We start from the raw sequence: 241,409 nt of genomic DNA, 5'->3' as shown, positions 1-241,409 counted from the left end.
AAAATATATTTTTGAGAACGTATGAAATAAAAATAAGTATGCACTTTTTTACAATGGAATATTCCTAGTAAAAAAAGATCAGATTCAAGAAACGTTTATTTCTACAACTGGAATTTATTTTGACTGTGTGAAAGAAATCATAAAATGTCAATACACTCCATTAAAAGCTTTGCGAGCTCCTGGTTATTTTACACTGTAAAATTAAATTAAAGAAAACTTTTTTCTTTGGATAACAAAGTCCTTTTTGTAGCAGCAAATAATTTCACTAAAAGTTTTGAGCTAGTAATAAATCTCGAATGAAAAGAGAAAAATCAATCACGTATTTAACTCTTTCAATACAGTGGAGGCGAAACCATTAGGAGGAGGAGGAGGGAAATAAAGGATATTTCTCTCTAAAGGTCAAAATAATAAAAAAATCAACATTATCAATTTTTTAAGCATGTTAAATTCATTTGTTTAATTCTGAAACTCACAACTTACTATATTAATTATAAAATAATTAAGTTGTAGTAAAAGAAGACGTAAGAAACTGTATCTTTTGTTGATAGCTAGAATCAGCTTGCATTTGTTTGCAGTTTAAACTACACCTAACAAAACTTCGTACCAAATATATGTATTAGAGAATAGTGGTCTTTGAGTTCATTGGATTAAAATTTAAACCTTTTAAATTGCCTTACATTTTGTGGAAATACTCCAGCTCATTTATTGAAATATGTTATCAAAAGATGGCAGTAAAAGCATTTTTAAACTGAAAATGCATTCTTAGCGTGACTATCTTTCAAAAAAAAAAAGCCAAAATTGTATAATTCAAATACTAGAGGCGTATTATAAATCTATAATCGCTAAATAAATTTCACACATTTCTTTTCTAACAATCGTTTAAGCTTTGATCATTTATATTCAAATTATATTCGAAAATAACAATCTGAAACATAAAATACAATAGGTAAGTCCATCTATAGAAGAACAGTGATACCATTATAGTGTTGAGAGTTAAGTAGAAGGCTGCACAACAGGCTATGTGTGCTATTCTTACCACAAATATCAAAACTCGATATTTAGCGTTATAAGTCAACTGACTTACTTTTGTGCCACTGGAGGGCGTCTCCACAGAACTTCAATTACAAAAATGTAGAAATCTAGGAAAACAAATGTATATAAAACACTGCTCGATAGGCATGCGTGTGATTTTATGCTATTCACTAAAACAATAGAATTTCTTTTTGTTTTTATATTATTATTAAGAAATGAGATAATTTCCTCCATAACACTTATAACACAGATTTCCGTCGTGTTTCATTTCACAATTAAAAGTATTATTTTGTTAATACATTGTTAAGTAAAACAACAGCAAATGTGCATTTTACAGTTACAGTTACAGTTATATAAATGGGCTAGACTCTGAAGTAACTTAAACAGAAACATTAATATTTATATTTCACTTAATTAATGATAAACAGTCCGGAGTATTTCTAGTACTTAAACCATATCATGAAACTAAAACCCTAAACCAACGTCAGCTAATAGTGCTGTACACAGAAACCAAGATTAATTACTTGTATAGCATAGAGCATATTTTGCTACTAAGCTAAGCACTTTGCAACTGTGTCCACTGACACTTTACGTTTGATAAATTTACCTAAAAGTGATAAACTATGAAAAAAAATGGACCAGGTTAGTTGGCAATAACTCAAAATACTGAAAGAAGATATTATTGTATTATTTTTAAATATGAGAGATAACATGTACCACATCCCTCCTAATGAAATTTTACTTTGCCTGTTAGCTAATGTTGGTGTTTGTGGTTAAGCATAAGGCAGCACAATGGGCTTTCTGTGCTTTGTCTACCACGAATATCGAAACCCGGTTTCTGGTGTCGTGGTCCCGCAGCCGTGCCACTGTGTCACAGGAGGGACCTCGCTAATGTATTTTATGATAAATATATGTGTGAAATTAAGGTAGTATACACTGAAGTGTAAACATGTATAACAACAAAGGTTCAACAAATTACTAGCGAAAAGTTTTGTTCATCTTGACTTTTCGCCTTACAGCTCTTTAAAAAAAATGCTGGTAACTGGCAACAATTTTGTTATATATAAGTAATATGTATTCATCAGTAAATTTAGTATTGTGAATAAACAAACACACGTACTTGAATATATTAAAATATTTAATAACACCTTTAAATGCTGAATTATAAATTTCCATAATAGCATGAGAAACCACGGAAGAGTAGCAAAGTAATATAAAACGAAATATTTTTATTCGGTTATTTAAACAAAACACATTTATTTGTTAAAATTAAGATACCCATCTTCATTCTGCCGGCTTAAAGTAAAAATAAAAATGGGAGTGACCTCTAGCGGGGTCAAGTGATACACTGCCGACGAATTGGCAGCGGTTAGATTTCTGAGTGTGTACGTAATATTTTATAATGAAGTGTAGGCCTAGGTTTATGGGCTATGTACGTAAGTAATAAAATCTGCAAGATTCTGATAGGATTTATTACCTAAGTGCTGTAAGGCAAGTACGGTGTAATGTTGGCATGGTTTAAACTAAATCTGGCTGTCTAAAATGTGCTTCGACAATTACCAGAGGCCTAACATTTTAAGTTAAAATAGGTAAAAGTAAATTGTCATTGTTTGCTCTACAGTTTTTTAGCTGGCGTGAATAACGCGAGATGGTTGTGCATATTATTGTTTGTGTTACACTTAAACGTTTGTAGTTTAACTTGATATTTTAGTTTTGATACTGATAAATTTCAGCTGAGACTAAAATTTTGTCATTACTGTGGACCCCAAATGCATCCGCACATTCAGGGGACTTAAATTGGTAAATGCCAGTTAATTTTATGAACATAGGAGGAACGGGTTAATGAAATAATGTTACAGGTTTTAATATTGTAAATATAGCTTTCAGGTCTTCCACCTTAGCAAATGTAGTAAGCATGTATTACTTTGCAAGTTGTAACTTTTACACACTCGTTTGGAAAAACTATTGAAAAAGTAATGGAAAGTTGAACTCCACCATATGAATTATGATTCATAAGTTTATTTGAAAAATATACATAAATATTTATCCAATACAAAAGGAAAATACATAATAAGCTATTAATATATTTTCTGTATATAATAGCATTGTGGCAGTAATTTTTAAAAGTCATCCTAGTAACTCTTTAAAGTACATAAATTTGACAAATATTCTGTGCTGAACAACTTTATGACATTTTTTATTATAACTGGTTTAAATACTAGTGTAAGAAAAGCTGTATGAAAGGATATGTTTCCTGTGTATTGTTATTGGAAGTTTGGGCTGTTTATTTATAACACGTTTGTGTGTTATTCTTTATGTATTTACACCTGTCTTACACACCAGATACACAGTTGTCCTTATAATTGTTTGTGTGGGATAATGCTGTCTACAATTTTCATAACCTTAAGAATAATTTTGGTATTTTTATTATCATGAAATAAACCTCTGTTGGAATATAAAGCATCAATCTGCTTTGGAAGGTGTTTATTGAGTAACTTGGTTTAGACTTTAGGTTAATTACAGTCCTCCTTCTAAATTTTCTGTTAAAAATGATTAATTAATTGAAAAACACATTACTCACAAGGAGTAAGAAGCAGATTAGTGATAAATGATCTTTGTGAAAACCTTAAATAAATAGAAGACAGGAAAAATTCAGTAGTTAGAATAAGACCAATAAAAGTGCAGTTACTCAAAATGAATAAAGATCTTCAGGTGTTTGTAGGAATTGTGTAACTATATATATGTATATATATATATTGTGTCATAATTGTGAATATAAATTACAAATAGTGAGTGATGCATGTGTCATGTATTTGCTAAGTCTGATAAAGATTAATTGTAATTTGACTTAATGTTTCGTGTTTTTTGTTGCATCTATTTCATACTTTATATCTGTAAAATCTTAGAAAATAGATTAGTGAATGTAATGTTTTAAAATTATAGATAAAAGTATAAAAAGTGATGTTTGTATATTGATTTGATGAATTAGAGATTAATCATGTAATTAACATTTAGAATTTTGATTAAATGTCAAGAAACATTTTGTCATGAAGTTGTTCACTGAAACTTGAATTTTTTTCCAACTATCAATATAAAGTAGCAATTTGAGAAAATTGAAAATTATGTGTGGTTATGCACAGAAGCAATCTTTAGGGGGTTGAGAACCAATACTCGTAAGATTCAGTTTTGTAGTGTCGGTGTACCAACTGATGTGGTAGTCTTTCCCGAAACAGTTTGAAAGATACATACTAGGCACTAATTTAGTTCTCTGGTGTCAATGTATATACTGAGATAATAGTCACCCCACAAGCAGTCAGGACTTAGATACATGTATACTTACTACTTCATTCAGCCATCTTGTGCAAGTTTGATCAACAGTTGAGGAAACCAAGGCTTTGAGGATATAAACTTCAAATTCCTGGCATTCACTTCTCTAGTATAAACACTATATTAAGATAATAGTCATCCCACAAGAAGCTTAGGCTTTTGGGATTTATATTTCGTATTTCATTCAGTTCTGCAGTCCAAAATAAATCAGTTGAAGCAATAGTTTCCTTGTAAGTAGCCTGTTCCTTACATGCATACTTCAGAAAACCAGAACTGTATCACTCTAATCAGCTCAGGTGTTAAAAAATCTATTTTTACCAATAGCCATTTTACTATTTTTTAATTCATTGTCATTCCCCAAAAATAAGACGTGTGTTTTGAACTTATTCTAATATTGAAAATAACAACACTTGAAAGTCACCCAAGGTGGAACTGAGCTGCCAAAAAACTGAATTTTGTAGATCTCGTTAAACCTTTTAAGTGGTGTCTAAACATGCCTTAATTTGCAACAATAGTAAGTCTCATAATATTCTTGCAACTTTATGTAACTCTAAGATTTTGTAAGGGTAGTTGTTGAAATGGGTATCGTTTTGTCCCCATCTATATTCTATACTTTCAAAAATACTGTAGTGTGGCAACTGTAGAAGTTATGACTTCTTCAATTTTTCTTACACTAGGAAGCCATTAGCTTCAGAAAATACAGAAACAATGAGAGAGAGTGTGTATAATTACAAATACTCTATTGTTTGTTTTATATGTCCCTCACCAACGTATTTGGTGGTTCAGAAACCTGAAGTTGTTTTAGTCAACATTTCTACTGGAAAACAACAACCTTAAATCTGTTTCTAGAAACGTTTTATTACTTGGCGTATTTTTGATAGCATGCACGTGGTACTTTTTGGCAGTAAGTAGATTTTTCGTTGTAAAAACGTTGTCGTTAAACGGTAGTGCAGGAATCTATTGATGTTAGAGAATATGTGTATATATATAAACCACTTAGTGACATACTAATATATATGCAGGAAATTAGTAAATCGCATTTACGAAAAGGTGTGGCATGTGGTTTCATTGAATATTTTTAGTTAAATGTAACACTGTAGTCACGGAACTGTTATTATCATTACATTGAGCTGCAACTGAAAAGTTGGTTTGAAATAATGACTTATTCTAAAATCGGATTTTAAGTTGCTGGAAATGAAAGAATCGAAGATAAGGTAACAAATAAGCCGCATAAGTTGGTCATCAAACTACTTATTTTTGTATTAATTTCGTGTGTTTTTTTATGATGTATGTCGTATTTTGGCCCTCATTACATCAAATTAGACTGAAGGTGCAACTACAATTGTATATATTCCGACAAAGATTGTCCTAAAACGTCCTGGTTTAGTTACTCTGGTTTAAACAAGCGTCATTTGTAATTTTGCTGTTTACTCATAAGTAGTGTAACAGAATATTCTGAAGTTACTACTTTGCGGAAGTTCATGATATATATAAAGGTCGCAGTGTATTAATAATTTTACATCGGTAAGATGTCTTTCAGAAAACAGTTATTATTTTCACCATGATATAGGTGATGGTTTTAGGGTATTTCCTGAGTTTTGAATACATATTTTTGCTGTCGCATGTCCACGTGAATTTTTTTTTTCTTTTTGTAGAAGCCTTCGTATTTTTAAACTTTAAATAAGGATTTCATTTCGAGTCAGTGAGACAGAAATATGTGAACCTCTGTGTCGTGAATTACAACGACACACACTTCTATTGATTTCTGCAGAACGTGTATGTTACCCTGGAATATTGAATGGAAGGGTTGCGTGCGTCTTAAATTAGTACATGCGAGGTTTTTATTTATTATAAAAAGAAATAAGTCGAATGTTATTATAAGATGTACGAACGAATATAATGATAGTTTAATGGAATAAAGTTACTGTAGTGAATCGTGAAATATCTAAATAATGAAGCCATTTTAATAGCATTTAGACTTGAACGACGTTACAATTTACCATGAGAAACTTTTGACATTTTAAAAAAACTTCTTACAAATTCTTTACATACATACAAACACGGATTTCATAGAATTGTTTTTGTCGTATCATACCCTTGTAATTACAATACTTCTGTACACATACCCTTGTAATTACCGTACATTTGTTGACTTGTATAATGAAGACATCTTGTAAACTGAGTTGTTTCTTCTTTTACCTTGTTTGTGGCATAAATTATTTTACGTCGACTTGAATTAAAAAATAATGTAGAATTCATTGAAGCTAAGTTGTTATGGTTATTGGAAAGAAGGTTTATTATAGAACATGTTACTAGATTATAATTAATTTCTAGAAAACGTTAATAAAAACGTTTATTTAGATATGATTGTAAGAAGACAATTTAATCATTATTTTCCATCATGTGACGGGTATTCTGCTTGTCTGTTGTAAATCCGTGTTTGATATTTTCCATCGAGAACGCTTATATTGATATATGCGTGTTTTACTTTAGCACCTAATGACTTGCGTTGACCTCTTTCATTGGTTTGCATAATACCTGTCGGAAGTATTTTGTTTTTGGAATTTCGCACAAAGCTACACGAGGGTTATCTGCGCTAGCCGCTCCTAATTTAGCAGTGGAAGACTAGAGGGAAGGCAGCTAGTCATCACCACCCACTCTTGGGCTACTCTTTTACCGTCACATTATAACGTCCTCACGGCTGAAAGGACGAGCATGTATCGTGTGACGAGGATTCGAACCCCGGGACCCACCTGGCCATGCCGGGCCCTGTCGGAAGTATACGACAGATAAATGTCTCAAAATAATCGTTTGACTAACTTTGACGTCAGTTTGGAGTTTATAACTGAAGTTTTTCGGTTAAGGTGAGAGGTCAGATATAGGTCAAGGGTTATCATTGGATGATTGATTTTGAACAGTTATAATTCTCGGAAAGTAATAACTGTGCGGGATAAGAAACTTAAACTCTTTGCTAAACATGTCGATTAAAAGATTGTAAGTCAGTTAGTGTATTTGAGTTGTGTGAAGATCCATGCTGTTGGGTAATGGATTCAGTTGTTAGTATATTTGAGTTGTGTGAAGATCCATGCTGTTGGGTAAGGGATGTTTTTTCTTTAGTGTGAAGATGGATTGTTACTTTAGGTAGTACCGGTTTACTTATTTACTGCCAACTTTCAACCATAGTATTGGGCTGTTCTTAGGTAGAATTACTTCCTAAGGTATCACTTCTTTCCTAGTTCTTTACTGTTATAAGAACTAGAAATGGTGGTTTTATTTCTACCTCAGTCTCCTAGCGTTACGAGAGCTAGGATTGTTGGTTTCTTCCACAGACTTCTCCCCTCGGTGTTGATTCCTATACGTGATGAGGGGACCTCCCAGGGAAGGTTCTGTTATTTCAGTTTACCTTCTCTGGGATCTAAACATCCACCCACATGTTTGCCGTGCGTGGTAACCCGCGAAGGGGAGGAGAGGATCCTGGTGGTTGAGGGGTCAGACCCTAACACACTACTTTGGCCTTGAGTTCCTGTAAATGGGGCGGCCTTGGATTGGCCCCCCTAGGGTCAATCGGCTGGTCTATTTGGACTAGGTTCAAGCGAGTACCAGTGTTGGATGTTCTCAACAGGTGTTGTGGACATTGTATCTGATGCTGGTGTTTGGGTATAGTAGCGTTGCTGCAGTGTCCTTGTTTGACGTTGTAGTGCGTCTCCTCGTATGGATCCATGATGGGTAGAGACAGTGATTACTGAAACATATGACAGGTGGGGTCAGTTGGCACCGAAATTTCCTTTTTTTATTATGAATCTTCCAAATAAAAACTTAAATAAAATAGTGAAAAAACAGTCCATAGGTAAACGTCCACGTATTCAAGATTCTGAGTAGCAAACTTCAACATCTGTACTACCTGTTGTACCTCGTTTTTTTATCCTACATTCTCTTTCAGAGTAACCTTTAGGGCAAATGTCCCCTTTTTTATCCAGAAGGGACTGGAGAGACTTGCTGGCTCTCCAGAGTCAGTAAAGAAGCTTTGGTCTGGTGACATATTGGCGGAAACATCCACATCTCAACACAGTGAACTCTTCTTGCATTCCAAGGCAATTGGGGATGTAACTATTGTTGAGAGGGATTTGAAGAACATCCCCGAGTCAGAGATTCTCGCTGGTTTCTTCACTCAAGGAGTTTCTGCAGTGAGGCGTATCTCCACTCGCAAAGATGGAATTATGATGCTGACCAATATTCTCATTCTGACATTTACATCACCACGTCCATCTGCCACCATCAAGGCAGGTTATCTTAATTGCAGGGTATGGCCGTACATCCCAAACCCTCTCCTATGTTTCCAGTGTCAGCAGTTCGGTTACTCAAAGATATCATGTCGTAGTTCCTTGACGTGTGCCTTGTCAAGGACCACAATACCTATGAGTGTAAAACGAACTCTCATTGCATCAATTGCAATGGCTCTCACCCGTCCTACTTTTGTACTTGTCCTAAATGGTTGGAAGAAAAAGAGGTGCAGCGTTTGAAAACGATTCATAACATTACTTATCCTGAGGCTTGAAAGTTGCTGTCCACCACTTCATCTCGGACGTATGCTGCTGCACTTCCTTCCACTACTACAGTGGGAGTGCAAACAGATATCTCTGTGCCTCCAAAAGAATCGTTCTCCAAACAAATGAAAAGTCTTTTAACCTCCACTATGGATCAATGGTCTATGGTTCTGCCGAGACCTCGGCCTTAAAGATGCTGGACCTCATTTATCATCAAGAACTTCAGCTCTGCACTGGGGATTTCTGCACTTCCCCAGTTCAGAGCTTATACATAGTCTCATGAACCTTCTTTGCACCTCTGTCGTTTGCAGCTGTCTTTATTATATGCTTCAAAACTTCGTTCCTTATCAAAGCACCCCACCTGGGGTTGTGGTTTCTTTCCTCGGTGGGCCATACTTTTTCAGAACATACAGTCTGCCATTGCTCCTTTTGGTCTTCGTATCCAGGCAGAGTTGGATGAATTGGGTCTGTCCTTGGACAACATTGCTGTATCCACTGGTCAGTCCATCCCACTATGGCTTCTTACAGTCCCCAGATGTGACCTATCTTTAAGTTATCTGAGAAAAGTAGACACTCCCTATTGGATATACTGTCTGTTATTTGCTGAATATCTTTCGAACCATTCTTCCATTCCTATTTATATAGATGGTTCAAAATCAGATGACTGTGTGAGCTCTGCCATGGTTTGTTGTGGTTCAGTGGTTGCGTGCAGAATTCCTTCCACAGTTTCTGTGTTCACTGTTGAACTGTACGCCATTTCTCTTGCCCTGGATCACATAGAAGCTAAGCAGTACTCAAACTGCACCATTTATACTGACTCGCTTAGTTCTCTACTGGCCCTGGAATCGCTTCACGGTAGTTCACAACCTGTTCTCGCCGATATTCCAAACCGACTGGCCTATCTCTCTTTAACATCTACTTCTCTCTAGTTTTTCTGGATACTGGGCCATGTTGGTATTCATGGGAACGAGCTCGCCGACACTGCAGCTAAATCTATCTGTTCTGGCACTGTCACCACTGTGCCTGTTCCATACATGGACTATGGTCCTGTATTCAAGGCTCAGCTCCGTGCCAGTTGGCAGTCGACTTGGAGTGAACAACGTGAAAACAAGCTTTTCCAAATAAAACCCTCTATTGGACTTTGGCCGTCTTGCTACCGTAAGGATCGGAAAGAGGAAGTTGTTCTAACTAGACTACACATTGGTCACAGTTTTTTTAACTTATCATTTTCTTTTATATGGAAATGATGCACCAGTGTGTAGTTTGTGTAACACTCAAATCACTGTGAGTCACATTTTACTTTCTTGTCGTCGTTACGACTCTCAACGACGGCACCATTTTAAACATGTTCTGTCCCAAGGTTTGTCAATTTCGTCAGACAGCGTTATTGGTGATGGTGACACTGTCCACCTTAGAAATGTTTTTAGTTTTTTAAAGGCCATTAATCTTTTGAATGCCATTTAAGTTTTTAGTTTACACATTAGACCTTTTTTAATGGGATTCCCTTTTAAGAATCAAAGTTCATCTAGTTTTATTTGAAATTAGAAAATGGCCATAACGTTAAATAACTCGAAACCAGGACTGGAAAGGCCAACTTCAGGTGACTAACGCTGCTGTTTGAGCTGCCCGTTAGTCATCCTGGCGAGTTATTATTAAAATTTTGCTGCAAGTCTTTTAAAACTTTTATAACTTTACTTTCTGAAAATGGCCATAATGTAAAATAACTCGGAACCAGGACTGACGGTGGTTTTTGTACTTGTGACGATTTATGATAATTACAATTATGCTACAGAAAGTCCTTTACAACTTGAATTACTGTAGTTTTTCTCTTAACGTTGTAGACTAGATGTAAACATTGGTTTTATGCTGTTTATATAATTTTTTAAAACTTTGTTTTGTTTTACCTTAATTTCCTTTTATGAATTTTACTAAATTTACTTTAACTTTTTACCGGATGTTTGGCGCAGATAGTCTAGCTGCTTTGTGCCATAAAACACCAAATCAACCAACCACAGACTCCTACCATTACGAGAGCTAGGATTGGTAGTTTCATCATTTTTTTCCACATTCTTCTCCCATTACGAGAGCTGCGATTGGTAGTTTTATCATTTCTTACATAGCCTCCTACCGTTACGAGAGTTATGATTGGTAGTTTCATCGTTTCTTCCACAATCTCCGACTGTTACGAGAGCTAGGATTGGTGGTTTCATCATTTCTTCCACAGTCACCTAGCGTGATGAAAGCTACGATTGGTGGGTTTATTTTCGACACAATTGTTGCAAATTGAGTCTGTTATTGTTGTCAAATAATTCTGTTCGCCATTACTCCGTAATGAGGAATTCTTCCTAAATAATATTAAATGTACATATTAAAAATAACAATGGGAAGTATTTCAAAGTTTTATCCTAAAAGACAGAAGATGTTGCCCTCCATTAGCTTTCTCAAGTTCGTATTCAACAGTCATGTTTAATTAATTTGATGTATTTAAAGCACAGTGAAGTAGTTATGATATATATATATATATATATATATATATCAAAACAATGCAAATAAATGTAGAAATATCGTATGAACCACAGTGTAGTAGAATGTTAACAGACAAAAAGGATAAATTGAATTCGACTGTGATTTAATTGTTATATAAATATATTACTATATGTTAATTCTTGCCAGTGTTATTATGTGGGGTTGATGTAACTGTCATCCCTACGTTTAGTTTATTTTATGAAACAAATTTTATTTACGTGTTTGCTAGACATAGAAAGGTTGCATTTATAACTAAGTTCTAAATACAATGAGGTTTGTTGTTTATCTATTATTGGCAGTAATTGCTGTTCCAACTCTCTGGGCAAGCTTTTTAAAGGAATACTAAATTTATGTAAAAAACCCAAAAACACACTAACCTCATGATGATAAAGATATCGTTAACACTAGAATTATGATTTTAAAAAATTATTTCTAGTATATAATATTTATAAAAGCAGATCCAACATTTGAAACTGTCACTTTAGTGAAACTAGCTGACAATACTGTTTTGGTTTTTGAGTTATGTAATAAGAAAAAAAGAGAAGCAGAAAAACGAACAGGAAATTCAGATGTTTTACAGTAATGTTTACAGAAATTACCCGAACTTGTGACTCAGTAGTTGCATAGATATTGTTATAAAAGGAAACACTGTGTAGTATTGTAAAGTTTTGATGACCTATTGAGGAGATATTTAAAGTACCACTTCCACAAAGAATCCGAGCCATCCTAACAAAGGCAGTGCTGCCACCTGTCTGACACAACAAAACTGATCATTTGAGTCACCTTAAACTAGAAATGTAATGTTTATTTTGTAACTCGGGGGCCATGGATGCGTTATAAAAGTGACAGCCAAGTAAATCCGCTGTTAGATTAAAGTTGAAACTGGGTGCTGTACCATTGCCTTCTGCTTAGTTTATCAAATTACCTAATGCAAGCAGTTACGGCTCACCTAGAATTACAATGTTTTACAGATACACTTTTATAACCAACCGTATGTGTAATTTTATCAATAATGTTCAATGAATAAGGGAAAGTTTCTTTCACTCTAGTTACTTATTTTTTTTTAGCATCACATACTCTTTCTCATGGAAAATACTGTATAATAGAACACACTAAGTAAAGGCAGGCAGAGATCTTTTCCACTGGCAGGTTAAATAACATCATAAGGTTATATAATCCTTTATTTTTCTGTTGAAAGGACCAAAAATATCGTTCGCAGCACACATCTTCTGAGAAAGATATTGTGAAGGTGTGTGTATAATGCTATGGTGTTTCAGCCTGGTAAAAGGTTGGACTGGTACTATACAATCACCAGTGAAATCATTCGTCACCATCAGATCCTAGATGTCTCTACGTGGAATAGATCTAGCCACATTGGGATCTGTGTAAATCTCCGTAGATAGAAAATGTAGATATTAGGTAGAAGACAAAGCAAAATGAAAAGCCTGTCACTACTTATTTCAAGACCACAGTGAACAATTGTCTGTTATCAATCATAGTCACAGATGGTCCCTACATCAAGAATTGGATGGTCATTCTGTATATGAGAGATAATCAACATTTTGCATGAACTGGTGGAACATCACGCTTTCCACACACAGCACAAATATGGAACTGGAGGCAACCAATAGCTTCTTTGAATGCCCTCTAGCGGCACAGCATTATATCTGCGATCTCGTAACGCAAGAAACCGGATTTCAATACCCTTGGTGGGCAGACCACAGATAGCCCATTGTGCAGCGTTGTAAAGGGTGGCCCGTAATCCATATACTTATCCATCCATATATCTTACGTATCCAGTATATCTGTGTGGTATCATCAGTATTCTTGCGCTCATGTACCCACGTACTTGTCACAATACGCTCTTCAAGTGTACATGGGCTTACATCGGCCATATTTTTCTGAAAAAAAGAAACATTTATATTACATGCGTAATTGAATATAACATAATAACATATGGATGGGTAGGGACTTACGGACCGTCCTATACTTAAACTACAAACAAACAAACTTCTCTAGGATTGTTGAAAGCAACAAATAGACCTATGCTAACATAATATTTGTGAGTTACAGGAATTACTATGTAAAATTCAGAGTGGATGGTCCCAAGATGGATGACAGAAAGACCCTAAGATCATTAACTGGATATATGTGCCAGGGTACGCAGGGGTAAAGCTAAGTGAAAGAGCTAACAAGTTCTTTTAATCAAATACAGGACAACTCTATTGACAAGTTATCGATTTTTCTGATACGAAAGTGTCAACTAAGGAAGGTCTCTGTCGACCTTTAGAGAGAATGTGTATTCTGGAAAACAAAGTACCATATTGTGTAGATAGGAAAAGCGAACGATGGGAAATGAACAGGACATTAGTGATGTCGAGAAAACCCACTTGTAGAGAAATATATATGTAAAAACGGCTCGTTTGGGTTGAGAAAATATTTTTACGTAGAGGAGTGAACAACGTTTCGACCTTCTTCGGTCATCGTCAGGTTCACAAAGAAAGAGAGAGGAAGCTGACCACATGTTTGAAAGGGGTTGTGTAATGAGTGTCGGAATGTAGAGGGCGGGCTTACATGTTGAATATACAATTTTATATTATTTATTTTATTTTTTATTATTATTATATATTATATTATATTTTAATATAGATATAAAGGTGTTCCTTTGTATTGGTTTATTTTGGGCTTAAGTTGTTGTATAAGTAAGGCTTCTTTAATTATGTTGGTTTATTTAGTATTTGAGTGTTTTCTATGGTTATGTTGTGTTTATTTGACTTACAGTGTTCGTAAACGTGTGAAGGTGACTTTTTATGTTCTTTAAATCTGGTTTCCATTTTTCTACTTTTTTCTCCAATATAGAAGTCGTGGCAGTTATCACATTGTATTTTATAAATAATGTTGGTGTGGTGTTTGTCAGTGTAGTTTTTACATAGTATGGACCTCAGTTTCGTGCCTGGTTTTTGATTAAATTTGGTATTAACTGGAATGTCATATTTTGTTACTAGTTTTTGCCAAATGTTGGTTATTTTTCTGCTGATGCCGGGAATATATGGTCTTCAGCAGTATATGGTTTCGTGATTTTTTTAATTCGTGAGATATATTTACTTTTGTTGGTTGATTTTGCTTTTTGTTTAGGTGTGTGTTTCTACGGCTTGTGGAGGAAACTTATTGATGTTGATGAAGTATTGTTTTATTTTGTCTAATTCGTCGTTAATTTTATGTGGTAAGCATAGTTTTATGGCTGTGTTTATTTGGTTTCTTAGTATGTTGAGTGTTTGTTTTGCTTCATGTGCTGAGTCCCAAGGAATGTATAGTCCAGTATGGGTGATTTTTCGGTGGATTTCTGTTTTAAATTGTGTATCGGTTCTTGTAATTTTGAGGTTAAGAAATGATATTTGATTGCTTTCTTCCTGTTCTTGTGTGAAGTTAATGTTGGGATGTATAGAGTTAATGTGATTGAAAAAATTAAGTGTGTGTTCCGCAACCGTGTCGTCTACACATCTGTACCAGTATAGTGGTGGATGTAATGCTGTGTTAATTGCTTGTGTTTCAACTTGTGTCATAAAAATATTGGCTGGAACTGGTGATACTGGGTTGCCCATGCTTAGGCCATTTGTTTGTATATAGTTGTGGTTGTTGAACATGAAGTTTGTCTTCATCGTGGTGAATTCTATGAGGGTTGCTAATTGGTTGCTGGGAATGTCTATAGATGGGTTCGGGTCTCGGATGTAGAGTTTTAAGGCTATCTTGCAGGCTTTAGCGGTTGGAACTTCTAAAACTGGCCATTAAGGCTTCGTGATTAAGTTGATTAAGATTAGACTTGAAATTAAGAGTCTTTGATGAATGAGCTGGCTGATGTTACATATTTGGAGAATGCCCATGCTATGTATTTACCAAGATTGTAATTAAACGATTCATATGTGGACAGTATTGGTCGTAATGGACAATCTGGTTTATGAGGTTTGGGGATGCCGTATATTTGTGGTGTGCGTGAGTCGGTTTTACGTAGGTAGGAATAAAGTGTTTGTGAAATTGTTTGTTTTTTTTTTCTCATTTTTAGTAGTAATTTGTTCAGTTGCGTCTCGTGTCTTTGTTAGATTTGTGTGTATTGGTTTAAATTTGTTCGTGTCTGATAGGATGTTCTTCATTTTTTTGAATGTATTCATTCGTATTCATTATGACTACAGCGTTACCTTTATCTGCTTTTAGAATTTTTATGTTTTTGTCTTGTTTTAGGTTTTAAATGGAATTAATGTCTCTTTTTGTAAGATTATTTTTTAACTTTCTGTTTTGTGAAATTATGTTGATGGTTTTGTGAGAAAATTCTTTGAAAAAATCATTTAAGATGTTGTTTTTAGGTGTTTCTGGGAAATATAAATTTTTATTTTTTTTCTGGGAAGTTTGGCTGTTGGATGTCAATAAAATTGTCTAAGTTGTCTTCTATCTGTTGGTTGTTTTCGGTTGTTTCCTTGTTTTTGTTTTCTGTAGAAAGTATCACAAGTCTCCTGGCTAGATCTTCTAAACATGTTTTGATTTCTATAGTTGGAATGTACCTAGGTGCTATTGCGAAGTTGAGTCCTTTGTTAAGTAGATGTATCTCGTCTGTGTTTAATTGTCGGTCGGATCTGTTAATTATGAGGTTAGTCAACGGTTTGTCGTTTTGGTGTCTTTTCTGTTGTTTGCATCTTAGTTTTTCAAGTTTTTTTGTTGTGACAGATCTTTTTGTCTCTGTCGTTCTTAGTATTGATTTGGTTTATGTTTCGTTGTATAAGTCCGTAAATCTCTGGTTTGATGCAGCATACCAATTGATGGTCAAGGTTCATTTTTTGTTTTTGTAAGTCATGTAGTTCTTTATATTTTGTGTTCAACATGGCTTTAAGTAGTTTTTTCTGTAAATTTTGGATAATTTTTGTGTATGTATTAAAATTTGTTGATAGTTTTACCTTTACAAAATTAGAGGTTAGTTGTTCTTTTCTACATTGTTGAATGAAATGCATGTCAACTTAATCATAAAGCCTTAATGGCTTTACTACGTAAAACTACACTGACAAACACCACACCAACATTATTTATAAAATACAATGTGATAACTGCCACGACTTCTATATTGGAGAAACAAGTAGAAAAATGGAAACCAGATTCAAAGAACATAAAAAGTCACCTTCACACGTTTTCGAACACTGCCAGTCAAATCAACACAACATAACCATAGAAAACACTCAAATATTAAATAAAGAAACAAACATAAACAAACGCAAAATTAAAGAAGCCTTACTTATACAACAACTTAAGCCCAAAATAAACCAATACAAAGGAACACCTTTATATCTATATTAAAATATGATATAATAAATAATAATAATAAAAATAAAATAAAATAAGTGATATAAAATTGTATATTCAACATCTAAGCCCGCCCTCTACATTCCGACACTCATTACACAACCCCTTTCAAACATGTGGTCAGCTTCCGGTCAGTTACCTCTCTCTTTCTTTGTGAACCTGACGACGACCGAAGAAGGTCGAAACGTTGTTCACTCCTCTACGTAAAGGGCCTGGCATGGCCTAGCGCGTTAAGGCGTGCGCTTCGTAATCTGAGGGTCGCGGGTTCGCGCCCGAGTCGTGCCAAACATGCTCGCCCTCCCAGCCGTGGGGCGTTATAATGTGACGGTCAATCCCATTATTCGTTGGTAAAGAGTAGCCAAAGAGTTGGCGGTGGGTGGTGATGACTAGCTGCCTTCCTTCTAGTTTTACACTGCTAAATTAGGGACGGCTAGCACAGATAGCCCTCGAGTAGCTTTGTGCGAAATTCCAAAACAACAACCTCTACGTAAAAAATTTTCTCAACCCAAACGAGCCGTTTTACATATATATGAACAGGACATTGTACAGCCAGACGACACCTGTCAGATGATCTTAAAATAACTGAAATACAATTTAGTATAATTGCAATTTGTTACTTAATATAGTTCATATCATAACAATCGTTGTTCATGAAAATTAGGATTACAAATTGCGCCTACACCACTGATATGCCTGTTGTACCTCAACCAGCCTAACGAGTTTTGGTATTGGGCGAGATATCTCATCGGTACTGAATATGGCAGATGTAGTGTGGTTGATATATTATATAATTTTTTTTCCACTTTAAGCCATATGTTCCTAGAATTGGTAAGTACCTCCTGCTAGGTAACTGACCCCAACATGAATGGATCCACGAAACCTCTGGAGTTGTGACCTTGTTCTGAATTCAACAGTTATGATAAAATGACAGAAGTTCGAAATCAGAGACAGCCAGCAGAGTGCTCGTATTTTACTTCTCACAAACGAACACCTCACAGTAAATAAGTTTTGTTTTGTTTGCCTTTTTTTTTTTTCATTGAGCATACTACATTTCTCGAGAAACATCGTGAATTGTTCGTATAATTGAACATGCTGTTCTAACTGTTCCTGCGTTATTAATTTTCTAAAAGTCCAGTGGGTCAACGGTAAGTTTATGAACTTACAACGTTAAAATCCAGGTTTCAGTACTCGTAATATAAAGAGCACAGATAACCCGTTGTGTAGCTTCATGCTAGATACAAATTACCAAACTGATTTATAAATAACGTAATGGTGATCCAGGTACTCTGTATATTAACAACTTTGTGAATTATATTAAGTAAGTTAAATGCAATTATTATAAATTGAGTATATTATATCCCAACCGACATGATGAGCCCTGATATTGTTTTAATGCATGGTCTGGTTGGCGTTATTACACAGTCTTCCATACTTCTGCTTATGACCAGGTGGTTAAGGCACTCGACTCCTAAATCGAGGGTTACACATTCTAACCCCCATCACACCAAACATGCTCGTCCATTCATCCGCGAGGATGTTATAATGTGACGGTAAATCCCACTATTTGTTAGTAAAAGACTAGCCCAAGAATTTGCGGTTGGTAATGATGACTAGCTGTCTTCCCTCTAGTCTCGCACTGTTAAATTAGGGAGGGCTAGTGCAGATAGCTCTCGAGTAATTTTGCGCGAAATTAAAAACAAAAATAAACCAAATTTTTTATTTAAGTTCATAGAATTGCATAATTTCGAAACATTCTCTTTGTCTGTATATATTTGTCTATTTATCGTACTAAGTTGTGTATATATTTGGTAAACAAGGTTTTAGAGAAGATTATAATTTTTATTATCCGTATACGATAATCTAGGATTTGAAATACATTTGGGAGGGGGATATTGCATAAAATTACAGTGAACTTGCTTAGTTTGACATTGCACTAACAATACGCTTGACAAACTACAATTCTTCCTTTTTTGATCTAGTCGACACCTAATGCCCTTTCTTAATTGGCTTATAAAACTAAAACTTATAAAACTCTCCTTCGAGTTTTGGCGTTTCAAAATTTCATTAACGTCATGCGAGAGACAGACGCCTGTGTTCTGAGCGTGACACCAGCATATTTCTTTATTTATTTCTCGAAGAACGCGAACGACAGTTAATCCCAATAGATTTCTGCAAATTCTACGATTACGAGGATTTTCTTAACCAACTCTCTTAATTACCACGAGACATTTTGAAAGACAACATAGCATGCCGTACTTAACTAGCTTAAGATATCGGTTTTATTAGGTAATGCAGACTGTGTAGGAAAACAGTGAAGGGGCTAAACCATTACGACATCTAAGAAAACGCTGTCAGTATTATACTGATATTTTAGGACAAAGCTACTCAACGAGTAGCCCTTTCCACCGCGAGGAATCGAACCCAGATTTTAGTGTTGTAAATCCATAAACTTACCCTGACCTATCCGGAAACTTTTATTATGTCTGTAATCACTCCGATTTATTATCAGGTGAAGTAACTTCATGTTTTACAAGCTTACGAATCATGTTTAAAATAATTGTTTTGGTACATATCTCTCATATAACATGGTGAAGTGTTGTGATTCCCGTGTATAGCTTACTGTCTAAAATGGTATTTCGGTTAGAAGTCGAGTGTGTAACTTGTTTGATGATAACTTCCCTTCATGATGCTTATATTGAAAAAGTGTGTGGTTTAGTTAAGCAACATTAACATTTATTTGAAGTTAGGATCTTACAGTGACCTGCATGTTTCAGGTCAACATCTATTTGAAGTTTGGATCTCGCAGTGACTTGCCTGTTTCACGTCAGCAATTAACGGAAGATTAAATTTATATGGACTTGCACAAATATTATTTCTGTTCAGCATTTACTGAAGATTGAAAGTTGCAGAAATTTGTGCAAAAGGTTTGTTTTGAATTTCGCGCAAAGCTACACGAGGGCTAGCGCAGATAGCCCTCCCTAATTTAGCAGTGTAAGACTAGAGTGAAAGCAGCTAGTCATCACCACCCACTGCCAACTCTTGGGCTACTCTTTTATCAACGAATAGTGAGATTGCCCATCGCATTATAACAACGCCCCCATGGCTGAAAGGGCGAGCATGTTTGATGTGACGGGGATTCGAACCTTCGGATTACGAATTGAGTGCGTTAACCACCTGGCCGTACCGGGCTTATGCAAAAGGTGTTTCCGCTCAAGATCTCTTTGAAGGCTTTTCTCAAGTCCGAGGCTAGACTTGTTTTGAGTTCTTTTCTTCTGCAATTTGTGGTTCGGATGCGATTTCCTTCTTGATAAAAATGTGAGAATTGAATGAGAAACAAAGATAAGGGTAATAAGAAAGAAATAGGTGGCGCATATAGTGGAATACAAATGTTTCAGAATGCATGACCTTGAAGCAGCTTTTGGTCTGTTCCAATACTTCACAACGCTAAGGATGCGAATTCACTTTTTTCTTTAGTTTAAAAGTGTTGTTATTGTTTTTAACTTTCTCAACATTAAAATTTCAAATTTTATTTTTTTTTTTTAAAGTCAAAACTTACCGAAGTTTCCGTATGTGAAGTTAACGAATTTGCTTAGACCAAAACGTGAGGATACTGGAATATTTGGAGTACCATTCAGTTAAAAAGGACCTGAAGAGTTACATTTATAATCATTTAGAACAAAATACTTTGATTGTTGATGAAAATCATTCGACGTTGAGCTGAGATAATCGTTTATAATTTAACTGTAGGTTTAAGGAAAACGTCTGGGAATGAGTAAGGCTTAGTTCTGATTGGAACGTTTAAGTTATTAAGTAATGAACGATAAGTTTATTTATATATGATTAAATCCCAAAAGATGTACTGATTATAATTGCAGTTGCAATGTTTAGCGTGAATCGAGTACTCGAAACTAAATGATCTCTCAAGAAAAAATTCAAAGAGAAATATTTCTGTTATTAAATCACTCGTGCCGGTTTGCAATTACAGATCGTAATGACACCTTTACATATAAAATCGTGGTTTGCTACTGGTTGAAAACTTTAAAAAGGAGTTATAATTAGGGTACAGTCACACGTATACTTGATTGCTAATATAGTTCTAGCAGGGACCTGCAACAAATTTGCGGTCAACTTAGTATCTTTCTTACAAAAGCTATAAAATAATTTTAATTTCAAACACCGACATGTAATAAGTTCACTTATCTTAGGCCTAACTTTAGTTTTAAGTCTCACGGCCTATATTCGATAAAGAAATAAATTAGCACTGTAACTTGAGTACGTTTCTTGCTTTATTTAGGGCTAACTGTTAACCGTACTTAATATTATCAACTGATGTTATTCTACGACCTAACTTTAGACGTTTTTTGAAACTTTGATAAGTTTGTAATATGTTGTGCATATGTCCCCCGTAGTATATTTACGTCTGCCTTTTCTTTGTATCCGTTGAAAGGAAGTGTGCGCGCATTTTCAGAACAGACAAAAACTAAGTGTTATTATGATAGATGTTTCTATTCTGTAAGGACAAAAACTTCTATTTTGTATTTGACATCAGTTTAGGTTTTCTTGTAAACACTCAAGAAGAAGTGTCGAGACGCTGAAAACAGAATATTTGCTTGGAAAATTTCCAGATATTTTTATGTGTAGAACGGTTACTGTTATGTGATGTAACTACACGAATAGCGTGGTCTGTCTGAGCAACTATAGAAATTGCTGGAACGAATCAGATTACATCGTAATATGAAAGAATTTCTTGATGGAATCTTTGACTGGCATGTCTTATTAAAACCAGATGACTAATGGTGGTATTTATGTTCCCTTAATCTCAGCGCTCGACTAAACATTATGTATTTCACTTGCAAGTGAATTCGTACCGCTTAACTGGAGGTCTAGCATGGCCAGGTGGTTAGGGCACTCGATTCGTAAACTGAAGATCGCGGGTTCGAATCCTCGTCACACCATACATGCTTGCTCTTTCACCTGTGGTGGCGTTATAATATTACCTGTCAATCCATCTATTCGTTGGTAAAGGAGTAACCCAAGAGTTGGCACTGGGTGGTAATGACTAGCTTCCTTCCCTCTGGTCTTACACTGTTAAATTACGGACGACTAGCGCAGATAGCCCTTGTGTAGCTTTGCGCGAATTCAAAACGCAAACAAACCTTACATAGAACACATTATGGAAAACGTAACTGGAGTATCAACTGTATAAATTAATTGAGTCTCTTCAGGTACGAATTTAACAAAAGTGAGTATATCGCAGGGCCGGCGATAGAGGGTGCTGGAGTGGGCCGTGCACTTTCCAAATTTAACTATGACCCACCCAAGTTAAATTTCCCTAGCAATTTGAAAAACAATATCAATCTAAAAAAAAACATTACCAATGAATGGTGACTCCCCACAAATCTCCACTGCACCTCCCTACCTCCCCTGAAGGAGAGAAGCTGGATTCGAAACCGGTGCCAATTAAAAAGTAGTCATTGTAGAAAATGGAAGAAACCATTAAGATGGAATATTTATTATTGAGGAAAAACATTGCTACCTGAGTGTATTTTTAAAACATAAAATTAGATTTTAAAAAAATTGTTATTTTTTAAGTCGGGAGTGTACTAACTGTTTTAGGTTGGGTTGAAAAACAAAGATTTATTTGAAATGAAGTTGTTATTGAACACCACGTAGAGTGTGGCAGAAGAATGAATGTATTCGTTAACACCCAACTACTTGTCCAACTTTATCGTCTTCCGGTGGGACCGAGGTAGTTTCACGCTAAAATTCGGGTTCGATCACCCACCCCGTCGATGTGAACAAAGGGCAAACGGCCCATTGTGTAGCTTTGCGCTAAAACGACAACGCTTAGATAATAACAAACTGATAGGGCAATGAATAAATGTTGGCCAGTTTTTAAGCAACATTTGAGGGGGGGGGGGCTTGACTATTTTAGAATAATTAAACATATTAAGAGTAAATATAAGAAACGACGTATTTAGGCGTAGCGAAATATAACATCTTAGATATTGCAGCCTTTGTAGGTTGAAATATTTAATAAAGACCTTATCATTGTTCTAACAAAGAACAGTTTTTATTGTTGGTATCATAGTACAATATGCCTGATAATAAATGAACTTTTAAGAAATGTTTGTTAATTAATATGCCCCCTATTGGACGTCCGTGCCTTATTTTTCTCTTCTACTTTACGATAACCCTCAGATAGCCTGGTGGCAATCTATGTGTCGCGGGTTCGAATCTCATTACCGGACATGCTTGGTTCTTCAGCTTAGGGATGCTATAATGTGACGGTTAATCCTATTTTTCGTTGGTAAAAGAGTAGCCCAAAAATTGGCGGTGGGTGATGATGACTAGCTGCCTTCCTTCTAGTCTAATACTGTAAAATTAGGTACGGCTAGCCCAGATAGCCTTCGTGTAGTTTTGCGCGAAATTCAAAAAAACAAACAACCAAATATCACGTTTGAAGAATTTTTTCAGTATTTCGTTTTTAAGCCATTATTAAATCACTGATTGAAATGTCTAGTGTTCAAAAGCCAGTAGATGGCGTTAATATCAATGTAAAATGTTTTGTATATTAGTTGCATATTTCCGGTTTTGTTCGGTAAGCTATCGTTTGTTGGTTAATTTATAATGCGTAATATGATTGGACAGCGGTTAGGATAATGCACGAAAATCATGCCAAATAATTAAAACGTAATTAAAGGGCTACATTTTTTTCAGTGCCCAACATGAATGAAATGCTGTGATGTGTAAGTTTGAACTGACTATTCTCTATTGTACGGGCCCGGCATGGTCAGATGGTTAAGGCACTGGACTCGTAATCCGAGGGTCGCGGGTTTGAATCCTCATCGCACAAACATGCTCGCCCTTTCAGCCGTGGGGGCGTTATAAAGTGACGGTCAATCCCACTATTCGTTGTTAAAATAGCAGCTCAAGAGTTGGTGGTGGGTGGTGATGACTAACTGTCTTCCCTCTCGTCTTACACTGCTAAATTAGGGAGGGCTAGGGCAGATAGTCCTCGTGTAGCTTTGCGCGAAACTCAAAATAAAAAACGTATTGTACGTCACTAATGTCTATAAATTGTTGTAACTGCTGAAAATGTTGAAGGTTTTTTTTAATGTATAAGTTATATTTCTGCCTTTAAACTAGAAATATAAACCAATTGATGAAAATCGAGAATTACGCTTTTTTTTACGAGAATCGCGCGTATTTAACACAAAATACGCCATTTGAAGAAGAACGCAAGCGCTAATGATACATGACTGACTATAGACATTTTGTTGTTGTTTTTTGGGAGGGGGGTGTCGCCTTTATGGATTTCAAGAAAGAACAGCTGTAAAATTACATTTCAATATAATTTCGATTAATGAAAAATTAAAATCTAACAACGTATTCTATACTATTGACAAGTAAGAAAATAAATAGGTATGGGGTAGACTTCGGTTGAGCTTCTATGTAGTGGTTGAGCTCACATGTTGCTCCACAACAGGAAAACATGGAAATTTATATATGATATATGGTATTTTAATATATATATTCTTAACAGTATGTTTAAAATACACAACATTTCAACCGACGTGTAAGATATGGATGTGATATAATTTTCATGACTCGTTTTAAGATTTATGGTATACGTTGTGCAACTCCGAATCTGATGGACTCTTAATGAGGCCAGTGATTAGTTAGTCGATCATACGAAAGGAACGTCGTTATTGGATTATGGTGGATACTATCACTGAATCGTATTGGTTACGCTTATTCCACGGCTCTTAGTGAAGGAAGTTATTTGAGGTAGAAAACATTTTGGAAAGAGTGTCTATACAGAACTACGAAGAACATGCACGTGCGTGTGTGGATCGAACTGAGTAAACTGATCGACCACATAATACTACGTGTTTATACAGTTAAGGCCTTCATCGAGCAAGAATCAATAGAGAGAAAGGCGTGGAAAACGTGATATTTGTGTGTTTCTTTTGAGAAGGAAAATATGTGTGGCTTTGTGTTTTTGAACACACACAAAGAGTTGGGGTCCGGATCGATGTGTTATTTTGTGTCTGAAAATTTTCAGACCGTTTCATTTATCTTAGATTTTATGCCTTTGAAATATTACTTTGAAAAACATGGGTGCATAAAACCGGACAACGTAATACCTACCCCCAACACATACACTTAGCCTGGTGGGCTGTGGTAGTAACTATAGACCTGATGGTCCATGGTTTGCATCACGTTACCGAAACAAAACTTACGCCCCGCACTGTGGGGCCGTCGGTGCATTATAAGAGTAATGTTGTAACTCCAATGTGCGATTGGGGTAGCGCAAAAGTTCGCGTGGTGAATGCTATCAACTGACAGGTTTCATCTAATCTATCAGTTAATAATTAGAGAGGCCTGGCTCAAGTCGTCTGTTGTAGCTTTCTGCTAGTATTCGGAAACAACACAATTTTGGAGTAAGCTTTCTTATAATGAAGTATTCTGTTATGTATAAAAACCTAAAATTGTGATTTATTCTTTGTAATATATATATGGAATGTTGTGTATAAACCGAAACATTCTTTATATTAACCACCTCTCCCTCCGTGGCACAACGGCATGTCTGCGGACTCGCACATTGCTAAAATCCAGGTTTCAATACCCGTAGTGGGCAAAACATAGATAGCCCATTGTGTAGCTTTTTGCTTAATTCTAAGCAAACATCGTTACGTTAGGATCACATGGAACACTCTTCTCCTTTAAATTGTCTTCAATTACTGTATATTAAGACCATTGTTCCAGGATACATTTCAGTATATCTGATCATTGATTAATATGCCAGTCTGTAGAACTGAGGATTCGTGGTTCGAGTCCTGTTACCACCAAAGGGGGGATTGCGCTTCGTAACATTTTGGCCCATAGGTGCGTTATAAAATTGACGGCCAAAATCCCACTATTCGGTTTAACAAGAGTAGTTCAAAAAATTCCGATAGGTGGTGTTTACAAGTTGACTTCTCTCCAGTATAAAACTTCAACTTCCGGGACTGCTAGCCCTTGTTTAGCTTTGTGTGAAATACAACAATTGAAAGATCAGTGGACTTACACACGTTACTTTATATCAGAATATGTTGTGCGTTTGGCCACCATGTGCCTGAAAGAAAAGCGTGAAGGGTTACAGTGCTAGATTTTGTAAACCGTTCTAGCGGTGGGCACAGTACAGATAGCCCATTGTGAAGCTTTGTGCTAATTAGTAAGTAGACGTACGTTAACAAAATTAATGAATATCTCATCTGTTTAAAAAGGAATAAATTAGATTTGGAAAATATTTTTATAAGGTAAAAGTTAATTCGTTATTTAATTTTTAGGCACTCGTTGGCATTTTTACATAAATGTAATATTAATATACAGTTATTGATCTAATAAAACGACTCGTAGACTGTTTAATATGAGTTATAATCAAAAGTACACGTTTTTACGAATATGTTAGATCTAACTGATACCTTTGATCTATGACAATTTAATTACGTTGAGAATGTGTTGGTTGTAGAAACATAAGTTATATATATATATTGCAACTACATAGCGCTAGTTAACCTTGCTTGTCCAATAAATCTGTTGTTGAGAAACCAGAATATTAATAACCTATTAACCAGAATATGTATTATACTTTATTGGGTTTCACTCTTCTGAAATCAGAATATTTATATTATTCTAATATACTTCGCTGTATGGTCACTAAGCAATTTACCCGACGAATTTTAGCTTTCTTTAGGAAAAAAAAAAAAAGAAAAAATCCCCCAAACTCGTGCGTTCACAGTTTACCCGTTAAGGAATTACTGTTAAATAATTAAAAACATTAAGATAGTGTGTTTATATTTTGTATAAATACTATTAGTTTTACTTTTTGCGTGAATTTCTCAAACTAACCGTTTAAAACAACGTTGTTATGCACGATAACCAATATACTGCCCAATTATCTGATTTAGTCACCAGGTGTTCTTTACGTGTTCGTTCTGACCTCGAGTCACGTGCTGGTAATTACTGTATTGTTGCCGTGATAGGTTTTTGAATTTCGTTAAAGAATCGTGTTAATATCGAAGCTTGAAAAGTGCCAAATATTCGAAGAGAACGTTTCACCTGCTTAGGTAGTTACAAAGTTTTGGTTTTATCGTATGAAAAACAAAACAAATCATAATCAGTGATGTCGAGAAAACCCACTTGTAGAGAAAAATATATATGTAAAAACGGCTCGTTTGGGTTGATTTTTTTTTTTTTTTTACGTAGAGGAGCGAACAACGTTTCATATTATTTATTTTATTATTATTTATTACATTATTTTTTATATAGGTATAAAGGTGTTCCTTTGTATTGGTTTATTTTGGGCTAAAATAAATAACAAATTTATATATTCAAACGCCCTCTACATTCCGACACTCAGTTACACAACCCTTTTCAAACATGTGGTCAGCTTCCGGTTAGTTACCTCTTCCTTTCTTTGTGAACCTGACGATGACCGAAGAAGGTCGAAACGTTGTTCGCTCCTCTACGTAAAAAGAAACAAAAAACAACTCAACCCAACATAGTTTCTGTATTACAAATAAACTGAAGACTTTTGCACTATAGATTTAAAAAAAAAAAAGTTATAGATTAAAGCCGCGTAACTCTTGACGAACGAATGTTTGTTTATCAGTCCGAAATTTCGGAATGTAATTTTCACATTGATATGAAGTAGCAAGCCAGAAAAGGAGAAAGAAGAAACGACGAATGATATCATTCATACCACTGAGTCATCAGAAAGAATAAACTGTTATATACTACCAAATCTGGAAAATGGTGGGACAGCTTAAGGAACCGACACACGGTTGTGATCCAGCAGAAGGATGTGACTGGACAAGAAGCTTATAGACCTGTTCTATACCAGCACTCCGGTAGTAGAATTCGGTTGGCTGAAGGAGCTGATATGAACATAAGAATTTATATTATTGAAGAGATAAATTGATACACAACAATAAACCAAACATAAGGACAGGCGAACTGCTCTATAACGTTCTCTCATTCTTTCGTACTCTTTCTGATAATTAACCACTAATTCAAACAATATATTAGTTTCACGCTCATGTATTCATTTTGTATTTTTCTTCTCTTCAGATATTCCAGGTATTTAGTCTTCTAATGTTTTTCTCTGTCATATATATGGATGCACATATCATTGTAAACTGCTGACTATGATAGGTAAAAAGACAAGTAGGTATTAGTTTTAATGTGAACATTTACAAGGTGTAGTAATTGTATTACGTACTATGGATAATTTATGGTCATAGTAATTAGGGTAACAACGTATGAAAAGTGTGTGTTAGCCTGTTCTTAGTGGTGTCATCTGAGTTTGTTTTTTTCCTCAAAATTGAGAAACTGTCGTGTCTCTTTCAAGGGAACATGCACAACGTCTTCTGCAGGGATCAAATCCCGAATTATAGTATTATAAGCCCTCGGGCATACGTTTCTCTAGTCACTTGTATAACTATACAGGTAACGGTGGAAGTTCAAGGAGCGTAGTTAGTGTAATTCATGCTTTACAATAAGAGCATAGTTTTCAATCCTCAGATCTTATTTTCTGGTTAACGACTTGGTGCTAAAATTTGGGGCTCGATTCCTCCCGGTGGACAGAGCGTAGACATCCAATTTTGTTTGTTTCGGCTGAAACAACGACTTTATTCTCATGTATTTATTTTAAAATATATTTCTAGAAAGTTCTTTCATCTTATCAAAAGCTGTAAAAGTGATGTGTAGGTAATCCTGAACATACTGTTAGAACAGACATCAAAACTTTAACTGACTATTGCGTGTTTTTCTTAAGCTCTTAAGAATGCAAATACTTAATGTTAGTTACTTGTAGATGGCAAGACCGTGGTGTAAAGTTACAGAAAAAACATTTTAAATATGAACACAATTGCGACACGAATGTGTCTTTTACAGCCGTGGGACCTTCTTGGCCTTGTGCCAGTTGTAACAAACATCTGAAACATATTAAGTGTATAAACTATAATACAGGGTGTTCGGAAAGTCACTGTGCAGTTTTGTCTGTTAATAAATATATAAGTGCACAGTGACTTTCCGAACACCCTGCAGTATGTGCACAGCTAACAAACAACGTATTAACAAGAAAAAGACAGAAATGGGTTGGGCAGTTGTGCATGTTAAGAAACTTAGTAAAAGAAACAACAATATGTCTCACTTTAGCAATGAACTATAAACACTAACGTTTTAAAATTCTTGCATATTTTGGTAGCTTAGCGACCTCTGTAGATTATTTACGGAACTAAATTATTCGTGAAAAGCTTAAGGTCACATACTATTCTTTATTCGGTTTCACTGCTTCTTTCTACTTTCGCTTCGATACGTTTAGAAGATTGTAGAGAGGTCAAAGCGTATAGTTGTGGAAAACATACTGAGTAAAGAGCCCTCTTTGTTTGTTTGTTTGTTTGTTTTTTCAAGGATAGGCTTAAGTTGAAGGATAAGCTATATATAATCAATCGGTTGTTATTTGTCGAAGTGATTCGCCCCGTTAAACAATACGAAACTTGGTTTATACACTTTTTTCGAAAAAAAGTCTGTAAACATAAAATAATAAACCTAAAATATTTGTTGTCGTTTTTAATGAGGTATAGAAATATAAATCACGTGAACAAAGGTTTGAACACAGGTTTATTTTATTTCTAGTTAAGAAAACCTATGACGTCAGAGAAATTTAAGATTATTTTAATGGCTTGTTTTAATTTTAAGCCTTAATCGAGAACTTAGAACACATTAGATAAAGAGAAGAAAATCTGATTTTCTGATGCTTTGAGCAGTATTAATTGTGAGATGTTTTACTCTTTTTTTTTTCAGGAACTGCCGTCCGATATCAAACAACATATTTTAAACTTTATTTGTTTATTAATATCAAACTTAGTTCTGAAGTTTTCCGAGTTTAAATTAGTTTTGACTGGACCATAAGAAGAAGATAAACTTAAATGTCACTGTTTTTTATATACCCTGTTTCATAAGATTACACTTTAACTTAGTGCCGTAATATACTTATTGTTTGTTTGTTTTTTAATTTCGCGCAAAGCTACTTGAGGGCTGTCTGTGCTAGCCGTCCCTAATTTAGCAGTGTAAGACTAGAGGGAAGGCAACTAGTCATCACCACTCACCGCCAACTCTTGGGCTACTTTTTTACTAACGAATAGTGGGATTGGCCGTAACATTATAACGTCCCCACGGCTGAAAAGGCGAACATGTTTAGTGCGACGGGGATGCGAACCCGCGACCCTCAGATTACGAATCGCACGCCTTAACCCACCTGGCCATGCCGGGCCAGTATACTTAATGCACCGTAGATGTCTGTAAAAACAAATCAAAGTTTCAAATTAAAATAGAGAGACTTGGTTCTAGATGTTTACATCAAGTCTATAAACTCGTTACTTTTATGAACAAAAGTGTCACCAGTGTTAATGAAACTTACATCTTTAGTCCACGAAATATTCACACACATGGATTGTATGTGTGTGAAATCACACTCTGGTATGATTCATGGAGCTGTAAAGCTGTTACTGACTGTTATGTTCTTTGTTATTTATAGAGATGAAAATAAAGTTGTTTGAATTCTGTTGTTTTATAATTTCTGTATAAATTTTAAAGCTAAAAATACTGTCACATGATTCCTACATAATACTTATAAAGAGGTTAAACAGCAGGGTTTTTTCAACTTTTGTAGAAATTCGTGATTAATGACTGTTTTGGTTGAGAAAACTATTCATTAATATAGTTGGAGTTTTAATATTCTAAGCCTACTCTAGTTGTATAGTCAGTCATAAATGCACGGAACTTAACCTATTCCATGTGTGCGACGGTGAATGTACATTTACAGGTAGGTTTGTAATATGTCGTAATTATATAGCAAGTATACAGGTGGATTATTATATCCACACTGCATTAACGCGACCGTACAATAAATTACGTTATGAAGTTTAGCCAGCTAATTGCACAAGCGCGAGGATATCACGTGAAACTAGTTGGTCTAAATTTCAAAGTTGTAACGTGCTATATCCACATGCAGATTTAATAAACAATCATGTAAATTTATGTATAATACAATGATGTCAGCATAATACAAGGATATGTTGCATTTAATATGGAACTGCTTGACTGTGTGCAATTTATTAGACTTAAGTAAAATGTATCAAACTTTAAATTCTACAGAAATTGCTATTTTTGTTAGCAACTTTGAACAAAAGAAACTCCATTAATTTAATTTTTTATAAACTAAACGTGTGATCTTTTGATTGATAATGAAACTATAAATGTTGGTTTGGTGTTGACGAAAGATCTTTGCAAAGCCACTTGTCATCAGGGCAATTTCTGTTTTACCTTTGGTTGCACTGTAAGAATGTTTTTTTTAACATATATGATACTAAGCACTATTAGAGACAACAATAAATGTTTGTTATGACTTTCGTTGGTTGCAAAGTAACAATAGCTTTTGTTTAACCAGTAACAAGAGTTTTTATTGTTTGAATGAAGAGTTTACTGGATTAAGAATAATTGTAAACCATTCCTAACTGTATGAATAGTTTTAACACGTTCATGACATTAAGGACTCTGCACAGTAGCTCTGTCGCCACCAGCCTCGTAACCATTTTGTGCTGGTTATAATTTTTACGTTTAATGTAATTTGCGTATCATTACGAAATTTTGTAGATTATTATCACTGAACATTACAGAGCTTTACTACACAAAATATCTGATTTAAAAAAATTAACTTTGAAGATTTTTAAGAGGTGATTTTCTCCTGCATTTTTATCTTTTCGATTGTTTACTATACAACGTGCAAAGTAATTTTGACTTTAATATTAAAATACTTTCATGCATCAAAATATTGCCAGATTTCTCATGCAAAATCTCTATAACCACCTAACAATTTCTAGATAGCTATTCAACGTTTTTGTTTTGCTTTTAAGAACTTTATATTTTATATGTTGTTTCTCTCGTTCGGTTTGGTTGATTTGACCGACCTCGCAACCAAAATAAAAAAAAGTAAGAAATAGATAAGAATCCCGCTTTTTATTACATTCTAGAATGCCTATAAATTGTAACTAAAAACACAAACGTTTAGTTTGAAAAACTTAAGTCTCATAACACTGTACATCTATATATATTTATTATTTTTATTTTATTGATCTTTCAGCCGTGTTTAACTTGCATTGCAGAAGTTGCAATAACGCGACGCACATACATTCATGTTACCATATCTAATAGGATATAACTGTCCTTTACAAACTCTTCGGTTTGTTCCAGTATACCAGTATTTTGTAAAAGTTATAATATATTACATATATATACTATTACTATTTACGGATAAGTTCTTAAGTTTCAGTTATTTTTCTGAAAACATACAACAGTAAATAATGCAAATAGAAAACTGATTTTTTTCTACTTACAAACTTTGTACTCATTTGTCCGCCTATCGTAATTTATTTAACCTTGCCAGATTTAGCACAAAATATTTTTTTTAAGTTTTTATTTCGCATTTTAATATAACCAAATATTATAAACTATTCTATCAATATCATAGAATTCCACTGTAATTTATCAGGCTTACTAACTAGACTGTATCTTCGTCACACCAAACATGCTCGCCCTTTCATCTGTGGGAGCGTTATAATGTGACGGTCAATCCCACTATTCGTTGGTAAAAGAGTAGCCCAAGAGTTGGTGGTGGATGGTGATGACTAGTTGCCTTTCCTATGGTCTTATAATGCTAAATAAGGGACGACTAGTGCAGATAGTCCTCGTGTAGTTTTGCGAGAAATTCAAAAACAAATGAACAAGATTGGTTTAAAAAAATTGTTCTTCAAACAAGATTTTCACTTACCTTTTCCTTCTCAAATTCGAGACAAAGAAATAATATTGGGAGCTTCCCGCCTTCTATAGACTAATAAAACCACGTGCGGGACATTTTGAGGTTTGAATTAGCTATTCACACCTAATAGATAGAAGTGTGTATACGTATGGGAGTATTTTTAAAATTGGGAGAAGTGAGCAGGGACCACTGTGTTTGATTCGTTAAATTTCGTGATATCTCAGCTAATAGAAACCATAGGAGGTTCTTATTTTGTATTCTAGCTTGTTAGTATCAGTATTTTGAGTTTCTAATTCATAGGAACCTACGTACTTTGTACTTGGACATCACAAACATCTAATTTAAACCAAACCTGTAGTGAACATACCACGTGACACTCAAAAATTGATATTTTGGATTTTTGTTTTAATATTTACTTTTAAATTTAGAAATTAGCTAATGTATAACACTAAAATGTGCATAATAATCTACAATGTCGTACCAAACTTATTCGTAAAATAGTAAAGTAACACTTTGAAACTAAGTCTACAAACGGGATTACATATCCTTTGAACCCGACCATAGGAAGACCCGTACCGAAAAAGCCAATATAAACAACAATAAATGTTTGTCAGATAGTTTATAACCTTCGTTAGTTGAGGTGCGATCAATCATATCTAAGTTTGCTAATTAGTGAAGAGCCTAAGACAGTGAAAGTGGCTAGGATGAGAATGATGAAGTAACATATCTAAGTTTGCTAATTAGTGAAGAACCTAAGACAGTGAAAGTGGCTAGGATGGGAATGATGAAGTATCATATCTAAGTTTGCTAATTAGGGAAGAACCTAAGACAGTGAAAGTGGCTAGGATGAGATTGATGAAGTATCATATCTAAGTTTGCTAATTAGTGAAGAACCTAAGACAGTGAAAGTGGCTAGGATGAGAATGATGAAGTAACATATCTAAGTTTGCTAATTAGTGAAGAACCTAAGACAGTGAAAGTGGCTAGGATGGGAATGATGAAGTATCATATCTAAGTTTGCTAATTAGTGAAGAACCTAAGACAGTGAAAGTGGCTAGGATGAGATTGATGAAGTATCATATCTAAGTTTGCTAATTAGTGAAGAGCCTAAGACAGTGAAAGTGGCTAGGATGAGAATGATGAAGTATCATATCTAAGTTTGCTAATTAGTGAAGAACCTAAGACAGTGAAAGTGGCTAGGATGGGAATGATGAAGTATCATATCTAAGTTTGCTAATTAGTGAAGAACCTAAGACAGTGAAAGTGGCTAGGATGAGATTGATGAAGTATCATATCTAAGTTTGCTAATTAGTGAAGAACCTAAGACAGTGAAAGTGGCTAGGATGAGAATGATGAAGTAACATATCTAAGTTTGCTAATTAGTGAAGAACCTAAGACAGTGAAAGTGGCTAGGATGGGAATGATGAAGTATCATATCTAAGTTTGCTAATTAGTGAAGAACCCAAGACAGTGAAAGTGGCTAGGATGAGATTGATGAAGTATCATATCTAAGTTTGCTAATTAGTGAAGAGCCTAAGACAGTGAAAGTGGCTAGGATGAGAATGATGAAGTATCATATCTAAGTTTGCTAATTAGTGAAGAGCCTAAGACAGTGAAAGTGGCTAGGATGAGAATGATGAAGTATCATATCTAAGTTTGCTAATTAGTGAAGAGCCTAAGACAGTGAAAGTGGCTAGGATGAGAATGATGAAGTATCATATCTAAGTTTGCTAATTAGTGAAGAACCTAAGACAGTGAAAGTGGCTAGGATGGGAATGATGAAGTATCATATCTAAGTTTGCTAATTAGTGAAGAGCCTAAGACAGTGAAAGTGGCTAGGATGAGAATGATGAAGTATCATATCTAAGTTTGCTAATTAGTGAAGAGCCTAAGACAGTGAAAGTGGCTAGGATGAGAATGATGAAGTATCATATCTAAGTTTGCTAATTAGTGAAGAACCTAAGACAGTGAAAGTGGCTAGGATGGGAATGATGAAGTATCATATCTAAGTTTGCTAATTAGTGAAGAACCTAAGACAGTGAAAGTGGCTAGGATGAGAATGATGAAGTAACATATCTAAGTTTGCTAATTAGTAAAGAGCCTAAGACAGTGAAAGTGGCTAGGATGAGAATGATGAAGTAACATATTCTAACTTGTTTTGTCTTCTTGACTGGATCCTGATGCTATAATCTTCAACAGGAACCCCATTGTGAGTACCAACATTTATAAGGTTTGAATTTCATGTTAACATGATGCTTTACACACTTACAAGTGATACTACATCAAGCATGACTTTTGAACATTCTACCAATGTATATTTACTAAAACAGGTCTGTTTTTTTTAGGTTAATTATTCTGAGAAAGGCAATGACTCTCGCCAAAATATGCAGTCAAACGATGACTGAAAGAACTCATTTTCAAATGAAAGTTTTTTCTAAAATCACAAGAAAATTTTAGTGCATTTTATTGTTTGTCAAACATTGTAATGACCAAAACAGCAACTGCTTTCTGTATTTAAAGATTCCTAATTTCAGGGTTAAGTTACACTAAAACCTTAAACGATAACTTATAGTTTCAACTGTAAAATTACACTCGACATATTTGACGTTCTAACACTAAAACGTAAACAACAGTAAACACACTCACTCGACACTTGCGTTAAGAAAAGTCTTTAGAAAGAAAATTTGTTAAATTTGATCTCACCAAACTGAATTCACTGCTCTGTCCACGGAAACACTTTTCGTTATCTGTATGTTTGTTCACTAACTTCGAGTAGCATTCAACACACCTCTGACAACTTTAGGGTTAAGTCTGTTTCAGTTAATACAAACTTTCGGCTGAAGCTGTAATACACAAAATAAGAAATTATATTTACATGTACATTAAAATTCTTAATGGGAAATAATTTCTAATAATAAACGAAAATTTCATCGAATAATATCCAAACAAAAGAAGTAAAAAAAAAGATATCATAATTCCAAACATCTAATTAATTATTTTTAACTTAGTATTAAACATATTACACGTATTCTCATTCAAGTATCCTCAATTTTATTTTGGAGACCCCTTCTCCAGTGGCTCAACGGTAAGTTTGTAAGCTAATAAACCTAAAAACCAGGTCTCAGTAACCACAATAGGCACAGCACAATTAGTCCATTTCGTAGATTAGTGCTTAACAGAAGGTGTTCTTTTGAGCCATATTTTACATCATACCTCAAACGATCGAACTTGATAATTGATATGTTTTTGCACTGTTGAATGTAACAAGTTGTATTTGTTTGGTTTGAATTTCTCTCAAAGCTGCACGAGGGCTATCTGCGGTATCCATCTCTAATTTAGCAGTGTAAGACTAGAGGGAAGACAGCTAGTCATCACCACCCACCGTCAACTCATGGGCTACTCTTTTATCAACGAATAGTGGGATTAACCGTAACATTATGACGCCTGAACAGCTGAAAGGGCAAACATGTTTGGTGTGACAGGGATTCAAACCCGCGTCCTTCGGATAATGAATCGACTTAATATTTCATTATTTGTATAACTTCTATTCCTTGGCTATCACTGGAACACACGGAATGTCGAATTCGTATTTTAGTTTTGACTTTTTTGTTTACTTAACTGTGCGCAAAGCTATTCAAGAGCTAGTTTCTCTTGCTGTCCCCAAGTTTGAACTAAAAGATATATGTAATGTAGTTAGTCAACATTAGCCACAGCCACGACTTGGGCTGGTCTTTACCGATAAAGAGTTGGGTTGGCCATTTTCAGATTGCTAGTCCACGTCATACCAAGCTCTTTAGTTTTGAAATAATGTGGTTTTTATTTCGTCACCAGTAATGATTTTGTAAGAGAATGTGTATACCTTTAAACTGTTCTTATTTTGTAGGATGTTTACTGCCGTTTTGTGATTAGCGCTGCGAGTTCACGAGTCTTTGTTGTGAAATGTTTTGCAGTCAGTTAAGCAAATATATAATTAATGGTTCTTCTTCGTTGGTATGAGGATTGGGTAGACAGTGACTACGATTTCAACACAACCATCCACCCCGTACTGGCAGTTCTAACTTTTTTCTTCAAAACTTGCTGTTTTTAGGTGGTGTGCTCGTGCTGACTCAGGCCTGGGGCTCTGGGAAACTCAGACCCGCCCGCTCGAAACACAGAAGTTGACATACCGAGTGGGCGTACCAAAACCTCATGGTCTTGCTTTTCAAGTTGCCCCTAGAGCTGGTTTGAACAGCTGTAGACATTTCATTTTGAAAGAGAGAAGTTTCCGGAGCCGGTGAGACTTATGTGACATGGAACCGTTTCAGAAAGTAATATAAAAGGTAGGTTTCTGGTGTTTACTTGGACTGTCTGATTGGGGGTGGAGGACGAATACTTCAGTGTTAGTAACTTCTGAACACAAAAACAAGCAGACACTACAGTTGGAAATATAAATTTTAAAAGGGAAATATAGATGGCTGAATCAGCTTTAAAAGTATAGTTTGGTTTTTGGCCGTTAGGGCTAATAATTATATGTTTAAAGGTTATAAGAATTTGACTGCGTCTAATCGTTAACTGAGTAAATGTACCCTCGTTGCTATCGGTGTATTTGGATGTGAGGATAGAGAATATTCAGCCCCTGTAAATATTCCACAATTTTATATTAATTATAAGTACATATAGAGGTTGCTTTGTGTGAAACCCGTAAGAAGGACAGTTTACCATACTTCGTACGGAATTGTAGAATAAGGCTTTAAAATATAGAAGTGTGTCAACATCCTTGTTAGAATCTTACAGTTATACCAACAGTTTCTTTACGATTCTGGACTAGTGAATAATTCAAAGAAGGTTATTTCGGATGTGAGAAAATTTTTTTAAGAGAGTTGAATAATAATCTAATTAACTCTTTTTATTTTATTTTTTTTAAGTGTGCGGCGTCATATAATACGTATAACGTTTCTAGAAGTGAAACAAGTCTCCAATTTTCTAGTTAGCCAGACAACCAAACTAAACCAAAGACTCGGTAATTTCCGAGACCTTTGAAAGGCATGGTCATTCAGCACGTATCTGAATTAGTCACTGTTTGTGTAAAGTGTATTTTATCCGCGCCATCTGGATGTTTGGAACAACTAGAGTCAAGTCACATAAAATATAATTGTTTTATATACAAGCTTCGGTGTTTCCTGTATATTTTTATCTTCGTTATTGAAATCCGGCTTATTCTTGAATTAATTAAAACCTAGTTTGTGTCAGTTACAATTACCCTTTGCACAGAGCCTCCTCCTTCCAAGGACCCTGGGACAAAAGCGCTTTGTATTTCTACAATTTTGTCATTGTAGTTCATTCACAACCAATTCAGTAGAGCACAGGTTGAACAAAGGACTTCCTCAGACTGGTGTTTACCAAGTCGAGTGGCGAAATATTAAACGGAAAGCCTGTTTGTTTCAAATATTCGTGCAAAGCTACAAAAGAACTATCTGTGCTAACTGTCCCTAACTTTGAATTGATAAACTACAGGAAAAACAGTTAGTAAACAGCACCTTCCGCCAACTCTCGGACTGCTCTAATCGAATAGTCAGACTGTCGCTTTTTTCGTCTTCTTTAATACACCCAAAGCAAATGTAGAATATGTTTTAACTGTAAATCATTATGGATAACTTGGTTTCACAATTGGGTGTTTGTTTGTTTGTTTTGAATTTCGCCTGAAACTACGCAAGGGCTACCTGCGCTAGCCGTCCTTAATTTAGCAGTGTAGGACTAGAGGGAAGGCAGCTAGTCATCACCACCAACCGCCAACTCTTGGGCTACTTTTTTACCAACGAATAATAGGATTGATTGTCACATTATAACGCCGCCACGGTTTAAAGGGCGAGGCGAGCATGATTTGTGTGACGGGGATTCGAGCCCGCGACCCTCGGATTACGAGTCGAGTGCCTTAACCCATCTGGCCATGCCGGGCAAAATAGTGAAATACTGAATCACACACTGTCCGCACTCCACGTTCTCGTTTTAGTATAAAATCGGACAATAAGAAAGTGGCATAACTTCTTAGTGGCAGATATCCAAGGTTTGGGTTACTCAAACACTAGTTTACAGTTTTATTAACATAAATACCCTGTATTTAATAATTTCCTTTTTTACTTTTAATAGTATGCGTATGATAAATCACAACTGAAGTACTCGCAATGTGGGCTCGGTATGATCAGGTGATTAGGGCACTTGACTCCTAATCTGAGGGTCGCGGGTTCGAATGCCCGTCACGCCAATCATGTTCGCCCCTTTTAGGCGTGTGGATGTTATGATGTTACAGTCAGTCCTGCTGACAACGTTATAAATTCGTTGGTAAAAGAGTATCCCAAGAGTTGGCGGTAGGTGATGATGACTAATTGCCTTCTCTCCAGTCTTGCATTGCTAAATTAGGGTTGGCTAACGCAGATAGCTCTCGTGTAGCTTTGCGCGAAATTCAAAACAAACTCACAATGCGATGGTCGCGGATCGAAATTTTGCCACCGTACACGTTCACTCTTTCAGCCATGTGTGGCGTTATATTGTGAGGGTCAATCCCACTATTCTTTGGTATTCGACAATTGAAGGTGGGGCGGGGTGTTAACTCATTACTTTCCTTCCAGTTTATTACTTTAAAATTATGGACAGCTATCGCAAGGAACGTTCGTGTAGCTTTCGAGAAATTCAATGAACAAAGTCAAATTCGGTATTTATTGGTGTGATCCTTTTTAAACACAAATCATTTGTGGGATGGTCCCTCAGTGTCTCAGCTGTAGGTTTGAAGACTTATAATACTAAAAATTGGGCCTCGACAATTATAGTCTTGACAGCACAGATAGCCCATAAGGTCGCTTTATGTTTAATAACATAAAACAATTTCTGGAATAATTATTTTCCAGTTTCATTGAAAGATGAAAGTTGTGAAACCTTGCAAACATCTCGCTTGTTCAGAACGTGAAATACCCGAGCTTGACAGGTTGAAGTAAAAACGTAATTTGAATTTCTTGACTATAAATAAAACGAGAAAACATTTCCGTCATATTTCCATCCCACTCCTCACGGTTCAGTGATAATCTCGAGGCGTATATCGCCACAATTCGTTGAGGTGGGCACATATAAACAAGTCACCCACTTTTTAATCTGATTGTTATTCTATAGGTTTGCCGGCTGGTAAGGTGGTTCGCAATCAAACCTTATATTGCTGTTTTTGTGAAACCATTATAATTATCTGCTTAGACATTTTTCAACTTCGGGTAAAGCTATACGAGAGTCAGCTCTACTAGCCGCCCCTAATTTTGCAGTGTATGACTAGAGGGAAGGCAGGTAATCGTCATCACCCACCGCCAATTTTTGGGCTACTCTTTTACCAACGAATAGTGGGATTGTGCGTAACATAATATAACGCCCCCACAGCTAAAAGGACGAACATGTTAAATGTGGCAGGGATTTAAACTCGCGACCCTCATATTACGGGTCGAGTGCTTTAACCATCTGGCCATGCCGGGCCATGTATTCGTGTTTAATAATTCATACCGTACAATACAAAAATTCATCCAGTTTAAACTGGTAAATAGCTAATCACTTGTGATATGGATACATTTTAAAAACACGTGTATGTTTACGTTGCTAGAGAGTCTGTAGTTTCATGAAGTTCATGTAGTTTCAAGATGGATATTAAACATTTGGAAGTTGTTATTGTTTTCTTTAGCAACATGCGAATTCAAGCGTCGTTTTAATTCGTTTAGAAAACAAACCGGAAATGGTGTCGCCACTCGTATTTCATCACGTTACGCCATTTTTAATAACCGTTTAAATATTTATTTAATATAAATTCCTAGAAAAAAGGCAGAAGTTAAATAACTGATTGAAATGTGATCCTTTCACTACTTTTCTTGCCTAGATTGAACGCTGTTCAGGCTAAACTTGATTATTAAGGTACGTGATCGTGTAAGAATAGGTGTGTAGCCCTTTGATTTGCCAATTGTTTAGTTACACTACGGGTTTTTTTTTTTTTTTTTAATAATCCATCTAGCATGTGTCATGGAATTTCAAGCCGGTATTAATCACGGTCCTATGTCCTTATTTAGACCAGACAAGACGGTGCTAACACACCTGTAAACCACAACACACGTACACACAACGATTACCACAATGCGTGTGTTTTTTTCATAAAGTCAGTAGAAATAGTTATCATATGGTAAATATCGTAAATTTATTACCTCACCCGGAACTACCAGTTACAACATCAACGAAAAGAAACGGAAACCTACATTCAAGCTCGATTCTGTCTTTAAAAAACGTGTTTGTCAGAAAGAAAGCTAACAAGTAATGGTTATTGTTTCAGGAGTTCACTGTTATGCATGTTTCTCAATTGTTGTTGAAACACACAGTGTTTATTAAAAGATGTTTGCTTGTTTTCGTGTTGTTTGTGTTCTTACTTCAGATATCGAATGAGTTGTAACAAAACAGAAGAAATAACATGCGTTGAGACTAGTGTAACTCGATTAATTTTAGTTTGTACAAGTTTTTTTGGCCCGGCATGACCCAGTGGTTAAGGCACTCGACTCGTAATCTGAGGGTCGCGGGTTCGAATCTCCGTCACACCAAACATGCTCGCCCTTTCAGCCGTTGGGGGCGTTACAATGAGACAATCAATCCCACTATTCGTTGGTAAAAGAGTAGCTCAAAAGTTGGCGGTGGGTGGTGATGACTAACTGCCTTCCCTCTGGCCTTACACTGCTAAATTAGGGACGTCTAGCGCAGATGACTCTCGAGTAGCTTTCCGCGAAATTCAAAACAAACCAAACAAATTTTGTTCGATATGTATATGTGCGTGTGTGTTGTGGTGTTTCTGGTTTCTAATGGTCTGATGACTTTGTAACGCTAAAAATCACGTTTCGATAGCGGCGGTGGACACAGGACAGATATCTCATTATGTCGTTTGGTGCGTAATAATAAAGAAAAACAAATATCAAATAACTTTTTGCCCTTTTCATGTAAATCATATAGTTTCAAAATCCCTTTCGGTTTATGAAAAGTGGTTATTTTAGATGAAGACAAATAGCCAGGGGGAGGAGAAAAATCTTGGAAGATGATGATCGTACATCTGGTTGTCATTTGTGTCATACGATATTTAACCTGAATGTTTCCCATTAGCATGCTGCGTAGTAGACTGTGGGTGGGTCATAACATCCTCAAATGGAGGAAAGTGTGTCAAAGTCTTGGGTTATGTATAATAACCGTACAGGCAATATTGTCTGCTTTTATTTGATTAGTCCTAGATACATGTGTTACATTTTCAGTTGCATGTTTTTATTATTCTTAGATGTGTGGATTTCTGGCTAGGATATTGCTCGTTAGAGATACTAATTCATATAACATCCTGCACGCTTAATAGAGGGTATTCAGGATAGGGTAAGATATCTTTGCGAACGCTGGTCAGCCGAAAATCTGAATGACGTTTGGTATTAATCTGATATACAGTTGTTAAAAGTTTTAAGTATTTTGTAGCCAATTGGACGACCGTGCCACGTTATCATTCACAGTGTTCAGGCCCTGATTAGAAAGAATGGATTATTCCTGAGAAATGTTGAGACTTCCTATTTCGGCTCGGCGTGGCCAGATGGGTTAAGTTCAACTCGTAATCTGAGGGTCGCGGATTCGAATCCCCGTCGCAACTAACATGCTCGTCCTTTCAGCCGTGGGGACATTATAATGCTACGGTCAATCCCATTAGTTGTTGGTAAAAGAGTAGCCCAAGAGTTGGTGGTAACTAGCTGCCTCCTTCTAGTCTTACGCTGCAAAATTAGTAACGGCTAGCGCAGGTAGCCCTCGTGTAGCTTTACGCAAAATTCAAACCAAACTACCTACTTTTGACTAGAAATTAGATTTTACAATGAAAGTTTCAGCCGTTAGATAACATACATAGTTCATTATAATCAGATTGAATTAGTGCTAAATGTCTTTATATATATATATATATATCTTATAATTGAACTTGCAAATGTATATACGTCTAAAACTCGGATTTTGTCACTGATCATAACTTGGTAATGTTATTTTTCTTTTATAAACATGCAGTATTTTTATAGCTGAACAATAAATAAAAACCTGAAGCTTCCATAAAAGTTGTAAGTTTTATATTTAACCATTAAACTTTATAAAAAAGGGGTGTGTCAAAAAATAAAACAATAAGAAAACAAAAACGTAAAATTATATTTGTTTTTCTTTAGTGAAAATCCTCTAAGCTTCGCAACAAAGAAGGAAGTTGTTTTCATTGATAACTGCGTCTACAAAGAAAACTTTCAATAACGTCTACTCTGTGATGTAATGCTGTAATGATAGCTCATTTTTAAACTATAATTTCAATAAAACCCTTTTATCGTGGATGGGGAACATTATTTAATGTTCAGTGTGAGAGTATTGTTGTTGAACTGCCAGACAATTCCAGCAAATCCCTAAAGGGCGGGTATTTTTGCTGATATATAATATATGTCACGTTCTCGTTGCACGGTTGAAAATAAGTCTGCGTAACAAATTAAACGTTGATTGTTATAGATTTAAGGTTTCGGCCTCACGTGGCAATGGTGTTGCGAGGTTGAAAAGTGATGTACCTTAACTTGGTATGATGTAAGTTAATCACTCACACTTTATGGACTGGCCGTAGCGTATAGCGTGTTTGAACTGTGAATCCTAGGGCTCATGATTCGCGACCTTTTGTCATAAAAACTCGCTCTGCACTTTGAAACCGTAGATACGCTTGAAGAGAAATGATCGCATCCCACTATAAGGTCAGAAAAAAGTAGCCGAAGAGTTGGCGGTGAGTGCTGTTGAGTAGTTCCTCTTCTTTCCTTCCAACCTTTCAGCTGTAAATTAGTGCCCCCTCCCAGTGGCACAGTGGTAAATCACTGAAATCTGGGTTTCGATACCTATGGTGGGCACAGCACAGATGACTCTTGTGTGTCTTTGGGCTTAGCAACAAACTATGAAAATTAAAGATGGTTATAGACAGATAACAACAAACAAAAACTTCAAATAGCAAGTAGGGAAATAACCGAAAAAAGTACTTTGTATTCAGGTTCGATTCAAGTTTGTTTTTTGTTAAGTACAGTAGAACGCGCAGTGCAAAGCTTGAACCCATAACTTTCTTTTAAGAATTTTGTATTCCTCATTATGTGCACCTCTTCAACACAAATAGTTCATCGTCTTGAAAACTTGAGAGTTGTCTATATTTGGGAGGGGGGGATCCCTTTTCGGTATTTTTTTCCGGTTTAAGATGAAAGTGGACTTTCAACTTAGTGGTTTCCATGTAGCACTTTTAAGGGTATCTGATGTGAGTTGATAACTTGCAATGACACCTCCAAGTTTTTGGTTATAGTTGTTGTTTGTGCGTGTTTCACAAGTAATTTGTCATATTTCCTTCGTCCTTTCTTTATGTAAAAAGTAAAGTTACATACACCTATTGCGAGGTGAAATTTAGTACTTAGAACGTCGAACTTCAAATCTAATGATTGCTGTGACTAAACCTTTCACTACCAATACTGATATGACAACAATGAAGTATAAAGATGGCCGTAACTAAACCTTCCACTACCAATACTGATATGACAACAATGAAGTATAAAGATAACCGTAACTAAACTTTCCACTACCAATACTGATATGACAACAATGAAGTATAAAGATAACCGTAACTAAACCTTCCACTACCAATCACTACCAATACTGATATGACAACAATGAAGTATAAAGATAACCGTAACTAAACCTTCCACTACCAATACTGATATGACAACAATGAAGTATAAAGATAACAAGTAACTAAACCTTCCACTACCAATACTGATATGACAACAATGAAGTATAAAGATAACCGTAACTAAACCTTCCACTACCAATACTGATATGACAACAATGAAGTATAAAGATAACCGTAACTAAACCTTCCACTACCAATACTGATATGACAACAATGAAGTATAAAGATAACCGTAACTAAACCTTCCACTACCAATACTGATATGACAACAATGAAGTATAAAGATAACCGTAACTAAACCTTCCACTACCAATACTGATATGACAACAATGAAGTATAAAGATAACCGTAACTAAACCTTCCACTACCAATACTGATATGACAACAATGAAGTATAAAGATAACCGTAACTAAACCTTCCACTACCAATACTGATATGACAACAATGAAGTATAAAGATAACCGTAACTAAACCTTCCACTACCAATACTGATATGACAACAATGAAGTATAAAGATAACCGTAACTAAAACCTTCCACAAACCAATACTGATATGACAACAATGAAGTATAAAAGATAACCGTAACTCAAACCTTCCACTACCAATACTGATATGACAACAATGAAGTATAAAGATAACCGTAACTAAACCTTCCACTACCAATACTGATATGACAACAATGAAGTATAAAGATAACCGTGAAACTAAACCTTCCACTACCAATACTGATATGACAACAATGAAGTATAAAGATAACCGTAACTAAACCTTCCACTACCAATAATACTGATATGACAACAATGAAGTATAAAGATAACCGTAACTAAACCTTCCACTACCAATACTGATATGACAACAATGAAGTATAAAGATAACCGTAACTAAACCTTCCACTACCAATACTGATATGACAACAATGAAGTATAAAGATAACCGTAACTAAACCTTCCACTACCAATACTGATATGACAACAATGAAGTATAAAGATAACCGTAACTAAACCTTCCACTACCAATACTGATATGACAACAATGAAGTATAAAGATAACCGTAACTAAACCTTCCACTACCAATACTGATATGACAACAATGAAGTATAAAGATAACCGTAACTAAACCTTCCACTACCAATACTGATATGACAACAATGAAGTATAAAGATAACCGTAACTAAACCTTCCACTACCAATACTGATATGACAACAATGAAGTATATAAGATAACCGTAACTAAACCTTCCACTACCAATACTGATATGACAACAATGAAGTATAAAGATAACCGTAACTAAACCTTCCACTACCAATACAATGAAGTATGACTACCAATACTGATATGACAACAATGAAGTATAAAGATAACCGTAACTAAACCTTCCACTACCAATACTGATATGACAACAATGAAGTATAAAGATAACCGTAACTAAACCTTCCACTACCAATACTGATATGACAACAATGAAGTATAAAGATAACCGTAACTAAACCTTCCACTACCAATACTGATATGACAACAATGAAGTATAAAGATAACCGTAACTAAACCTTCCACTACCAATACTGATATGACAACAATGAAGTATAAAGATAACCGTAACTAAACCTTCCACTACCAATACTGATATGACAACAATGAAGTATAAAGATAACCGTAACTAAACCTTCCACTACCAATACTGATATGACAACAATGAAGTATAAAGATAACCGTAACTAAACCTTCCACTACCAATACTGATATGACAACAATGAAGTATAAAGATAACCGTAACTAAACCTTCCACTACCAATACTGATATGACAACAATGAAGTATAAAGATAACCGTAACTAAACCTTCCACTACCAATACTGATATGACAACAATGATAGTATAAAGATAACCGTAACTAAACCTTCCACTACCAATACTGATATGACAACAATGAAGTATAAAGATAACCAACTAAAACCTTCCAACCAATACTGATATGACAACAATGAAGTATAAAGATAACCGTAACTAAACCTTCCACTACCAATACTGATATGACAACAATGAAGTATAAAGATAACCGTAACTAAACCTTCCACTACCAATACTGATATGACAACAATGAAGTATAAAGATAACCGTAACTAAACCTTCCACTACCAATACTGATATGACAACAATGAAGTATAAAGATAACCGTAACTCAAACCTTCCACTACCAATACTGATATGACAACAATGAAGTATAAAGATAACCGTAACTAAACCTTCCACTACCAATACTGATGATGACAACAATGAAGTATAAAGATAACCGTAACTAAACCTTCCACTACCAATACTGATATGACAAACAATGAAGTATAAAGATAACCGTAACTAAACCTTCCACTACCAATACTGATATGACAACAATGAAGTATAAAGATAACCGTAACTAAACCTTCCACTACCAATACTGATATGACAACAATGAAGTATAAAGATAACCGTAACTAAACCTTCCACTACCAATACTGATATGACAACAATGAAGTATAAAGATAACCGTAACTAAACCTTCCACTACCAATACTGATATGACAACAATGAAGTATAAAGATAACCGTAACTAAACCTTCCACTACCAATACTGATATGACAACAATGAAGTATAAAGATAACCGTAACTAAACCTTCCACTACCAATACTGATATGACAACAATGAAGTATAAAGATAACCGTAACTAAACCTTCCACTACCAATACTGATATGACAACAATGAAGTATAAAGATAACCGTAACTAAACCTTCCACTACCAATACTGATATGACAACAATGAAGTATAAAGATAACCGTAACTAAACCTTCCACTACCAATACTGATATGACAACAATGAAGTATAAAGATAAACCGTAACTAAACCTTCCACTACCAATACTGATATGACAACAATGAAGTATAAAGATAACCGTAACTAAACCTTCCACTACCAATACTGATGATGATGACAACAATGAAGTATAAAGATAACCGTAACTAAAACCTTCCACTACCAATACTGATATGACAACAATGAAGTATAAAGATAACCGTAACTAAACCTTCCACTACCAATACTGATATGACAACAATGAAGTATAAAGATAACCGTAACTAAACCTTCCACTACCAATACTGATATGACAACAATGAAGTATAAAGATAACCGTAACTAAACCTTCCACTACCAATACTGATATGACAACAATGAAGTATAAAGATAACCGTAACTAAACCTTCCACTACCAATACTGATATGACAACAATGAAGTATAAAGATAACCGTAACTAAACCTTCCACTACCAATACTGATATGACAACAATGAAGTATAAAGATAACCGTAACTAAACCTTCCACTACCAATACTGATATGACAACAATGAAGTATAAAGATAACCGTAACTAAACCTTCCACTACCAATACTGATATGACAACAATGAAGTATAAAGATAACCGTAACTAAACCTTCCACTACCAATACTGATATGACAATAATGAAGTATAAAGATAACCGTAACTAAACCTGAACTACCAATACTGATATGATAACCAATGAAGTATAAAGATAACCGTAACTAAACCTTCCACTACCAATACTGATATGACAACAATGAAGTATAAAAGATAACCGTAACTAAACCTTCCACTACCAATACTGATATGACAACAATGAAGTATAAAGATAACCGTAACTAAACCTTCCACTACCAATACTGATATGACAACAATGAAGTATAAAGATAACCGTAACTAAACCTTCCACTACCAATACTGATATGACAACAATGAAGTATAAAGATAACCGTAACTAAACCTTCCACCACCAATACTGATATGACAACAATGAAGTATAAAGATAACCGTAACTAAACCTTCCACTACCAATACTGATATGACAACAATGAAGTATAAAGATAACCGTAACTAAACCTTCCACTACCAATACTGATATGACAACAATGAAGTATAAAGATAACCGTAACTAAACCTTCCACTACCAATACTGATATGACAACAATGAAGTATAAAGATAACCGTAACTAAACCTTCCACTACCAATACTGATATGACAACAATGAAGTATAAAGATAACCGTAACTAAACCTTCCACTACCAATACTGATATGACAACAATGAAGTATAAAGATAACCGTAACTAAACCTTCCACTACCAATACTGATATGACAACAATGAAGTATAAAGATAACCGTAACTAAACCTTCCACTACCAATACTGATATGACAACAATGAAGTATAAAGATAACCGTAACTAAACCTTCCACTACCAATACTGATATGACAACAATGAAGTATAAAGATAACCGTAAACTAAACCTTCCACTACCAATACTGATATGACAACAATGAAGTATAAAGATAACCGTAACTAAACCTTCCACTACCAATACTGATATGACAACAATGAAGTATAAAGATAACCGTACTGACTAAACCAATGAAGTATGACAAAAAGATCGTAACTAAACCTTACCAATACTGATATGACAACAATGAAGTATAAAGATAACCGTAACTAAACCTTCCACTACCAATACTGATATGACAACAATGAAGTATAAAGATAACCGTAACTAAACCTTCCACTACCAATACTGATATGACAACAATGAAGTATAAAGATAACCGTAACTAAACCTTCCACTACCAATACTGATATGACAACAATGAAGTATAAAGATAACCGTAACTAAACCTTCCACTACCAATACTGATATGACAACAATGAAGTATAAAGATAACCGTAACTAAACCTTCCACTACCAATACTGATATGACAACAATGAAGTATAAAGAGATAACCGTAACTAAACCTTCCACTACCAATACTGATATGACAACAATGAAGTATAAAGATAACCGTAACTAAACCTTCCACTACCAATACTGATATGACAACAATGAAGTATAAAGATAACCGTAACTAAACCTTCCACTACCAATACTGATATGACAACAATGAAGTATAAAGATAACCGTAACTAAACCTTCCACTACCAATACTGATATGACAACAATGAAGTATAAAGATAACCGTAACTAAACCTTCCACTACCAATACTGATATGACAACAATGAAGTATAAAGATAACCGTAACTAAACCTTCCACTACCAATACTGATATGACAACAATGAAGTATAAAGATAACCGTAACTAAACCTTCCACTACCAATACTGATATGACAACAATGAAGTATAAAGATAACCGTAACTAAACCTTCCACTACCAATACTGATATGACAACAATGAAGTATAAAGATAACCGTAACTAAACCTTCCACTACCAATACTGATATGACAACAATGAAGTATAAAGATAACCGTAACTAAACCTTCCACTACCAATACTGATATGACAACAATGAAGTATAATGAGATAACCGTAACTAAACCTTCCACTACCAATACTGATATGACAACAATGAAGTATAAAGATAACCGTAACTAAACCTTCCACTACCAATACTGATATGACAACAATGAAGTATAAAGATAACCGTAACTAAACCTTCCACTACCAATACTGATATGACAACAATGAAGTATAAAGATAACCGTAACTAAACCTTCCACTACCAATACTGATATGACAACAATAGTATAAAGATAACCGTAACTAAACCTTCCACTACCAATACTGATATGACAACAATGAAGTATAAAGATAACCGTAACTAAACCTTCCACTACCAATACTGATATGACAACAATGAAGTATAAAGATAACCGTAACTAAACCTTCCACTACCAATACTGATATGACAACAATGAAGTATAAAGATAACCGTAACTAAACCTTCCACTACCAATACTGATATGACAACAATGAAGTATAAAGATAACCGTAACTAAACCTTCCACTACCAATACTGATATGACAACAATGAAGTATAAAGATAACCGTAACTAAACCTTCCACTACCAATACTGATATGACAACAATGAAGTATAAAGATAACCGTAACTAAACCTTCCACTACCAATACTGATATGACAACAATGAAGTATAAAGATAACCGTAACTAAACCTTCCACTACCAATACTGATATGACAACAATGAAGTATAAAGATAACCGTAACTAAACCTTCCACTACCAATACTGATATGACAACAATGAAGTATAAAGATAACCGTAACTAAACCTTCCACTACCAATACTGATATGACAACAATGAAGTATAAAGATAACCGTAACTAAACCTTCCACTACCAATACTGATATGACAACAATGAAGTATAAAGATAACCGTAACTAAACCTTCCACTACCAATACTGATATGACAACAATGAAGTATAAAGATAACCGTAACTAAACCTTCCACTACCAATACTGATATGACAACAATGAAGTATAAAGATAACCGTAACTAAACCTTCCACTACCAATACTGATATGACAACAATGAAGTATAAAGATAACCGTAACTAAACCTTCCACTACCAATACTGATATGACAACAATGAAGTATAAGAGATAACCGTAACTAAACCTTCCACTACCAATACTGATATGACAACAATGAAGTATAAAGATAACCGTAACTAAACCTTCCACTACCAATACTGATATGACAACAATGAAGTATAAAGATAACCGTAACTAAACCTTCCACTACCAATACTGATATGACAACAATGAAGTATAAAGATAACCGTAACTAAACCTTCCACTACCAATACTGATATGACAACAATGAAGTATAAAGATAACCGTAACTAAACCTTCCACTACCAATACTGATATGACAACAATGAAGTATAAAGATAACCGTAACTAAACCTTCCACTACCAATACTGATATGACAACAATGAAGTATAAAGATAACCGTAACTAAACCTTCCACTACCAATACTGATATGACAACAATGAAGTATAAAGATAACCGTAACTAAACCTTCCACTACCAATACTGATATGACAACAATGAAGTATAAAGATAACCGTAACTAAACCTTCCACTACCAATACTGATATGACAACAATGAAGTATAAAGATAACCGTAACTAAACCTTCCACTACCAATACTGATATGACAACAATGAAGTATAAAGATAACCGTAACTAAACCTTCCACTACCAATACTGATATGACAACAATGAAGTATAAAGATAACCGTAACTAAACCTTCCACTACCAATACTGATATGACAACAATGAAGTATAAAGATAACCGTAACTAAACCTTCCACTACCAATACTGATATGACAACAATGAAGTATAAAGATAACCGTAACTAAACCTTCCACTACCAATACTGATATGACAACAATGAAGTATAAAGATAACCGTAACTAAACCTTCCACTACCAATACTGATATGACAACAATGAAGTATAAAGATAACCGTAACTAAACCTTCCACTACCAATACTGATATGACAACAATGAAGTATAAAGATAACCGTAACTAAACCTTCCACTACCAATACTGATATGACAACAATGAAGTATAAAGATAACCGTAACTAAACCTTCCACTACCAATACTGATATGACAACAATGAAGTATAAAGATAACCGTAACTAAACCTTCCACTACCAATACTGATATGACAACAATGAAGTATAAAGATAACCGTAACTAAACCTTCCACTACCAATACTGATATGACAACAATGAAGTATAAAGATAACCGTAACTAAACCTTCCACTACCAATACTGATATGACAACAATGAAGTATAAAGATGGCCGTAACTAAACCTTCCACTACCAATACTGATATGACAACAATGAAGTATAAAGATAACCGTAACTAAACCTTCCACTACCAATACTGATATGACAACAATGAAGTATAAAGATAACCGTAACTAAACCTTCCACTACCAATACTGATATGACAACAATGAAGTATAAAGATAACCGTAACTAAACCTTCCACTACCAATACTGATATGACAACAATGAATATAGAGATAACCGTAACTAAACCTTCCACTACCAATACTGATATGACAACAATGAAGTATAAAGATAACCGTAACTAAACCTTCCACTACCAATACTGATATGACAACAATGAAGTATAAAGAAACCGTTAAACCTTCCACTACCAATACTGATATGACAACAATGAAGTATAAAGATAACCGTAACTAAACCTTCCACTACCAATACTGATATGACAACAATGAAGTATAAAGATAACCGTAACTAAACCTTCCACTACCAATACTGATATGACAACAGTATGAAGTATAAAGATAACCGTAACTAAACCTTCCACTACCAATACTGATATGACAACAATGAAGTATAAAGATAACCGTAACTAAACCTTCCACTACCAATACTGATATGACAACAATGATAAAGATAACCGTAACTAAACCTTCCACTACCAATACTGAATGACAACAATGAGTATAAAGATAACCGTAACTAAACCTTCCACTACCAATACTGATATGACAACAATGAAGTATAAAGATAACCGTAACTAAACCTTCCACTACCAATACTGATATGACAACAATGAAGTATAAAGATAACCGTAACTAAACCTTCCACTACCAATACTGATATGACAACAATGAAGTATAAAGATAACCGTAACTAAACCTTCCACTACCAATACTGATATGACAACAATGAAGTATAAAGATGGCCGTAACTAAACCTTCCACTACCAATACTGATATGACAACAATGAAGTATAAAGATGGCCGTAACTAAACCTTCCACTACCAATACTGATATGACAACAATGAAGTATAAAGATGGCCGTAACTAAACCTTCCACTACCAATACTGATATGACAACAATGAAGTATAAAGATGGCCGTAACTAAACCTTCCACTACCAATACTGATATGACAACAATGAACTATAAAGATGGCCGTAACTAAACCTTCCACTACCAATACTGATATGACAACAATGAAGTATAAAGATGGCCGTAACTAAACCTTCCACTACCAATACTGATATGACAACAATGAAGTATAAAGATAACCGTAACTAAACCTTCCACTACCAATACTGATATGACAACAATGAAGTATAAAGATGGCCGTAACTAAACCTTCCACTACCAATACTGATATGACAACAATGAACTATAAAGATGGCCGTAACTAAACCTTCCACTACCAATACTGATATGACAACAATGAAGTATAAAGATGGCCGTAACTAAACCTTCCACTACCAATACTGATATGACAACAATGAAGTATAAAGATGGCCGTAACTAAACCTTCCACTACCAATACTGATATGACAACAATGAAGTATAAAGATAACCGTAACTAAACCTTCCACTACCAATACTGATATGACAACAATGAAGTATAAAGATAACCGTAACTAAACCTTCCACTACCAATACTGATATGACAACAATGAAGTATAAAGATGGCCGTAACTAAACCTTCCACTACCAATACTGATATGACAACAATGAAGTATAAAGATAACCGTAACTAAACCTTCCACTACCAATACTGATATGACAACAATGAAGTATAAAGATAACCGTAACTAAACCTTCCACTACCAATACTGATATGACAACAATGAAGTATAAAGATAACCGTAACTAAACCTTCCACTACCAATACTGATATGACAACAATGAAGTATAAAGATAACCGTAACTAAACCTTCCACTACCAATACTGATATGACAACAATGAAGTATAAAGATAACCGTAACTAAACCTTCCACTACCAATACTGATATGACAACAATGAAGTATAAAGATAACCGTAACTAAACCTTCCACTACCAATACTGATATGACAACAATGAAGTATAAAGATAACCGTAACTAAACCTTCCACTACCAATACTGATATGACAACAATGAAGTATAAAGATAACCGTAACTAAACCTTCCACTACCAATACTGATATGACAACAATGAAGTATAAAGATAACCGTAACTAAACCTTCCACTACCAATACTGATATGACAACAATGAACTATAAAGATGGCCGTAACTAAACCTTCCACTACCAATACTGATATGACAACAATGAAGTATAAAGATGGCCGTAACTAAACCTTCCACTACCAATACTGATATGACAACAATGAAGTATAAAGATAACCGTAACTAAACCTTCCACTACCAATACTGATATGACAACAATGAAGTATAAAGATGGCCGTAACTAAACCTTCCACTACCAATACTGATATGACAACAATGAAGTATAAAGATGGCCGTAACTAAACCTTCCACTACCAATACTGATATGACAACAATGAAGTATAAAGATAACCGTAACTAAACCTTCCACTACCAATACTGATATGACAACAATGAAGTATAAAGATGGCCGTAACTAAACCTTCCACTACCAATACTGATATGACAACAATGAAGTATAAAGATGGCCGTAACTAAACCTTCCACTACCAATACTGATATGACAACAATGAAGTATAAAGATAACCGTAACTAAACCTTCCACTACCAATACTTCTTCGTATCTTTTGTTTTATGTTCAGAAAAAAACTGTTTTCTTTTCGAATGTCTTTTGTATTTTCTAATCATTTTTTGAAACTTTTTAGTCTCTTGTATTCGACTGAAAAATGTTTGACAATTATTTTATTGAAATAGAACCATTTTTTTTAACTGAACACCAATTTTATGCAACAAAATGTAATTTCTCATCTTGAAAAATACAAGCTATAATAACCAAATTACCTACCTAATTAGATTTACTTTAAAACAAACAAACTTTCAAGATGGCTTAAAAAGTAATACAAATAAATAAAACGTTAGGCTATGTGAAGAATATTTACTTAATGCATCGTCCTTTTGTACGTAACCTGGTGAGACATTGTCCATATCCCGATTGGACATTCTAGATTAAGCCTTTCACATACTAGTACGGATCAGCAACTCAGCTAAGCCTTTTAGTACAAACGCTGATTAGATGACTCATATCAAATCTTTTACTAAAGACATAGCTTAACAACCGAGAGTAATAATCCAGTTTTTTTTCCTACCTTTAACGATTAATATTCTAGATTAAGCCTTTTACTAACATTTAGGCACTTTATTTATTTTAGCTTCTTAGTAGTAAATTAAATAAATAGACATGCGTGTTTTTGAGGTGTGTTTTTTTTTAATTTAATGTTACGTGGTTTCCACGTAGTTTCAAGATTAGAGAACCTGTAATAACAGGTCAGTTTCTGCCTAGTTTAGTTTCAATAGCATTTCTATGCTGTGTGGAGCAACCTTTCTCACAAACTTGTGTACAGGCCAACCAAGTCGTGACTAATATCTTATAGCGTTAGGAAAACTTCGCCCTTTAAGTTCGAGGCTAAAAACACACTTACAGTATTGTGCTAAGACTATAACTTACTATATAAAACATTTATTAATAACTTGTGTGTGTGTGTGTTATCGGAGTTTATGTCTTATAAACCCAAGAGGGTCAGGTGCATTTGACCTCTTTCTCCGATCATAACTCATAAAAAGACGTCTTTGTGATTTTCAATTAATCCCGCGGTGAGTTCACGGACTTGTAATGTTAAAGTCTGAGGGTTCTATTTCCCGCGGTTGACTGAGGGCAGTTAGTCAGAACCTTTGCTCTGAAAACAACAACAGCGAACTACTTATTTATTTTTTCTGTGAGTGATACAAGGTTATGAATATAATATTGTCGATCGTCCTAGTGTAAAACATTCGTACAGACAAGTAGAAGAAGGAAAATTATTTTGTTTTCCTATATAGGAAGTGAACATGACTCGCTGATTAGTACTCCGGATTGTGGGGTCCGGCATGGCCAGGTGGTTAAGGCACTCGACTCATAATCCGAGAGTCGCGGGTTCGAATTCCTGTAACACCAAACATGCTCGCTCTTTCAGCCGTGGGAGCGTTATAATGTCACAGTCAATCCAACTATTCGTTCATAAAAGAGAAGACCAAGAATTGATGGTGATGACTAGCTTCCTTCCCTCTAGTCTTACACTGCTAGATTAGAGACGACTAGTGCAGATAGTCCTCATGTAGCTTTGCGCGAAATTAAAAAATAAAACCCACACCAAACCGGATTGTGGATTTCATGTTCAACAGTTAACTCCATTAGCACCCAATCCCCCCCACCCCCCAAAAAAATGAACAAGAACAAATTTCACCGTGGATATCCCTAATAGTAACGGCACTATTCTATTAGAGTAGTCCATGAGCTGGCGGTGGGTTATGTTGACTAGCTGCCTTCCGTCTGGTCTATCACTTCAGAACTAGAGTTGGGTAGCGAAGATTGAATTTGACAACGATCTGCTCAAGGGCTAATAACAACAACCTTGAAACCTTGTTTAGGCTGTGTCGTAGGTTGCTGTAACTTCAATGAGTTTGTAGTGCACGAGTCGGTAGGTTCTATTAAAATATTTTTCTGGGCGATTTTACCAGACTTGGGCGTGAAGAACTTCGGGATAAAAGTAAAATAGTGTGTACAATAATTTGTCAATCTCACTGTATCTGTTATCGACAGTGACTACGAGGCTGTAGTCCAGTACGAAGTCACCTCAGGCTGGCTGGAATAACACAGGTGCACCAGTGTTCGATACGCTGTGTGTGTGTATATATCAGCAAGTTTAAGATGTAAACTAGATTAAGTTGATAAAGTATATATATTTATCAGTTTTCATTATGTGAAAACACATAATAATTAGAATAGGGATTATTTAACAACGTGTTATATATTTATTTTAACACCGTAATCTGTATTATCTTGGATTAATGTCTTCTTTATTCAGAAGGGTAGGTCACGTACAACGAGCATGATGTGTCATTTACTCATGAGTTCACAGTACCCTGTAGTCTGTTGGTAAAATTGTCGTTAACCGTGTAATAATATGTTTCGTGGGATCAATAAATAAATAAAATAAATAATCATTCCAGTAACACATAAAATTAACGCAAGAACCGTAACGCCTCCCTGACACACCTAGATTAAAGATACCAATAAGAGTGACGTTATCCATTGCATTAAACTGTTCATTGGATGGTGAGACCCAGATTTCGTTCGCCAATCAAAATTGACCTCAATATTCATATAACTGTGGGGGTCTTAGTTATTTGGTATGGCTTTTCTATCCATTGCTTCCTTGTACTTTACGCACCAGTTCCTCGTTTTTTGTGTCGGTTTCGTTAGATACACATATTGAAAACTTATCCAGGTTTCGTGGACGCTCAGTGTTCAGCCAAGAACGAAGCGACAGCGTTTGACACTGATAGGAAGCATCACTCACCGTCTATAGAAAACGTCAAGACTGATTTCTGTACTGTTGTGTGATAACGTCGGACACCAGTTACGCAGGTGTGGACACGGGTTTTATCGAGACTGACAGCACTCAGGCAGGTAAGGTAATATACTAGAACCTGGGGCCAGTACGAAGAAATTCTGGGAGGTCTGACATATCAGGAGCTTATCTCTGCTAGAGCTCCAGAGAAGAAACTGAAATAACCAACATGAATTAGTTCACTTGTAATCGATCCTCAGATTTGGGGGCCACGTATGCGTGTTGTCGTTCCTGAGAGGTGCGATTGAGGTAAAAGTAACAAACGAAGTATTTGCCTCCAAAAAAATTTGATATGTTTTTCATATTTCAATAGAATGACGACATAACAAGGAATTGTTAAATAATAAATCGACTTTCTCCATAAAGTCTTTAAGTTAGTAATGGGACCCGCATGGCTAAGCTGTTAGGGTGCTCAACTGAGGGTCGCGGATTTGAATCCCTGTCACACCAAACATACTCGCACTTTCAGCCGTGGGGCGTTATAATGTGACGGTCAATCCCACTATTCGTCGGTAAAAGAGTAGCTCAAGTGTTGGCGATGTGTGATGACTAGCTACTTTCCCTCTAGTCTAACACTGCTAAATTAGGTATGGCTAGCGCAGATAGCCCTCGTGTAGTTTTGCGCGAAATTCAAAACAAACCAAACCAAGAGTTGGCGGTGGGTGATGATGACTAGATGCCTTCCCTCTAGTCTTACACTGCTGAATTAGATTTGCGCGAGATTCAAAACAAACAAAATAACCAAACAAGTTACTAGTTTCTCTTGAGACAGTTTCCTGATGTATTTTATTATGTAGTACTGACTTCAGCTGTTTTTTCTAATAACATTTTTATTTTCATTTTTGATCTCTAAATTTGTTTTCACATTCATAAAACACTTTTGTTTTTGGTTTTGTTGAAATGTTGTAGCGTGTACAGAATGCCTCCTGTCGTTTCTCATGGGTAGCTAACTAATGTATTTCCTCCTGTATCATAAAAAGAAAGTTATTTATATGGGGTATTTCTGCTGGAAGCGCACGCTCGTCGGGAAATTCCTTTCGTGTCCAATCTCTTTATGGTTATAAATAGCACTTTTCAGGGTATACGTACATTCTGGTGAAAGTTATTCTGAACACATGGTCTATTTCATTTAATAAATAGCTTTCTAAGTTGCCTGCTGATATACAGACGACCCGATACACATGTAGGAGGAAGGATATGTGTGGTGAACATGTGAACTAATCTCACAATACATATGTTGGAGAAACAAACTGAGTGGTAAACATGTGAACTGACCTCACGATACACATGTTGGAGGAAGGACTTGAGTGGTAAACCTGTGAACTGACCTCACGTTACACATGTTGGAGGAAGGACTTGAGTGGTAAACATGTGAACTGACCTCACGATACACATGTTGGAGGAAGGACTTGAATGGTAAACCTGTTAACTGATCTTACGTTACACATGTTGGAGGAAGGACTTGAGTGGTAAACATGTGAACTGACCTCACGATACACATGTTGGAGGAAGGACTTGAATGGTAAACCTGTGAACTGACCTCACGTTACACATGTTGGAGGAAGGACCTGAATGGTAAACCTGTGAACTGACCTCACGATACACATGTTGAAGGAAGGACTTGAGTGGTAAACCTGTGAACTGACCTCACGATACACATGTTGGAGGAAGGACTTGAATGGTAAACCTGTGAACTGACCTCACGATACACATGTTGGAGGAAGGACTTGAATGGTAAACCTGTGGACTGACCTCACGTTACACATGTTGGAGGAAGGACTTGAATGGTAAACCTGTGAACTGACCTCACGATACACATGTTGGAGGAAGGACTTGAATGGTAAACCTGTGGACTGACCTCACGTTACACATGTTGGAGGAAGGACTTTAATGGTAAACCTGTGGACTGACCTCACGTTGCACATGTTGGAGGAAAGACTTGAGTGGTAAATATGACATGATCTCATATTCGAGGAAGGATGCTTGGGTGTGTTGTGTGTGTATATGTACATAGGCGTATTAGGAGAACCGACTCCTTGAGATACGCATTGGAGAATGGTTGTATACAACTGAAGAACTACGTGATAAGAAACACGTTAGAAAACAAATGTTTACTTTCTATATTTACATGTTCGATGGGGTTGTACGTAACACAGCATCTATCACGTGATTATAAGCTTCAAAGTTTGTGAGTTTAACTTCTACGTTTGTGGATCATCATTGTTACAGATTTAATGTTTATGTTTACGGAAAGAAAAACAAATAACAAAGTGTTGAACTTAAGTCACGGATAAAGAATAACGACATCTGTGTTCTTATGGTTACAATAAATTTAGCCGAAAGGGGGCGTGACCGTCTCGCAAAATTAGGGACATCACGAGAAAGCGTAACCTCCCGTTGGGGTCTTGTGTTTCTAATAACAGATAGTTATGTTCAGTTGCCGTTCCCATCATTCCCTGCCGAGACTATTCTGCTAATATATTACTTCAGACTGAGAAATAGGCTTAACCCACTAGCCTTCTACGATCAATGACGTTGTCAGGGTCCTACGGTGCAGATCTGTTCCAAACATAGTCCATAGGGTTCCAGATCCCGTGAAGAGTTTACATCTTACGTGTTAAAGATACGTGAGAAAGTTAAACTGATTTGTTTAGTTCGTCGGAATATTGATAAGTGAATGGTCGCATTTAGTGTATATTTTCTAAAACGCTTTAAAATTGCAACATGGCCTGAAGTGACTGTGAGTTATGGTGCGTGCTCTTTTAATACTGATTATCTAGCACTTATCAAACAACCTTCCTTACAGATGTCCACGCCGTGCCTTAGCTCTAACTCTAGGACTTACGACACCAAATATCGAGTTTCGATACCTTCGGTGGGCGGAGTACACATAGCCCTTTGTATAGCTTTGTGTTTAACAATAGACAAGAACGCGACCCAGCATGGCCAGGTGGTTAAGGCACTCGACTCGCAATCCGAGGGTCGCAGGTTCGAATCCGTGTCACACCAAACATGCTCGTCCTTTCAGACGTGGGGACGTTATATAGTGACCGTCAATTCCACTATTCGTTGGTGAAAGAGTATCCTAAGAGTTGGTGGTGGGTGGTGATGACTAGCTGTCTTCGCTCTAGTCTTACACTCCTAAATTAGGGACGGCTAGCGCAGATAGCCCTCGAGTAACTTTGCGCGAAATTAAAAAAACAAACAAACAAGGACGCACATTCTCACAGTCATGGGGAATAACAAAGTGGACAATAAAACAGGAATAAAAACATTATTTATCAGATAACAATGCTCTTTTTTTCTTACCTTTGTGTTAACGATCCCACGTAAGATAAGAATAACTGTAAAAACACTTCCAAAATTTATATGAATCCACTTGACGCGCATATTTATTATCACAAAGTACACACTCAAAAAAGATAAATAACAAGAAATTATAACTTTAAAATATTATGTATAGACCGTACAATACTTCAGTCTAACGAAAATGCACGTATCTGTTCATGCCAGTAATAAATCATGGTTGTTTCAATGTGAGTAACCTGGAAGATAACAACGTTGGTGGAACAAGATACAGACTTTATTTTCTTACTGTGTGAAGCTATAAGACACGTGTTTCGTTGTATACTAGCGTAACTATGGTTTTCTTACTGTGTGAAGCTATAAGACACGTGTTTTGTTGTATAGAAGTGTAACTATGGTTTTCTTACTGTGTGAAGCTATAAGACACGTGTTTCGTTGTACCTAGGTGTAACTATGGTTTTCAAACTGTGTGAAGCTATAAGACACGCGTTTCGTTGTACCTAGGTGTAACTATGGTTTTCTTACTGTGTGAAGCTATAAGACACGTGTTTTGTTGTACCTAGGTGTAACTATGGTTTCCAAGCATTACGAAGCTATAAGACACGTGTTTCGTTGTACCTAGGTGTAACTATGGTTTCCAAGCATTACGAAGCTATAAGACACGTGTTTCGTTGTATCCAGCTGTAAATATGTTTCCAAATTTTAATAAGTTATAAAACTTGTGTTTCGTTATATTTAGCTGTAACAATGGTTTCCAAACTTCACGAAGTCGTAAAACACATGTTATTGGATCCAAATGTAACACAATGCTTTTCAAACTCTAAGGAATTGTAAGCTACGTTTGTCATTGTCTTACTAAAGTTACGATAATGAAAACTGGATTGCATGAAGGTAAAAGAAATGCATACTTTGTTGTCATTACTCTGTTATTTATAACCGCAACATTTAACTTAAAATGTATTAGATAGAAACTTTATTTCTCGTGTTTAAGTTCAGTGGAGATAGTGTGTGTGTGTGTGTGTGTGTTTGTTTTGAATTTTCACGCAAAGCTACTCGAGGGCTATTTGCGCTAGCCCTCCCTAATTTAGCAGTGTAAGACTAGAGGGAAGGCAGCTAGTCATCACTACCCACCGCCAACTCTTGGGCTACTCTTTTACCAACGAATAGTGGGATTGTTTGTAACATTATAATGCCCCCACGGCTGAAAGGGCAAGCATGTTTGGCGCGACGGTGATGCGAACCCGCGACCCTCGGAAGTTAGTGTTCCATATGGTAATCTTATCGGCGCTGTGGTGTGTAACAGTTATGGTTCCAAATGTGCCAGGTTGTAACAACCTTTGTCAAGAAATTACGATATGAAAATAGAAACAAGTTGTGCACTGATCCAATTGTGCACTGATCCATATAACTGCACATTTAAACTAGATATTGTCCGTCTTTTCCTTTCATTTCAGATCATAAGACATACACATTTGTCTCTCGCTGAAAACTCTTTATGGTATCAAAAAAAAAGCTTCTTTGACGTAAAATACCGCGTATTTTCTCATCTCACCATGAAAAGTACGCCTTCATGGGTGAGGACACTTTATCCTAACTACATCTTTGGCTTAACGTTCTGTAATTTATTTAAGTAAATATGCCTGCAATCATTGTTATCTAGTGTGGTTACCGTAATCAGTGCAGCCGGATGTCATGCTGGCTTGTAATTACTGCCGCTGGAAGGTTGAACTTATCCCCTATCGAGTTGTAGATGGCCTTAGTTCAGAAACATAAACGTTCCTTAGAGAAGTTTTCCGTATACGGGCGGTATGACTGTCATTTGTTTGACTTTGTCTAAAGCACATTAGACAAAGCAATGAATGAGAAAAAAACTAAATACACACTGGTTCTGTAGTTTTCGTTTCGGTTCAGCGATACCGATTTGACATAGAGCTTGTTCTGACACTTATAAACTGTCCAACATAAACACAACACAGACCCTGGTGTTAGAAAGTTGAATAAATACATTTAAATAATATTTTTACGCAAGCATGTGATTGTTTTTTGGGCCTTTTTTTTACGTCGTAGTTATTGTTATTGCAAATTACAGTTTTTACAGTACGTAACACTTGTACGTTAGTTCGACGTTTCGGTCACTGGTGAGATCGTTTTCAAGTGCACATGTTTCACACGCTGAACTCGTGAATGTCCTTACTTGTGATCGAAACGGCGTACCTGTACCGGTTCTTCTGAGTACAAATTTAACTTTCTGTAAAAGCTGTAAGTTGTAATTATAGAATGTACTTAATCAGTAACTAAACTCAAAACGAAACTATTGTAGTTTTAGTTGTAAATTATTGAAAATATAAAAAAGAAATTGATTATTTTGTATTGGAACAAAAATAAGTTCATTGATGACGTATGGAAACAGAACAACATGGCGCCTTTTTCATTTTGTTGTGTATTTTAATGATAAAAATGTTCTTTTCTGACTACGCCCTTTACCATTGGTGTATTTATAGCCTTATCATGTCAACGACATATTTTACTGTCCTCATGTCTTGTAATCTGAGCATTGTGTATCCTATCTGACTAACCTTTTCCAGATACCACCTTTTATCATCGTTACATAATCACGTGGTGTGAGTGCAGTCTATCTATAATCACGTGGTGTGAGTGCAGTCTATCATTGTTAAATACTCTTATTATACAAACGTCATTTTCTATCGTTCCCATGTCTTGGCGTTCGTTTATCATGTCTCACTAACCATGTTATGACATTGCTTTTTGCCACAGATGTATAATCATATTAGGCTAGTGCCGTTTATCACTGTCTAATAGTGTCATTGTGAAAACGTTGAGTATCATTGTTGTAGATTAAGGGCGGAATCTCCTTTAAATCCCGAGGGGCACAACCGTTGAGGGGAATTTTTACTGATTTGTGGAAGACGAATAACAAGTGGAACTCGCTTTATATTTTAGGCTCTACGTGCTGTTTTATTAACTTTCTTAAATCACGGAAAGAGGCACTTTATCACTTTACAGTGTTTTCATTGTCCCACCCCCATCATTGTTGTGTACAGTCACATTATGAAGACTGCGAGTATCATTGTTGTGTACAGTCACATTTTCAAAACTTCGAGTATCATTGTTGTGTATAGTTTCATTATGAAGACACGAGTATCACTGTTGTGTACAGTCACATTATCAAAACATTCGAGTATCATTGTTGTGTACAGTAACATTATCAAAACATTCGAGTATCATTGTTGTGTACAGTCACATTATGAAGACTCCCAGTATTATTGTTCTGTACAGTCACATTATCAAAACTCCGAGTATCATTGTTGTGTAGTCACATTATGAAGACTCCGAGTATCATTGTTGTGTACAGTCACATTATGAAGATTCCGAGTATCATTGTTTTGTACAGTCATATTATGAAGACTCCGAGTATCATTGTTGTGTACAGTCACATTATGAAGACTCCGAGTATCATTGTTGTGTACAGTCACATTATGAAGACTCCGAGTATCATTGTTGTGTAGTCACATTATGAAGACTCCGAGTATCATTGTTGTGTAGTCACATTATAAAGACTCCGAGTATCATTGTTGTGTACAGTCACATTTTCAAAACTCCGAGTATCATTGTTGTGTACAGTCACATTATGAAGACTGCGAGTATCATTGTTGTATACAGTTTCATTATGAAGACACGAGTATCATTTTGTGTACAGTCACATTATCAAAACATTCGAGTATCATTGTTGTGTACAGTCACATTATCAAAACATTCGAGTATCATTGTTGTGTATAGTTTCATTATGAAGACACGAGTGTCATTGTTGTGTATAGTTTCATTATGAAGACACGAGTATCATTGTTGTGTACAGTTTCATTATGAAGACACGAGTGTCATTGTTGTGTACAGTTTCATTATGAAGACACGAGTGTCATTGTTGTGTACAGTCACATTATCAAAACTCCGAGTATCATTGTTGTGTAGTCACATTATGAAGACTCCGAGTATCATTGTTGTGTACAGTCACATTATGAAGACTCCGAGTATCATTGTTTTGTGAAGTCACATTATGAAGACTATGAGTATTGTTGTGGAGTACAGTTACAATGTGAAGACTCCGAGCATCATTATTTTGTACAGTGACATCATGAAGACTCCAAGTGCATTGTTGTGTACAGTCATATCATGAAGACTCCGAGTGTCATTGTTGTGTACTATCTTTTTAAATATTAATATTAAAGATACGACATGTGCGGAAAAGTACAATTTTCTTTCGTGGGTTTTGATGTATATTTTTAGTACAATAACCCAAGAAATGAAAGAACAATTTAAGTCGTATTGGTAATTCTTCTGATATATAGACATTTTATTATTAACAGTGAAAATGGATCAGTTTTGTGCGTGTTATTATGAAATTGTTTCTTAGCGTGTCTAGAATCAAAGAAATGTTTCAACAGTAAAGGTCGTGTGGAAGATACGTTGATTGGTGTCAATATGTGTGTGTGTGTGTGTGTGCGTATTATTATTGTACATTCTAGTTTATATCTCGTATTCCTCAACACATGCTCGGCTCAAACATCATAGGAGTGTGTGTCCATGAATAACCAACCCTTCAGTGACAGCGCGGTATGACTCTGCTGAAACCGGGTTTCGATACCTGTGCTGAGAATAGCAGACATTGCCTATTGTGTCGCTTAGTGCTTAATTACGGACAAACAAACAAAGCAAGGAATAGATTTTGGGCTTCAAATTCAAAGGATTCTGAGTGCAAAGCAGATGGAGAAACTTGATACATACAAGTATTAAACAGATGTTTCCCAGCATTTAAAGCAGTCGAAGCAGTGAGTGAGGGAAACATTCTAAATTTAGTACACTAACATCGTGCCCCATATTTAAAGTTTCTGGGCCACTGATTGGTAGATAACCTCTAAAATTATAGCTACCAAAGTCCTGAATAGGAAAAGGACCCAACATTTGAAGAACTTACAAAATTTGATAGATTATTGATTTCAAATTTGAAGTGATCAAAGTGCCTGATGTTAAAAACAACATATATCAATGTAGACGAATTTCAAGTAAAATAATACTAAACATATGATGAACTAGCTGTAAAAAAACTGGTCAGTTAATGATAGGTCCAAAAGTCAATCATTCAAAGCAGAGAGTCCATCATGGATTTCAGAATCATATTTTTTAAATTGAATTTTAGATCTTCTAGATACTTCCACGTTAATTGACTCTCGTGTTTCATTAAACTTCATGTAAACATGCATGTAAAGAATTCCAACATGGTGTTCACTTGTGCACAAACATATTCAACTCATCAGACAACGATATCAGTTGTCAACTGAGAACAAACTAAAACTAAACAGTTACCAAAGATATGTATGAAATTATTTTAAAATAAAGTATAGATTATTTAGTACCTTTCTCAGGGTATGTCTAGCCTCACAGTTTACAGGTCACCAAGTTTTTATCTCAATTAGGACGATCCTTTCGTGCACTGTTTGTAACCGGCTCCAAAACAAATGGTACTCCACTTACACTAGCTTCTCCAAAACAAACGGGCTCGGCATGGGTTGGTGGTTAAGGCAATCGACTCGTAATCTGAGGGTCGAGGGTTCGAATCCCCGTTACACCAAACATGCTTGCCCTTTTAGTCGTGGGGGCGTTATAATGTTACGGTCAATCTCACTATTCGTTAGTAAAAGAGTAGCCCAATAGTTGGCGGTGGGTGGTGATGACTAGTTGCCTTCCCTCTAGTTTTACACTGCAAAATTAGGGAATAGCCAACGAAGATAGTCCTCTTGTAGATTTGCACGAAATTCAAAACAAACAAAACTCACATCTGTGTAGCATTATTCGTTGGTTTCTGTGTTGGATTGTGCCTTTAAATAAGATTACTCAGCATATGGAATGAAACTCGTTTGCTAAAAAGCGGGTGTTCGAAAATGGTCTGTTTCATTCAGTCGATTCTGTGTTTTTGTTCATAATAGAGCAAATTACAGTTCTACAGTTAGCAATGTGTTTGATTATTTTCGTGTAACAAAGTAAGAACAATTTTCTATGTAAAAAAAAACAAAACAGTATTCATTAGAACCTTAATGTTGCAGATCTGTTAGTTTGAAAATCCCACGTTAACGGAAATATCCGATAAAGCTCTTTAGTTTGTTCGGTATTTATTTTCGTACGAGTTGTTACATTACACCCACGGAGGGATTGAATTATCCCAGAATGCAGTAGGACAAATAATACCAATCTCTTAAAAGTCCTTCCTCTAAACTAATCGGTCTTGCTAAGAGTATTTCTACTGGTGTTAGGATGGACTGAAGATTGGATCGCGTGTTATTTGATGAGGTAGACGCAACCATTAAACCCCGTAGCCTCATAAATAACTAGGGTTAAGAACACAGCTTTGGATTGCTGACGTCAGCTACGCCACAGCTAGCGATAACACATCATTTCGCCACCTTTCTCGTTCCTTATGCTGTTAAGCAGTGTAGTTTGGCATCTATCTTGTTTTGTTGTGTTTTTTTTTGTTCTTAGAAAATCTGTTTATTTGTCTCTCAGATCTTTTTTTTTTAACTTGTAATCACGTGATGTGGTCGAGGTTAGTGTAACGTCGTTGTCTCTAAGATTAAAAATATATTCTCAAAGTGAGTTGTGTGTTATCTAGTAGTGCTGATGTGTTTAGAACTGAGTCCAGGTTTACTTATGTAATATTCATTACACATACTTATATCAAATGAACCACAGGCCCGGCATGGCAAATCGTGTTAAGGCGTGCGACTCGTAATCTGAGGGTCGCGGGTTCGCATTCCCATCGCGCCAAACATGCTCGCCTTTTCAGCCGTGGGGACGTTATGATGTGACGGTCAATCCGACTATTCGTTGGTAAGAGTAGCTCAAGAGTTGGCGGTGGGTGGTGATGACTAGTTGCCTTCCCTCTAGTCTTACACTGCTAAATTAGGGACGGCTAGCACAGATAGCCCTCGAGTAGCTTTGTGCGAAATTCAAAAAACAAACAAACAAACAAACAAATGAACCACAGTTACTGATAGCACTCAACTGTTTGCCCCGTTTCGCTTATTATAGTTTTAAGCATCGTGATTGACAGATTATCCGTTTTCCGTTGAAAACTTTGAGTGTGTCCTAAAAAACACACACAAAAAGAACTTTTTTTGTGTTTTCCTTGGTGACCATGTGATTAGATCGAGGTAAATAATATATATTGTCGCTTAGAAACAAAACTATGGCCTGATTGTTCTTAAGCCAACAATGGTGTTTATGTTGAATGTTCAACATTCGTGTTTATTTATTGGAAAGGGTTGTTTTTGCTTATTTTTTTATATATATATAACTTTGGTTCCCAAAAGCAAAAGTACTACATCCTTGTGACGAGTTAGTTATGTTTACCTTAGTGTACAGAAGTGTTGAATATTCATGTTGCATGGACTTGTACAATAGAAAGCTACGAACGGAGTCGTAAGCTTGAGAGCCGTACAGGTGCTTCGAACGCTGCTACTTTCTACAAGTGTACTTTCAGCTGTGCAACAAAACTGCAGAAATATAAGTGACTCTTAAAGTTCGTTTTGTATTAAAGCCTGGGGAAATGTAGTGACAGCTAACACGCGACAGTCGTGTCAGTTTGAAGGTTTGCGGCTACGCTTCTCTTGTTTTTAGTTTTGTCGAATTTGCACACTGTTTACTTCAAGTTCAATTTTTCACTGAAATTTATGCTCGAACAAAGATGTTGCCAGTTCAGTAGTCTTGTTTGTGTTATAGTTTTGGACCACATGAGAGTTTTTTTCTCTCGTGATTAACAAAACTGCTCAACAGAATCAACAGAACTCTTGGTGGGACAGGAGTGCGAGGAATCGTGATTAAAAAAATTCCTGCTCAACAGAATCAACAGAACTCTTTGTGAGATAGGAGTGCTAAGAATCGTGATTAACAAAACTGCTCAACAGAATCAACAGAACTCTTGGTGAGATAGGAGTGCTAAGAATCGTGATTAACAAAACTGCTCAACAGAACTCTTGGTGAGATAGGAGTGCAAGGAAAGAAAAGTCCGCATTTAATTTTCAATCTATATATGCTCCAATATTATATTTGGAGATATTTATTCATTCTTTGTGGGAGAGAGCCAACGATTCGCCTTACAGTTCTGTCGCATTGACTTTAGTTTCTTCATCGTCTGATGAGTCGATCTGGAGATCCATCCATACATTGTTTTAGCAAGATTCCTAAGTCCACATTCGTTATGTCATCCAAAAGACTGAGGACCGAGCTGTGTTTACAGAGTTACTGAAAGCTTTCTTTTCATGAATTTTGTTGAAGAAACTGACCTTAAATTTCTGGGGGTCAAGGGTAGGTTCACCAGAGCGTTTGTATGAAAACTATTTTCTTTTTAGTGGGCGAATCTATTATTCTGGCGAAAATTTTTCAGTTGTTGCTTTTTTTTTTTAAATAAGCTTCCTTGTTTCTACCAATGACTTGCAATGCCTTCGTCTTTCTCTTTGTCGTAAAGACAATTTTGTTATTTTTTTTACAGTTGCAGAATAGCTCAACATCACTCTAATTCATTTGTTTGCTAACAAGGTTCATCCTATACATTTAGTCGTGTTATGGACAAGCAAAGGAGATACCCTTCGAGAATTCTAATACCAGATATGAGAGACCTAGAAAATCAAATGAAATTGTGTTCTGTTCTTAAGAAATAGAGGTGGCTAAGAATTCTCGAAGAGTATCTCCTTTACTTGTCCATTCTCTGCCTTTTGTGATTTGTAATTAATTGAAGAACGTATTGTAGCAATGTTTCTCAACAATACATTGGTGAAGAAAAGTAAAGTACATGGTTCGAACTAAGACGAAGTACGTCATTGCTTTTTGGTAATCAGTACACCAGTTAATTACATCGTTAAACACGTTCAGAGTGTGCAGTACATATTTAAAAAAAAAACAACAAATTTGAATATTCTTCAAGCTGTTGTTCTTGTCTTTCATATTGGTTCCAATGTCACACATTTGACATTGCAGATCTCCAGAAGTGTCATTTTCTCATCTTTGGTCACAACAATTTCGGTCGTAACAACATTGTATTTGTATCTCAGCAGAAACAGTAGGAGGAAATACTCGTTAGTACTAACCTCACCATCTTCAGTTGCACTTGTCGAAGCAGCTATTACAAACCGAATGGCAGGTCAGTGACATCAGTTCTGTGTGATGTTTTGAGTACAGTCGAGCAAAACCGAATAACATTTGGTGTTTCTACCAACAGTCGTTAAATGAATATGGATCTTGTGGGAAAATAGTTGAATCAGCTCATTCCGAAGGTCCTTTCCCTTATAGTGCTTATGAATGGAATGTTTTCTGTAGTAAGTAGTTTTTCGTGACGAGATAAAATATGACGAATTACTAACTATAAAGGTTTAATCCATATGTCACTCTGTGAGAATGCTTTTAAACTTCACTTTGGTAACGCTCAACGATATATGTTATCGCTTAGCAAGAAAGCTATCATTTGATTGTTCTTACATAGGCCAACAATGGTGTTTATGTTGAATGCTGAACATTTGTTTTGATTTATTAGAAATGATTGGTTTTATTCTTCTGTTTCATAACTTTGGTGATATGATAGCAAAATAGTTTAATTCAGATGTTTTTGGCCCGGTGGGTTCGAATCACGGTTGCACCAAACATGCTTGCCATTTCAGCCGTGGGGGCGTTATAAAGTGACCGTTAATCCCACTATTCGTTGGTAAAAGAGTAGCCCACGAGTTGGTGGTGGGTGGTGATGACTAGCTGCCTTCACTATAGTCTTACATTGCTAAATAAGGGACGGCTAGCGCATATAACCCTCGAGTAGCTTTATGAGAAATTCAGACAAACAAACAGACGTTTTATGACACTAAAGTGTGGCTAAAAGCAAAATAAAATTTACCAAGTAGTAAATAAATGATTAGGCTACTCTTACTGACGTTATAGTGTGAGTTTAAAGTAATAAATAAATGATTAGGCTACTCTTACTAACGTTATAGCGTGAGTTTAAAGTAGTAAATAAATGATTATCCTACTCTTACTAACGTTATAGCGTGAGTTTAAAGTAGTAAATAAATGATTATCCTACTCTTACTAACGTTATAGCGTCAGTTTAAAGTAGTAAATAAATGATTATCCTACTCTTACTAACGTTATAGCGTGAGTTTAAAGTAGTAAATAAATGATTATCCTACTCTTACTAACGTTATAGCGTGAGTTTAAAGTAGTAAATAAATGATTATCCTACTCTTACTAACGTTATAGCGTGAGTTTAAAGTAATAACTAAATGATTAGGCTACTCTTACTAACGTTATAGCGTGAGTTTAAAGTAATAACTAAATGATTAGGCTACTCTTACTAACGTTATAGCGTGAGTTTAAAGTAGTAAATAAATGATTATCCTACTCTTACTAACGTTATAGCGTGAGTTTAAAGTAGTAAATAAATGATTATCCTACTCTTACTAACGTTATAGCGTGAGTTTAAAGTAGTAAATAAATGATTAGGCTACTCTTACTAACGTTATAGCGTGAGTTTAAAGTAGTAAATAAATGATTATCCTACTCTTACTAACGTTATAGCGTGAGTTTAAAGTAGTAAATAAATGATTATCCTACTCTTACTAACGTTATAGCGTGAGTTTAAAGTAATAACTAAATGATTAGGCTACTCTTACTAACGTTATAGCGTGAGTTTAAAGTAGTAAATAAATGATTATCCTACTCTTACTAACGTTATAGCGTGAGTTTAAAGTAATAACTAAATGATTAGTAAATAAATGCTACTCTTACTAACGTTATAGCGTGAGTTTAAAGTAGTAAATAAATGATTATCCTACTCTTACTAACGTTATAGCGTGAGTTTAAAGTAGTAAATAAATGATTATCCTACTCTTACTAACGTTATAGCGTGAGTTTAAAGTAATAACTAAATGATTAGGCTACTCTTACTAACGTTATAGCGCTACTCTTACTAACGTTATAGCGTGAGTTTAAAGTAGTAAATAAATGATTATCCTACTCTTACTAGTAACTAAATGATTATCCTACTCTCTTACTAACGTTATAGCGTGAGTTTAAAGTAGTAAATAAATGATTATCCTACTCTTACTAACGATATAGCGTGAGTTTAAAGTAGTAACTAAATGATTATCCTACTCTTACTAACGTTATAGCGTGAGTTTAAAGTAGTAAATAAATGATTATCCTACTCTTACTAACGTTATAGCGTGAGTTTAAAGTAGTAACTAAATGATTATCCTACTCTTACTAACGTTATAGCGTGAGTTTAAAGTAGTAACTAAATGATTATCCTACTCTTACTAACGTTATAGCGTGAGTTTAAAGTAGTAAATAAATGATTAGCCTACTCTTACTACTTTAAACTCACGCTATAACGTTAGTAAATAAATGTTAGTCAATAAATAATATTTTGGTACTTTAACACAAATATTACCTACCTGGCCTTAAAGCACACACGTTCATCACTTCAAAATACCTATTATCCTTTGTACAGTCGAAAGAGTTTTGTGTCAGAATGTCCAAACTGTGTTTTCCACAAGAGTGGTAGCTAAGTCTCTTTCAGAGAAAGTGTACACGTATGTTTGTTCGTATAATTTTCCTTCTGCATTTTACTGAAGATGTACTGATAGCAGAAGTTGGTGAATATTGGAGGTACAGACAAATTCGATTCAGTTAATTTTTATATTTTTCGTAGATAACCCAGTAATGGTTTCCCGTCTTTTTTTTTTTTTTTTTTTGTATTACTTATTCAATGAATGTCGAGTCAAGACATTTTCCCTTCCAACTTTTCGTTATTTCCATGAAGAACAATATCATGTGTTCTATGATACCTTAAAACAATATTTTGTGTTCTATGACACCTTAAAACAATATTTTGTGTTCTGTGATACCTTAAAACAATATTTTGTGTTCTATGATACCTTAAAACAATATTTTATGTTCTATGGTACCTTAGAACAATATAGTGTTATTTGATATCCGAAAACAATATTTTGTGTTCTGTGATGACTTGTAACAATATTTTATGTTCTATGGTACCTTAAAGCAATATTTTGTGTTCTATGATACCTTAAAACAATATTTTGTGTTCCATGATGACTTATAATAATATTGTGTGTTCTCTGATATCTGAAAACAATATTTTGTGTGTTCTGTGATGACTTATAACAATATTTTGTGGTCTGTGATATCTTAGAATATTATTATGTGTTCTGTGGTACCTTACAACAATAATGTGTTTTATGATATCTTAGAAAAATATTGTGTTCTCTGATGCCTTACAACAATATGTGTTCTATAATATCTTACAACAAACTTTTGTTTTATGATATCTTAGAACAATATTGTGTTATATGATACCTTAGAACAATATTATGTGTTCTGTGATACCTTATAACAATATTATATACTCTATGATTGATGTCTTAGAACAATATTATGTGTTTTCTGATACCTTTTTAGACAACACATAGTCCTTTGAACACAGTTTACCAATTCTGTTTCTTGTTTCATCAAACACGTACTTTCCGTATCGATTGTTTGGTTCATTTAGTAATAAACTTTAACCCTTTTTACAACACTTCACTGATGATCTTCACTCACTTTTCATCTCTATTAGAAGCACTAATAAAATATTTCCAGTTCATTACTACATTTTATGACAATGTAATTTAGACATGTCAAAACAAAATAAACTAGACATTGAATCTCCTGTGGACCACAATTTAAATTGTTAAGGTACATTTGTTAAAGTGATATTGCTAAGTACGTGAGGGTATCTGTTATTTTACTACTTTTTATTTTCAACAATTATACTATGTAACACAATGTTTATTATAACACTATGTAACAAAATGTTTATTATAACACTATGTAACACAATGTTTATTATAACACTATGTAACAAAATTTTTACTACCTCTTGTTCCTGGACAGAAAGTGTTGTTTCCCAATTGCTTATGTCTAAAGTAAATGGAAAAGACCTATTTCTCTCTTCAAACTTTGCTTTTGTAACCTGGGAGCGTATAACGAAAACATGATGGGAGACTCTATTTGGGGTCTGATACGTGAAAGTGATTTACATAACAGTCACAAATCTCGAAAAACTACTCACTTCTAAACATTTTTGTATAACTTTAGTATAAATACATGTAAATCTTGATTCATATGTTGTGTTATTCAGACCTTATGTAAATGAAAATGTGCAAATTTGCCCGTTTTTACATAGAAAATAGGTTATTTTCTAATTTTTGTTATCCACGTCACAAAAGTAAAGTTTATACGGAATAATGGCCATTTTCTGTACTTTTACAACATAAGTAATTAAGAAATAACACATACTATTCAGGAACAAAGTTAGTGTTACACAGTGTTATCACAGACGTTTTTGTATCATCCCTTAATCTGTAAAGACTATTAATTAAGTCCAGACTGAGAGACCAACCAACTCTCTATCTCTCTTTATTGTTGTTGTACTGAAACTTTTAATCATCGGATCAAACTTTTAAAATACTACAGTTTTTAACTTAAATATTATATGGCAGAGAATGATTCGTTTTTCGTTTTAAGTACACTGTAGATCCATTGATAAAGTGGAATTATAGGCGACAACCCACTTCAGTTTTTGGTTAATCCGGTTCTGACTAAGTCTGAAGGCGATATAATTCTGTTAATTTTATTTTCTTAGACCAGATGTCTTTAATTCCTTTTATATCATTTTAGGTACATGAGTGGTGCTTGAAAAAAGAAAACAAAATTCAATAAATAAGTGTTGTTTTATTACATCCTTGTCAACAGGAATTCTCGTGTTAGATATAACCTAGGAGAAGATTTATGGACGTACACAGAAAACCCCCGCTCTTTGGCTAGTAAAGAAAAAAATATATAGTTGGATGTGACATTATCATCTTGTTTACTTTCAGATGGAGACAGTTGCCAAGGAACACACTGACACACAAGTCTTGAGGAACAACCCTAGGACTTTCCAAGAGTTGTTCTACGGAAGATCAGCTTAACGTACCAATCTTGAAGTTGGATCACATTAGGCTTGACAGACTCAGACTTGTTTCACGAGGGATATCGATCTAGCCTAAAGCAGCACTAGTGTTTTCAGGAGTTATATCTCATCTGACTAAAATATTTGAAACTGTATCACACGATTATAGTATCTGCTGAAGTTTTATCATATTAGATTAGCATATATAACGACACTTTTATGTTGCTATAGCGACAAAGTCATGAAGCTGTATTATTTTATTCTGGACAGAGCCTTTTAATACCCGAATATTTTCGTATTAATGCCTTAATTTTTGAAACAATTGTTATGCTGTACACTTAAAGCAAAGTGATATTTTACTGTTAGGTTCCCATTTTATGTAACGTAACCCATCTTACATTGTGGTTCGAAAGGACTGACCTGTATTGTAATGAGAGAGACGAAATTACGTTCTACAGAATGACCAAACTGAGATAGTTGGGGCTCCGCTTGTTCTGTCAGTATGATGGCCGTAGTCATTTCAAGACGTTACAGTGGACACAGAAGCTGGTATAAAGATGCTTCAGGGATATCTTGGTTCGTTGTTTGGACGACGATATGGCCATTAGTGGTCACAATAACCGCAGAATCAAACAGTGTTGTCCCACTTGGTAAGTTTATTTTGTGTTGTTAAACATGCGTAAACATGTATTATACAATGTAATGCTTTGTTTTCCCCTCTGTCAACGTTAGATCTTTTCCTTGACTGTTGGCAACATATTCCAATTCTTCAAGTTAATTTATTAGATAATTAATTATTTATTCAACCTAGCATTTTTCGTGCATAACAATAGTTTCGTTTTCATATAACGTAGAACTGATAAACCTAATAGTAGTAAAGGCACTCAATTCGCAATGTGTTTGTGAGTGGGGGTGGGAGTAGCGGGTTCGAATCCCTTCACCGAACATGCTCTCACTTTCAGCTGTGGGGGCATTATAATGTGACGCATAATCCCACTATTCGTTAGTAAAATAATAGCCCAAGAGTTAACAGTGAGTGGTTTTGACTAGTGTTCCACTTCTAAAGTAGGGACCACTGTCGCCAGATATCACTCGACTACGTTTGCGCCAATGTCAACACATCAAACAATAAACCTTGCGTAACCTAAAAACCCGTAGGAACAATCCGTAATTAGAGTGTAATTATCACTCCACGACCTTTCAAGATGATATTCACGAAATTGTTAAAACTTCTAAGTAACAATCCTCTAGGAACAGTAGAGAACTATTGCGATTAAAAACCTTAGACATACAAAACTTGCATTCGTATAATAATTGACGAATAAGTTAAAAAGACAACCAAATTTTCCTCCAGTTCTTTAAAACCCGATTTTTCTTAGTTTGTCTCCAACGAAGAAACAAGGTTGTGGTATGGTGTTGGAGAAAGGAGTGAATTTCTTGTGGTTAAGAGAATTGGAGAAAAAGTACAATAATTTCGTAAACCGATGATGAAACGTGTTGATGAACGTGCTTTATAGTCGCCACGAGAAGACTTCATGCACTGGATAGGTGAAGTAAAGAAAATTTGTCATTGACCACCGTTGGCTATAATACTGACCAATCGTGATATTTCTTTGGATAACTTGTGTTGACGATTGCTGATGAGAAGTAGAATTGTCTGAAACTAATATAACCAAGTAACACACGTTCGGTAAAGTGTAGATTGAACTGTATTTCGCTTGAATTAACTGATAGGTACTAAACTAATGATGGTTTGGGTTGCACAGTCCGTTCTGTATATCCTGAATCAAAAAAAATGCGATTGTTCTCAAGCAAGAATAAATACCAAAATTAGTTTATAGCGAGGAAACAAATATTTGAAACATTACAGTTTTTAATATTAGAAACGCACTATTATGTTTGCTTGTTTTTAACTTTAATTGTTCCAGTGGAGAAGGAGACGAGGTCAAATCGATAGGGCCCGGCCCGGCCAGGTGGTTAAGGAACTCGACTCGTAATCCGAGGGTCGCTGGTTCGAATCCCTATCACACCAAACATGGTCGCCCTTTCAGCTGGGGGGGGGCGTTACAATGTGACTATCAATCCCAGTATTCGTTGGTAAAAGAGTAGCTGCAAAATTATGGACAGCTAGCGCAGATAGCTCTCGTGTAGCTTTGCGCGAAATTCAAAACAAGCGAAACCAAACGAATTTTTGAAACTGAAAACATTACAGTTTTTAATATTAGAAACGGACTGTTGTGTTTGCTTGTTTTGAACTTAAATCGTTTCAATGGAGGAGACGAAGTTAAATCAAAACATCTATGTTAATGACAGCACTTTGTAATATTCAAACTACTTCGTGAAAATCATTAATAATTATGTCAGGAACAATTATTCTTAATGAATCAATTATCTACTATGTATATATAAAAATTATAATGGACCGGCAACACGTGTGAAACATGGACGGTGTAACTGCTAGTCTCTTACTCTCCACGATACGCCCTCTGATATATGTCTCTTTCTGAAAGGGATTTTGAAGGGCCCATGACTCATTAACTCTGTATGTGCTATTCCGACAAAGAACAGATTTCCCAAAAACATAAATGAAAAACATTTTCAACGCTCTCGGGGTTTTTAGGCAAGTTAGTAATTCATTCAGAGCATTCAGTATTGTTTTCATGAAAGTCCTAAGTTGTCGAGTTGACAAAACAACAAAAACAAACCGAAGGCCGATTTAATACAGAGGGCGTTATGACGATAGGTTATTTAAAGTTGTAGAAACAAAGTTTATTTGACAACATAATTATATTACTTATTCCTTCATTTCCTCGCGGCTTAGCTGCAACTCTGAGAAATTATAATTGCTAAAAACTTAATTTACTTTCTCGTAGTGGGCCCAACACAGGTTGTCCGTTCTCTAATTTTGTGCTTAATTACAAACAAAAAATTATTTTTGTTTCATAATTCTTAAAAATCTCCCCCCCCCCCGCTAGTACAGCGGTATGTCTCCGGATTCACAACGCTAAAATCAAGGGTTTGATTCCCCTCGGTGGGCTCAACAGATAGTCCGATGTGGCTTTGTTACAAGAAAAAATACAATTCTTAAAAATGGCCGACTATACTAGAATTTCACAGTCGTAGGATTTCATTTACTTGTTGTGGCCTGTCTCTTCCGTCTACTCAGCTTCTGTCACTTCATGTTACGTTATTTTTAAACGGATTACTTCTTACGTCAGTGGTGATTTAGTTATCCTCGCCCGTTCGATTTTCAGCTGGAAATCTATTCAGTTCCTGGCGTTATTCTAAACAAATTATTTATTGTTGCATTGTTTCTATGATTAAGATAATGTATTTTAGCTTATCTTAAAATTTTAAAAGAAATGAAGTAAGAATAACTTTTCTTTTTAATATAATTGTAAGCTCAATACACGCTTGTAAAAACTGGGATAAAACGCATATAGTCACGAGAGGTTCTCGAATGATATTGACTGTTGTTTAAAGACGTGTATGTATCTAGGTTTCGTTTGTTTGTTACAGAATTTCCCGCAAAGCTACACGAGGGCTATCTGCGCTAGCCGTCTCTAATTTTTGCAGTGTAAAGCCAGAGGAAAGGCAGCTAGTCATCACCACCCACCGTCAATTCTTGGGCTACTCTTTTAACCACCGAATAGTGGGATTTATCGTCACATTATAACGCCCCCACGGCTGAAAGGGCGAGCATTTCTGGTGCGACGGGAATTGGAACCCGCGGCTCTCAGATTACGAGTCGAACGCCTTAACCCACCCGGCCATGCCGGGGCCCATGTATCTAGGTGTGTGTATTATAAAGTAAGGAATAATGGGAAATATGGTCATAGACATGTACGTATCGCATTTTCTCTATATATTTGTATTATTTACTATGTCGGTATTACACACTTTTTTTTATATAAACTTTGTTTTAACCGCTTAATGTAATCTGTTGCATAATGTTATTTACACGTGCACATGGCTACTAATGATCACGTGCGTTTACCTCATTTTCCTTGGGTTGCTTTTCAGCAAAAAAAAAGGGATACAAATTGGATTTAGTTTCGGATAATGACGTCAGTTTATTGTCCTTTGAAGAAATGAGATTAGAAAATATCATACATACTTGGGTGTTTTTTTTTTTTATTTAGTTGTTGTAAATACATTAAAAGTAGGTGGTGTTTTGTGACGATACGTAGACTGTGACTTAAGTCATGGGTAAATGACATTGTAGATAATTACATAATGTAAACGGAGTGGTCACTTTGGTCAAACATCCAGACTTACAACGCTAGAAACCGGGTTTCGATACCCATGAGTACAAATAGTTCTCTGTGTAGCTTTATGCTCAATAACAAACAACAACTCTAATACTAGCGATTTAACGGTCAGTGAGCTTACAACGCTAAAAATCGAGTTTCGATACCGAATGGTTAGATCACTTTGTAGCAGTAGTTATAGTGTAGCTTTGTGATTTACAACAACAAAATACAATGAGAACTAAAGATAAGAAAATAATAATATAAAATAAAACTAGAAACGGACCAAGGAAGTTCTTAAAATTGTATGTTTACAAACATGCAAAATTTAACAGGATTATTTTTCACGTAAACGAAATAATCAGTGCATTTTTTCACTTAACCACAAAGGCTTACTTTCAAACTCTTTAAAGTACTAATTATCAATGAATAAATACTAGGCTTAGCACCCATCATCAATAAATAAACACTAGGCTTAGCACCCATCATCAATGAATAAACACTAGGCTTAGCACCGACCATCAATGAATAAACATTAGGCTTAGCACCCATCATCAATAAATAAACACTAGGCTTAGCACCCATCATCAATGAATAAACACTAGGCTTAGCACCGACCATCAATGAATAAACACTAGGCTTAGCACCCATCATCAATGAATAAATACTAGGCTTAGCACCTATCGTCAATAAATAAATACTAGGCTTAGCGAACAGTAAAAGGAACAATTGATTGTTTCGAACAGGGGTCAGTACACTGTTAATAGACTAGTTAGGTACGTAATTAGTATTACCAACTCGGGCCCGGCATGGCCACATGGTTATGGCACTCGATTCGTAATCAAAGGGTCGCGGGTTCGAATCCCCATTACACCAAATGTGTTAAAAGTGACAGTCAATTCCACTATTCGTTAGTAAAAGAGTAACTCAAGAGTTTGTGGTGATGACTAGCTGCCTTCCCTCTAGTCTTACACTACTAAAAAGTTTGAAAGTTTCAAATAAAGTGTTTTCTGGGGAGAAAGCATCGTTATTTGTAAATAACTGTCACCTGTGCTGGCGAGCTTATTATGACTATTTTCGTGGACTGCCTTATATTCTTTACAGTTTTATGGTGTGAATAGAAAATGCTTCTTGAAGCGAGCTTATGACTAAGCTTTGGTCAGGAAAGAGATATATCTGTATTTCTCTATTCCCGTAAGTCAGATGGACAACACTGATTCTGGGTGTTTACCTTACGTAACTACAGATAAGTAGCTATCTAAAGAATGTCCCCCGTATTTATCTGTCCCCAGGAGGCAATACTGACTCTAGGTGTTTACCTTACGTTGCTACAGATAGGTAGGTATCTAAAGAATGTCTCCCCGTATTTATCTGTCCCCGGGAGAAAATACTAACTCTGGGTGTTTACCTTATGTAGCTACAGATAAGTAGGCATCCAAAGAATGTCCCCCTGTATCTATCTGTCCCCGGGAGACAATACTAACTCTAGGTGTTTATCTTACGTAGCCAGCGGAGAGGAACCGTTATTTGGGGGATTGTAGATTGTCGCCAACACGTACCTTAGTTGCAGAACATGTTTCCAGACGTTGGTCGCTACAACTTGGCGGATATCATTAGTTCTAACCAAGCAAAAACTAATTTAGTTTGAAAGGATAAAAGCTCTTAGCTTAGTGGCTGATAAGAACAAATGGATACATAAACAAAAGTCGTTTTTTTTTTTACTTGTGACCTTGCCCTGTGTGGCCCAATGAAACAGCTATAGTATTTGTACCCGTATTCTAATAATTCATCAAATGACCCTAGTTTATAAATAATATACAGGTGGTTATGTTACACAGTTTTTCGGGACTCTTGGTTCGCAGAGACCTCACAATAAAAATGTTTTTCCTCCCCTCATTAGAACCCCAATGGTAAATGTTGTTTTGGCGCCTGAAATGTAGTAGCTCCATCTGGTCTGCATCTCAACTAATTACACCCGACAACTGCGAGATACACAGCTTTTACTTCCTGCTTTGCTAAGGTTCTCAATGTCGTCAAAAGATGGCGCAGGCTCGTCAAAGTGAGCGTTTCCAGTGTACTTCACAGAACTTATATACATTGTGAACTAACAAGTGACATTGAACATCATAAACAGTGGTTACATAATTCTAAAACCAATATATGAGTCAGAGTAAAGACAAGACGATTATTTAATAATATGTTATCAAAGATATCAACTATATTGTCTGTGTCGACGAGGCCTTTCGTTATATCAAGGTTCAGCAGCCTAGTTGATACATGACCGACACAATGGTGTTCATTTTATATCTTTAGTTGCTTGAACGACAACTGCATAAATAGCCCATTGTTATGCTCTGAACTAGATCAAATAAAGTGGGCCCGGCATGGGGCTCGTAGTCCGAGGGTCGCGAGTTCGAATCTCCGTCACGCTAAACATGTGGGGGCGATATAATGTTACAGTCAATCCCGCCACTCGTTGGTTATAAGAGTTTGTAGTGGGTGGTGATGATTAGCTGTCTTTCCTGTTAAATTAGGGACAACTAGTGCAGATAGCCCTCGTGTAGCTTTGCGCGAAATTCGAAATAGAGTGAAGTGTAATTATTATGAAGTTCATCTGGTAAAGGGTTAAATAACAAAATATTATCTTTTTATTCATTTTCATTATCATTTAAGATCAAGAAGACACCGTCGCAAGTTTCGTAACTTTTGTAATGTTCCCTGTTTTTTGAGTAATAATAGGGGTCTTTTTTAAATTGTTTTTTTTTCTTTTCCAAAAGCCAGAATAATCAATAATGTTTTTGTAACAACTTCAACTGTAAAAAAATGCGCTTTTTTAAAAAATATTGTGAAGGATTGATGGAATGATTTCTGTTGTCACTTTTCTTAAATTTTTATTGCCGTTTATATGCCCCAAAAAGAAGTCGACGAATAAAAAAAATAAAAATAAACAGACCTGCCACTCGTACGTAAAGAAAACTATTTAGAGATAGGTGCCAACTGTAAATCTTTATCGATAGAGCTGCCTTGGATAAACCAATAAATGAAGACAGATTTGAGAGGGCTAGCCTGCTATCCGTCTTCAGCTGACAGCGTGTGGTTTTCCTGGATAATCAAAGCTGTGAAACTCAGTATAGGAATGTGGTATTTGTTGAAAAAACATCCTCTTAACAGATAACCAGTAAGTTTGTGTTTTTTTTTAAGTGAAAGAAAGAAAAAAAAAACCCAATTGGTTTTAATCGTGTTTAAAACATCTCTTCTCAGAGTTTTGGTGGTTTGATCTATAAAATATTAGTAGCTGAAACACTGATAAAAATGTTCAACTTATTAAATCAATAGAACGGTGTGGTGTGTTATACATAATCCAAACATTGGTTTGGTTTGAATTACACGCAAAGCTACACGAGGGCTATCTGCGCTAGCCATCCTTAATTTAGCAGTGTAAGACTAGAGGGGAGGCAGCTGGTCATCACCACCCACCGTCAACTCTTGAGCTACTCTTTTACTAACGAATAGTGGGATTGACCGTCTCATTATAACGTCCCCAGGTCTGAAAGGGTGAGCATGTTTGGTGTGACGGAGATTCGAACCCGCGACCCTCGGATTACGAGTCGAAAGTCTTAACCACATTATCGTGCCGGACCAATCCAAACATGGACTCAGCAAAGATAGTCGACACATTATTATACATTCAGAAGTCTCATGGTGTTAAGACTTATATAACGCTAAAATTCAGGTTTCGATACCCACGGTGGGCATAACAATGATGGTCCACTGTTTAGCTTTGCGCTTAGCAAGAAAATAAGCAAAGAAATTCGCCCGAAGGTTTCTGTTAATATTTGTTAAAGTGTATGGTGACTGAACCAGCTCCAGAACCAAAAAAGACTGGCTCTGTTCAAGTTAAGACAATCATATTTAATAATGCATGGTGTTAGAACAAATAATCTAAGACTAAGTAATCCTTACTCTAGTTTCATGTGATATAAACTGATGACGAATCATACTTTACCAACTTAATCCACTCCACATGGAAACAGTTGTTGTTTGATCAGTTTGCTAACAGAAATAGTGTTCCAATCACTGTTGCCCATCGTGGCCAGGTGGTTGAGGCACTTGACTCGTAATCTCAGGGTCGCGGGTTCGAATTTTCGTCACACCAAACATGCTCGCCCTTTTAGCCGTAGAGGCGTTATAATGAAACGGGCAATCCCACTATTCGTTGGTAAAAGAGTAGCCCAAGAATTGGCGGTGGCTGATGATGACTAGCTGCTTTCTCTCTAGTCTTACACTGCTAAATTAGGGATGGCTAGCGCAGATAGCCCTCGTGTAGCTTCACGCGAAATTAAAAAAATAAACAAAAACAAAGAGCCGATTGACAAGCTTTGGAGGTACGGGTATATAAAGTGATTAACCCGGATGGCAAGCTTTGGAGGAAAGGGTATATAAATTGTTTAACCCGATTGGGAAGCTTTGGAGGAATAGGTATATAAAGTGTTTAACCCGGATGGCAAGCTTTGGAGGAAAGGGTATATAAAGTTTTTAACCGGCTTGGGGAGCGTCCTTATAGTAAAAAGAAACTTTATTTTACTGTCTCTAAGCTGCTTTGTTCAACACCAAGAGAACTGATTTTGTAATTATCAAAATGACTTACGTAAAAATACCAAGTTTCCGATTTAAAGTTTGGGTTTAATCTCAACATAACGACAAACGATTTTGTTTGTTTGATTGTTTTTTGTGGAATACACAATTCATTACGTAATTCTGTGTTTTTGATTTACTGTCAGTGGAATACACATTACATTACGTAATTCTGTGTTTTTGATGTATTGACGGTGGAATACACATTACATTACGTAATTCTGTGTTTTTGATGTATTGACGGTGGAATACACATTACATTACGTAATTCTGTGTTTTTGATATATTGACGGTGGAATACACATTACATTACGTAATTCTGTGTTTTTGATTTACTATCGGTGGAATACACATTACATTACGTAATTCTGTGTTTTTGATTTACTATCGGTGGAATACACATTACATTACGTAATTCTGTGTTTTTGATTTACTATCGGTGGAATACACATTACATTACGTAATTCTGTGTTTTTGATTTACTATCGGTGGAATACACATTACATTACGTAATTCTGTACCTTTTTCTTACACCTCCCACCCCACCCCCAAAAAAGAAAAAGGCACAGTGATAAGTCGAGTCTACGGACTTGTAACTATAAAAACCAGGTTTCAATAACACAGATGCAATTCGTGATGACGAGAAACCCACGTGAAGTAAAGATGTATCTCAAAACGGCTGGTGCGGGTATTAAAACTTTTATTGAAATAACAAACGTTGTTCTCCACTTTATTTTAATAAAAAAGTTAATACTCATACCAGCCGTCTTGGGATACAATGTTCGAGATGGTCACACGCAGATAGCCCATTGTACAGTTTTATATTTAACTGGAAGCAAACAAAAACGTGATTTTTCTCTCTGTTACAACACTCATCTGTGAAAATAAAACAAAAACGAGTACCTTGGAGGACCCCAGCAACAATTTGTGGGTTAATATCTGCGTTGGTGGTATATTTCTGTTTGACTCGTGTTGTTAAGGGCCTGTAACCAGCATGTTGATACTTAAATACAATACGGAGTTTCCTATATAAGGCCAAAAAAGTCTACCCAACCTTTCCGTTATTCTCTGATGAATGAATATAATGAATCATTAAACCACATTTTTTAGAATTTAATTAATGTGTCAAGATTTAAGTAGATTAACATGTATTATTTGAAAAAGTTTACTTTCTCAGATGCTAAAATTATTTTTTTTCTCATGGATACATTCAATTATTCAGTACAAAATTTCTCCCCAATAATTCAGCGGTCTGTTTGCGGACTTACAACGCTAAAAACCGGGTTTCGATACCCGTGGTGGACAGAGCACAGATAGCCTATTGTGTAGCTTTGTGCTTAATTTAAAAAACAACAACAATAATTTGCCCCCCAGTGGCTCAGCGGTATGTCCCCGGACTTACAACGCTAAACGGATTTCGATACCCGTGGTGAGCAGAGCACAGATAGCCCATTGTGCAGCTTTATGCTTAATTCAAAACGGACTTACAACGCTAAACGGATTTCGATAACAACAGATAGCCCATTGTGCAGCTTTATGCTTAATTCAAAACAAGAACAACAGTACGTAATTTTAATTTGGAAGGGGCCGTCTTATCCAACTACATTAAAACTTTAATTGTTTCAGCAGAGAATAGCAACATGACATACGTTATGTGAAAGTAAGAACAGAAAAAACATATTACATAACCTTTCAATTATTAGTGCTAAAGAATATAACTAGTATATACAAGTTAAGAAAGGTTTATTCCAGTATAATGGAATGCTAATAATATATACTTCAACTAGATTAAAATGAGATAATACACAGATATTTTCATTGTTGAGCACTAAATATATTCGATTCCTTAAGATTTCCTTTAAGAAATGAAAATGATGAAATCAAACGTAAGATACACGTGAGCGAATGTTCGATTGTTTTATTGTGAAAATAAAGAATGTTTGTTTGAGATAATGAAATGAATTATTATATTCTAAGTTATTTTTCACAATTCATTAATTTGAAATAAATAATTGGTTTTACACTAGAATTGTACAAGGAGGTGTAATTAATTCTGAGAACTCTTTTGTAAAAGCAAATGAGGATACGTTAAGAATTTGTACACGACTATCTGTGCTAGCCGTCCCTAATTTAGAGTGTAAGTAATCATCACCACCCACCGCCAATTCTTTTTGAATAGTGGGATTGACCGTCATTATACACCCCACGGCTGGGAGGGCGAGCATGTTTAGCGCGACGCGAGCGCGAACCCGCGACCCTCGGATTACGAGTCGCACGCCTTACGCGCTTGGCCATGAGGATACGTTAAACGTACTACATTTGCAATTTCCAGAGCCGACGAGGTCTTTCGCATAATGCCAGAGTTCATAAGGTCGACTAGGATACTACAAACGTTGTACTTATTTCGGCTTTCTCTCAATGTTCATTAATAAAAACTTTTATAGTATAAACTAGACTGAATAAGTAAATTGTAATAATTTTTGTTTTATTTCAGTGACTTACAATCAAATTCTAAGGGTGAAATTGATAAAACAATACTTTATTATACTATACATTGTGCCGTATTTTAAAAATAAAGATAAATTACATTGTTAAAAATTAAGGATATTAACGGTATAAGATTTTGCGGCCTGGCATGGCCAAGCGCGTAAGGCGTGCGACTCGTAATTCGCGGGTTCGCGCCCGCGTCGCGCTAAACATGCTCGCCCTCCCAGCCGTGGGGGCGTAGAATGTGACGGTCAATCCCACTATTCGTTGGTAAAAGAGTAGCCCAAGAGTTGGCGGTGGGTGGTGATGACTAGCTGCCTTCCCTCTAGTCTTACACTACTAAATTAGGGACGGCTAGCGCAGATAGCCCTCGAGTAGCTTTGCACGAAATTCAAAAAACAAACAAACAGACTATTTATTTTAGTAATATTTCGACTGCTAGCTAACTGCAAGTTTTGCTTGTTTGAAGTTAAGCACAAAGCTACTCAGTGGGCTATCCGTGCTCTGCCCATCACAGGTATCGAAATCCGGTTTCTAGTAGTACGAGCTCGCAGACATACAGTTGTGCCACTGGGGAACCGGACTGTAATAAATGATTAATTTTGCAAGAACCGAGTAAGGATGCGAGTCAAACAAGTAGCGCATCGTGGTTCATTAAACTTAAGCTGCTGACAGTAGTTTGGACAAGTCGTATGATTAATCAGAAGAAGATAATAAGTCAAAGAATCCATGCATATTTCATGAGAACAGGAGTTCTTAACTACAAGTTAATTACAGTTATTACTTTTTTACCACGTAAAACGTGGCTCGCGCTATTAAATACAATAATGCCTGCAGTGCCAGTTTCCGTTGTAAAAGAGTCAATTTAAACGTCGTGAAATCAAGTTGTTGTTTTTTCTTTCTGTAAGTTGATAGAGAGGGTGTTTGCTCGGTTATCATTAGCTTTACAGAGAAGTGATTGTATATAAACTTTCCATCCTTTGCACTGGTAAGTGACTGAGGCGATAAATTATTTTCCTATTCGAAAAAAACAAAAACAACACTCAATAAAAAAAAACTTTAAACTTAGTGATGCATGAACTAATAGATAGATGTAAAGCGAATTACTGTGGTTGAACATGATTGGATGATTTAATTAGTGTATGATATACCAGCTCTAGTTTAGAAAGTTGACGCTGTGTGATGGATGGGTCGTTTAAAGGGTTTGTTTTTGAATTTCGCACAAAGCTACTCGAGGGGCTAGCCGTCCCTAACTTTGCAGTGTAAGACTAGAGTGAGGGCAGCTAGTCATCACCACCCACCGTCAATTCTTTAGCTACTTTTCTACCAATGAATAGTGGGATTTACCGTCAATTATAATGCCCCCACGACTGAAAGGGCGAGCATGTTTGGGGATTCGAACCCGCGACCCATAGATTACGAGTCGAATGATTTAACCCACTTGGCCATGCCGGGCCAAAAGTGTGTGTTTTCTTATAGCAAAGCCACATCGGGTTATCTGCTGAGCCCACCGAGTGGGATCAAACCCCTGATTTGAGTGTTGGAAATCCGTAGACTTTCCGCTGCACTCGCGGGGGGCTTCGTTTAAAGGGAAGCATGCGTTTTGTTATTGTTTTGAATTAAGCACAAAGCTACTCAATGGGCTATCTTTGCTCTGCCCACCTCGAGTATCGAAACCGGTTTTTAGCGTTGTAAGTCTGCAGACATCCCGCTGAGCCACTGGGGGCACATGCAGTTTTGCTTTTGTTTTGTTTTGTTTATTTAAAGCAGAATGCAATATTCTATCTGTTATGACAGAACCTCAGTAATTACAACAGAGTGTAGTGTATAAATATTGTATTTAAACTCCACTAGTACTGTTAACCCTAGCTTTTATAACTCCAAGTGATTTTAAAGATCAAATATTGTATACTGTAAATGATTTATTGTAGCTATAGAGGTAAATGTTATCTTACGGATATGGTATAAAGAAACGAAGTAACGTGGTAGTAGTTTGAAGAATGTGTTGTAAAAGGTGAAGTTAATTTATCAGTTGTCTTAGAATGTTTTACATTAAAAATAAAATAACACATAGAAGCAGTTTAATATAGCAGTAATATTAAGAATGTGTTGTATACGATGTGAAGCAACGTATTAGTAGGTTTAAGAATGCGTTGAATGCGATGTGAAGCAACGTATTAGTAGGTTTAAGAATGCATTGTATACGATGTGAAGCAACGTATTAGTAGGCTTAAGAATGTTTTGCATTGAAAGTTAAGTAACAGTACTCGGGTTTGGGCGTGGCCTTTTGGTTAACGTTCTGGACGATGAATTCAAGGGTCTATGTTGCCGGAAAATTATGCTCCTACTTTCAGGACTTGAGTGTGTTATAAGAGTAACAGTCATATCCAGCTGCTCAGCTAGATAAGTGTCCTAAGTGTGTTGACAGCTCTTTTCCAGCTACTCTTTCTCTAATCTGTAAGTTCAACATTACAGACGGCTGGTGCAAAAAGACCTTGTGTAGCTTTGTGAGAATATCCGAGGAATCAGACCTAACAGTCAGTGTAAGAGTATGTCGTGTAAAAAATGAAATAAAATTGTAAAGAGATGTAAGAATACACTATATGAAGAATAGAGTAACATTGATAATAGCTTTAAGAACATGCTAACTGAGAAGTGGAGTAGCGTAGTTGTAAGAACATGTTACGCAAAAAGTGGAGTAATATTACCGTAATGGAACTCTTGCTTATATGATACGGGATAAACTTTTTTATTACGTGATGTGGATCTCCAGTGTCGCAAAATTTTTATTCTGTGTATATGTATATTTGCAATAAGGGTCACGATTTTCCCAATTTGCCTCCGTTTCCCTTTACGAAGACCTTTTTTCCATTCTGAGGGTGCAGATATGACGTCATGACACGTCACGCGCAGATCTAATGCTCCGGCACCACGGGTAATCAGCTGGTACTGATAATAGTTGTAAGAGCATGCTACGTAAAAAGTGAGTAACACCAGTAACAGTTTTAAGAATATGGCCGTATATAAAAAGTGAAGAAACACTATTAATAGCTTTAAGAACATGTTACGTGAGATAACAAATATTCCACTATTAATAATGTTTCATTTTCCACACAGAATGGAGGATTTGCTACAAGCGTGCTGCAAACATGCACGTGTTCCGATGAAGAACAAACTTCCTTTTTGTACATGAATGTCGTTGGTTTGGACTTTTTGATGTTTCTGAACGTTAAAAGCGTACAAACTATTAAAAGTTTCATTTATTATCATTTTCTGTTAAATGTAATTGAAAATAAGATAGGTCAAATACTTTAACCATGGAATATATTGGTAGTACTACTACTCCTGAATGGAATACTAAACATTTAATGTTCCTGAATTGGGCACGACGGAATGCTGTTTATCCACTGTGGAGACCAACATAAAACAAATACCACGTAACTAAAGAAATAGACAATTAGCAAAACAAAAACCTGCGCCTAGATCGCTAACATGAAACAAAGACCGAGTAACTAAAGAAATAGACAATTGGCAAAGAAAAAAACTTTAGCCTGGGTAGCTAACGTGAAACAATAACCGGATAACTAAAGAAATAGACATTTCGTAAAGGAAAGAAAAACCTGGCGGCCCCCACATGGACCTCTCATTGACTCGGCGGCAAGGCTGCAGGATTCGACGTTAAAATTAGGTTTTCGATACCCGTTGTAGGCTGAGCACAGATAGCTTATTGTGAAACTTTCTCCTTGATCACAACCACTTTCTACGCATGCGTCCTACTGTTTTTGTTCTCTAAGTTAACTGCCCGTGTTTCGTATATCCTCAAACAAAGCAGTTATATAACTTTTCTATTTCAACTGAACTGCATTGTTTATTACAGAGATAAGTACATTTGTGTAGACGCAGTGACAACTGAACTAAGTCGTAGTAACTGTAATGCATTTTGTCTGTTTCTTCGTTTTCAGCTCATAGGGTTAGCTGGGTTTTGATCAACTCGAGATTCTGAGCGCAAATATTAACGTTTCAAGCTCTCAGCTTTTTCTCTGAGAAGCAGGGCTGTATTTGTAGATTTTTGTTTTTGACAGTAATTATATTTATTTATTACTGTATACTGTTTGGAAAATAAGATAATTTATTTATCGTTTCATAGTCGAGGATTAAACTTATTGCTTCTTAGGACTTGCTTTATAGTTCTGGGGTTTGAGCTTCACACACTTGGTTCATGAAACGTTTCCATTACTGCCTCAAGGAGATTAAGTACACGTGGAGGAACGTTGGGGGAACTGGTATGTAGCGGAAACCCCCTCTAAAATAAACTCTACATCTTACGGGTTTTATATCAACTAAAGTACCCATAAAATTTGATAAGCCTGACCTCAGAAAGCGCATGGTGATGACGAAGTTTATTGAAAACCACTAGTAGTTAATTGTACGTGAGAGGACAGCATAGCTTGTGGAAAGTGGACGGTCATAAGGTCTCTCTAGATGTCGCTAAAAGACTGGTGAAAAACTAAGTGACATTAATAACATACCATAGGGTTTCTACGAGGAAGATGTTAGACACGTGATACATCAGAACCGCGTTTAAAGATGCGGAATTATATAATACAACTGAAAACGTACATCTGAAAATACAAAATATATGTTATAAGATCCACCCGCAGATTACATATGATAAGATACACCTGGAAAAATGCAACTAAGAATACAAGATACACACAGAGGAGTATTTATGAACACACAGACTATATATTACAAGATAAACCTGCAGTAGTACGTATAGAGACACAGATTACATATTATAAAATACATCTGCAGTAATACACCTATAGAAGTAATTTAAAGATACAGATTATATATTATAAAATACACCTGTAGAACTACGTTGAGAGATACAGATTACATATTATAAAACACACCTGTAGAATTAGTTTAAAGATACAGATTATGTAAAATATACTTGTAGAACTACGTTTAAAGATACAGATTATATATTATAAAATACACCTGTAGAACTACGTTTAAAGATACAGATTACATATTATAAAATACACCTGTAGAACTACGTTTAAAGATACAGATTATGTAAAATACACTTGTAGAATTACGTTTAAAGATACAGATTATATATTATAAAATACACGTGTAGAATTACGTTTAAAGATACAGATTATATATTATAAAATACACCTGTAGAACTACGTTTAAAGATACAGATTATATATTATAAAATACACCTGTAGAACTACGTTTAAAGATATAGATTATATATTATAAAATACACGTGTAGAATTACGTTTAAAGATACAGATTATATATTATAAAATACACGTGTAGAATTACGTTTAAAGATACAGATTATATATTATAAAATGCACGTGTAGAATTACGTTTAAAGATACAAATTATATATTATAAAATACACCTGTAGAACTACGTTTAAAGATACAGATTATATATTATAAAATACACCTGTAGAACTACGTTTAAAGATACAGATTATATATTATAAAATACACCTGTAGAACTACGTTTAAAGATACAGATTATATATTATAAAATACACCTGTAGAACTACGTTTAAAGATACAGATTGTATATTATAAAATACACCTGTAGAACTACGTTTAAAGATATAGATTATATATTATAAAATACACGTGTAGAATTACGTTTAAAGATACAGATTATATATTATAAAATACACGTGTAGAATTACGTTTAAAGATACAAATTATATATTATAAAATACACGTGTAGAACTACGTTTAAAGATACAGATTATATATTATAAAATACACGTGTAGAACTACGTTTAAAGATACAGATTACATATTATAAAATACACCTGTAGAACTACGTTTAAAGATACAGATTATATATTATAAAATACACCTGTAGAATTACGTTTAAAGATACAAATTATATATTATAAAATACACCTGTAGAACTACGTTTAAAGATACAGATTATATATTATAAAATACACGTGTAGAACTACGTTTAAAGATACAGATTATATATTATAAAATACACCTGTAGAACTACGTTTAAAGATACAGATTATATATTATAAAATACACGTGTAGAATTACGTTTAAAGATACAAATTATATATTATAAAATACACCTGTAGAACTACGTTTAAAGATACAGATTATATATTATAAAATACACGTGTAGAATTACGTTTAAAGATACAAATTATATATTATAAAATACACGTGTAGAACTACGTTTAAAGATACAAATTATATATTATAAAATACACCTGTAGAACTACGTTTAGAGATACAGATTATATATTATAAAATACACGTGTAGAATTACGTTTAAAGATACAAATTATATAAGATACAGTATCAGGTGTACATCTAATGATACAGATTAATACATAAAGATAAGTTTGTGTCACTTTGTTTGCACTTTCCATACATCTGTTCCTTACACGTTTCTTCACTTCTTGAACCATCAGCACCGTACTTGACACAGGATGATATGAAAGGTTGTTCCTCCATCTAATTTCACATTATTTAAATTTTTGAAAACAGTAAGTCTTACTTCTCAGTTTTTATCCCTCTATGTATTTTTATTGCACATTTACTGTTTATGATGTTATAAAGAAGCACATTTTCCTATCATTTCTTACAAACGAATGTAAGGTGCATCTAAGAGTGTACATCTGAAGGTGCATGCCATATGTATGATGATAGATACAAAGACTAATATTATAGGAGAGGTTTATGCTTCGCTCTGTTAAACGTCGCGATTAAATGTGCAACTTAGCAGTACAGTATTCCCTCGCTATTCGCAGGGGTTACGTTCTTTACCCCCCGCGAATAGCGAAAAACCGCGAATATTGGATGCAGTTTTAAAACTTCTATGTATGAGATTATATACGGTACTAAATGCTTCCCAGACACTTTCTAAAGACACTCTTACTCATTAATACAGTAATAATGTAGTAATATTGCATGCAGTCATGTATTTCACTAATGTAGTAATGATAATGTAAACACATTTTAATTTTGTACTGCAACAATATTTTAATCAAAAAGAAACGTACATAGTATAGTTACCCATACTGTATTACTGTACCGTAAAGTCATTTTCTATGCGTACAACACATGTATTAGAATTGACAGAAAGTGGAACAAATTTAAAGGCAAACTTAGACAGATAAATACAGCACGCACAGTTCAGGTAATAATAATACAGTACAGTACAATTCAGTAATAATTGTTCGATAAAGACGTCAATCGATAAAACTGCTTGAGAGAGTAAATACAGACATACCCTCGAAAAGCGCTTTTAGTCTCTATGACCTACAAAAACCCGGTTTACCGAGTATTCGTTTTTATGACGTTAGCTTGGTATACCGGCATACGATGCGATAGGGTTAAGAGCCTAACCCGCGAATATGCGGGGCCGCGAATGGGGAACCGCGAACAGGTGAGGGTATACTGTATTCGTAACTAAAGCAGATGCACATTGTGGTAATTTCCGGCTGTTAATGGAGAGGTAACTAGATAATTTATATTCATAAACCGTCGGAAAGAGCATTGTCTTGATGCGTTTCTCAAACGTCACTTACGTCATTTGTTTACAATCCAATCAAAATTGTGAAACTTATTTAGTTGTAATCCTTACTTTTCTTTGTGTGTGTTAAGTCGTACCTTTTGAGGATCCATGGCTCGAGTCTCGTTGCTTCAAAAATTGTGTTCTGCACTTTGTGATTGGGTTAAGTTATAAGATTCTATTGTTCGATCAGATTGGTAGTTGGTACAGTTAACTATTCTATCAGTTGAGTACTGGGACTGGCCAGGCGGTTAGTACACCTGTGTAGCGTTGTGCAAATATTGAAAGACAAGCAGTTCATCATTTGTTATTTTCGTCTTTGATATAAGGTTCATGTAAAAAAAAAATAGTCCCATTAATATCCCATAGAATGTTGATGTAATTGATATAACCTTCATGTACATTCATCGCGTGTAGGATTAATTTACTAAAGGTACTTCATAAATAATGTATTTCTGTATTTTCAAGACGGATGATATAGGTATTAAACTTTAATTAAAATAAAGTAGGTTAAACTCTCTTTGTTAACCTGAAGATGACCTAAGAAAGTCAAAACTTTGTTCTGTACTTTATGTTAATTAAAGTTTTAATACCCATACCAGCCGTCTTGATAATACATTTTTCCTTCAAGTGGGTTTCTCGTCATCATAATGTGTCATTGTTTGATCTTACCCACGTGCACATCGGGGTATGGGACTAATGTAAAAATGACTTCACCGTTTTTGTCAGACTATATGGTACGAACGGTGTTGTACTGATGTTTGATGGCACCCTGTGTGACATATAAATTTTGTATGAACGGTGTTGTACTGATGTTTGATGGCGCCCTGTGTGACATATAAATCCTGCACCCCCATCCCAACCATTAGTTCTCTTTGTTAATCAAATCGGGCAATTGGCATCCCCCCCCTCCCTTTCGAGTTGGTGCCCTGCACGAACGAACCGCTGGTTCTGCCCACGGTGCGGACGTAGGCATAAACAAGGATACGCCCAATTTTCATAATCAAAATAAATAAAAAAAACATTGAGGTAGCGAGATTTTAAGAAATTTAAGTGAGGTAGCGAGATTTGAAGAATTTTAAGCCAATGATATTTAAGTTAATACTGACGTATTTTTATTCTCTCAAGACACGTGACAGTTCAAACATTTTATTAAACTTCTAACGTATGATTGCTGTGTACGTAAGTTAAAAATAACATAAAAACTATTAAAAACTGATTTCTTTTAACTTTCTACAAAATAATTCGATTAAACAGCTTTTTCTTAGAATACAATCATGCAATCTTTAATAAGGATATTATGATAATTTATTTTATAAATTAACATAGTAGCTTCGAATTACACATAACGTTTTTTATTCTTATACACAATATTTGACAAAGATATTATGATAATTTATTTTATAAATTAACACGTCCATCGCAGGAACAGCGATAAGCCCTCGGATTTACAAAGCTGAAATTTGGGGTCAATTTTCCGAGGTGGATAAAGCAAATAGCCCGATGGAGCTTTGCTACAAGAAACTACACCCTCGAATTACACATAACACAAACCTCCTTCGAGACTGAGTGGGGCCATGTGGTCGCTGACTCCGTATGGGTTATACAATTAGCATAGGATCTTAATAATTTTATATCTCCAGACCTCACACACTGAGTACTTTCTGCACCACTGAGATTTAAGACTACATCTGAATTTCTTCAAATTGTATGTTGAGTTATATTAAGCTATTTTTCATTTTCAAGAACTGGTCACTTTTGGTTTGTTTTCTTCATGAGACCTCTATTTCGAGTCTGGTCGTTGGACTGTATTACTTTTACAAGGTCACTCTCAAACACTACAGTGGCTTGTGACGGGTAGAAATAGACCAGGTACACTAATTGTCGTACATTCGCACAGTCCTATGAACTGGCAAGAACTTGCCGTATACTGAATAATTCAGTGATTGTTTTAGTAAGTTATAGTATTAGCTAGCTGAATATAAAACATTAACTTTCTTAAATAGTAAGTCTCCCTGTGGGACGGCAGTAAGTTTACGAACTTACAGTACTAAAATTCGGTGTTTGGTTCCTAACAGTGGAAAACAGCAGATGGCTTTGTCTTAACAAACAAAAAAGTTAAATAATAGTAACATTAGCCACGTGTGACAGATATGGTACATGAAGCTTTACATATGACGATTCTGCTTTGTTGTTTGGTAATATTGCTAAGCAGGCTTAACCTCGTCGGGTATTCTTAGGTTTAGGACCGAAAACGCCGCTGTAAGAGAGAGTATTGAACTGATGGTTTCGGGAAGAATGATTATAAACTGTTTATTTGTATTTTACTCATTTATTATTGGTTGCATTTATCATTGTAGGATGTCAGCGGGTCTTAATAAGCAACATACCACTTATTGTGAAAATACAATAATTTGTAAAATAGCAACATTCAGCTTGTCATGTGGTGAAGATAATCTGTAACTTAGCAACGAAAGCCCTGTTATAAATGAAGAAATAACAATAAGTTGGATAAGCGTCTTTATTAATCGGTTACGTCACTGTGTGTGTGCGCGCGCGCACGATATATAACCATGTAGTGAAGCTTAGCGAGACCCAGCATGGCCAGGTGGGTTAAGGCGTTCGACTTGTAATCCGAGGGTCGCGGGTTCGAATCCCAGTCGCACCAGACATGGTCGCCCTTTCAGCTGTGGGGGCGGTATAATGTAACGGTCAATCCCACTATTCGTTGGTAAAAGTGTATCCCAAGAGTTGACGGTGGGTGGTGATGACTAGCTGCCTTCTCTCTAGTATTACACTGCAAAATTAAGGACGGCTAGTGTAGATAGCTCTCTTGTAGCTTTGCGCGAAATTCCAAAACAAACAAACAGGCTCAGCGAATGTGCTTCCTTTAGCTTTTTTTTCATGTTTATAAAACTGTTCGCAAGTGGTCTCGTGTTTACTTGTATGAAGTGTCCTGAATCCTGATAAACCGGTAAAGTGCTCTCCACATGGTAATATTTTATTACACTAAATCAAATCACGTACTGTTACCATCACTGCTCATATCTTTTCAGTAAAGTGCAAGTTCTAAAGTGTTTTAATTCTTAAATACATTGACATCATGACAGCTTAAATTAATTTTGAGTTATTTTTTTATGTGAATAAACAGATGTGTGTTATCTTGGTTTTATACCATGAGACATTTTTTTTCACGTGTGTCAAAAAATTCACCTAACATTTCCAACTACGCCTAGTGTTTCTCAACCGGAGTGTCACGAGACTTTAGCGAAATGTTTGGTATTTGTTTTCTACATGATTTCAGGCCCGGCATGGCCGGGTGGTTATGGTGCTCCATTCGCAGTCTGAAGGTTGAGGGTTCGAATCCCCGTCATACCAGACTTGCTCACCCTTTAACCGTAGGGGCGTAATAATGGTACCGTCATCCCACAGTGTGTAGGCCGAGAGTTCTTAAACTGTTGAAGTAGGGATAGCCCACGTGCAGCTTTGCGCGAAACAGAAAAAAACAACAAAAAACATCTACATTACTTCATCCGTGTTTCCCCCTGCTACGTCACTGTCGTCTGGACAACAAAACATTAAGTCGTTTCCATAGAAATTGTAGAGTTGTGCTTTTAGCAAAACAAGTTGAGAAACACTGACCCATCCATCTAGCTCTTTCATCATGCCTTATTGAAGAAATAGGATTGACTCATTGCATTTACCTTTTTCAGTAATAGCTGGCGCCACTTGTCCATATAATTTATATAGTGTAAAGAATTTATTGTGTCTATGTTAATGTTGTTTTTTTTATCAGATGTGAAACATTTACTAAAGTACGTTAAAGTTGTAGAAGTAATTATCATATGGTTACATGTTATACGCTGTGAGGACTCCTGTCATATTCCCAAACGTGATGTCGTTAGGGTTTCCGATTTTAAATTACCCGTCCAACTCGCATTCTTACAATTTATAGTCTCGTGATCGAGACAAGATATACGTGTCATTCTAATGATGTTTTACTGCATAAAAACGAAGTTCCCATTTCGTATATAATCTGTATAAATGCTGTTTATTGCTCTGAACGAGAAACAAAAGAGGAAAGCCATTGTAATAACAATTACACTGCGATTCCAACACACGCACGTCTTCTAACTTTGGCTTGTCGTCGTGAATCAAATGTGTTTGGGAGAGTCCGAAGGTAACTCTGAAATAAACATTAATGACACAATAAAAAACTGGGGAAGAAGATGGGGGTATTTTTATACCTAATTAAATAACATTTGATGGATAAATTGTAATCGAGTTTCTTTTTGTTCATATAACTTACATACTTGTACATTTTCCTTTGAAAGATTTAATGAAATAGATTTATAGTATTTCTTCAGGCATGATTCTCAGCTTATCACGACAGCAGTTACAAGCGAGCTGATTCATCTTAATTCAAAGTGTGTTTTTCTTCTCGAACTGCTTTTGATAACTATAAAGGATAAAGACAATTCAATTTTCTATTTTCCTTTCTAGGTACAGTTCTCACGTATTTCTTTTAGACGCATTTCTCCTAAGAGCATTTTTGCTTGCGACTCATCCTATTAGCGAACGAATTTCACGTGACTGTTCACGCAACCTTTCACTCCGAACGGCTGGAATGGGTAGTAACACTTTTATTGATAGGCAGAGATCAAAGTTTCGATCTTCCTAGGTCATCATCTTCAGGTTAACAAAGAGAGTTTGAAAGTGAACGTTGCCGGACACTTTTCAGGGAGGCCTGGCATGGCCAAGCGCGTAAGGCGTGCGACTCGTAATCCGAAGGTTGCGGGTTCGCGCCCGCGTCGTGCCAAACATACTCGCCCTCCCAGCCGTGGGGGCGTTATAATATTAGGTCAATCCCACTATTCGTTGGTAAAAGAGTAGCCCAAGAGTTGGCGGTGGGTAGTGATGACTAGCTGCCTTCCCTCTAGTCTTACACTGCTAAATTAGGGACGGCTAGCACAGATAGTCCTCAAGTAGCTTTGTGCGAAATTCCAAAAACAAACACTTTTTAGGGACGAGAGTATATACGAGTACGTGATTGTAGGGGGCGTTGCAGGTGTATGTTAGGTTATTAATTAGTATAGGTATAAAGGTGTTCCTTAACATTACATTAATTTTGGTTTTAGTTGTTGTATAAGTAGGGCTTCTTTGATTTTCCGTTTGTTTATATTTGTTTCCCTACTTAATGTCTGGGAGTTTTCTATGATTATATTTTGTTTATTTGACTTGCAGTGTTCAAAAACTTGTGAAGGTGTTTCCTTGTGTTCTTTGAATCTAGTTTCCATTTTTCTGCTTGTTTCTCAAATATAGAAGTCGTGGCAGTTGTTACATTGTATGTTGGTGTAGTGTTTGTCAGTGTAGTTTTTACATAATATGGACTTTAGTTTTAACCTGGTTTTTGAATAAATTTGGTGTTTACTGGAATGTTGTGTTTTGTTATAAGTTTTTTTCCAAATGGTTATTTGTTTGTTGATGTCAGGAACATATGGTATGCAGCAGTGTAAGGTTCTGTAGTTTGTTGTATCTTGGGATTTATTGTTGTTTGGTTATTGTTTGTCTAGGTGTGTGGGTATAATTTTTTCCACGGTTTTTGGAGGAAATTTGTTGATGTTGATGAAGTGTTGTATGGGTGATTTTTCTGTGGATTTCTGTTTTGAATTGTGTATCAGTTCTAGTGATCTTGAAGTTACGAAATGCTAGTTGGTTACATTTTTCCTGTTCGCAGGTGAACTTAATGTTGGGGTGTATCGAGTTAACGTGATTGAAAAAAAACTGTGTTCTGTAAATGTGAATCCAGCAATTGTATCATCAACATACTTGTACCTGTATAGTGGTGGGTGTAAGGCTGATTGATCGCTTGAGATTCAGTCTGTGTCATAAAATGTTGGCTAAAACTGATGACACGGGATTCCTCATACGAGTGCCTTAACTACCTGGCCATGCCGGGCCTGAACCTCAGACTTAATGAAATCCTTAAATATCTCAACAAAAACACGTTATCATTGAAAACAATTTGTTGTTGTTAAAAAATTTTAATGCATTCTCGAAAGTTTTACATTTTGGTAAAAGTTCAGAAAAATTACCTTTATAGTTCACGCACATATATATAAAATATTTTAAACCTTTTTTTTTTGTAATATTAGAAGCAAATCAGAATTATAAAAGTTATGTTTTTCTAGTTTTTATATACTGTAAACAATGTCTAAGTCATAACAATACTATTGAACATCGACAAAATAGGTCAAACCCTAATGATAAAGTCATTCAAGACAACGACAGATAAATATCCAAATATTCCCATTTATATATTTTCTTATTTTACCGGGTACCGACATGGCCAGGTGGTTAGGGAGTTCAACTCCTAATTCAAGGGTCACGGATTCGAATCCCCGTCACACCAAACATGCTCACCCTTTCATCCTCAGGGGCGTTATAAGGTTACGATCAATCACATCATTCGTTGGTAAAAGAGTAGGCCAAGTGTTGGCGGTGGGTGATGAAGACTAGCTGCCTTCCCTCTAGTTTTACACTACTCAATTAAAGACGTTTAGCGCAGATAGCCCTCGAGTAGCTTTGTGCGAAATTCAAAACAAACCAAACCAAGTTTGAGGGTCGACTATTTATCCCAGTTTCTACGATATAAAAGTGTTTATGTAAATTGTATTTCATTTTTTAGATGGTCCTGTTATTGTTGTTGTTTTTGCCAGTGAAATAATTGGTGGTAATAAGGTTCTTGATATGAATATACGTTTTTTCTATGATTAACTATTTATACTATCGTTATGGTTCTTAATTAGCCATTTCCATAATCTAATTAGGGTTTCCCCAATACATATATTTAATGTAACATTTGTTTGTTTTTTAATTTTGCGCAAACTGCACAAGGGCAACCTGAGCTGACCGTCCCTAATTTGTAAGGCCAGAGGGAAGTCAGTTGGTTATCCCCACCCACCGCCATCTCTTTTACCAACGAATAGTGGGATTGATCGTAACATTATAACGCCCCCACGGCTGAAAAGGTAAACATGTTTGGTGTGTGATGGGGATTCGAACCCGTGACCATCAGACTGCGACTTGAGTGCCTTAACCACCTGGCCTTGCCATGCCTCTAAGTGAGGAACTGTAGTGATGGTAAACTTGTTTTCATCTATAAGATTTGTGGTTTTTGTTTGACGTGTTAATTACTTTCTTAACAACTTCTTACAGGTAATTGCTTATTTTTTATGAAGAGTTTAAAAATTGTGTGTAGTTCATTATATAAATTGTTTGCAGAGCATATATTAAATGCTATTTGCATAATGCACTTCAAAAGGTTCCCAGTTTCTGTTCTACTGATGATCAGCTTTTCGTCTGTGAAATTTAGTTTCAACTCCCGATTGTATGGATAATTTTTTTTCAATTTTCAATTATAAAATGAATGTTGGGTTGTATGACATCGAAAATCGATTACTCTTCTGAACCAGTATGAATGTTTGGAGATGGTTGTGTTCAAGGCCCCTTTTTCACGGTTTAATTATGAAGGCCTTTACTAGTGCACTTAATAGAGTTCTGCGTCTAAAGATGTCGTCGATTTAATGATATCTGATGTCGAATTTAAAACAGACCTTCGTGGAAAAGTTGAAGAAGAATGTGGAAGTTCTCAGTTTCAAGTCTGTTAATTGGTTTAATATAAAGTTTGTGGGTTTCTTATCTTCATATTTGGATGTATAGATTTTGCACGTCAGAATCCACCATCTTGCATTTTGGATCCAGTTGTGTTTAGGAGTCAGTGGAACATACTTTTTCATAGTATGTTATCTCAGTTTCTGTTACTGTGAAATAAACCAGGTAAAATATATGCCAAGGTTATTGTGCCTTTAACTATAACTATGACAGCTATTTCACGAACTGCTGGAAATTCGTAAGCAGCTATTCAAATGCAGTTCATAATGTTGAGGAATTTTACCATTGGTGCACTGTAATTAGTTTCTGAGTTCGAGGTTATGTAGCTTTTTAAAACAAGTGCTTTTTGTTCATCTGTTTTTCGTCCATTTTTAAATATTTGTAGGACTTAGTAATTTTTGTATGAAATACATCATTGAGACCTATGCTATTTTATTCATTAAAACTGTATTTTCAATTTCACTTTTATAAATAATAAAGTTCGTCTTTGCTGTCTACGTTAATTTGATGAATTTCACTGTCAGCTGTTTCAGAGATAAAGTGTTTTAAGCTGTGTTTAAAAAAATACCATATTGTTTGAATAAAATGATTCATTAACCGTTAAATCCATTCTTGTGATAACAGATTAATCCACGTCATTGTCCTTTCTTCTTTTTTTTATCTGCCCGTGGAAAGACGGTAGCAGAATTATGATGGTAGATAGATGAGGAATGCCCCATTAAATACACTAGTAACTCGTATAGCACGATTTTCGCTCTGATTCATCATTGTTGGTGTGCACTGTTGTGTAGTGTATTCAGGTCAGGCATCGTTACGTCTGATGCAGGAAAATGATTGGTAAGACAGAAAACCAAAACCAAAGGAAAAACAAAACAAAATTCGCTCTTATGCGTCATTGATCATCAGAAAATCTTTACCCTGTCATTCCACCCAGCTACTAAGAAGTCTGTTTCTTGTCAGCCTAGCATCATCAATGAAACAGACTGATTAACTTTGAAGTCGTAAGTGATTTGTTACCCTCGTGGAGAAGAAAACTCGTCCTTGAATCCACTATAATTACTTTTTCTTGAAACAAATAGAGTCCGATTTTGTGGATGAGTTGAATATTAAATGTTTTGTCTTTTTATATGAACAGTTTTTATATTATTTATTTATAACAACTTGCTAATGTATTGGCTAGTTTGATGCAGACTTAGCACAAAATGGACGACATGTTTGTACTGACGAGTGCGGAATTGTTAGTTATTTTTTGTGTGTTAATTAATATATCGCATCACAGACTAATTAGAAGAACTGTGATTCGCTTTATAGTGATATTAATAATTATAATAATTTAAACTTCCATACATTAGCCTTTGTCAAGGGTTACAACTATCTAGTGTCTATTTCTTTATAATGTTTTAATGTATCGCTACTGTGGGTTTAAAAGCTAATAAGAAACGTTTTGAATAATTCTGTCCATATCCGCCACAAAACGTATCTAACTTGTATATTCTACAGGTTTGTCCCACGCTTGGGCAACGGTAAGCCTGCGTATTTCTAAATCTAAAATTCAGGGCTCGATTCCTCGCAGTGGCCACAGCAGATACCCCGATCTGGCTTCGCTCTAAAGCAACCAACCCATACCTAAAGGGTTCTTTAAGAACAAAAATTTCAATCGCATGCTGAAAAGCAATGTCTGAATAATATAAGAAAACTCTTATTCTTCACATCAAGAGGAATGTATGTGTGTAGAACTAGAGGTAGTCCTGATTCCTTGAGTCCTGGTTCGCGTAAAATCAAAACATATCAATGTAAAATAAAGGAGAAATCGGTTCCCCCCTTTCCATCTACACCATTGTGCAAATTAATTGAAACAAATGGTCATTTTACAATATTTTCAGTATGGCGGCCGGTGTAGGCTCGCTGATTTCCTTTAATAGTCATATTTTCACACAGACGGCGTCATTAGCTGTGTTTTGCAGTACGGTCGATCTATTTTTGGGATATATGACGAAATTTTGAGGAATATTACGTCATTCGAAATTGCGTTAGAAGGGCAAGGAGACCAGTCAAAAAACAACTTCTTACTAACTCAATGAAGAAAAAACGGTATCAATGGGGTCTGAAATACAAGAACTGGACGCAAAAACAATGGAGGAAGGTGTTATTAATCCGAGGTTCGCGGGTTCGAATCCCCATCGCACCAAACATGCTCGCCCTTTCAGCCGTGTGGGCATTATAACGTGACTATCAATCACACTATTCGTTGGTAAAAGAGTAGCTCAAGAGTTGGCGGTTGGTGGTGATGACTAGCTGCCTTCCTCAACAGGGGTGCCACTATTCGTTGGTAAAAGAGTAGCCCAAGAGTTGGCGGTGGGTGGTGATGACTAGCTGCCTTCCCTCTAGTCTTACACCACTAAATTAGGGACAGTTAGCGCAGATAGCCCTCATGTAGCTTTTCGCGTAATTGAAAAAACAAACAAAGAAACATTCAACAGGGGTGCAATAAACCTTTCAAAGGGTGTATAATTGAATAACAATAATAATTAGATGGAGCCATTAAACTAATAATGTAATAGCTAATGTACTGTATATATCTCATAATCATTAGCATTTAAAAACTACTGAAAAGTTTTATACTGAAATAGAAATATCCTGGCCACTCGTAAAACATGTTTTATTGACAGAAAATGTTTTATTATACATTTCCAGAACGTTTCAAAGCAATTTTACTTCCTTACGCACGAGCAAATTAGTAGTTTCCAAGTCAGTCTTCGTGAACAGGGAAAGCTTTAGATTAAATGCTTGTATAAGTAAAAAATGTTCGTTTTGGAGACATCTCCAGTCCAACAATTTGTGTCTGGCTACTTCGCTTCCTCAAACGTGAATTCTACAGTGAGCGAAAAATAGCGCTTGAAATAAACCGTTATTGATTATACACTGACATAACGTAGATTTGAGTTCCCACCAACATCCGACGTTTCCAGAATTTCAAAACCAAAAACTTGGATTGGAAAGAAAGTGTCCACTGATTATCACAAATATGTCGTTTATTTGTTTTGTTGTTGCTGTCAGACATCGGATTTAAAGGATAGAGCTGTGATATTTTATCCAGAAACAAGCGTTTAACTTTATGCTTTGAAACGCTCTTGGAATAATATCCAATTCTTCAGGCCCAGCATGGCCTGATAGTTAAGGCACTCGACTCGTAATCTGAGGGTCGCGGGTTCGAATCCCCGTCACACCAAATATGCTCACCCTTTCAGCCGTAGCGACGTTATAATGTGACGGTTAACCCCGCTGTTAGTTGGTGAAAGAGTAGCTCAAGAGTTGGCGGTGGGTGATGTTGACTAACTGCCTTCCCTCTGGTCTTATCATTGCTAAATTATTGATGGCTATTGCAGATAGCCCCCGTTTAGTTCTACACGAAATCCAAACTAAACCAAATAGATATTCATGGTGGGCGTAGTGGACATAAGCTATTGTGTAGCTTTGTGCTTGACAACAAGCAAACAAAAGCTTTATAACATTTATTGTAAGGAACAAGCGAAGAAAGGAAATTACCCATTTTCTGTGTAAGATACATAAAGGACCTCAGATAATACGAACAGTACTATACTGAATGTGTGTGTGCGTGTAACTTGGCTTAGCATAGACTAACAGTCGTGAACCTTTTAACGACTGTATGCATAAATATATTAGAGAAGCGTATCTTAAAAACCCATGATAAATCTCGGATTAAAGCTGAGTTTCACGCATGACGTGTTTATGTTACAAACCTTGTTGAAAGTGTGAAGGTATAAACAAACCTACACATTGATTTTATGAACTATGCTTTAATTTTTGGAGTGGCACGTTTGACTGTCGTTAATTTTAAACTGTTAGGCTAGAGGTAAGGCAGCTGAGTCGACAGCACTCACCGCCAACACCTGGGACACAGTTGTCTGATCACAGAGGGAGATTTAACTGTCACTGCTATAACGTACTCACAGCCACGAAATGCGATTTTGTTGCAGCGGGACGCGAACCCAGAACTCCGAGATTTACTGCCGACTACATTAACTACTAGACTACGCTCGGCCTTGAGAGGAATGATCTTTTTCCTTCTGTATCTGTTCATGCTTTCAGGTTATAGAACACTGACGCTTTTAACCTTTGGTTTTACATGTTATTCTTGTTAGAACGTGACCGTTAGGTTAAACATGGCGACTTAAAGGTTAGCCATTCTTCATCACTAATACGACCTGAATGTCAATTATACTCGCGGATAACGATGCTCAACACAATAAACTGAAGTGAACACTCTTTTACTAGTGGGAAGCCAAGTGGTTCGGGCACTCGACTGCAGGTTCGCGTGTTCGAATCCCGTCACCGAAGGTGCTCACCCTTTCAGCCGTGGGGGAACTATAATAATGTGAGAGTCAACTTCACTATCCTTTGGCAACAGGGTGGCCCTAAATTTGGCGATGATTAGTTGTCTTCCTTTTAGTCTTATCACTATAAAATTAATTGATGGCTAGCGAAGATATCCCTTGAATAGCTTGGCGCGAAATTCATCAAATTAAACGCTAATGAAATAAACGTACAAAAAGAAAAGAAGTGGCAACTTTTGTCTATTTGTTTATTTTAGCGCAAATCCACACACTACTAACCGCGAAACTCGAACCTCGGACTTTAGGGTTGTGACAGTGGTGAAATATCAACATGTTCTAAATTCTGATATGATTCCATACTAACGTCTGTACTCAGTTTTTCAAAACGTAAATTCGTTATGGTACTGTTTATCACTCTAGTGTGTTTTGCTCATGTTCACGTGCACACGTGTACATCATTTCCTGTGACGTCACTTCATCCGCTGTTATGAACTAACCTGTATTCTTTGGTATTAACTAAACTTTAAGATTATATTTGTCTAATTGTCGTGAGTAAACAACTGTTCTAACGAACCAATCCGGTTTCAGATGTCATCTTCTATGTTCGTATTGTTACCACGGTAACTTGGAATTATTACTGTATTCTCCAACTAAACATATTTGTTTAGTTCATCTACAACTCAACAAATTTCACGGTGTGTTTACAGAGAAGGTGCACAGTTATCTGTGCTTTTACTGAGCAGTTTTGTCTGTTAAGTTCACAGTGACTTTCCGAACACCCTGTATTTATCAACTATAACTTCTGATCACTACTAATAATTAACTTAATAAATAATATAGTCAGTCCAATAAACTTACAGGAGTTGCAAAACAAAAGCTTATGATGATGGCAATACATTTATTTTTTATTTAGGTATCCGCCGTTGTTATCGATATTTTCGGCCATAATCCTAATAATATATCACAAGGTTCGATCCGCTTGTGTTTCCTTTTTTCATTTGAGGAAGTAAGTTCAGAAGTTTACTACATATAACTCCCCTCTCCATCTGCTAAAAAGCAATTAAGGTGTATCGTGATGTATGACGAAGGATTTTTGTAACATCCGTATGTTAAAATAAATGACATCTCTTTGTACATGTTAGTTATCTCTGTCCACATCCACCGAGTTTGCCGATGGGGAGAGGGAGGTAAAATGACAGGTTGGTAAATTGATTCCCACTTAGTTAAGTCGCACAAGAGGTCTTTACATACCCGCTGTTTGTCAAATGAATCCTTGATGTCTACCCAAGGGATGTCTTGTGCTTTTTTCGCTATGTTTTCGGGACGGTAATAGCTATTGTATTCCAGTCTATGTTTTATGTTCATTATAACCTTTCGGTCTATGTTTTATGTTTACGATTTATTTTGTTAGTAAAGTTTACGAATCTGCTTGTGTGTTTCTGGAAAGATGACTTATTCAAAACCTGAAGATTGTAACGGCAGTGTTTATGTCGTTATGACGAATAAATGAGTTTGGAGAAACCCCCTTTCTTATATGGTAGAAAACAAAAACGTCACTTGACCTGGCAAGGCCAGGTGGTTAAGGCGATCGACTCGTAATCTGAGGGTCGCGGGTTCCAAATCCCCGTCACACCAAACATGCTCGCTCTTTTAGCTGTGGAGGCGTTATAACGTTACGGTCAATCCCACTATTCGTTTATAAAAAGAGTAGCCCAAGAGTTGGCGGTGGGTGGTGATAACTAGCTGCCTTCCCACTAGTTATAAACTGCTAAATTAGGGACGACCAGCGCAGATAGTCCTCGTTTAGCTTTGCGGGAAATTCTAAAAGAAACAAACAAAAACGTCACTTGGCTCTAGAAGAATCGTAGTAAACTAGGAACCGGTTTCATCTGAAACTAGTTACAAAGTGGTTTCTAACTAATATCATCTTCTTGTAGCTTTGTTCGATGTTATTTCTTCTCAGCCATAACTGTATAGTCTTGTAAGAAGTTTTTCGTTATTTTGTTTATCATTGGAACAGTTAACATCTCGACATAATCTGGTACAAAGTCCATTCGTTTTTTCAGGTGTGAGTTTTTATAATAACGATACATTATGCAATCGAACTAAGATTACGGTAATTCACAAATCTCTCAAAAATGTAAACAGAACAAGTTAAAAAAAAAAGATACATCGGACTATCTTCGTTTCGTCTTTGATGATTACTGTAAAGTCATGAGTTTGTTTTAGGATTTTTTGACCTGAGTTGGCTGACTTTGGTATGGTAACTGTCCGACAGTGTACATGGACTATTTTGGTTTACGATTTTTGGCCAAAGTTGGTTGAATTTGGTATGGTAACTGGAAACAATCCGACAGTATACAAGGACAATTTTGTTTTAGGATTTTTCCTCGAAAGAGGGACAAACATTCCTGAAATAGAGCGCATAGCTATTTATTTTATAGAATTTTCATGCCCAGCATGGCCAGATTGTTAAGGCACTCGACTCGCAATCCGAGGGTAGCGGGTTCGAATCCCGGTCGCACCAAACACGCTCGCCCTTCCAGGCGTGGGAGCGTTATAATGTTACGGTCAATCCCAGTATTCGTTGGTAAAAGAGTAGCCCAAGAGTTGGCGGTGGCTGATGAAGACTAGCTGCCATCCCTCTAGTCCTACACTGCTAAATTACGGACGGCTAGCGTAGATAGCTTTCGTGTAGCTTGGCGCGAAATTCAAAAACGATTTAAAGACACAAGTACTTTATCAGTTAAATTATTCAATTATTACCTTCCACAAACCAGCGTATTTAATTATCATCTAATGAGGTCGTTAAGGATTCGCTAACAAAATAAAGGAACAGGAATATTATCTAACGTTGTCCTTTATATAGTTTTTAACCCCTTAAGGAATATCCTCAACCATTCATGCTGAAGAGTGAGAAAAAATTTCTTTACTTATTTATGACAGGCATGCCAATGACATTTATGAAAAAAAAGAGTAAAAGGTATATAGCCTGGCGCCAGAGGCGCCTGACTAGGGGGGTCTGGGGGCATGCCCCCCCCCCGAGAAATTTTTAAAAAATGGATGCTATTTGGTGTGATTTGGTGCAGTCTGGGACATAATTTCTTTATGTTTTTTGACATTGCAATGTTGGAAAAGTACACAATATATATAATATAAAATAACAAAAGGAAATTAAAAGACTAAATCAAACTAATAAAAACTATAACTTTCATTTTACAGTTTTTAGCAGATTGATTTATTTATGTATGCACACGATACCAGACCACGAGACCTGCAACGAGACGAAACGAGACTGCCTCCAAGATGGCGGTCAGATTTTTTTTTTTTTCTGCAATAAACATTGAAAAATTACGATTTCTCCTCAAAAACCACCTACCCGGCCCCCAAATCGCTCATATTTTCTCCTCGAATTTACACGAATCTCGTGGGTGATCGTTGGCCGTTTGAAAACCGCGGAAATCCGCGTTTCAGCGGAAAAATGGCACGCATGTTATGATTAAATGGATGGAAGAAAAATCACATTCGAATAATGTTTTTTTTTTAGAATACCTCTGGTTTAGAGGCCAAACATTGCTTAGTTAGATGTTGTGTACACATCCTTCAGTCAGAACTTGTTTTATAAGACAGTCATTCAGTTGTTTATTGTGTACACATCCGTTGGTCAGAACTTGTTTCGCATGTCCAAAGTCATTCAGTTTTTTATTGTGTACACATTCTTTGGTCAGAACTTGTTTCGCATGTCCAAAGTCATTCAGTTTTTTATTGTGTACACATTCTTTGGTCAGAACTTGTTTCACATGTCCAAAGTCATTCAGTTTTTTATTGTGTACACATCCTTTGGTCAGAACTTGTTTCGCATGTCCAAAGTCATTCAGTTTTTTATTGTGTACACATCCTTTGGTCAGAACTTGTTTCGCATGTCCAAAGTCATTCAGTTTTTTATTGTGTACACATCCTTTGGTCAGAACTTGTTTCGCATGTCCAAAGTCATTCAGTTTTTTATTGTGTACACATCCTTTGGTCAGAACTTGTTTTATAAGACAAAGTCATTCAGTTGTTTATTGTGCACACATCCTTTGGTCAAACATTTTGTTTCAGAGTCCAAAAATTCATTTACACAGTTGTGATGTACTCGTACTTCGGTTAACACTTGTGTGCCAGAGGCCTAAAAAACACCTCTTCAGTTATTTGTGATGCACCGTGATAAACATCAATGAAATGAATTATTTTTCTGTTCACAACTATGGAAGTTAAAAATCCTTAATGTATACACTTCTTTCCCGTTATTCAAGTAATAGTTGTCATTGGACAAGTAGTAATCATTAAAAAAATTATGCCAGTTCTTTAAACTATTGTAATGGAACAGTTCACTTAACCATGTTTAGAAGCTCTTTATTTATTTTTTCTTGTTGTAGTTGTTTTCATCTGTAACGCTGATGGTCTTTTTTTGTCACGTATTCTCGTTATAAGGTGAACTTCCGAATAAAAGCCGCTTTGTGGCATTGGGCTTCTCTTGCGTAACCTTTTAGCTACATCAATAACTTTTGTGATGTAGTTTCTTTTAACAACATTTATTGCTCGTGTCAGCTTAGCTTTGCAGAGATTTTGAAGATGGTGGTTCTTAAAAAAAAGTCTTTACTTTAAAGAAGCCATATGTATAGAATCAAAAAGCATGAACAGATAACATACTTTGTAACGTCTAAGAAGAACTTTATGTATAGTACCACTGACTGCATTGACTTTCGTTCTTTTAAGTACCTGATGCGAATATTACGTTCTTAAGAGTTTGTGTTTCATTTACAATTAACTTTTTCATCGTGTTTGTTTCAAGTATTATATTTGCATGATTTCACAATCAAAAGTATTGACTGTACCTCTACAGAGGGTGAAGTGTGTTATGTTAAGAAAATATGAATACAAATTTGCAAACACGTGACAACGAATACAACGTCACGATAGGACGACGTGTTTATTTGTTAATAATTGCATGCACAGTTACACAAGGGCTATCTGCGCTAGTCGTCCCAGGTGAAAGACAAGAGATAGATCTCACATTTTGTGGCCACAGCGCAGAAGTACACACACATACATGTGGACAGTTTACTCCCAAACAAAAGTAGTGCACAATCCGCCTCCATTTTTAAGTACTTCTTAATCAGTTTTTGTCTAAAGCAGCATTTATCTTAACTTGGGAATTACTGTTAATTAGTTCGTTGTCTAAATCAGCTTATATTTTGATTTGGAAATTGTTCTTAATCAGTTCGTTGTATAAAGCAGCCTTTAATTTGATTGGGAAGTTGTTCTTAATCAGTTCGTTGCATAAAGCAACCTTTATCTTCACTTAGGAATTGTTTTTAGTCAGTTCATTGTATAAAGCAGCCTTTATCTTGACTTGGAAATTATTATTAATCACTTCGTTGTCTAAAGGAGCCTTTATCTTAACTTGGCAATTACTGTTAATTAGTTCGTTGTCTAAATCAGCTTATATTTTGATTTGGAAATTGTTCTTAATCAGTTCGTTTTCTAAAGCAGCCTTTATCTTGACTTGGAAATTGTTCTTAATCAGTTCGTTTTCTAAAGCAGCCTTTATCTTGACTTGGAAGTTGTTCTTAATCAGTTCGTTTTCTAAAGCAGCCTTTATCTTGGCTTGGAAATTGTTCTTAATCAGTTCGTTGTATAAAGCAGCCTTTATCTTGACTTGGAAATTATTCTTAATCAGTTCGTTGTATAAAGCAACCTTTATCTTGACTTGGAAATTGTTCTTAATCGGTTCGTTGTATAAAGCAGCCTTTAATTTGATTGGGAAGTCTTGAAAGTTGCATTAAAAATAGCAATCCACTTAATGTTACCCATTTAAAAGATGTCGCACTAACTCTGTACTGTCGTGGAGGGGTATTACTTAACCAGTTAACGTTCCCAAGATACGTGTGGTATGGACATGGAGTGACAGTCAAATGAACACAAGGTAATGGCATTTGTGGTTCAATATTAATTAATCTTGAGAGTCAGATAAATGTGTGTTTTTCTTATAGCAAAGCCACATAGGCTATCTGCTGAGCCCACCGAGGGGAATCGAACCCCTGATTTTAGCGTTCTAAATCCGTAGATATACCGCTGTACTAGCTGGGGGCAACAGATAAATGAGAAGAGTATTGGATTTAAGGGTATTCAGCTTCTGTGGATAGGTAATACTCATTAGAAGTGGATAAACAATGTTATGCTCCAACTTCAGTATTATTAACTAAAAATATCCATTTTTTATATGTTTGTGCAAATGAGAAAGCTCTAGTTCAATAAACGTTCGTTAATTTAATTTTATGTTAAATTATTCAAGAAATGCATAGATATATATATATATACACACTCGTGTTTGTCTCTCACTCTCAGTGTGTGAACGTAAAAAAGGTCACTAAAAATCAGCATGAGGTACAGAGATTTCCAACTACTCCATTTGTTTTTTTATAAAAGGGAACAGCAGGTGTGTTGTTGGTCGTATTATGTAGTTCATTTCCACACACACAGGGAGATGCTAAGGAAAACAACGTTAATGTTCAGCATTCTGTCATATTTCCTGGTGTCTCGTATTTTCCCGTTGTTGATTATCATTTTCCACCTATCGGTAGAAGTTAGAACAACTAATTGAAGTCTATGTAGTTTCCTCTGGCCGCCACTGCGAGTCTTCACATCGTGGACTGCATTGATTAACGACGTCACCCAAAGCAGCATTTCGATTGGCTAGTGGGGAAGAGAGAGTCCTCTTGCGTAGTTGAGTGTCGGTGCAATAGCCAACGTTTGAAGCACAACACATTTGAAGGCTGAGCGTGTTGGTCTCGAGAACGCGAGAAACGTTATGGAATGTTCGTATGGTATAACTGAAAAAAGTCTCCGATCGCTGCAAGGTGTATTAGACACAACATTAAGGGTGTCATCTCTATTGAAAATGTGTTCTGTTGCAGACTTAACTGGAAAGTTGCCATGAAGGTTTTGTGACATCACAGTTGTAGCTATTCTAACAATATTCGAAGTGTCAGACTCGTCCATACAATCAGTTAACTGTCACGTGCACAAAGGGGTATCCCAGATGATATTCTAGAGTGCAGTTGTGTCCACTGTTTTCTCTTTTGCGTATTACAGTTTCAGCAACTAATTGTTGCCATCAACTTTGTCGCGCACAATACCAGCTACTTACAAGTGACTGGTTAATAGACGAATGTTAAGAATTTGTGTGTTTAGTTTGGAGAAAATCTTCTGAGATCTTCTGGTTAGAAACGTGAACTGACGAATGGAATTTGGGAGAGTCATTTCACTTTTGAGGCGTGAAGGACTGTTTCTGTGAAGTTGGGGTCCACGATGACTAGTGGAAGAAAATCTAAGATGCTCTCTCCATTTTTCAGCCTTCTGTTTGTTTTTCTCATTCTGCAGCTGGCTCATTGCGGACATTCTCACAGACATCGTAGCTGGCGGTCCAGGGGATTGGAGACTGCATCTGGTTGCTGCAGTCACTTCCGGCACCACAAAGGTAGGTACGAAACATTCTGTAGCAATGGAGTAAAGGAAAGTTCTCAACAAGTATGTGTTGTGTATTAAACACTTCAAAAATTTCTAGTGTCGGGACTTGTCAAAGGGTTCTCGATTCGAGTCCCTTTATTGCAGAAACCGTGATCCACGCTACCGGACCGATTTAGAGTTGGCGATGGGTGTTTTTAACTAGCTGTTTGCCTTTTAGTGTATCAGTTTAAAATCAGAGTCGGCTGTATCCAGATATCCTATCACGAAGCCCAAATATTCTAAATTAAACAAAACCAGATTTCTGTTTAACTAACACATGCGCTGAAAAGTGATTTGCTCTATAAGAATTCTTCTTTTCTCTTAGAGGCACTAGACCAAGTCACTTGGTCAAAATCTTCATGCAACTGTTAGGAATTCAGGAATACTGTTGCAACCAATAAAACAACACGTTACCACGATGTCTATTTTCCATGTAACATATGAAAAGAAGTTACTAATAGTCTTGTATTTTACTTTTTGGTTTGGTTTGTTTTGAATTTCGGGCAAAGCTACACGAGGGCTATCTGCGCTAGCCGTTCCTAATTTAGCAGCGTAAGACTAAAGGAAAGGCAGATAGTTATCACCACCCACCGCCAACTCTTAGACTACTACTATTTTACCAACGAATAGTGGGACTGACCGTCGCATTATAACGCCCCCGTGGCTGAAATGGTGAATATGTTTGATGTGACGGGGATTCGAACCTGCGACCCTCGGATTACGAGTCGAGTGCCTTAATCATCCAGCCATGCCGGGCCTTTACATTTTGTTAGAGGGACGATAACAAAAGGTTGCTATAACACCTTGTTGTAACATTGCATCTAGGTAGGCAGAAATTGCTAACTGGTCACACTGTATTTAAGAACCCTTAAAGCTATATAAAGGTTGTATCCAACGATTATAGTTATTAAAACCGTGTATGCCAGCTATTATAAGTGTTAAAACTGTGTATGCCAGCTATTATAGGTGTTAAAACTGTGTATGCCAGCTATTATAGGTGTTAAAACCGTGTATGCCAGCTATTATAGGTGTTAAAACAATGTAGATCAACAGACTGGAGCTTTTCAAGTTATGAAGATTAAGGACAGATCCACTGATTAAAACTGTTAAAGACACAAAGATGAAGGTGAAGTCCACTAACGACTTTAAAGAATCCTCCACAGTTTGAGATTATACATTTACAGTTTCTGAACTGACCTGAAATTGTTAGAATCTAGTTTCGTGGACGTGTTTGCATATTATGTACATAGTTAAACCAATGCTCTTCTGAGTAAACCAAACATCTGAATTAGTGCTAAGACGAGTTAAAAATTAACTTTAATTAATAGTAGCTTATGTCAGTTAATACAACAAAGGTACAAAATACTTAACATCTGCGTTGAAATAAGATAAGCTGTGATCAGGATAGGATGTAAAATATGTAACCAGTTAAGGAACTGCGTATTTATGTGATTTGCAAGAAATTGTAATTTTAACATCTTCTTTTTGTTAACTGTGTTTTTTGGCTGTAATTCCTGTAAATGACACGTTAACTCCACTCCCCGAGTCAACAATTCAAAGTAACTTCACACCGCAGACTCACAACGCAGGAAACCAGGTTTCGATACCCGTGGTGGACACAAACCACTGTGTACTTAATTTCCAACAATAAATCAAGACAAAAATGCTAATACATGACACGGCCAGGTGGTTAGGGCGTTCAATTCATAATCGGAGGGTCGCGGGTTCGAATCTCCGTCACGCCAAACATGCTTGCCCCTTCAGCCGTGGAGGCATTTTAATGTGATAGTCAATCCCGCTAATCGTTGATAAAAGAGTTGTTCAGTAGTTGGGGGTGAGTGGTGATGACTACCTGCCTTCCCACTAGTCTTACACTGCTAAGTTAGGGACGACTAGCGCAGATAGTCCTCGTGTAGCTTTGTGCGAAATTCAATAAAACAAAAACAAACAGTTATACAGAAACTCAAACATTTACATGCTAACATAGTTTTCCAAAAATTTGCTGGTATAAAAGAATCGGGAAGTAGTGACCCATGAGTCACTCACACACACGGTACGGACATTGCTAATTAGTTCACATTTATCAAACTCATATCAGACACTTCAAAACCAGCTTAATGCAAATAGACACATGAACCAAAAAGGCACCTAACCGTGAATGGTGAATTTACTTGGAAAGTATCAGTTATAAATAATCGGGTTTCTACTGTTTGAGTTAGAAATTCCTAATTTCACAGGCAACAATAAAATAATTAATATACAGTTTTAACAAATATATTTTTACTAACATTAACAAGACAGTTGCTGCTCCAAACTAAAAGTGAATAGATATCACACCTTAAAAAGGCGAATACTAAAGACTATTGTATTAATGGTATTATGTTGCCTGGCACATTTGCTGTCTGTGCTGCTTTATGTTTGTTTTCCTTCAACTTTAAAATTCACATGAAGAGCTTTTGATATATTTGTCGAGTCAGGTGCCTTGACCCAACTGTACCTCATTGACGATGGCACGTGTATAATACACGAGTTTTGTTTGTTTTGAATTTCGCGCAAAGCTATCTGCGTCCTAATTTAGCGATGAGGGAAGACAACTAGTCGTTACTACCCATCGCCTACTCTTGAGCTACTCTTTTACCAAAGAATAGTGGGATTGATCGTAACATTATAACACCCCTACGGCTAAAAGAGCGAGCATGTTTGGTGTGACGGCGATTCGAACACGCGACCCTCAGATTACGAGGCGATCACTTAACCACTTGGCTTTTAATACGCGAGCAATTTTTATGCCGTAAGAGTGATGTTAACACATACATATAAGTTTTAAGAGTGTGGGAAAACTGGTGAATTAATGAGAGAGGTAATTCTGTTAATAACACAAATGTAGCCTTGTTATTCCAAAATTAATGAAACAGACAGGAGTGGTTGAAAATTTGTGTTGATTGTAATTTGTTAGGCCTAATCCGTAGATTTATGTAACTTAGGTTTACAGCGTTTTCATAAATAAATTTTCACAGAAAGTTTGGGACTGAATACATGCATAGCCATCCGCGTGTTCCTGAAAATTTATGTACGTGTGTCTGGAAATTATATTAACAACTTTACGCACCCAAGTAAATAATTTTGTTAACGTAATTTGTGGATAAGTTGTGTGTGTGTATATATATTACAAACCCAGCAGAGACCAACGAAATACGTGTGTTTAAATAACAGAACTTATTCAAATACAGGGATTCTAAAATTATACAAAATAACTAATCGCAAACATAGAAGCCTTTAATAAAATTCACTTATCTTAAGCCTAACATCAGTTGATTAATAAGTCATTATTAGGTCGGTCTACATTCAATAGAGGTAAAATAACGCTGTAATTTGTGGACATTTTTTTTTTTTTTTGCTTTAGTTTAGTTAGGACTAAACTTTACCGTGCTTAATACCATACCATCAATAAATAAACTTATAATGTTATTCTACGACATAACTAGACCTTTTTGAAAATGTACAAGTGTTTAATATCTCGTTATACAAAATGGCTACTAAAGTATACTTACCTTCGCCTTTCGTTTACGTACGTTAAAATAAAATGCGTGCGCATTGGCTATTTACAGAGGAAGGTGTGCGTGCATTTTCAGGACAAACAAACTGTTTTCATAATATAATAACAGTCAGCCTCTTTAAGACAATTTTTAAAAAATGTTTTTAAACTTTCAGTGTTTACCAACTAACCTTACATTTCTTTCTTTACATCATTATTGTTGTGGCTACTATTCACCGTTAGAGAGCGACCTATAAGATAATCTCGAACCGGACGGTAAATGAAGCATGCTCTCTTTTTAAAGAGCTTTTTTATACCGTTTCTTGATTTTCAAACCTTTTCTTAGTTTTATATAGTAAGCCAAAAGAACCTTGGGGATTTTAGTTCGTATATAACATTTAATGTTTTTGCGTTTTTCATGTGGAAATCATGTTTCCTACCTCTCGGATAGCACGTGTTTTATTTCAGCGTAAATAATACGTGATACGTTTCTTGATTTTTAATTAAAAAAAACTAAAAGTATTAAATGCTTGTGTCTAGTGTCACATAAACTAATTTCTTGATTTTAAAAATTACGTGGCATGTTTTCAAAACAATTATAACCCGTGTATTTAATATTATAATAAATTGGGTATTTTAGCCCTCAAGAACAATATTTTGTGAAACAGCATAAAAATATCAAATTATAATAATATAAGAACAAAATTTTCACCAGATCAATGTAACGATAGGAAATTGACCTCGCGGTTAGCATGCCGAGCAGTCGATGTTAGAGTCCATGGCGTTACGATAATGGCAGTCGAATCCTGTTCTTCTATTCTCGTTTTCCAAAATATTGTAGTGTATGCTGTTACGCAGCTGTATTTCCTCTAGTTTACCAGTTCAAAACTGGGGACTGGTAGTGAGGTTGGACTTTTCGTAGCTTTGCAAAAATATATGAGACCAACAAACTCTTATACTGTTGAGCACATATAGCAGTGAAAGTTAAAAGTTGCTTTGATACAGTCTTTTAATCTAAGCAAAAAAATATGTTAGTCTGTGTTAGTTTGTTAAACATGGCCTAATAATTAACGTGATGAACTGCGAATCGAAAGGTAGAAGGTTCGAAACGTAACGCCGCTGAAAACCATCCACATTAGCAGCTATAGGCACGTTATAAAAGTGACAGTCATTCTTCAGTTCGAAAGCTGTATAAAAGCCCTTTTGATAGCGTTTATTGATGGCTGGTTGCCCTTCGTTTTTCCATTAATTCAAAACTAGAAGTACCTATATCTAAACCCAAGAGGCTGTGACATGGCCGTTTAACCAATGTGTGTATAAGAAACCATTCAGGTGATAAATTCAAGTTCCAGCGTGTTCCATTGTTGGGTTAAATATTTATACGGCTCAGTATAGTTAAAGATTATATCACTGTTTTTATTTGCCTGCTTTACGTTCTGTGTCTTAAAAAACAAAACAAAAAACTTGCTTCTTGAAATTGCGAGAAAAAAACACGAAAAATGTTCGTATATTTTCACGTAATAATTTATTTAAAAACCAAGCTGAGCCGGACCTTTTCTTTACCGTATACTATTTAATTTATATTTAAATATCTGTATGTGGCACCCGCAATGGATCTTAGTAACAGCTCTGTGACGTGTTATTAGCAGCACATGCGGAATTTCCCTACAGTGGGTTCGCAGGTTTTGTTCGGGTCTCAACGAACCAACATTAAACTGATGACGTAGCCTTTTTAAATTCAGAATATTAGGATTCATGTAATGAAAAGAAAAACTCATACGTCACCACACAAGAAGCACGTGGTGACGGGTCATAATCTACTTTCGTAAGTAATACTTTTAATTATCAGAAGAATAACCAGTTCTGGCTTCATTGTTGTTCTAAATCTGTCTTGAGCAAACGAGACTTAAATCCCGTGAATGATATTTTCAAAATGCGTATATTTTAAATATAAAGCTTTCATAAAAATTGATAAATAATTTTCAGACCACTAACACACAACGCATGCGCTAAATCTATTGAAGAGGGTTCTTTGCAAAGGGTGAACGTCTGTGGAAGCTGCGACGCCCAAGAAAGATTTCTCTTGTTATTTTTTACAGCTTAAAAAAGGCTAAACGTTATTGAGAGGATTCCGAGTTGCACGTTTTGACCGAAACTTTGAACCAGTCCTGAAGTAAGTTATATATATATATATATATATAGAATATGTAGGGAAAATAACGCATAATAATCTTCCAATGTGCCTGTAAGGTGAACAGGTGTTGGTACTGACTTGGGAGTCGTGCCTACTTTCAATTTCCTTACGTATAGATGACTGAATATTGATCTACGACATGATGGGTGATGTCCAGCCCTGTCTTTCATTGATTGATTACGTCTTCACGGGGTCCTGCAAAAAACGGTTGTTGTTGTTGTCACTGAGCTGTCAGTTGTTTTTGTTGAGATTTTTCAGTCACGAAACGTCAGTGTTGTTCCATAACGTCAGAAAAGCAATTATATTTAAGAGAAACAGATATAGTATTGACAAAGTTACTGGATAAGCTGTCAAAGAATTCGACTGAACATTGTTAATTGAAATAACTTAAATAATGAAGTTGACTTCGTGGCTCGCTGAGATACAGTTTGAGGTATGGATGTAGAGAAAAACGATGAAAGTTTTATATAAATATGTATATTTTCATGGCCCCCTGCTGGGACAGCGGTAAGTCTTAGGATTTACAACGCTAAAATCAGAGGTTTGGTTCCCCGCGATGGACACAGCAGATAGCCTGATGTGGCTTTGCTACAAGAAAACATAACGCTTGCACACTATGAAACGCATGAATAACACTATGGAGAAGGCAGATGTCCGTACTGTTAGGTAGATAGGAATGTATTACGGTGACGGTTAATAGAGTGTGAAAGAACATTGTGGTTTTTAACTTTCAGTATACATGGGCACGTCAGGAGTTTTACACGTAATAGTGACGGTTTAACGTTTTTTCGTGACTTCGAACTGCACAGTTGTTGTGCGTTAAACTAGCTTTAACTCAGGCTCAGTTTAACGTTTAATCGTTTCAATAATTTGTCCAGAAGGTAAAATAATCCAGTAATAACACGTCATAGGAACCAGAACTTAACAGTGTACGTAAGCGATATTTGAAATTAACTTCAACTTTCTGCTCAGCTAATATTGAGTTGTTATTGTTTTTCTACTGTTAAGTTTCACCTCATATCAGGTTTCCCGGCTAGCTATACGTAGGACGCGATGTGTTTTGTTTTTATTTTCAGTTCTTATTCGGGAAAAGCACACGACTAAGTTGTAGTAGACAAAACTTCTGCCCGTTAAAGAAATAAATTAGCTTCTTTTATATCTTCAGTTGAAATTTTAAGAAACGCTTGTGTCAAGGGTTCAACCACTTTTATAAAGTGTGAACTACTTGGGATTACCCTTTCAGTCGTGCTTGTTTGGGTGGCATTTAACAAACTACTTAAGACCAATACTATGCATGCTTTTGCTATTTTGTTGTTTTTGTTGAACATTCTTACGTCACGCACACACACGTCTCTAATACGTCAAGATGGAACGGCCTGAATAAACTATAGTACTGTAAGTAGAAAGGCCATATCGTCTTACAACAGACAAACTATGTAAGCCTAGAGCAAAATAAATACGGCTGTGATTGGTAATTGTTTTGCCTTCACTGCATTCTAAAGACAGCTGGTATATGTATTAAAATAAGGTGCAGAACTGAAGATGACCTAAGAGGGTCAAAACGTTCTTCTGTACTTTATTTTAATTGAAGTTTTAACACACATACCAGCCGTTTTTAGAACACAGCTCTATTTCAAGTGGTTTTCTCGTCATCATGAATTGCGTACCTTCGCAGTTTGTGTGATTTTTCGAAACACAGCCCCGTGGATTACGCCTCACTGTAGTACACAAACCTGAGAAGACTGTTTCATCGTAGGGTGAGCACTCCTGACGCTAGAACCGAATCTGACATTTTTAGAATGGTTATCTGAAGGGAGTTACTCAACCACTTGAATGGTACTTGACTAACGTCAGATGTATCTAATGTGGCACGTGCCTAAGGACTAGTTTAGTGACATGTTTTCCATAGCACATTCCTAAATGTAGGTAGAATCAATAGACCAAGTAGTTAAACGTCTTATTTGTACTCCATTTAGATAGATACAATAAACATTGCCGTGATTTATTTTCAACATTTATTAAAAGTTATTGAGGCTTGGCATAGTGTTTGTTTTTTTTATTGCAAAACCACATCAGGCTATCTGCTATGTCTATTGAGGGGAATCGAACCTCTGATTTTATCGTTGTACCAGCGGGGGACGACTTGGCATGGACTGGTTGTTAGGACGCTCGATTCATAATCAGCGGGTTGCAGATTGGAATTCTCGTCACCGACATGTTCGCTCTTTCAGCCTTGTGGGCTTTATAGTGTTAGAATCAATCGCACTATTTGTTGGTAAAAAAAGTAACCCAAGAGGTGGCGGTGGGTGTATTAACTAGGTGACTTCCCATTAGTCTATCATTATTAAATAAGAGACGGCTAGCGCAAATAGGCGTGAAGTAGCTTTAAGTGAAAACAAACCAAACTGAAAATGACACTGTGAAACACAGGACTTCCAAGGCATCGTTGACATATTTATGCCATTTTACCTTTTATTGTACACGTGCATGGAAGTGTTACCTGAAGTCAGGGACAATAGGAGGAGTGGTCCAGTAATTAGTGTGCTCCCACTTATGGATCCGACGTTTCATTGTCCTACTGGGGTAAAAAATTTAACTTTGTACTTTGGGACCATGGGTGCATTATAAGAGTGACCGTCAAATTCCATTATTCTCTCTCTGACAAGAGCAGCTCAAAGGTTGGTGGTGTTGACTAGCTGCCTTTCATTTAGTCTGTCACTTCAAAATTAAGGTCGGCTAACGCAGATGGCCCTTGTGTATATGACCATAAACTTCCACAAACGTTATTAAAATTTACTTTATGTAATTACTTGAACACTGTGACAATTATTAGTGGTAGAACAAGCTGCTGTCACAGTGTATGTATTGGGAAAAGGTCAAGGGGTAAATCGAATGAACCTCCAGACACGTAGAAAGACGATTAAACCTATTTGCTGTATCTAGAGAATATGTAATAACAGTCCCTTGGAGATTTCCAGCTGTAGCCACAACGTTTCGTCACGTACGATTCATGTAATCACATTTAGGCCTAGGCTATTCTCTGTGGAACGGAGAGTTCAGAGTGGACCAGTACATGTTATTGAAACACGTGGTGATTAGTAACATCAAAGTAAAAAAAAATAGATAAAACAACGAAGAAGAGATAATCTCTAGGCCAGTGCCAACAAAGATTAATGTTCCGGTTGATACAGTGCTACACCTAATTCTCGTAATGGATGTAACAGCGTGTCTTCACGAATTATTAGCGTGTGTCTAGTTGTGGTTAGTGGAGCTCTTCCTAAGCGAATTTCACTGTAATGTGTTCCATATAAATAAAAAAGGATGGATGACTGTTTAGATTAGATTTGTTGAGATAGACTGATAGTTCTCAATTCTGTCATAAACACGTGTGTGTGTGTATCTTACGAAACAAGAAGTAAATAGACATTTGTAGCTTTTATTCATATTATACACGTGTGCTCGTACTGGCTTCAATTTCCTTCTTTCTGGTTGTTCTCTCTTCTGTGATGTTGATCAAACCGAAAGAGCAGCGAGATAGAGTGACGTCACATCCCAATGTTCGGTATGAAAGGAGTAGCCCAAAAACTAGCAGTGGGTGGTGTTGACTAACCGCTTCCCCTTCTCATCTGCTACTTTAAAATTAGAAACAACTAGCGCAGATAGCTTACTCGAAACTCAACAACAACAACCAAAAATGCAATCCCAAAAACCTCAAAGATTTACACATATGGTAAGGAAATATTAATCACATACGGAAGTGACTGATATTTACTTACCATTAAAGTGGGCCCGGCATGACCATGTGGTTGAGGCTTACACTGCAAAATTGGAGACGGCTAGCGCAGATAGCTTTGAGCAAATTTTAAAACAAACCAAACCATTAAAGTGGAAAGCAGGAATAACTTCATCAAAGCGAAAGCTCATGAAATGTAATAACTTACCATAAGAATCAATAAACAAACGTTAAAGTCGTTTAAGATGAATTTATTCTCATTCTAGTGATTAGTTTTTGTTTTATATTTAAAAACGCCCCTACTGGCACAGCGGCATTTCTGCGGACTCACACCGCTAGAAACCGGGTATCGATACCCGGGGTGGGTACATCACAGATAGCCCACTGTGTAGCTTTGCGCCTAATTAAGTTAATTACTTTTTCAAAAAATGTACTTGTTATCACAGAGTCCGTAGATTCTGTATGGATATAAAACGCACTCAATAAGTGCATAATACGAATATGCTAAAATTCAACAATGGCAGAGAGTTTCACTTTCATCTGTTTTCCATCCAACAAACCCCAAAACAAGACACGAAACCGTCGCTAAGATACCAAACTGTTCATCTTCCTTCTTGTTACAGTCGAGATAATGCTACAACTAATGCACTTAGTCGTAATAACTGAAGAAAAAATCATAATTCCAGTGTAAACTATGTTATCCTAATCCCCTTAGAATTAGTTTTCTCTCAGAAACTTGATGCTTGTTTTAAAAACCTTAAGCACGGGGTGAAACACGAATTACTAGCCAATACTAGATAAATATTAGATAACTGTAACATGTAGAATATACACGTAGTATTAAATCTTATTACACACACTCATAGAAGACAGTAAATTTCAGTTAAGGGAAAAACGCCCTAAAATAATAAATAAAAAAAACATTTTTATAAATGTAAAATTATTTAGGAGATGGCAATGCCAAAATTAATATAAATAAAATACAGCGATTATTTCGCTATACACAGATCATCCCTACATGACTTTCAATATTAAAAACAAAATTAATGCTACACTGAGAAATTCATACTTGGGTTTAATGTTACTATAGTTGGAAGCTATCTGTTCCCGAATTTTGGTATACAATTTGCATATCATAATTTTATTGTCATGTCAGGTAGGCATCAGTGTAGTATAACTAAGAGCCTAGAAGTTGCGTATAAGGAAAACCAACTTGAGTCAAAACGACTCTTGATTATTACAGACACTCGTTACGAGATCGGTCAAATTGACCGCGCAGTTTATAATGTAACATTAAACTTTAATACTGAAAGTCATGTGGGGATGATCTATGAAAGGTTGTATGATAATCATATTTTTGTTTGCATTATTTTTGACACTACTATCCTTACATCATTTTACATTTATAGAATGTTTTTAATAACCTGTAGAAATATAAAGTAACGCTTCAGTGTTGTTACGTTTATATTTATCCTTGTTTTCAGCACCTTAATTATCAGACATTCGTGAACTGGTGGTTAAATACACCCTGTGTTGGTAATATTCAATTTATTTAAGGTGTTTGTTTGTTTTGAATTTCGCGCAGAGCTACTCGAGGGCTATCTGCGCTAGCCGTCCCTAATTTAGTAGTGTAAGACCAGAGGGAAGGCAACTAGTCATCACCACCCACCACCAACTCTTGGGCTACTCTTTTACCAACGAATAGTGGGATTGACCGTCACATTATGATGCCCCCACGGCTGAAGGGGCGGGCATGTTTGGTGCGACCGGGATTCGAACCCGCGACCCTCGGATTACGAGTCGAACGCCTTAACACGCTTGGCCATGCTGGGCCCATTAAGGTGTTTTCCTGTTATAACTGAACAGATTATAGTCAGGAAATCATCTATCATCCTACATCTTCTTGAATTTTACTATGAATACGTTAAAAATACAGTAAATACTTTTCTTTTTTTGTTAAATACGCGAATTCACATTATATTCTTGTCGGGTAGATCGTGGAGCTTGTCATTGGCGCGTGAGCTGGGTTAACAGCTGAAATTTCGTATTGAAACAGTCTTTCATCCGTAAAGCACAATCGTTAGCGTGCCCTAGCATTGGCATTCTCCAAATACGTAACTTCAGCCCGCTCATTCATCATAGACTCTTTTAATTTCAAGTCTAATCTTAATTAACTTAATCATAAAGCCTTAATGGCCAGTTTCGATGTTATATCCCTCTTTACAGAAGTTCCAACCGCTGAAGCCTACAAGACAGCCTTGGAACTCTTTATCCGAGACCCTAACCCATCAATAGACACTCCCAGCAACCAATTAGCAACGCTCATAGAATTCACCACGATGAAGACAAACTTCATGTTAAACAACCACAACTATATACAAACAAATGGCCTAAGCATGGGCAACCCAGTATCACCAGTTCTAGCCAATATTTTTATGACACAAGTTTAAACACAATCAATTAACACAGCATTACATCCACCACTATACTGGTACAGATGTGTAGACGACACGGTTGCGGAACACACACTTAATTTTTTCAATCACATTAACTCTATACATCCCAACATTAACATCAAATATCATTTCTTAACCTCAAAATTACAAGAACCGATACACAATTTAAAACAGAAATCCATCGAAAAATCACCCATACTGGACTATACATTCCTTGGGACTCAGCACATGAAACAAAACAAAAATTCAGCATACTAAGAAACCAAATAAACACAGCCATAAAACTATGCTCACCAGATTAAATTAACGATGAATTAGACAAAATAAAACAATACTTCATCAACATCAATAAGTTTCCTCCACAAACCGTAGAAAACATTATACGCACACACCTAGACAGAAAGCAAAATCAACCAACAAAAGAAAATATATCTCACGAATTAAAAAAATCACGAAACCATATACTGCTGCATACCATATATTCCCGACATCAGCAGAAAAATAACCAACATTGGGCAAAAACTAGAACAAAATATGACATTCCAGTTAAAACAAAATTTATTCAAAAATCAGGCACAAAACTAAGGTCTATACTGGGTAAAAACTACACTGACAAATACCACACCAACATTATTTATAAAATACAATGTGATAACTGCCACGACTTCTATATTGGATAAACAAGTAGAAAAATGGAAACCAGATTCAAAGAAGATAAAAAGTCACCTTCACACGTTTTCGAACACTGCCAGTCAAATAAACACAACATAACCATAAACAACACCCAAATACTAAATAAAGAAACCAACATAAAGAAACGCAAAATTAAAGAAGCCTTACTTATACAACAACTCAAGCCCAAAATAAACCAATACAAAGGAACACATTTATACCTATATTAATAAATATAATGAAAAATCTACGCACGCCCTCTACATTCCTACACCCAATTACACAACCCCCTTCAAACATGTGGTCAGCTATCGGTCAATTACCTCTTTCTTTCTTTGTGAACCTGACGATGACCGAAGAAGGTCGAAACGTTGTTCGCTTCTCTACATAAAATTTTCTCAACCCAAACCATTCGTTTTTAAATATATAGTTTTCTCGTCACCACGGATCGTTAGCGTGCCCTGTTTGTGTATCCAATGATTTCCTATTAAGGACCCGTTATCTTACAAAAAAAAAAAAAAAAAATTCTCCATTTTGAAGAACGTAACTGCGCTATAAGAATGATAGTACTAGAGTAGCCTGATAGTTGGCGGCGGACGCAGTTGAATAGCTGTCGTCCAGGTAGTCTATCAATTCTCGAAGGGGAAGCGCAGATAGCCATTTGTGTAATTTTGCGTAAAAATTCAGAAACAGTCAAAACTACAACGGTGGTTTTAATTTTGTCTCTAACGTTCGATAGGTTATTAATGAATTTCTTTCTGTTTCAGAAGTATCTATATTCCTCATTCATTACTAAAACATTTTAAAAGAAAACCTGACAAGTGGGAATTGTTCCAATAGAGAAGGTATTGCGTCAGTCTGAGTAATACTTACACGCTCGTATTTTCAGTTTGAAACTTTTCTGATGTGTGATAAACGTACGTAGATCCTGTTAAACCACGGGTTTGTACTTAGCTTGTCTTTTAGTAGAGTTAACGTATTAAGTATATTGTCCTGGACATGATAGAAGAAACCCAACTGAAAACGTTTTTTAACACATGGTGCTTTCTCATCGTACATCTGGATTACCAGGCACGTATTTATGAATATACGTGTGCTTATGTATTATGTCAAATACGTCACAGGAAGCGCGAGATCTCGAAACAGTCAAACCTGTTTTATCGTGCGATAATAAAATGGTTGATAGGTTTAAAGCAGTATACTAAAGGTAACATATACGTAACATCAGATTACCGATTGATGATAATATATTATCTCCGAAAGTATTATATTCAAGCTTCCGGTGAATTATTTTTTATGACGTATTATTACTCAGTAGAATTAACTTTCAAGCTATCTTTCGCAGTTCTCATGTAAGATGACTGAATGTGGTATTCATTCACCATAAGAACCCTTAAATACTGCCTAAGACAAGTATCAAATGAGGACCACATATTACTCCCTTTGTTAGGCCCGCCATGGTCAAGCGTGTTAAGGCACTCGACTCGTAATCCGAGGGTCGCGGGTACGCATCCGCGTCGCGCCAAACATGCTCGCCCTTTCAGCCTTGGGGCAATATAATGTGACGGTCAATCCCACTATTCGTTGGTAAAAGAGTAGCCCAAGAATTGGCGGTGGGTAGTGATGACTAGCTGCCTTCCCTCTAGTCTTACACTGCTAAATTAAGGACGGCTAGCACAGATAGCCCTCGAGTAGCTTTGTGCGAAATTTCAAAAAACAAACAATATTTTCAGCAATAATTTTACTTATTGCATTAAATGTGATTACACAACGTTGTTTTCTGTTTTCAACGAACGAATTGTAATGAAACTGAGTCGAAATTATATAATATTAAACCGACGGTTAGAGGTCCTCAGCCCCTTCCCCATCAGTGGCACGGTGGTATGTTTGCGGACTTACAACGCTAGAAACCGAGTTTCTATACCCTGTGGTGGGCAGAGCACATACTATAACCAGCCCTTTGTGTAGATTCATTCTTAATTATATAAGCCTGACATGGCCAGATGGTTAAGGCACTCAACTCGTAATTCGAGGGTTGCGGGTTCGAATCCCTGTCACACCAAACGTGCTCGTCTTTTTAGCCGTGGGGGCGTTATAAGTTTCGGTAAATTCCACTATTCGTTGGTAAAAGAGTAGCCCAAGAGTTGGCGGTGGGTAGTGATGACTAGCTGCCTTCCCTCTAGTCTTACACTGCTAAATTAGGGACGGCTAGCACTGATAGCCCTCGTGTAGCTTTGCGCGAAACTCAAACCAATCGACTTTCTTTACCTTTCCTCACGAAACACGTTTATAACCCACTCGTTAGCTCCAGTGTAGGTGTTATTTTAAACTGTACTCACTGCTTAATCTATCAAATTTCACTGAGATTTGAAGGTATTGAGCGTGATGTTTAGTCACACGTGTTTCTCCTCGGAGAGTCTGGTGAAATCGTTTAATGTCGGAAATCGCATATTTTGTGTGTTTCCGTACACGCGCTGATGACGTAACAACCAGTTAAATGTCGAGTGCAGCGAGAGAAAGCGCTGGGTTTTCATATTGTATAATATATTATTCAAATTGTATAATAACCAGAAGTAAACGTTCTTTGTTTTCGTTCTCATTAACTCTGGAATCGCGATGATGCGATCTGTGTAGAGTTAACGCGTTTACAGTTGAATAATGATGAGTCATCTTCGTCGTGTCCACTGCGTGTATCGAAACACTGTTTTTATCGTTACGAGCCTTCATACTTGCCCCTAGGCTACCAGGGGGGGGGAGGTAAAGTGACTACTCGGAAGTCGCAAGAACTGAAGTAAGGATATTTAATAGAAGTCGGTGAACTAAAACTGAGAAACATAAGATTAATTGTTTTTATGTTTGAGTTATGGACATTGTCCAGTTATTAATGTGCTCCACCTTGATGCTGCAAGAGTCCGTCTTTTATATCTATCACTTCCAAATTAGGCTGTAGCTAGTGCAGGTAACCCTCGAGTTACATTCTGTGAATATTCGAAAACAGACTGCCGAAGATGCCACGACACATCTTCGGAACAACGAAATACATCTTGAATGTAACATGGCTGAACTCGTTTATGCTAAAACATTATTGCGTGTTTCACTCGTGAGAGTACCCCGCTGGTATAGCGGCAAGTCTACGGATTTACAACGCTAAAATCAGGGGTTTGAATTCCCTCGGTGGACTAAGCAGACAGCCCAATATGGCTTTGCTATAAGAAAACACACACACACTCATGAGAATATTATATATCTCATCAAATCATTTCTTGTTTCTTGGAAGTAGAATTTATCTATGTTTTAGTTGTCTTTTTCACTCACCACAGCGATACTATTTTTATATTAGGAGGGCGTATCTCATCATAGTGGGTCGGTACGATACGTATCTGCATATAAAATCTTTACCAACGGTTTGTTACAACGTTTGACAGTCTGGTCTGTAATTTATTACTTCATATTTTATAAATTATCTGGTTAGATTAACTAGATGGCATCTGGCAGAAGAAGTAAAATAAAAAGTGAATATCTAACTATTTTGTTATTGTAAATTTATGTTACTTTACGTGTAACGTTTTTGATAAATGAAGACAGCGTGTAGTACGTATTGAACAATTCGTTTTTAGCAAAAATACTTTGTTAGAAATTCTGATTCTTTATATACAAAACACTTATAATGTTTACTAAAATTGCTAAGTTTCGTGTAAATACATAAATACTATTGTGTCGGACGATGTATCGATACAGTCGTGTCGTATCGTCACATCTTTAATTTATAGAGCATTCGAAATATGGGTAACATCGTTCAAAAAAGCAAGATAAAATACAAACCCTATAAACCGAACGCTTTCGAAAGGTGTACTTTTTCCATCAGTGAAAAACTGGGATTAGTCTCGTGGCCTACCTTTCTGAAGGGTTTTGTATTTTTGTCTTAGGTTGAGGCTACTCATTTATTATTCTAAATTATTCGGCAAATAATATTTTTAAGATACTAAAAAGTAAATACAAGAAACTTACTATTGTTTCTGCTCTTGTTCAGGGTTAGGTTTGAAGAGAAGATAAATTTCCACAAAGAACGACATAATTCAGTGGTTTGTTTTGAATTTCGCGCAAAGCTACACGCGGGGGCTATCTGCGCTGGCCATCCCTAATTTTGCAGTGTAAAACTAGAGGGAAGGCAGTTAGTCATCACCACCCACCGCCAAATCTTGGGCTACTTTTTTTACAAACGAATAGTGGGATTGATCGTAACATTATAATGTCCCCACGGCTGAAAGGGCGAGCATATTTGGTGTGACAGGGATTCGAGCCCGCGACCCTCAGTTTACGAGGCGAGTGCCTTATCCACCTGGCCATGCCGGATCAGTCAGTGACCGGTGATGCATAGAATGAGATATTGGGTTTCATATATATATATTTGTGTTGTAATTAGTGTTAACGTAATCGACTTTTGGCGTGGAGCCCAGTAATTTTATTTAAAAAAAAACAAACGAATCTGTAAGAAATATGTTTTCCGACGTGGTTTTGAAGGCATGGTTTTTTAACGTTTTTATTTTATTTTACCTCAAACAATGATGCTGTGATGAAATACATAACTTTCTCTCTGTAAAGCTATATTTCATTGTCAGCAATAATCATACTGAAAACTAAGTAATTTTTATAGTATTTCCTTTAACACGTGCTTACCTGTGCAAGTGATCAAGCGATAATTTTGACAATTTATAACAAATCTAAAAGTTGGGTTCCGATATCCGTGGGTGGCACAGCGTAGATAGCCTTTGTGTAGCTAACTTTGAAGTGTAGACCAGAGGAAAAGTGTTCAGTCAATACCACCCCCTGCCATCTGCCATCTGTTGCCTAACAGACTGCCTGTAATCGAACAGTAATAGTGGGATTTGACAGTCACTATTATAACGCATTCCCTTCTCAAAGTCCAGAGTAGGGCAACATTACATGAACTGCAGACCAGTGGTCCTCAAAGTGTAATCTGCACACTGGTTAAAAAAAAAAAATCAAGTTACTGACACGTGACACTACGTCCGATCCCATACAGAGAGAATAGAACAGGTGGCGTAGGACCAGTAGGTGGCCTAAAGGATTTACTCCCCGCCGAAGTGCTTCGCGGGCGAAAAAAAATCTAAGAACCACTGCTGTAAACTGTCAGATTCATAATTTGGCACGTCAGATAGGAATCCACGCCCGGGTCAGTAAGATTTGTTTTGTTTTGTTTGTTTGGAAATTTCGCACAAAGCTACTCGAGGGCTATCTGTGCTAGCCGTCCCTAATTTAGCAGTGTAAGACTAGAGGGAAGGCAGCTAGTCATCACCACCCACCGCCAACTCTTGGGCTACTCTTTACCAACGAATAGTGGGATTGACCGTTACATTATACACCCCCACGGCTGGGAGGGCGAGCATGTTTAGCGCGACGCGGGCGCGAACCCGCGACCCTCGGATTACGAGTCGCACGCCTTACGCGCTAGGCCATGCCGGGCCGGGTCAGTAAGAAATAAATTAATAAGAACTTTCCAGATAAAATTGATAACAATCCTCTGGGATTTATGTCCAACCTAAAATGAAAAAAAAAGTGACTGAGAGTAGACAGTCTGGGGGGGGAAGGGCACTAGGAGCACGTGACCCTCTTGAAGTTTAATCCGATGGCGAAGTGCTCCTTTGAATGGTGAATTGTGTGTAATTATCAGGGAAAGCCTATGTTTCAAATTTTAATATAATGGTCTCGCTTAACGTAGCAAATCATGTGTCCCCAGCCAACCGCCACCCCCCTTCCCATAGAAATCAAATACGTTCCGCTGCCTGTGGCGTTCAATATTTATTGTGTTTAACTTCTTCAGGCCTAAGAGTAATCTCTTCTTTGATCTTCGAATCAGATTAGTTGATTATACAAGATGGGACAGATAGAAATTCCCGCATGTAATGACATAACTCGTTAATCATAAAATAATCACTCACTAACCAAATAGTAATCGAAACCAAAGGTATCTGTGAACAAGAGTTTGCTTGCAGAAAATGACACAGGTCTTGCTTGCTTCGCTAATTTGAGTTACGTGATTCGCATTAAATATATTAAATGTTTATACAAGTTTGTTTGTTTTTTAATTTATAGGTTACAAAACATAGTCATTACATGAAGCTAATAGAACATCTTTATCTCCAGTTACAAAAATTTGATAATTATAATAATCCTAATTTAAAAAATCCTTGTCTCTGGGGTTTAAACTTGTTTATTGTAACGAACACCAAAAAAGCTTAAGTGAAACCCTAAGTAGGCTTAACAAAAAGGCGAATTGTGCCTCTCAATATTTTTTACTTCATTAGTAACTAACTTAAAATAAAATTAATTCAAATATAATTCTTGATGACAATAAACCCACTTGAAATAAAAATGTATCTCAGAACAGCTGGTAGGAGTATTAACACTTTTATTGATCAGGAGAGAAAAACGTTTTAAACTTCCCTACTCATCTTCAGGTTAAGAGAGACTTTAAATGCGACCGTTGACGGAGACATATCTTAAGGACGAGAGTATAAACGGGTACCGGATTGTAGGGGGCGTCGCAGGGGTTATTAATTGGTGTAGGTATAAAGGTGTTCCTTTATATTGGTTTAATTTTGGTTTTAGTTGCTGTATAAGTAGGGCTTCTTTAATTTTGCCTTTGTTTATATTTGTTTCCTACTTAATATCTGGGTGTTTTCTATGGTTATGTTGTGTTTATTTGATTTGCAGTGTTCAAAAACGTGTGAAGGTGTTTTTGTGAATCTAGTTTCCATTTTTCTGTGTGTTTCTCCAATATAAGTCGTGGCAGTTGTTGCATTGTAGTTTATAAATTATGTTGGTGTTGTGTTTGTCAGTGTAGTTTTTACACAATATGAACTTTAGTTTTGTGTCTAGTTTTTGAATAAATTTGGTGATTACTGAAATGTTGTGTTTTGTTATAAGTTTTTTTTCCAAATGTTGGATTTTTTTTGCTGATGTGGGGAACATATAGTATGTAGTAGTGTGAGGTTCTATAGTTTGTTGTATCTTGGGGTTTATTGTTATTTGTTTGTTGTTGGTCTAGGTTTGTGTGTATAATTTTTTCCACGGTTTTTTGAGGAAATTTGTTGATGCTGATGTTTTATTTTGTTCATTTCATCGTTAATTTTATCAGGTGAACATAGTTTTGTGGCTGTGTTTATTTGGTTTCTTAATATGTTGAATTTTTGTTTTGTTTCATGTGCTGAGTTCCATGGAATGTATAATCCAGCATGAGTGATTTTTCTGTGGATTTCTGTTTTGAATTGTGTATCAGTTCTAGTAATCTTGATGTTAAGAAATGCTATTTGGTTAGTTTTGTCCTGTTTACAGGTGAACTTAATGTTGGGGTGTATCGAGTTAACGTGATTGAAAAACTAAGTTTGTGTTCTGTAGATGTAAATCCAACAATTGTATTATCAACATACCTGTACCAGTATAGTGGTGGGTGTAAGGCTGAATTGATCGCTTGTGATTCAGTCTGTGTCATAAAAATGTTGGCTAAAACTGGTGACACGGGATTCCCCATACTGAGGCCATTTATTTGTAGGTAGTTTTGGTTATTGAACATAAAGTTAGTTTTTGTATGAGTAAATTCTATAAAGGTTGCTAATTGGTTGCTGGGGATGTGTACCAATGGGTTGGGGTCTTGGATATAAAGTTCTAAAGCTATCTTGCAGGCTTCAGTTGTTGGGACTTCTGTGAAGAGGGAGATCACATCAAAACTGACCATTAAGACTTTCTTAGTTGGACTTTCGTAGGTTGGAATTTTGAGATTGTGTTGTTTTGTAGTAGTATTTTGTCCATAAGACACGTGTCCGTCAACGGTCACATTCAAACTCTATCTTTCTTAACCTGACGATGACCTGGAAGGGTCGAAACGTCGTTCTGCCCTTATCAATAAAAGTATAAATTTTCCTACCAGCCGTTCTGAAATACATTTTTAAATTCAAATGTATCGCCCAGCATGGCCAGGTCGTTAAAGCACTCGACTCTTAATCCGAGGGTCATAGGTTCCAATTCCCGTCACACCAATTATGCTCATCCTTTCAGCCGTAGGGACGTTATAATATGCGATGAATCTCACTATTTGTTGGTAACAGAGTAGCCCAAGAGTGGGCGATGGGTGGTGATGACTAGCTCCCTTCCCTTTAGTCATACTCTGCTAAATTAGGGACGGCTAGCACAGATAGCCCTCGAGTACCTTTGCAGGAAATTCAAAAAACAAACAAACATTATAATATTTGTAACCATTTAAGATTTGAATTGAGTTATTGTTTAATGTTGTTATAAACGATACACTTAGACATCCTGCTGTGCATCAGTGTTCTTTTACAAGAAGTTGTAGTTTCTTTTCTTTAAGCCTAAATATGGAACTACGCCTAATGTGAGTTAACTCTTTCGCTGCGTAATGAGGCCTAGCACATAACATATGACTGTATATATGGATTGTGCCGTACAATCTACTGCATATACTGCTAACCTTTTATCCCTATGTTAAAAACAAATAACGTTGCTTTCGTTACGCATATAACACTATGCAACACAAATTTTGTTCCTGGATAATATGTGTTATTTCTTAATTGCTTATGTTCTGAAAGTACAAAAAATGGCCATTATTCCCTTCAAACTTTGCTTTTGTGACCTGAATAATGAAATTTAGAAATTAACTTATTTTCTATGTAAAAACGGAAAAATTTGCACATTTTCATTTACATAAGGTCTGAATGAAATAACATATGAATCAAGATTTACATGTATTTATACTAAAGTTATACAAAAATGTTTAGAAGAGAGTAGTTTTTCGAGATTTGCAACTGTAAAATAAATCACTTTCACGTATCAGATCCCAAATATAGTCTCCCATCATGTTTTCGTTATACGCTCCCAGGTCACAAAAGCAAAGTTTGAAGAGAGAAATAGGTCTTTTTCATTTACTTTAGACATAAGCAATTGGGAAATAACACTTTCTGTCCAGGAACAAGAAAAAGTAAAAATTTTGTTACATAGTGTTATGTATCCCCTGTAACTGCGGTCAATGTACAGTATCTACAATAAACATGTCATGGGGCCAGGGCCAGTGGTCAATGTACAGTATCTACAAAAAATATGTCATGGGGTCAGTGGCCAATGGGCAGTGTTTACAGTAAACATATTGAAGAATCAACGCGGTCAATATACAGTATATACAGTAGACATGTTGGAGGACCAGTGGTCAATGGACAGTGTCTACAGTAAACATGTTATTGGGCCAGTGAGTGACCAATGGACAGTGTTTACAGTATACATTTTGGGGAACAAGTGCATATTGGTCTCAGCCAGTGGTTTTGAAGATCCACTGTAGATAAATACAAGCAGGATTTATATCTGTCATGTTATTCTCTCAAGAACAAGACATGTTTGGTAGTGGTTTACATGACACTAAAGACTGGTTTCAAGTGTGCGGTAAATGTAATAAACCCTTACTTGAATAACAACAACAAAAATACAAATATTTATAAAGAAACCGAGAACGTCAAACGATTTAACTGAATTGTGGTAAAAATAACAATAATAGGGAACCTCTGTAACAGTACTTCAATATCATGCATTAATAAACTTATGGTTTACTGCTCATGGGGAAATACAAAATATTATTTTATTGCAACAAATTGTGACTGTGTATGGTGATAGGATGAATGTTTAGCTGCACTCATTCACCGTTAGTAACTCCCACCTGTATGTCACTCGTGCGTTTTCATCATCGTTTCGAATACTGTGATTAAAAGAATTTGCAGTAATTGTGACTTGTGTTGTCAAGACGAACGTTTAGGCGGAACCGAGCGTGGCCTTAACTGTAAATCTGAGGATTTATGTTTCGCATTTCCTTGGCGCAGAAATTCGATCTGCATTTTGGGACCGTGGGTGCGTTATAAGAGTGTCATTCAAATCCTAATTTTCGGTCACACAAGGGTAGCCCAAGAGTTTGCGGTGGGCGCTGTGGACTATGTGCTTTTCCTTCACTCTAGCCCATTCGTGTGGATTTACAAACAGATAAACGAACTATTAATTTTGTGTGTGGAAAATCTTGTGAAAAATACAATTTTTTTTTCTAATATTGTATAAATATATATCGGAACTTGCATACCTCGATATTTCTAGACCAAAACAGGATTGTTAACACAGACCCTTATTGGAAGGTAAAACGTGTGTGTCATTATGTTTTGTTAACACAGTCCCTTATTGAAAGGGAAAACGTGTGTGTTATTACGTTTCGTTAATACCGAAATTGTGCCTTTATAAATTTTAGTTTTGTTGTCTCAGAATTTAGGATTCAGGGGAAACTACTTTAAGTTTTAGTTCTTTGTCTTAGGGAAAAAAACGACCCGTTAGAATTTAGGTTTAGTTGTTGTTATTTTTCACTGGATTCCTCATCATTGAACACCAGAAAGGATATGGGAAATAGGGATTAGGGATCATTGATTCGGAAGCTGGTTCTTCAACTGTTTAACATCTATACTTCTAATTACCAGCAGGCTAAAGCCTTCGTCGTTTTTCATGTTGTCAGATATGGTTAATCCGTTAAGCCTAAAATGTTACCTGGAAATCCTGAAGTGTAAAGGTGATCTTTATTTTTGTTCCAGAAAACTGGTCCTGTTTATAACGCTGTCAAGGTTTAACAAGATCATGCAATTACGGTCAGAGAACAGTTAAGGTTGTCAGGTGTCAAGCAATTAAATATCTTAAGACGTCATTTCACAAGTTCACAGTACACCTCGGTTGAGCTCTCTTCCTCAGTTCCAACTTCTACTTTACTGTTCTTCGCTATGGTAGACGTAGTTCGTTGCTTTAATTGTTTGTTATTCCTCTGTGTATGATTTAGTAAACTACAGGAGTACCGAAACGTTACAGTCAGTAACACCGACACACATTGTTAGTGTCAACGTCTTATGTCGTACTCACTATTTGTTTTCTTATTTAAGTACATCTGTTTGTACCCCCCGCTAGTACAGCGGTAAGTCTACGGATTTACAACGCTGCGATCAGGGGGTTCGATAGATAACCTGATGTGGCTTTGCTATAAGAAAAACACACACAAATACACACATATGTTTGTATTATGTGGTAGAAAAATGTTAAATGTGAAGTTTCATATTGTATTTTCCGCAATTGGTTGGTTTGGTGTTTTATGGCGCAAAGCAACTAGGCTATCTGCGCCAACTATAATTGGAATATGCTTTATTAGACTGTAAAAACAAGAAAAGGTTTAAAACTATCTCGTCTGTTTGTGGGTTTTCATGAAAACAAATAAACAAAACTTGGAACATGTCAATATGCAAACCGTAATGTATTTTGTTTTACTTGAGTGTAAATGACCCGCGACAATTTAAGGAGATAGATGACCTGGATGGTTTTCACTAGGTTACTAGAGAGGTCAGTCAAATCATACATGGAACATTTATCGAAGGTAAACTTCTTGTATCCTGATTCTTACCCCCTGGTGTGAATTCCTGTACGTGGTTCCAGAGAAGGTTCTGTACTTTGAGTTTACCTCTTCTGGGATTCAAACATCCATCTACGTATTTGCTATGCGTGGCGACCGATGAAGAAGAGAATCCTGGTGGTTTAGGGGTTTAACCCTACCACACCACTTTGGCCTTGAATTCCTATAAACGGGAGGTCTTGGGATGGCCCCTCTAGGTTCAGTCGCCTGGTCCACTTGGGCTAAGGTCAACCGAGTACCAATGTTGCACGTTATCAACGGGAGTTGTGGACATTGTGTCTGATGCTGATGTTTGGGTATAGTGCTCACGAAACCCTGGCGTTGCTCCAATGTCCATGTTTGACATTGTAGTGCGTTCCCTCTTAGGGCTCTATGGTGGGTGAGGTCAGTGGGCACCGAAATATGTCTTCTTTATTATGGATCTCACAAACAAAATTAAAGTAGTGGAAAAACACACCACAGGTAAACAACCATGTTTTGAAGATTCTGAACAGCAACCTTCAACTTTTTCAACACCTGTACTTCATTTTCTGATATTACATTATTTATCAGACAAATCTTTAGGTCAAATATCTTCCTTTTAATTCAAAGGGACTAAAGGGGCTTGTTTACTCTACAGAGTCAGTCAAAAAGCATCTTGGTATAAACATCGACTCCAAAACACAGTGAACTCTTCTTGCATTCGAAAGCCATTGGAGATATACCCTTTGAGATTACCCCTCATGCTACTTTGAATTCGTCACGAGGATTTATTGTTGAGAGGGATTTGAAGAACATCCCAGAGTTGGAGATTCTCGCTGGTTTCTCCACTCAAGGAGTTTCTGCAGTGAGGCGTGTACCCCCACTCATAAGTATGGAATTATTATGCCGACAAATACCCTCATTCTGACATTTACATCACTACGTCCACCTGCCACCACCAAGGCAGGTTACCTAAATTGCAAAGTACGACTGTATATTCCGAACCCTCTCAGATGTTTACAATGTCAGCGGTCTGATCACTCAAAACATCGTGTTGTGGTTCCCTGATGTGTGCTCATTGCAATGGGTTTACAATGTCAGCAGTCTGATCACTCAAAACATCGTGTTGTGGTTCCCTGATGTGTGCTCATTGCAATGGCAAAGATCATGATACCCACGAATGTGAAATGGACCCTCATTGTATTAATCGTCGTGGCTCTCACCCATTTTACTTTCATTCACGCCCTAGGTGAGTGGAGGAAAGATAGATACAGCATTTGAAAATGGTTCACAACATTTCTTACCCCGAGGTTCGAAAATCGCTGTCCACCACTCCATCTCGGACTGTGTTGCTGCATTCTGTTCTACTGACATAGTGGTAGTGCATACAGATCTGTCTGTGCTTCTGAAGGAGTTGTTTTCATACCACGTGAAAAATCTTTTGCCCTCCATGGTTAGGAAATTTGATGTATCAACACTCATCTCTGTATCCACCACTCCTTCCAGCAGCTCCCAAAATCCCCTTCCTTTGGTTCCGGGTTCGGGCATTTCCTTGGGTTCATCTTCTTTTCTGGCCTCGAGATAAAGAACGATTATTCATTCACGCTCTCATTCGCTGGACTATTCTTCCAACAACAGAGGCCTACCCATTCAACCCAGGGTAGGATCCGTGGAGGTTGATAGACCTCTTTATATTAAAGATAGTAAAGAGAAAAAACGTGGCCTAAAACAGAAGAGCTTTCTGTCCAATTCTTCTCCACGCAAGTAAAAATGGCCACATTGATACAGTGGAACTATCGAGATTTCCATTATAATTTAGATGATATCAAGGTGCTAATTGATGCTAATTGAGGTGGGACTCAAGCTTGCTTTTCTTTGGTCAGGCAGTACATTGATTGGACCTGATGATGTGCACTACGACATGCTGTGCCATCTCTCTCTTGCTTCTTTTGCTATTCTTTTAGTTGTTTTTTTGGATCTGGCAGGAGAGTGCTTTTTCTGATACTTGGCACCAGGCTATTGTTTTGTCTTTTTTTAAGCCTGGAGAAGGATCCCGTGGTTCCGTCAAACTACAGTCCAATTTTTTTAACAAACTGTCTCTGTAGGACCTTAGAGAGAATGGTTAATGCTCGTCTTATTTGGTTCCTCGAATCAAACAATCTTCTCTCGCTCATCCTGGACCACCTGATTTGACTTGAAACATTGATCAGAGAAGACTTTCTCAAGCGATAGTATCTTGTGTCAGTATTCTTTGACCTTAAGAAGGTTTACAGTACTACTTAGAGGCATAGCATTTTGCGAGAACTCCAATTTGAACAGGCCGGCGATTCCAGGTTTGTGTGGGATGGACACTTTCTCGTTCTTTCCTACAGGAACTAGGAGTGTCACACTTTTCAGTATAAAAAATTAATGCCATCACTGGTTAACTTTCTCCTACCATTGCAAATGGGTTCTTTGTCGACGACTTCCACATCTTGTATCAGTGTTCGAAAATGAAGTTTATAGAGCGTTTGCCGCCAACGAGGTGTTCATCCCGATCCCGAACTATGTGTCCATGAAGTTGAGCTTCTTGTAATCCCTGAGTTCTTGGGACTTATGTCTGACCGTAAGCAGACCTTTATGCCACACATCAATAAGCTAAGAGTCAAGTGCACAAGAGTACTGAACATCCTCTGTGTCAGCCTCTTGGGGAGTGGATCAAAGTTCTCTGCAAAAGATCTCTTGTGCCCTCATTTGATAAAAACTAGACTATGGGTCTCTCGTCTATGGCTCTGCCAGAATCTCAGCCTTAAAGATGCTGAACCCCGTTCATCATCAGGGGTTTGGGCTATGCACGAAGGCTTTCCACACTAACCCAGTCCAGAGTTTGTACACAGAATCTCATGAACCTCCTGTACGCCTCTGCCATTTGCAACTGTCTTTACTATATGCTTCAAAACTTCGATCCTTACCACAGCATCCCACCTGAGGTTGTGTTTTACATCCTCAGTGAGTCACGCTTTTTTATAACAGACGGCCTGCCATTGTTCCTTTTGGCTTTATCCAGGCGCAGATGGATAACATTGCTATATCTACTGGTCAGCCCATCCCACCATGGCGTATTATCATCCCTAAATGTGGCCTTTCTTTGAGTCATCTGCAAAAGGCGGATACTTCCGATTGAAAGTACTGTCTCCTATTTGCCGAATATCTTTCGAACCATCCTTCCATTCCTATTTATACAGATGGTTCAAAATCAGGTGACTGTGTGGGCTCTGTCATGGTTTGTTGTGGTTCAATAGTTGCACACAGAATCCCCTCTATAGTTTCTGTGTTCACTGTCCAATTGTACGCCATTTCCATTGCCCTGTATCACATAGCAATACCTGAATTGTACTATTTATACTTATAGTCCTTAGTTCTCTACCAGCCCTGGAATCGATTCACGTTAGTTCTTACCCTGTTCTCGCTGATTTTCAAAACCGACTGGCCCATTTCTCTTTGGGCCCGGCATGGCCAAGCGTGTTAAGGCGTGCGACTCGTAATCTGAGGGTCGCGGGTTCGCATCACCGTCGCGCCAAACATGCTCGCCCTTTCAGCCGTGGGGGGCGTTATAATGTGACGGTCAATCCCACTATTCGTTGGTAAAAGAGTAGCCCAAGAGTTGGCAGTGGGTGGTGATGACTAGCTGCCTTCCCTCTAGTCTTACGCTGCTAAATTAGGGACGGCTAGCACAGATAGCCCTCGAGTAACTTTGTGCGAAATTCAAAAACAAACAAACAAACAATTTCATGCCATACCCACAAAATTCGTACTTTATGTGATATCGTGCCTAATTCATGTATTATTATTTTTATTAATCGGATATGGACAGTAACTCAGTCAGAAATTAAAAAAAACAAAACCATTTCTCTTTAATGTCTACGTCTACCAAGTTCTTCTCGATACCAGGCCACGTTGGTATTCGCGGGAACGAGCTCGCTGACACCGCAGCTATGTCTGTCTGCTCTGGCACTATCACTGCTGTGCCTGTTCCACACGTGGACTATGGTCCTGTATTCAAGGCTCAGCTCCGTGCCAGTTGGCAGTCGACTTGGGAGTGTCCAATGTGAAGCAAACTTATCCATATAAAACCCTCTATTGGACTTTGGCCGTCTTGCTTCCGTAAGGATCGGAAAGAGGTTATCCTCATTAGACAACGCATTGGTCACACTTTTTTAACTCATCGTTTTCTTTTATTTGGGACTGATGCACCATTTTGTGGTCTGTGTGACACTGAAGTCACAATAGTTCACATTTTACTGTCGTGCTCTAGTTTGTTTGTTTCTGAATTTCGCGCAAAGCTTCACTAGGGCAATTTGCGCTAGCCCTAATTTAGCAATGTAAGACTAGAGGGAAGGTAGCCAGTCATCACCACCCACCGCCAACTCTTTTACCAACGAATAGTGGGATTGACCGTCACATTATAACGCCCCCACGGCTGAAAGGGCGAGCATGTTTGGTGCAACGGAGATTCGAACCCGCGACCCTCAGATTACGAGTTGAACGCCTTAACCCACCTGGCCATTGCCGAGCCGTGCCGTAGATACGACTCTGAACGATTGCCCCATTTTAGACATGTTTTGTCCACAGGCCTACCCGTGACGCTGGTCATTGTCGTTGGCCACCTCAGAAATGTTTTTAATTTTTCCACGGCCATTGGCCTTTTTAATTTTTTAATTAAAAAATGTACTTTGTTTTTTTACATGATCCCTTTTTACAAATTTTAATAAAATAAGTTTATTTTTAACTTTTTATCGGTTTTTTGGCGCAGATGGCCTAGCTGCTTTGCGCCATAAAACGCCAACCAACAAACCTAATTCTAAATCACGGGCGGATCAGCGCTTTCGTCTGAACAAAGATATTTTAATTGTTAATTAGACGATAAGACAAGCAACCCAAAACTTACAGTACAATCGCAGGCTGCAAAACCATCAGTAAGCACCTGAGAACCAACTCAATAACTTAAAATAACGTATAATTTAGAGGGAAGCTTGTGCTTCACGTACGAAACTATTTTTGTTGTTATACTATTTTATATTTGAATACACAACTTATTTAAAAGGTAAAGGCAGTACTGTGAATTCAAAGTAATTAAAACAGTTAATCGACCTACCTAAACCATTAACGTAAGAAGTTAGGCAAGTAAATATCTGAACGAATCCGATGGTCGTGCTGGGCGTCTCACTGACCGCGAGGTTAAACCTAACTAGGTTAAATTCATTTTACATCACGCAGTACCCACCAAACACTGCCAGTACAAAAGGTGCCTTAAGTCGAATGCTCTGATTAAAATTGACAAATTGGTCGACTTATCTGGAAAGAAAACTAACATCTAGCGAAACTTTCAAAACCTGAGCACCAGGGGCAGGAATTAAAATTGCATGAGTTGACGATACCCGTACTTGAAGTGTCTATAAACAAATAAAAAAATTCACACGCGAGACCCTAACACATAAATGCTGCTGTCTGAGGTGGGATTGCAAGTGATGACAGATCCTTTCCCTCCATACGTAAAACATAGAACTATCTACACCCACTCGTCCATTAACAATATGGTGATCTAGACCGTTATTCACTTCTCATAATTCCAGTTTTAGAAAGTTTAGAATCCTTCCCACGCACACATGATGACGTCATCCATACATCCTTCCTTCTAGTGTACTTTTTACACTGATTAATGGAGATTAAAAAACTCCCCGTCCACACTCATTATATATTAATTATATAGATTAATAAACTCGATACAATAATTTAAAAGTTATACCAAAGAGTTGTTTTATTACTGAACTTTAAATGTCATCATGTGTACATCTGTGATTTATGACTTTCCGTTCTTGTCGTTTACTGTGTTATATGTATATGTGTTAGTAGTTCACTGTTTATATGTATGAAGAGGTTATCATTTCCTGTAATTATTCTATTGAATTGCCTTCCTCGTCATAAACTTGCAGACTTCTATTGGTGAAACTTCTTTCTGTAAACTTATTCCAATGATTTGGTTTGATTTGTTTTGAATTTCGCGCAAAGCTACTCGAGGGCTATCTGCGCTAGCCGTCCCTAACTTAACAGTGTAAGACTAGAGAGAAGGCAGCTAGTCATCACCACCCACCGCCAACTCTTGAGCTATTCTTCTACCAATGAATAGTGGGATTGGTCGTAATATTATAACGCCCCCACGGCTGAAAGGGCGAGCATATTTGGTGTGACGGGATTGGAACTCGCGATCCTTGGATTACGAGTCGAGTGCCTTAACCACCTGGCATTGCTGAGCTGTGTGTGTGTGCGTGTTTTTATCCCACTGGACGTTTCGGCTTTCGCCTTTTTCAAAGGTCCATGAATGTCACAGGTTACAAAACTGAGTTTAAAGTATAGTAACAATAAATAATAACAGACAACAATGAAGCACACATGAAGTTATGATACTGATAACAAAAATGTTTCGTAATCAACTCCAGTGTTTGTTTAACAAAGTTAAGAAATGAAATGCTTGTTGTTGTTTTTTTGTTACGCACAAAGCTACACAATGGGCTATCTGTGCACTACCCACCACGGGTATCGAAACTAGGTTTCTAGCGTTGTAAGACCGCAGACATATCGCTATGCCACTGGGGGGAAAGAAATATTAAAAGAGAATAAAAATATTAAAACTACTTTGTGTTTTGTGTGTGAAAGAAACCAAAACGTTTCGCTATCGAATAAGTTACTGTCAAATTTAGAATATACATTTAAATGGCTCAGCGGCTAGCTTGAGGGCTAATAAGGCTAAAAAAATCAAGGGGTATGGTGCAGATAGCCCATTGTATAGCTTTGTGTTTAAACTCAAACAAAAATATTTAGAATTTGTTTTTCTTTTATAGCAACACCACATCGATCTATCTGCTGTGTTTACCGTTAGGAATCGAACCCTGGAGTTTAGCGTTGTGCGTCCGTCGTCAGACTTACTGCTGTTCCACCGGGTTTATCCAGCATTAAAAAACTTCAACTCTGTAATAAAAACTATCAGTGGGTTGGATTTCATTACCCGTATTTTTTATGTACCTTAGTGGGAGAGGGGCAAGTTTTACCGGTTTACAACGCTAAAATCCGAGGCTCGATTCCCAGAGGTAGCTACAGCAAATAGCATATTTTGGCGTTGCTCTGAAAGAAACAAACAACAAACTCACTATTCCATCTTACATAGAGTCACAGCGGGAAGTACAAGGGGTATTAATAACCTCAATTTTTCGTTCAGATCACGCCCGTGACTTCAGCTGTGGCCGTCTCCATTACAGGACTCTGTACCTTGATGCCAGGAGGGATGTTATGTACGTGGGTGCCATGTAAGTATGTTTCGTAACCTGTCGTTTTTCGATGTGTGTGTTTCTTGTAGGACCGCGTGATTAATTTTGAGGTTTTCAATTTACATCATCTTTCTGCGTCGTATTTTATGTGTTATTAATCTTATTATTAATATTAATTAACTAATTATTATATGTTATTCGTTTTTGCAAGTTTGAGGTTTGTTTTATCGCAAAGACATACAATGGGCCATCTGCGTTGCAGTTTGCCTTGAGGATCGAACACTTAATTTTAACGTTATAAGTATTGAAATCCATCCTCAAGTTAGTTATCTAACGCGTGTGTGTAACCACAGCTATTCGGTCTAGGCTTTCCTTAGAGCACATGAAAACAAAAATAGAGAGAAATGTTATAAATCCAAATGTATTGTAGTAGAAATTTCATTAGAACATCTGTGTCGAATTTTTGAGCCAAATGTTTTTCCTGCATGTCTTTGGAGTTACTTGATGACACAGAGGACTGGAGTTACTAGGTTTGTTTGAGTTACTTGATGAGACAGAGGACTGGAGTTACTAGGTTTGTTTGAGTCACTTGATGACACAGAGGACTGGAGTTACTAGGTTTGTTTGAGTTACTTGATGACACAGAGGACTGGAGTTACTAGGTTTGTTTGAGTTACTTGATGACACAGAAGACTGGAGTTACTAGGTTTGTTTTAAAGCCTAGAGCCCTGGACCTACACATTAGGCTCCCTGTGCTCTGCCCACCCGGATATCGAAACCAGATTGTTTTAGCCAACTGGCTTATTGCTGAGCTACCAGGAAGAGAGCTGAAGGAATTTCCTAAAATTAACGAATCTCCATTTTCCAGATTAGTGTGGGAGTTTTTCTGTTCATCTTATAGAAAAACCACAATCTTCAACTGAATTAAGCCGTTGGTTGCATCAGGAAGGGACTGTCTAAAATAACTGTCATAGTTTGTAATAATTATAGATAACTGTTATTCACTGGAAGTCTTTTGTTTGTTGTTGTTTTTTCCACGAATTTATATCATCTCGGCAAAAATTAATGTCCCCTGTTTATCAGAAATTTGAGTAGTTAAATTATGACACTAACTGAATGTTTGGAATTTGATAATGGTCAACAAATGTCTCTGTGTGTGTTTCATTTTTATAAAAGAACTGATGAACGGAATACAGCTGGCTTAATGAACTGTAATTAATAATTAGACATTTAAATTTTCGTTGTTTGAGGTTGGGAATATCTTAAAATTGTTTTTGAGTGTCAACTTCTGGTTGAAATCCTTTGCTTAAAGCATGGGTTAAAGGTTAGGATGCTCGTATCTCAATCTGTGAGTCACAAGTTCAAGTCATATCATTGCCGTTTCAGTAATGGGGTCGTTATAACATGACGGTCATTCCTACTATTCGTTAGTAAATTGTAGCTAAAATAATGGTGGTGGGAGATGTTAACTCGCTGCTTTTCCTCTGGTCTATCAATTCTAAATTAGCGACGCTTAGCACACATATATTTGTTTGCGGTAATTGAATATTGAAATAAAGTTATATTTAACTTGAATGCTGTTGAAAGATGCTAACTCACTAATCAAATAATTTATGATTATTATTATTACTAATAGCATCATTTCCTTTCTAGTGCCTCCTAGTGGCTCATCGATAAATCAGTGAGCTTACAATGCTAATGCACATTCTAGTGTACCTTGGAAGCTCACCGGTAAGTCAGAAGGCTTACAACGCTAATGTCTGGCATGGCCACAAGGTGAGAGCGCTCGACTCGTAATCTGAGGGCCGCGGGCTGAATCCCCTTTACACCAAAATGCTCGCCCTTTCAGCAGTGGGAACGTTATAATGTTACGGTCAATCCCACTATTCGATGGTAAAAGATTTCCAATCCACTTTACAACAAAAATGTTCGTCCTTTCAGCAGTGGGAGGACGTTATAATTCACGGTCGATCCCACTATTCGATGGTAAAAGAGTAAACCAAGAGTTGGCGGTGAGTGGTGATGACTAGCTGTCCTCCCTCTAGTCTTACACTGCTAAATTATGGATGGCTAGTGCAGATGACCGTCGTGTAGCTACGCGCGAAATTCAAAACAAAATAAACACAACGCTAATCTTCGATGGGTAGATTACATACAACCCATGTGTAACGTTGTGCTTTATAACAAACACACTTGTTTTCTTTGTATAGTATGCTACTTTCAGGTCGACCCATTGGCTCAGCGGTATGTTTGCGAATTTACAACGCTAAAAATCGGGTTTCGATACCCGTGGTAGGCAGAGCACAGATAGCCCATTGAGTAGCTTTGTGCTTAATTCAAAACAACAACAACAACATTAAGGTCACAGTGATTTTTTTCATTGGTTTATTAGTTTCAATGTCGTTCTTGGATTCAGTAGACATAACCTAATATCAGTTTGTTAAGAAAACTATGAAACTCAGATAAGTAGATAAGCGTCGTATTTTCGTCATCAGCAGAAGCAAGTTACACGACCAAAACTGACGTCGCGGTTATCTAGATTTTTTTGTCAACTAATTTTCGAAGTTTATTTTTTCATGAAGAAGTTGAGCCCGTTCACCTTGTTACAGGTACTGTTTGTCATTAATACGCTGTTGTTGGTTTCGTACTTTGACATCAAGGACTGTCGTTCCGATGAAAAATGGCCGTCTCTCCTGCTGTTAACTGCTATTTTCACTTGGACCCTGTTGCGTAGTTTGAATTGCAACCCCGAGGATGTTTTCTACCCCCCCTCTTCTTTCTTTATTTTTCAACAAAAGGGCTGTGAAAGCCTTTTAATATTTTGGTCAACTTGGACATTTGTGTTCTACTAGAAGTTTAACATTGTAAACGGAATAAAAAAACACATGACATATCGATGGAAACGCGAAAAACAAAACAACCACCACCATTTCTCGCTGCGATTTAAAGAAAAAAACAAACCATTTTGTTGTTTTCGAAGTAGAAATAAAATGCCAAATAAAGTACAAGTTCCTTGTTCAGTAAGAGGAAGTCGATGTGTAAAGTACAGTTGATCGGGGATCTCGAACCTGAAATGTTTTTATTTTGTTCACAGCCTGAAACGTGTGACTGCGGTTGTTTTGACGGGGGGGGGGAGAGACAATATAAAATATATTTTTCTTTATTACTGTCAAGCCGTGAGTTGTTGGCACCCTCTCTAGGCCTATTTTCTCCTAGGCGAAACAGCTCTATTCACATCAGCATCACATAGTTTCATAAACCCAGAAGATGTCTTTAGTAAATGTCAAACTCCTCGCTGTTCTGTTATACGTTTTTATTGTGAAATGTGTATATGCTGAGGAGAACAGCGACGGATCGTGTCCGTGTATCAAGTGAAATTGACATTAAACGCAAATATTCACTGCTTTCCAGCACGTTTCTGGATGTTGAGCCGATGGAAACGAAGACGGTTTGAGTTTCGAGTGGCTCCAATAAGGACGTCGACAGCCAGCGATTAGAATCAATAACAAAACGTTCGAAATCACTAGACTGTACTCTTCATTCGCTCACTAAATATCGTTGTATATTTGCTTTTGTATTGACTGTTAAAACACTAATTGCACATTTCTTCGATGTAACTGTCTTTAACACATGTTTACAGGTGTTTTTTTTTGTTGTTGTTTTTGTAATTTTTCAATATCGTTATACGTGGAACATAAAGAGATGTATCCCACTATTATGTTGAAGAACATGAGAAAAACTTGTATATATAAATAAATTATAAACTAAGTTAATGATATCCCACTTCTCATTCGTTAATATTTCTATACTTTAACGTGATTGGTGGAGGTATAAAATGACGTCATATTTTAATTGTAGTCGTACTTTGTAAAACAGTACTCGAAATATATTAGATAAACACCTGAACAATTGGAAACAAAAACGTAATATCCGCGTATTTTAACAAGAACGCCAGAAAACAAGAATGTTTATTACCTTCTTTTTGGTTTCAACACAAAGAAATTTTCAAAAACTCGATGAAGAATTTGGAAGTGTAGAAACAGATAGGTTTACAATTTTATGTTGAAAGATCCTAACTTTATGGCTACTCGGTATTAGTTTCTATATTATGGCGCAACGTGTGTGTATATACATACATATACCACTGCTGTTTTGTGTTAAACCTAGTCAGTTACATCATACAAATATTTTATAAGCAGAAACAATAAACAGTTTTTATTTCACTTTTAATAAAAATTTTCAAACCCTGTTAGGGCTCATTCCCCGGCGAGAGCCAGTGTGTCGGCTTCTTTTAAACATTTGGAATTCAGTGTGGTTTCTGCTATTTGGACAGTTCTTTCGAAACGCCTCCGCGATTTAAAATAGTACGACAAAAATTTTTTCATTACATGACACGCGAAAGTTTTAGATTCCCATGCCGATTGCAAGACTATATTAGCAATTGCTAAAGTCCAGTAGTTATTTTTTGTTTTTTTACCTTCCTGAGTTCCACGGAAGGTAAATCACGTATCTGTGTTTTGGTTACGCGTGTATTGAAGCTTGAAGCAGTTTTAAGCCTAAAGGCCGTTTCACTACAGGTGTTTATTTGCTGAGCATTTTGTACACATCTTTGGTTTTCGAATGGCCTGTTTTAAAATTAGAGTGCGGCTTGTTAATTTTGAAAACCGTAAAAAGAGGGCGTATCTGTAATTGAAAAAGAAAACAGTGTACTATTATTCACGAGTGCACGAGTTGATTTGGTGAATAACACGTGTTATTTTGTTTGTAACACATAACACACAATACAAAAAGAGTTAATGTGTTTACAAAACAATATAAAGTAAATGAATAACGTTCCGCCGTTAAAAGACTTAACGAAAATTTTAAAATTATATAAATTAAAAACTGAAGGTTTACAATTGAAATAGCAACCGATCTTTAATTTTCAGTGACGAAAATGAACGAATCTTTCAACCGATGTCTACAGAGCAGAAAAAAAAAAAATTAAAATTCGGGGTATTAACAAAAATATCTCTCGGGACCGATTTTCAGAATAATCCGTTTGGGATGAAGGGTTACCGATCCGGAATAATTGGAAGATTAAGGGGAAATCCGCTGGAACAAAGCAGTCCGTTAACGTTAAGCCGTAGTTACAGGTTCACCCAATCAATCAACCTTATAAAATACGCGGTATCCATTATTGACCGTGAGACATAGCAAAAATAGTGTCCGTAATGAATTTACTGGACGGTTCGTTATGCCACACCCCCGCCATGTTTTTAATCAGCTCAACTCGCCTGAAATAATTAATTGTATACACACACCGACAGCACACGTCGTTGTTCTAGTGTAAATTAGCGCGAATCTCTTCACTATCGTAATGGTTGTTGTTTAATGATTACAATAATTTATATTCCACAATCTTATTTTAATTTTTGTTCGCCTTAAATAATTGAAATAATAACCTTGTTTTTATCGTATTCCAAGTCACTTACATCCAGTTTAAGTGCTGGGAAATGGGAAAAATATCGAAGTTCTTTCAACACTCATTGGAAAATGAATTTCAAATCAGCCACCTGGCGGAAACGTTCGTCGCTTGCACGAATCGTATTTTCCACGCTGAATTCGATCGATGAAACGACAGATGCCGAGTCAGCAACGCGTCTCCTGTTCCTATGACGTTTAATTTTGACGGCTTTGGTTTGGTTTCTATTATTCTTTGGAAGACAGAAGGAGAGGGGGTTGAAATTGGTAAAAACAAACGGACAAACTCCAAGCCTTTTTTTTGTATCAACTTGCATTTATTTTTATTGTGTACTTTATAATATTCTTTCTCCACTATTTCGATAACAAGTTTATTTTCATCTTTTCATTGCACATTGTTAGTTTTCCATTCGTTATGCGGACTCTTTCATTGTTTTTTCTTCTATTCTCTGTAATTTCCATGTTACTTTTATTTATCCTAATTTCGTCTTTTGCAATTTAGAACTTGGAGCGCAGTCCATTTTTCTGGTGAATTTTTATTAATTTGTCACGTCTTGGTAAAACGGGTGTCTGTCTACTGACTGTTTTAAAGTCTGGTAAAACGTGTAAATGTTTACTGGCTAGGATAAATCTTGGTAAAACGTGTTACTGTCTACCGACTGTTATAAAACTTGATGAAATGTGTAACCTTTTGACTGTAGTAAATTCTAACCTCAAAATTTCAGTTGTTATATTTCACTACCCCTGATTGCTTCATTAAAGCCTCAAATTAGTCAAACCAAAATTTTTTAATTGTAGATAGATAGGTTTCGTTGAACAGACAGTTTTTATCCACAACTTTTATCGCTTCAACAACGTTTATAAGTGATCATGCGGAAGAAACTCGACAATTCCCAGAGATCTGATTGGACGGTATATATCACGTGGCACGACGAGAACTGTGTTAAAGGTGTATTAAATTTTGATTAAGGGAGACAAGGATGATGGAATGTAATATCCGAATTATTAGAGTAATGATAAATCAAGTTAAAACATGTAGCTGTAGTCAGTGTAGTGATCGTATGTTAACTGTAAATATCCTGTAAATAAACTGTAACTGTTTAGGGCGCTTGAGTCGTAACCTGAGGGTCGCGGGTTCGAATCCCAGTCGCACCAAACATGCTTGCTCTCTCAGCCATGAGGGCGTTATAATATCACAATAAATCCCACTATTCGTTGGTAAAGAATGGCCCAAGAATTGGCTGTGGGTGGTGATGACTAGTTGCCTTCCCTCTAGTCTTACACTACCAAATTAGGGACGGCTAGCACAGATAGCCCTCATGTAGCTTTGCGCGAAATTAAAAAAGAAACAAACCATTGGCTAGTTATGAAAATCCATATATAATTTGTAACCGTTTGTTCACTGTGAACATCCATGTATAATTTGGGACCATCTGTTGGATCTAAATATCCATGTATAAGTTGTAACCATCTGGTGACTGTAATATATCTTTACTACCAGGTATTATGCTAATGAAATCACCTGTTTTCACATGTGATTTTTGAGTATTTTGGTAATGAATTATCCCAGAGCTGTAAACAAACACACTTGCACCAACCTTTTTATTTAAGTAAACAAGCATACCTGAAGCAAGTTTGTTTGTTGGATACTTTCTTAAAAGGTTTTTCGCTTTGCTTCTTCTCTGGAACGCCACATCGTCGGTCTTAAGCGTCTTCTATTCTCTGCCTTGGGGTTGACTGGACTTTTCTTTGCATTTCTATGTTTCACTCACTCCTTTAAAATACCAACAGCTTAAAGTAAAACAACTTCCTAATAAAATTTAAAAATCGTACCGCGAGCAGAGGAGAATGCTAATATCCCCTGACCACCCTCTTTGATGGCAGTCTGTTTTCAAATACACCTGTATGAACCTCATTATCTAAGTAAAAAAACACTTATATGAACTTCATTCTATGTAAACAAATACACTTATGTTAACCTCGCCATCTATAAACAAACACGGCTGTATGAACCTCATTGTATGTAAGCAAATATACCTGTATGAACCTCACTTCATGTAAACAAATACACCTATATGACCCTCACTTCATGTAAACAAATACACCTGTATGAACCTCACTGCATGTAAACAAATACACCTGTATGAACCTCACTGCATGTAAACAAATACACCTGTATGAACCTCACTGCATGTAAACAGATACACCTGTATGAACCTCACTGCATGTAAACAGATACGCCTATATGAAGCCTGTGTACGTTAATAGTTCTTGTACCATTACATAATTTTCCCATGGTTTAATTACGAGATTAATCGTGTTTTTTGGAAACTGACCTCATTATCTCATTATATTTATCTTATTATAATTTTGTCTTTTTTGGATTATGTCTTGTAAACGGAATATTGTCAGTGTTGTGAACATATATTTTAAAATAATGCTTTTGTACTTTTTTCACAGGTGTTTTATGTTTCTATTGTTTTACTAAATTAGCCATTCATGAGGCTGAGAAGTTTTATAATTTGTTATGGTTCTTTTTTGAATTATCACTAAACACCTAGGTTTTGGTGTGTGTGTGTGTGTGTTTATAATTTTAAATTAAACATTTCTACTTATTTATTGTTTTTTTATATTATCTTTCCTATTTCCAAATAATTACAGCACATTTATTTCCGCTGATGGAATTCGGTATTTTTATGCTGTGCAACTGAATAAGTGTTTGCTTTGTTTTTAAATTCATCCACGTGCCAGTAATATAAAATAACAATAATTCACTGCACTGTTGTTTTTTAAGCTACCGAAGAAGTGGCTATGTGGCACAGTATAGATTTAATTACAAACTCATGGTTTCTTGTCGATGTGAAAGAATTATTAAATTCGGATGGACTGAGGCTAAATAACTAGGTAATCCCATATCACTGGTACTTTGTGAGGTGCTGCGTATAATTTAATTGTGCCGCCAGCCGTAAAGAAGCCAAATGACCACCAGGGAAGGCCACACGCACTCAGTTACCACTTCAAATATGGCGGGTGAATATTTAAAAAATGCAATTATAGGTTTCACATCATAATTAATGCGGAATTTGAAACAAAGAAAGGTCTCAAAATGAGGATATGTTTGCTAACCTACCTGTTAAGGCTCATTTAATACAAAAACTCAGTTCGATGTTTCGAACATCAATTTCAACCACCACACGCACGAGCGTAGCCGTAACATTATTGTTAGCCCCAGAGAACCTAAGATGCAGTGCCCACCAGAACATAATAATCAATCCATTTACCCACGAACACCATACATGGAGTTCTGTTCATCATCATTTATTTATAACGCTAAAACGCAGAAGACGCGTCTTCCTCTCTTCATAATAATTAACTCTCTGGTAGATATACGTCTTTTAAATTAACACCACAAGCAGAGCGAAATGGATTACCAGCTTTCCATTGGCTGAGATACTTTATTTATCTCACAAAAAAACACATCTCTCTATATCCTCACTTTCTGAATCGAACAGTTAACCAGTAATGACCTAAAAACTGACAGTTATGTTTAATTTACTTGGTATACTATGCAATGGTTCGAAATGCCTTGCAATCTTCCAAGATGGCTTAATGTTGTTCACACAGCTACTATAATTGGTTTCATAAACGGGAGACGTGGAAGAGAAAGTTAATGAGATAATGAACGATCATCAAATCAGCAGGCAACATTCAATTACAATCTACTGCCAATGATTATTTCGTCGAGTTCATCGCGTGCGTATGCACATCGTGGCAATCAATAATAGCCACTTGTAGCACCCACTGATTTGTTTCGATGCTCCTCTGCTGATCACGTGCTTTCACCTGGTTTTTGCAGCGTGTATCGCATGAGACTCGTGACAAGCGCTGTTTATTAAAATGGAGAAACAGTTGCAGTTCAATATGCCTCGTTTGCTAAAATCGTGATGGCTTTTTCAGGGAGGAGTGGGGGAGGTACATATAGAGAAACCAAACAAAATACTCAGATGTACCAACTCTCGACAAGACTTGAAGTGACTTTAACAATAGCTCTCACCTGGACTTGAAGTGACTTTTACAATAGCTCTCAACAGGACTTGAAGTGACTTTCACAATAGCTCTCAACAAGACTTGAAGTGACTTTAACAATAGCTCTCAACAGGACTTGAAGTGACTTTAACAATAGCTCTCACCAGGACTTGAAGTGACTTTAACAATAGCTCTCACCAGGACTTGAAGTGACTTTTACAATAGCTCTCAACAGGACTTGAAGTGACTTTTACAATAGCTCTCAACAGGACTTGCAGTGACTTGTCTTAACAGTAGCTCTCGACAAGATTTGAAGTGACTTCGCTTACACTTGTTTACGTTAGCCAGTCATCTTATAATCTGTTCACAATCTAATTACGGAAGCCAGTCTTTCTGTGATTTATCTAGAACTTACTTCCATTAGTCTTCTTATGACATACGTAGAATTTATATATTCCATAAAGTTTGAGCGCCCCGATGGCTTAGGTGTTTTTGGATGTTGTAAGCATGCAATCTTACCACTGAGTCGTGGAGAAACAGAGGCTTTAGTACATTAAAAATTGGATTTAAATAATCTTAATGGCATAACAAGGGTACCTTAACAAAGCTATGACCTACCCAGTATTTACTTATGTGAGATAACCTTGTTCAGAATTGATGTCAGTTTACGTTTACTATTGCAGTTGAAATTCTGTGCGAAATATTTAGCATGAATTTCCGCCGAAAGAGAAAAGAAATGAGCAGATGCATTATACACTACGATAACGGTAGTGAATATAGATGTAATATCACTATATATATTGGTAGAAATGTTTTATTGTTTGTTCTCAAAATGTAGGAGGTTAATATTTTAGAACAACATTCGAACGATACAGTTAGTGAATTTTAAAAACATTAAGATCTTATTCTAGAACCATATGGTTCTTCAATTTTAAAGATGACTTCATTAATATACCCTGAAACTACATGGTTGTTGAATTTTAAGCATTATTTTGTTAATATACCCTGAAACTATATGGTTATTGGATTTTAAACATTACTTTATTAATATACCCTGAAACTACATGGTTGTTGAATTTTAAACATTACTTTATTAATATACCCTGAAACTACATGGTTGTTGAATTTTAAACATTACTTTATTAATATACCCTGAAACTACATGGTTGTTGAATTTTAAACATTACTTTATTAATATACCCTGAAACTACATGGTTGTTGAATTTTAAACATTACTTTATTAATATACTCTGAAACTACATGGTTGTTGAATTTTAAACATTACTTTATTAATATACCCTGAAACTACATGGTTGTTGAATTTTAAACATTACTTTATTAATATACCCTGAAACTACATGGTTGTTGAATTTTAAACATTACTTTATTAATATACCTGAAACTACATGGTTGTTGAATTTTAAACATTACTTTATTAATATACCCTGAAACTACATGGTTGTTGAATTTTAAACATTACTTTATTAATATACCCTGAAACTACATGGTTGTTGAATTTTAAACATTACTTTATTAATATACCCTGAAACTACATGGTTGTTGAATTTTAAACATTACTTTATTAATATACCCTGAAACTACATGGTTGTTGAATTTTAAACATTACTTTATTAATATACCCTGAAACTACATGGTTGTTGAATTTTAAACATTACTTTATTAATATACCCTGAAACTACATGGTTGTTGAATTTTAAACATTACTTTATTAATATACCCTGAAACTACATGGTTGTTGAACGTTAAATACTTTCCTTTATCTCCATTGTTTCTTTTTGTAGTGCAACATTTTATATTGCGTGAATCTTTAAAGAAAGCCATTTCATGCCATGGCCCGGCATGGCCAAGCGTGTTAAGGCGTGCGACTCGTAATCTGAGGTTCGCGGGTTCGCATCCCCGTCGCGCCAGACATGCTCGCCCTTTCAGTCGTGGGGGCGTTATAAATTTACGGTCAATCCCACTCTTCGTTGGTAAAAGAGTAGCCCAAGAGTTGGCGGTGGGTAGTGATGACTAGCTGCCTTCCCTGTAGTCTTACACTACTAAATTAGGGGCGGCTAGCACAGATAGCCCTCGAGTAGCTTTGTGCGAAATTCAAAACAAACAAACAAACAAACAAACAATTTCATGCCATACCCATAAAATTCGTACTTTATGTGATATCGTGCCTAATTCATGTATTATTATTTTTATTAATCGGATATGGACAGTAACTCAGTCCTAACTTAAAGGTTTCCAAGTTACTTTTTACAAATGAATAATTTCATTCTTACGATATTTTTCACGAGTGTCGTATTACAATTTTTTTAGGGTTGACATAAAAAAATTTCTTTTTATGAAATATTTTACTTCTTGCAGCATCAGAATCATTTAGCACGTATTCACACAGGGTTTTGTTTTCGTCAGAATTCACACAGGGTTTTGTTTTCGTCAGAATTCACACAGGGTTTTGTTTTCGTCAGAATTCACACAGGGTTTTGTTTTCGTCAGAATACAATCTCTTGTTTTGTGAGAGTCATTTATTACGTGCTCCCCAGTGGCGGAGCGGTATGTCTCTGGACTCACACCGCTAAAAACCGAGTTTCAGTACCTGTGGTGGGCAGAGCACAGATTGCCCATTGTGTGGCTTTATGCTTAATTCTAAACAAACAAACATTTACTACGTATTAACACAATTGTTGTTGTTTTTTGTCAGAAAATGATCTGTGTTTTATGAAAGTCATTTACTACGTATTCATACAGTTTTTCGTCAGAATACGATATCTTGTCTCCTATAAGTTAGGCCCGGCATGGCCAGGTGGTTACGGCACTCGACTCATAATCCAAGGTTCTCGGGTTCGAATCCCCATCATACCAAACATGCTCACCCTTTCCGTCGTGGGGGCGATATACAAAGTAACGGTCAATCCCACTATTCGTTGGTAAAAGAGTAGCTCAAGAGTTGGCGGTGGGTAGTGACGACTAGCTGCCTTCCCTCTAAAACAAACAAACAAACAATCTTCACTTCAGAGTTTTGAAGTCTTACTCCTGTACATAACATTCAGTGTTAAATATTTTAACCCTCGTCACAGTTAATATCATTTCTGTAGTAAAATAATTGGTATTATTTATATATAAAATAACTTATCGTGACTTTAATATACGAAAGAAATATTATTTAAAACCTTTAATGTTTCGAGAAATCACACAAACTATAAAGGTACATAATTCATGATGACAAGAAGCCCACTTGAAGTGAACTGTATTCCAGTTAGTTTGTTTGAATTTCGCGCAAAGCTATTCGAGGGCTATCTGTGCTAGCCGTCCCTAATTTAGCAGTGTAAGACTAGAGAGAAGGCAGCTAGTCATCAACACTGACCATCAACTTTTGGGCTACTCTTTTACCAACGAATAGTGGGCTTGACCGTCACGTTATAACGCCCCCACGGCTGGGAGGGCGAGCATGTTTGGCGCGACGGGGATGCGAACCCACGACCCTCAGATTACGAGTCGTACGCCTTAACACACTTGGCCATGCCGGGCCTTGAAGTGAAGAGAATGACACCATAAAACCAGCGACATAGTACAATATATTTTGTTAATTAAAATACTGAATAATATTAATTTTAACTTTTAACATATTTTTTTCTTTTCTCTTTCAGGGATAAAGTCTTCCGCCTGAGTCTGAACAACATAAACAAGTCTCGCTGTGAGGTAGGGAATTCGTGTGGTTCAAAGAATAACATTGTTCTGATTTATTGTTTGTTTGAAGCTGAGGACAAATCTGCAAAATAGGCTGTCTGTGCTCTGCCCACCACTGGTATCGAAACTCGGTTTCTTGCGGTGTGAGTCCACAGACATGCCGCTCTGCCGCTAGGGAGCGGTTTGCTAATTACAGACATTTATGTTTTAAAAGTACTGTAGCATGCACGTGTTTCTTTCACGGTGATATTTTCGGGTTAGTTTTAGTCAAATCTATAAGCCATATTCATATAGCTTTACAGTTCTAACCAAAACGCATGCAGTACCCAAAGTAGGATATCACGTGCAGCTATTAATTGACCCCAAAGATGAAGTGCGTGCAAACTTATATCGATAACGTTATTTTAGTGTTGCTTATAAACCAGAACTTAGCGTTATTGTCTGCTTTTATAATTACTGGAATTCCTAATATCCCTAAATAAGAGGGCTCAATTGTATTGTGAAGATGAAAATTAGAGGGCGTTACTAAATTCACAGACCTCAGGGTGAAGTGAGCTTAATTTCACGAGCTGAATAGATTCCTCGGGCAAAAAAAACCCAACAAAAAACGGGTGTACGTTTCATTAGGTAATATTGCCCCCCACTTGATGTTCATACAATGGAGCTAGTCGATTAAACTACCTGTACAATTCACTGCACGAATGTGTACTCCTTTTCTATGACAACGTGTGGGATTTCTTTGGAGAAATGGAATGAAACGAACATGGGCGCTCGTGAAGACCTGCGGTTCCAGGAGGAGCTTTCTTTGGATTAACTAGGCGGCAGCCTGCCGCAAGGAAGATCGAGAATAGGAAATAAATTGAGTCATCCTTTTTAGCTCTTCGAAAACACCTAATTGCAGCTAATTGACAAGGTAGTGAGTAACATCCCACCCTCTCGATCAGCGCAAATAACCCCTGACCCTCAGGACAGAAAGCTCCGCGTAAAATATGGGAGTTTTGGACCTGATGGTATTTGAAACGCATTTTTACTTTTCGTCACGTAAATAAGGGACTGACCTCGAAAACTGTTTATCATTGAAATAAGTTAACAACTGACAACGGGCTTTTCTTCCCAACCCTCGTTCCGTACCTCCAACATGTTATTACTGGCACCAAAACTCAAAATGAATTTTGCTTCCCATTACAACTGCTCTAATATTTTGATTTTTTGATGGTTTCTGTTACATTTGTTTCAGAAAATTATACCTTCATGTTTTTCTTCTCCTAATGATATAATATTTTTTTAATTGCTAAAAGTGGAAGAGGCGCAAATCCACGTGATTAGTCCCCCCTTCCTTCCCACCGACACACACACACGGCTCTACGGTAAATCTCTGGACTTGTGTTGTTAAAATTCAGGTTTCGATTTCCGTGATAATCACAACACATAAAGCCTCTTGCATAAATAATGTACTTCTACCTGGTGGTGAATCTGCGGATTCACGCTGCTGAAAAGAGAATTTCGATACTTGTGTTGGGCACAGCATAGACAGCCCATTGTGTTGGTTTGTGCTTTACAATTAATAAGTCACACGCTTAGTGTTGCCAAAATTTATTTTATACAGTTGGATTTTGTATTACAGAGCATTATCGTTATGTTTGTTTGTTTTTTTTAATTTCGCGCAAAGTTACTCGAGGGCTATCTGCGCTAGCCGTCCCTAATTTATCAGTGTAAGACTAGAGGGAAGGCAGCTAGTCATCACCAACTCTTGGGCTACTGTTTTACCAACGAATAGTGGGATTGACCTTCACATTATAACGCCCCCACGGCTAAAAGGGCGAGCATGTTTGTTGCGACCGGGGTTCGAACGAACAAGAAGAAGGCCTGATTACTCACGAGCTGAGGCCTCAAGTAAGGCCTGTCAAATAACAGGCTTGTAGAAACTTTGTCTTTGAAGAACTATTTCATAAGGACAACCACTACCTCAAGAAGTGCGGTAAGAGACGTTTCATTGAAACGTGTTCCCCGCTGGTACAGCGGTAAGTGTACGGATTTACAACGCTAAAATCACGGGATCGAGTCCCCTCAGTGGGCTCAGCAGATAGCCCGACGTGGTTTTGCTAAAAGAAAACACACACAGCATTTCTATACCTGTTTTCCCTAACGTAGTTTCCAAAACGTTTTGTTGTTTTTTGTATATTATTTAGTACAGAATAAACATTCCTATATCCCAGAAGGTCCGGGAAGAACAGAACAAACAAAAAGATTGTATCGTTTATACTTTCAGCATGTCTGGAGCTTTCTGATGAGCAGGGTACAGGCAATCAGGTGAAAGGGTTGATTTATGTCTTCGTTGCACACCTCGAGTGTTGTGCGGTCCATCACTAGATGGTCTTCGACATGCAAACATTACCGTTTGCAAATCATATGCCCGCTGTAATTGTGAGCTAGTCGGTATTTGTGACGTATGGTGTGGGGACCCAACACCTGTTTTTCCTTTCGTCATTTTCTAAACGTACGATGCATGGCAGACGAGATTACGAATGCAAAGGTTTTCCTATCATTCCTGCTTTTGATTCATGAATAGGGCCAGAAGACCTCCTAATACATTATTAAAGAACATATTGATGGTATAAATTGAATCTGTAGGGTGGGTGCATATACAGCACGTGATTGACGACAGCTATCGTCATTGTTAGAATAAAATCCTAAAAAAAAAATGTTCTGAAGTTTAACTAAAAATAGGATTCCTCCTTATTGGATGTTTCCATTCGTGAAGTGAACGTGGAACGTGATAAATTGTAAGGCGTCGCTTTCCCCTTCCCTTTCTGTAAATCTGATGCACCTCGGTAATTATAACAATGTTCGTTGTGCTTTTTGTTGATTCGTTTATGTTTAACGTAACATAAATCATTACGTTACTGTTCTCTATCTCTCGTGTGATTGGTAGATGAGTGATTATGACGTATTGTTAGAACACGAGTGATCTTTGACGTCAGTATGCTACGGATGGCCAGCTCCCTCCAACCCCAGATGCTTTCCATACATAGTTTTATTTCCTAATCCATATACAAACATTGGATTACATATGGTCAGAATGTTTGTCCTGGACACCAATATAAGTTAGTGTAACAGCTGAGGGTTATTAGCATTAAAAAGTAAAAACAATCCCACATCTCACTTATTCGACTATTATTATCATTAACTCCCACCGATGACAAAAGTATTCTGTGGTGTAACCGTGACCCCCCTGGAAAAGTTTAACAGCATGACGTCACTTACGTTAATTTCGTGTTTTTTTTTCCATCTAAACATCATTTCTTATTTGCCGCAAGAGGCCAAACGATCATATCGCGTCAGTTTCTTTGTGCGTAGTTTGGCTTTAAGGCTTAAAAGAAGGGCCTTGCCAGGAAATACACGTTAAACATAGACCAGAATGAAGACGCGATGGCAGGTGTGGCTTTCATTGGAGTAAATACGAATTAAGATTATCGTCAGATGTATATTTAACATTTAGAATTTGTAGCCCGCACAAGTTGAGTCCCACTTTCCCTCTATGAAAAACCCATCTCCATAACTTGACTGGACTATTCCCCACAGCATCGTTATGGGGATATTGGAGCCGTGGACGTAGTTATTGAAAATTATTACTTTCGATTCAACTTCTGGAAAACCACGTGCACGTAACTTTATCACCAACTTGTGTGAAAATAAAGACACGGCTTCAGTTTCTACCAGAAAATCTAATGTGCAACATTCAAGTAAAAAACTACGAGGAGCATTTTAAATACCACAGAGAGATATCGACATAAACACCTAATCTGTTACTTTGTATATCAAACAGAGATGTCGACATAAACACCTAATCTGATATTTTGTATACTACAGAGATATCGACATAAACACCTAACCTGTTATTTTGTATATTAAACAGAGAGATATCGACATAAACATCTAATCTGTTATTTTGTTTACTACAGCGAGATATCGACATAAACACCTAACCTGTTATTTTGTATATTAAACAGAGAGATATCGACATAAACACCTAACCTGTTATTTTGTATATTAAACAGAGATATCGACATAAACACCTAATCTGTTATTTTGTATACTACAGAGAGATATCGACATAAACACCTAATCTGTTATTTTGTATACCACAGAGATATCGACATAAACACCTAACCTGTTATTTTGTATATTAAACAGAGAGATATCGACATAAACACCTAACCTGTTATTTTGTATATTAAACAGAGAGATATCGACATAAACACCTAATCTGTTATTTTGTATACTACAGAGAGATATCGACATAAACACCTAATCTGTTATTTTGTATACCACAGAGATATCGACATAAACACCTAACCTGTTATTTTGTATATTAAACAGAGAGATATCGACATAAACACCTAACCTGTTATTTTGTATATTAAACAGAGAGATATCGACATAAACACCTAATCTGTTATTTTGTTTACTACAGCGAGATATCGACATAAACACCTAACCTGTTATTTTGTATATTAAACAGAGAGATATCGACATAAACACCTAACCTGTTATTTTGTATATTAAACAGATAGATATCGACATAAACACCTAACCTGTTATTTTGTATATTAAACAGCGAGATATCGACATAAACACCTAACCTGTTATTTTGTATATTAAACAGAGATATCGACATAAACACCTAACCTGTTATTTTGTATATTAAACAGAGAGATATCGACATAAACACCTAACCTGTTATTTTGTATGTTAAACCGAGAGAAATCGACATAAACACCTAACCTGTTATTTTGTATATTAAACAGAGAAATATCGACATAAACACCTAATCTGTTATTTTGTATATTAAACAGAGATATCGACATAAACACCTAACCTGTTATTTTGTATGTTAAACAGAGATATCGACATAAACACCTAACCTGTTATTTTGTATATTAAACAGAGAAATATCGACATAAACACCTAATCTGTTATTTTGTATACTGCAGAGAGATATCAACATAAACACCTAATCTGTTATTTTGTATATTAAACAGAGATATCGACATAAATACCTAATCTGTTAGTTTGTATACTACAGAGAGATATCGACATAAACACCTAACCTGTTATTTTGTATATTAAACAGAGAGATATCGACATAAACAACTAATCTGTTATTTTGTATATTAAACAGAGAAATATCGACATAAACACCTAACCTGTTATTTTGTATATTAAACAGAGAGATATCGACATAAACACCTAATCTGTTATTTTGTATATTAAACAGAGAGATATCGACATAAACACCTAACCTGTTATTTTGTATATTAAACAGAGAGATATCGACATAAACACCTAACCTGTTATTTTGTATATTAAACAGAGAGATATCGACATAAACACCTAACCTGTTATTTTGTATATTAAACAGAGAGATATCGACATAAACACAAAATCTTTATTTTGTGTGAAATATACTAATAAGCGTATAGATTTGTGTTATTTCGTATATATCTTAATGTGCAATTTCTTGTATAGTTTCTACTCTGGTATTTCTTGTATAGTTTGTATTCAGATATTTCTTAAAAAGTTTCTACTCTGGTATTTCTTGTTTAGTTTGTACTCTGGTATTTCTTGTTTAGTTTGTACTCTGGTATTTCTTGTTTAGTTTGTACTCTGGTATTTCTTGTTTAGTTTGTACTCTGGTATTTCTTGTTTGTACTCTGGTATTTCTTGTTTAGTTTGTACACTGGTATTTCTTGTATCGGTTGTACTCTGGTATTTCTTGTTTAGTTTGTACACTGGTATTTCTTGTACACTCTACTATTTATCTACTCTATATTTATATTTTTATAGGAGATATATATTATATTATATTATATATATTTATATTTTTATAGGAGATATATATTATATTATATATATTTATATTTATTTATTTATTTATATATTTATAGGAGATATATTTTATATTATATATATTTATATTTTTACAGAATATATATATTTATATGTTATTCCGAGTTTTACGTTATACAACGACGCAAGTTTGATGTTTATCTATTGTCACGTAAAAACTGTGATTTCTCGCTTCCTCTCAGAGATTTGACGTGCAGACATAACCCTTCTGGTTTACTGAATCGTCTGTATCTCCATGGTTTAACAATGTCGGTGGAATAGAAGATACGATAACAGGACAACACTAATACGGAAATCTCTGTTGAAACAGCATAAAATTTTATAGCAAAACTATAAAGTGGGAAAGAAATATACAAACAACGTCACGAGAACAAATAATATTTTAACATAAAAGTAGTAACATTGAATTTCTCAAATAGAAAGCTGCACTCGAGAACTGTTGGAGAAAGAAAACTGAAACACGGAGGTACAGTGATCGGGTACGACATATCTAAAGGTCGAAGATCCGAGACGTGATGCTGCCGAACAGTCTGTGAACTTTCAGCTGTGTTATAAGAGTTATCTGAAGTTAATCCCGTTGTTTGGTTTAAAGAGCCGGCAAGAGTCTTTGTGATGACGCGTGTTGCTGGCTCGATTCTTTCGCTGTCTGTTCAGCCCTTCACGCATGCGCATGGCTGTACCAAACCCAGGGTGGTTCTCGTCTTCCTATTAAGATCACGTGTACGTAAAGTGTCCAGTAGATTATTCAACAAATAGAGAACAGGGGCATAATTTTGTCAGACTTGCACAATGGGTTGTCTGCTCTGCGTCCACAAGTTCAGGTTTGTTTGTTTTGAATTTCGCGTAAAGCTACACGAGGGCTGTCTGGGCTAGCCGTCCCTAATTTAGCAGAGTAGGACTAGAGGGAGAATAGCTAGTAATCACTACCTACCGCCACCTCTTAGGCTAATTTTTTTTATAAACGAATAGTAGGATTGATCGTCACATAATGTACCCACATGACTGAAAGGGGCGAACATGTTTGTTGATATGACGGGGATTCGAACCCACGACCCTCAGATTACGAGTCAAACGCCCTAATCACCTGACTATGCCGGGCACACAAGCACACAATGGTAGAGAAATGTGCGAAATACGAAGACGAGAGAATAAATGACGATGGTAAAACAACTGCGATTTGTGGTGACTGACAGAAGGGGTATCCAACGGTTAACCAAAGAAAGCTGACTGCTGTGGTTAACGAAACAACGGATAAAGGTTACGGGATTAACCAACAAAGAGAGAGATAGAATTATCTCGTTCTTTCTTCACGCTTACTGTAGGTGTCGTCGTGGTGGCTTTCGAAACATGCCAAATTATTCGAATAGTGTCATAACTGGAAAATAAGTCGATACCGTGTGTATACCACCTGTAATTATTTTGTTGAACAGTATTATGAACGGAACCTTTCATGAACTTGTTCACACATTGCCGCAGTCGTCCTGTTAAGATCGATCGATTTGTCGGTGTTCCTTTGTCGTCATCACGACAGAACGTATTATCATCTCACCAGCTTGTCGCGTCCGTTAGAGTTTTCACGCGCAAGACAGGTGACATTGACAGCACAGCAAGAACTGCTGTCTCACAAATTTAGACACGAAGGGATTTTGTTTTTAATTTATCTCTAGCATATGTAGAGCATTTAGCCAAGGGTTAGTTCACATAGGCTCCTCCTCTTTGTACTGTCCCTGATGTGTTGACGTTGACAGGTTACACTCTTTTCATTAGACCTTCAATCATTGCTTTTATTACGTCCATGTCAATCTTACTTTGGTGTTTCTTGGAAACGCTATCAGTAATTTTGCGTTGAATGTTGCAAATATTTGTGTTTTACGTGTTAACTGTTTACCTCTCCTGTTACTAAGGCAAACGATTATAATCAGTGAATAAATTATGCTGTTTATATAGATTAGTATAAGTTATTAACGTCTTTCTTCATTGTTTTTAGTGGTATACGATCAGCCTAATTTATTTACTGATTAGGATAAGTTATTCACGCCATTCTCCATTGTTTTCAGTGTTGTACGATCAACTTAATTTATTTACGGATTAGCATAATTTATTCACGCCTCTTTTCATTGTTGCTAGTGATATATTAAATTTTAATGAATTATTATAAGACCCAAGACCGAAATGAACTTATGCTGTAACCATGTTTATATAATATGCTGCTCATATTGGTAGTCGAGGGTTTTTTCTTTATTTCTGTGCACCTAAAGAGTTAAATATAGGGCACTTGATTTAAGGCTGTAGTTCTCAATGGCAACAATATTAGGCCCGACAGGGCCAAGTGATTAGGGCGCTCAACTTGTACTCTGAGAATCACAGGTTTGAATTCCCCTCTCACCAAACATGCTCGCTCTCTCAGCCGTGAAGGCGTTATAATCTCTTTATTCGCATGTAAAAGAGTAGTCCAAGAGTTGGCAGCGGGTGGTGATGACTAGCTGCCTTCCCTCTAGTCTCTCACTGCTAAATTAGGGACGACAAGTGCAGGCGGTTCGTGTAGTTTTGACCGATATTCAAAACCCAAAACCTAACCAAGAAACAATATTTAAATACAGTTTTATGTATTTCGCAGTCTATGCATTGTTAAGGCACACTGAATATTTAATAAAGCAGGCTGAGTGTTGGAACTGAGAAAACATTTGAATAGTTAGATTCATATTTAGCTATCACGAACTTTACACACATCTTGTATATACTGCGTTCATTTCACACATTATTTAGTAAGGTCTTCAATAACACCTCCTGTTCTTAATGATGTTAGGTTTCAATAACAAAGCTTTCGAAGCAAGTTAGGAACGTGAAGCTTTTATATGTAAATCTTAATTTCTGAATTTAAACAGTCAAGAACGTTTTGATTGGTGAAGAAAGTAACTGTTCTTTATCATACAAGTTTTATAATTGGCTACTGAACAAACTGTTTTTAGTTTGGTGAAATAACACAGAGAAACGGGAAAGTTGACCAAGAAGATGTAGAGACTCGAACTTTGTTGTCTGTTCTCCAGTTTCCAGTGTAACTTCAATAGTTTTTACAAACCTTGGCTGTGAAGAGAGGCCAAGCAGAGCGGATGCACCACACAATAACCACAATCTGTGTTTAAGATCATATGTTTTGTTGAAATGATGATTTGAACATAGACCAGTTACTTCAACCAGTTACACGATACCTTATAGTTTTATGTGCCAGATGATTGGCTAAAATATATGCCCGTTTTCGATTTTTTATGCATTAAAGACAACAAGCAAACAAATAAGAAAAATAAAACTTTTCCCAATAAAGTAAATAAATGTATGGATGGCTAGTATCAGTCCTTCAAAAAACAGTGATTTTGGGTTGAATTTTCGCTCAAAAGTAGACGAGGACTATCTTCGCTAGCCGTCCTTAATTTACCAATGTAAGACCAGGGGGAAGGCAGCTAGTCATCACCACCAGCTGCCAAATCTTGGACTACTCTTTTACCAAGGAATAGTGGGATTGATCGTACATTATAACGTCCTCACTGCTGAAAGATCGAGCATTTTTGGTGTAAAGGGGATTCGAACCCGCGATCTTCAGATTACAAGTCAAGTGCTTTAACCACCTGGCCATGCCAGGCCCTGTGTGAAAGGAAATGTAATGTCAACCATATTGCATCTGCTTCATCCAGTATGCCTAGTCCGGCCGGACCCAAAAACAGTGTAATCCAATAATCCGTGATGACGAGAAAACCCATTTGTAGAGAAATATATATATGTAAAAATGGCTGGTTTGGGTTGAGAAAATTCTATGTAAAGGAGCGAACAACGTTTCGACCTTCTTCGGTCATCGTCAGGTTCACGAAGAAAGAAAGAGGTAACTGACCAATAGCTGTAGAGATGGCATTTGTATCAACCCAACATAATGACACAGGAACACAGTGTGGTAGAATGTTAGCAGACAAATATAAGATACATTAAACTCGACTGTGAATCAATAGTTTTATTTATATATATATTGCTATATGTTAATTACTATCTTGTTTACATTGTTTTTGAAGGATTAATATTAGTCATCTATACATTTACCTACTTTTAAGTTTTTCTTCACTTGTACTTAATGCTGTGTTTCAGTACACATAGGAAAGTTCTAAATACAATAAGTTTCAAACTATAATATTTATTGATTGTCTATTATAATTGTTGGCTGGTAATTTCTGTTTCACTCTGTACCTAAGCTTTTTAAAGAACAACAAACTTCTGTAAGAAAGCTGACTACAAGGGGTAATGATACTATCGTTAACATTAGAATTACGATTCTCTAATTATTTCCAGTTATTAATAATATTTATAGGAGTAGATACTACGTTTGAAACTGTGTAACTTCAGTGAAACTAGATGACAATATTGTTTTGGTTTTATGGTTACAATGTAATAAAGAAAAACAATAAATTCAAACGTTTTACTATATTTACAGACATTACCAGAACTTGTGTCTCAGTCATTACATATATATTGTTACAAAAGTAAACACTGTACCGTATTGTAAGGTTCTAATAATACTTAATATTCTGTTCCAGTGAACAATCTGAGCCATCCCTACATAGGCAGTTTTCCAGCCTGCCTGATAAACCTCTGGAAATCTAAACTTTCTCTATTGGCTGGAACATCTCGTGGTATCCGTTTAGATCTGTAATTTCTCAAACCCGTACAAACATAGAATGCAGAACAAAACCTTCCGAAAACAAATATCTTACTCACCGTACGTTTACTCAGTGTAATTTTTATTGTTCATTATCATAATTAGTTTCGCCCCCATAAATCTGGGTGACCTGGTGACTGACCTAATTCCTAGATTAATGAAGCAGAAACGAACAAAAATGATCTAAGTTACAAAGAGCGGTTTCTTTGGATCTCAGCTGGATCGTAGATCCTTGTAATCCAGATCCAGCTTACTTGGCAGTAAAAATCTGCTCACATAATGAGATACTTTACAGCAGTTTACGAGCTGTTACAAATTGCTGAATTTCGCTACCAGCCCCAAACTTCCCATTGCTTGCTTGGCTGATTACCATCCGGGTCGCTTCCTGTCGTGTCTTAGTGAGCTAATTTCCCAGTCGGCCGTTTCATTGATCAGTAATGTCTAACAAGTCTTGTCAGGCACGTGCCCACAGTCTTATCATCCCGATAACCGACGTGTCTGAATGAAGACACGACTTTACTCTTATCTCTAAAATTTATTTGGAAACACATGATGATACTTGTGTCTGCAACCGTTACAGTGTTGACAAGATAAACTGTTTTTTTTTTTTTTTAACATTTGTTTAACACATAATAATCATGATTAACACTGGATATATTGGGGGTAGACTGCGTGGCAAGAATTCAATTAACCAATCAGTTTGCACTTTTGTAACTTTCAGTTGGTCTTTGAGAAAATGTTCTTTTGCAGAGGAAGGTGCGCGTGACTTGTGTGCACGCGATCCTATTGTTCGATGCTTTAATTTTGTGACTCTGGTAATTTTATTATTTAGTGACCTGTTAATGTATTATTTGGTATAATGGTTTATCCTTCTCACGTTAACTTCAGTGCTTAGTAAAAAATTATTCTTTGACGTAATCTTCTGTTTTTGTTTGTCTTGTAATTTTTATCGTTATGGTGTAATGTTTTCTCTTTTTCAGACACGTAACCTCAGTGTTTAGCGAGGTGTTATTTATTGTTTAAAATAATGTTTTAGTTTTGTTTGTCTTGTAATTTTATCGTTACGGTGTATTGTTTTCAGACACGTAACTTCATTGCTTAGTTAAGTGTTATTTATTGTTTAAAGTTAAGTTTTCTTCTTAGTCGCATGACTTCCTTATTTAGTGAAGTAATATCTTATTGTTTGCATAGGTGTCGCCACACGTTTTTAGACGGGTTAGTTTCTGTTCGTTATTCTTAGATATGTGTGTGTATGAACAAATTATGTTGAAACAAATAATCAAGGTAGTTTCAAAACTAAACCGGATATTGCACGTGCTCATTACATAATTTGCCTCTACGTGCAAGTCACAATTATGCGTATGTGAATCCCTTTCTGGATAAAGCACTTTGCATTTTATTACAGAACAGAAGGTAAACACGCTGTCATTCTGATCTTTCGAAATGTATCAAACTGGCTATAAACATGCATGTGTTAAACAGTCAGAGCCTTCTTAGTGGTATTCAGTTGTCCCAACGTAAACGAATATATAAACGATTCATACTGTGATATAAAGGCTTATGGAATGAATATTTATTGATATCTTAAAGGGGTCTATTTGTTCACACACCGAGGAGTTCATGTCGTCCACCTGAAAAAACTTCTTGTATGAACCTGACGATGACCGAAGAAGGTCGAAACGTTGTTCGCTCTTCCACATAAAATATTTTCTCAACCCAAACGAGCCGTTTTCGCACATATATATTTCTCTACAAGTGGGTTTTCTCGACATCACTGATTAGTCTTTGTTTTTGTTAGTCATGTAACTGTATTGTTTAATTGTTATTTATTTATTTTGTTACTATTTTGTCTTTGTTAGTCATGTAACTGTATTGTTTAATTGTTGTGTTATTTATTTTGTTACTATTTTGTCTTTGTTAGTCATGTAACTGTATTGTTTAATTGTTATGTTATTTATTTTGTTACTATTTTGTTTTTGTTAGTCATGTAACTGTATTGTTTAATTGTTATTTATTTATTTTGTTACTATTTTGTCTTTGTTAGTCATGTAACTGTATTGTTTAATTGTTGTGTTATTTATTTTGTTACTATTTTGTCTTTGTTAGTCATGTAATTGTATTGTTTAATTATTATCTTATTATTTTTACAGATATTTTGTCTTTCTTAGTCATGTAAGTGTATTGTTTATTATTATCTTATTGTTTTTTGTTGATAGTTTGTCTTTGTTACTCATGTAACTGTATTGTTTAGTTGTTATGTTATTGTTTTTTGTTGATAGTTTGTCTTTGTTAGTCATGTAACTGTATTGTTTAGTTGTTATGTTATTGTTTTTTGTTGACAGTTTGTCTTTGTTAGTCAAGTAACTGTATTGTTTAGTTGTTATGTTATTGTTTTTTGTTGACAGTTTGTCTTTGTTAGTCAAGTAACTGTATTGTTTAGTTATGTTATTGTTTTTTGTTGACAGTTTGTCTTTGTTAGTCATGTAACTGTATTGTTTAGTTGTTATGTTATTGTTTTTTGTTGATAGTTTGTCTTTGTTACTCATGTAACTGTATTGTTTAGTTGTTATTTTATTGTTTTTTGTTGATAGTTTGTCTTTGTTACTCATGTAACTGTATTGTTTAGTTGTTATGTTATTGTTTTTTGTTGATAGTTTGTCTTTGTTAGTCATGTAACTGTATTGTTTAGTTGTTATGTTATTGTTTTTTGTTGACAGTTTGTCTTTGTTAGTCAAGTAACTGTATTGTTTAGTTGTTATGTTATTGTTTTTGTTGACAGTTTGTCTTTGTTAGTCAAGTAACTGTATTGTTTAGTTATGTTATTGTTTTTTGTTGACAGTTTGTCTTTGTTAGTCATGTAACTGTATTGTTTAGTTGTTATGTTATTGTTTTTTGTTGACAGTTTGTCTTTGTTAGTCAAGTAACTGTATTGTTTAGTTGTTATGTTATTGTTTTTTGTTGATAGTTTGTCTTTGTTAGTCATGAAACTGAATTGTGTAGTTATGTTATTGTTTTTTGTTGATAGTTTGTCTTTGTTAGTCATGAAACTGTATTGTTTAGTTGTTATTTTATTGTTTTTTGTTGATAGTTTGTCTTTGTTACTCATGTAACTGTATTGTTTAGTTGTTATGTTATTGTTTTTTGTTGATAGTTTGTCTTTGTTAGTCATGTAACTGTATTGTTTAGTTGTTATGTTATTGTTTTTTGTTGACAGTTTGTCTTTGTTAGTCAAGTAACTGTATTGTTTAGTTGTTATGTTATTGTTTTTTGTTGACAGTTTGTCTTTGTTAGTCAAGTAACTGTATTGTTTAGTTATGTTATTGTTTTTTGTTGATAGTTTGTCTTTGTTAGTCATGTAACTGTATTGTTTAGTTGTTATTTTATTGTTTTTTGTTGATAGTTTGTCTTTGTTAGTCATGAAACTGTATTGTGTAGTTATGTTATTGTTTTTTGTTGATAGTTTGTCTTTGTTAGTCATGAAACTGTATTGTGTAGCTATGTTATTGTTTTTTGTTGATAGTTTGTCTTTGTTAGTCATGAAACTGTATTGTTTAGTTGTTATTTTATTGTTTTTTGTTGATAGTTTGTCTTTGTTAGTTATGTAACTGTATTGTTTAGTTATGTTATTGTTTTTTGTTGATAGTTTGTCTTTGTTAGTCATGTAACTGTGTTGTTTAGTTGTTTTGTTATTGTTTGGAATGTTGTTTCCTGTTTATTGATATGATACAGATTGAACGTTTAGTGATGGTATCCCAAATTTTTCATCCAAGTATCAACTGAAAGTTGGTAATTTATCTGAAGTATGTGTTTTTAAGTAGCTAAACTTATAGATATGACTCAAACAGATAATCTGTAGTGATTATCCAATCGTTTTCACTGAAGGTTTACAATATGGCAAATATTCCTGTATTTGGTAAAATATTCGAGTGCACGGTAAAGTTTAACCGACTCACATTTTACTTTGTTACTTGGCAACATTTGAACTGGTTTTTAGTCATATAAATACCTGTTTTGTAAAGTTTGGTTGATTGTCTATTTTTATTTGATAAAAACTAAACTGGATGATTGGTAAGTTTAATTAACTATCGACTTTCATCTTATTACGTTGTAAAAATTCTGCGTTCGTTCAGAGTTTCCTGTTCAATCTGTTAACAAGTTTCATTGTGTTTACAAAAAATTAGAGACTTTGAAGTAACTGACGAATTACCTCCACTTGTTTTTTAAGTGCAAAGGGTAGAGAGAAAAACTTAAAATCTATTAAATATATCAACTGATTTTCTCTAATGTAAACCCTGTTTTAAACTTCTCCGTAGAACACATGTAGTACAGAAAATTGTCGAATAATAAGGTTATAATTATAAGTATGTCGCAGAGATTCGACAATCCACACGTTCGAGACTGGATCGGAAGTCGAAATATCAATCACTGAACAGACCGGAAAAGCTGACCGCTTCTGTATCATCGAAATTATTACAAAAATTAATTTAAACTGAGGTGTGGGAGAAAGGTTTTATGTTATACTTGTTATTTTGTGCTCGTGACTGTATGAAAACGGCTGCACGTGCAGATGTACGTATATGTGGTTTAGTGTAACCACGAGCAACGATTGGAAGTCGCCCAAGTTGCATTTTATAAGAAACGTGTTTTTACAACGTGATATCAGAGCGTAAAGAAACAATGAACCGTCTTTATTCCTTTACAACGATCAATTTTTGCCCTCGCTTTATATTTACATCACTGTGTGGTTTGGTTTGAATTTCGCGCAACGCTGTTCGAGGGCTATCTGCGCTAGTCGTCCCTAATTTAACAAGTGTAAGACTAGAGGGAAGACAGCTAGTCATCACCACCCACCGCCAACTCTTGGGCTACTCTTTTACCAACGAATAGTGGGATTGACCGTAACATTATAACGCCCCCACGGCTGAAAGGGCGAGCAGGTTTGGTGTGATGGTGATTTTGAGCCCGCGACCCTCAGATTACGGATCGAGCGCCTTAACCACCTGGCCATGCCGGGACTGGTCGTATGTCTAACTAGGAAAAATTGAGAGAGTTCTTTATGCACCAGTGCGTGTCTCTCGAGATATGTGTGTGTGTGTGTGCATTTATCGATTTAATATTTTACATAGTTATTTCACCTTATATTATTTAACTATCCTTTTTTGGGGTATGATATCAAGTATAATAATCAATTGCTTCTTCGTCTTAGACGTTGTTGTAGATATAAAGGTTAAAGGTGAACGTTACGTGACGCTATTTTAGTAAAATCCACAAAAGAGAGATGATCTTGGAGAAGTTAATCGATCGTCATGTGATCATGTTTAGTATCTAGTTTTGAACAAATTATGTCTAAACCACGTGTATATTTTGTTTGTTTATAACACCAGAAAGGGTTTTAAAGTTTTTTCTCTATCGATAGGCCATCTGTGCTGTGCCCACAACAGGTATCGAAACCCGAATTGTACTGTTATAAGCCTTCAGACGTACCATTTAACTAGTGGGAGAAGGTATTAAAATAAATACGCTTCTTTGAAGATAAACTATTTATTATTTTAAATCAGAACGAAAACTCGGATTTAACGGTCAATTCAGAAACCCCAAAGGTTCAGATCGAACCATTTTATATTTATAACTGCTGTTCAAAGGAAAGATAACTAGCAATTAGCACCCGCCGCCTATACGGTAACTTTTTACTCATTATAGCGTAGATAATGCCGAAATGTTCAGTATCATATCGCTGGCTCGAACCTTGGCCATTTCCATTCACAATCCAGTGTGTTATAAGGATAACAGTCAAATCTCATTGTTCGGTCAGACATTAGTAGCCCAAAAGTATGTAGTCGATAGAGGCTATCAGGCAGAAAGCCCTTGAATAATTAAAAACCAACACCCCCACCAACAGTTTCCCTTTTTGCCCTACTTCTATGCCGCGGCATAACACAACTCGTAGAACGGCTCTTAGTTTGTATCACCGTCATTTCGTGACCGATTTGAGATCTAATTACAGTTTTGAACTAGGAAGGTCAGTCCTTTCGTGTGATGTATCTGACCACGCCCAATTACTCACATATTAATTTACTCTAATCCTACCCAAAATAAGTTCAATTTCAGGGTGGGCTTCTAACGATTCTGATGAGTAATAAAATCGAATCGGGTATGCGCGTGCCCCATGGTTGGTATTGCTGGCGTTCAAACGTATAGCTAATAAAACAGTAGGGAGAAAGGTCTCAAAGATTAATGTACTCTAATCCCACCTAAAAGAATTTAAATTGCCGCTGCTATTAAGGGTTTCCTCTTTTTAGATTTTATCCACTGTATAATATTAGATTAACGTACGCCATTCACGTTTTAAGAATTTTTTTTTTTTTTTTCGAAATAACCAACTTTATAATGAAGGACACGACCGTCACTGTTGATACCCTAAATGAAAAAATAACGAAATTATACATTAAAGCTTAATATTTTGAAGTTAAACTCAACTGTTCTATGTGTGGGGGAGCCACTTTAGAAATCTTCGTGTCTGGGTTGTCTTGTTCAACATTCATTCCAGTGACAACAAGCAAGAGTCATTTCCACTTGATTTTAATAAAGACATTGGAATTTCACATCAGAAGGTTCACACTTTACCATATGCTTAGTTTTTTTTATATTTAACCTTTTTATTAGGTTGAGGAATAATTCGTGAGCGTTGTTAAATAAATTCATTCAAGCATTACATGCAAGACTATACAATACTTCAATGCATGAACACATTACACCCAAAACATTTATTATGATACTTTATTTCATGTAATACCTAGGTGTATAGTATGCATTGTTTTAAACGAAATTGCAAGAAATTAAATGCGAAAAGCAGATGGTGTCGAAAATGCTCGATTTTGTCCACTTGACATTCCATTTAATGAGCTGAAAATGAAAGCAAACACACCATCTATTAGAGCAAAAAATTATCTACCAAATGACATGAAATATTTTGCGAAAGCGTTTTATTTATGAATATATTTTGTTAACTTGAAAAAACGCTCACGAATTATTCCTCAACCCAATAAAATCACCGATTTCATTATCTGAAGTTATTTTGATTTTGTCGCTGTCTCCACTGATTAAAATCCTGTGGAATTATATTGGGGAATACATGACGTACTGAAGATGCGGTATGTCTGCGGACTTACAACGCTAAAAATCGGGTTTCGATACCCGTGGTGGGCAGAGCACAGATAGCCCATTAAGTAGCTTTGTGCTTAATTTAAAACATGAACAACAACAAAACACATCGATGGATAATATTTTTATTAATTTCAGAGTTAAAACAATATACTAATCGGAAAAATGGTCATTTCGTTGACCACTGCAGTTTTTATTCAGTTCAGCGGCAGTCGAAGGTTTGGTCATCTAAACTACCACTTGAATCCCTGTAAAGTTCAGAATGTAGGACAAGACTAGACTGGTCATCTTACTGATTATTTTCTATGACGTTTCAGTAGAAGAATGAAGAGTGCCCAGTTGTCTATCTTTTATCAGTAGAAGAATGAAGAGTGCTCAGTTGTCTATCTTTTATCAGTAGAAGAATGAAGAGTGCTCAGTTGTCTATCTTTTATTTTTATTTTTTTCATCCGTTATCTAATTAATTTAAGAGCCCGGCATGGCCAGGTGGTTAAGGCGATCGACTCGTAATTGGATAGTCTCGGGTTCGAATCCTCGTCACACCAAACATGCTCTCCCTTTCAGCCATGGGGGCGTTAATATGTTTCAGTCAATCCCACTATTCGTTGGTAAAAGAGAAGCCCAAGAGATGGGGATGGGTGGTGATGACTAGCTGCCTTCCCTCTAGTCTTTGCACGAAATTAAAAAACAAACAAACAAATAATTTAAGTTTTGGTTCTTGGTCAGTAGTCAGTTTTTGAACAGTTAATTTTTACAATATATGACAGAACACGTTGTGTTTTTTTTCAGTATGATAATTTTATCTCTTTCTTTTTACCTAGGAAAATAAAAGTCTAATCTGAAGATATTATCCATCAATGATGTACAGGAGGTTTTATAATGTTGTCTAAGCATCACCAGGGCACTCTCACATTGTGGTCTGGTCCACTTGTATGTGCGTATACCGAACTCTAGACAGTGGCCAAAGAAAGATATAATCTTCTAAGATTGTTTTTTTATGTTATCGCATCAAAACAAAATTATTTTATAAACAACCAGTTAGGTTAACCCTTCTGCATAATCCGAAGCATTTAATATTAGAAAGTTAATCACGTATGAGCAAGTGATTCAATCAGATCATTGATTATTTACTCCTCCTTCAAAATTCGCATCACCCCTACCGCAGCAAGAATGAAGCCAACTAGTTCGTTGCATTTTCGTTTCTTTACAGGTGCAGAATTTTCGTTGTTTCCTCAGGTATTAGCCGGGCACGTGCTCGGCCAGGCTAGGTCTTTACTCTCTCTCCTTGTTTTTAGAACTTACAGAAAGGACTTGGTAATGTTTGAGCAGGACATTATGATAAACTCACGAATATAAAAATATCTTATGGAATTCATACAGTCGTACTTATGGGGGGGGGCAGGTGTCAACCTATTTGTACCCTAGAGAAAGGATTACTACTCTTTTGGTAATCCAGAATTGTGAATAACATACCTTTCATTCTCTGGGAGACCACAAAAGTAACATTATCTCTGAGATGGGTGAAAGTAACATAAGAATCTGTTTCAAAGACAGCATCTCTAAGATGCCATCATTTCTTTGCATCAAACTTCCAATTAGTCTCAGTATAAAGGGCGTTTCACGTGATCAGAGTATAAGGAATGACATAACTACTGCAAGAAAAACTTGTCAAGACAGAGATACAACCGTGGATAACAACCCCAAACCTCTACAAAGATTGGGGTCTATCTTATAAAAGCTCCCTCTGGCAGGTCTTTAGGCAAGTTTCTGTCGCCAAGATAATGTGTTTTCCGTGTCTAAGACATTCCTGGGGGTAGATTTATCTCCAGCTTGGCGGAAAGTCCTCTTTGGTGACAGCCGACTAAGTTTGAAGACGGAGCAAAGCAAATACCACCTTTTATTTGTGGGTTGTTAGTTTGTTGAACCAGGTATCGAGCCGCGTGGGAAATTCCATAGGCTCTAGATTCTGCTTTTGTTAAACGGGGTGTTGTGTGTGTTGGTGTAAAGCCAACAAACAAACAAAAGCTCTATTAATCATTTTTAACGAATTAAGAAGAAAAAATTCCCGGTATCTTTCAACTGGTGACCAAGAAAAGCGTCATTAATATTACTGAGAGGATATGATATAAGAGACTTGAGGGACACACACAATCCCTAGCTTCTTGTATTTTTTTATAAAGTTCCTGAAAGGCCGAACTCAACTTTGAATAAGAGTATTCAAAACTACATGTAAGAACGTTTTTTTCTTAAGTCCCAAACGAAGGAATAATTTTTCATTTTTTTTACCAAAGTGTGCTTAAGTGTCCGCATGTAACCAAACACCCCAGGAGGTTCAACATTTGATATCGATTCAACTCAGTGAAGAGCTTTCTAATGACAACAGTAGAAGTGATTCATTTTGTTGTTGTTGTTGTTCGCTTTCCAAAGGAAAAAAAAAAAAGTTACTTTACTTGGGTAGGAACCGAACTGCTGTCTACAACTATTGCTTTCTAAAAATCGCGACACAGGGCTTCGTGTCTATCTTGAACTTGTCACTAAAAGAATAAAATGAACCAGGTTTCGCTTTTCTTTAAAGATGTAAAAGTACTCGAAGTGATTCTTTCGTATAATTGTAGTACCTCGTAAACAGACGCTTCAGAAAAAAAAAATAGCCTTTGTTTTTTGTTTCTTTCAGATTTTCGTGTAAAGCTACACAATGGTTATCTGTACACAGTAGTTTGAATTTTTTAGTTATAAGCAGAAAAAGTACGTCTGTGCACTTACAACGCCAGAGTCCATGTTTCGATACTCGAGGTGGGCAGAGCACAGATAGCCCATTGCGTAACTTTGTGTTTATCTACAAACAGATATGAAAGTAAAATATGTTTTTTTTCAAGCATATTATTCTACATGTTTTCGTGGTTTGTTTAAAAAATCAAGTTAACCCATCTTCTATACCCCATTAGCGACAATTTTTCTCCAGTCCTGAACCACCATTAGTGTGAACTACGAAACGTAAATTTGACACCATTCGTTGCCAAACGAAATCCTCATTAGGTCAAAAATTTCGACCACTGAAAAGTTGGGTGTCGTGACAGCAAATAACGAAGTTATTTTCAACAACATTTGTTCAGCTATAAAGGCCCGGCATGGCCAGGTGGGTTAAGACGGTTCGACTCGTAGTCCGAGGGTCGCGGGTTCGAATCCCCATCGCACCAAACATGCTCGCCCTTTCAGCCGTGGGGGCGTTATAATGTGACGCTTAATTCCATTAATCGCTGGTTAAAAGAGTAGCCCAAGAGTTGGCGGTGGATGGTGATGACTAGCTGCCTTCCCTCTAGTCTTACACTGCTAAATTAGAGACGGCTAGAGCAAATAGCTCTCGAACAGCGTTACGCGAAATTTCAAACAAACAAAGAACGAGAAAAAAATCAACTCTGTCTTCCGGTTATACTTATTAGTATGCGTTGTCATAAAGTAGTCTTGGTTAATGCTAATAAGGCTTACATTGCTAACAAAACCGTGACTTGTGGTCCCTTTCATGATCCAGCTAATAGTTGTATCATGTTCTAATCTCATTTTTACCACAGTCCAAAAATATAAATTACCTTCCTAATTATATCCGCTGTAACGAACAAATCTTTTCAGGTGTTAAAACAACATCACAGATTACGTCAAGGCAGAAAAGCCTCCATTGTTCGTACGTAGTACTGTTTGTTAACCGTGGTCGTGCAACTGTCGTTTGCAATGTCCGGTCAGAGCCAATTAGGAGAAAACGGTATAGTTTTATTTAAATTAGACGTTCTGGTGATAGAAGTACACGCTGTCTTAATAAAACTGTTTCACGTGCAAAATATGACAGGCAGTTCATGTGTGAAACATATTCTGTTGGTGTGTTTGTTCACAGTAATATTATGGCTGTGAGCGTTCATATTATGGATATATCACGGCTGTGAACACTTATTAACAGGAATATCAAGGCTGGAAACATTAATATTACAAGGATATCATAATTGTAAACGTTCGTATTACAGTGATATCATACGAATGAGTGTTTGTTTACAGAAATGTGGCTGTAAATATTTGTTTAAAAATATATCTCAACTCTGAATATTTATATTACAAAGGCATCACGGTTCTGGACATTTGTTTAGAGAAATGTTTACTCACTACAGGGATATAACTCCTTAATTCATAATATGTTAGATGGTAAGAGTAAGTCCCTTCTTCAGGGACATAGCCAAAACGTGTCCCTTCCGTGTGTTCTACAATTAAAATGATGCAATGTTCACGAAAGTGTTACGACTGATTTAAGTGCTATACGTCTGTATCTCTGTATTATTTATCATACAAATTTACGTATCAGGATAACAAACCAGAGTATTTATGTATTTTGTTTTCTTTCAGATGGACGCTCTGACTTTAGAACCATCCAACATTGCAAACTGTGTTTCCAAAGGCAAGTCGGAGGTGAGTGAATCGTTAATTTTTACGTAAAACTGATACACCATTCTTGGTTGACAAGCGTGTGTCGTAGAGTTAAGAAAATTTCTATTAGTCTCTGTTGAGAAATATTTGTTTCTACTTTTCTTCCCACCCATACACAGAATCACACTTTGAAGTAGACATGCGCACAAAAAATTAGTCCACTTACAAAATATACTACGTAGACTAGTGGAAATTTTATTTTAAAATTGATTTGTGTGACTGTGGCCGTATTTTTGTACACGGGAATGTGACGCCACTCCAGACCTCCTGTTAAAACGTTTGCCTTCACACGAACGATAGTTCGGAAATAGATTGAAGGTAAGCTTCGAGCATCTGTGTTATGCAGCAATTTATGACCAGTGAATGAGAGTTTTGTGTAACAACAACGTGTAACAACCAGGACGAAATTCTGCTACCAACATTTCTAGAAACGAAGGCGCTGCATCTCTGAAGGCTACATGTCTGTGGAGGAAGGGTTGAGTTTTGGAACGTAAAAGCACGTTACTAAGGCCACTGTTGAGGGCGGGGGCCACAAAATGTAGGATAATTGACTATATCACTCAAATATCAATTCTCAATGAAACCGAGAACATTTTAAAATTATGGTTTCTGCCAATAGGTGTAAGAAAATTAAATCTTAGTTACAGAAGAATTGAAACACCGTTTCTACTACATCTCAAAATAACTGAAACTTTGTGAAACGTGGCCCATAAATAATCATTTCCACACAATATAAGCAGAATATTTTTGAGTCACAAAGTTAATGTCACAGATGTTAATTGATGGCTTGTATGAAAAAGGATGTAAAAATACGCAAACTTATGTAGCATATTATAATGGAACTCTTACTTATATGATATTGGAAAAAGATTTCATTACGCAGTGTGCACTCTCCCGACTTAGCGAAATCTTTATCCTGAGTGCATATAGATTTGCAATAGGGGTCACGATTTTTCCGTTTCTCCTCCGTTTCCCGTCACGGAAAACTTTACTTTTCTCTATTCTTAGGGTGCAGATGTGACGTCATTAATACGTCACACGCACTTCTAATGCACTGGCGCCACGGATAATCAGCTAATCACAAAGTCAATCTCATAGAAGTTAAATGATGGCTTGTATGCAAAGAGGTATAAAAATTCACAAACTTTTATTATACTTATATTGACTTTTCAACCACAAAGTCATGGCTACAGAAGTTAACTGATGACTTGGATGAAGAAGGGTAAGGGAATGGCTTAACTGGTTTTTTTGTATTTTTGGATTGTCTTTTTTAGGAAGCTAACTGTAAAAAAGAATATAGCTAATATAGCTAACCGTAAACAAGAATTTGGAATATTTTTATATGTGTGTGTGTAATGTAGCTAACTGTAATACAATAATTTGGAATTATTACATATGTGTGTGTGTAATATAGCTAACTTTCATACAAGAATTTGGAATATATATATATATACATGTGTGTGTAATATAGGTAACTGTAAACAAAAAATTGATTATATATATGTGAGTGCATGTAATATAGCTAACTGTAAACAATAATTTGGAATATATATACATGTGTGTGTAATATAGCTAACTGTAAACAATAATTTGGAATATATATACATGTGTGTGTAATATAGCTAACTGTAAACAATAATTTGGAATATATACACATTTGTGTGTAATATAGCTAACTGTAAACAAGAATTTGGAATATTTTTATATATGTGTGTGTAATGTAGCTAACTGTAATACAATAATTTGGAATTATTACATATGTGTGTGTGTAATATAGCTAACTTTCATACAAGAATTTGGAATATATATATATATACATGTGTGTGTAATATAGGTAACTGTAAACAAAAAATTGATTATATATATGTGAGTGCATGTAATATAGCTAGCTGTAAACAATAATTTGGAATATATATACATGTGTGTGTAATATAGCTAACTGTAAACAATAATTTGGAATATATATATACATGTGTGTGTAATATAGCTAACTGTAAACAATAATTTGGAATTATTATAAATATGTGTGTGTGTAATATAGCTAACTGTCATACAGGAATATGGAATATATACACATTTGTGTGTAGTATAGTTAACTGTAAACAAGAATTTGATTATATATATAAATGCGTGTGTAACACAACTAACTGTAGTACAGTAATTTGATGTTGTATGTACACATATAAATGCGTGTGTAACACAATTAACTGTAATATAGTAATTTGATGTTGTATGTACACATATAAATGCGTGTGTAACATAGCTAACTCTAGTACACTAATTTGATGTTGTATGTACACATATGTGCGTGTGTAACACAGCTAACTGTGGTGCAGTAATTTCATGTTGTATGTACACGTATAAGTGCGTGTGTAACACAGCTAACTGTGGTGCAGTAATTTCATGTTGTATGTACACGTATAAGTGCGTGTGTAACACAATTAACTGTAATATAGTAATTTGATGTTGTATGTACACATATAAATGCGTGTGTAACATAGCTGACTGTAGTACACTAATTTGATGTTGTATGTACACATATGTGCGTGTGTAACACAGCTAACTGTGGTGCAGTAATTTCATGTTGTATGTACACGTATAAGTGCGTGTGTAACACAGCTAACTGTGGTGCAGTAATTTCATGTTGTATGTACACGTATAAGTGCGTGTGTAACACAATTAACTGTAATATAGTAATTTGATGTTGTATGTACACATATAAATGCGTGTGTAACATAGCTGACTGTAGTACACTAATTTGATGTTGTATGTACACATATGTGCGTGTGTAACACAGCTAACTGTGGTGCAGTAATTTCATGTTGTATGTACACGTATAAGTGCGTGTGTAACACAGCTAACTGTGGTGCAGTAATTTCATGTTGTATGTACACATATAAATGTGTGTGTAACTCCTAGTCCGAGGATCGTGGGTTTCAATCCCCGTCACACCAAACATGCTCGCCCTTTCAGCCGTGGGAGCGTTATAATGTGACGGTATATCCCATTATTAGTTAGTAAAAGAGTAGCCCAAGAGTTGGCGGTGGGTGGTGATGACTAGCTGCCTTCCCTCTAGTCTTACACTGCTAAATTATGGACGGCTAGCGCAGATAGCCCTCGAGTAGCTTTGTGCGAAATTCAAAACAAACAAACGAAAACCACCCTAACTCTCCGTTGGCGTGTTGTTTGTCAAATCGTGGCTTGATTCTTGATTTACGAAGACCTGAAGACGCTTTATAAACAGAATTAAAATGTACTTCACGAAGACGTTCATCCACGCTTTTCACCGTGTAACAATAGCTTGTGTACTTAACCTCATAACCTTCAAAGTGTTATACGCACGTGGAGACCGTCCCTTTATCTGCAATTTGTTACGTCAAGTGTCTGATATGGTCTCAATGACGTTTTGAACTTACAAAATTTTAAGTTGAATAAACTCAGCTAAATTATTTTACACACTTCGTTTGGCTATAGTAAAGTACTGGACGTGATGACTTGATGACCTTTTGACCTTAAAACTTCGTGTTTATTACTACCTGTAAAATATATGACGAATTAAGTTCACTATTCTGTTATCTAGTTATCACTACTACGTTATCCACTGTACAACATAATAACGTTCATCACCACTACGTTATCCACTGTACAACATAATAACAACGTTCATCACCACTACGTTATCCACTGTACAACATAATAACAACGTTCATCACCACTACGTTATCCACTGTACTACATAATAACAACGTTCATCACCACTACGTTATCCACTGTACAGCATAATAACAACGTTCATCACCACTACGTTATCCACTGTACAACATAATAACAACGTTCATCACCACTACGTTATCCACTGTACAACATAATAACAACGTTCATCACCACTACGTTATCCACTGTACAACATAATAACAACGTTCATCACCACTACGTTATCCACTGTACAACATAATAACAACGTTCATCACCACTACGTTATCCACTGTACAGCATAATAACAACGTTCATCACCACTACGTTATCCACTGTACAACATAATAACAACGTTCATCACCACTACGTTATCCACTGTACAACATAATAACAACGTTCATCACCACTACGTTATCCACTGTACAACATAATAACAACGTTCATCACCACTACGTTATCCACTGTACAGCATAATAACAACGTTCATCACCACTACGTTATCCACTGTACAACATAATAACAACGTTCATCACCACTACGTTATCCACTGTACTACATAATAACGTTCATCACCACTACGTTATCCACTGTACAGCATAATAACAACGTTCATCACCACTACGTTATCCACTGTACTACATAATAACAACGTTCATCACCACTACGTTATCCACTGTACTACATAATAACAACGTTCATCACCACTACGTTATCCACTGTACAACATAATAACAACGTTCATCACCACTACGTTATCCACTGTACAACATAATAACGTTCATCACCACTACGTTATCCACTGTACAGCATTATAACAACGTTCATCACCACTACGTTATCCACTGTACTACATAATAACAACGTTCATCACCACTACGTTATCCACTGTACTACATAATAACAACGTTCATCACCACTACGTTATCCACTGTACAACATAATAACAACGTTCATCACCACTACGTTATCCACTGTACAACATAATAACAACGTTCATCACCACTACGTTAATGTTTTTTTTTTCCAATTTTAAACATTTTATGAGGTTTTATAAATTTAAAAAAATGTTCATTTGACTCCTGGGAAAACGTAAAAGAAAATAGTTAAAACTTTATAAAAAAATTGAAGTACATATTTCAACACATGTAAATTAGGTTTAAAAAGGTTTTAACTTACGTGTTATATATATATATATATATATATTATATTAATTTTCCCATATTTTATTTGTTTATCTTAATTATACTCAGAAGTAGACCTATTGGATACTACTTAATGTTGAATATGGCCTAAAGGTGTCTCTAGTATGAAAACGGAGTCAGTTTTAATAAATCATTCTATGGATTCTGAAGTTCTCTGCACTTGTCAGCAGGCTAAGCCACATCCCATATATTTAACACACCTCGGAGCAGTTTGTATTCTTTTCACAGACTCCCCCTGTGGAGTACATAGGAAGTATTTCACACCTTTTACACTAGCTGGTTTTGAAAACCAAGCCTTCACCAATAACATCTTTGTTGTCTTTTTTTTTCTCTCTCTCTCTCCTTACTCCTTGTTTTCTCCTCACAGGAGCCCACCTGTGGATATTTATATAACTGTCGTTCTGTATTTAGTTCTTCGGACTTAAAACTGACAAATCCTGTAAGGCTTAGAAGACTCAACCGCACGAGATACACGATACGCAACCACTTACTGCACTCCTAGTTATCATATCTGCCCGAACGGCGGCTAATACTTGAATATTTCGAGTTGTTATTACTTACTCTAGTGGTCGAACTCGCTGCTTAAAGAAACACGTATTAACTTAACGGTTCATGCATTGTGTAATGGAGTATCGATGTTGTGTCCTGGCTTTGTTTACATTTCTTTTGAAGTGTGCTCGAAATAACGTAAATGAAATAAGAAAGAGAGGTGAACATAGTGCTCTGTAAGTGGACTGCTAGTGGACACAGAATTTGTTAGGAAAAATCTGTGTAGCTTGACGGAAACTCTGGTTTTCGTCACGTGCGACAAGGCAGTGCCTTGTCGAAACTAAAATGTCTTAGGGCGATTTTGACAGGTGTTTTTGCTGTGTGTGGATCTCGAAAATCGAGCGCTTTGTCGAAGTTCAATGGACGACGGTTCTTCCATACTCTTTAAATATTGTGTTTCACGAGCACATCTCTTACGCTTGCTAATGAAACTGTAAATGATAAGGTAATTCTTACCTTGTAAGACGGCTGTGGGCTGTCAGAGTTCGTTATGTCCATGGGATCGATCAGACAAACAGGTTAGAACCAACCAAACCATCTGTGGCCTTCGTTGATTGATTTGCTGTGGTAGAACGTATTGATAGGTCGTAGGCATGGGCCCGAGAGAAAAGGCCAAGTTAACTCGCTTTAACATTAATTTTCACCGATCAGCCAATAGCCTGAGGATGTTTGTTATATTTTATTTGAGTATCTCTCAGTTGGTTAAAAATAATACAATTTATATAAATATAATTACAACAAACCATGCTAAACATTAGTCATTTCAAAATATTTATATGTATGTGTTCACATTAATTTACGTGTGTGTGTGTTTGTAAGAAAGTCCATGTCGTTAAAGTAACATTTCACTGTCTGTCACTTATGGACAATCTGAGAAGTAAGATATATGACAATAAGAGATAGTCTTTTAAAGAAATGTGTGTGTGGCCGTGTACCTCAGTCTTTATAGTCTTTGTTTTTTTGTTCCACCCTCCTTTCAACGCTGGGATCCGGCATGGCCAGGTGGTTAGGTAGCTCGACTCTCAATCTGTGGATCACGAGTTCGAATCCCAATCACATCAAACATGCTCGCCCTTCCAGCCATGAGAGCCTTACGGTCAATCCCACTATTCGTTGGTAAAAGATTAGCTCAAGAGTTGGCTATGGGTAGTGAGGCCTAACTACCTTCCCTCTAGTCTCACACTGGTAAATTAGGGACGAGTAGCGCAGACATTCCTCGTGTAGCTTTGCGCGAAATTTAAAACAAAAAAATCATTCAGCACTACTATGAAATTGTGGCTGACTTTCTTGTTTGTTCCCCGCTAGTACAGCGGTAAGTCTACGAACTTACAATGCTGAAATCAGGGGTTCGATTCCCCTCGGTGGACTCAGCAGATAGCCCGACGTGACTTTGCTGTAAGAAACAACAGACACACTTTCTTGTTCATTGGTTTTTCCATTTGTATTTCCGCTCTCCTCCATTGACTCAGCTGTAAGTCTTGAGGCTTACAACACTAAAACCAGGGGTTCAATACTCTCAGTGAGCAGAGCACAGTTAGCCCACTGTGTAGCTTTGCACCTAACAGAATTCTCTCCTGACGCTTCATTTCCACCATACTATTTGTCACTGGTTTATCGAAGTTTCTTTCATTTGTATTATTTTAGTTTTAATTCAGTTTCTTCTTTCCTTTATTTATTTCTTAGTTTTCGAAAATCGTAGTCGTTAATTGAAAAGACTGCGACATTAACTAAGCTAATTAAATCCTTTCCCGTAGCCGTCAAGTTAGTACATAAAATTAATGAAAGTAGCGGATTCTAATGCCAGTTCCCTTCATTAAGTTTTAATTATTTCACGTGTTTATGTATATTTTACACCTAATAAAAGTTCTAAGATTAAGCGTTTTTCCGTTAATTAAATAAGCAATTGTTGATTACGCTTTGTTAACAAAAACTGTACATCGGTATTTGAAATCAGTTACTGAATTATGTGACGTTTCTTGAACATCAATTTAACTGATAAAATAAAGAGGACTACCAAGAAACGTTCGTGCACAATTATTATAAATCGTTTGTACTGAGAGCTGGAGAAAAGCTTCACGATACGAGTAATATTAATTGTAATAAATAATAATAACTTCCAATTAAAAATAAGTAATTTACATAGAGCGAAACTAAAAATCAACTTTGATTCGTAGTATAGCTAATTCACTACGTGTGGAGATTAGAATACATTGTTTCGTTAATTGGATACTTTCGCTGTTGATGATACATTGCTGGCCGTAAACCCAATAATATCTCACTTGGATCGGCCAGCTTAAAAGACTTAGATTGGTTAGTTCTAAATACAACTATTGTTATTTATGAAATAAACAAACCAGCGTCGCGTCGAGTAGATAATATTAGAAGCTTAACTATGTACTTGTTAAGTTTTTAATTACTTGCATTTATATGTATAGTTAGAGAAATCAGTGTTACAGCATACGAAGATGTTTTAGGATAAGTAATTTCGGCCCCAATTTGGTATGTCTGCAGACTTGTACTGTTAGAAAGCGAGTTTCGATACCCGTTGTGAGCAGAGCACAGATAGCCCTTTGTGTAACTTTGTGCATAACAAAACAAACAAACAAATCCCTCCCTGGAAGAACGGTAAGTCTTCGGATTTACAACTCTAAAATCAGGAATTCTATTCCTCTCGATGGACACAACAGATAGCCCGATGAGGCTTTGCTATAGGAAACAAACAAAAATAAAATTCAGATGTCACGTAACATTAAGAAAGAGTTATGACCTAACACGTCAAACATGTTGTACAATTATGTCGGTTTCGAGTAACCAAGGAAATACATACAAAATTAAAAACGTGTTTGTTTGTTGTTGTTTTTATCATCAGTTGATCAGTTTCTGGGTGTAAAAACAAGTCGAATATGCTCTTTCTTATTAATCGGTTATTGCGCTATGAATTAAAAACGGTTTGTCTTGCACTCATACGTGAATATACGTAATTATCACCTTGAAAGCTATTTTCTTTTCTTTTTTCAACACAGATAGTTTGAGTAGCTTTGTACTGAACAAACACATCAAAATTATGAACGACTAGCATATATAGTCCTTGTTCAATTTTGTGCAAAAATAGCGGCGACTGGGCTATTACTTTTATAGTCTCCTTTAGCCGAAAGTACAGTGTGTGTATTAGTAGCATATTGTGAGATCAAATCTAGGACCTTCCAATACGCAGCCCAACACGATTACTTACAACAATATCCGTGTGAATGTGGTAGAATATTAATTATTGAGGGCCCGGCATAGACAAGGGTGTTAAGGGGTGCGACTCATAATCTGAGGGTCGCGGGATCGCATCCCGGTCGCGCCAAACATGCTCGCCCTTTTAGCCGTGAGGACGTTATAGGGTGACGGTCAATCACACGTTGGTAAAAGAGTAGCCCAAGACTTAGCGGTGGGTGGTGATAACTAGCTGCCTTCCCTCTAGTCTTGCCCCCCAATGGCTCAGCGGTATGCCTGCGGACATACAACGCTAAAAACTGGGTCTCGATACTCGTGGTGGGCAGAGCACAGATAGCCCATTGTGTAGCTTTGTGCTTAATTCAAAAGAACAAAAGAACCTTCTAGTCTTACACTGCTAAATTAGGGACGGCTAGCACAGATAGCCCTCGAGTAGCTTTGTGCGAAATTCAAAACAAACAAACAATTAATTATTAAAAGAACCGACGGTACATTAATCATGTATCAAAGAGTAAATATGATAAAAATACACATATATCAAAATACTTGACGTGTCTGTATTTTCCTGACTCAAGAAAATCATTATTCTGAGCTGGTTGTCACTTAGAACTTTCTTACTTCCAGATTTCAATGTTTATTTACTATATTTGAGTTCTTTTATGGGTTATATCAGAGTTAATTACATCACATTAAAAGCGTATTCACTGATGTGGAAATTACTGTGGTTAATGCACTAAGCCTATTTTAGCATGAGGTTTGGTATGCCGCATTGCGATGGTAAACGCTTTTACAGCTGATTTATGTTGTGGCGACAGGCACCATGAGAGCTGGTTGGCGCCACGCGTTGACTGGAGGCAGAATTGGGGCAAAAATACATATCATGTTGGGACTTGTGGATTAGATGTAAAAACAAAAATAACATTTATGTTCACTAAGACGTCTTAAGCTTTTATTTCAACTGGCCTTATAGATTTATTATTGTGCCTTCACTATGAATTCACGGTTCGCGACCCGTTACTGCCTAAATGCCATGCGTATTTTATGACTGTGGGTGTGACTCGACATGGCCAGGTGGTTAGAGCGCTTGCTCGTAATCTGAGAGTTGTGGGTTCGAATACCAGTCACACCAAACATCTTCGTCCTTTCATCCATGGGGGCGTTGTATTGTGACGGTCGCTCCAACTGTGGTGATGACTAGCTGCCTTGTCTTACGCTGCTAAATTAGGCACTACTAGTACTTATAGCCCTCGAAATTGATAAAATATTAGAAAATATAAAGAATAGTGTTAACAGGAAGGTGTCCGTGATGTTCGAGTAAATAACCAACCTAAAATTCAAAACAAACTGAGTGTGGTACTCATGTGATGACCACATCCTACTTATTAGTCAGACGATATTCCAAAAGATGGTGGAGGGTGCTATTGGCTGAGGCCCGACATGGTCAGGCGGCTAAGGCACTCGACTCATAATCTGAAGGTCGCGGGTTCGAATTCTCCTCACACCAAACATACTCGTCCTTTCAGTCGTGGTGGCGTTATAATGTAACGGTCTATTCCACTATTCGTTGGTAAAAGAGTGGCCCAAGAGTTGGCGGTGGGTGGTGAAGACTAGCTGTCTTCCCTCTAGTCTTACACTGCAAAATTAAGGACAGCTAGCGCAGATAGCCCTCGTATAGTTTTGCGCGAAATTCAAAAAACAAACAAACAAACAGGCTGTATGTTTTCCTCCTTCTAGTCTTCTAGTTCACAATTAAGTATGGCTATAAGCAAGTAGTCCATGTGTAGCATTGCACTCGTTTTTCAAGTCTTTCGTTGTCCTTGTTAGAGAGTGTAAGCTTTGATTAACCTCTGAAACTGTAACTTTAAGGCTGCAAAAGAACAGGTTTGGTTTGTTTTTTTTAAATTTCGCTCAAAGCACACGAGGGCTATCTGCGCTAGCCGTCCCTAATCTAGCAATGTAAAACTAGAGGGAAGGCAATAGTGGGATTCACTGTCAAAATATAACGCCCCACGGCCAAAAGGGCGAACATTGGTCGGTGGGATGGGGATTCGAACCTGCAACCCTCAGATTGCGAGTCAAGTGCCCTAACCACCTGGCCACGCCACTCCCCCATTTGATTATAACAACGTTTTATTTCTTGACTTTCTGATTCTGCAACTTGCACGTTCTTTCACTTGACTACAATAGATCTACTGACCTTCCAAGTGAACATAGTCTCAATAGAAAAGAGACAATAGACCTACTGACCTTACAAGTGAACATAGTCTTAATAGAAAATAGAAAATAGACCTACTGACATTCCAAGTAAACATAGTTTCAGTAGAAAATAGACAATAGACCTACTGACCTTACAAGTGAATATAGTCTCAATAGACCTACTGATCTTACAAATGAACATTGTCTCAATAGAAAATCCATTTATTTGCTACTTTTTCTTATCTGTTGTCTCTTCATTAAAACAACGGATTAAAAATTTACAGTTCTTAACTTAACTGATATACTGACTCAGTAATAATCAAACTGCTTCTTCCAGAATCCAACCCTTACATAGGTTTCATCCAAACGAATCGTTTTCCAAACTCACAAGAAAATTCCAATTTAACAACGCGCTCATGACATCACACAAAACCTTTCTTTAGTGAACAGTACAAACGTCTCAATTACGATATTTAACATGTAACGAATAATGGTATTAAATTATACAGTGTGTATTGTCTACAAGTGTATTGGGAGCTGTGCTATTGAGACAAAACCTTTTTAGCGTTCACTTGCAATCAGACTGTAAGTGAAAATAATATTACACTGTCTTTAATGATAACTCCTTTGAGGGATCACGTAAAATATAGATGAATTTCACAAGGATATTTTCACGTGTTATACTATAATGGAACTCTTGCTTATATGATATTGGCAAAAACAATTTTATTACGCGTTGTGCAATCTTAACTTTACGAAATGTTTATCTGGTGTGCATGTAGATTTGCAATACCGGTCACAATTTTACCGTTTCGCCTCCATTTTCCGTCACGAAGAACTTTATTTTTGTCCATCCTCGTGGTACATATATGACGTCATGAACACTTTACGCGCGAATCTAATGCAGTGGTTCCACGGGTAATCAGCTAGTTAGCTATAAAACGATATCAGGGTTGTGTAATGATGTTATAATATACTGAAGATGTTAGGTGACCATGGTCATCACACATCTTTGGGTAAATGAAACTGGATTTCAGTGTGCCTTCTTTCCTGTTTCCATTTTAGCATTATGACTGTAGGAACCACATCAGGGTGATTCAGCCTGTGGAAGGGGGCAAGTTGCTGTATATATGTGGAACTAACGCTCATAACCCGATGGACTGGGTCGTTCATGTAAGTTTTTCCTCATACATTTTCCAAATTAATGGTCATACTTCTGGTAATTTATCTCTTCGAAACTGAAAGTAATTTCTCACTAGAACATAAGAATATTCTTGAAGTACTGAGATAGAGCTATACAAAACTAAGAAGCAAGGGAAACTGTTGTAAACCAGATATTAAATTAACTATTGGGTTGTAAATTGCTCGTTTTTGAGTGAGAGTGTGGCAAAAAAAGATCTTTTAATGACAGTTATGTATCGTTTGTTTGTATACATTTTTAAATATCTTAATATACGTTTATTTAAATTTATTACTGTAGACAAGAGAAAATTAATTATAATTTTTGTGTTCATCTGAGGCTTTCTTATTTTTCTAATACAGAGATTCTATTTTTTATTATGGATATAAAAACATTTTTTTCTCAGCATTGTTCAAAGGATGCGCAAATAAATAAAGTTTGCTTTTTATGTATAGAGTTTGAATTTCTGCTAAACAGGAATGCTTAAGTTCCTGTGATATGTTTGAACATCTTAGAAATTATCAAAACTATTTTTAAATTTGAGTTTGAATTTAAAGGATTGAAAACCTTAAGAAGCACAATGTTAGTAGAAAAGTCCCCCAGAGGGGACAGCGGTAAGTCTTCGGATTTACAGTTTTAAAATTAGGAGTTCAATTTCCCTCGATGGACTCGACAGATAGCTCGATGTTGCTTTGCTATAAGAAAAACACACACGCTAGTAAAAAAATATTGAAACTAGCAGAGTTTGCCCCGGCAAGGGTGTTTCCATGGGAAAAGGACAAAGTAATATTAAAATAATAATTCATAATAAATAAAACAATTTAATAATTAATAATAAATAAAACAATTAATAATTAATAATAATTAAAAAATAAATAATTAATAATAAAAATAAATAATTAATAATAAAAACAAGTTAATAATTAATAATAAATAAAACAATTTAATAATTAATTATTTAATAATAATAATAAATATCACAAACTGCCAACAGTTTTCAGGTTACCGATGCTCCAAGAAAATGGTGAAAATCAAAACTAAATTAATAAAACAATTTAATAATTCCTTCCACTCAGTCTTCAACATCTAATATAAATGATCGATCCCTAAAACAGCTCAGATAAAAAGCATCTTAAGAATTTTGTTTAATGGACAATATATTCTTCAACCTTGCATCTTGCGGTTTTAATAAAGTTTTTGTTATATATGTGAAAACGGCTGGTATGGGTAGAGAAAACACTATGTAGAAGGTCGAAACGTTGTTCGCTCCACTACATAGTGCTTTCTCTTCCCATACCAGCCGTTTTTATATATAATTTTCATTACAAGTGGCTTTTCTCGTCATCACGGAAAGGTTTTGTTACTGTTTCATTAGGCAAATCTTTCTCACTTGAGCAACCACCAGTCCTACCCAGGTATAGGAAATGGAATTGCCAAGTGTCCATTTGATCCAGATGACAATGCAACAGCTGTTTGGGTTGGTAAGTTAACAGCTCTTACAGTTGTGTAGAAGAACTACTATAACTTATTTATCTCAGCTTCGGAATATTTATATTTATTCGTATTTGAAATGGTCAGGTGAGTTAAAGCGTTCGACTCGTAATCTGAGGGTCGCGGGTTCGAATCCCCATCGCACCAAACATGCTCGCCCTTTCGTCGTAGGGGCGATATAATGTGACGGTCAATCCCACTATTCATTGGTAAAAGAGTAATCCAAGAGTTGGCGGTGAGTGGTGATGACTAGTTGCCTTCCCTCTAGTCTTACACTGCTAAATTAGGGATTGCTAGCACAGATAGCTCTCGTGTAGCTTTGGGCCAAATTCAAAAACAAACATACAAACATATTTAAAAGCTGACATACCTGTGAGTCAAAATTTCCTTTTAGTCGATAAAATACTTTTTTTATATGAACGGTTGATCATCTCTGAACTGCACATTCTCTAGAAAAGATCAGTAAATCAACCATAAAGTTTGTTTGTTTGTTTTTGAATTTCTCGCAAAGCTACTCGAGGGCTATCTGCGCTAGCCGTTCCTACTTTAGCAATGTAAAACTAGAGGGAAGGAAGCTAGTCATCACCACCCACCGCCAACTCTTGGGCTACTTTTTATCAACGAATAGTGGGATTGACCGTAACTTATAACGCTCCCACGGTTGAAAGGGCGAGCACGTTTGGTGCGACGGGGATTCGAACCTGCAACACTCAGATTACGAGTCGAACGCCTTAACCTACCTGGCCATGCCGAGGCGCAACCATAGAGTACAAATAAAGTAAACTATTGATAGTTTCTTACAGCCTGTAGTCTTCTGAAAGTTTTTAATTTTCTAAACTCATTTAGAAGTTGAAATGTACTACGTATATTGTTTCTATGGTCCTTAAAAATATATTAATCAGAAAAATAGATTACAACTTTATACATATTTCTTAACTTACCTCGAATTATGATGCTTTACATACTAGGAACATTTAGTTGTTGTTTACTCTTTACTGGAAAACTCGGAATGTGTAAGTTTCTGTGTCACTTTGTTAGTTTATTAAAATCCAAACATGAGAAATGTGACTTATTTTTTATCTAAAACTTTCATCTGTTTCACTTGTGTTCTTTCTGATCGAAGGAAACTGATTGAATGTCTTGTCCACGTAACTATAAAAAATATTACACTGCCTCCTTTAAGTTTTATAAGCTTAACTCTGTAGTACATATAACTAAAAATATATCTTATGTCTTTGATCTCTTCTTCGATTGTGAAGTCCCTTGAACAGTTCTAATACAAAAAGTAGGCGTGTGGATGGTAATTGTTCTCAAGTATTAAACTCTGTATCTTATTTGTAATGGATGGATTATGTATTTCCAGATGATCTTTGCATCATATATCTAATTATTTCCCGTTTTCTTGATGTATCTTTAGCCCTATGTTTATCCTTTAAATTGGATACAGGCCTTTGTTACTCCTTTTGCAATATAACCCTTTAAGTAACCCTTCAAACATCTGGTTTCTTATGGTTTATTTCCTCTGGTCTACTTAACAAGTTGTTTGGTTTGTCCTTCTAATTTATCTAAACTGTTACAAGTGAGAATTATTGTTTAATGCTAATCAATTTGACGATTGCGTAACTATTAAATTGTGTTTTTAGCTGTTCATCTGCGAATTTAATGAGTTTTAGTTACATTACGAACAATAGTTACATTAACAAATATAGTTCCATTACCATCTGTTGTTTCATTACCAATTATAGTTACATTTCCAACTATAGCTCCATTACCAACTACAGATCTTCTCCCAAGGATTTACAACTACTTAGTTTCAGCCTAATTCTCACATCCTCATCTGTCATAGCGTCTGTAAATTGGTCAAATCTCAATGAACTTACCACTTTACGAGGGACGTCTGGTTAAGATAATTGGACTAGTCTTTATAAATCTAATGTATTCTTCTTTCTCTCACACCCTTTCTTCAGAACTTTGCTCTAGATACCTCTTTCTGGAATGACACCCCAAACCTCCTGGAAAAGTCAACTACCACACTTCAATAATTGTTACAGCTCTCATCTGGAACGTTACTTAATATTGCGAAAAGTGGTCCTTTTAGATAGGCACCCCCAGTGGCTCAATGGTATGTCTGCGGAATTACACCGCAAAAAACTGGGTTTCGATACCTGTGGTGGGCAGAGCACAGATAGCCCATTGTGTAGCTTTGTGCTTAATTCAAAAAACAACAACAACCTTTAAGATGAATGATTTGTTGTTCACTATTCTTCCCATTAACTCTAAGCTTGGTACCAACCCCTATCATTTCTATTATGGTTCGTTAGTTTCTCAACCAGGTGATGTTCTCCTATTCCATATCGCAAAGCACATGTTATTATAGGCTGGAACTCTTGAGCCTATGCAGAAAGATATGTGGCTGATTTAATATTTGCATTTAGTAATTTATTTTCAAGGTAATTTATTCTGCCACTGATGTTTTTTTTCCCCTACCTATGTTATTTATTCATTTCATGGATCTTACAGTCTTTCTGTCCGTCTTTGAAGTTCTTTTGTACTTCATCAAACTTGTAATTTCTCTAAAAGTACCGAGTACCTTCAGAGAACTTGTCTTCAGCCAGGTTTATTTTCATTTTAAATCTTTTTTTTCTTCAAAATGCTGTGTCTATTTCCTTCAACTCTGCTCTTTCTCTTGGCCTTTTTTTAATTTACCAGGTGAGTTAAGGCGTTCGACTCGTAATCTGAGGGTCGGGGGTTCGAATCCCCCTCGCACCAAACATCTTTGCTTTTTTAGCCGTGGGGGCGTTATAATGTGACGGTCAATCCCACTATTCATTGGTAAAAGAGTAGCTCAAGAGCTGGCGGTGGGTGGTGATGACTAGCTACCTTCCATCTAGTCTTACACTGCTAAATTGTGGACGGCTAGCGCAGATAGCCCTCGTGTAGCTTTGCGCGAAATTTAAAACAAAACCAATCTTTTAATTTATTTTCACATTCTATTTTTCTACCTTTTTATCGTTTTTGTGTCTCGTCTTTCTAATTTCTTGTTTTTTTTCCTTTAGTTAATTTTAACTGTTTCATTAACACCAATACCTCTCCGGTATTATTTCGTGAAGTCATCTAGAAGTTGAAATAACCGTTGGCGGGTTATTTTAAATGATTAGATTTAAAATAATTCGCCGTTTAGTTCACGTTACGGTAACAAATAACTTTATTTGCTCCTTCACGTTTTAGGAACGTGACACTGTAGTGACATGTGCGCTCATAAATGACGTTAACTTCACTTGTACAGCTTCATGTTTGAAACGCACTGACTGATTGACTCTACTGGCTAGGAACAACTAACTATCTTCTTAGTTATATTGTCTCTGCAAGTTAACTTAGCTTATTGACTGCAGTTACAATTAATCTTCTACATATTTCACAAAGCCTACAGGTAGGTATTCGTGATGACAATTTAAAATAGTCTAGGCCTACTCTCAAAAACTCACTTCATCTTGTAATATATTCTAGGCCTACTCTCAAAAACTCACTTCATCTTGTAAATTATATTCTAGGCCTACTCTCAAAAACTTACTTGATCTTGTAAAATATTCTAGGCCTGCTGTCAAAAACGTACTTGATCTTGACGTCTTGCGACCTCTAGTGAACAAACAAGTCACAATAAAAATATTGTCTATAACAACATGTTAGTGTTATTTAGTTTTACATCTTAATCATAATTGACTTACAAATTATTAAGATGTTTACGAAACCAATGAGATAATTCACCCATTCAATTTAACCAAGTCTCTTTTGTGTAAAGTTGTTTATTATAAAATTAACGTGTAATTGCTTTATGAAAAATTTTCTTTTGTACTTAGAGACTAATGATCCCTTGAATAATAACTGAGTTAGTGAATATGTGTGTGTAGAACATGGAAATCCAGGAGGCTTGCCAGGTCTGTACAGTGGTACTGTTGCTGAATTTAGTAGAGCGGATACGGTTATTTTCCGAACTGACCTTTATGACGTAGCTACAGGTCAAAAAGTTCATCGTTACAAGAGGACCATCAAATATGACTCTAAGTGGCTCGATAGTAAGTTGAGGATTTTGTCGTCTTAAATTATCTTTAACTGTGTAAATATTGCGTAACGTAGATTTGAGGGGAGAAAATGATTTTATTGTTACATATTTATAAGGTTTAAGATTATTGATATATTCAGTGAGGATTTTTAATAGCTTAACTTGTGTCCTAGGCATAAATTATGACTGTGCCCCTACTCGCGCTGCGACTCTTGAGTATGTTATGCTCTGGGCAAGAGATTTGATTGTCTTTAGGCCAGTACTGCATTCAATACATCTATACATTTCAAGATAAGTATTTGAAATAAAAAATAAAACTAGGAAAGGAAATGATTTGTTGCCTTATAATGATAATAAAAAAAATCGCTCATCGCCTACAACGAAGCTAATTCTACTGACTATCTTAGTGTTCTTTTTTTTATTTTTATTTTTGAAATGATGGTTCTCCTTGATGCTGTGACTTCGGTTTTCATAAACTGATTGCCAAACCAGTGTTTATAATACCTTTTGAGAATTACGTAGAATATTGAAAGATATACAAAGTAACAAAGTGACTCAAGTGAAATGTTGATTGGAGTTATTTCTCAATATAATTAAAAGTTTGCTGATTGTGTCTAATGTTTAGTCATATTAAAGATGGCCATCTTCAAAAAATATCCAATAGTGAATTATTGTAGTAGACAAGTTTAAATAATTGTAATTTAAATAATAGCCAGTTTAAATAATTGTAATTATCGTGTGCAGATAGCTACTTTATTGACTGATAGTTATTGAATAATAACTGAGTTACATCATTTACTGATAGCTATTAATTAGATAACAATGTTACATTACTGGTAGGTTATTTCTTTACAATGGCTAAAAATGTCAAAGTAAGAACCATCTGTTGTTTACAGAACCACAGTTTGTGGGCTCTTATGATATTGGAGACTATGTCTACTTCTTCTTCCGAGAAAATGCTATTGAGTACATCAATTGTGGTAAAAATATTTTCTCTCGTGTAGCAAGAGTTTGCAAAGTAAGTATTCTTTGACTGCTTTTCCACTAGAGATTCTTATAGGTCTAGCGAGCACTTTTTTTTTATCTTTATGAAACCAATATTCTAGTCTCAAATAAACTTTTTTCGGTATAGCATTTTGAATGAAATTTCTTATTTTACTTGTCGTAAGATTTTTTTGTTTTTTACAAGATAAAATGTGGAAAAGATTGTGACGTTAGAAGAATATGAAAAATTCCTAAAACTTAGGCCTACTTTCTACCGTTGAAAAGGTTATTTTGTTAAAACTTCATTTTTTTTTTTGCCTTTGCACTATTTTCAAGAGTGTAAGTTTTTGGGGTTTTTTTTTTGCCACTGTAATTGCATGTTCTTGTTAATGTGTTACTACGTCTGAATGTAATAAGTGCACTGCAGTAGAATGCTATGTCTCACTAATGGACAAAGCAGGTAGCCATCACTTCTGTGAAATTAAAGTAACATCTTGTAGCCAAGCTTGTTCTCTAGTGTGCTTGACTAAAGAGTGTTCCATCTCAGATATCACTCAAACGTTGTGGTATATTAGAATCACGCTGGAGTTAAAAGGCAGACTTCTTTTTTATACTGTTGTTGTGTTTTTCTGTATGAAGCAGATTTGACTAACAGTTCTACTTTCCAGACGTTTGAAGGGCTAGGAATTATTGATTTATATATATATATATTAAAGGGTGCTTTCAAAATAAGGAAAAAAAAACAACAACAGGCGATTTCGTGTACAAGTATAGAAAGAAAAAATTCTACGTTTTAAATCGGCTGAACCAGAACAGTTCCTTTTATTTAGATTCAAGCTGGTGTATCCGCCCTTTTTTTGAGTTATGAACTTGAAGGTAAAAAAGGCGGGAGAGGTTGATACGATAAACAACATAAAAAATATATAACTTTTACAAAGTTTATTTATAACATATTTTTTACAATATTCATCATTAAATTACCTAAAGTTTGGTATAAGCTTTAAGAAGTCAACATGTATGTGCTTGAAACATGGTATACACTCACGTCTTAACGTCCTGCACAGTGTTTCACGTGATTAATTAACTAACAGTCATTGGCTGCGGTTGAAATGTTACGGGTCTGAAGTAGCAAGTGAGTAAAACTTAAGAAACGACTCTTCGTATCTGCCTCTTGTTTCCCGCTAGTACAGCGGTAAGACGGATTACGAAAAAATGAAAACTTACAATGTATGTTTCTGATTACTTTAGCTAAATAATTATATTATAACTGTTAGGAAAATTTGTATAGTCAAAAATATTCGTTTAAATCTGTTGTCCTTTTATAAGGCTTAAATAAAAAAGAAAATAAGTTTTGATTATTCCAGGTATGTTATTCATAATAATGTCGATGCTTTCTTTCAGTTTTATTCAAAACTTGTTCGCCCATGTTTAGAACGCTATGTTATTATTGTATGTACTTTGCTATGAACTGTTACAAATAGTGTGAGGTGCATTTAGTTGTATATACTTGTTTATTTGATCTTTGTACATGCCTCGTTTGTAATATATATGATTATGAGGCCTCTTCAGGTGGATTCTTAAATAAAAAAAAACAGAAAATGGATTTACAGCGGTAACATCAGGGGTTCGATTACCTCGGTGAGCTCAGCAGATAGCTCGATGTGGCTTTGCTAAAAGAAAACACACACACACACACACACATCTGCCTCACAGCGGCTGTTGGAGTAGAAAAACTAGCAGAGTTTATGTACATTATTAATGTAGTGGCGGCCATTGTTTTAAAATTTTATTCTTCAATAGAGTGCTAGTGCACTCTGAGACATATATAACACATTTGTGTGCTCTTTCCAAACGCCTCGCGCGCGCTAGTACAGCGGTATGTCTCCGGATTTACAACGCTAAAATCAGAGGTTCGATTCCCCTCGGTGGGCTCAGCAGATGGCCCGATGTGGCTTTGCTATAAGAAAACACACACTCTTTTCAAACACTGTGTGAATGTTTTTATTGAAAATTAAAGTTTTTGGTATAAGGAAGTGGCGCCATCTATTGAACGTACTGAAATGTTAACTTATGTCGAAGATAATAAATGGCTCGATAGCAGTAATAATAGCATGCCCCCTGTTTCACACCACCATCACACAAAGTTTGGTTGAGGTAGGCCTAGCGACCTAGGATCAGATAGATAACAGTCACACACAGAGATTTTTGTGCGTTATAGATATAAAAGGAGAAATTCATCACAATTTGGAAGAACAAGAAATAAAAAATTTTAAAAGGTTTTATCATTGAAATCACTCATCGTTAAAATGTTTTTGTGTTTTATATTTCTTATAGAATAACTGATGCGTACTGTGTTGTACTTAGCAAGCACTTGTAAAATTGATCAAAAGCAGGATTTTTGTTTGTTTGTAGTTGGGCACAAACATAAAGAATAGCATATCTGTATAAGTATGCAGACTTGTCGCTGAACCACTGGGTATATATAACTGGCTTGAGTTTGTTTGTGAGCAAACTAATCCACACTGGGCTATCTACTGTGTTGAATGTTGGAAATTGAACTACATATGTTAGCACTATAAATCTGTAAACACAGCACTTTTCCACTGAGGAACAAAACAAAAATGTGGAACTGAATCATACTAACAAGAATATAACCTGATTTTCAATAAATAAAAAAAAAACGTTCAAGGTACAAGACGAAGCACTGTATATATAAACGATTTTCTCTTTATTTGTACTGAAACAGTGACTTAAGATGTCATCTTTCTTATGACATTTATACATACATTACTACTGAATGTATTTGCTAAGGTGTTCTGTACCCTAAAACGATTTGTTTCATAAACCTGTTGTTGATGGTGTTATACACCATGATTTTTCCAGAGAGATACAGGTGGAAAGAATATTCTGAACAACAATTGGGCATCTTTTCTGAAGGCTCGTTTCAACTGCTCAATACCAGGAGAATTTCCTTTTTATTTCAATGAGATACGTAAGTTTACACTGGGTTCAAAAGAAAAAGCTGTCCATAATATTTGTTTTCTCTTAGGCTTCAATTTTTATGTTTCTTGTTTTTTTTTTCAAATGCAACAGAATCTGTGAACTAAATTAAGTTATCAATTACCTATTTCCATTTCAAACATAGGAAAAAAAGAAGGACATTTTTATTAATATCTAAGAATGTGTTTCTATGGAAAAGAAAGAATGACACTTTGTTGATTTCTAAGAATGTGTTTGTATGGAAAAGAAAGAATGACACTTTGTTGATTTCTAAGAATGTGTTTGTATGGGAATGACACTTTGTTGATTTCTAAGAGTGTGTTTATATGGAAAAGAAAGAATGACACTTTGTTGATTTCTAAGAATGTGTTTATATGGAAAAGAAAGAATGACACTTTGTTGATTTCTAAGAGTGTGTTTATATGGAAAAGAAAGAATGACACTTTATTGATTTCAAAGAATGTGTTTATATGGAAAAGAAAGAATGTCACTTTATTGATTTCAAAGAATGTGTTTATATGGAAAAGAAAGAATGTCACTTTATTGATTTCAAAGAATGTGTTTGTATGGAAAAGAAAGAATGACACTTTATTGATTTCTAAGAATGTGTATTGAATACTTTGTTGATTTCTAAGAATGTGTTTGTAAAGAAAGAATGACACTTTGTTGATTTCTAAGAATGTGTTTGTATGGAAAAGAAAGAATGACACTTTGTTGATTTCTAAGAATGTGTTTGTATGGAAAAGAAAGAATGACACTTTGTTGATTTCTAAGAATGTGTTTATATGGAAAATAGAATGACACATTATTTATGTTTGGAGATGCTTGTTGAATGAAGCACTGTTCATTACAATTATTATTTAAGGATATTTTAGTCAGTTCATGTTGGAAATCTAAAACAACAATTATCAGCCATCTTAAAATTACACTTCTGAAAAGATTTTCCTTTGTAGAGGCAGAAATAGTTACCTTAATGTGAGTTGAAATAAAAAATAATAATTTATGTTTTTAGTCTCAGAGGAGGTCAGGCTATTTTGTATCTCATAACTTTACATCAACTCTGTGGACAGAAGTAAAATTAGTTGGGGTGAATATGTACTTCAAATGTTATGAATTGTATAATTACTGCTCTATATTTTTAATTGCAATGTTAAAGTATTGAACTGTAGTTATGATGTGTAGCAGTCTTCAAGACTTCATGTAGGAAATCCATACTGACCCATTACTTCTGAATTGACAATTTAGAAATAATTAACACTAAAATTATACAACGAATGTAAGTTTTTCATTTGTTTTATTATAGATTTCAATGTTTAGTTTATGGTTAAGACATATCACAAACCTATATAAAACTGAAACACCTTTCTAACAGGTACATATATATACATACATTGTGTATAATTTTAACATTAATCTTAGATAATATATTTTTTATTTATGGTCTCATATGAATGTTGTCCTACAGAAAGCATCTACAAACATCCAGATGATGACAGCAGGTTTCATGCCATCTTTACAACGTCAATGTAAGTCTCGCTGAATATTCTGAATAAACTTTATTTCATATAACAATTTCAGCTTTACCTGTTTTGGTTTTTTTCTATTCTCTACGAATAGCAAGAAAAAAATGCAAGTCATTGTACCATACTTTGCTTGGTGGTTAACATTTGGTAATTATGTTGGGACCTCGTTCAAACTCCTAACTTCAAGTCATGTTTGTGTGATACATTTTAATAATTAACTATTCATTTTTAAATTACCATGTGATGTTTACAGTGAAAATATTCCTCACTTCTTTCAATGAGACTGAATTTGTAATAAAAAACAAATTGACTAGCCTTGCAGTTCAGATAAAAGTGTACATGACAAATATTGTTAACCTTACTGAAAAAAACAAGACTTTATAAGACTTTGTTATAGCATAAGCTAGAACTTTAGATACCCAACAGGTTCAATAAACTTGTTCTAGGAATGGACTTATGGGGTCAGCAGTATGTACCTTCAGTCTGGAGTCCATCCAAGAAGTCTTCAATGGAAAATTCAAAGAACAGACTACATCCTTTTCAGCTTGGTTACCAGTACTGACCAGCAAAGTACCAGAGCCCCGTCCAGGACTGTGTGTTAACGACACCCAGACCCTTCCAGATTCAGTTTTGACCTTCATTCAGGGTCATCCACTCATGGACTCTGCTGTTGCTCATGACAATGGGAAGCCAGTATTTTATAAGCGTGATGTTATCTTGACCAGCCTAGTGGTTGACAAAGTGGAAGTGGATGGAGTTCTCTATACTGTCTATTATGCTGGCTCTAGTATGTGCTTCATCATTGCTATGATATCACTAAGAATTTGTTGTTTCTTTTGCTACAGGTTGTGGTGTCAGTTCATCATTTAGGTCAGGGGTTGGCAACCTACAGCCTACCAGCCGAAATCATCCAGCCCTCAGTCCCCAAATGAAATATCGCTTCCACCTGGTCTGTGGTGGTCTTAAGAACGAATTCAAGTTTGTAACTTAATGTAACCCTCCATCTGCTCACAGACGTGGCCTCTAGCCCCTGTGCGGAAAGAGGTTGCCGACCCCTGATTTAGGTAAACAACCAAACTAAATTAAACTGAAGTCTCTTTGATGTGAAAATTAACTAAAAGGAACCCTGAAAAACTGTACAGTAGCACATGTTTCAACTTTGTTATGTATATTATTTTATTACTGTTACAGCTTTTACAGTAAGGAAGAATATTTTTAAAACAAGTATGATATTTTAGTCACTGGTACAAACATTCTCAAGTACACATGAGCTGGAGAAGGTTTGTTTATGTTTGTTAAAGTTCATTAATAAATATGTTTTATTTTGTAGCAAAAGGTCTTGTATATAAGCTGGTTGAATGGTATGATAGAACTAAGGAGGCACATTCTAACTTGGTTGATGTCTTTGAAGCTGTAGCACAGGAACCAATACGAGCTATGGAGATCTCCAGAAAAGTAAGTGTAGTGTAGTTTGGTTATAGACAAAAAAAGTACAATGTTACAATTTTTTTTTTCATAAACAGCAGAAAAAGTTACCTTCCAGTTAGTGTTAAACAATTAAAATCTGTTTATAAACAGAAGCTAAGGTGTAATCTTTCAGTCAGTCAGTGTTAAACAGTATCAAAATCTGTTTATAAGCAGAAGCTAAGGTGTAATCTTTCAGTCAGTCAGTGTTAAACAGTATCAAAATCTGTTTATAAACAGAAGGTAAGGTGTAATCTTTCAGTCAGTCAGTGTTAAACAGTATCAAAATCTGTTTACAAACATTGAAAAAGGGTTGTCTATTTCGTTAAAATTCAACAGCATTCCTAAGTCGTTCCAAATCCTGGTGTATATTTTTGCTTTCGACTTCACTGATTCAACCTCGCTTAAACCACTTAGTAGTGACTGATCTGACCCTAGCTTGATACAACACGAATTCAACCACAGACACTTACAGCCTGTCTTAAATATGTCTATAAAGTTTTACTTATAGTACAATATGCAATCCATAAAACATGTTAAACTGAATGTTATGGCTCAGTTCTAGCCAAGTTTAAATAAACTAAGGTTCTGAAATTCTATTTAGTTTATCTTCCTTAACCTATTACTTTCTTTCAGTGTTCTAAAGAATGCTGAATAATTATGTTCAGTTTCTGTCATTTCCAATCCTTGATCTTCATGTGTCTGGTCAACGCTTCATGGTCAGTACCCGATAAGTATTCGATTAAAAACCTGAAGTCTGTAGACTGTCAATTGTGAATTTTACAGTTTGTTGAAATTAGTAAAACTAATTTTCTGTTGTGTCTTGAAGCCTAAATGGTTTTATGATGTTAATAAAGAAATTAAAGCTAGTGAAAACAAATATACTATAATGAATGATAAGTTAACTTTAATTATTAAGTACTATAGTGCTAAACCATAAGTGACCTGGAAGGTATGGGACTCACAATCTGTGGCTTTGAATCTCATTATCACTCTTTAGTCTTGGGGGTCTTATAATGTGACAGTCAGTTCTCCTTTTTGGCCAAAAAGTAGTCCCATAGTAAGTGGTGGGTAGTGTTAATTAGGTATCTTTTCTCTAGTCTTATCACTTCAAAATTAGGGACACAGCTAGCACAGACAGCCATCCTTGAATAGCACTGCATAGAATTCAGAAACAAACTAAATAAAAACATACATTTGTTAGAAACAAAACACCAACTGCTTTAACACTGCTAGGAAAATAAGTTGATTACACGATTGTTCCTTGTATCAAACACTTCCATTTGTAATATAAAACAAATCAGAAAAGATTAATGCTGACTTGTTTTGTTTCAGTGCAAAGCTCCATAATGGGTTATCAACATTACATCCACTGTGGTAAATTGAATTTCAGATTTAATTCTGTAAACTTACCACTGACCCACCAGTGGGCATTTTGTCCATTATGTTATGAAAAGTGTTTTGTATTATACTAAATAAAATAGGATCTAATTTTTATCACAATTTATATCTGTTTAAATAGTGGAAGTTTTAGCATGAACTCGACAGAATCAATTAACATGCAACACTCATTTCAGTTTAAATGTCAGTTCCGTACATTCGTTATCAATTTTAATTATAAGTATGTGTCATTTTAGCACAAATCTCTGTACGTAGCATCAGACAGTGTCGTCAGGCAGTTTGATTTGGTAATGTGCAAAGGAAGACATGGGAACTGTTTACAGTGCACGCAGGACCCGTACTGTGGCTGGGACAAAGAGCATAGAGAATGTCGTTTTTATATGGCAGGGTAACTATAGATGAATTGTATTATTCTTAAGGTATTAAAGCTGTACATCCTCGTGTCTGATTTTTTATGTTCTGCATTCACAAACCTTTATGTTTTCATCATTGAACTAACTACCACTTGTTTCAGACACAAGAATAAACAATACACTGGACTATTTTCTGGTCCATATCCATTCAATAGTTATATGCTCTATCACTTAGAATCACTTTTATACAGAAGTTTGGTAACATCAAACTGGATAAGATCCACATTTCTAAAATTTACTCGAAAATTAAAACTTGTTTCTGTTCAAATACATTTATAATGTTCAGTTTCTTACTTACTTTTATATGTATAGGTTTTACATGGTTGTTAAAAAGTGCTGAGTGGTCACAGCCTAGATATAACAGGTCTTGTAAAACATATCTCATGAGATATGTCTGATAACTCTTACTTCTGTTTTATGTTACTGTTGTGTCAGTTGTAAGCATCTACAGAAATTTTTTATATATATATATAATAATGTCCTTTTTTTTCCTGTGCAGTCTTTTGCAGGATGTGACTAATGCAATACCTCAGATCTGTAAAAGTTGTAAGTAAAAAATTCATGTTAAATTTTCTCTTAGTTATAAAAACACAGTATCTTTAAGATCATTTTAAGGAGAAGAAATATCCTACTAAAGTTCTAAGTTTATATGGAGTGCATCATTGTATTTATTAATGTTGTATGTCTGGAGGAAAGGCACTTCATAGCACCAGTGTATAAATGTCACATTCAAAGCACACCACTCTCATGTGATAGATTTCCGTAAGTCATCTAGTGTATGAAGATAATCAATTATCAGTTCAATGGCTTGACTGCTACATCTTTGTATACATAAGCATGAACACTTATTTTATTCTACAGTTGCTTGAGGTATGCAGATGTCCAATGGATATTTAGATTGATATATATTTCACAGAACCAACTTATGTCAGTTTTCTAGGTGAAGATCCATCTTCATTATTTTGTGTAGTGTTGTGTGGGATATGTGGATGTAATTTGTCACTGACCTTTGTGTTTGTAAGTTCTCACCTGTTATGAGACATCATAACTTGCTTATCATGGCTTGGGTGTGACTTGTTTTGTATCTTGTATCTTCTTTCTGGATGGTTCTGGTGACCCAAGTTAACCATGTTTGTTTTTACAATACCAATACGTACAAGGAATATCTCTATCTTGAAAAATTTAAGTCTCCAATATGAAAACATATTTATAATCTGAAGATGTGAATATCTTCCATTGGAAATAGCTGTTACCCTTGTCATAAGTGATAAATTTTCAATTGCATCACATTATCTATTACACTATGTAACACAAATTTTGTTCCTGGATAGTATGTGTTATTTCTTAATTGCTTATGTTGTAAAATTACAGAAAATGGTCATTATTCCCTTCAATTTAGAAATTAACTTATTTTCTATGTTAAAATAGGCAAATTTGCACATTTTCATTTACATAAGGTCTGAATAAAACAACATATGAATCAAGATTTTCATGTATTTATACTAAAGTTATACAAAAACGTTTAGAAGTGAGTAGTTTTTCGAGATTTGTGACTGTAATGTAAATCATTTTCACGTATCAGATCCCAAATATAGTCTCCCATCATGTTTTCCTTATTCGCTCCCAGGTCATAAAAGCAAAGTTTGAAAGAAAAATAGGTCTTTTCCATTTACTTTAAGCATGAGCAATTGGAAACAACACTTTCTGTCCAGGAACAAGAAGTAGTAAAAATTTTGTTACATAGTGTTATATATCAAACAATTTCAAAATGTAGTTCTGGTACATGCCTTTCCACCACAACTTTATATTGACTGTAATTGTTGATTGACTTATTAATTTCCATCTTCAAAGTCGTTCTAACATAACATACTCCTTTGTATATCAATCTGTTATTTTACAAAAAAGGTTTATAAATGTTCAACGGTCAGAAACAAATATTGTCTTCATTTTTCATTATATTTTTGAGATAATTCTGAACAATGATACTTGCTGATTAATGTATTAATTTGTCTTTTGCTATAAAATCATTAACAAATTAACAAAACACCATCAACTGGAAAAGGAAAGCTGTTAGGACTTCTTTTGGTCAAGGATTTGATTGTCATCAGACCGATTGATGGAGATTTTTAATCTCGGTTATCAGCCTGGTTAATTAATTTTTGATAACATTTGGAATTCTCTTGAAAGAGTGGAAAATAAATAATTATGAAATAGTAGGACACATATCCAGAACTGTGCTGATCAGATGAATACTTTAGCCAACTAAGATGTCACAAATATCATTGTTCATTAAAGATGGGAACTGACAGGACTCATTATAACATTCCACAGGGATATAATAAACTGTGAAAGTTGTATGAAGACAAAGTATTATGTCACTGGAAAACATCTTGTTGAAACCCAAAGATTACTAAACTCACAGTTTGACCTGCTATTGGTGGTACTTTAAGAATGATTTCACTTTCCAAGTGTAGAAGCTGCATATTTCTAAATGTGATCCATTAGTTGAAATTGATAATTGACTTATAACTGGACTATTAGTCAAATAACAATCAACTAACATATTATTTTCACTTCAAACTTGTATATTTCAAATTGTCAAAAATGGGAATAATTTTAAAAAATCTAATTTAAATTAGTTAATTATTTTTTGTAAGTCACAACACTAATTAATTAATTAAGCTGAGCACCCTCGAATTAACTAAACATAATAATAATAAATCATAATGGCAACATTTCAGTTACTTGTGAAATTTAAGTAATCAAAACCGTAATAATGAGAAACAACACATATTTCAGTTCTTTGTTTCCATGGTGGTGTTAATTAACTTGATCTCAATTTTGATTGTATATTTTCTGACACTAATTGATGTAATCAGTTCTTATGAGGTGGTTATTATGTTGGTCAGTCAAGTTAATTAAGTGCTTTGTTCTTACAATTTGAAGGTACATAAAAAATGGACAGTTTTGTGGGAGCAAGTGATAATAGGAACTCAATATAAAGTTTTAATACACTGAAATTTTAAAACCCTGTTAATCCTTTTGTTACTTGTCATTCATAGGTGAGAAAAAAAAACTGATGCACGTATTCTGGGGACAGAGCGTTCATCTCAGTTGTACAGTTGTCTCCCAGGAAGTTGATAGGTTAGGCATGGGTCCACTTCAATGGATCCATTACAGCCACGAAAAAGGAACTCATCTGATTAAACCCCACCGAGATAAGTATCTTCTGACTTCAGACCATGGATTGGTCATTATGTCAGTGACTGACCATGATAGTGGTCACTACATTTGTAAACTAGGGAACAACATTTTGTGTAACTACACAGTGACAGTGGATTCAAGTAAGTGCTTTCAAAAGTGTTCCATCAGGTACAGCTTTCATAATTTTTATTTTAGTATTAAACGACTAATTATATATACATATATAAAGAAATGATTAACAACCATATAATTCATACCAGTTTTGTATTTGACCACAACTGAATTATAATGGTATAAGTGATACATACTATTGTTTAAGACATTGGTATACCAAAAGTGTTTTTGTATTATACTCCTGGTTTAAATTTCATGTGAAATTATTTAATAATTACTTGTATATTAAATACTCTTTTGTGTGTATTTTGCTATACTTTACATGTATCTGTAAGTGTTTGGAAAGTTCATTGCCCTTTTCCAAAACGTTTCTGTGAAATTAATTTGAAAGGAAATAATAAATCAAATCCCAATCAGTGAATCAGTAAAAAAACAAAAAGAACCATATATGGATATACAGCAAAATATATACAATAATAATATATAACAAAATATGTGTATAATACAACTTTTGTATGGTTATCAGCTCTTACTGTTATAAAACTCTAATCCTAAATCTATATAAATAGTTTAATAAAAAACTAGTGTAAGTGAACTGATGGAAAACTATATCACTGTTGAAAATGTAATAAGTTTTGAACTTGTCAAATATTTCAACATGTTATAAAACACTTCAGTTCTGTTTAAAGAAACAAAGGTTATTGTTACGACACTAATAACAAACTGTTATTTTTCTAAAAGAAACAAAGGTTATTGTTACGACACTAATAACAAACTGTTATTTTTCTAAAAGAAACAAAGGTTATTGTTACGACACTAACAACAAACTGTTATTTTTAAAGAAACGTGCAGTGCTCCATCAGAAAATGATTACAAGAAGATTTACTCTGATTGGTGTCACGAGTTTGAGAAATACAAAACTGCTATGAAAACATGGCAGAACAAACAAGCCGTAAGTATCAGTTTTTTGATTGAGTCTCTTATGTGCCTGATGTTTGTAAGGACTTTTTGTTACTTTATTATTTGTGTAGTTAATTTGTTACAAGTCACATAGCTTTGTATGTACAATATATACATACAGCACAACTAACAGATAGTCCTAATGTGTTGAAGTTTCATAATGGCTAGTTTTACTTGTGAGATGATGCAAGGATGCTCAGATTTTATTTAACTTGATACAGTAACTTGGCTGTGTAATTAGGTACAGCTGTATAAGTCTTTAGATGAGCTTCTGTACTATTAGTGTAACTACAACAGGAGAACCCTCATAAATAAATATTTATTGAGTGCCTCTATGTTTATTCCCCCAAAAGCAATACTTAAGTTTGTTCGGACCTTCTTGTCCACTGCAACTGTAGAAAGATACTTAAATAAATTTAAGAAAAAGCCTGATACGTTTATGAATAATAAGGGCTGGCTTTAAGATTTATTTATTTTTCTTAAAGTTAATTTAGTTAAGAGTGTGTAACAACAAAGATGTACCAATAGATCCCATGTTGTCCCAAACTGTTACACAGTGCCATTATTATTCATTGTTTCACATACAAGTTACCATTTATTAGTTGCAGATTTTACCCTGTTAAGAATCATAATAAAGAGCTCATTTCACACATCTTTTACTCTCCCATTTAATTCTACTTCTTGGATTTGTAGCCTTACATATCAAGTACCTCTCTTTTGACATTGCTAAACAATACTCTATGGAGTGCCTCAGCACAAGGTCTCTAATCTTGGGGTAAGATACACTCTGTTGCTTGTGGATTTTTTTTGCCACATCCCAGGGTTGCTAAGAGCATAAATTGGATCTTTCACATTCTCTGTACACCTCTTCTATGGGAAGATGTCTAGATACCTTCTCTCTTTCTCAACTTAATTAATTTAATAACGATATTTCTGAAAGTGCTTTTCACACCAGGAATTAAGACTCCTTGTAGTGGGCTGTATTCTATCGTTTCTGGCCATTTTCTCACCATACTGCTTTAAGTGGTGATTAACAGCCAATAGCATTGAGTTATTTATTAGATTGAGTGCCACGTTATTTTTCGGTTCACGTGTTTCACTATTTTTTTGCTTTTGTTTTCCCCAGAAAATGAAAAGTATTTCCCTGTTTCTTCACTGTCTCCATCTCGATGTAGTTATTCTATGTTAACTGAGTGGAGCGAATTCATTACATTTAATATCAACATCTTAGAAGTGAAACATTTATTAGTTGGTGAAAAAAACAAACAAAGTTGTTCGGTATAGTGTTGTATACTAATATAAAGATCAAATAAAGTATTGTGATAGAGATAAGAGATATGTAGTGTAAAACACACAAGACAGCATTGTGCCTTTAATATGGGAAGGGGTGAAAATATATATATAGAAACAAATTTAGATATGTAGTGTAAAACACACAAGACAGCATTGTGTCTTTAATATGGGAAGGGGTGAAAATATATATATAGAAACAAGTTTAGATATGTAGTGTTAAACACACAAGACAGCATTGTGTGTTTAATATGGGAAGGGGTGAAAATATATATATAGAAACAAATTTAGATATGTAGTGTAAAACACACAAGACAGCATTGTGTCTTTAATATGAGAAGGGGTGAAAATATATGTATAGAAACAAGTTTAGATATGTAGTGTAAAACACACAAGACAGCATTGTGTGTTTAATATGGGAAGGGGTGAAAATATATATATAGAAACAAATTTAGATACGTAGTGTAAAACACACAAGACAGCATTGTGTCTTTAATATGGGAAGGGGTGAAAATATATATATAGAAACAAATTTAGATATGTAGTGTAAAACACACAAGACAGCATTGTGTCTTTAATATGAGAAGGGGTGAAAATATATGTATAGAAACAAGTTTAGATATGTAGTGTAAAACACACAAGACAGCATTGTGTGTTTAATATGGGAAGGGGTGAAAATATATATATAGAAACAAATTTAGATACGTAGTGTAAAACACACAAGACAAAATTGTGTCTTTAATATGGGAAGGGGTGAAAATATATATATAGAAACAAGTTTAGATATGTAGTGTAAAACACACAAGACAGCATCATGTCTTTAATATGGGAAGGGGTGAAAATATATATATAGAAACAAGTTTAGATATGTAGTGTAAAACACACAAGACAGCATCATGTCTTTAATATGGGAAGGGTGAAAATATATGTATAGAAACAAATTTAGATATGTAGTGTAAAACACACAAGACAGCATTGTGTCTTTAATATGAGAAGGGGTGAAAATATATATATAGAAACAAGTTTAGATATGTAGTGTAAAACACACAAGTCAGCATTGTGTCTTTAATATGGGAAGGGGTGAAAATATATATATAGAAACAAGTTTAGATATGTAGTGTAAAACACACAAGACAGCATCATGTCTTTAATATGGGAAGGGGTGAAAATATATATATAGAAACAAGTTTAGATATGTAGTGTAAAACACACATGACAGCATTGTGTCTTTAATATGAGAAGGGGTGAAAATATATGTATAGAAACAAGTTTAGATATGTAGTGTAAAACACACAAGACAGCATTGTGTCTTTAATATGAGAAGGGGTGAAAATATATATATAGAAACAAATTTAGATATGTAGTGTAAAACACACAAGACAGCATTGTGTCTTTAATATGAGAAGGGGTGAAAATATATCTATAGAAACAAGTTTAGATATGTAGTGTAAAACACACAAGACAGCATCATGTCTTTAATATGGGAAGGGGTGAAAATATATGTATAGAAACAAATTTAGATACGTAGTGTAAAACACACAAGACAGCATTGTGTCTTTAATATGGGAAGGGGTGAAAATATATCTATAGAAACAAGTTTAGATATGTAGTGTAAAACACACAAGACAGCATCATGTCTTTAATATGGGAAGGGGTGAAAATATATATATAGAAACAAATTTAGATATGTAGTGTAAAACACACAAGACAGCATCATGTCTTTAATATGGGAAGGGGTGAAAATATATGTATAGAAACAAATTTAGATATGTAGTGTAAAACACACAAGACAGCATTGTGTCTTTAATATGAGAAGGGGTGAAAATATATATATAGAAACAAATTTAGATACGTAGTGTAAAACACACAAGACAGCATTGTGTCTTTAATATGAGAAGGGGTGAAAATATATATATAGAAACAAGTTTAGATATGTAGTGTAAAACACACAAGACAGCATCATGTCTTTAATATGGGAAGGGGTGAAAATATATGTATAGAAACAAATTTAGATATGTAGTGTAAAACACACAAGACAGCATTGTGTCTTTAATATGGGAAGGGGTGAAAATATATATATAGAAACAAGTTTAGATATGTAGTGTAAAACACACAAGACAGCATCATGTCTTTAATATGGGAAGGGGTGAAAATATATATATAGAAACAAATTTAGATATGTAGTGTAAAACACACAAGACAGCATTGTGTCTTTAATATAGGAAGGGGTGAAAATATATGTATAGAAACAAGTTTAGATATGTAGTGTAAAACACACAAGACAGCATTGTGTCTTTAATATGGGAAGGGGTGAAAATATATATATAGAAACAAATTTAGATATGTAGTGTAAAACACACAAGACAGCATTGTGTCTTTAATATGAGAAGGGGTGAAAATATATATATAGAAACAAATTTAGATACGTAGTGTAAAACACACAAGACAGCATTGTGTCTTTAATATGGGAAGGGGTGAAAATATATATATAGAAACAAATTTAGATATGTAGTGTAAAACACACAAGACAGCATTGTGTCTTTAATATGAGAAGGGGTGAAAATATATCTATAGAAACAAGTTTAGATATGTAGTGTAAAACACACAAGACAGCATCATGTCTTTAATATGGGAAGGGGTGAAAATATATGTATAGAAACAAATTTAGATCGTGAGTGTAAAACACACAAGACAGCATTGTGTCTTTAATATGGGAAGGGGTGAAAATATATCTATAGAAACAAGTTTAGATATGTAGTGTAAAACACACAAGACAGCATCATGTCTTTAATATGGGAAGGGGTGAAAATATATATATAGAAACAAATTTAGATATGTAGTGTAAAACACACAAGACAGCATCATGTCTTTAATATGGGAAGGGGTGAAAATATATGTATAGAAACAAATTTAGATATGTAGTGTAAAACACACAAGACAGCATTGTGTCTTTAATATGAAAAGGGGTGAAAATATATATATAGAAACAAGTTTAGATATGTAGTGTAAAACACACAAGACAGCATCATGTCTTTAATATGGGAAGGGGTGAAAATATATGTATAGAAACAAATTTAGATGCGTGAGTGTAAAACACACAAGACAGCATTGTGTCTTTAATATGAAAAGGGGTGAAAATATATATATAGAAACAAGTTTAGATATGTAGTGTAAAACACACAAGACAGCATCATGTCTTTAATATGGGAAGGGGTGAAAATATATGTATAGAAACAAATTTAGATACGTAGTGTAAAACACACAAGACAGCATTGTGTCTTTAATATGGGAAGGGGTGAAAATATATATATAGAAACAAGTTTAGATATGTAGTGTAAAACACACAAGACAGCATCATGTCTTTAATATGGGAAGGGGTGAAAATATATATATGGAAACAAATTTAGATATGTAGTGTAAAACACACAAGACAGCATTGTGTCTTTAATATAGGAAGGGGTGAAAATATATGTATAGAAACAAGTTTAGATATGTAGTGTAAAACACACAAGACAGCATTGTGTCTTTAATATGGGAAGGGGTGAAAATATATATATAGAAACAAATTTAGATATGTAGTGTAAAACACACAAGACAGCATCATGTCTTTAATATGGGAAGGGGTGAAAATATATATATATAGAAACAAATTTAGATACGTAGTGTAAAACACACAAGACAGCATTGTGTCTTTAATATGGGAAGGGGTGAAAATATATATATAGAAACAAGTTTAGATATGTAGTGTAAAACACACAAGACAGCATCATGTCTTTAATATGGGAAGGGGTGAAAATATATATATAGAAATAAATTTAGATATGTAGTGTAAAACACACAAGACAGCATTGTGTCTTTAATATAGGAAGGGGTGAAAATATATGTATAGAAACAAGTTTAGATATGTAGTGTAAAACACACAAGACAGCATTGTGTCTTTAATATGGGAAGGGGTGAAAATATATATATAGAAACAAATTTAGATACGTAGTGTAAAACACACAAGACAGCATCATGTCTTTAATATGGGAAGGGGTGAAAATATATGTATAGAAACAAATTTAGATATGTAGTGTAAAACACACAAGACAGCATTGTGTCTTTAATATGGGAAGGGGTGAAAATATATGTATAGAAACAAATTTAGATATGTAGTGTAAAACACACAAGACAGCATCATGTCTTTAATATGGGAAGGGGTGAAAATATATGTATAGAAACAAGTTTAGATACGTAGTGTAAAACACACAAGACAGCATTGTGTCTTTAATATGAGAAAGGGTGAAAATATATGTATAGAAACAAGTTTAGATATGTAGTGTAAAACACACAAGACAGCATTGTGTCTTTAATATAGGAAGGGGTGAAAATATATATATAGAAACAAGTTTAGATATGTAGTGTAAAACACACAAGACAGCATCATGTCTTTAATATGAGAAGGGGTGAAAATATATATATAGAAACAAGTTTAGATATGTAGTGTAAAACACACAAGACAGCATCATGTCTTTAATATGGGAAGGGGTGAAAATATATGTATAGAAACAAATTTAGATATGTAGTGTAAAACACACAAGACAGCATCATGTCTTTAATATGAGAAGGGGTGAAAATATATATATAGAAACAAGTTTAGATATGTAGTGTAAAACACACAAGACAGCATCATGTCTTTAATATGGGAAGGGGTGAAAATATATGTATAGAAACAAATTTAGATATGTAGTGTAAAACACACAAGACAGCATTGTGTCTTTAATATAGGAAGGGGTGAAAATGCAGAGAGAAATAGAGAAGGGAAAAAGGTCTGTATTCTGGAATAGCCAAAAGAAATAACTACAATATTGGAAAAGTAAATGCCCCCAAATTTCATTTTACTTTTAAAATGTTAACGTTCCTCATATGAAAATCCTGAAGAGTGGGTATGTATTTTGGCATTAACCTCTTATATACTGGACTTTTTCTTTAAAACAAAAAGTAAGGTTTTTTTAGTTTGCTTTTGACAGCTGTACATATTAATTAAACAAAGGGTATTTTGACAGCTGTACATATTAATTAAACAAAGTTTATTTTGACAGCTGTACTTATTAATTAAACAAAGGTTATTTTGACAGCTGTACATATTAATTAAACAAAAGTTATTTTTGACAGCTGTACATATTAATTAAACAAAGGGTATTTTTGACAGCTGTACATATTAATTAAACAAAGTTTATTTTTGACAGCTGTACATATTAATTAAACAAAGGTTATTTTTGACAGCTGTACATATTAATTAAACAAAGGTTATTTTTGACAGCTGTACATATTAATTAAACAAAGGTTATTTTTGACAGCTGTACATATTAATTAAACAAAGGGTATTTTTGACAGCTGTACATATTAATTAAACAAAGGTTATTTTGACAGCTGTACATATTAATTAAACAAAAGTTATTTTGACAGCTGTACATATTAATTAAACAAAGAGTATTTTTGACAGCTGTACATATTAATTAAACAAAGTTTATTTTTGACAGCTGTACATATTAATTAAACAAAGGTTATTTTTGACAACTGTACATATTAATTAAACAAAGGTTATTTTTGACAGCTGTACATATTAATTAAACAAAAGTTATTTTGACAGCTGTACATATTAATTAAACAAAGAGTATTTTTTGACAGCTGTACATATTAATTAAACAAAGTTTATTTTGACAACTGTACATATTAATTAAACAAAGGTTATTTTGACAGCTGTACATATTAATTAAACAAAGGTTATTTTTGACAGCTGTACATATTAATTAAACAAAGGTTATTTTTGACAGCTGTACATATTAATTAAACAAAAGTTATTTTGACAGCTGTACATATTAATTAAACAAAAGTTATTTTTGACAGCTGTACATATTAATTAAACAAAGGGTATTTTTGGCAGCTGTACATATTAATTAAACAAAGTTTATTTTTGACAGCTGTACATATTAATTAAACAAAGGTTATTTTTGACAGCTGTACATATTAATTAAACAAAGGTTATTTTTGACAGCTGTACATATTAATTAAACAAAGGTTATTTTTGACAGCTGTACATATTAATTAAACAAAAGTTATTTTTACAGCTGTACATATTAATTAAACAAAAGTTATTTTGACAGCTTACATATTAATTAAACAAGTTATTTTGACAGCTGTACATATTAATTAAACAAAGGGTATTTTTGACAGCTGTACATATTAATTAAACAAAGTTTATTTTTGACAGCTGTACATATTAATTAAACAAAGGTTATTTTTGATCAGTTTTCGTATTTTTGCACAAAATATACATGATATATAAATGTTTTCTTTCTGTATTTGTAAATGATATATGTTGCTTCAAAGGAACTATGGTAAAGAATACGAATATTTTTCTGCAGTGTTTGATACATAATTCAGAATAAATTCAATAGAGATCAGAAAAAACACACAGTATATTTAGTGCCATCTAGTGACTGTAATACATACTAATATGTGACAAAAATTGGACAAATTATTAAAAATGTGGTAAGAAGTGGTTTGCCTGAATTAACCTGGGCTAGTATTTTTTGAAACATAGGGGGTGTCTGAGGTAATAACTTGAGCAAGTCATGAAAGGAGTTAAAGTGTAAACTTTAGCAGCAGTTCTGATAACATCTTACCATAATCCATTAAATATAGTTATTGTTTCATGTGGTTCTTTCACTTTTTGGAATATTATTTCAAAAATTTGCTGAATTATTACAAAAATCAATCAACATTTAAAGTCTCTTTTAATACTGAAAAGGGCCCAGTATGGCCAGATTGTTAGGGCACTCAACTCAAAGTCTAAGGGTCACAGGTTCTATTCCCAGTCCCATCAAACATGGTTTTCTTTTCAGCCATGAGGAAGTTGTGATGTGATAGTCAATCCCACAGTTCAGTGGTTAAAGAGTAGCCCAAGAGTTGGTGGTGGGTGGTGATGACTAGCTGCCTTCCTTCTTGGTTTTACACTGCTAAATTAGGGACAGCTGGTGCAGATAGCCCTGGTGTAGCTTTTCAATAAATTCAAAACACACACACTTAATACTAAAACAAAATGGCCTCAATAATTTATTTTATCTAGTCATTTGATGTATTTAACAACAACATATATTTTTAAAAAATTAGTAATTCACCAATAATTTGATATTCTAAAACCATTATGTATATAATATATATATATTTTTTTTCTTTTTAGAAATGCCATGGAACACACCCAAATGATGTGACCTACCAAGGAAGCCCGTCTCTGTAAACAAGTTCTTTGACAACCGGTGTATAGAAGATGGAAGAGAAACTGTTATAAGCATCAGAGTGTTGTATAATATCTGTCTAGTATCTGTGATTATTTGTCTACATGTTTGTTTGTTCTTCAGACTTCTTTAGGACATAATTTTGAAATTTGCTTTCTAAAGTTTTCACTTTTTTTCTTTGGGCAAGAAAAGAAAACTGAAGCTACCGTTTGCATTACTATGCAACTACCACAAAGTTGCATTAAGAGGAAAATTATGCCAATGTTTCTAAATTCTCTGTCAACGTGTATGTACCATCTTTTCCATAAAGGTACAAAATTTTCAAGCACTGACAAAACAAATAATAGCCGTTAACCATATAGTACAGTCGTTTTGTGGCATAAAGTGAAATAGGGAGTTTCTACCATCCTCTCCGTGAGATGCAAAAGTGTTCCATCATCAGATGAAGTTCATAATTACTACAACTTTCTCGATGGTGGTGAAAAACTGTTCTGACATTAGGTGAAGTCTGAGGTTGCTACAATCAGTACCACTGACATGTTGAAGTTTTCTTTTGTCAGATGAAATATTATTATCCTACTTGTCCTCTCCAGAAATGTTTTGTCACCAGGTGATGTACGTGGTTGCTACCATGCTCTCTATGGTGAAACAGAAGTGCTCTAAAGTCAGGTGAAAATTGGAGGTTCCCTCTCTCTTCTCCACGGAGGTGAGATAACATATCGGAATCAAGATAGGAAGTGATTTACTGTCATAATTCCTTAGAGGTACTACAATGTTTCACTGCCTGGTGAAACAGGATATAACTTCTATCCTGACATAGAGGTGCATCAGGATCAGTTGGTGCTGGAACTGGTTTCACAGTACTCCTCATGGAGATACACCAGACTTATGAAACAAGAGTTGTAAGTGCAATCATCTTAGTATAAAATCAAAGGATTGTAACTTCCATCTTTCCTATATAAATTGATGAAATTCCATGATGCTGGTTGAATCAATAGACTTTAGCTCCAGTGTTAGTAGCCAAGTTACTGTAGAACTGTGAAAATTAAAATAAAACCTTCCCTTTTGTGCAGTACTATGATTGTGCCAATTGGAACTTACTAGTGTTTCCACTCTAGTTGTTGATCTGCAGAAGAGAAATAACTGTAATGTAATGGGAAATCATTAATTATGGAACCTTTCATGGTATTGACATATGGACATTATGCTTGTGTACCAAATGAACAAGCAAAATGACCATATATTTATGCTTTAACCTGGTGCCAAAATATTGTAACTTTTATTACCCTTATGAGAGTCTACAAAGTATGAGATGATTACTGATGTTACCAATAGGATCTTCTGGAAAATGTCAATGAATAATCGCATTTTTTGTAACTTCCAAGGTAAGAGGTCGACAAGTCTTGTGGCTTATGGATTGGCAAACAAGCAACTTTTTTATATATTGCATAGTGAACTGGAGTTAAAAATTAGAAAGACTGTGAGTCATTGAGATCCTAGTGGTGTGCAAGATAGTGAGTCAGCAAGACTCCTAATAACATAACATTGTAAGTCAAGAAACAGCCTAGCAGATTATAATATAGTGACTCAACAAACAATTTAACAATGTGTAAGATAGCGAGACAACAACAACAAAAAAGCCTAGTAACATACAGTGTCATGTGACATCTCAAAGTCCAGAATTGTGTACACTACAGTGCCAATATGAAAACTTTTTAAATTTATAAAATGGAGAAATGATGTGTAATCTTTCAACATTTAAATTAATAAATCTCAAAAAAAAACTTTATGACATGTAGAATAGGACTTAAGAACCCCAGTGGTTTGTTTGGTGAATTTAGAATTCATGGATTGTGTAAGAGAAAAGTTAATAGAATATATTGTGATGCATAGGATGGAGAGTAAGCATATAAAATAATAGACTAGAAAATAGTAATATAAGGAAAATAATTCATTTTAAGAAGTAATAAAGGATGTACCAGTTTGGGATTCAATAGATAATCCAATAATTGTGGGTTGAAGTAACAGTTTAATTTAATAAAATATAGTTACAGTGTTGATCAAGTGGTATCATGTGTTATGATAACTTAGTTAGGAACTGCAGTAACATTTAGCATATCCTGTTAAGAAAACAAATTGTTAAGTGAACTTTTATGAGAGACAAATGGTTTAATCAACGCTATCGATAGGGAATTTTGTGACACATAAAGATGTGTAGCTGTAAAAAAACACTTGCGAATAATGTATTACAATTTAGCTCTAAGTGTCGTGACATCAGAATTATAGTGTGTTGTGGAAAGTTCTGTAAAAATTGAATCATTTACATAATTTCCTGAAATTTGAGATTTCTTAAAGTTTTAAGTAGAAGGTGAATTGGTCATTTTTATTGTAATAAACTTCAAGCTAAACAACAGCAACTTTCTACATTAATCTGAGAATTATTTGAGGATTCCTATACTTTTTGCTGTTAGTGGAAGTAAGGGGTTGAATGGGTTTGTATTTCATCAAAGGGTTTAGTTTTGTGAAAATGTTTGTGGTATTGTAATTGATCATAGATTTAAATCTCAAGATTAGAAAGGAATGTGACAACTAGTCCTTCAAGCTACCTACCTCTCAATTTTTTTCCAGTCCAAATTATGACCAGAAAGTATATACAAAACAGGGTCATTCTTTAATAATTAACAAAATTTATATTTTAAGATTTTTCAAAGTGTTTGTCTGTCTTTTTCTGTTTGTTTGTTTAAACTGTGAACTTTTGTGCATTTTAAAATACAGTAGTTAAGTTGAGACAGCATATTTTATCTTTTCTTACTTTTATAAGTTATTTTATATAGTTATTACGAATAACAAATAGTTGTGTCTAGTTACAGTGTTTCACATATTTGACTCAAAATGTTGGAAGATTTCTTTTTGGTCCATCATTTTCTTATCTGAATATAAAATAAACAAATATACACAAAAAACCTTTTCATTTATTTTACAATCATTCCATCTAACATAGAATCTAATGATTTATATTTTATTTATCATTAAAGACACCAAAGAATACATTTCAGTGTTGCCTCATATGAGAATTTAATACGAGAATATTGTAAATGAGTGGGAAGCTATATTGGTCATGCTACTTGTAGAGTCTTTCACTGTCCATCTTATAGCTAACTTCCTGTACTAGGATTATTTTTAGATATACAGTTAAAACAAGAGATACATTTTGATACTTTGTCGTTTAAAACCAATAAACTTTCAAAAGTGAGGTGGGGAATATTCGTAACACACAATTCCAGACTTATGTAACAGTGGTCTAGAGGGAAGGAGGACATATGGGCCAATGGTAGTCAAAGTGCTAAATCGAATTTATAAACAAAACTTATTGTAATGTTCTTAAACCTTCCCATGTTTATAAGTTTATTCTCAGAATTTGGTTATTTTTTTTCAATATAAGTAATTTGAGAAGTCTCTGGCTGAACAAGTTTACTGTTTATCTGGGATATTAGGAATACAAAAAAGTTGCAGCAAGAGAATCTTTCTGGATCAGATGGTGAATTCATTGTATTTCATTCATATAAAAATACATTAGTAACTCGTATCTTTGGCTCCTGCTACAGAATATTATAAATGCTACATTTGTGATCTTTTATTATTTTTTCAATGAAATATTAAAACTATGTGCATGAAAGAGATGAAACTGAAAGACGGTTTCAGTTTTGAAACATTTAGTTTGTTTCATTTCGTGTTGGGTTTCTCTGTTGCATTAAATATTGCAAAATTAACAATATTTTTTTAAACTAGAAAATGATTTCTTCTCAGAATTAGTAGAGAGGTTCTGTATTACTAGTAGCACTTTTGAAATTCAACATGCATATTGTTGATTACGTGTTTGATCGGTAGTTACGATGTGGTAATTTCTGTACTTGTTGGTGTAGCATGGATACATAATAATTAAATGTTTTAAATTAGATATTGTAACATTTCGTGGTCAAGAGTAGCTATCTTTATGTAAACTACTAAAGCATGTTGCTTGATATTAAAGATAAGTGAGGTAATTTTACAAACATCTGATTCACTTAACATTGGAGAAAACCAAGTGTTCATCTACTCTTAAAATGTGATCTATGTATGATGGTAATCTGTGTAACGTGAAGCTAAGTTAGTCTAGGAAGAATTACTTTAGGATTATTCATGGGATCTTCTGATGTAGTTTTTGATAATAGATATTCACTATCAACTCAGGAGATTGACATAAAACATTGTAGGAACTGAGGTGTAAAAGTATAATCTATTTGAACTGATATTGTATCGAATAATATAACTCAACAGAAGAAGCTGTAAAGTCATTTTTTACTTTCTTGGTATAATAAAGCACATGAAAATTCTATCTGGCTCAAACACTTGTATGATAAAGGTTGAAATATTTCCAGTTAACCAGTTTCAACCGATTTTTCTGCAGAAGTATGAAAAGAGTAATCCATTGTCAATTGTTGTCACGTTTTCTGGGACGGCTAGTACGAGAGTGTAAATTGGTTAACACTGTTAGTCCTCATTAGCCAACTAGTACTGTACCTGTAATACATGTGACTTTATTATTACTGTGTACTTGTAAACATGACTTCTGTGCCAAAGGCAGGAAATCTGTAGTTGTTGTTGTACTTTAATATTGAGTGTATACTTATATTACCATATTAATTATCTTCTATGATTACGTAAAGTCACTATAGTTGATCATTTTAATAATAAAGCTTTCAAGTCCATATTTTAAACGATTGAATACCATTTAACAGTTTAGGCTTACGAAGAGTATTACAAAATAGTTAATATTAAATAATAACTGTAAAATATACATAATGGAATATTGTTGCAGTTTTGAAGCGTATTAAACACTGGATGTCAAAGAGAGAGACTATACATTACTTTATATCATAAACTAGTACTCTATTTCAGTTTCCAATTAGGGATAAAGGAAAAGAACGTAGAAGCCATGTTGAAATAACTGTAGAGTAGTTCTGTTAATATGTAGGTTATGCGCTTATCCCAAGTTAACAAATGTGTTATAGAAAATATTATATACAAAAACACTCACATAGAGATATATCTTTGAATGTTACTAGAATCTAAAGCCTTAAACATTCATACCTTTAGTGTGTGTGTGTTTCAAAAAGCATTGCTCAATAAATATTTAGCCACTTGTCCAATATAAATGAACACTTGAAGTGTCAGTAAATTGACACTTAATAATATCCAACGGAGCAATCCAACAAATGTGTGGTATCAATGTATTAGTGAATTCCTTGCAAAATGTGTAATGGATATGCAGTCTAGTGTGAAGCCTGAGATGAACCACTACGTTATCTAAAACATGTAACTTTTCCTATTTACCTAATGAATTTATAACTTAACTGTGAGGGAATACTCATAGCTTTGAAAGATTTTTATCATGCATTATACCAAGTCACGTGCTAATTTTTGTGTCGTGATGTTTTAAATATGTAACATTATGTAAATTATAGTCTTCATTATTTGTTGTTACTAATTCAAAGAATCCTTGTATCTGTGAATTAATTTAATTAAAAACTTCATATTAATGTGGATCTGTTATGTTTTTTTGTCTTAACGACCAAATGTAAATTACTAATGGGTTGGAAATTATAATAACTTTTTAAATAACGTCTATATAAAGAAAAACAAGGCGCCATGAAGGAAACTTTTGTTTACATTTTATTTTAAACATATATTTCTCAAGCAAAAAAACTATGAGTTATCTTTTCTCGTTTCACGTGTCAACGAAGCTAATATAAATATTTTCTTTTCTCATTTTGACCCGGCATGGCTAGGTGGGTTAAGGCGTTCGACTTCCTTTCGCATCAAACATGCTCGCCCTTTCAGCCATGGGGGCATCATAATGTGACGGTCAATCTCCCTATTCGTTGGTAAAAGAGTAACCCAAGAGTTGGCGGTGGGTGGTGATGACTAGCTGCCTTCCCTCTAGTCTTACACTGCTAAATTAGGGACAGATAGCCCTCGAGCAGCTTTGCTCGAAATTCAAAAACCAAGCCATCCAAACCGTAATTCTGCATTTAGAACGCATGGCCAAGCGCGTAAGGCGTGCGACTCGTAATCCGAGCGTCGCGCTAAACATGCTCGCCCTCCCAGCCGTGGGGGTGTATAATGTGACGGTCAATCCCACTATTCGTTGGTAAAAGAGTAGCCCAACAGTTGGCGGTGAGTGGTGATGACTAGCTGCCTTTCCTCTAGTCTTACACTGCTAAATTAGTGACGGCTAGCACAGATAGCCCTCGAGTAGCTTTGTGCGAAATTCCAAAAAACAAAACAAACAAGCATTTAGAAACTAGAATTAAAAACATTTTTGATGGGCCAACTGTGGTTAGTGTGCCAAACTATAGAGCTGACATTCTGTGTTTCACCTCTTGTTATAAGATTCTCAAGTAAAACAGGCTTTTGTAAGAGTTTTGGATAGGTCTACTTCATAATGGAAGAATTGATAAAAAATTTACGAAGTAAATCGAAGTTTAGGAAAATGGCTGAGTAAGTAATATTTATTTATATTGCAAAGTAACGAAACACAGTTGGATTCTTATGTGAACATTCAACAGTGAAGTGGTCAGCAGTTACCATATCTTAAGATGTGTTCTTGCCAAATGACTTCCGTTATAAAGCACGTAAAACTAAATTGAATCCAATACTGCAGATATACGAGACACATTAGATATACCCATAATGATTAATGTTACCCACGTGACTGTTCATTCACATACAACATAGTAAAGGCTGTAACCTCCAGATATTATCTACTCAACCATTGAAAGATACTACTGTCATTGGCATGTTTTGCACAATGTGTGAAGTTGCAGCTTTATTCACATTAAGGGAGAAGATATCTACTATAGAAAAATAAAAGAACCATGGCATAGCCAGGTGGTTAAGGCGCTCGACTTGTAATTCGATGATCGTGGGTTTGAATCCCCGTCAAATTAAACACGTTCATTTTTTCAGCCGTGGGGGCGTTATAATGTTACGATCAATCCCACTGTTCGTTGGTAAAAGAGTAGTCCTAGAGTTGGCGGTGGGTGGTGATGACTATCTCCCACCCCTCTAGTCTTGCACTGCTAAATTGGGAACAGCTAGCACAGATAGCTCTCGTTTAGCTTTGCGCGAAATTCCAAAATAAACAACTTAGCAAATGTACTTCCTTTACTTTTTTTTTTACCATGTTTATAAAACTGTTCGCAAATTGGACAAAACTAAAAGTTTTAAATACTTATATACAGTAAAACTTTGACATTAAGGGCATCACTTTTAACGCTCTCCAAATGGCCTATATAGCAAGATGCCGTTAATATAATAAATGAGCTACACAAATCTGGATTCTATAATGACCATACCAAGTTTCTGCATTTTAAAGTTCCTATTTTGTTTGGTGTTTGCAGGACAGAGATGTATGTTCATGAGTTACATGTTGACTCGAGGTGGAGCATTGTCAACAGGAGGCCTCGGGGAGGGGGGGCTAGCTGTGATATTTTTTCTTTATTATTGGTTATAAAGTTTCAAAGTACTTCTCTACAGAGCTTGTGTTTATTTTACTGTCAGTGGCTGAAGTAGAAATCCAATGGAAATAAATCATTGTTTGTGTTATTAGAATGTTTATGTGACACTGTAATACAATAATCTAGAGAGCAACAAAGCATGCACCCAGAAATACCTCGACTTGACCCTTGCTCTGAGAACACAACGTAGAATTTATCTGCTTACGTATCCTACAGTGTTTACAATAAGGTCGTACTTTTAATCTGTGAAAACTTTTATTTACAGTATACGGTTTGGAGCCGATCCAATAAACCTCGCAAGTGTTTGAAAATGAGTCATCCTTCTGGAATGTTTGGAATTTTAGACATATACCGAACAGACATATAAAGATAAGTGTTTGCTTTATTGAGTACTCGTGTAGAAAATGAGACTAAAGACACCACCCTTAATCCGGAATATTGAGGTGTTCGTTATTACAAAGTTCATGTTGGTTACAAATAGTAAGAAAAAGGAAAAACACAAAGATTAACAATCATTAAGGGCTATATTTGTTCTCTCTTTTCTGTTTCTCAAGCTGAAAACTTAATTTTAAAACCAATTAACTCTCAATTTTTGACACGGGTAAGAAGCACGTGAACATTCCCTCATTTTTGTACGACATGGACGACGTAACCCTCAGACAAATAACATAGAAAAACATCAAAAAGACCTTTGCCTATAAGTAAAAATACACAATAATGCATTACATAATGAAGTAATTAAAAGGAGAATCCTTAGTAAGCTATGATTTAAAACACAAAATAAAACATTTGTTGTTAAGCGCAATGCTATGCAATGGACTTTCATTTCTGTGCTCACCATGGATATTTAAAGCCAATTTTTATCATTAATGCCCTCAGACGTATTGGTAAAACATCAAGGGGGCTACAAAATAAAACCCTTTTTACATGACTACTGAATAATGGATGATCCAAAGCATCTATTAAAGAATGAAATTACCAATGCATTTAATATTTATTAATACCTGACATATATAATTTTGTTTGTTTTTGAATTTCGCGCAAAGCTACTCGAGGACTGACTGCGCTAGCCGTCCCTAATTTAGCAGTGTTAGACTAGAGGGAAGACGGATAGTCATCAACACCCACCGCCAACTCTTGGGCTTCTCTTTAACCAACGAATAGTGGGATTGACCATCAAATTATGATGCCTCCACGGCTGAAAAGGCGAGCATGTTTGGTAGGATGGGGATTCAAACCCGCGACCCTCGGATTACGAGTCGAACGCCTTAACCCACCTGGCCATGCTAGGCCTAAATTCAGATGAACTAAGGAATTCTGTGTAAAACTAATCAATCAAGATCAATAATAATTCTCGATCAAAATAAGCCACGTACTTATGGCGAAACAAAACAACAACCTGGTGTCAACATAAGTAATTAAGTTTATTTGTATTATGTTTATTCTCACAAAAATTAGAATCCGTTGTTTCATTAGTTGAATACCCTCACAGTTAACAATAACTTTATGTGTATTAAGTTCATATTCTCCCTGGTATAAAGATGGGAATCTAGTAAGTATAGGATGACATGTTCAATATTATTCTCACCACTCAGCTAGATGGTGGAAGTGATTCTAATGAAATGTCAGACAATGTTTTATATAAAAGAATTCATTCACTGGCTCAAAAAGCAGATGGCCATACAAACGTACGTAATAAATCAACATTGCGAGTTACAAAGTTCAACTACTTAAAATCAACATAGAACCTTGATGTCCTTTCTACTTTTCTGGAAATCGTTGTCACTAGAGATGATCTTTCAGCATATACTGGTGATACAATTAGTGCTCCAGGAAATCTGGCATAGCAATTGTTTTATTGGGCTTGCATCCTCTGTATTTAATGTGTAACAACTTGCCGCTATTTGACCCAGTCAACCACCAAACCACACAAATACATTGGGAAATTTGACCAATAGGACACTGAGTTATTTTTATTGCCATAGGCATAGACTGCTTGCACAAATCTCAATCAATGACTTCAGATGTCTTGGTAAATGCAATCGTTCTTTTAGTCACAGTGCAGTAGACACAACCATGGTGCTGCTGTTGTTATCAGTCACTTACAGTTTGGCTTACCATTCTTGTATTAGTTTCAGTATATAGCTGGATAGATTATTACCAATAATTACAAAACAATACCAGAACCTCATCCTTCATCAAACAGATAATTGTCTGAGCTAATGCTACCTGCTTTTTGGACAGGAACCTGTTCACTTCATGTGCGCCTTACTACGATGGTTCCTAGTTGCAATGCACTAAATTTGATCTACGGTAAACCATGAAATACATGAAGTACATGGGGTACTGTTATCCATTTCTTACATACACTCGTACAAACCTTGTCACTGGGCTTGATTTGACCAACGTTAAATGACCTTCCCAATATATCATCTATTGCTAGGCTTACCATACGTCCCGGTTTGAGGGGTCTGTCCCAGTGTCCCGTCCGGTTTACTAATTTGTTCTGGTTGACACTGAATTGCCTTGAAAAGTCCAGGTTTTGATGAAAAAATGAAAAACTCCAAAAAGGTTAAATGGAAAATGTCAAATTCTGCATAGAGTTCTGACTTTGTGTTGACAAAAAATAATTTTTCAGTTTTCATTTTATTAATTGATGGGTAGAGCGAGCCATAATGCTGTAGCATGCAAATTTTCAAAGGTATTGCATCAAACAAAATTCACAGACAACAGATACGGTACCTGTACAAGTATAATAATCCATCAGCAGGCTGCTATTGGAGTTACACGTGTGACGGCAGCTGCACAAACGGTAGCATATGCAAAGCTTTATTTGAGCAAATGTTTGTGCTTTGTGATTGCTTTATTTACCACAGTATTTATTACATTACTCATACGATACATGCTGAATTATTTTCGTTCTTTCATTTTAGAAATTATCACCAGTCATTATGTCCAAAGCTGGTAAAAGAAAGTGTACATTCAACAGTGAATTACAAAAAGAAAAAATGTGTGGCAAGGAAGGCATGGTCAAATGTTCATCTGAGTTCTCATTATGGTGGCCACTCAGACATAAAAGACCACTTAAAAAACATGCAGGTAGTCTTTCAGCAGCTGCTCAAAGTTCAAGAGTTGATGTGTTCTTCAAAAAATTGTGCTTAAAGAGAGTGACTTGTTAATAGCTGCCAAAGAAGTAACCTTTACTTATCACATAATAGAATGGACAAGATAATATGTTGTCCATAATAGAAGCTTTAAAACAGCTGATTGCTCTTCCAAACTGAGAGCAAAGTTATATGAGCCAAAGCTTAGTTCTGCCAGAAAAAAAGAATGAGGCTATTATTTTGAATGCAATTGTTCCTTTAGCAGCAGAGGAATTGAAGAGAGACTTCATGGAGGATCAATTCGTTTCACTTTTCAAACTGAAAAGATGCCAAAATTATATCTGTCATGGTGCGATATTTTTTGCCAGAGAAAGAAATGAAAGTTTTAGACTTTGAGTCCGTTTCTGGAGTGACATCAGAAATTTTGATGAATTCTTTGGCGTACACTTTAAAAAAAATGATTTATCAAAAAAAATGTTGCTTATTGCGGAGGCAACTACAATAAAAATCTTGGAGATGTAAAGAGAAAGGCAAATACAATAAATGTAGTCGATTGAAGAAAGAACTTGGCAGAAATATTGTTGGTGCTGGTTATGGTGTACATATTGTCCATAACTGTCTTCAAACTGCAGTTGATGTCTTTCCTATTGAAGTGAAAAGCTTGGTGGTCAAAATTTGCGAGTATTTCTATATTTACACTGTGCGTGTTACACACCTAAAATATTCTGTGAGTTTTTTAAAGATTGAGTGCAAGAAGGTTCTTCAATATGAAAATACACAATTTCTGTCTTTGTTACCAGCTGTTGAGAAAATTCTCCAGATTTATGAAGGACTGAAGTAGTATTTTTGTTCACGATAACAGTGCCCACTGTTGATAAAATATTTTTTTACAATAAATGTGGAGAAATGTATTTATGGTTTGTTCATGGACGACTAGGCTTGTTCAACAAAGTGATTTTAGCGACGGAGAAAACAAAACCAACTGCAAGTGATATTGTTGCAGAACTTAATAAGTTGAAAACAAACCTGAAAGAAAGACGAGATAATAACTTTATTCCCTTTGGTGCAAAAAAAAACAAAATCTCAGTGTGCTAGAGAAGGATGCCAGGTAGACTTGATGATTAGGAAGGAAACATACTCAGTGTGCTAGATGAAGAGGGAGGATGTCAGGTAGACTTGATGATTAGGAAGGAAACATACTCAGTGTGCTAGATGAAGAGGGAGGATGTCAGGTAAACATGATGATTAGGAAGAAGACATACTCAGTGTGCTAGATGAAGAGGGAGGATGTCAGGTAGACATGATGATTAGGAAGGAAACATACTCAGTGTGCTAGATGAAGAGGGAGGATGTCAGGTAGACATGATGATTAGGAAGAAGACATACTCAGTGTGCTAGATGAAGAGGGAGGATGTAAGGTAGACTTGATGATTAGGAAAGAAACATACTCAGTGTGCTAGAGGAAGAGGGACGATGGAAGGTAGACTTGATGATTAGAAAGGAAACATACTCAGTGTGCTAGGGGAAGAGGAAGGATGTCAGGTAAACTTGATGATTAGGAAGGAAACATACTCAGTGTGCTAGATGAAGAGGTAGGATGTCAGGTAGACTTGATGATTAGGAAGAAACATACTCAGTGTGCTAGATGAAGAGGGAGGATGACAGGTAGACTTGATGATTAGGAAGGAAACATACTCAGTGTGCTAGATGAAGAGGGAGGATGTCAGGTAGACTTGATGATTAGGAAGGAAACATACTCAGTGTGCTAGATGAAGAGGAGGATGTCAGGTAGACTTGATGATTAGGAAGAAACATACTCAGTGTGCTAGATGAAGAGGAGGATGTCAGGTAGACTTGATTAGGAAGGAAACATACTCAGTGTGCTAGATGAAGAGGGAGGATGTCAGGTAGACTTGATGATTAGGAAGAAACATACTCAGTGTGCTAGATGAAGAGAGGACGATGTCAGGTAGACTTGATTAGGAAAAGAAACATACTCAGTGTGCTAGATGAAGAGGAGGATGTCAGGTAGACATGATGATTAGGAAGAAACATACTCAGTGTGCTAGATGAAGAGGAGGATGTCAGGTAGACTTGATGATTAGGAAGGAAACATACTCAGTGTGCTAGATGAAAAGGAGGATGTCAGGTAGACTTGATGATTAGGAAGGAAACATACTCAGTGTGCTAGATGAAGAGGGAGGATGTCAGGTAGACTTGATGATTAGGAAGGAAACATACTCAGTGTGCTAGATGAAGAGGGAGGATGTCAGGTAGACTTGATGATTAGGAAGAAACATACTCAGTGTGCTAGATGAAGAGGGAGGATGTCAGGTAGACTTGATGATTAGGAAGAAGACATACTCAGTGTGCTAGATGAAAAGGGAGGATGTAAGGTAGACTTGATGATTAGGAAAGAAACATACTCAGTGTGCTAGAGGAAGAGGGAGGATGACAGGTAGACTTGATGATTAGAAAGAAACATACTCAGTGTGCTAGATGAAGAGGAAGGATGTCAGGTAGACTTGATGATTAGGAAGGAATCATACTCAGTGTGCTAGATGAAGAAGGAGGATGTCAGGTAGACTTGATGATTAGAAAGAAACATACTCAGTGTGCTAGGGAAGAGGAAGGATGTCAGGTAGACTTGATGATTAGGAAGGAAACATACTCAGTGTGCTAGAGGAAGAGGGAGGATGACAGGTAGACTTGATGATTAGGAAGGAAACATACTCAGTGTGCTAGATGAAGAGGGAGGATGACAGGTAGACTTGATGATTAGGAAGGAAACATACTCAGTGTGCTAGATGAAGAGAGGAGGATGTCAGGTAGACTTGATGATTAGGAAGGAAACATACTCAGTGTGCTAGATGAAGAGGAGAGAATGTCAGGTAGACTTGATGATTAGGAAGGAAACATACTCAGTGTGCTAGAGGAAGAGGAGGATGTCAGGTAGGCATGATTAGGAAGGAAACATACTCAGTGTTCTAGATGAAGAAGAGGAGGATGTCAGGTAGACTTGATGATTAGGAAGGAAACATACTCAGTGTGCTAGAAGGAAGAGGAGGATGTCAGGTAGACATGATTAGGAAGGAAACATACTCAGTGTGCTAGATGAAGAGGTAGGATGTCAGGTAGACTTGATTAGGAAAAGAAACATACTCAGTGTGCTAGATGAAGAGGAGGATGACAGGTGGACTTGATGATTAGGAAGGAATCATACTCAGTGTGCTAGAGGAAAGAGGAGGATGACAGGTAGACTTGATGATTAGGAAGGAAACATACTCAGTGTGCTAGATGAAGAGGAGGATGTCAGGTAGACTTGATGATTAGGAAGGAAACATACTCAGTGTGCTAGATGAAGAGGGAGGATGTCAGGTAGACTTGATGATTAGGAAGAAACATACTCAGTGTGCTAGATGAAGAGGAGGATGTCAGGTAGACTTGATGATTAGGAAGGAAACATACTCAGTGTGCTAGATGAAGAGGAGGATGTCAGGTAGACTTAATGAGTAGGAAAGAAACATACTCAGTGTGCTAGAGGAAGAGGGAGGATGACAGGTAGACTTGATGATTAGGAAAGAAACATACTCAGTGTTCTAGATGAAGAGAGGAGGATGTCAGGTAGGCACTTGATTAGGAAAAAACATACTCAGTGTGCTAGATGAGAGAGAGGATGACAGGTAGACTTGATGATTAGGAAGGAATCATACTCAGTGTGTTAGAAGAAGAGGGAGGATGACAGGTAGACTTGATGATTAGGAAGAAACATACTCAGTGTTCTAGATGAAGAGGGAGGATGTCAGGTAGACTTGATTAGGAAAGAAACATACTCAGTGTGCTAGATGAAGAGGGGGATGACCGGTAGACTTGATGATTAGGAAGGAATCATACTCAGTGTGCTAGATGAAGAAGGAGGATGACAGGTAGACTTGATTATTAGAAAGGAAACATACTCAGTGTGCTAGAGGAAGAGGGAGGATGTCAGGTAGACTTGATTAGGAAAGAAACATACTCAGTGTGCTAGATGAAGAGGGAGGATGACAGGTAGACTTGATGATTAGGAAGAATCATACTCAGTGTGCTAGATGAAGAGGAAAATGACAGGTAGACTTGATGATTAGGAAGGAAACATACTCAGTGTGCTAGAGGAAGAGGGAGGATGCCAGGTGGACTTGATGATTAGGAAGGAATCATACTCAGTGTGCTAGAGGAAGAGGGAGGATGCCAGGTAGACTTGATGATTAGGAAGGAATCATACTCAGTGTGCTAGATGAAGAGGGAGGATGTCAGGTAGACTTGATGATTAGGAAGGAAACATACTCAGTGTGCTAGAGGAAGAGGCACGATGTCAGGTAGACTTGATTAGGAAGGAAACATACTCAGTGTTCTAGATGAAGAGGTAGGATGTCAGGTAGACTTGATGATTAGGAAGAAAACATACTCAGTGTGCTAGAGGAAGAGGGAGGATGTCAGGTAGACTTGATTAGGAAAGAAACATACTCAGTGTGCTAGATGAAGAGGGAGGATGTCAGGTAGACTTGATGATTAGGAAAGAAACATACTCAGTGTGCTAGATGAAGAGAGAGGATGACAGGTAGACTTGATGATTAGGAAGGAAACATACTCAGTGTGCTAGATGAAGAGGGAGGATGTCAGGTAGACTTGATGATTAGGAAGGAAACATACTCAGTGTGCTAGATGAAGAGGGAGGATGTCAGGTAGACTTGATGATTAGGAAGGAAACATACTCAGTGTGCTAGAGGAAGAGGAGGATGTCAGGTAGACTTGATGAGTAGGAAAAGAAACATACTCAGTGTGCTAGAAGAGGGAGGATGACAGGTAGACTTGATGATTAGGAAGGAAACATACTCAGTGTTCTAGATGAAGAGGAGGATGTCAGGTAGACATGATTAGGAAAGAAACATACTCAGTGTGCTAGATGAAGAGAGGATGACAGGTAGGCTTGATGATTAGGAAGAATCATACTCAGTGTGTTAGAAGAAGAGGGAGGATGACAGGTAGACTTGATGATTAGGAAGGAAACATACTCAGTGTTCTAGATGAAGAGGGAGGATGTCAGGTAGACTTGATTAGGAAAGAAACATACTCAGTGTGCTAGATGAAGAGGGGGATGACCGGTAGACTTGATGATTAGGAAGGAATCATACTCAGTGTGCTAGATGAAGAAGGAGGATGACAGGTAGACTTAATGATTAGGAAAGAAACATACTCAGTGTGCTAGAGGAAGAGGGAGGATGTCAGGTAGACTTGATGATTAGGAAGGAAACATACTCAGTGTGCAAGAGGAAGAGGGAGGATGTCAGGTAGACTTGATTATTAGAAAGGAAACATACTCAGTGTGCAAGAGGAAGAGGGAGGATGTCAGGTAGACTTGATTAGGAAAGAAACATACTCAGTGTGCTAGATGAAGAGGGAGGATGACAGGTAGACTTGATGATTAGGAAGGAATCATACTCAGTGTGCTAGATGAAGAGGGAGGATGACAGGTAGACTTGATGATTAGGAAGGAAACATACTCAGTGTGCTAGAGGAAGAGGGAGGATGCCAGGTGGACTTGATGATTAGGAAGGAATCATACTCAGTGTGCTAGAGGAATAGGGAGGATGTCAGGTAGACTTGATGATTAGGAAGGATTCATACTCAGTGTGCTAGATGAAGAGGGAGGATGTCAGGTAGACTTGATGATTAGGAAGGAAACATACTCAGTGTGCTAGATGAAGAGGGAGGATGTCAGGTAGACTTGATGATTAGGAAGGAAACATACTCAGTGTGCTAGAGGAAGAGGCACGATGTCAGGTAGACTTGATTAGGAAGGAAACATACTCAGTGTGCTAGATGAAGAGGGAGGATGTCAGGTAGACTTGATTAGGAAAGAAACATACTCAGTGTGCTAGATGAAGAGGGGGGATGACAGGTAGACTTGATGATTAGGAAGGAATCATACTCAGTGTGCTAGATGAAGAGGGAGGATGACAGGTAGACTTGATGATTAGGAAGGAAACATACTCAGTGTGCTAGAGGAAGAGGAGGAGGATGACAGGTAGACTTGATGATTAGGAAGAAACATACTCAGTGTGCTAGATGAAGAGGGAGGATGTCAGGTAGGCTTGATGATTAGGAAAGAAACATACTCAGTGTGCTAGATGAAGAGGAGGATGTCAGGTAGACTTGATGATTAGGAAGAAACATACTCAGTGTGCTAGATGAAGAGGGAGGATGTCAGGTAGACTGATGATTAGGAAAGAAAGCATACTCAGTGTGCTAGATGAAGAGGGAGGATGTCAGGTAGACTTGATGATTAGGAAGGAAACATACTCAGTGTGCTAGAGGAAGAGGAGGATGACAGGTAGACTTGATGATTAGGAAGAAACATACTCAGTGTTCTAGATGAAGAGGGAGGATGTCAGGTAGACTTGATTAGGAAAGAAACATACTCAGTGTGCTAGATGAAGAGGGGGGATGACAGGTAGACTTGATGATTAGGAAGGAATCATACTCAGTGTGTTAGAAGAAGAGGGAGGATGACAGGTAGACTTGATGATTAGGAAGGAAACATACTCAGTGTTCTAGATGAAGAGGGAGGATGTCAGGTAGACTTGATTAGGAAAGAAACATACTCAGTGTGCTAGATGAAGAGGGGGATGACCGGTAGACTTGATGATTAGGAAGGAATCATACTCAGTGTGCTAGATGAAGAAGGAGGATGACAGGTAGACTTAATGATTAGGAAAGAAACATACTCAGTGTGCTAGAGGAAGAGGGAGGATGTCAGGTAGACTTGATTATTAGGAAGGAAACATACTCAGTGTGCAAGAGGAAGAGGGAGGATGTCAGGTAGACTTGATTAGGAAAGAAACATACTCAGTGTGCTAGATGAAGAGGGAGGATGACAGGTAGACTTGATGATTAGGAAGAATCATACTCAGTGTGCTAGAAGAAGAGGAGGATGACAGGTAGACTTGATGATTAGGAAGAAACATACTCAGTGTGCTAGAGGAAGAGGGAGGATGCCAGGTAGACTTGATGATTAGGAAGGAATCATACTCAGTGTGCTAGAGGAATAGGGAGGATGCCAGGTAGACTTGATGATTAGGAAGGAATCATACTCAGTGTGCTAGATGAAGAGGGAGGATGTCAGGTAGACTTGATGATTAGGAAGGAAACATACTCAGTGTGCTAGATGAAGAGGGAGGATGTCAGGTAGACTTGATGATTAGGAAGGAAACATACTCAGTGTGCTAGATGAAGAGGGAGGATGTCAAGGTAGGCACAGCAATTAGGAAGAAACATACTCAGTGTGCTAGATGAAGAAGAGGAGGATGTCAGGTAGACTTGATGATTAGGAAGAAACATACTCAGTGTGCTAGAGGAAGAGGAGGATGTCAGGTAGACTTGATTAGGAAGAAACATACTCAGTGTGCTAGATGAAGAGGAGGATGTCAGGTAGACTTGATTAGGAAAGAAACATACTCAGTGTGCTAGATGAGAAGAGAGGATGACAGGTAGACTTGATGATTAGGAAGAATCATACTCAGTGTGCTAGAGGAAGAGGGAGAGATGACAGGTAGACTTGATGATTAGGAAGAGAAACATACTCAGTGTGCTAGATGAAGAGGAGGATGTCAGGTAGACTTGATGATTAGGAAAGAAACATACTCAGTGTGCTAGATGAAGAGGAGGATGTCAGGTAGACTTGATGATTAGGAAAGAAACATACTCAGTGTGCTAGATGAAGAGGAGGATGTCAGGTAGACTTGATGATTAGGAAGAAACATACTCAGTGTGCTAGATGAAAGAGGAGGATGTCAGGTAGACTTGATGATTAGGAAAAGAAACATACTCAGTGTGCTAGAAGGAAGAGGAGGAGATGACAGGTAGGACTTGATGATTAGGAAGGAAACATACTCAGTGTTCTAGATGAAGAGGAGGATGTCAGGTAGACTTGATTAGGAAAAAAAACATACTCAGTGTGCTAGATGAAGAGGGGGGATGACAGGTAGACTTGATGATTAGGAAGGAATCATACTCAGTGTGCTAGAAGAAGAGGGAGGATGACAGGTAGACTTGTGATTAGGAAGGAAACATACTCAGTGTGCTAGATGAAGAGGAGGATGTCAGGTAGACAGTGATTAGGAAAAGAAACATACTCAGTGTGCTAGATGAAGAGGAGGATGACAGGTAGACTTGATGATTAGGAAGAATCATACTCAGTGTGCTAGATGAAGAAGGAGGATGACAGGTAGACTTGATGATTAGGAAAAGAAACATACTCAGTGTGCTAGAGGAAGAGGGAGGATGACAGGTAGACTTGATGATTAGGAAGGAAACATACTCAGTGTGCTAGATGAAGAGGGAGGATGTCAGGTAGACTTGATGATTAGGAAGGAATCATACTCAGTGTGCTAGAGGAAGAGGGAGGATGACAGGTAGGCACAGTGATTAGGAAGGAAACATACTCAGTGTGCTAGATGAAGAGGAAGGATGTCAGGAGACTTCATGATTAGGAAGAAACATACTCAGTGTGCTAGATGAAGAGGGAGGATGTCAGGTGACTTGAAGATTAGGAAGAAACATACTCAGTGTGCTAGGAAAAGGGAGGATGTCAGGTAGACAGTGATTAGGAAGAAACATACTCAGTGTGCTAGATGAAGAAGAGGAGGATGTCAGGTAGACTTGATGATTAGGAAGGAAACATACTCAGTGTGCTAGATGAAGGGAGGATGTCAGGTAGGCTTGATGATTAGGAAGAAACATACTCAGTGTGCTAGATGAAGAGGGAGGATGTCAGGTAGACTTGATGATTAGGAAGAAACATACTCAGTGTGCTAGAAAAAAAGAGGAAGGATGTCAGGTAGACACAGTAATTAGGAAGAATCATACTCAGTGTGCTAGATGAAGAAGAGGAGGATGTCAGGTAGACTTGATAATTAGGAAGGAAACATACTCAGTGTGCTAGATGAAGAGGGAGGATGACAGGTAGACTTGATGATTAGGAAGGAATCATACTCAGTGTGCTAGATGAAGAGGGAGGATGTCAGGTAGACTTGATGATTAGGAAGGAAACATACTCAGTGTGCTAGAGGAAGAGGGAGGATGTCAGGTAGACTTGATTAGGAAGGAAACATACTCAGTGTGCTAGATGAAGAGGAGGATGTCAGGTAGACTTGATGATTAGGAAGGAAACATACTCAGTGTTAAGAGGAAGAAGAGGAGGATGTCAGGTAGACTTGATTAGGAAAGAAACATACTCAGTGTGCTAGATGAAGAGGAGGATGTCAGGTAGACTTGATTAGGAAAAAACATACTCAGTGTGCTAGATAGAAGAGAGAGGATGACAGGTAGACTTGATGATTAGGAAGGAATCATACTCAGTGTGCTAGAGGAAGAGGAGGGAGGATGACAGGTAGACTTGATGATTAGGAAGAAACATACTCAGTGTGCTAGATGAGAAGAGGAGGATGTCAGGTAGACTTGATGATTAGGAAGAAACATACTCAGTGTGCTAGATGAAGAGGGAGGATGTCAGGTAGACTTGATGATTAGGAAGGAAACATACTCAGTGTGCTAGATGAAGAGGGAGGATGTCAGGTAGACTTGATGATTAGGAAGGAAACATACTCAGTGTGCTAGATGAAGAGGAGGATGTCAGGTAGACTTGATGATTAGGAAGAAACATACTCAGTGTGCTAGAGGAAGAAGAGGAGGATGCCAGGTGGACTTGATGATTAGGAAGAATCATACTCAGTGTGCTAGAAGAAGAAGGAGGATGCCAGGTAGATTAGGATTAGGAAAATCATACTCAGTGTGCTAGATGAAGAGGGAGGATGTCAGGTAGACTTGATGATTAGGAAGGAAACATACTCAGTGTGCTAGATGAAGAGGGGAGGATGTCAGGTAGACTTGATGATTAGGAAAGAAACATACTCAGTGTGCTAGAGGAAGAGGAGGATGTCAGGTAGACTTGATTAGGAAGAAACATACTCAGTGTGCTAGATGAAGAGGAGGATGTCAGGTAGACTTTGATTAGGGAAAGAAACATACTCAGTGTGCTAGATGAAGAGAGGGATGACAGGTAGGCTTGATGATTGGAAAGAATCATACTCAGTGTGCTAGAAGAAGAGGGAGGATGACAGGTAGACTTGATGATTAGGAAGAAACATACTCAGTGTGCTAGATGAAGAGGGAGGATGTCAGGTAGACTTGATGAATTAGGAAGGAAACATACTCAGTGTGCTAGATGAAGAGGGAGGATGTCAGGTAGACTTGATGATTAGGAAAGAAACATACTCAGTGTGCTAGATGAAGAGGAAGGATGTCAGGTAGGCTTGATGATTAGGAAGAAACATACTCAGTGTGCTAGATGAAGAGGAGAGGATGTCAGGTAGACAATGATTAGGAAAGAAACATACTCAGTGTGCTAGAGAAGAAGAGGAGGATGACAGGTAGACTTGATGATTAGGAAAGAAACATACTCAGTGTTCTAGATGAAGAGAGGAGGATGTCAGGTAGACATGATTAGGAAAAAACATACTCAGTGTGCTAGATGAAGAGAGGATGACAGGTAGACAGATGATTAGGAAAGAATCATACTCAGTGTGCTAGAAGAAGAGGGAGGATGACAGGTAGACTTGATGATTAGGAAGAAACATACTCAGTGTGCTAGATGAAGAGGGAGGATGTCAGGTAGACTTGATTAGGAAAAAAAACATACTCAGTGTGCTAGATGAAGAGGGAGGATGACAGGTAGACTTGATGATTAGGAAGAATCATACTCAGTGTGCTAGATGAAGAAGGAGGATGACAGGTAGACTTGATGATTAGAAAGAAACATACTCAGTGTGCTAGAGGAAGAGGGAGGATGTCAGGTAGGCACTTGATGATTAGAAAAGAAACATACTCAGTGTGCAAGAGGAAGAGGGAGGATGTCAGGTAGACTTGATTAGGAAAGAAACATACTCAGTGTGCTAGATGAAGAGGGAGGATGACAGGTAGACTTGATGATTAGGAAGGAATCATACTCAGTGTGCTAGATGAAGAGGGAGGATGACAGGTAGACTTGATGATTAGGAAGGAAACATACTCAGTGTGCTAGAGGAAGAGGGAGGATGTCAGGTAGACTTGATGATTAGGA

The 241,409-nt window shown here is 35.9% G+C and overlaps 1 protein-coding gene and 1 long non-coding RNA gene across 7 annotated transcripts; one reads left to right on the top strand and one right to left on the bottom strand.

Moving 5' to 3' along the window:
• The first annotated feature begins 2,381 nt into the window (after window positions 1-2,381).
• On the top strand, window positions 2,382-225,173 carry LOC143222369 (semaphorin-2A-like). Of its 6 annotated transcripts, XM_076448817.1 has the most exons (19): window positions 36,665-36,959; window positions 74,982-75,705; window positions 113,457-113,553; window positions 144,892-144,979; window positions 158,089-158,140; window positions 180,285-180,347; window positions 192,293-192,400; window positions 193,783-193,888; window positions 197,807-197,971; window positions 198,855-198,976; window positions 201,826-201,934; window positions 203,408-203,468; window positions 203,912-204,252; window positions 204,796-204,920; window positions 206,567-206,718; window positions 207,243-207,289; window positions 209,806-210,087; window positions 210,904-211,013; window positions 219,537-225,173. In XM_076448817.1, the coding sequence occupies exons 4-19, from the start codon at window positions 144,963-144,965 to the stop codon at window positions 219,591-219,593; spliced, it is 1,917 nt and encodes a 638-aa protein (XP_076304932.1). In that variant the 5' UTR covers window positions 36,665-36,959; window positions 74,982-75,705; window positions 113,457-113,553; window positions 144,892-144,962; the 3' UTR covers window positions 219,594-225,173. The 6 variants fall into 6 exon arrangements, with proteins under 6 accessions (XP_076304929.1, XP_076304931.1, XP_076304928.1 ...); XM_076448814.1 differs by lacking the exons at window positions 36,665-36,959; window positions 113,457-113,553 and adding an exon at window positions 2,382-2,621; XM_076448813.1 differs by lacking the exon at window positions 113,457-113,553 and having other exon boundaries at window positions 36,646-36,959.
• Window positions 27,157-36,152, bottom strand: LOC143222370 (uncharacterized). Its single transcript, XR_013012204.1, has 3 exons — window positions 35,854-36,152; window positions 35,344-35,483; window positions 27,157-27,285 (listed from the first exon to the last, which is right to left on the bottom strand). It is a non-coding gene; the product is annotated as an uncharacterized LOC143222370 (long non-coding RNA).
• Window positions 225,174-241,409: the final 16,236 nt, after the last annotated feature.

Source organism: Tachypleus tridentatus, chromosome 8 (assembly GCF_004210375.1).
Source record: "Tachypleus tridentatus isolate NWPU-2018 chromosome 8, ASM421037v1, whole genome shotgun sequence".
NCBI classification, from domain to species: Eukaryota; Metazoa; Arthropoda; class Merostomata; order Xiphosura; family Limulidae; genus Tachypleus; species Tachypleus tridentatus.
Note: the sequence above shows the minus strand (reverse complement) of the source record. Positions and strands in the feature narration are given on the sequence as shown.

Bases quoted from the DNA above. Each gene is read 5' to 3' on its own strand.
- LOC143222369 (XM_076448812.1), top strand. From the start codon at position 113,385: ATGACTAGTGGAAGAAAATCTAAGATGCTCTCTCCATTTTTCAGCCTT. The intron at 204,921-206,566 runs GTAAGTGTAGTG...GTGTCATTTTAG, and splicing joins CTATGGAGATCTCCAGAAAA to CACAAATCTCTGTACGTAGC. The intron at 211,014-219,536 runs GTAAGTATCAGT...TTTTCTTTTTAG, and splicing joins CATGGCAGAACAAACAAGCC to AAATGCCATGGAACACACCC.